Here is a 272085-nt window from a genome sequence, read left to right on the forward strand (position 1 = left end):
GACCCAAATAATTAAGAGGGAGAAATAACAGCTTATTGAAAAGTGTTATCTTTACCACATTTACAAATTTGTCAGTTTTTTCAAAGGGAGCCTAGGCTCTGCAAAGAAAACAAAAGCCCCCATCATCACGTAGTTGGTTTCAGAGCTGGAAGATTCAGTTGATTCTCAAAAGCATTTCTCAGGTTTTCATGCTGCTCCATGCTGCATGTTTTTAAGGAATTCTACATATCCGGGCTCTGAAGAGCTGCTGCCAGCTCCCAGTCTGCAACAAAAACTGTCTCAGTGTTTAGACAAGGCAGGACCAAAATCTTCATTTTGAAATCTGTGGATCCCAGCAAGGCTGAAGTGGAAGGAGTTCTTTACTAGAGAACATGTCTGGAGAAAGGCTAAGAAGGTTCTTTAGGTGGAGGAATGAGGGGGTGTCATCACCTTTGTTACTACTGACCCCTCATTTGACCCCGACTCCAGCAACCCCGGGACTCTTTCCAGGGGGACGAGGAGACAGGAACAGCAGTGCTCTGTAGTAAGAGTACTAAGCTTCCAGCACCCCAAGGCCTGATTTTCCAAAATCCTGTCCCTGAGGCTCCTGTAAGTCCATATGAATTAGTCTATCCTGGCACAAGTGGGAAGCTGTATTTGGAGTGTTGTTCAGTCACTGCATTGTATGCATTTCCCCCATTATGTATAAAGTAGGCATCTCAGGAATCAAGGCATTAGATGGGAGTTGAGAATACTGTATGGATTCTTAGCTTTGTTTTTTCACCCCAAAGTTACAGCACAGTCTCGGGATCAGATGATAAAATCAGGCAACAGAAAGGACTGAATGAGTCACGGTCAGCAATTTAGGAATCTTCCTAAGGACGCTGCCCTGGAGCCTCTAGCAATAGCCACCAAGATCCAATCTTGTTACAGCCTCTTAAGTGAGCAGTCACTCCATTTTTTAGATTATCTTTCTGCCTCTTTTTCTCTCATGGTTGAGGTTGGCAAAGAAAAACATGCCTCTTAGAGAAAAAAAGGAGTTAAGCCCATCTGAGTTCAAACTAGATTCCACTCTTTGCTAGTTAGATGGCGTTGGGTGACCACTGGTTTCCTGGGGTCCCTGGGTGCTACTCTGTGAAGCAGAGCCACTACTGCCCTTCCCAGGGCTGTTTTAAGGACCAAATGACCTGACATGTCCAGGGCCCAATACACACTCTGTGGTTAATTAAAGTCCTTACTCTCCTCCCCTGAAGCTATTGCTCTTTCAAACAGAATGCAGTCAATTAAAACTAGAATTATAGGTTTGAGACATCTTGGTTTGACAATCAAATCATTAGCCAAAAGGAGAGTTTGGACCTGTTTTTCTCTTTGTTGGGGTCCAAGCTTGGTATTTAGCAGGCATTGGCTGAGGAAGCAGGCTACATTAAGTCCTGTGATGAGCCTTATTCAAAGGAGAGTTTCATCCAACTTTCAGTTCAGGTGGCTAAGCGCCATCTAAGTTGGGAGAATTAAAGCAATGGTGATTGGTGACTGCGTTCTAACCTGGCATATGTGGCTTAAAGGTTAACTTAGTAGCCAGTGGAGGAAAAGGAGAATTACATGGTGTGTTCTACACTCTCTGAAGGAGGCTGCACTCTCCCCAGGGGCCAATCTTTGGCAGGACTCTTGGGGAAAAATTTTGCCTTGACAAAGTCTCTTTCAATCCTTCAGTCTTCACCTTGGAGGAAAGCCTTGTATCTTGCTCACTGGTGATGGTAAAAGTAGATCCTGACACCTAAAAAAGATGCGATAGTCCAAAAGACGTGACAAATGAAAGCATGCCCACAGTTATGAACCTAGCACAGTACATATGTTATTATTTATTTTTGTTGAGTTTTTCCCCATGATAGTTCAATAGTCAGAGCAAGAAGCTTGTTATCAGCTCTGACATAAGATATGGAGAAAAAAAATTTATATCAATGACATAAGATTACTGGCCACTATTCTAACCAACGTGCCATGACAGATAAGCAGAGCTAACAGACAAAAGAGGAAAGCTAATTTTATCACTTCACTGGGGTTACCTTGTTTTCTTAAATGCTCTATAACATCAAGCAATCACATGTTTAAGTTTTGCTATTGCTAATATATGGGTTGACTATAGAGAAAAAAAAAGATTCTCTGAATTATTCAACAGAAGGAACTTTGCAACTAATAAATGAAGACAGTTACTAACATAGACCAATGGTTAGCCTTAGACGCACAGGTTAAAAAAACCCTGCAAAATTATGACATATCCTTTATTTTTTTGTAGCTATTCTAATTCTTGCCAAACTCAAAAAAAAAAAAAGATTTGAAGTAGCTTACTATAAAAATATAAGTACCGGGACTTCCCTGGTGGTGCAGTGGTTAAGAATCAGCCTGCCAATTCAGGGGACACAGGTTCCACCCCTGGTCCGGGAAGACCCCACATGCTGCAGAGCAACTAACCCCGTGCACCACAACTACTGAGCCTGCGTTCTAGAGCCTGCGAGCCACAACTACTGAGCCCATGCACTGCAACTACTGAAGCCCGCAAGCCTAGAGCCCATGCTCTGCAACAAGAGAAGCCACCGCAATGAGAAGGCTGCGCACCACAACGAAGAGTAGCCCCTGTTCACCACAACTAGAGAAAAGCCTGTGCAGCAATGAAGTCCCAATGCAGCACCCCCCCAATATATATATATATATATATATATATATATATATATATATATATATATGAGTACCATCAGGCCAGTATAACAAAACCAAACTACTGATCAAAAAAACAGGAACAGGAACAAATAAATAAGGGCCAAAAGGAAGAAAAAAATGTAGAATTCTAAGAACACCTATCTGAGGAACCCTACAGCAATTAAGCCCAAAATCTGGTCTTGAGCTTCCTAGCAGCCAGGGTGATAAGGGAATAATGGATGTATGTAGTGGTCAATGCCTAGAAATAAGGAGCACAGGTCAAAAGAACAAATTTTTTTAGTCTTAATCTCTGAAAATAATTTGTGAGAGCTCTTTTCTTAAAAGGGGAATTGGGTAAGATAGTGAAAAAAAAAAAAGTCCTGACAGCTCCTTGGCATAACATGCAAAAATGCTCTCCGTGTACATGAACTATGATCTACCTTGCAGGAACACTATGGAAATAAGTAAGCCTTCACCATTTTAACACAAATTAGGCCCTCGTAGTTGGAATCCCGGCATCCTCAGGCAACCAGAATGTGGCCTTGAGTTTGGACATGAGGAAGATCATTTCCTGGATAATAAGGAGAAGAGATGTCACAAAGAATTTTAGTTTGTATACATGAACTATCCTGGAGCTGGATCCTATTGATTTAGTATAAAATTAAATGAGAGCTATCAATTGGATTATCTGGTGTCACCTGCTAGTTCTTCTCTAGTTTACTTTGGACCTTTCCTCATGGGCTCTTTTCTAATTCCATCTTCTCTGCACACCCTTTTACATGTCAGGGCTTTCCACGGCTCCGGTTCTGTAATCCTCACCCTCTGTTTGATTTCATCTACTCATGGCTTCACCAATAGCCTGTTTTCTGGTAACTTTCAAATTCATTTCTTCAGCCTACACTTCTCTCCCAAGCTTCAGATCCATGAGGCTTCTGGAGAAGTACCTCAAACTCACCAGATCCAAATGGAATTTATCTTTCTTCAAACCCAATCTGGAAACCTAGAAGTCCTCGACAGTTACCAAGTCCTGCAATGTCTACTGCTAGTGGATACATCTTCCCAGGCCACAACTAGAGTGTGCAAAGAATATAATTTTCTTCTAAAATACATTCTGCATAGCAGCAGAAACATGGTTTTTGTCAATTCAACATAAACGCAGCCAATCAGAGTTTCCCTTCTACCACCTCCTCCCTGCAGTTACAATTAAGTTTCACCTCGTATCAAGTGCTTGGCGGGGGGGGGCTTGGAGAGTATGGGTCCTTGCTCTTTATCCACTTCTGTTGATGCTGCATTTGCTTACATGGCTGGGTTCCCTCTGGCCCTCGTCACTGGCATGTTTCTGTACCAGCATCCACTGAGATGTCCATCTGGTCGTTGGTGCCGGATCCACGCAGGTGACCCTCTGTCCTGATTCACTGGCTCCTTTGCCAGTGGCTTCTGTGCCTGCTAGAGAGGGTGAGGCAGGGGAACTTCTCAGCTGCTTCCTATGCCACCCTGGACCCCCAGGTAACTTCCAGGCAAAACTTGGAAACTGAGGCAGAGCTGTCTTCTGCACTTGGATCCTCCACCCTCTCTGGGGACTCATTTATTTGTCCCCCAAACTCTCATCTCAGGCAGTGTGCGCGGGAGGGCCAGTGCTCGGGGCTCCTCCTTGGTGATACTTGCCGCCCTCTCACTGTCTTGTTTCCCTTCCATTCCTCTTCCTTGACATGAGGAGGGAGGGTCTTTTTAAAAAAACCTCATTTGAGGGGAGAAATTCAAAAGTAGGGAGTTGACTCTCTCATTACTATAGTAACAACCCAATCCTGAGGGCCAGGGAAGAGGATGTTTTTGCTGTTGCCTGAACTGCTGAGAGTGCAGGGGAGGGAAAGGAACAATAAATGTCAGGAAAGAAAGAGAAACTAAAAATGTCAAAATATCACCCCAATACATATCTCTTGAACATCTCATATTTAGTTCAGCTGTTTTTGCATCACTTCCTTTTTTTGTCTCTTACCTGGATTGCTACAATTGGGGGGAAAAAAAAAGCCACCCTGAACCCTGAATCTGGTCTTGCAGAACCTTTCTTTAACCCATTCTTTTCCCCAGCTTTACTGAGATATAATTGACATGTAGCATTGTGTGAGTTTAAGGTGTACAACGTGATGATTGGATACATGTATATGTTGTGAAATGATCACCAGGATAGGGTTAGTTAACACCTCCATCACCTCACATAGTCTTGAATTCATTCTTGATACTGCAGCCAGAGTGACTTACTTTTTCTAAAATGTAAATCCAGTCCCATTACTTCCTTCCCCTGAGGTTTCAGTGGCTTTCCACTCCCTTTAGGAAGAGTCAGAACTGCCGAGAACACAAGACAAGATCCCATCTGGAATCTGTCCACCGTTGTCTGCTCTGATGCTCCAAGCTAAGCCACTGGGCATTAAACTGAATTTGAGCACATCTCTCTGTTCTTGTGATGAGCCTTTCTCCTCGGCTCTCCATCTGTTCACCTGATCTTCAAAGTGGACTGCTATTCATCTTTTACATTCAAATGCCACCTCCTCAATGACACTGACTATCTCCCCTCTCTGTATATTCCCCAGAAGCTATGCCTCCTTTCATGATAAGGTTAATGTCTTATTGCACTTACTGGCTAACATACATGCTTCTTCCTTCACTACAGTATAAGCTTCTTGAGGGTAGGGACTCTGTCTTATCATCTTTGTATTTCCAGGGCCCAGCACAGTCCCTTGTGACACTGCAGGTGCTCAAAAAATCTTTCACTGAATGAACAGCCAAATGGCAGGGGATGGACCAGAAGCAAAGCCACCAATAAGGTGACAAAAGGCTCCTGGCATAAGAGGGAGACAGTAGCTGGATACACCACAGTTTAAGCAGCTCATTTCTCCTTTCCTTTTGAAACTTATGTCCTTCTTCCCCACTTTGAAGGCTATAAAGCACAGCATTTTGGGTTTTAAACTTCCTACACTGCCTTGGGGGTCCTCCAGGCATCCCCAGATGGTGGCCCTGTACAGTGGTTGGTGGACCAAGTCTCTAAGCAAAGGTAAACATTTACACTAAGCATCTTCTCTTTTCTAAGACAGTAAGCGTGTTCAGTCATGCAGCACATTTACTGATGACTACATCCAAAGCATGTTGCTGGTTGCTGTGTGTAGTGTCATTTAGAAAGATTTTCATCAAGACCGGTTAAAAATTTTTTGGAGTTTTCGTTTTTAGGAAAAGTTATTTATCCAGAGTTCATTCTGACTCCCCGGACACACGAGAGGGACTATGGAACATTTGATTTGATTAACTGAGTATTAATCAACTTGAATATCCCTAATACTTGAAAAAGTAGCATCAAGGTCAGAAAGAAGGGGGTAGAACAAAAAGTAAGAAAAAAAAATGGAAATGCGTAAATAAACCATCATCCACCCATAAAATGTAATACTCTGAAGAAGCTAAAAAGCATGAGGTAGGTCTATGTGTACCAACTTGGACAGATCTTCCCAAGAGATTAGGTAAAAAAAATAGCAAATTTATAACAAGACATACCATTTGATGAAACTTATGTACTCCCTCCCCTCCAAACAACTAGTTATTTCTATAAGCACATATATGTTGTACATAAATGCATATAAAAATCCTGGAGGGACATACATGGAATAGATTACACTAGTAATTTCTAGGGCTGGAACTGAAAGATCAAGAGTGACTTTTGCTTTATCTGTACTTTTAAAGACATTTGAAAAAGGAAAGCATATATGAACCACTTGCATAATTAAAATGAAAATAAAGGGGTTTTTTTTTTCTAAAAAAGGAGAGAAGCAGGGAGATAAGCATTCAAAGACATAATACCTTTGTGAAATGGAAAACGATTTTTCTCATTAAGTGACAGATTGTTAAATATCGTGAGTTGATAAAGTTTTGTACCTGCCTTCTTACAAAAGGTCTGCCGTTCATAGTTCAGACACGACGGAGTGGGAAGGGAACACGATTAGCGGGCAGAGCGCCTGTGTTCTACTCTTCCTTCTGCCTCTTACTTGGCCCATCACTTAATCGTGCTGAATCTCAGACTCTACAAAATCTATAAAATGGGGATAACAATAACACTTAGGTCATGACATTGCTGTGAAAATTTGTTGTGAGCTGTTGTGAGATGGCCACGTGCCATAGACGGTGACATTCCGTTTTAGACTATTATACAGAACATGGGATTTTAATGCACAGAATATATTCTAAAATAAGGGCTCTGCCAAAGGAGACCAAGATTAATCACTACATAAGAAAAATATGAACAAAGGTGGTTGAAAAGTTAGAGTTTATTTGACAATTCACAAGTGATTTGCAAGTTTTATGGATTAGTTGGAGCCAAATTTGAAAACCAGTAGCTCCTCTTTTCTTCCTGGAATGTCTAACATGCTCTAATTTGTTGCCCAAGTAGTGCAAGCCGTGTCTACTCAAGGAATTCAAGCTTATTTTAACTTAAACTAGAAATAAAAATCAAATATACCACACAGCATTCTAAAACCAAATACAGAGAGTATTTTGTGGTTGTTGTCCTTGTTTGAGATAATTTCTACCAGAGATAATTTGCATACAGTTATCTGTTTATGAATCAGTATGAAAAAAAGAGTAAGGATCATTTAAGATAACAGAAATATTAACTCTCAAAACTTTCTATAGCAATGCAAACACAAACGCCATCTGGTCCTAGTGGTGAATTTAGTATCAAAATAACACATTTAAAAAGGTACATGTAATACACTTAAGCATCTAGAACTTGACTTTGAGGTGAGGCAGCTGAGCCACAGAAAGATAATAAGCCAAGTTCTACTAGGAAACAGTGACCCCCACCCCTGTAGCCTTTTAGAAATGACAGCCACCTGGAAAACCAATATATTAACAGAAAAAATGGTATGTAACATTTAATTTAATAAGTCAATAAGAAAAGTGAAGTTATTTTTATAAACAGCATTTGAGACTGGGTTTACAGAAGACAGACATTATCTTACGTAGACCCTATTTCCGTATTTTGTTTCAGTTGCACAGTATTGAAAAAGTCCTGATTCACATTAAGAAATGGTAGCAGTTCTTTAACAGCTCACCTTGAAATACCAAGGCGCTCTTCAGTTTACCAGAGATGGCTTTATTCTGGCATCTGCACAAAAAGAGTTAACCTGGTACTGATGTTTGCTGGATTTCAGTATTTTAAAATATTATAAACTGCGTATCTGAGTTTGTTGGCTTTTAATTTTTACGTTCAAATGTATTTATCAAATATTAATGGTCTCAACAGAACACAGCTGGAATATCATTGCCTCAAGACATGAGTTGATTTGTTGATTTATTTATTTGCGTGTGAAATCTGGCTACTCTACTCTGTGCTTCCACGAGTCCCTCACTCTGTCTACTCACTGCTGTCGGTCATTCCTTCTGTCTCTTTCACAAGCTCTTGTCCTGTACCTGGCTCAAAGTGACATTTTCATTTTGTAATCTCCCCATTTCTCATGCTCTCAATTACAATTATCAATACATATGCCGACGATTCCCAAATACCTATCTCCAGCTCATATTTTTCTCCTAAGCTCCAACTAGAACTACATTTCTACTTGGATATTCCATAGGCATCTTAAACTCAAAACAGATCTAACCCATCATTCATCTTGCTTTGTCTTGCCGCCACCAAAACTAACCCTTTCCCCATGTTGAATTCACTATCTGAGTAAATGGGATGGTAACACCTGGCTGTCTAACTCAAGAGATCTAGGAATCGTCCTACGTTCTTCTCTTTTCTTTGCCATCTACTGATTCCACCAAGAAGCCCTACTCATTCTACCTCGCAATACTCTCTGAATTCATTTCACCTTTTCCATCCCAGTACAACCACCATAAAGCAGCTTCTCAACAGAGACTACTATGATTTGCAGAACTAACTAGACATTTAAACCATATATTTTAACACTATATCACTTCTTAACAACAAAAATCCTTCAATATCTCTAGATTTTCTTCAGAATAAATCCCAAATCTTTCATATGACTTACAAAGTCTTCCCTGATCTACCCTTCGCCTACTCCTCCATCACCATCTTTTGCCATATACCTTTCCCTAACACCCTGTATGTCAGTGCATTAACCCATTCTAACCTTCTAAATGTCTCAATGCTTTCATCCCTCTAAGCCTTTGCACACGACACATTCTCTACAATTCTCTCACACCCCTTCAACTAGCTAGCTCTTATTCCCCCACCCAAACTCAGCTAGGTATCATCTCTTCTGGAAAAGATTTCTTGACTCTTCTTCCCTCTGGGCTCCCTCATGCCAGTCCTCTTGATCAGAGTACTTATGCACTGTAAACTGTCTGTGTCCTGCATTGAAGTATGAGCTTCTCTCTTGTGTCTCTGTTCCTGGGATATACCATGTGCTCAACAAATATTTTAGGTAAGACAATAGAAGGCATGACTTAAGAGGCCAATGGATCACTTACAGGCCTATTAACAAAATACTAACCCCACAACTGTGATTTCCCAATGAGAAGGCACCTTGCTCTATGAGTCTTTTTAATTAATTCAATTCAAACCCAACCCTTCCTTAAAAAGTTAAACATAGAATTACCATATGATCCAGCAATTCCACTCCTAGGTATATATTCAAAGAAATGAAAGCAGGACTCAAATATTTGTATATGAATGTTCACTGCAGAATTATTCACAATAGCCAAAACGTGGAAATGACCCAAATGTCCATCAATAGATAAATGGATAAACAAAATGTGGTATATCCATACAATGGAATATTCAACATTGAAAGGGAGTGAAATTCTGACATAAGCCACAACATGGATAAACCTTGAAAACATTATGCTAAGTGAAATACACCAAATACAAAAAGACAAATATTATATGATTCCATTTAATTGAGGGCTACCACCCACCTAAAGAACCTAGGGCCATGAGTCACTTCTATGAATGATCTAATGGCCTGATCAGTCACAGAGGCCTTAACTTCTGTGGAAGCACAGTTGACCACAAAGTTACCTAGTAGTGACTGTAAAACCCACATCCTGCTGAACTATTATTAAGTGTTGGAGGATGAGTTATACAGGTTTACCACTTATTTCATTAGGAAACTTAAGAGATAAATTGTCTTCCCAAGGCCTTTATAAACAGTTTGCTACTTAAATTTTATAGACTGAAATTCTGCATATGAAACTTACTTTCCTTGGATTATCTGAAGCCTGTTAGTTTAAAAAAACTGGGGAGTAAAACATATTGCATAAATATAACACCTGCAAACAAAGTATGACTTGCAACTGAATGATGACAAGCATTGTAAACACCAAAGGAGCCTGAAGGAAGAAGTTCAAGAAGAGCAAATATAAAATATATAGTTAAGAAGTGTCCTAACAGAGATATTCTAGACAGGCAAGCTCAAGGGAAAAACGGTACCAGCAACATGAGTAAGATCTCCACCTTCTGACAGTGGACTGGATGACCAGACTGACTGCTGTGGGAACATAGCAGGTATAATCATTTGAGCCTTTTCCCCTCATCCCCCCTCCAAAGGAAAAACCCTGGCAGGGACCCTATACATAGAAATGAAATGTCAAACAGTACAGTGCCTGTCACATAGCAGATATTCAACAAATACCCATTTCTATTCCATTTTATACTGAAGTTGTTGAGAAAGCATTTACTTCAAGTATGTCTGCTTTCTAGCCCTGTTTTCTGAAACAGTCATTCCACTTAAGGTATAACAATCAAATAAGTCATATACACAAGTCATATAGATATGACTTACTATATATATATATATACACACACATATATATGCCTATATAGTAACATAGTTATAAAACACGGATAACAAGATAAAATCATGAATGTAGTTAGAAAAAATACCCACAAAAGAAATTTTTCTATATTACAGAAATGGGCTTAATTTTGGGGGGCACCCATTGTCATCTTAATTTGGTTTTATTAGGAGAAAACAGAGTTAACATTTCTGTCCCTGGGCAGATCTGACGTGAAAATAATTGACAAAAGTAGGTCAGAATCCCATGGACTGGTGAGGTCTGAATGTTAGGTGTCTTATATTAGGTTATAAATCCTGACAGGCAATAATGACAGGATCTTCTGAAAGCCTTTGAAATTCACTAGGGCAGTCCCAACTTGTTTAGTTAAAAGCAGCAGCAAGGTAGGAAATAGAACTTCATGTGACTCTGGCTACCCTGATGTGTCTTAGATAAAAACTGAAGTCATCATGCTCCTACTCTTTTTGCTGGCTTGGTTTTCACAAAAAAATATCCTCTCCTTACCCACATACACTTCTGGTAGCCTTTGGAATGTGTCCTTTAATCTAAAAGATAAAAAGCGTACTTAAAGAGATCAACAAATTGACTAGAAATCTGTTGGGAGCTTATGGCCTTTCCCCTATTCTAGATGCAATTTCTCTCCCTGGGTCACCTGTTTTTGGTAAAAATAACTCAATTCTTTTTTATCTAATATACTAAGCAGAAATCACTTGGCAGTGTAGTGCTGACTGAGTTTTTCCTTGGATAAAATTGTTAGCAACTTGTAGCTACTTTACTAGGTAATATCAATATATAAACAAAAAGAGAAAAACATTCATTTCTTTTAATTCATTAACTATGCTTACTTGTGTGACACCTATATATTGGTTTCCCACAGAGAAAAACTGCCATAAAAATTTAAGGTCCAATTTAACATGAATATTAGTTAAAAATACACTTTCACAATTTAGAGTAAGGTGAATGATACATCTGTTTCCATTCTAAAATGATCCTTTTCTAGTAATTTTTACAATATTTTCTCACATGAAAATTATCTTCTCAACCAATACTTATAGCATAGTATCCTACTTGAGAAAATTTTTTTAAATGTGTCATTCTCAATTACTTCTTACCTGAAAGTTTTCCTCTTTAAGATTTATATAAATTAATTGACTTCATGAATGATAAAGGAACAATGTTAAATATCCAGAGGAAAAAAGTTCAATGAAGACTATTTCATGGCTTCAAGCACTGAATATCAGGATGTTAAAATCATTTGATATCAAATACACAAAAGGATTTCTTTAAAAAACAAGAAACCACTGCCACCAAACACATTTTCCCAAACAGCCTGCCTCGCATTCCAGAGCTGACAGAAAATCAGGTCTGCGAGGAGACAGCAGCTGAGCTGCATACTCCAGAGTTAAGTAAAAACATGGGAGGCCGGAGCACACATGTGAAAGAATACATTTAATTTTAACAAGGCAAAGAAATGAGTTTTAAAAGGTGGTGGTGGTTTAACTGAGTGTCTCTTTTAGTTCCACTTGAAAAAAAGGTGTAAGTTTTTCCTCTAACTGCTTCCCAACAGTTCAATGACAGCAAAACTTTAAATCTATGGTGGTGCTGGAGTTCTTCTATTAGGGACAGGAAGGATGCAACTTCATGAACTTTTTTTAATCTGCAGAAAGGGGGAGGAAAAAAAAGACAGAGAGAAAGAGAGAGAGAGAGAGAGAGAGAGAGAGGAGAAACAAAAACTAATTTTCCAGGCAGGGAAATACTTACAAAACCTTTTATGTCAAAGTTAGGATTTCACAACATAACACACTAATGCAAAATCCAGTAGCACCTGTAAGATTTAAGTAAATGCTGCCATCACTTAAATGCTTTTTAAAAAGTATCTGTAAAAGACTGAAGGAAAAAAAGATACATTCTCCAGAGAACAACAAATGTATTTCAAAATAAAAACTGTATTTTTGTTTTTCTTTTTTTCAATTGTTTTTTTGTACAAGAATTCATAGTTATCATATAATAACTTACACACAATGGGATCAATCTCTGCTCTCCTTTTCTGTGTCACTTCAAGTCCACATGTTCAGGCTATAGTCCCCAACATTATTTTCTGATAAATATATTACCACAGTTTGATCTAAATATACATTATATAATACTTGTCTCTGGGAAAAATCAAATTTTAATATGCAAACTTTTATTTATATAATACAGAAATGAAGAAAACTACAGTAGGCACACAACCTAATTATGACTTGTAGATGATGATTTCTAGATACTCTCCTTCTGTAAATGAATGTTTAAAATAGTCTTAATAAGAAAATTTTATTTATATGTGCACTTGTGTCCACCTTATCCCATATACTGTACACGTCTAATGACAATCTGGGAATTTAAAGGTGCAGCCCTCAAGAAATTGTTGAATCACTAAAAAAAGAAAAAATTAGACTCTATCGGAAAGGAAAAAACTCACAAAATTTCCAATTTTAGATTTCATGTCCATAGGAAAATATTAAAAATAATTTTCTGTATATACATATGAGTATATGTATATATTGAATTACAGATGTCTCATATATCAATACAATTCAAGTGGAGACATTTTGGTGAGTTATTTTCCCATTAAATGACAACTATGTCAAAATTTAAAAATATCTTATTACATCATTAAAATAATTCACTTACCATTGCAACAGCTTACCCTATTTTTTTTTGAATTTTTAACTCTTCATAACCAAATTTCCTGATCCCTAGTGTTAAATCCCCTATTTAAATTAAAATCTGGTGCTCTGTTACTCAGAAACTGATGGATAAAATCACATATACTTCAAAATTCCATCAATCAAATAAATTTTATTACCTGATTTATCAGAGAAATAGCTCTGAGCTTGTGTACCTAAATTATCCTCCCTATTATAAACAGGTGAGGCAAATACCCTAAAATAGATGGAGGTAACTTACATATTATAGCACATATAATACAAGATGATTAAGTGTCTGATATAAACTTTTCAGAGACACCTGAAAACTCACTTTAGAAACTAACTTTAGAAACAAACCATTTATTTTTCACTCTAATATAAATTAATATGTATGTAAATACATACATACACATACATATATATAAAACAAAATTGTCTAGTGTTGATTAGCTGTTTGTGAGTGAAAAAATGGTTACAAATTGATTAACCAGCTTAATTCTGTACTTAACAATTCAACTGTTTTGGGGTACAAACAAAAAGTCAGTGCATTTGTAAACTCCATGGAGTCAGATACTCAAGCATACACTTTAAATAAGAACCCTCCTCAACATCACAAGCATTGGACAGCAAGAATATATGGACTCTTGATGCAGTTCCTACTCCATAAGCAGACTAGACAGCACTTGACTTACTTTTAAAACAGTTTCTTAAAAGAAATATATAAAGAAATGCATGTTTGCTAAAAGTCCTTTAAAATTACCTCAAAACAACATTAAATCCTGTTCACTGAGAAGAGCCCGCTGAATTGAATTCCTGTTTTGAAATGCCTAGTTAACAGTTTAGAATATTGCCTTGTGAGGATTGACTAGAGACGTGGTTGATGTGAAGACCCAGACAGAGTACACGGCTCCAATCCCAATAGTCCTCTGATTGGTTGCTTGATGGAAATGGATCGCCTTTAAAATAGCTATACACCTTAAAATGATCTATAATAAACAGTTTCCCAACAACCATTATTATTTGTAAATTGAAATGCATTAATCATTCAGAAAAGATTTCTTGCAAAATATATAAATAAATGTAACTGCATATTCTGTAAATATACTTAACATTGCTAGACCAGACCGCCAGTGACGGGCTGCTGTATTTCAGTACTGTGTGTCAAATTTATTAGAAATTTAAAAAGAAAAATTTGGAGGGACTCAGCTGCCTTCATTTAGTTGGCTTTAAAATGTGTAATAAAATGGGAGACAATATCTTCTCATAAATACATGGAATCAATATGGAAAAGTAAACTATACAGCAGACAAGATTAGAGAACACCAGAGTGTACCAGAGTGGTCACCAGAGTGAAATATCTTCCAGTATAAAAAAAGGGAAGAACTCTATACACCCAGTTATAGTAAGTATGTTTCAATTAAAGATGCAGCTCACTCTCACTCCTGGCAAGAATTAATTGGTAATGGCACTGCTGCCAGCAGTGCAAAAATATCCTGAGAAATTATTCAGATTACAACAAAAGACAGGGCTTTCATCACTAAGTTTTTGCACAAAACACAGCTTTAGATATCATAAATAAATTAATTTAAAAAGCAGATAACCTTCACTGTGTTGAACACAAAAAGGGGATGTGACCCAGACATTTGTTAATTCTCCCATTGGCTAATATCAGAAAGAAAGATTGCATTAAGTGTCTGTTTATAACTTTCTAGTTAACTATGGCCAATAATATACATGGAGGTAATCTGTAGTTCAAGTTTTTCATCTCTTTTTCCCCAACTAGCTACAAGCTCAACTCTAAAATTTACACTGAAATATACAATTCCAATTTTCAAAAGATCCTCCTCCTGGACAAGGGATATTCAATTTTTTTGTGCAATCTTGATGCAGAGCCCAAACAGTCCTATGAAGAGAGACAGTATATTTTTTAATCAATTGGCACTGAAATTTAACTTTCCTTAGCTGCGTTCTAGTAGCTTGGCCAAGTTATCTCGTAATTCTGTTAGTTCAAAGATTTTTCCATCAAGAATTTCTAACAGTGTCTTCAGGTTATTGCGAAAAGCTTCCTGTTCATTCTGACTTTTCTCCAGACGTTGCTCCAAGTCAGACAGTTGTCCCTCCAGGTCTTTGTTCCGAATTTCTACTTCCTTTAGAAACAAAAGTGTGATATATATATGTGTGTCAGTTTAAGACTTAACAAACAATATAACTTCTGTTATGACTAATATTGTGGTAGTTAATGAAGTTTGATAATTAGGATGACCTTCTGAGTCTCAATAAAATTTAAGGAGGTTTTTAGATTTTGCCATCTGAGAAATCCCTGTGGTTTTATTGATTGGTTTGTTCATGAATACATCTGTCCCCCCAACATAAATTTCCTGACTGCTTGCTTTGTGCCAGGCAACACTAGTCTAGGCACTTCAAATACTGAGGTCGGATGAAGACCCATTTTGTGGATTATCTGCGTCTCTTTTCTATTTCTGCCCATGTTCTTTTCCTCTGGCACAATTGTTAGCAATCTCAGATGAAAGCAGGCAGAGAAAAAGAGAGAAATTAATTTTTTCTCCTTATTGGAAATTTTGGAGAAAGATTTAGAGACGAAAAATGACTCAAATAAGGTTTCAGGATCCTCTGAATATGTTAATTATTCTTTGTTTCGCCTCAATATCAAATGAATGCATATGGTAGAGAATATAGCTCATCTGCTAAAAACTGTAGTGAAGATATATAATAACTGTACACATAAGAGAATTATACAACTAACAATTCCAATATACTGCAGATTAAGGAAAGAAAAAAATGACAAAAGGGAAGTAAAAGTTCATGACAACAAAAAAAATTTTAACTTTTTAAACAGAATAAAATCTGGCATACTTAAAAATTATTTAGAAGTTACTATATTATACCTGAAGGACAGTAGACTGTTTTTAAAAAATTATTGAAAGGCAATCTGGTAAACGTTAAATGGAAATAACAGAACACGAAGCAGCACACTGCAACGAGGCAAAAATTTGTATGCATGAGGACAAACAATGGGAATTAAAGTACACACAGAAAATAGGAAACAGTTCTGGTTGTTGGGATTATGCGCACTTCTTTCCAAAATGTATTTGTCCTATAATACCAGCAAAATTAAACTTTTGAGAAAAATAATTGGAAAACTGACTTGAATACATATAAGAATGTAACCATTGATTTAGCATTTTCAACACAAAGAAATATTCACATGTTTAACTAAGAGCAAAGCTCAAGCAAAAGGACACCACAGATGAGTCGAAGAGCCTGGGAAAATACAAAAAAAGGAAGAAAGCAGTTATAATGACTTATAAAGAAAGAATTTACGGAATTCCAATCTAATCTTAAAGTATTTACTGTTAGATGTTAACCAGGTATGTTTCTAATCTTTTTCCTTTGAATAATCTACAAGGTGAAGATAAGTAAACTGAGAGCAGATTCTGAAACCAATAAAATATTTATAAATTCAGAAGCCAAGTTCATGGAGGCTCTAAACTATGGAGGAGAAAACAGACCCTGGGATCAAATGTAAAAATTCCACTCATGATTGCACAGCATGCTCTCTTGCCTGCTTAAACAATAAGCTTAAGAGTACTGTAGAATGTTTCCAACTGTAAAAATAGACCAAATGTCATTCACTAGAAAACACCCACTTCACCAGGCACCGCCCAGTTTGCCCTCTAAAGCCGTCCTTAAAAATGAAAGGCTTCCTTGTTCTCCTTGCCAATCAATGAAACATCCAACCATTTTCAGTGGAAGCAAGCAAAACACCAAATTCCCTCAGCTATTAAAATTGAGCTGTTCTCTCCAGGAGTCTTGTGCTCTAAGCCATTTCTCTGATGGAGGAATTTCACTAGGCCCCTAACAAAAGGGATCCAATACAATGCTGTTGGTGCTGGTCTATTCTGAGGCAGAGAATAAGATCCCAGAGGAAGAACAGACAACCCAGGATCAGTATGAAGCAACCTGATGGTGGCATGTCCCAGTTTTCTACCTTCTGTCTATATTTTCCATCCCTTCTTCTTGACTTTTATTCTCCCTCCCAACTCATTCTTCTGCTTATTATCATTTTTGTGCTACTATTTCCCCTTCTCCTTTACCGATATGTGAGCATATGCCAGGGGCACCAAGATAAAGCACTAGGCCAGAATTTGCTAAATCCCTTTGAGTGCTTTAAAAGGCAGTAACTGAAAGTATATAAATACAAATGCTCTGTATTTGTTAGATATGGAGTCTACAACACTACAGTGATTAAAAAAATGTAAACAATTATTACCGCCATCAATGGGACCAAGTCAGGTTATAAATTTAAATCTTGCATCATTTAATCTAAATAAAAGCTACAAAAAATTGTCTCTATTGATATCTGATTCACACCTTAAACTCTTAAAAGTAAAATAAATTATTGTTCTATTAGATTATTAACCTTCATATATAACATGACATAAATCATCAAAACAAGTATTAATAATTCAACAGAAAAATGGGTAAAAGAAGAAGTTATTCAACAATTATTTACTGAGTGTCTTCTACATACTAGGCACTGAAGATAAAGTAGAAAATAAAGACAGGCCCTATTTTGATGGAGCATGCATTCTAGAAGGAAGATACTGGTAACAAAGAAGTCAACAGAACAGACGTCTGTGTAACCGAGGAAATCACTGTGTGCACTGAAATCTTTCAACCATCTTTCCAAACTATGTAAACCAATAATAACAACAAATAAAATGACATGAATTCCACAACTTCAACTAGAAGAAAGAGAACAATACAAACTTCAAGTTACCTATAATTAGGAGATATAAGCACCAGTTTCTAGCAAAGATATTTCTCAAGTTCTTACTCTCTTCGCAGAGGGCAAGGCAGGGTTGTGGGGAAATGCACAGAAGAAGGAAGAGGAGAATGAAAGGCCTAAGAATGAACTCTAATAATCCAAAGAAAGAGAAAGACCACTGAAAGTGCCAAAATACTGGTGGAAAACAAAACGTCCTGGTAGACCAGAGCAGCCTACAAGAAGCAAATTCACAGTGTACAGGACACTCGAGAAGGCAACCTTGGAAAGGCATACTTCTGAGAGTAAAAAGAAGAGAAAGGGACTTTGGGGATAGCTAATCATAAAACAAATGGTCCTTCCACTGGGAAATTCATTTAGAAAGTCCAAAAATTATGATATGGGCAAAGGTATACCAGGCAGGGGTTGTAACAGTGGTAGAAAAAGTGGCGAAGAAAGACACCTTTAATGCTAAAAGTGACAACACACCATGAAGATATAACAATTATGTTTATGTACCAAGAAACACAGTAGCCACCTTTATAAAGTAGAAACTACAGTAGGTCTAAGGAGACATAGAAAAAAATACACTGATAAGAGCTTTTAATATTCCACTCTCAATATAGGACTGATCAAGAGGAACAATAACAAAAAAGGTAAGGATATAGAAGGCCTTAAACTACAAAATCAATAAAGAGCATTCATAAAATTGATCATATGCTAGATTACACAAAAAATCAGTAAATTGGGCCTCCCTGGTGGCGCAGTGGTTGAGAGTCCGCCTGCCGATGCAGGGGATACGGGTTCATGCCCCGGTCTGGGAGGATCCCATATGCCGCGGAGCGGCTGGGCCCGTGAGCCATGGCCTCTGGGCCTGCGCATCCGGAGCCTGTGCTCCGCAACGGGAGAGGCCACAACAGTGAGAGGCCCGCATACCGCAAAAAGAAAAAAAAAAAAAATCGGTAAATTATGCAAAGCAGAAATTACATAAACAAACCCTTGTGATCACAATGCAGTGAAACTAGAAATAAGTAACTAAATCATAAAACTAAAAGGCCCTTCCACAAGCAAATTAAAACACGTTCTTTTAAAGACTTCTAGCGTGAAAGAGAAATAAAACCAAAATTACAGAATTTCAAGAAATAATGATAATGGAAACACTGTCAGAATCTATGGGACACATTAAAGCAATGACCAGAGAAAAATCTATAGCCTTAAACACAAATAAATAAAAATGAAAATAAAGGAATTAAATTCCCTTCTCAAACTGCTAGAAAAAGAATAAAAAAGTAAACCAAAACAAAAGGCAGAAATAAAGGTAAAAGTAAAAATTCATTAGGTAGAGGACAGAAAAAGAGTAACACTAATTAATAAGTCAAAATCTCCTTTCGCAAAAAGCTTAAAATAGACATATCATTACTTAAGAAAAGAAAAAAAAAACTATATAAAATAAGAAATTATAAAAGTTCCCACTGAATATTTGAAAACCCAGATGTAAAGCTTAAACAGCCCAATATCTGCAGAAGAAAGAGAGAGTAAACATGGAATTACTCCATAAAAAGCACCAGGCCCAGATGGTTTCAAGGGGAAGTTCTATTAAACTTTCAAAGACCAGACAGTTCCAATATGACATAAATTATTCCAGAGCATAGAAAATAAACAAAATCTTCCAAATTATCTTATGAAGCTAGTATAGCCTTGATACCTAAATCTTATAAATTCAGCCCCCACCTGAAAAAGGAAGAAAGTTACAGACCAATATTACAAATGAATATCATGTAAAAACTGTAAATAATAGGGAACAAAAATCTGGTACCACATTAATAAAATGATATACCACAGCTAAGTGGTATTTATTCTAGGAATGCAAATGTGGTTCAGTTTTAGAAAATCCATTAATAAAATAAACCATATTAATTGATCTGGGGAGAGAAACTATGATTATCTAGATACTAAAAAAGCTATCAACAAAATTCACTCATCCATGGTAAAAACACTCAAGAAAATAGGAATAAGCCATTCTCATAATATGGTAAGATATGTATATTTTAGTGCTAAAGCCAGCATTTCAATTAATGGAAAAATATTAGAGGCATTTCCACAAAGATCAGGAACAAGATAAGTCTGTCACCTCCACTATTGTTTAACACTGTACCTGTATTTTTGGTTTGTTTGTTTACTCCTCAGTGCATGAGATCTTTTTTTTTTTTAACATCTTTATTGGAGTATAATTGCTTCACAGTGTTGTGTTAGTTTCTGCTGTAAAACAAAGTGAATCAGCTATATGCATACATATATCCCCATATCCCCTCCCCCTTGCATCTTCCTCCCTCCCACCCTCCCTATCCCACCACTCTAGGTGGTCACAAAGCACAGAGCTGATTTCCCTGTGCTGTGCAGCTGCTTGCCACTAGCTATCTATTTTACATTTGGTAGTGTATATATGTCCATGCCACTCTCTCACTGCATCCTACCTTACCCTTCCCCCTCTCGGTGTCCTCAAGTCAATTCTCTCTGTGTCTTTATTCCTGTCCTGCCCCTAGGTTCATCAGAACCATTTCTTTTTAGATTCCATATATATGTTAGCATACATTATTTGTTTTTCTCTTTCTGACGTACTTCACTCTGTATGACAGACTCTAGGTCCATCCACCTCACTACAAATAACTGAATTTAGATGCTTTTTATGGCTGAGTAATATTCCATTCTATATATGTGCCACAGCTTCTTTATCCATTCATCTGTCGGTGGATACTTAGGCTGTTTCCATGTCCTGGCTATTGTAAATAGTGCTGCAGTGAACATTGTGGTACATGACTCTTTTTGAATTATGGTTTCCTCAGGGTACCTGCCCAGTAGTGGGATTGCTGGATCGTACTGTAGTTCTATTTTTAGTTTTTTAAGGAACCGCCATTCTGTTCTCCATAGTGGCTGTATCAATTTACATTCCCACCAACAGTGCAAGAGGGTTCCCTTTTCTACACACCCTCTCCAGCATTTATTGTTTCTAGATTTTTTGATGATGGCCATTCTGACCAGTGTGAGATGATATCTCATTGTAGTTTTGATTTACATTTCTGTAATGATTAATGATCTTGAGCATTCTTTCACGTGTCTGTTGGCAATCTGTCTATCTTTTTTGGAGAAATGCCTATGTAGATCTTCTGCCCATTTTTGGATTGGGTTTTTTGTTTTTTTAATATTGAGCTGCATGAGCTGCTTGTAAATTTTGGAGATTAATCCTTTGTCAGCTGCTTCATTTGCAAATATTTTCTCCCATTCTGAGGGCTGTCTTTTCATCTTTATGGTTTATGGTTATGGTTTATGGTTTCCTTTGCTGTGCAAAAGCTTTTAAGTTTCATTAGGCCCCATTTGTTTATTTTTGTTTTTATTTCCATTTCTCTAGGAGGTGGGTCAAAAAGGACCTTGCTGTGATTTATGACAAACAGTGTTCTGCCTATGTTTTCCTCTAAGAGTTTGATAGTTTCTGGCCTTACATTTAGGTCTTTAATCCATTTTGAGCTTATTTTTGTGTATGGTGTTATGGAGTGTTCTAATTTCATTCTTTTACATGTCCCTGTCCAGTTTTCCCAGCACCACTTATTGAAGAGGCTGTCTTTTCTCCACTGTATATTCTTGCCTCCTTTATCAAAGATAAGGTGACCACAGGTAAGTGTGTTTATCTCTGGGCTTTCTATCCTGTTCCATTGATCTATATTTCTGTTTCTGTGTCAGTACCACACTGCCTTGGTTACTGCAGCTTCGTAGTATAGTCTGAAGTCAGGGAGCCTGATTCCTCCAGCTCCGTTTTTCGTTCTCAAGATTGCTTTGGCTATTCGGGGTCTTTTGTGTTTCCATACAAATTTTGAAATTTTTTGTTCTAGTTCTGTGAAAAATGCCAGTGGTAGCTTGACAGGGTTGCGTTGAATCTGTAGATTGCTTTGGGTAGTAGAGTCATTTTCACAATGTTGATTCTTCCAATCCAAGAACACACTATATCTCTCCACCTGTTTGTATCATCTTTAATTTCTTTCATCACTGTCTTATAATAAGTTTTCTGCATACAGGTCTTTTGTCTCCTTAGGTAGCTTTATTCCTAGGTATTTTATTCTCTTTGTTGCAATGGTAAATGGGAGTGTTTCCTTAATTTCTCTTTCAGATTTTTCATCATTAGTGTATAGGAATGCAAGAGATATCTGTGCATTAATTTTGTATCCTGCTACTTTAACAAATTCATTGATTAGCTCTAGTAGTTTTCTGGTAGCATCTTTAGGATTCTCTATGTATAACATCATGTCATCTGCAAACAGTGACAGTTTTACTTCTTTCCCGATTTGGATTCCTTTTATTTCTTTTTCTTCACTGATTGCTGTGGCTAAAACTTCCAAAACTATGTTGAATAATAGTGGTGAGTGTGGACAACCTTGTCTTGTTCCTGAACTTAGTGGAAATGGTTTCAGTTTTTCACCACTGAGAATGATGTTGGCTATGGGTTTATCATATGTAGCCTTTATTATGTTGAGGTAGGTTCCCTCTGTGTCTACTTTCTGGAGAGTTTTTATCATAAATGGGTGTTGAATTTTGTCAAAAGCTTTTTCTGCATCTCTTGAGATGATCATATGGTTTTTCTCCTTCAATTTTTTAATATGGTGTATCACATTGATTGATTTGCGTATATTGAAGAATCCTTGCATTCCTGGGATAAACCCCACTTGACGTGGCATATGATCCTTTTAATGTACTGTTGGATTCTGTTTGCTAGTATTTTGTTGAGGATTTCTTCATCTATGTTCAAAAGTGATATAGGCCTGTAGTTTTTTTTCTTTGTGACATCTTTGTCTGGTTTTGGTATCATGGTGATGGTGGCCTCGTAGAGAATGAGTTTGGGAGTGTTCCTCCCTCTGATATATTTTGGAAGAGTTTGAGAAGGATAAGTGTTAGCTCTTCTCAAAATGTTTGATAGAATTCGCCTATGAAGCCATCTGGTCTTGTGCTTTTGTTTGTTGGAAGATTTTGAATCACAGTCTCAATTTCAGTGCTTGTGATTGGTCTGTTTATATTTTCTATTTCTTCCTGGTTCAGTCTCCGAAGTTGTGCTTTTCTAAGAATGTGTCCATTTCTTCCAGGTTGTCCATTTTATAGGCATAGAGTTGCTTGAAATAATCTCTCATGATCCTTTCTTTTTCTGCAATATCAGTTGTTACTTCTCCTTTTTCATTTCTAATTCTATTGATGAGTCTTCTCCCTTTCTTTTTTAAAAATTTTTTTTATTAGTTTCTGCTTTATAACAAAGTGAATCAGTCATACATATACATCTGTTCCCACATCCCTTCCCTCATGCATCTCCCTCCCTCCCACCCTCCCCATCCCACCCCTCCAGGCGGTCACAAAGCACCGAGCTGATCTCCCTGTGCTATGCGGCTGCTTCCCACTATCTATCTACCTTACGTTTGGTAGTGTATATATGTCCATGCCTCTCTTTCGCTTTGTCACAGCTTACCCTTCCCCCTCCCCATATCCTCAAGTCCATTCTCAGGTAGGTCTGTGTCTTTATTCCCGTTTTACCCCTAGGTTCTTCATGACATTTTTTAAAAATTCCATATATATGTGTTAGCATACAGTATTTGTCTTTCGCTTTCTGACTTACTTCACTCTCTCTGACAGACTCTAGGTCTATCCACCTCATTACAAATAGCTCAGTTTCGTTTCTTTTTATGGCTGAGTAATATTCCATTGTATATTTGTGCCACATCTTCTTTATCCATTCATCTGTCAATGGACACTTAGGTTGTTTCCAGCTCCGGGCTATTGTGAATAGAGCTGCAATGAACATTTTGGTACATGTCTCTTTTTGAATTATGGTTTTCTCAGGGTATATGCCTAGTAGTGGGATTGCTGTGTCATATGGTAGTTCTATTTTTAGTTTTTTAAGGAACCTCCATACTGTTCTCCATAGTGGCTGTACCAATTCACATTCCCACTAGCAGTGCAAGAGTGTTCCCTTTGCTCCACACCCTCTCCAGCATTTATTGTTTCTAGATTTCTTGATGATGGCCATTCTGACCGGTATGAGATGATATCTCATTGTAGTTTTGATTTGCATTTCTCTAATGATTAATGATGTTGAGCATTCTTTCATGTGTTTGTTGGCAGTCTGTATATCTTCTTTGGAGAAATGCCTATTTAAGTCTTCTGCCCATTTTTGGATTGGGTTGTTTGCTTTTTTGCTATTGAGCTGCATGAGCTGTTTATAAATTTTGGAGATTAATCCTTTGTCAGTTGCTTCATTTGCAAATATTTTCTCCCATTCTGAGGGTTCTCTTTTGGTCTTGTTTATGGTTTCCTTTGCTGTGCAAAAGCTTTGAAGTTTCATTAGGTCCCATTTGTTTATCTTTGTTTATATTTCCATTTCTCTAGGAGGTGGGTCCAAAAGGATCTTGCTGTGATTTATGTCATAGAGTGTTCTGCCTATGTTTTCCTCTAAGAGTTTGATAGTGTCTGGCCTTACATTTAGGTCTTTAATCCATTTTGAGCTTATTTTTGTGTATGGTGTTAGGGAATGATCTAATCTCATACTTTTACATGTCCCTGTCCAGTTTTCCCAGCACCACTTATTGAAGAGGCTGTCCTTTCTCCACTGTACATTCCTGCCTCCTTTATCAAAGATAAGTTGACCATATGTGCGTGGGTTTATCTCTGGGCTTTCTATCCTGTTCCATTGATCTATCTTTCTGTTTTTGTGCCAGTACCACACTGTCTTGATTACTGTAGCTTTGTAGTATAGTCTGAAGTCAGGGAGCCTGATTCCTCCAGCTCCGTTTTTCATTCTCAAGATTGCTTTGGCTATTCGGGGTCTTTTGTTTTTCCAAACAAATTTTGAAATTTTTTGTTCTAGTTCTGTGAAAAATGCCAGTGGTAGTTTGATAGGGATTGCATTGAATCTGTAGATTGCTTTGGGTAGTAGAGTCATTTTCACAATGTTGATTCTTCCAATCCAAGAACATGGTACATCTCTTCATCTATTTGTATCATCTTTAATTTCTTTCATCAGTGTCTTATAATTTTCTGCATACAGGTCTTTTGTCTCCTTAGGTAGGTTTATTCCTAGATATTTTATTCTTTTTGTTGCAGCGGTAAATGGGAGTGTTTTCTTGATTTCATTTTCAGATTTTTCATCATTAGTGTACAGGAATGCCAGAGATTTCTGTGCATTAATTTTGTGTCCTGCTACTTTACCAAATTCATTGATTAGCTCTAGTAGTTTTCTGGTAGCATCTTTAGGATTCTCTATGTATAGTATCATGTCATCTGCAAACAGTGACAGCTTTATTTCTTCTTTTCCAATTTGGATTCCTTTTATTTCCTTTTCTTCTCTGATTGCTGTGGCTAAAACTTCCAAAACTAGGTTGAATAAGAGTGGTGAGAGTGGGCAGCCTTGTCTTGTTCCTGATCTTAGTGGAAATGGTTTCAGTTTTTCACCATTGAGGACAATGTTGGCTGTGGGTTTTTCATATATGGCCTTTATTATGTTGAGGAAAGTTCCCTCTATGCCTACTTTCTGCAGGGTTTTTATCATAAATGGGTGTTGAATTTTGTCGAAAGCTTTCTCTGCATCTATTGAGATGATCATATGGTTTTTCTCCTTCAACTTGTTAATATGGTGTATCACATTGATTGATTTGCATATATTGAAGAATCCTTGCATTCCTGGAATAAACCCCACTTGATCATGGTGTATGATCCTTTTAATGTGCTGTTGGATTCTGTTTGCTAGTATTTTGTTGAGGATTTTTGCATCTATGTTCATCAGTGATATTGGCCTGTAGTTTTCTCTCTTTGTGACATCCTTGCCTGGTTTTGGCATCAAGGTGATGGTGGCCTCGTAGAATGAGTTTGGGAGCGTTCCTTCCTCTGATATTGTTTGGAAGAGTTTGAGAAGGATGGGGTGTTAGCTCTTCTCTAAATGTTTGATAGAATTCGCCTGTGAAGCCATCTGGTCCTGGGCTTTTGTTTGTTGGAAGATTTTTTATCACAGTTTCAATTTCAGTGCTTGTGATTGGTCTATTCATATTTTCTATTTCTTCCTGATTCAGTCTTGGCAGGTTGTGCATTTCTAAGAATTTGTCCATTTCTTCCAGGTTGTCCATTTTATTGGCATAGAGTTGCTTGTAGTAATCTCTCATGATCTTTTGTACTTCTGCAGTGTCAGTTGTTACTTCTCCTTTTTCATTTCTAATTCTATTGATTTGAGTCTTCTCCCTTTCTTTCTTGATGAGTCTGGATAATGGATTATCATTTTGTTTATCTTCTCAAAGAACCAGCTTTTAGTTTTATTGATCTTGCTATCGTTTCCTTCATTTCTTTTTCATTTATTTCTGATCTGATCTTTATGATTCATTTCCTTCTGCTAACTTTCGGTTTTTTTGTTCTTTCTCTAATTGCTTTAGGTGTAAGGTTAGGTTGTTTATTTGAGATGTTTCCTGTTTATTGAGGTAGGATTGTATTGCTATAAACTTCCCTCTTAGAACTGCTTTTGCTGCATCCCATAGGTTTTGGGTCGTCATGTTTTCATTGTCATTTCTTTCTAGGAATTTTTTGATTTCCTTAGTCATCTCTTGGTTAGTAAGCAGTGTATTGTTTAGCCTCTATGTGTTTGTATTTTTTACAGGTTTTTTCCTGTAATTGATATCTAGTCTCATAGTGTTTTGGTTGGAAAAGACACTTGACACGATTTCAATTTTCTTAAATTTACCAAGGCTTGATTTGTGACCCAAGATATGATCTATCCTGGAGAATGTTCCATGAGCCCTTGAGAAGAAAGTGTATTCTGTTGTTTTGGGATGGAATGTCCTATAAATATCAGTTAAGCCCATCTGTTTCATGTGGCATTTAAAGCTTGTGTTTCCTTATTTACTTTCATTTTGGATGATCTGTCCATTGGTGAAAGTGGGGTGTTAAAGTCCCCTACTATGATTGTGTTACTGTCGAATTTCCCTTTTATGGCTGTTAGCATTTGCCTTATGTATTGAGGTGTTCCTATGTTGGGTGCATAAATATTTACAGTTGTTATATCTTCTTCTTGGATTGATCCCTTGATCATTATGTAGTGTCCTTCGTTGTCTCCTGTAATAGTCTTTATTTTAAAGTCTATTTTCTCTGATATGAGAATTGCTACTCCAGCTTTCTTCTGATTTCCATTTGCATGGAATATCGTTTTCCATCCCCTCACTTTCAGTATGTATGTGTCCCTAGGTCTGAAGTGGGTCTCTTGTAGACAGCATATGTATGGGTCCTGTTTTTGTATCCATTCAGCCAGTCTATGTCTTTTGGTTGGAGCATTTAATCCATTTACATTTTTTTTTTTTTTTTTTTTGCAGTACGCAGGCCTCTCACTGCTGTGGCCTCTCCCATTGCGGAGCACAGGCTCCAGACGTGCAGGCTCAGTGGCCATGGCTCACGGGCCCAGTCGCTCCGTGGCATGTGGGATCTTCCCGGACCGGGGCACGAACCCGTGTCCCCCGCATCGGCAGGCGGACTCCCAACCACTGCGCCACCAGGGAAGCCCAATCCATTTACATTTAAGGTAACTATCAATATGTATGTTCCTATTACCAGTTTCTTAATTTTGGGGGTTTGTTATTGTAGGTCTTTTCCTTCTGTTGTGTTTCCTGCCTAGAGAAGTTCCTTTAGCATTTGTTGTAAGGCTGGTTTGGTGGTGCTGAATTCTCTTAGCTTTTGCTTATCTGTAAAGGTTTTAATTTCTCCTTCGACTCTGAATGAGATCCTTGCTGGGTACAGTAATCTTGGTTGTAGGTTTTTCCCCTTCATCACTTTAAACATGTCCTGCCAGTCCCTTCTGGCTTGCAGACTTTCTGCTGAAAGATCAGCTGTTAACCTTATGGGGATCCCCTTGTATGTTATTTGTTGTTTTTCCCTTGTTGCTTTTAATATTTTTTCTTTGTATTTAATTTTTGATAGTTTGATTAATATGTGTCTCGGTGTGTTTCTCTTTGGGTTTATCCTGCATGGTACTCTCTGTGCTTCCTGGACCTGATTGACTATTTCCCATGTTAGGAAAGTTTTCTACTATAATCTCTTCAAATATTTTCCCAGACCCTTTTTTTTCTCTTCTTCTTCTGGGACCCCTATAATTCGAATGTTGGTGTGTTTAATGTTGTTTCAGAAGTCTCTGAGACTGTCCTCAATTCTTTTCATTCTTTTTTCTTTATTCTGCTCCCTGGCAGTTATTTCTACCATTTTATCTTCTAGCTCACTTATCCATTCTTCTGCCTAGTTATTCTGTTATTGATTCCTTCCAGAGTATTTTTAATTTCAGTATTTGTGTTGCTCTTCACTGTTTGTTTGCTCTTTAGTTCTTCTAGATCCTTGTTAAATGTTTCTTGTATTTTTTCCATACTGTTTCCGAGATTTTGGATCATCTTTACTATCATTACTCTGAATTCTTTTTCAGGAAGGTTGCCTATTTTGTCTTCATTTATTTGGTCTTGTAGTTTTTTACCTTGCTCCTTCATCTGTAACATTTTCTTTTGTAGTTTCATTTTTGGTTTTTTTTTGATGGGTGGTGCTGTATTCCTGTCTTACTGGTTGTTTGGTCTGAGATGTCCAGCATTGGAGTTTGCAATCAGTTGGAAAGAGCCAGATCTTGGTGCTGAGGTGTGGACCTCTGGGAGGCCTCACTCCAACTGATATTCTCTGGGGTCTGAGGTTCTCTGTTGGTCCAGCAGTTTGGACTTGGAGCTCCCACCACAGGAGCTTGGGCCCGATCTCCGGCCTGGAAAGCAAGATCCTGCAAGCCGGTCATTGGGGGTTCCTCCCGTCCCTTTAGGTGTCTGTGGTCCCCCACTGGTGCCTGGTAGGTGACCTAGTTGTGAGGAGACGCGAATTCTGCGTCTTTCTAGTAGGCCATCTTGACTCCACCTCTGTACCTGTACTTTTAACAGGTGTAATTCAACAGGAAAAATCAACAGAGGCATAAGAACTGGAAGAAAAGAAGTAAAATTATTTCTATTTGCAGATTATATGTTAGTATACCTAGGAAATCTTAGAGAATAAATGGAATAAATGACAAAACTAGTTCAAACAATGAAATAATTTAGTAACGTAGAGGGATATAAAATTAGCAAACAGAATTCAACAGTTTTCATATATTGGGATGTCCAAAAAGCTCATTCTGGTTTTCTGTAACATCTTACGGAAAAACCCGAATGAACTTTTTGGCCAACCCAATATATAAACAATATTCAATTAAAAGATACGATAGTAGAGAAAACCCCATTTTCAATAGGAAGAAAGAAGATTAAATATTTACAAATAAACAAGAAACATGCCAAATTCACAACATGAAAACCCTAAAATGCTCCTGAAAAACACAAAAGTAGATGTGAACAAATAAGAAGACATCCCTTGTTCTTGGATAGGATGGAAACCACACTTCTGCTAAACTAGCATTATAAACTTTAAGCAATCCCAATGAAATTTTTTATAGAGCTAAACTTTTCATTGACACTAAAATTGGTACTAATGTTAATACTAAAATTTGTATGGAAAAATAAACATATAAGAATATACTAAAAAAACAATGAAAAAGGAATGCTATGAGGACTGATTGGCCTTATCAGATATTAAAACATACTGTAAAGCCTCTACAATTAAAGCAGTGTGGTACTAGGAATAGATAAGAGTGACTAGTAGAATAGAATAGGAAGTCCAGATATACACCAAAACACACATGGAAATTGAATATCTCAAATCTCTGGAAAAAAGGATAAAGTTTTAAATAAATGGTAGTGATAAGTAGATAGACATTTGGAAAAAGATAAAGTTAGATCCATATCTCACACCACACAGAGAAGGAAAACCCGCAAATGACTCAGAGATCTGAATGTAAAAAATGAAACCACAGAAGTACTAAAGGGAAATATGGATGGATTCCCATATGATTTGAGTTTGGAAAAGAGCTATCTAACTATGATTGATAACTAGAGCAATGAAAGAAAAGAATGATATATTTGACTACTACATAAAACAACACCACCATCTTACGCAAAGTCAAAAACATTGACAAACTGGGAGAAAATACTTGTAACATATAATTGCAGATATATAAAGAACTCTTGAAATTTGTGGAAGAAGGATCAAAAAAGGGCAAAGACAAGAATACACAATCTACATAGGTACAAAAAGATACCGAAATGGCCTTTAAGCTTATGAAAGATGTTTAATCTCACTCATAATATGGGATACACAAATTAAAACTAGCATTTCACACCTATTATACATTGCCACAAGTTAAAAAAGTAAGAGAACACATTTTGTTGGTGAGGCTGTGGAGAAACATGCATTCTCTCACACTGATGATACAAGGGAAAACTGGCACAACTCATCATGGAGAGGAATTTGACTACATGATCTTCTCACTTAGAAATCTCACTTCTAAGAGTCCACCCTGAAGATATACCTCCAACAATAACAAAACACCTATGCACAAGATTACTCATTGTAGTACTGTTGCAAAATACTGGAAACAACCTAAATACCCATATAAAGGAGTGTGGTTGAAAAAACTATCACACATGCAAAGGAAGTACTATACAGCTAAAAAAAAAGAATGAACAAGGTCTCTATGAACTGACAGGACATAGAGTGATTTCCAGGACATACGTTAGATTAAAAAAAAGCAAAGTGTGGAAGAGTAATCTAGAGTATGTTATCATTTGTATAGGAAAAAAAGGGGAGGAAATTAAGAAAGAGACATATGTGTTCATTTGTGTAAAAAGAAACACAGAAAGGATAAACCAGAAACTAATGAGATTGGTTACCACAGGGGGCAGCTGGGAATGGGGGGCAAGTATGGGGGTAGACTGGATTGGACAGGATGACGTGTCCCTGAAGATATCGTCCTGAATAGTTCTGATTTTTAGAACCATGTTAATGTTTCATATGCTCTGTAAATGCATACAAATACAAAATAAAGAAGAATGGGGAAGAAACAACTAAAATGGAATATAATAAGATACAAATGAATATAAATGTGTTTCAAATGAATAACTAGCCAATTGAAAAGGGGGAGTGGAAGAACTAACCTAACTTTTGAACACAGGCTAAGGACAAAAAGAATACTGATCTCTAGTTAGTAGGGTTTTGTTGTTGTTGTTGTTGTTTTGGCAGTGGTATGAATTAGAAACTACTTTCTGTGCTTTCAAGGACTAAGCAAGCAAATAAACATATTGTGGTTTCTTTTTTTGTGTTTTATTTATTTAACATCTTTATTGGAGTATAATTGCTTCACAATGGTGTGTTCGTTTCTGCTTTATAACAATATTGGGGAAAGGAGTTACTAACAGGAAAATGGGGAAGGCTAAAATGAACTCCATAGTACTGGACTGCAGTGGAAGGTATGAGTATGATTTCAGGTTTGTTTTTTTCAATATAGCTGTTGTAATGGACATAATGTGCTATGTGTGTACTTCTAGCCCTGATCATTAATAGGGCCTAGAAACAATGACATCTCAATAGTAAAAGGTGTATCTTGTGCCCAGAACTTGGTTTCTAAATGCCAAACTTTGCTAAAAGCAATTTTTCTTTGAAGAAATAGCTAATTTCAAGGCTGAAGCTGATAAATACAACTAGGAATATCTAGTTGAGCTAAAACATGAAGTTCTTTAAAAAATGATAGGGTCACATCCAAAGGACAGAGAAGCAGGATTAAAAAGGTTCCCACTTGCCAAATCTGAGACAATTTAAACAACAAAATAAATAGACATGACAACTGAATACAACTTGTGATCCTGGAATGAATCCTGGACCAGAAAAACAATTTTTAAAATTTTGTTATAAAGAGGACTATTAGGACAATTATGGGAATTTGAATAAAGTCTTTAGATAATTTCTTGATTTTGATGGTTATCAAAGAGACTGTCCTACTCTTAGAAAAAAACATATTGAAGAGATTGTCATACTGAGTGAAGTCAGACAGAGAAAGACAAATATCATATGATATTGCTTATATGTGGAATCTAAAAAAATGGTACAAATGAACTTATTTACAAAACAGAAATAGAGTCACAGATGTGGAAAACAAACTTATGGTTACCAAAGGGGAAAGGGGGTCAATAAATTGGGAGGCTGGGATTGACATATACACACTACTCTCTACAAAATAGATAGTAAGAGCCTACTGTATAGCACAGGGAACTCTACTCAGTACTCTGTCATGACCTATATGGAAAATAATCTAAAAAAGAGTGGATAGGTATATTATAACTGACTCACTTTGCTGTACAGCAGAAACTAACACATTGTAAATCAACTATACTCCAATAAAATTAATTTAAAAATTAAATATGAAAAAAAAGAAAATATACATTAAAGTGTTTAGCGGCAAAGGGATAGCATATTTGGAACTTATTCTCAAACATTTAGAAAAAAAATATGAATATATACAGAGAGAGTTCCATAATGATAAAACAAATATGGCAAAGATGTTAACATCTGGGGGATGTGGGTGAAAGGTACATGAAAAATCTTTGTCTTATTCACGCAACTTTTCTGTAAGTGTGAAATTTGTTCAAAATAAAAAGTTTAAAAATAAATTTAAAAATCAAGATCATTGGGACTTCCCTGGTGGTTGAGAATCCTCCTTCCAATGCAGGGGATGCGGGTTTGATCCCTGGTTAGGAAACTAAGATCCCACAGGCCGCAACTACTGAGCCTGTGCACCACAACTAGAGAGCCACGTGCCACAACTACAGAGCCCACGCGCTCTGGAGCCCGCGCACTCTGGAGCCTGCGCACCACAACTACAGAGAAGCCCACATGTTACAATGAAAGATCCTGCATGCCACAACTACGACCCGATGCAGCCATAAATAAATAAATAAATAGATATTTTAAAAATTAAAAAAAACCAAGATCTTTTCATATGGTAATAACTGCTACAAGGAAAATAAGACACGGTAATATTATAAAGAGTACTGGGGGAGGGGGCGTGGCGGCCTGCAAAGTAGTGCTTAAATTGGGAAATCAGAGAAATTAACATGTGAGCCAAGATGTAAATTACGTTGGAAACCAGTGCATTTGAAGATCTGGGGGCTCAGACCTCCAGGCAAGGATACGCCAGGTACTCTAAGGTGAAAATGTACTTGGTGCCTTCAAGATACAGAAAGATGACAATAAGCATATGGAAGACTCGTAGTCAAAAAAATGATAATACTAAAAAAATAGTAAGCTACCCCTTTGTTCCTTATCAGAAAGCAAAGATGGGAGGAGACCAATATCCAGAGGGTATCCTGCTGTTCCTGACATCAATTTCTCAGCATAAGTAATTTAAAAACATTAACAACTAGTAATTCTTCTTAAAAAGCTCATCTTAAAGAAATAATGAGAAAGGCAAGGATTATGTAAAAAGATTCATTATGACATTATTTATTATAGCTAACATGGAAAACAAATAACCATCCCTGTAAGAATGTTGGAAGAAAATTATGGTATATCTATATAGGAGAACACTATACAGCCATATAACATATGCAGCTTATGACATAATGTTAAGTTAGGAAAGTAAGACAACAAATTGGTACCTATATGTCTCACATAAAGAAAAAGTTATCCAAAGAAACACTAGGGGAAGAAAACTCTAAACACTTTGCCTTAGGATGATGGGATTATGGGGTTTTTCCCCCTGCTAAATTACATTTTTCTAAATTTTTTACAATGAGCATATGTTACATTGACATTTGAGGGAAAAAACACTTGCAAATTGGAAAAATCATATCATACTATTTTTAATTTACCCATAACTACAAATTTTTTATCCATATCCATACCTACAATCCAAATTCATGCACTGCAATTTCAAAGTTCCTCTACCATTCCAAATATTTAATGATCCCAATTTTTTGGACTGAATTTATGAATGGAGGTTCAAGAGTGTTGGAACTTTTGACAAGCAGATGTTTAGGTGGGAGGGGCCAGGCTATAAAGGAGGAACTTTCTTCAAATTGGAAAAAATACAAGTTATTTCTGTGGCTTGGCCTTTTAGAATTCACCCTTAGGTTTTCTGAAAGTTTCCCTGTCCTATTCCAGGTAGGCTGTCTTGATAAGTATTTCTGATATTCAGTGAAACAACAGGTAAAAATTAACAGTCACAATTCTAGGTGCCAACTGTAAGATTCAATTACTGCTCAATCAATGATGAAATACATTTAGAAGCTTGATATGAATAAATCATTTCTCGGTTTCTCTGGGACAATGTAAATGTGTACATAACTGAAAAAAAATTTCCCAAGAATTGTTAGGGATGGCTTGGATGCTTGGCTGCTGAAACAGTGTGGTAATGCAGAAAAAACAGAGATTTTAGATTCAAAACAAATCTAGGCTTCACTACTTTCTAAGTGCTTTAATTAAACTTGTTAACACCTCTAAACTGCGGCCTTCTCTTTGAAAATGGGGATACCACACCTATTACTGTGAGAGTTAGAGCTAATATATATAAGTGCTTAGTAACTGCCTGTATCAAAGCAAGTAATTAAACAATGGGAGCCAAACCAAAACAAAAGACAAAACTAGCCTGCATTTCCCCCATTTCTTCCAGCCCTGATTACATGCTTCATATTTTAATTCTACACCAAGGTTTTCTCAACTTTGGCACTCTTGAAATTTTGGCTGGATAATTCAATGCTCAGTAGCAACCTTGGCTTCAATTTACTAAATACCCTAGCTGCGAAAATCAAAAATATCTCCACACACTGCTGAATGTCCCCTGGGGCACAAAACTACCCCCAGTTGAGAACCACTAATCTACACAAATGGTTAATTATAGGAACACTGTTTAATAGGGCAGACCAAAACAAGCAACTTCATTTTTCCCAGACTGCTGAAAGTCAGTGATGGGAGAGAAAGAAGGAAATATCTCATTTCATATAAAGAAACTGTTTGTTTTATGAAGGGTCTCTGTTACAGAATGTGCTCATTTAAATGTAGGTTGGACAAGTTAACTTATCCAAGCCTTAGTTTCCTCATATGACTGTTCTATGGATTAAATGCATAATATAAGTAAAGCACAGTATCTGGTACATAATAAGCACTCAATAAATGTTGGTCATTCTTATAATAATCTAGGTACTCTTTCCAATCCTAGGCTTTCAGGTCCTACTTATCATCCTTTGTCCCAAATTCATCACTTTATACATACATTTATAACTACTCCAAGCCCTGAAGTGGTCCTAACCCTTCTTGAGGTCATGGGGTCTAAGAAAAATGCCTGAGCTGGCAGCAGGAGATTTTGGTTGTAATTTTGAGAAATCTTCCCCAACCAAGGCTGATTACCACTGACAAAGGATATGTATATGTGAATTAGAGTCAGGAAGCATACTATTTATGCAGAGAAAAGTGAGTAAAATTAGTTAGGGCAAAGAAAGAAAAAGAACACTACCTTGATTTCCATTAGGGCACAACTACTGCTGTAATTCATACATTAGTTCAGAGTGAAAAAACATGAGCAGAATTCCAAAACTGAATATAATCCATCTGAGAAATTTTCTTTAAGTTCAGAGTACTTTTTATGTTAAAAAGTAGACATTTCTAAAATAATTTACTAAAGACAATTTATAAAATGACCGTCTATGATGATAAGCTATGTAGATGAAGTTATCAAGTAATTTTTGAAAAATCAATGATCAGGCATGAATCAGAAGTCCTGGAAAAGAAAAGTGACCAATAACCTATAAATGGAGTTGCAGAAAAAAAGTCATTACTAAGTGAAAGAATGATTGATGACTCTCATTTATGCAGAAATGAATAAAAAATTTTATTATAGCTCACCTGTAGTTTCTGAGTCAAAGAGTCCCTCTGTTCTTGTAGTTCTCTGGCATTATCAATTTCTTGTTTTAATCTTTCTATTTCCTAGAAAAAGTAGAGCAATATCTTTAACAATATTTTAACTATATCAAGGAAAGAGAAGGCCTTATTTTTCCCTGAAATTATTGTCCCAGTCCTTAGAAAAAAGATGACTTAAAAAACATTCCTTTATACTGATTTCAAGGGGTAAATTCATCTTTATGGGTATGTTGTCTAGTACAGCATAATCTTAAGCAACAAATCAGCTTGGTTGCTTTGGTACAGCACTGCTTAGAAACAGCAGTCTGAACATTTTAAGGTTGCTTCAAGCTTTGTGGATATAATTCTTTCCTGGGATATTAAACCTTTTGACTGGAAACTAGACAAAGGAACAGCTTGTAAAATTCATTTAACTTCTAATGGTTTTCTGTTGTTTGTATGAATGCAATTCTCATTACAGAAGGCAAGAGGCAGTATCTCAGTCTGACTGCCTCACTGTAGTTCATAAAAGACACAGGGATGGGAAAAATATGAACAAGCTTAATATCACTCAAGAAAAATTTCATCCTAAAAACACCCCACAACCCGACCTTACTGCATAAAGTACCTTTAAATCTGACATAGACTGTAATGTTTTTACACATATTTTAGTGAGATTACAGACAAGTGAGAAGTAGCAAATACCTCTTCCTTCACTTTCAGCGTCTCTTCCAATTCTTGTATTGTCTGATTTAATTCTGTCTTATGGGTATGTACTGCATTTGCTTGACTACTAACACATTCAAGCTCAGTAACCTAAAATTAAATGAAAACACAGATTAAATTACACAATTTCAAAGGATTTCTTGCTGAAGACATATAAGTCCCTGATAGGTGACTAATGAATTTTGAATCAATATATCAAAATTAATTTTGAGAAATATTGACAGGGTAGAATGAATAGAATTGATTCTTTAAAAATATCAATTTAGGGGACTTCTCTGGTGGCACAGTGGTTAAGAATCCTCCTGTCAATGCAGGGGACATGGGTTCCACCTCTGGTCCGGGAAGATCCCACATGCCATGGAGCAACTAACCCCTGTGCCATAACTACTGAGCCTGCACTCTAGAGCCCGAGAGCCACAACTACTGAGCCTGTGTGCTGCAACTACTGAAGCCCATGCGCCTAGAGCCCGTGCTCCACAACAAAAGAAGCCACCACGATGAGAGGCCCGCGCACCACAACAAAGAGTAGCCCCCGCTTGCTGCAACTAGAGGAAGCCTGCATGCAGCAACGAAGACCCAACGCAGCCAAAAATAAATAAAATTTAAAAATTAAAAAAAAAATCAATTCAGGACTAAGGAAAAAGAACAAAGGAAATAATTAGACTTGGTCATGAAAAGGTTAGGAAAACTTAAATTAAGTGATTAATGACAGTAGAGAACCCCTGTAACAAAAGTCTTCTTTAAAAATTTCTTCTGAAAACAAATTCAAAATCAGCCATCTGCCCTCCATCTGTAGCCTTCAAATTAAATATGGGTTCTGAAAACTGGCCTTGCAGAAGTGAAAAAGTTTTCAAAGACATTTCTAAAATGTAAAGGAATCTGGAAGAAAAGATATGTTTAAAATACAACTTAAATCATTTGATACTAGAATATCTTCATATCAATTTGTTCTTAGAGCAAAAGAGAACAGTTCTCTACTCAATACAAATTTACTGAGGGTCCAGAGAGCAACATAACTTCTAATGTGCACTTGCTATTTTTTGAGAGGGCAGAGAACGGCATTATCCTTATAAGTCATACCATCCAAAAACAGTCAAAATAGACAGAAGTCAACATAAACACACACACACCTTATCAAAGCTCTACACATTTCAGGATCTCATACATTTTGATTGACTAGAATATAATAAATTGTAGACTACTAAGGAAACAGCAAATCTCTCTCCCTCACATTTTCCAAGTATTGAATTAACCCCCATATTCTGTCACTCTACCTCTCATATCACTTTCTTGCTTTCTATTCATGCTCTAAGAGCCTTGTGCAGACCCTTATCATCCAGGTGTAAACAAAAACAATGACCTGCCAGTGGACCTAATTATATCCTTTGTCTATTTTTATCTCTTCTGCAAACTGCTAATATCCATCTTTCATTGTGTGACTGTCCCATTAAAAGCCTTTCAATGGCTCATCTTTTTCATAGCATCAAATCTAAACTCTCAGGTCCTCCATAAGCTAGCCACAAACTACTTAAACATCTCATTGCCCAAGACACCGAGTTATGCACTTTCAGCTAAAAGCAGGCAAATCTCCCTGTCCTAAGAACAAACCATGCTCATATCCATCTTGTTGACTTAACTAGAATGTCTTCTCTTACCTTTGAAAACCATTCAAAACTAACCAAACCCTCAACTCTCAGCTCAGAATGCACTTCTCTAGAAAGCCATTCCTATCTACTCAAGTGCTCAAGGCTCTCCTGACCTCTGGTCCACAACACTGAACATCTGTTCAAAAATCTTGGGAATTATTTCTCTATTGTTTAATATATATTAGTTTTCTTTGCTCAATTAGGTAGTATATTCCTCATGAGGAGCTCTAGTTTTGATGATGATGGAGTAGCTTTTACTGGATTACCTTTCCCTCAGATAACAATTGCAAATCATGGGCAAAATGTAAACATCAACTGTTAGAAGGCCCTGGTGAATGACCAAATTGGGCAAAAGACTGAAAGAAAGCATCATACTGGGTGAGATACACATTTACACATCTTTTTGCCTGAAGGCACTGTGCAGTCTGGCTGAGTTGCTTGACTAGAACTCAAGCAAAAACCTGAGATCTTATTTTCTCAAGGAGTCTGAGGAGTTGGGGATGCCTCAGAACAGCTTAAGCAACTAGAAATTCAGGGAACTGTATGAAAAAATGACCTCTAAAAAGCATATAGAAAGCCCTTAAATCTTTGGCTGACTTCTGAACTGAACATGTAAAAGTAGGAATCCAAGGAGTTCAGCGGTATAGGAGAGAAGCTAGAAGGCTGAAAGAGCTAAGCCGTGGTAGTGCTCACCACAGAGAAGACACTTTGAGGTTAGAGTCCCACCAAAGTAGGTCTTAGCAAGCACCTTAAGCTTCCCACTGAAACCCCAGAAGGGTTATGCCTTAGAAATAAAGATTTTCCAGGACTCAAGGATTCACCCTAGAATTAAGAACAAAACGGAAATAAACCAACTAGTAAAGCATAAGTCTATACCTCCCAAACTTCAAACTACAGTCAGCCCTCCATACCCACGGTGGCTGTGAAACCTGTGGATACAAAGGGATGAATGTACTATGCCATTTTATATAAGGGACTTGAGTACTTGTGGATATTGGTATCCAGGAGGTGGTTGGTGGGGTTGGGGGGGGGGTCCTGGAACCAATCCCCCTCAGATACCAAGGGATGACTAAACAAGTCATTTAGCTGCTCGCTGAAACAAAATTCAACACTGAATATTCAGAGAAAGATAACAGAATCTATGGGCTCTATAACATCATCTCATTTAACATATCCAATATACAACCAAAAATGACTAGACATGTGAGGAAATAGGAAAACACAACCTGTAGTAAAGACAAAATATATATGTATATATATTTATAAATATATATAAAAAATGCTAAAGGAGGTTACTCAGGCTGAAGGGAAATGGCACCTGATGGAAATGCAGACCTACAGGAAGGAAAGAAGAGTACTGGAGATTATAATTATGTGAGTAAATAAAAATACTTTGTTTCTTAAATTCTTTAAAATTCAATTGACTACTTAAAGCAAAAATTCCTCAAGGGCAGGGAATACATAAAAAGGATAGCTCCTCAATGAATGTTTTTTGGATTATGAATCAGTTGTCCTAAGTTAATTTTTTTTATTGTGGTAAAAAACAATAAAAAACACAGTAAAAGTTTATCATCTTAACCATTTTTAAATGTACAGTTCAGTAGTGTTAAGTATATTCACATTGTTGTGAAACAGATCTCTAGAGCTTTTCATCTTGCAAAATGGAAACACTATATTCATTAAATAACAACTTCCCTCTTTCCCCCTCATGAGTTGACTTTTATACTTAGGATAGAATGGTGTTTACTCAGGGTTCTTACTCTCCCTCCTGTCTCTACTCAACTTCTATCTTACTTCCCTGGTCAGCCTGGTCCACTAAGTACATTCCTCAAACTGTGCTCTAAGTCCATTTCCTCTTGTCTATGGGGTTCACTTCTTTGGCAGCTGTTTGAAAAACAGAAACTAGTGGCATCTGCTTCCTACTGGGTGAATGCATATGCTTTGAATAAAATAATTCTTTATTAAGTAATTGTTTAGTCTTCTGATATTAATGGTATTGCGATGTCTGATTTTTCTTTTACTGCCCCATATTTGTATTGTTACCAACTTCTATAAAGAATTTTCTACCTGTATTTTTCAAATTTACTGTTGTTTCTTTAAGAAACAACAATAAAATAAAATAATAAAAGCATTATCATTAACTCTGGAATTACACGTCAATTCAGTATCTCAATTTTCACAGGAATTACAGAGTCTATGTTATTATTCCTATTTTATAGATGAGAATACTGAATAGAAAGTGGGGAACAACTTACCAAAGGTCAGACAGCTAATAAGTGGCACAACAGGAATTTGAAATCAGGTATTTGGACTCCAAAAGCTGTATATTCTTCATTCCCATTAAACTGCAGAAAATATTTTTCTTAACCAATAAACATATAATACAAACCATATATATGTTTTGATAACCAACAAAAATCTCCATAAGATGTTCCTGTGCTGAATCTACATGTAAATTTCCTCTGATCAAGAAAATCTGTTAGCCATAAATCCTTACCGATAGCAGCCCTGAACTTACCCGTTTGTGCAGACGTTCTGCTTCCTCTTGATATGCAGCAAGTTGCTGTTTCCATTGTTTCACATTGGCAGTGGACTCCAACAGGGCTGCAGTGAGTTTGGCATTATTTCCTTTGAGGGTAGCCAGTTCAGCCTCCCAATGTTTGCTGATTGCTGAACTAAAATAAAAGAAAATTCTGCCCATTATGCTGAATATTGTTACATTGAAGAGACAGCAGTACTCACTTCTGTTATTTGGTTTATAACCCATGAATGTTTCAAAAACAACCGAAAGAATAAAAACACAAATATTTCACTGAAATGTTCCTAGTGAATAAAACCTACCAAGTAAAGAAATATAAAAGCTACCAAAGTAGAAGGCTTAATGTGGAAGAGTTCCCTTCTTTATGTCAGATACAAGTATCTACAGAAGAGATTCTACCCATCCTCTTTTGAGGAATAAACATTATATCTTGAAAAATATCTATAAACAAAACCTAACAACGTACTATATTTTTTAAGAGCGTCAAAGCCTGAAATACAATTTCATTCCTTAATATAAAACATATGAGGATGCTTCAATGTTAATAAGTTCTGGAACATGTAATACAGTATTTCTTTTGAAATTGTTGATTTACGTCATCTTATTCAGAATTTTTAAATGCCCCAAATACAAAATTTGCTGTAATAAATTGAATTCAGGTCATATGATAGGCTAGACCTAGAAACTGGTTCTAAAAACTTAACTTCTGATAGAATTCCAGTGTCACTTATAGAACAAAACTAAAGCAATCACCTTTTTCCTCATTTAATGTTCTACTTGATAAGTTACCCAGAGTTAAGTATCTCAGCCAAGATAATTTTCTATTACAAAGACAATTCCATTAGGTGAGAAGACACCTCTCTTGATAATTCCTTCTTAACTTTCCAATGAAGAAAGAATTACCTCATTTGAAAGAAAAAGATGGTTTCTCTTTCTCATTATTGAACAGTTTATTCCTATTAGTGAAATTCTACTAACTTCATCCCATTAACTAGTGATGATAATAGCTTTCTTTAATCAGCATTTTGGGTTTTAAAAAGTCATTTGCATCACAGAGCAAATGTTTTGGTGGATTGATATTTTATAGTAATCTTAATATATATTGTATAAAAGAAAGCATCATTTCAATCATGAAGATTTCTAGAGCTCATCACCAGCAAGAAGACATATCAGCATAGCAAGATCATTTCTGTGGCATTCTTCCCAAAAATGCATAGCCATCATTAAAATTTTGAAAAAACATCATATATATTCTACAAAATAACTGATTGGCACAATTCAAAAGTATCAGAAAAAGGTAAGTTTGAGAAACAGAATGGAGGAGACTAAGAAGAAATAATTAAATGCAATGTGGGATCCTGGATGGGTTCCTAGAACGGAAAAGGGACACTGGTGAAAACTGAGATCTGTAGTTTAGTTAGTAGCATTATATCAATGTTAATTTCCTGATTTTGATAATTATATTATGGTTACATAAGATGTTAACGTGAAGACAAGCTGGATGAGGGTATGTAAGGATTCTCTGTACAGTTTTTGCAATTTTTCTGTAAGTCTAAAATCAGTTTTAAATGAAAAGTTAAAAAATTTTCTAAAGTTTACAGAAAAAACTTCATCAACCATGAAAGGACAAAATCAAATGATAAGTTAAGCTATTAATTTAACAATCCATTTCTATCCTTAAAAAGAAAGCTCTTTCCATTTCTTCTTTTGTGGAATGATTTTCCAGGTTCAGATTTTCTGAGTAAACCATGCACCAATTCACCTGCCCTAACTGAATTATAGATTTTTAAACCATCTACCAATTTTTTTCTGCTACAGATGTTAGTTTTATTTAAATGGACTCTATAATCTGACAACAAAAATATTACTGAACTAATTTAAACACTTGATACATGCAAATATCAAACCTCTTAAAAATTAAAGAGCAGAAAAAATGATTTTGAATATTTCTAAAACACATTTGTTGAAAATTTCACAATTATAAAGTAAGATTACCGTCTTTATAAAAGGAAAAAGAACAAAAATGAGAGTGCTTTATTTTTTATTTCTCTAGGTTTTATCTTACAATCTGTACGTAGCAAAGTCCATTAAGAGTTTGAGAACTCAGCCTACATCACAATTATTTCAGTCATTATTTGTGTATTGTCCAAATGTTAGCCGCTAGCTGCATGTGGCCATTTACATTTAAATTGCTCAGAATTAAAGTAAAAAATTCAGCTTCTCAGTCCCTTTGGGCACATTTCATATGCTCAACAGCCACACATGACTAGTGGCTATCATACTGGACAGCAAAGATACAGAACTTTTCATCATCACAGAGAGTTCTACTGGACAGTACTGTCCTAGATGATCTCTACATTTCTGTTTTTTTCCCCAATTCTTTGCATTATGGGCTGAATTGTGTCTGCTCACGAATGAATGTGTTAAAATACTAACCCCCAGTACCTCAAGATATGAGTATATTTGAAGACAGGGTCTTAAAAGAAGTAATTAAGTTAAATGGGGTAATTAGAGTGATCCCTGATCCAATATGACTGGTGTCCTCATAAGAAGATGAATTAGAACACAGACATGCACTGAGGAAGGTCATGTGAAGACACTGGAAGAAAGCATCTGTAAGCCAAGGAGAGGTCTCAGGAGAAACAACCCTATCAACACCTTGATCTTCAGACTTCCAGCCTACAGAAAATAAATGTCTATTGTTTAAGCCACCCAGACTGTGGTGTGTGTTAGGGCAGCCCTAGCAAACAAATTAATACTACATATGACTTAAAAAAAAACCCACTGGGCTTCCCTGGTGGCGCAGCGGTTGAGAGTCCGCCTGCCAATGCAGGGGACACGGGTTCGTGCCCCGGTCTGGGAAGATCCCACATGCCGCGGAGCGGCTGGGCCCGTGAGCCATGGCCGTTGAGCCTGCGCGTCCAGAGCCTGTGCTCCGCAACGGGAGAGGCCACAGCAGTGAGAGGCCCGCGTAACGCAAAAAAAAAAAAAAAAAAAAAAAAAACCCACTATATATCTGTAATATTACGATTTATAATAAACATACATTTTGGTCTTTGTCCATGGTTCCTAGTTCAACAGTTCCCGAAACCCTTAGACTTTCCTAAGTAATAGAGCAATGGGAGCATCTTTTTTTTATAATATTTGGTCTTTTGTCCTTGGTTCCTGAAACTGATCCAGAGCCATAAAGGTGAAATGTGTCTTGTTATTCATAATAAGCCCTGTTCAGCCACAAGTAAGTTTATGTTAATGAAGTGACTTGGGGAAACCCCTAAAGATGGGGGGACTGGCTGCTAAGGGAACCAACCATGAGAACAGAGTTGGAACTTTCAGTCCCAATCCCTGATTTCCAGGGAGGGAAGAGGGGCTGCAGACTGAATCAATGACTAATGGCCAATGAGTTAATCAATTATGTCTACATAATGCAGCCTCCATAAAAACCCAAAAGGATGAGGTTTGGAGAGCTTCCATGTCAGTGAACCAGAATGCATTCACATACCACTGTGCTGGGCCCCAAACTCCACAGTGACAGAAGTTCCAGGGATCCTTGGGTGAGGGAAGAGGCCACCACTGTGGAAAAGCCACAAAGCATGGTCAGGATTCTTTTCCTCTATGGAAACAAAGCCTTAAATCACTGGGAGAAGGGGAGAAAATCTTGTTACCCCCACCCTCCCAGACACAGATGAAGACCCATGATGGCTATGGGAAAAGTAGGGAATAAAACTCTATAACCCTGTGAAAAGAACAAAAAACAGTCCTAGACTACTGGAGGTCCTAGACCCTTAGAGGTCTCCAACCCTGGGGGACGGGGCAGGAAACTCCTGCATAAGACTGTTAGAGTTACAAGGATGAATGTCTGCTACTTGGAGGGGTACAGGATCACTGAGAGAACCCCACCCTGATACCCCAGGACAGAGGGCCTGCCCAAGATTGAGGCTGGACAAGGACAATAGAGAAACCTACCCTATCCCCTACCACCAAGCTGATAGCAGCCTTCTACTGGGGGGAGATCAAGAGACAGACCCCCTCTGAGGCAAAGGTACATAGAAAAGACCAAAAGCTGAGGGTGGAGTAGAAACAGTAAGAAAACCTTCCAGCAACCCAAACCCAACTCTAAGCACATAGTAATGCTAGACATGTTTAAAGCCTGTGATGTACTCATGGTAACCACAGCAACAACAAATTCCAAATCCAGCTTAACATTCACACTAACAATCTAGCAGAAGAGTCAGGCCCATCTCCAGGAGTAAATACTATTTATCTTTATTGAATGCCTTACTTTTGGCATTCAATAAAAAATTATAAGACATACCAAAAAGTAAGGGAAAAAACCTACTGCCAAGAGAGAAAGCAGTCAACAGAGTCACACCCATAGATGACCACAATGTAGTATTTATCAAACAAGGAATGTAAAATAGCTATGCTAAAGGTTTTAATGGAAAAGGAGGACACCCTGTATCATCAGATGTTGAATTTCAACAGAGATGGAAACTGTAAGAGTCAAATGGAAATGCTAGAAGTAAAGAACATGATAATAGAGATGAAGAATTCTTCTGACAAGCTCATCAGTAAACGTGACATGGCTGCATAAGATTCAGTGAACTTGAAACCAAATAGAAATTAGCCAAACTGAAACACAAATAGAAAAAAGAATGAAAAAAGAAACAAGGTGTTCAAGATGTGGGGTAATATCAAACTGTTCAACAAATGTGTAGCTGGAATCCCAAAAGGAGAAGAGAGAAAAAGGCAGAAGAAATATATATATTTTTTTCTTTTTTTTTTTTTTTTTTTGCTGTACACGGGCCTCTCACTGTTGTGGCCTCTCCTGTTGCGGAGCACAGGCTCTGGACGCGCAGGCTCAGCAGCCATGGCTCACGGGCCTAGCCGCTCCGCGGCATGTGGGATCTTCTCGGATCGGGGCACGAACCCGTGTCCCCTGCATCAGCAGGCGGACTCTCAACCACTGCGCCACCAGGGAAGCCCCAAGAGAAGAAATATTTTGAAGAGAATCTGCCTAAGAATTTTCAAAAAATAATAAAAGACATTAAACCTCAGATCCAAAAAACTCAAAAACATGTAACATATAGAAGAACAAAAGTAACAATTACAGTAGGTTTCTGATCACAAACTAAGTAATTCAAAAGACAATGGAGTGACAGTCATGAAAGAAAACAATTCTCAGCTCAGAATTCTACACACAACAAAAATACCTCTCTAAATGAAAGTGAAATAAAGAGTTTTTCAGACAAACAACAGATGAGAGAATTCATTAACAGCAGACATACACTATAAGAAATATTAAAGAAAGTTCTTCAGGTGAAAGATTATGATACAAGAGCAAAACCTGGATCTCCAAGGGAGAGAGGAAAGACAGGAAAATATCTGAAAATGATTAAAATGAAGATAGTTATAAAGGGTCTAAGACAATCCAAAGGAGAAAGAATAGTCTTTTAAACAAATGGTGCTGAAACAACTGGATAACCACATACAAAAGGAAAAACAAAGAATCTTGACTCATATCTCATATTCAATACAAAAATTAACTCAAAATATAAAACTATAAACTTCTAGAAGAAACCATAGGAGAAAATGTTTGTCTCCCTCAGTTAGGCAAAGGTTTCTTAGATACAACACCAAAAGGATGATCCATTTTAAAAAACTGAGAAAAGGGATTTTATAAAAATTGAAACATTCTCTTTGAAAGACACTATTTAAAAATGAAAAGAGATTCTGGAATGCAAGAGTGGATCAACAAAGAAAAAATCAATATAGCATACCACATTAACAGAATGAAGGGGAAAAAAACCATGTGATCATCTCAATTGATGTAAAAAAGGCACTTGACCAATTTCAACATCCTCTTGTGATTTTTCAAAACACTCAATAAACTAGGAATAGAAAGAAACTACCTAACATAATAAAGGCCATGTAAGAAAAGCACATAGCTAGTATCAGACTCCAAGGTGAAAGACTGAAGCCTTTTCCTTTAAGACCAGAAACAAGACTTTAAATTCAATATGATACAGGAAGTCCCAGCCAGAGGAATTAGGCAAGAAAAATAAATAAAAGGCATTTAAATTGGAAAGGAAGAAATGAAATTATCTCTGTTGCAGATGACATGGTCTTATATGTGGATAACCCTAAAGATTCCACAAAAAAAGCTGTTAGAACTAACAGATGAGTTCAGCAAAGTTGCAGGATACAAAAATCAGCACACAAAAACTAGTTGTGATTCTATATACATGGAACAATCTGCAAAGGAAATTAAGAAAACAATTCTGTGCACAATAGTATTAAATAGGATAAATTACTTAGGAATAAATTTAACCAAGAAGGTGAAAGACTTGTACAATGAAAACTATAAAATGTTGCTGAATGAAATTAAAGAAGACACAAATAAACAGAAAGACATACCATGTAGATGGACTGGAAGATTTAATATTGTGAAGATGTCAATACAACCCAAAGTGATCTACAAATTCAATGTAATCCCTATCAAAATCCCAACAGTGCTTTTTGGAGAAATAGAAAAATCCATCCTAAAATTCATATGGCACCTCAAGAAACTATGAACAGATAAAACAATCTTGAAAAAGAAGAACAAAGTTAAGAGGTCTCACATTTCCTGATTTCAAATGTATTATAAAGCTACGGTAATCAAAATAATGTGGTATTGACATAAAGGCAGACATATAGACCAAAGGAACAGAGAGTCCAGAAATAAACCCTCACATATGTGGTCAAATGATTTTCACATACATGGTTGCCATGGCCATTCAATGAGGAAACGACAGTTTTTTTCAACAAATGGTGCTGGGAAAACTGGATATCCACATGCAAAAGAATGAACTTAGTTCTGTGTCTCACACCATATGCAAAAATTAACTAAAAATGGATCAAGCATAGGATCAAAAACTATAAAACCCTTAAGAAGAAAACATGTGAAAAGCTTCATGACATTGGACTTACGATGATTTCTTGGATATATCAAAGAAAGCACAGGTAATAAAAGAGAAAAATAGATACAGCTGGAGTATGGCAAAATTTAAAACTTCTGTGCATCAAAGGATACAATCAAGAGAGTTAAAAGGCAACCCACAAATTGGAAAAGATATTTGCAAATCATATATCCAGAATATATGAAGAATTCCTACAACTCAACAACAAAAAACAAGCAGCCTGATCAAAACATGGGCAAAGGACTAGAATAAATATTTCTCCAAAGAAGATACACAAACGGCCAGTAAGCACTTGAAAAGATGCTCAACATTGCTAATCATTAGGGAAATGCAAATCAAATTCAAAAATGAAATACTACCTTACACCCATTTGGATGGCTACTGTCAAAAAAACAGAAAATAACAAGTGTTGGTGAGAACATGAAGAAATTGGAACCCTTGTGCACTGTTGGTGGGAATGGGGCAGTTGCCGTGGAAAATGGTATGGTAGTCCCTCAAAAAATTGAGAATAGAATAACCATATGATCCAGTAATTCCACTTCTTGGTAAATATCTAAAATATATTTGCATAACAATGTTCATAGCAGTATCATTCAAGATAGTTAAAAGGTAGAAGCAACCCAAGAATCCACTGATGCATGGATAAACAAAATGTGGTAAATACATCATACATACAGTGGAGTATTACTGAGCCTTAAAATGGAAGGAAATTGGGGCTTCCCTGGGGGCACAGTGGTTAAGAATCCACCTGCCAATGCAGGGGACACGGGTTCGAGCCCTGGTCCAGGAAGATCCCACATGTCGCAGAGCAACTAAGCTCGGGAACCACAGCTACTGAGCCTGCGTGCTGCAACTACTGAAGCCCACGTGCCTAGAGCCCGCACTTTGCAACAAGAGAAGCCACTGCAATGAGAAGCCCACACACTGCAATGAAGAGTAGCTCTCGCTTGCCGCAACTAGAGAAAGCCCGCGCGCAGCAATGAAGACCCAACACAGCCAAATCAAACAAACAAACAAAAACTTTAAAAAAAAAAAAAAAAGGAAGGAAATTCTTATACATACTACGACATGGAGAAACCCAGAGGACATTAGGCTAAGTGAAATAAATTAGTCACAAAAAGACAAACACTATATGATTCCACCTATATAAGTTAGCTAGAGTAGTCAGATTCGTAGAGACAAAAAGTAGCAGGGTAGCTTCCAGGTGCTAGCGGGAAGAGAAGAATGGAGAATTTTTGTTAAAAGGGTATATAATGCGTCAGTTTTGCAAGATGAAAGAGTTCTATAGATTGGTTCCACAACAACATGAATATACTTAACAATATTGAACTGTACACTTAAAAATGGTTAAGATGATAAATTTTATGTTATATATATTTTACCCCAGTTTTTTTTTTTTTTAAAAAAGGCTACATACTGTATGATTCCATTCTTTCTTTAATGTATGATTCCATTTATATGACATCAGGGAAAGGGCAAAACTATAGCGACAGAAAACAGATCACTGGTTGCTAGGAGCTGGGGGTAATGGGGAGAGGCTGACTACAAAAGAGCAGGGGTGAATTTTGGGGGTGATTGAACCCTTCTTTACCTTGATTGTGTTGATGTGTACACAACTGTACAAATTTGTCAAACCTCATAAAACTGTACAGTAGAAAAGGTGAATTTTACTATACATAAATTATACTTCAAATAAAAATATCACACAACTAAAAGAAAAAAAAGTCTATCGAAGCACTCCTCGATACTCTTTCTATGACTTGTAGGATTACAAATAATAGGAGCTCTGGAAAGTCAGGTCTTCTTAAAATGGGTAGAATGGTCTCTAAGCTGCTCCACTCATTTCTGTATTTGTTGGCATAGGAAGAGACTGGGTGGGCAGGAAACAGAACAGCTGTGACACATAATAAGAGAGTTGAAAATTAAAAGGAAGGAGATGAGGGCAACTGGAGATGGTGATAAGAAGTAGATAAGAGAAATAGGATTAGAAAGGCAGAGATATACACAAAGGAAAGGAATGGGACATAGACAAGGTATAATTAAAATTGATTTGGGCAGGAAAAAATTAAAACAATGCCTTTGGAACAGGAAAGAAAAAGATGAACAAAGTTTTGATATACTATAGCTTGTTTACTTCATATCTCTGAACATGTTTTGAACCTCTAATGTATTAAGTAGTGATGTCTGGCCACAGATAAGCTGATCAATGGATTCCCATTAACCTTTTTCTTATTTCCTCTGCAGAGCCCAAAGTACTGCTGACTGCACTAAAAAACAAATGTTGAAAAAACTGTCATATCAAATACTTTTACGCATGTTGCACAAGAGTACAGTAAACTATAACAATTTGAGACTTAATAGTGCCGAAATGAATACTACAGCAGAGCAGTTCAATGCTAAGTTTTTGTTTCTGTATTTTTTTATACTTGGTTCCAAGGTAAATAAATATGTGTTGTTACAGCTATTTTGCCATATCAACTAAAATTTCATCTTTGTTGGTAAATCTGAATCTTTCAGAACATTCTTGCTTCCTGTACTTAATGAGCTGCTCCTCTAATAATCCGTCTTTCTAGAGCACAACTTTGGAAATAAAATGTTTTTGATTTTGGTCAATCTGCCCTGTTTTCTCTCTACAGCTTCTTTAGATATTCCTTTCACCATCCAGTATATTAGAATACCTTTCACAATTTCAGTTTATAATGAATTCTAGAGTGCCCTGAAGGAAGTTCCAAACGTGAGCTATCTCAGACGTGTTCAGCCCTTACATATAATGTTAAATACTTGGCACACTTTCGCAAGTTTGCGAAAACAATGTTCCTTGCTTTAGTCTACAACTCTAAGGTATCATGTTCCTGATTTTTAGCGGTAATGAATACCTTGGGATTAATTCTGATACCAACATTTTAAGTTAGCATTTTGCATTTCAGAACACTTGTTTTTTAAAAAAAATATTGGGATTCTCTGGCTACTAATTTGGTCCTTTTTTACAGGTACAGTTTTGATAGTTTCACATTAACTGTTTGCAAAGAAATTGCTTAGCTGGAGACACTGGTGAGTCAGAAGATATACTGAAATACAACTATGATCTCATGTCTGAATGCTGGAGTAAAGGGCAAAATAATTCTTTATTCTTGTGACTGTTTGGTAGAGTTTCCCTTCAAAAAGGACCAGCTGATTTCCTGTTGGCTTGAGATCTAGAAGTCAGATGAAGGAGTTCAAAACACTCCAAAAACATCATTTGAAAGGTTCCTTAAACTGGAATTTTACTGTTTTCCTTCATCTAATGTCAGAGTTCTGCAAGAAAGTAGTAAACTTCATTAAATTAGTTACATAAAATCTAGAAGAAAAAGTACTTCAAAAGTACTATCTAACAAATAGACTGTCTAACAAAATAAGAATCTTATGCACAAACGATGCACTTATTTAACCTGTGGAGTGAATCCTCTATGTGAATGGTCAGTTATAGCATTGAAGAAAGATGCCTCTCTCCCATGCCTCCAGGGCCCAGGATCCACCATCAGAGTCTCTGGAATGGTAGCCCCTTGTATTGATATATATTTCCTAATAAGCATGTTAATTATGTAGAACTGTGAAAAATATCCAGATAAGCTTTTAAAAGAGGATTTAAGATTAGGTTGCAATAGGCTTACTTCTTGACATTAATCTTGGTAGTGAGGTCACTCCCTAACTATGAAAGTAAGAGGGCTGATGTGAGTACCCCACAATACTGCCTTGCCTCAGGACCTGCCTGTTGATTTCTCTCCTCACTCCCTCTCCACACCTGTGGATGCAGTTGCAGCCACCATGGCGTTCAACCTGTTTGTGTGCCACTTCTGGGCTAGGTGCTCTCATGCCCGCCTATTGGCCCCAAGCTAGTGCCACTGAGAAACTAAGGCCTTCTTCAACAGTTTGGATCGAAATTTGTTTTTCTTAATACAATGTAAGCTATCCTTTTAGAGCAAAGAAATACCTCTTAAATGAAAACAGTAATTTTGCATTGTGTATAAACGGTATTTAAAGAACCTAGTATACTAAGAATTTTTCTACTAGATATGGCTGAATGTCCCAATTTGCCTAAATGCTTAACAAGGTGTCTCTCAAAGCTGATTGGAATTCTGGCAACTTCCTTGTCTTTATGCTTATCCTTGGAGCCTTCTTATCAGATGTTCCCTTTGCTCTGTTCCTTACCCTCCTGTTGGCACCTGCTTCTAAAAGCTGCCTCCTCTGACCATTGCTTTCAACGTTTGCCTTGTTAATCTCCCAAATTTAACTTTCCAGCTCAGATTCCTTCCCTGCCTCACAATCCATTATCTTTGCACAGAGCCTGGTGTATCTGGATTAACATACAATATAGAAAGTGATCACTACTGGTAAACAGATGAAGATATGTTTGCCAATAAAGTTTTAAAGACAGCCTTGTTGTGAACTGGAAATCACATGGTTATAATTGGGAAACACAGTTTTTAGAAGTGAAATGGAATTTAAGTATTAAAGCTTTTAATAAACAGTGGTTTGGAAGAAAATCTCAGAGATAAGAGTAAAGTCGTTTTTAAAGCAACACTGTATCACTAATGTTACTGACAGCCCCAAAAGATGATACTGGGTTGAAAAACTGGACATAAATTATAGAATCAGAAAGTGAACTGAAGAGTTGGACTCTGAATATGATGAAATTATAGGAACATCTTAAACCATTTATTTTACATATATTACGTAGGTACAAAAGTGTTACATAGATATATTAATATCTATGTTTAAATATACCTGAAAGAGCTGTTATAGTCAGTTTAATTGACAATGTTTTTTCTTGGTAGTATATAAATAATAGTGTGTCTTATCAAAGGCATCTGGAATCAGATAAACTACAGAATTTTCCTTAGTTCTGGTAAAGAAACTGAAATACCACTGACTTTTCTAGGAAGTTATGAAATTAATCTGAAGCAAATTACTTCCAAATGTATAATGCATGTCTGTATCAGTCTATAGATAGAAATTTCTAAGTTGTGAAGAATTCTGTTAAAAGTACACATTAAGCAAGAACCAACTGTGAAACAGTGATTAAAAGTATAGTCTCAGATACACTGAAAACTAATACAATGTTATATGTCAATTGTATCTCAATTTAAAAAAGGCACAGGCTCAGGACTCTGTTGTCGACATGGTTCAAATCATGGCTCTAGCCATTTGCTAGTTATAGGACTTTGGGCATGTTATCTAACCTCACGGGGCCTCAGCTTCCTCATCTGTAAAATTAGGATTAATACTAACTCTCCTCATTAATTTTGAGGAATAAACAGCCCAAATAAAAGTACCCTTGAAGAAAGCACCTAACTGTCAGATGTTAGTGCCTTTTGTACATGTACAGGCAATAAAGAATCCAGAAAGAATCTTCAGTAAGCTATAAAGCTAAAAAGATTTAACATTAAATATTTTAAGGGAGATATTTTTGATTAGTGATGTAAATAACTTAAGCAGATAAAATTCAAGTGAAACCACATCAGGTGTGCACTCCATGATTTCTGCTGTCACCCTTAGGTAAAATAGATGTATTATTTATAAGTTTAAACCTTTGGTGTAGACCTCAGAATAAATTTATCAAGCTAATATGAAGGAGTGAGAAAATAAGTTAACAAAAATGATTCTCATGAAGTGGTAAGGTTGCTTTCTGATTGTGAGGGGTGAGAAGAGAAGGTGAAATCTGAATTTGAACTATGCTATGTTTACCTCATAAAAACATAATGCAATTCAATGCAGAGTTTCCCATTTGACTTTAGAGGACACAGAAAGTCTAGCCCTAGGACTGTTTTTATTCACTAAAATGGAGGGACCCATAAACCCACTAAAAAGAGGCCCTTAGAAATCCCCTACCACCCATAACTGTGCTCCTAGCAGCAATGGAAGCATATCTATGTGCTAGAGTAGCTTTCACTGGAGATGGCTTCATACTATAGTATCTGCTAACATCTGTACATCTGCCTGGCACAGTAATGTCTGTGGTCTCTGCCATGTGCCTTAAAGTACCTATGGTCAAGGAATGGAGATACAAGGTGAAGGGACCAGGGAGGTCCCAATTTCATTTTCCCTTTTTTCTCTCACTGCAACTCCCTACCTCTTCGACCTCTAAAACCTTTAAAGAGATTCCCTTTGAAAACGTAAAGCAGCCTATTCTCTTTAAAGTAAAGTAGGCGTGGATACCAACTTCTTGCTCAAAGATATTTATTTGTGAAAGGCTCAAACTACTTTATAGGTGTTTTAAATATTTTAATGTAAATCATACTTCCCCTACCATCAGTGAATTTGAGAGGGTTGGATGCTGGATGTAAGGGAAGGGAGAAAAAGCTATTTAGTGGGCCTACTGCTAGTTCATAAATGAGAAAAGAAAAGAGTTTACTCAAGGAGATCCTGTGAATTGTGCATCTACTGCCTTCAGGCAAGTCAATAATTGTGTTGGTTTCCCTCTTATAAAAACTGGTCAGTGACTAAAAACTTTCTTTGGAAATTTATTCAGAGAATGATGTTCGATTATCCTATTGGGGAGATGTCTTCAGGGAAACAATCCTACATACTAAGAATTATGTTCCTCTTCTCTCTTATGAATATACATCTATCTTGTACAAAGAGTGAGATCAATTAATATTGAGGCTGTTCTTTTATTTACAGGGTAATAGCATTATAATCATCATACTTTATTCAAGACAGAAATGAATATTTTTATCTGTCCATCCATAATTTGATTGAGTTTTAGAGGCTAAGATGCCTCTGTTTCCTTGCAAAGTAGGTCACTTAAAGAAAATCCATGCTAAAAGTTGTTCAGCACAATATTTAGTATCGTTGGGGAAAAACAAAATAAATAAAATAGAAATCTCGCTCAGTACTAGCAGAATGGAAAAGATGCTATTAACAGAGATTTTGCAAAAGCTAAAATTGAGTAGAAATATATGGATAATTTTACAGTAAAATCTGTTTTCCAATTTCTTGTCATGAAAACTTTTCACTTTTTTAGAAACCAATTGTAATTAATAATTTAATTGACCATTACTTAATACTCAGAATCAGAGAACTTTTGCATTTCAGTTTAAATTTGTTTTTAAAGGTAAGGCCAGAATAAAAAGACATAACTTCGAATTACTTAAAAGTTTGAGTTGTAGAATGAACAAAATTTTACTTGCAACTATCATTGTTTTTTAGTTGAGGCAGATCATCATTACTAACTTCATTTATTTAATGTATATGTGAGCTATGTAAATAATATGCAAAGGTAAAGGCCCTGACCAGAAGTATTATGCAAACGAACTTTAAAAAGGGGGAGATGATAAGTGAATATACCTCAGAATTAATAATAGTTTAGTCTACTACTGATTGATGGGCTATTAACAAGACAGGCTTTTTTGGTTTTCCCTCTGAAGCCTGCCTGCTCAGCCTGGATGGAAGCCAAAATAACTCCAAGAACCAACTTTATTGGCCAAGTTGATGAAGACTGGCTGTACTCCAACTGCAGATTAGTTCTGCCAGAGTCACCACTTTAGCAATAGAAAGATGATACAACTGAAATCACTGTCAGCAGGATATGTGCTTTGTGTTGTTTTTCTAGTAACAGTGACAGATTTGAACATAACCATCCCACAAATTTAAGTTTCCCTTTTGCTCTAACGCCTCTTCTGTAATCTGTGACTTGGAAAGAGTTTTTGTTTGTGGGAAGCTATCACATATGATGTCAAGATCAGTGACGTGGGCTTCATTTATACCAAGCTTAAGTAACTGAATTAACTAACTCAGACTACTGAATCCGAATGTTGTAACGGATGGGGACTGTCTGCCTTCTATATAGCAGCAACAGAGCTAAAACTTGAATTAAGACTCCTGCCTTAAGGTTTTTCCAACTAAACCATGAAGCCTTTTTTCACGTGTGCTCCTCTGCTCTATTATTTATCACAATAGACTATACACGATCATATGTAAGGGTGTTGAGAATGCCATGCAGGTGACTATTTTCCAACTAGCTTAGAATGTGGATTAATAAAAATAATTATCAGATTATACTAATTTAAACAGATTAAGTTTGGATTAAACAGATTAAACAGATTTAAGTTATTGCTCCAAAGGTCTTCGACATCATAGCAAAATTTGCTAAACATATTTTTAAATGGAGAATGGTTACAAGTATGGATTGACTAATAAAGCAGGATCTCTATACTTCTTTTTGAGGATATGAAAACAATAGACATCCATATCACTAAATAACTCAAAATCAAAAGACTTCATATTATAGAGATGGATGACTTGTTTTATTTACATTTACATGTAAAAGTAAATAATTTTATAAAACATATATATGTGAATATCTGCATAATTACTTTAAGGGCCTTCTATTACTATTTGCTATGCTGTTTTCTACAAATGAGAGCAGAGTCTACTAAATCTAGGCTCTTAGCACTAAAATATGCTTTGAGGTTTACTTGGTTTATTAACAGCCTTTGGAAAATAACCCCAAATAACTACATATCCCAAGCTTCAGAGGAGCTTCTATCATATATATTAGTTTGCCCATGTTAGTGAAGTCCTTATGTAAATATTTTATGAGCTTGCAATGACTGATTTTTTTTTGCCTTTCAGTTAGTTAAGTTATATCTCTATGATTGTTACTGATTCATAAAAAACAAGTTAAAGGCTTATGATCCCAGGGTCACTGCAGCATTATTCACAATAGCCAAAATATGGAAACAACCTAAGTGTCCATCAATAGAGGAATAAAGATGTGGTATACACACAATGAAATATTATTCAGCCACCAGAAAGAAGTACCTCCTGCCAGCTGCAACAACATTGGATGGGCCTTAAGGGCGTTTATGCTAAGTGAAGTAAGTCTGACAGAGAAAGACAAATACTATATGCCAGCAGTCCCCAACCTTTTTGGCACCAGGGACCAGTTTCGTGGAAGACAATTTTTCCACGGAAGGTGGGTGGGGGGCGGGGGCGGTGGTGGTTCAGACGGTAATGCGAGCCAAGGTTCAGGCGGAAACGCAAGCGATGGGGAGCGACGGGGAGCGACGGGGAGCAGCCAATGAAGCTTTGCCCGCTCACTCGCCCACTGCGCACCTCCTGCTGTGCGGCCGGGCTCCTAAAAGGCCGAAGACCAGTAGTGGTCCAAGGCCCGGGGGTTGGGGACCCCTGCTATATTCTATCACTTATATGTGGAATCTAAAAAAGCCAAACGCAAGAAACAGAGACCGCAATGGCAGTTACCAGGGGATGGGGTTGGGGAAAAGGAATCGAGATGTTGGTCAAAGACTGCAAACTTCCAGGTAGTAGATGCATAAGTTCTGGGGATCTAATGTACAGCAAAGTGATTACAGTTAATAATACTGTATTATATACTTGAAAGTTGCTAAGAGTAGATCTTAAATGTTCTCACCACAAAAAAAAGAAATGGTAATTATGTAACCTGACACAGGTGTTAGCTAACACAATCATCTGCAATATATAAATGCACCAAATCAACACATTGTACATCTTAAACTTATACAATGTTATACAGCAATTATATCTCAAGCTGGAAAAAAAATACTTAGGAGAAACTCTATGCAAATATAGATCTGGAAAGCTAGCTTCCGTGCTGAGTTTTTTCAAGAATTATATTAAAATGACATGACTTGTGGCAGCTAACTTCATAGGCAACTTAAAAATGTTAATCTTTTGAGAGTATAAATACTCTTTCAGATGCATTTTTGTAAAACTGAACAGAGAAATTCAAGAAGGAAGACAAGCCTATTTTAGATTCCATTTACTGATACCACTTAACACTAAATAGATGTATATGATATTTTTCTCGTCCTCAAAGGAATTTCTACCTTAATTGTAGAAAAAAATTATAATACATAAGGAACAATTAATCAGTCACTTGAGTCAACAAACGTTTTTTGCACACCTACTATGTGTCAAGCACTCTACCAGACAATGTGAATTTAAGGATAAATAATCATGGCTATTGTTCTCAAATGGTTTACAAGCTCGTGGAGTAGAAACACCTTTATCTTTTCGTATTTCCTTGCTCTCAGAGCTGCAGAGTGAAAAAACCCTCTCTTTTCTTCCATCCCAGTTTTTCTCTACAGATTCCTTCCGTTGTCACTACCAAGACCTCAGATAAGGAGGGCACTAAACACCCAAGGGCTTCAAGGCGAAGGCAGGCACCCCTCCCTCTGCCTGGAGTGCTCCTCCCCCAGTCTTCTAGGTGGTTTCTATTCTCTGGAAGATGACTGATAAGTGATCCCTCAAGGAGGCCTCCTCTTCTGATCTAGACAGACTACTACCTGCCCTCTCCCTCTCCCTTTAATCTCCTCTTACATGATACTTTTCATAACAGTAATTATACATTTATTTCTTTTTCTTGCTCCCCCCACTTAAGCTTAAACACCATGAGAACAGAGATGTTTGCCTTGTGCACTGACGTATTCACAGTACTTGGCACTCAAATATGTCAAAAAGAGTATAAAGGGAAGCATGAGATCAGAGAGTACTGAGGTAGCTATGAAGACAGCTGGGGCTCTTTGGGGCTTGCAGAGTACTCCATGAATCACTACCTCTGCAGCAGCATCATCACCACCAAATATATATTCTATTGCCTCACAAAGCTCCTTGAGGGCAATCTCAGTCCCTTTGTCCTGGCACACAGACATGCTCAATAAATGATTTTGAACGAATGAGTATTAAAAAGGACCTATACATGGATAACTTCCAGAAACAGCTGGTCATGTTTATTTTGACCACGCTTTTGCATGTGGCTCATGGTAAGTTTTACATATATAATGGGTTAGCTAAATGATTTCTAATCCATGTGATTATATATGTATATATATATAGACATCTAAAAACACTCCACAAAGAGAATTGTGCTTTCCAGGTGCTCCTCACCTCTGGACACATCTTTAGAATTACTGGTGTATAGTAGAGCTATTTTTAACCTCTTTATCTTCTAATAAAATTTAGAATCTAATTTTGAACTATTCGGGGCCTATGACCATATTTTGTAGAATACCTCTGAAGCTATTTGCAAGTTTCAACTTGCTGCTCCTAAGAAATGACGTTTGCTATGAGACCCTCTCTAGATGCTATTAAGTTGCCATACCCTTACATGCAAATCTGAGAACTCTTAGGACAAGTGTTCCAAATGTTTGTTCATGCCATGATGGTTTTGGAAACATAAAGGTGAGCTCTAAGCAGTATTAAAACCATTAGCCAGCTACTTAGTAAACACCCAGATTGTATTCTTAACTATATTACTAGATCAATAGACTAAAGAGCAAAGAAAGCGTATAATGTGTAAGTTTACTATGACACTAATATAAATTACCTAAATCTAAGATTCCCTAATGATTTTCCTTTGCTTGAAGCTATATAATCAAGAATACTATGACTATACACATATACAAGCACACATGATAAACTATTAAAATACTTGTCAATGTAAGTAACTCTAAAATCAATATGACCATGCTGACTTAACCAAAATATATAATACATTCTCAAAGGAATTAAATGCCTACAGACCTACCACTTACTGGTGAATTTCAACCACATATTTAAAAAATATTGTGTCAAACAACAAATGAATTTTGTTAATTATCATCTTTTTCAACTTTGGTCTCCACATGGGCTTAAAATTTCTTCAGGATAAACTGGAAAAAGACTGGGGCAGAGAAGCAGAGGGTTAGAGTCAAAATCTAATTCTGATATCTATAGATTTTAGAAAAATTCCCTAATCTCCTTACACCTCAGATTTTTTTTTGCTGGAAAATGAAGAAAGTGTATCTGTTCTTCTTCTCATGAGACAATTGTAAAATAAAATGAGTAGAGATAAAACTATAAAAAAAGTAAAAAGTATATGTATATACTCATCTAAGGCCCTTTAATAAATAGACTTCCATACACACCATAACACCTAATCTTTAGAAGCACTAAGGATAGTGCACATAGCCTAGCATTCAGAGTTCTGAACTGAAATAAACTATTATAAGGTGAAAATGGATAAGTAATAATAACCTATTGTATAGCACAAGGGAACTCTTCTCAATACTCTGTAATGACCTATATGGGAAAAGAATCTAAAAAAGGCTGGATATATGTATATTTATAACTGATTCACTTTGCTGTACAGCAGAAACTAACACAACACTGTAAACTGACTATACTCCAATAAAATTTTTTTAAAAAGCAAACAAACACAAGATGATCTCTTGAGGAAGAAAATAAAGGAAGAAGAAACACAAAGATGATTTTTCCCTCAATTGGTATCACTGAACTTCAGTGAATTAAAAGCAAGGACTATTCTCCCCTCGCCTTTTTGGGCATAATGCTTTCTACAAATTAGTTTAGAAGTTGTATTAAACTGTGAGGTACGATTCACAGATGAGACATCAAACAACACTATTTGAAGTGTTAAATGCCTACACTATTATTTCCAGCTGTAGCAATATATTATTAAATTTTTAGGGCCTCCCTGGTGGCGCAGTGGTTGAGAGTCCGCCTGCCGATGCAGGGGATACGGGTTCGTGCCCCGGTCTGGGAGGATCCCACGTGCCGCGGAGCGGCTGGGCCCGTGAGCCATGGCCTCTGGGCCTGCGCATCCGGAGCCTGTGCTCCGCAACGGGAGAGGCCACAACAGTGAGAGGCCCGCATACCGCAAAAAGAAGAAGAAGAAAAAAAAATTTTTACATCTTACTTTCTCAAAGGACAGCATATCCGACCTCACCATTTTCCATTGGTTAATACCATGTTTCAAAATGAGCCACTACATAAAGCAAGTTTCTTTCAGTTTGCTGTTTATGATTTGATACTGCTAAAATCCATTCCCAAGTATAGAAGATTTACTTGTCATTATGGGTTTCAATCTATAAGTCTAGTTATTAGGTAGTATTATAGTTCAGAAATTCATCCCATTATAATAATCCAATCCAGGACATTACAATACTATGCTATCTCCTGTGCTAGCGCTCTAATTTTAAACGAAAATTATTATCATTGAAAAGTAATAACTGATGGATCACACATTTTGAATCCACAATGTCATCTGGAAGGAATTTAAATAATTTTAACTATGTGTGCAACATAATGCAAAAGCATAAGACACTTCTTTTTCCTAATGTTCTACTTAAAGACAGAGATGGCTAATTTGACTTATGTAGTATAATTTTTTATGTAGCACAGTAACATATCAAAGTACTTAATGATTATAAACTCAGTACTAAATCTCACACCCAGCCACAGAACACTGCAAGAGGATATCTTATTTCCTGGATTAAAGGCAGGATCACTTCAAGATAATCAAGAGGAAGGACCTTATAAATCATTACTCACCCCCACCCCTCCACTTTTACTTAATAGATGAGGAAACCAGCTCAGAGTGATTAAGTAATTTGCCTGAAAGAATACTACTGGTGGCATAACCAGAAGAACCAAAGTTCACCTTTTTAATTTTGAGAGGTATATGATGGTAAGAGCATGTTTTATTTTTAGAGACCAACAAAATAATCACAAAACCATTATACTATTCACATTTCCTCCCAGGAAATTATTCTCTCTAGAATTATGTCAGGCTCAGGATGTATTTTATAAACTGTTCCCATAATAAAATGGACACTGATCCAAGGTAGCCCTTCTAAGTTTTAAACATCAGAAAAAGAATACTGTTAAGGTAATGACTAATGTGGTTATATTTCTTCATTATTTCTGAAGCACATGTTCACCAACTTTAATATTTGCTTTCTATGATAGATTGGTTAGAAGAACACACATACTATATTAGATGCTATCATATTTGAGGGGAAAAGAAAGCACTCTCTACTTTTTTTAATCAAAAAATAACTTCTCAGTGTTTTTGATGTTTAAAAAATCAGTATGGGAAAGAGAAACCAGGTTCAGGATTATTCTTAAAGGAGTTTATTTTTATTAATGCTTATACATAAAATTTATGAATAATTTCATAATTATCCTCAAACTAGCTGCATACAGTGTTTTTCTCATTATTATGAGGTTAGAATTTCCAAAATATTATTCTCCCTGCAGTATTCAAACATATCAGCATTAAACTGGATAAAGAGGAATACACTATGAACCAATGTATATGATTCATATCGGTAGTTGATATGAACATATGTATAAAATGCTTAAATGAGGGCAAATTATAAAATGTTGAAAAGAGGGATAAACCAAGTTAGCCAAAGAAAGGCCCCTCAACAGTCACCTCCCTATACAAGTTAAAGAAACTAATAATTTAAACAACATGAGTGAGTGAATTTTGTGGTATGTGTGACAGTAGGGAGCAGTAGGATCTCTGGTAAAATGAAGCATACAAAGTTCATCTAAAGCCATTAAATTTTTTTAAAGTGAGGCATTCAAAAAATATGGTATTCTGGTTTCAAATGCTTTCTTGATACTAACACACTTAACCCAGGACTATGTCCATCCCCATTTTTAAAGCATACAGAATAAGTTATAAAACACACATTTAAATAATACGGTAATTTAGAAAAGATTTTCTAAATTATTTGTTTACAAATGCCAGATTATACGGCTGACTCCAAAGATTCACTTTGAATTGTCTTTTGATACTATACACAGTGAAAACAAAGCAGCAGAAAGTAGACATTTGATAGCAATTTAAAAAACCTCACTCTGGGAGTCATTATCTCATAATTCACATACTATATCTAAGTTTGATTTGCAAAATCGGACTGGTTGATTTATTTGGAAGAGAATATGTTATACAATTACTTCCTAAAATATGTTATGAAAATGAAATTGTATAAATGAAATCAAATTCTGCAGGCTAATAAGTTTTTTCTAGGCATGAATTTTAGCTAATATTTAAACATTTTTCCTTTACTTAATAAGGCAAATTTCCTTTATAACCCTTTTTGCTGTGATGTGAAGCAAGTGCTTATCAAATCTCTATTCCTATATTAATCCTATTTTTAATGAAAATGCTACTAAAATTTCACCTCTATCTAATTAATAACACAGAGTTTTACTCAAAACCCAAATTCTGGGCACCTCTCTATAACTTTTTCCCTTAAATTATATCTATTTCATTGTATTTTTCATTTTCTATTCATTAGAAATTGATGAATTGGGTTACTTTTCATCTCTCTAAGACATATGAGTAATTAAATCTTAACTAAATAAAAGGGGAAAACAGACACTTTTACTTTAGCTTTTCTTTAATTATACTTGTATAAAAGCTCTTCGTTGAAAAAAAAAATCAATGCAACATTTCATTCAGTTAAATTATTTACAAGGATGCTCAGTGATAAATCAAATACAACTTCATTATCTTACTTCCATTTTAATAACCTAATATCCATTTATAACTATAGGAAAGCACTTGTAAATTTTAAAATAAAATATTATGATTGTAGAAACTACCAACAAAGAGACGGTCGAGTTATAAATTCTACACTTTTCTTAGAAACATTTAAAACTTGCCTCACAACATCCCTGTGAGGTGGGGAGTTAAGTGTTGTCATATGACGACAAAAGAAATGGACTAAGAAATGAGTATCAGATTACATGTAGGAAAATAACTACATTAAAGTCTTAATAGAAACAGCATCTATGAACCACTTCTACTTTGAAGTCCAGGAAAATTAGGTTGCTTATTTTTTTTCACTATCTTTATCAGGAATAATAGCTATTTTGATTTTTAAGAAACAGAAAATTTTCTCCATCAAGGGCTTTTAAGACTTCTGAAAATTAACTGGAGCAAGTATAATAGCATTTTGCCAAAGGAATGAAACACAAGATGCCATGCCAAGTCATTTTTTTTTTCTGCTACTCAGAGATATCTTAAATGCTATCTAGGCATAGTGAGGAACTGATACATTTCAGTATCTTCCTTATAGGTACTAATTCTTTTGGCTCTTCAAAGTTAAATCTGTGAAGACTGGGTTTTTTTAAAGTGTCATGTTTCTTCCATGTCAGTTACTCTCTCTTGTCAGGGTCTACTTGCATCTTTTCAATTAGGATAAACTGCAGATCCTCTTCTTCCATGGAAATGGTGACTCCACTATGTTCCAAAACTAGAGGTGGTCACAGAAGTCATCTACCAAGGAAAACTGGTTGCTTCCGCAGTAGGAAAAAAATCCAAATTGGAGGACTGATCTTTTCTGACTTTCAAAAAAAGTAAAAGTACCCTATCCAGCAGGTATAAGGATGTAAGGAAGTAAGGAGTCCAGGTTTTCCATAAAAAGAAAAAACGTTCAAACAGAAATTTTTCTTAAAGTGGGAAGCGGGGAAAAGGGAAATGAGTTCATTTAGGTATGTGATTTTTCTTCTTTATTGTTTCTGCCCAAGATACCTATTTCTCTCCAAAAAACCAAAATGTGATATATGTCTAGTACTAGTTAAGGGCTTGACACCTAGTAGGTCCTGTGGATTGTGAGACCTGTAGCTAAAGTACATCTCCTTTGCTATGGAAACTAAGACTTTCTGACAATATGTAATAATGACAGAATGGCTTAGCTACACCTTTTAAAAGAAGTTGAAAAGGTATGGCTACTATACAATAGCAGTGTTTGTGCACTCAGATAATACCCAATGATGTGTTTCTTCCTGTAATTTAACAAATTACTAATATTCATTCTCTATATCTCTAGAGAAAAAACAATCTATTATTTCATAGAGCCAGAGAGGCTTCAGGTCATCTCTTTAATAATAAGTTAGCTTGTGAGTAAAGCATACCCTGAAATGATCCAATTACAAAAAACTATTAACCCAAAGGATCATATATACTTTCTAAAGTCACTTTTGCTAAAACGCTTTTCCATAAACCTCATGTTATAGACGCCAAAGCAGCTATGAAGGAAATCTCTCTACATAACTGTGTCTAAGGTTTTATATTAAGTATCATGGAGAAATTTTATTGTTAAAAATTTTAAATTAATAAAAAAAACTGTGGTTCCCCTGGTAAAAAAAACCTGACTAAATTTACCTAGTGACTTAATTTTCTACTTTGTATGCAAAGGCAGGCTTTAAAATGTCCTGTGGCTGATTATAACATGCTTATGTTGCTTAAAGGTTAATGTACAACTCTGCTGAAAACTCTTTTAGACTATATGCATCCAGAAACACAACTCCTTCATGGTAAACTAGGTAGAACACTATTGGCGTAAAACAAGCACTGATCACGTAACTGATCATTTAAAATAATCATCAGCTAACATTTCTATAATGCAATAAGGAAAAAATGCAGGATTAGCCTTTTCAAGAGTAATATTTACACTAGAAATCAGAGTTATTTGCAATGAATAACTTAATATGTGTATTTCTATTCATATTTAATAAGGACATGCTTTATATTCATTGAAATAATGCTATGATTTATCCAGTATCATTTTTAAAAGACTATTTACATTCTTTCTCTTCTTAAAAAAAAGGGCATTTTAATCAGTTGTTTTCTCTTAATTAAAAAATATGAAGAAAAAAGTCAACTATATCACTTACAAAATCAGATAAGAAGTAAATGGACCACCATTCCCACTGTCTATAAAAGCTGCTTCACATATTCTGGAGATAAAAAGATAGAAAACTGGAAGGTTTCATATTTTTAGATAGGAAAACTGAAGCCTGGTGATAAGCTTTTAAAAATTAATGACAGTTTTATAAGGAAAATTCTTCCCCTCAAATCGAGTTCTTTTTTTCCTTTAAACTATCAAAAATGGTACAAATGAACCTATTTACAAAACAGAAACTGAGTCACAGATATAGAAAACAAACTTATGGTTACCAAGGGGGGCAGCGGGGGAGGGATAAATTGGGAGATTGGGGTGGACATATACACACTACTGTATATAAAATAGATAACTAATAAGAACCTACTGTACAGCACAGGGAACTCTATTCATTACTCTGTAATGACCTATATGGGAATAGAATCTAAAAAAGAGTGGATATATGTATATGTATAACTGACTCACTTTGCTGTACAGCAGAAACTAACACAACATTGTAAATCAACTATACTCCAATAAAAAAATTAATTAAAAAATTACTTTTTAAAAACAATTCCATGTAAGGAAAGCATATGGCTACATTTGTCAAAGCATAGTTTCCTAAAGCTACCAATTGAGGGGAGGTAATTATAAACCAATCAGAATAAATATTAATGGAAAAAACACTAAAAAACTAGGAATATAGGGGAACTTCCTCAACATCATAAGGAGCATCTACGAAAAGCCACAACTAATAGCATACCTAACGATGAAAGACTGAAAGCTTTCCCCCTAAGATCAGGAACAAGAAGAAGATGTCCACTCTTGTCACTTCTATTCAGCATTGTACTGAAGGTTTTAGACAGGGCAATTAGTCAAGAAAATGAAATAAAAGACATCAAGAATGGAAAGAAAGAAGTAAAATTATCTCTACTTGCAGATGACATGATTTTGTATATAGAAAATCTTAAGGAAGCTACAAGAAAACTACTAAGACTAATGAGTTTAGCAAGTTTATAGGCCACAATATCACTCTACAAAACAACTGTATTTCTAGATACAGCATGACAATTAGAAAATAAGATTAAGAAACAATTCCACTAATAACAGCATCAAAAAGAATGCTTAGCAGGGGCTTCCCCGGTGGCGCAGTGGTTGAGAGTCCGCCTGCCAATGCAGGGGACATGGGTTCGTGCCCCAGTCCAGGAAGATCCCACATGCCACGGAGTGGCTGGGCCCGTCAGCTATGGCCGCCGAGCCTGCACGTCCAGAGCCTGTGCTCCGCAACGGGAGAGGCCACAACAGTGAGAGGCCCGCGTACCGCAAAAAAAAAAAAAAAAAATGAAACAAAACAAAAGAATGCTTAGGAATAAATTTAACAAAAGAAGTGCAAAACTTATACTCTGAAAACTAAACAACACCGTTGAAAGAAACTGAAGAGCTAAGTGGGAAAACATCACATGTTCATGAATTGACAGACTTAACATTATTAAGATGGCCATCCAAATTTTTCTATAGATTCAATGGAGTTCCTATCAGAATCCCAACTGATTTCTTTACAGAAATTCACAAGCTGATCCAAAAATCACATGGAAATCCTAGGGACTCAGAACAGTCAGAATAATCTTAAATCTTAAAAAAGGAAGGATAAAATTGGAGAACTCACATCCCCAATTTCAAAACTTACTACAAAGCTACAATAATGAAGAATGGCATGAGGACAGATCAATGGGATAGAACTGAGAGTTCAGATATAAACATTTATGGTCAACTGATTTTTGACAAGGATGCCAAGAGAACTCAATGGGAAAAGAACAGTCTTTTCATCAAATGATGCTGGGATGACTGGATATCCACATGCAAAAGAATAACGTTGGGTCTCTATCCTACATCATATACAAAAATACTCAAAATTGGCCAGATCTAAACATAAGAGCTAAAATCACAGGACTCTCAAGGAAAACAGGTATAAATCTTTATGCCCATGGATTAGGCAATGGTTTCTTAGATATGACACCAAAAGCACAAGCAACAAAAGAAAAAAAAAAGATAAATAGGACTTGATTAAAATTAACAGCTTTTGTGTTGCAAAGAACACCATCAAGAAAGTGAAAAAGACAACCCACAGAATTGGATAAAATATCTGCAAATCATTTATCCAATAAGGAGTTAACACCTAGAATATGTAAGTAATTACAACTCAACAACAAAGAGACAAACAACCCAATTAAAAATGGGCAAAGGATCTGAGTAGCCACTTCTCCAAAGAAGATATGCAAGTGGACAATAAGTAAATGAAAAGATGGTCAACATTAGCCATCAAGGAAATACAAATCAAAACCACAATGAGATACCACATCACACCTATGAAGATGGCTATAATAAAAAAGAGATAGTAACGTGTTGATGATGATGTGGAGAAACTGGAACACTTATATATCACTGGTGGGAATTTAAAATGGTACAGCTGCTTTGCAAAACAGTCTGGCAGTTCCTCCCAAAGGTTAACCATAGAATTACCATATGACCTAGCAATTCCACTACTAGGTATACACGTGGAGAACTGAAAACGTATGTCCACACAAAAACTCGTACACAAATGCTCACAGCAGCATTATTCATAACAATAGTGGAACTTCCAGAAGGTGGAAACAATCCAAATGTTTATCAACTGATGAGTGGGTTAATAGAATATTATTCAGCCATAAAAGGAAATGAAGTATTGACACATTCTACAACATAGATAAAACTTGAAAACACATCCTAAGAAACTAGTTGTAAAAGACCACATATTATGTGATTCCATTTATACACAATGTCCAAAACAGACACATCTGCAGAGACAGAAAGTAGATTAGTGGTTGCCTAGGACTGGGGGAGGCAGGAAGTGTGTGAAGGGAAATAGGGAAGTGACGGCTAACTGGTACAGGCATTGGGGGGGAGGTAATGAAAGTGTTCTAAGGTTGACTGTGGTGATGGCTGCAGAAACTCTGTTGTACAATTTTGGTTTTACCAAATATCACTGAATTATACACTTTAAACAGGTGAATTGTCTCGTATGTGAATTGTATTTCAATAAAACTGTTATTAACAATAATAATGGGAATATTAATAGCTAAGTAGACCCCGTTAGAATTAAAAACGTAAACTAATTATTCTTTATTTCAGTATCTTTTTTAGTCCTGCCTAGTATATGGTATGTTTTTGATGCTAATGATCAAGTTGCACCAATTTATTTACCCCTTTCTGTCATCTCAGTAACAGTAAGAGCATATACATTTTTTTATGCAACACATTTATTCCTTATCTCTTACATGCCTAAATGACTAGAAACAATATGGGCTACCAAGAAATACTGGTACCAATATAACCAATATAATTCTAATATTGTACCAATACAACTCAACAAGGCTTAGCCGGAAGCTAAGACTCTAGCAGGGGAATTTGGCAAGTGGTGTTAAATATGTGTTCAACAATGATTAAAAACTGAGACGTCGAGTATCGGAAAGGTCATACAGAAAACAAACCCTCTTGGAGTTTAGTAGAAGGAGAGCTGCCACAACCAGGATGGACCCTAATGACCACTGACTCTGGAGTCCTTTCTGGTCTTATCTAGCCATCAGCAAATAGTGATGCTGAATACCTCTTCCCTGGACTTGCTTCCATTTCTGTAAAATGAAGTAGCTGGACTATTAATTGTGGAGGTTCCTTCTATCTCCAAAGTTCTAATATCAACATTTAGACTTCAATTTAGACCAGCGTCAAAAAGATTAACTGTTTTGTCTACAATGAATACACGGCTAATCTAAACTGTTAAAGGAAAATGGCAAACTGATAAACAAATGAAAGTAAAATTTACACGTGTTTCAATGGTTTAGTTGTATTCACATTTTACATACTCTACAAGGAAGATAGTCCCTGGAACAGGACTACTTTCAATACGTTTCAATGAATTACTTGTCAGCTTATTTCCTTGTGAAATGTGTTATCCCACAAAGCAAGAGTTGGTCTCCATCTTTACTTCTGCCAAATGTACATGGTACAATTCTCAATTTCAAAAAATCTGTAGTCCCTAAATTCACTTCTTTGAGTCAAATAGTAAGTACTTGTGCTGAACTTTATAAGAGATGATATTTTTAAAAACACAGTTTGTTTCTAACTGGTTTTAAAAACACAGAATATAAATACTGCCTAATTTCACAGAAAATACATCACTGAATTACTCTGCACTGCTTTTGAAATAAGAAAAACTATTCTCAAGAAAGGGATGAAAAATGATTCTATTACATTGAAAATGCACATTTTAGTATCTTTCACATTATTAGGTACTTAATAACAGTTTATTAATAACACTATCTTTAACATTTCTTTACACAAACTACGAAATTTTGAAGAAAATTAGACTAAGTCAGTTAAACTCAAGTCTTAAGTTTGACAAGAGTGACTGCTTTTCAAAGAATATAACTAGTTTTACATTTTAACTTCAAGGTCTTATGAAACTGTAGGTGTAACTTTAGCTAACTGAAGCACCGCACCAAAGGCATTCAGAGCATATACTCAATTTCTGTGAGGGAAATTGTTTCCTTCATATGTTTAATGAATGTCTACTGTACTAAGCACCAGTGATACAAATGAATAAAGCACAATCCTTGTTCCAGGAGAGACTGAAAAGCTAATGTTAACCTGTATATGTCGGTTTAGAGGCAAAAGGGATTTAATAGAGGAGATACAACTCAGTCTGAGGACATGAAAGAGAGCTTACTGGAGGAGATGATGCTGGACCTTATGAGGATATACCAGGGTTCACCAGTTGGTGATCAAGTTAGAGGCAGAGGTGGGGTGCAAGGAAGTATGGAGTGTGTGTGTGTGGGGGTGGTGGTGTACGCAGCCACTCTAAAGAGAAGGGAGAACACATTGCAAAAACGAGGGAGCAAAGACTTGCAGCTGAGCAATAGCATGGTTGCTTGGTTGTAAGTAGTTACAAGCAAATGCAAGTAACTACTACAGAATCACAAAGTGATGAGGCTGGGGAAGCCTCATCTGATGATCATGGATTGGTCTACATACTTCATGCCACTGAAATATTTTAAGGAGAAAAGTGACATGGTCAGATTTTTGTGTTTGAGAGTAGTAATAACATCTATCAGAGTAATATGTCACCAAAGAGCAAATATCCAGGATTCCAAATCTGCAAATCATATCCTCCCAAATACCACCACCAAGAATTTAATAAGGCATCATGATAACGGATATTACTAGCTGGGAATTTGCTTAAAATCCTTACCTTGGGCTAAACCATATGTAAATCACAAAGATTTCTTTTGAAAGTCTAAGCTAGAAACCAGATGGGTCATCTAATCCTCATTTCTCTGTTTGGCCTTATTTTTTAAAAACTTTAGTATCTCCAGATGAACCGTGTACATTCCACCTTACCACAGACCTCACAATTCCATACCGTCATATACATCACAAACTTCACACATTTATGTGACTTGCTTGGCCTCTGCCTACATTCACTACTTCACCTTGTCCCTTACTATTCTAGTAAGAGGAAAGATAGAAAGCCAAATCCAAAGGAAGATTATTTTTCCTTAAGTCCTAGAGCAGAACTGTTATCACACACCTCCCTTCCAATGGAAGCCCCACTATGGTCTTCTAAGAACAGAAATGGAGGAAAAAAGAATTTTTAGAAGCCCTCCATGGGGAAAAGGTCATAATTAACCTAAGATCAATCTGTTCCACTGTGAATGATCACACCTCTAACTTCAAGCCAATCATCCTGAAAATAGAAATTAACAATCACTAGGGATGGACTGGTGAAAATTCTTCCCATTAATTACAATGGTAAGGCAGAGAAGAAGGGCAAGGGACCGATCCCTATTGAAGGTGGGTAGTAATGTCCTTATCTCATACGAATAGTATTTTTCTTCTTGCAAATAATCCATATTAAGTGATAATTCCCAACAAAATGCATTAGCAAATTTTTATATTTTCTTCAAAATCTTTTAGAAGACATTAAAATAGAATAAAAATTAGTTCTTAAAAACTTAAAACAGGGCTTCCCTGGTGGCACAGCGGTTGAGAGTCCGCCTGCTGAGGCAGGGGATACGGGTTCGTGCCCCGGTCCGGGAAGATCCCACATGCCACGGAGCGGCTGGGCCCGTGAGCCATGGCCGCTGAGCCTGCGCGTCCGGAGCCTGTGCTCCGCAACGGGAGAGGCCACAACAGTGAGAGGCCCACATACCGCAAAACAAACAAACAAACAAAAAAAACTTAAAACAGGAAATTTAAGTATACATACATAAAAACCTAATAAACAGTCTTGGTCACTAAACTGTATTTTTTATTGTGTCTTATTAAAAAAATATATGAATTGCTTCTTAGTTCCCAGACAATGCAGACCTACATATACTGCCAAATTACCACAGCACCTCTTACAAAACGCTATCTGTTCACATTTATGGTACAGGAAATTCTGACATCTCCAAATTGTTTAGTTGCGATCTCTCACAAATTGTCTTGGCCTTCAAATTAATTTTTAAAAACGAATTCTAATTTTGAGGTTCGATGGTAGAGGAATAACAATATTCAAGTCAATTGTAACTAATAATAAGGGGAATCCTACAAGTTAAATTTTTCATCTGCAACTGTATCAATGATAAGGCACTTCTTGTGAAATCGACCCCCAGCTTTATACACAGTTTTATTCAAACAAGTGTTTTCCACAGAAATTATTTCTCTTTTACTTCATAACTATAATCTTAGAAGTTTTGCTTACTATCCATAAAAAAGAGAGACAAATGGCACAGCTGTGGAGAATATAGTACCCCAGAGCTCTTAATAGTCATTCAGTTTTTTCCTGTTTGTATCATCTTCAAAGCACATACAAAATATATTTGATTCGAGATAAAACACTGCTTGTTTTTTTAACATATAACTAAAATGGTGTGTATATTTTCCAATGAAATTTAATTTTTGAGATTACAAAAATCCCTAATCACAGTTTTAAAGTAGTAGCTTTTGGAAACTCTGATAATAAATGAAGAAATTAATCTATTAAATACAAATGGAATAAACCCACCCAAACTATGGTAAAATTGTAGTTATACTGCTTTAAAGCAAAATCAACATACTAAGGAGTGATGATTCTACACATATCCTTTAATGAATATCTGTTGGAAACACACAAAGTGGCAGAAAAGAAAATCTCTTTAACAGAATAGAAGATACATGCAGAACCCCCAAAATGCATAAATTCTAGCAGCACCATGAGAATACATTATCTAAACTTTAGAAGAATTTAAATATAATTGGTCCTCAAAACAGCCTATTCTCCATTAAGATAATCAAACTTCTGAAAATTTATCAGTACAAAAATAGCTTCACGAACTACTGCTGTATACACATATCTGCTTTCAACTCTCAAAAATAGGATAACAGTAGTTATTTATCAATATATCACTATATATCTGAGGATCATAAATTCACAATGAACAAAATAAAAAGTTTCAGTTTTCAGTATTATATTTCATATTACATTCTAACAGCACTGGGAAACTATAAAATTAACTATTTCCAAGAGAATTTTAGATAGTTTTAAATCTTTTTTAAAAATCCTAGAATTTATTAAGAAATAACAAGTAAATTCCAGACAGCTGATGCTATGAAGCAAATCCCTCCTGGAATGAGAGCACAAAACTTTCCTCCATATATATATAAATACTATCAAGCATATAGTAGTTATTTTTTTTAGTATACAGATGACCCTTGAACAATGCAGGGAGTTAGGGGTGCCAACCCTCCATGCAGACAAAAAGCCGTGCATAACTTTACAGGTAGTCCTCTGTATCCGTGGTTCCACATCCACGGATTCAACCAACTACGGATTCTGTAATACCGTAATATTTACTATCGAAAGAAATCCACTCATGAGTGGACCCTCACATTTCAAACCTGTGTTGTTCAAGGGTCAACCATATAGCTAATCTAAGACTACAGTCTCAAAGGATGCCCTGAACACTTCAGTGGGTCGGAGTGTACACCTGTTCAGTCCCAAAAGGATATTATCATTTAGGTTAAAAAAATAGTTTTTAAGAAAAAATAGCATTTAGATAAAATTTATTACCATTTCCCCAAAGAAATTAGTAAACATTTTCAGCCTCATAATCTTCCTATTTTATACATCTCTAGACTTTTAAAAGCATTTAAATAAATATACTAAAAAAAGTGTTAATTTATCTAAACTTATTCAATGAGAATGTTTTTGCATAACAAGGACACAACACAGTACTATATAGCACTTGACTAAGCATTGAGAAGTCCATATATTTTAAAATTTAGTTCAGCAGTGTAATTTTTACAAAAACAAAGAAAAGAGTAAATAAAGGTAACTCTATAATGACAATGAGTTAGATGGAATATAAAATGTTGTACTAGCTTAGTAAATAAGTTTTTTAAAAGTTCAAAAGTAATTTTAAAAAAGTATTTGTGGATGAAATTATATGTCTGGAATTTGCTCTAAAAATAATACAAAAGTGGAAGAGTGGGTAGGATTAGAAAAGAAACAAGCCTGGCCAGTTTTTCCTAAATGTTGAAGCTGGGAGACGTGCTCATGGGAGTTCACGATAGTATTATCTCTTTCAAATATACGGGAAAATTTGTGTTAGTTTAAAGACTAACAAACAAATCTTGCTTTTCTATTTAAAGTTAAGTAATACTTTTTAAAAAATAAATAAAGTTTACAGAGAGTAAATAAACCAAATGAAAACACATTACTAAATTTTCAGGACCAAATGAAAATCAGGGTTTTCTTTTGGTATGTTAATTAATGAATTAATAAGATTTAGGTATAAAATTTAAATTTTAAGAAGAGCACAAGCTGGCTTGCTAAGTAGCTATTACTACAATCAACTCAATCAACTTGACTGACTAAATCATTGTTCCCTATATCCTTCCATCTTTAAAAGAAAAAACAAAACCACACAAATATTCTAGTGATTTTGCTCCTAATTTAGCAATAAAACGGTATCAACCAGAACAGAGGAATGTTGGCAAAGTATCTTTTTTCCTATTCATTCTTTTCTGTTGAAATAAGTACTAAGGAAGAAAGACAAAAATAAATAGTATAAGTAAGCCTTAAAAACATAGATTTTAAATGTTCTCTGCCATGGGAAAAAAGGATAGTGTATCAAGTTTAAACATTTGTGAGTTTCAGATTTGAATAGAAATTATTTTAATATTCTTTGTGTCTCTCATTAATGAAACACTGACCTTATTTCTATATAGTTCTCCCCAAATAGAAACAGTTATTAATTTCCCGACACAACAATGTGCTTGTTTTGGGGATTAGACTAAAATGCACTATTAACTAACTGGCAGTACATAGTAGGGTCAAAAGAGCTGAGTTGTAGTTCTAAAGCTGTTACTAATGAACTGTATGACCTAGGACAAATCACCTAACTTCTGGGATGTGTCAAAGGCCCATGTTTTCAAACTTTGACGTTTTACCCTATAATCCAGCCCACACTTAAATATGTATGTTACTGAAACACAATTTCATCTCTTAATGTGGGTTTTATCCTGGTGTTTCTTATTTCATTTTATATTTCATTTTTTTCAGAATGCCATGAAAAACCTAAGTTGATTTCAAACCACTGCAGTTTGAAAAATCCTAGATTACACCATCTCTGAGGTCCCCTCTGTTATTTTGAGGTTCTAACATTAGCTGTAAAATACTCAATTTTCTATCTCAGGTAGAAATCTTAATTTCAATCAAGTAACTAGGCGAATATTCATTGATACTGATTGATGTAAAAACAAGTTCAGAGAATAAGTCTTCTAAAATCCTATGCTAAAGTGTTTTTTAAATAATAAGAAAACTGTAAGATTATATAATGCCTTTAACGTAATTAAAAGCTTAAATTGACCTGTTAAATTTCATTTTCAGAACTCAAATATCTCCTTGGTTAATCTATATATTCCAGTAGTCAAAGAAGCTGTACCTTCACATCAAAGAAAGTAAACTCCTATTTGACTCCCACCAACAGAGAAAATCAATAGATGACCAATCACAGTTAATAACTCCAAACACTAAGGATTAGCAAAATAATAAACACTCAGAAAATTTTAGGTGCATAAAGTAAACTAGAAATAGCTTTTACAAATGATAAATACAAAAGTTCTTATTTCATAATGCTAGAGTATCCAATGCACGTCTCGTTTAAGTGTTAGCCAAAGAAATCAAGTTTATAATTATGTTCAGTGTAGTTACATCTATTTATTAATTGGACGTGTTAAATATAATAGGAAAGAAATTTTTGCTTCCCTCAACACAAATATTTTTAAAACTGCATATGAATCACATTGCTCTTTAGTAATAACTGCGTATTTTAAAAACCAGTATGGTTTACAAATCAATGTAAACATATGGTCTTCAGATTGGAAGAACCAAAAATGTTCACGTGTTCAGTCATTTTTTAGCTATAGAAAAGAGAATACACTTATACTGCAATAGTTAAAGCATTACCTCTATGAAAATTCTAAAATATGACTAACTCTTTTATGCAAAATTATTACCATTTTTAGGAACAAATTAGAATGGCCTCATAGTCAAAAAAAGAGTCTTTCCCCATTCATTCCAAAAAAAATCTTAACAAATTCCTCTTCTTCCTCAGCCTGACTATGAGGTCCCTCAATGTTAGTCTCTAATAAGTTTAGTCCTGTGCCCCAATATTCAACCAATAAAATCAAAATTAAAATTCTCATGAAAAAGAGAGTTTGGAATATTTCACTTCACAATTCTTCTGAATATGCTAAAGAATGTGATCTTTTTGAACTGGTCCAAAGAGATGCACAACAAAGGAAAACATTTTTCTGAATTTTAATTAAAATTATCTAGGTCAAAAGTTTCCAAAGAAGGATAAAAATTAACTTTAAGACAATGACTGAGAGGTATTTGTTTACATTTACAGTTTCATAGACCTCCTTACATCCTAAAAATACCACAATATGGCCAATAATTAATGTAACTGGTTTTGAACATATTTAGGATAAATTGCATCTTTTTAAAGTATCAAATTCTTTAAAATTCAGAAGCATGTGAAGATTTATCTCCTGTTAGTTGGTGTGCAAAAATGAACCTGACATTAACATTAACAGGTCCATGCTGGAAGTTACACCAATAACTTGTCTTCTTCTTTGAAATAATACAGTGAGATCACCTCTAAGACTGGCAAAGCTTAATTTCAGAATAGGAAACCTATTTTTAAAAAAAAATTTTTATAACCCTCAAGAACATACATGAAAATGGAAACCAGGTTAACAAAGAGGGCCTTTTAGGGGCTAGGTTAAGAAATAAGTAAAAGAGGGCCTCCCTGGTGGCGCAGTGGTTGAGAGTCCGCCTGCCGATGCAGGGGATACGGGTTCGTGCCCCGGTCTGGGAGGATCCCATATGCCGCGGAGCGGCTGGGCCCGTGAGCCATGGCCGCTGGGCCTGCGCATCCGGAGCCTGTGCTCCGCAACGGGAGAGGCCACAACAGTGAGAGGCCCGCATACCGCAAAAAGAAAAAAAAAAAAAAAAAAAAAAAAAAAAAAAAGAAATAAGTAAAAGAGATTTGCAATAATACGTTGTTTCACTGAAAAACAATTTGTACTATAATTAGCTCAGTAGCCCTTTTTCTACAAAGGTAATGGAAATGTCCACTCCAGTCCATCTAGGCAACTATAAATTATTAAAACTTTTCTGAGGTTAACAGTTAAAAAAAAAAAGTCTGACCTGTAATTTTCACTCAGGGTTGTAACTTTGCAAGATTTATCTGAAACCAATTAAGTTTCTACACATTTTACTTAATCATGATGGTTGAATTGAATCTGTACCTATGTGAAAATGGCAATGCATTCTGAGTCGGTTCAGGCCTTGGCTCTGAGTTCTGGGTCACATCAGGTGTTCTTTCATCATCTGTCCCATTGATACTTTCTGGTGTTAAAGGAGACTGAAGATCCCCTCCTGCTGATTCCTTTAAAAAAAAAAAAAGGAGTGGGGATAAAAATGTGTTACACTTTTGTTAAAATACACAAGATCATCTAAAAGTTAAAACTGACTCTGATGTATGCTTACTTATGAAATATAGTTATATTTCAATTGAAATTGGAGTCAAAGACGTAAAAATGAAATTTGAAGGAGAAAAAATTTTAAAGAAGCAATGCACAAGAAAACTAACTGAAACAGTACAATTTAAAAATGAAAATATAACACAATTTAGAAATGCAGTTTCAAAGAACTGAAAAACTTTTAGGTTATATAAGCAATTAATTGGTTAAAATAAGATATTCAACTAATTACTTGAGAAGAAAAAGAAGATGGGACAAAAATGCAAGAAGATTTTATATTTTATTTGGGAGGGTAGGAAGGAAAGGGAACGAAATCTTCAACAAGTCAATTTTTTTGATCTGCCATAGCTTTCAATTCCAAGAGACATTTAGAAAAGTAACTGGAAATATTTCTATAACACATTATATATAATGTATTTCAGCTTTTCTTGCCTGCTACTCATAATGAAATTATTTCTCTTTGCAATATTTCCTGTCCTATTTCTATCAAGGTAAATTTAGTTTATCCCACTGGAAAATAGATGGGATTTAAAACAAAGGTCACTCTGATACCTACTCTTATGACTGCCATCATCAGATTATCAAAATTTGATATTAGAAGTCAGAATGAGGGGTCATTTGATAACCCTAGTAACCAGAGGAGGTCCTAGCACCACATTGTTAAAGAGCAGCTTGACAGACCCCTTGCAACCTCTGACCAATAAAACTTCACAATATAACATCAGTGTCCAATAGGGGAGTAGTTGGGGATAGTCATAATTTGTCAACTTGAAAGAATATAAGATTTCCTCAAATAAAAATAAGAAGAATATGTGTAATATAGGAAAATGCTTATAACTAGAAAAAAGAAGACAATATAAGGAGATATCTAGATTATGATAATTTATATACTTTACATAAAAATTATTGCACGTGAAGAAGCACTAGAAAGAAATATGGAAAATATTGATATTAATGTGGTGAGACCAGCTTCCTTTTCTGGGGTTTCTGGTTTTATACTGCTGTATGTGTTTTATTTTACATTTAAATATTTTAACTAATAGTACCATAGTGCTATAAATTATACAAGCTATCAAAGATCAAAAGACTACTTTCTTGATTCCACATCCTCACTTAACTATTTTTCAATATTAATGGAACCTCTAGCTTGACCTTTAATTTCATTCTTTTAAAATCTTTCCTCTGGGGCTTCCCTGGTGGTGCAGTGGTTGAGAATCCGCCTGCCGATGCAGGGGACACGGGTTCGTGCTCCGGTCTGGGCAGATCCCACATGCCGCGGAGTGGCTGGGCCCATGAGCCATGGCCACTGAGCCTGCGCATCCAGAACCTGTGCTCCACAACGGGAGAGGCCACAACAGTAAGAGGCCTGCGTATCGCAAAAAAAAAAAAAAAAAAAAAACTTTCCTCTGAATCTGCTGTTTCTATTAACTGATAGTGTATGAATAGTTTGTAGTATACTGTGAAAACATGAAATTTTGTTTTGCAACAAAGTCAAATCCTACTGAGGGAATAGTATCCAAAATGACTATCTCTAGATCAATTATGGACCATGTCAATTAGCTTGAAAAAGTTTAAGCAGCCAGTAAGAGACCATGAGGTATTCATATTTGGTTTCAATAAATCGGGAAATTTTTTCTCCAAGAAAGGCCAAACTAAAATAATCAAGGTTGACTGTCCAATCAACTAAACAGTAAGTTGGCCAAGACCTAATTCAGTGGAAATGATAACAGAAAAAATTACCTTGTTAACCTGAAAGGGCATAACCAGTATTAGCAACTAAGGATTTGTTGGTTGATAAGAGTGTGAGGGCCAAAAGTAGATTAGGATTAAAAGAAAGAGCCAGAGGAGGAGTAGTGTGATTTCTGGTTCTTATTATCTTCTGGGGTGAAATAAGAAAGATTATGAGGCATGGGTGTTGGGGAGGCTATAACTGTTGATGCTACTGAGGTAGACTCTTCTTAGAGACAAGCTAAGAAGGAGAGAAGGAAGAAAGGGATAGAGGTTGCAACAATTCCAGCATCTCAACAGGGCAAGCTTTTCTTCTGAAAGCTCGAATATTAGCTATATTTAACAAAAGGCATATTGAAATTACCCTAGACACTATACCTAAAATGAAAACAAAAGCCCAAAGCATGTTTCATTTTTAAGGATGTTTAAAAAAATTAACATTTGCTCAAGAGAACAAGAAATAGTTCTAACAGTACATAAGGGAAATGAAACTCCTTTGCCTTCTAACTACTCCAATTAGGTAGCCACACAGGTAGCCAAAAGTGTTGTGTGAAACCTTCTAGAAATTTTACATATGCTAAAAATAGCACTGTGAAACTAGTTTTATTTAACATATTCCAAACATCTAGTTGTTTTTTAGTTTAAATTTTGTGTAATTTCCTAAACATTCCACTTTAGTGATTCCTTAAAAACCCTAACTTTCATAAAACCTACATTTTATATCTTTAAATCAAACATTAAAATAAAAGGCATGGAGGTATATCTGTTAGACTACAAACTTTTGAGAAAGTAGGATAATTCCTCTTTAGAAAGAGATTCCTAAACTAATATGGCTAGCTACTTCTATGGTAAATGTTTAAGGAAAAAATTATCAAATAATATATTCTTTGATCACAGTTGATAAAAAAAATAAGTGTAAAATATAAATAAAAACTGAGATTTAATCAACTTCTATCATCTCTCCATCCTTATTTTGAGAAAATAAAACACATCTCACTGTTTCTGGGAAATTTCCCTCACACCCCACACCAAAACAAAAAATCTGAAAAAGAAAAATGACAGTCAAATTGAAAAAAAAGTTTGCATATTAAAATGTGAGAGTATCAAGGAAGCAAAAACTAACACGTGACCACACTATAAAAAAGGAACCTGAGCAATGATGTAAGATTCAGAAAGTGCTTAAGAATTCTCTCTACTCATTTATGAAGTGGCAAGAAAGCCCTCCCGCAAAAAGCAAAAAGCTCCAGAAATATCTTGAATCACATGGAAAAGAAATGATGTTGGCCCTCACTCCAGGCCAGGCCTTCAGGGTGGTGTCACCAGCCTACTCTCAGGTGTATGTGCCATAGAAGGAGGATGGGGTGTCAAGGGTTAGCTCTACTTAAAGAAAAAAAACTCAGGAAATTGCAGACAATCAATTATTGGTATGATTTATGTAAGAAAGATTGATAATAAGACAAAAGCCTTCAGCTTTAAATCAAAATACTGGTGAACAAATGAAACATAATATTATTGAATTTTAATTTATAAATGTAAAAGAATCTTTTTTTAAAAAAAAAGTCTTTACATTAACTGACTTTTTTTTAAAGATCTTTTTTTTTAATTTATTTTTTTGTTGTGTTGGGTCTTCCTTTCTGTGCAAGGGCTTTCTCTAGTTGTGGCAAGCGGGGGCCACTCTTCATCGCGGTGCGCGGGCCTCTCAACTGATTTTTTAGATTAACTCATCAACTACTGGTTTTGATTCCAACAGATAAGAGGGCTTATGCTGTACCACCTCCTATCCTCCCAACCTGTCCCACTCCCTTTCCACCTGCTCTTCAACCTCATCAAGACTTACATCCTCTTGGCCCTCTGCTATTATGCTAGTTGTCAGGCTCAACCTGGCTTTATTTCTCTCCATACCCAGCCTGCAATAGAAAGTCAATCACCTTAATTATATTCTCAGTAGCATCATCCCAACTTCCGGGCTTCCTTACCTTCCACAACACCCATCTTGCCAATTTCTAATTCATATTATCATTCCCTATTCTCATGTGCCCAAGCTACCAAATGCTATGGGAGAAAATACGTTAAATATGCTGGTTAGTGTCATGAAAATAATTTTGAGCTCTGACTTCAATTATGCTCTTGAAGTGATGAGTATTCTTAGTTTTACTTATTCCCACTTGACTCTTCTTTTTCTTTACCTAACAGCAGTCTCAAACCTCTGTTCAAGCTTTCTCTTTCTTCGATTGTCCTTCTTCTCAGAGAATGATCTAACTCTCCTTCACAGAAAAAATGGAAATAAATTGGCATAGACTTCCTCGATCTCCCACCTATCTGCATCTAAATCTGTTTTTATCCTTCCCTCCTGTCTCAAATCAAGTAGCTAATTTGTTTCCACCCTTCCCTCTCATATTACCCTCTTCTGCACAATGCTCCATCAATGATCCCTTCCTTCTCATCTCTTTTTCCTTCTCTAACTCCTTCCTTCCATTTAAGAACACAGTCCAGTCACCCCCACACATACATTCCAGAAAAAAAATTCTTAGCTCCATATCCTCCTGAGATTATCACGCTAACCCTTTTTCTCCTCATACAAGAGAACCAAATATTTGTTACCTTATTCTTATTACTAAGCATTTTGGCCTCAAGAATAATCTAAAGTCACTAACTATCTCCTTTTATTCTAGAAAGTGCTTCACATTGCCCTTCCTTCCCAACAGTCCCTGTATTTACAAGTGGACTCCACTTTGTTAGGTTGAAAGTCCTCTTAAAGTCTCAACCTAGTGGAACTCTGCTCCCTGCACTGCCAAGTCATTGTCTCCAACCTAAAATGCTCTTCTCTTGACTTCTGTGCTAACATTCTCTGCTGGTTCATTTCCTACTTCTGTGTTTTTCCCTATATCTCCCTCAAATTCCTTAAGTGACCATCTTTTTTTAAATTATTATTAATTAATTAATTATTTTTTATTTTTGGCTGTGTTGGGTCTTTGTTGGGGGAGTGCATGAAGGGAGTGGGTGCTATTTTTCATTGTGGCGCATAGGCTCCTCATTGCAGTGGCTTCTCTTGTTGCGGAGCACAGGCTCTAGGTGCATGGGCTTCAGTAGCTGTGGCGCACGGGTGTAGTTGCTCCGCGGCATGTGGGATCCTCCCGGACCAGGGCTTGAACCCGTGTCCCCTGCATTGACAAGCGGATTCTTAACCACTGTGCCACTAGGGAAGTCCCTTTAAGTGACAATTTTTGACCCTTGTCTCTCCTGTCTTTCCATCCTATTTTTTTCTGGATGATATCATTCTCACCTACATCTTTAACTATTACTCATCTGTTGATGAGTAATTTGTTCCAATTCCAAATTTCTAACTACACACTATTCACCTGTATGTCCAATAGGATTGAAATTAATTCTCTGAAGTAGATATCCTCCTTTGAAGTTCATGCTACAAACCAAGAATAGAAGTTTCAGAAACATCTAACTTAATATCTTACTTTACCATTCTCCCTTGCCTTCACTATTTCCTCAATTCTTACATTTCCTCCAAGTTCAGTCAAGTTCACCATTATGTCTATTCCCTCCCTCTCTATTTTCACTGCCAATAACTAGTAGGTAAACCCAATAGAGAAACAGATAAATACTCCATTGGGACAAGTAACAGGATTAAAGACACATATCTCCACTGTCCTTACTTTGGAGAGCAAAAAAAATATCCAGAGAACTCTAGTGAAACTTTCCTGAAGTTGTAAAAGTTGTTCTTGTGGTATTTGGTTCAGTAAAACCACACTTGTCATATGATACTAAGAAGGCATCATATTAATGTACAGGCATTCACTAATTCTAATGGTATATTTGTGGGCTAGATATATAAATAATATAGTTTACGATAGTAACAGTTGGCTACTGCAGACCACTTTTCAAAAAATCCATTTATAGCAGGATAATCTAAAACATTTGAGATTTACTGCACTTGAAATGTCCTTAGAAATGATATAGTTCAAACCTCTGACCTTACAGATTCAAGAACCATGGCCAAAGAGATCAACTGACTTTCATAGGATCAAATAGCTAGTCACAGAGAGCCTAATAATCACTTACAATAAACCAGTGCCATTGGGTAAATATAATTTATCGTTAAAAGGAACATTTTAAAAATTATGGTATTTATAACAAAGCTAAATAAACTTTATTTTTCTCTGAAAACACACACACACACACATATAATCTGTTTTTTCTATAAAGTGAATTCTAAAAAATCTTGAGGAAAAGGTTTAGACATACTAAATATAAATCAAGATAGCTACTACAATATATTTAATGCTATACAACCTGATATCTTAAATGGAAAAAAAAGCCCATGACTTTTGTTTGGCTACAAACAAGTGATGGAGTAAATAGATTTTACTCAATTTAAAAGTCTTAGTCAACTGACAGCTAAAAATTATTTTTTTTCTAAACTCCAATGAAGAAAAATGTGGATTAAATGATCATATAGCCCCTTTTTCTTCAATGCATATTCTGAGGAAAGTGCCTAACAAGTTAACTGAAATACAGTATTTTTAAAACCGTGAACTATGTAAGAAATTTCAAGTTTAAAGTCAATCATCTCTCTTGATTTTATATCAAATTGACTGTTTAAAATATTCCCATGGAAACATGAGAACATAAGCTCTCCAACAGAGGAAAAGTTCTAAATTAATGTCTGTTATTTAAAGAGAGATGCGAAAGAAACTGACAACTAATATGTGATTCAAAGTATTCCTAGAGATGTTACCACCTTGATGAAGACAACATGAAGATTAACTGATATGACCATATATTTATATCAAGTATACAACATTAGCTCAAGAGTCTAAGAGGGAATTGGCCAACTTTGTTCCAAATGCCAAACTCCTTTTATCACAAGTCTTTAGGGAGATGGAATGGTTTGTCTACAGCACTATTTCTTAAAGTCTGATTCCCCAGATCAACAGCCATCAACATCTCTTGGAAACCTGTTAAAAATGCAAATTCTCAGGTCCCATCTCAGCCCTTCTAAATCAGAAATGCTAAGGTTGGGACTCAGCAATTTGTGTTTTAACATGTCTTCCAGGGGCTTCTGATATAGGCTTTATTCAATTAAGGCATCTGTATTTTTCTAAATAACTATGTCAAGGCTTTACATCATCATCTTCACCATTACAGCCACATTGGAAACTCAGCTGTTAACATTTATTAAGCCTTTACTATATGCTAAGCACTTTGTAATCCTTATTTAATTCTCACAATAAATTTTAAGAAAATATCATCCTTATTCCCATTTTATGGACTAAAGAAAATACTAACATGCCTAAGTTCAGAAAACTAAAAAGGGTTAGAGCCCAGATCAAAGCCAAGCTCTAGAGTCTACATTATTGCCATTACTGTATGACAGTGTCAACATGACATTGCCATTATCATACTTATTCCACCCAACAATCCTGTAAGGTAAGTAATATAATACTCATGCTGCAGATGTATAAACAGACTTGGGTTAAGCAATTTTTCCAAGATCACATAGAGGCAGAAAAAGAATTTATGTCTAAGTTTGTTTGACTTGAAAATACATGCGCCTAACTGGTCTGCTATACCACCTCGAATAAAAGCAAAAGCTATGACCAACTCAGTGTCTACTATTATCAATTATCCCATTTAATCTCTCTGCCCCCTTTGCTGAATTCCTGAGTAACATTCTAGTCTTCAGGCAGAGTGTTAATTTAGTAGATTGGGTTAAACCAGTGAGAATCAAGCTGTGCTTTCTAGCTGAATAGAATCAGAGTGGCCAAAGGTCATACAATTCGAGTCAAAACAGAAATAGTAATGACCTCTGTAAGGGACTGTCATTAAAAAAAAAAAAAAGAAAGGAGAGGAAGGAGAAGTGAAAATACAATTTTCCCCCTATTTCTCTGGCTCTGTAAATTAACAATCAGACTTCAAATATTTTAAAAAGATAAAGTAAGGTCAGTATATTTTGGCTCTCAAATACTAATGAACTTAAGACATTTCTTTATTCTTTATATTTCACAGCACTTTCCAAATACAAACATCTTTGATATATTCCTTTGATGAAAGTAAAGGCTTAAAGACATTCCTTCCACCAAAGAGAAGCAGGTATCTTAGCAGCAACTTGTAACACTTTATGACCAATTAAACAAAAACAAGTTATGATTAGAGAAGCAGGAACTAAGCACAAGGGCAAAGTGTAAACCATTACAATTTTACTGGAGTTTTTTCAGTATTCTCTTATTGAATGTGTTATAGCATCCTCCTGTGACACTAGAATCATTCACCTGAGGAACTGGAGCTCCCAACGTGTACTGGTACTGAATTTTAAATAGGCTTTTATGCTTAAAAGCATCACTACATTATCACAGCACTTAGGGAGATAGATTCAAGGGAAGTTTCAAAATGATCATTCTTGTTATTCCAGGTCACTGCAAGTACAGAGGAGGTATCATGGAGCTTTGGCTTCAATCCAGAGTACGCCTTTAGTCTATGAGGAAATATGTACTTTAAGCATACTCAACGGAACTCTTCTTTCCTCTGAAAACACTCAAAACTATTTATACCAGTAGGGTTTACCAAATAGAGTTGGGTGCCAGGGGTGGGGAGGAAGGTGAAGAGCAAAATATTCTCTAAAATGTTCCAATCATTTGGCTAGTCACAGAATTCCAAGGCAATTACTACTTACTCACTTAATAAAGTTTTATGTAAATCAGCTACTACTGACATATTCCACAGAAACATTGGTAATATCCAATCCTACCTTTTATAAAATCTCCTAAGTACACTTCAAAAACAAACAATTACTCTAGAGAAGAACCCAGCATAAAGCTGAACCTTACTCTTAAGATGACAATTGAAATAAAGATTAACTTTAGAAAAGTCTATTATTAAAAAGCTGAAAATTACTGGCTTTCTATGAGTGATATTATTACATTAAAACCTTTGTGAAAGTACTGAAATGTAACTATTTAATGAATTTTATTTGGAGATGTAATTAATTTCCAACTGAAGAAAGACTACAGTGGACAAGTAATAGGTATTAACTCATTTGTTAAAGGAAAAAGGGATGCTTTTTCTTTTCTTTTTCTTTATTTATTTTTTATTGGAGTATAGTTGCTTTACAATATTGTGTTAGTTCCTACTGTACAGCAAAGTGAATCAGCTATATGTATACATATATCCCCTTTTTTTGAATTTCCTGCTCATTTAGGTCACCAAAGAGCATTGAGTAGAGTTTCCTGTGCTATACAGTAGGTTCTCATTAGTTATACATTTTATACATGGTACCAATCCCAATCTCAAAAAGGGATACTTTTTTAAAACCTACAACCTTTGAGTCTCAGTGCTGAGATGTAAAATGTCCCAACTGTCAGATTTAAACACACCTTAAAATCAGGTGGAACAAACTATATTGTTTATATATTTTTATTTTCTGTATATTGTGATGTTTTGACATCTTAAAAAACCTTTCTGGCTAGCCAATTCTTAGAGATAGCAGGGGGCTAAGGTGGGAGCATGGCTTTGATATGCAAATGAACCACTCCAGGCCACACCTCCTCTATCTGGCCCCTCCATCCCAGGAGACAATATTCCTCTGCCTTAATCATCCAAGGAGCCCGATACCAGGCAACTAGGAACTAACTCCATAGTTTACAGCCCACTGAAATCATTCAGACTAGCCAGTCCTAAACTGTTCACCCTGCCCTGCCATTCCCAACAGAAACCCCAATACAGGCTCTAGCCTTGGTGTTCCCCTGTACTCTTGCTTTCTGCCCTCTGACCACCCTGAGGCATCCCTGGTGCCCCCCCAAAGGTGTGTCCTGCCTCCTGTTTCTAGGACCTGTGAGGACAATAAACTTTTGTTTTCCCAAGCCTCTCCTATGTCTTCTCTTGAGGGGCTGCACCCGACTGACCATCACAGAACACAGAATACAAACAACAGTGCAATCTATGTTTTTTATATACAATTGTTTTTAAGTTGTATGCACATTAAAAAACTGAGTTTTAATTACTAAACAGATTTTTCCCCCTGAGATTCTTGTACACATTGGTATATAGGAAAAAAACCCTTTCTCCACTAGTATGGATTAACTGAAGGGTGCATTTCTATGTCTACTTTGGAATCCAATCACCTTAATTTTGCCATTATTTTCCTAAACTTATCTCTGGCATAAAGGATACCATCTAAAATGAACAAGGCTTATAAGTAAGAATAGAAATTAGATACCCACCTGTGAAGGTGTACTGGTAAGTTCCATCTTTTCTTGTGATTTCTCCTTGGCTAGTCGAGCAGCTTCTTTAAATTCCTGAAACTTTTCTGCAAACTGAATGTAGAAAGACTATATACATTAATCAAATAAAAATAGGTCTTAATGCCCACTTTTATCTTAGTTGTCTTCCATTTTATGGAATAACTGATTCTTACACAGCAACTTAGCCCTCAAATCAATTACATGCATCATATGAAAATGACAGACAAATAAACCTAATATCAAACATTTGCGCACTAAAAAGTACTCTGACAGATCTCATTAAAAAAGATCATGATAAAACTAAGTTAAAATTTGGTTTCAGCTAGCTTAGTTTTGTCTCTCCTTGGTTGTTCAGATATACTTTACTAAGACCAAGGTGTGGGGTACAGGTTGGGAGTGGAATCAGTAAAGATGGGCATACTATGTTTGTTTCTCATGGAGAAAACTAAATCGCTTAAGTGTCCACTCCTAATCATCTCTGTATCTGGAGCAAGCTTTTAACTTTTCCTAGAATATAAACTCTTGTATTATGTAAGGCATTTTCTTTGCAGCAGTACAAACAGCAACGTGTACTACTGTCAGTAACTGACATTACTAAAACTTCATTTCCAAAGATTCCTAAACAGTTAATGCACAGCAGCAGAAAGGAAAATCAGGACGCCACAAAGGTCTTTAAGACTGGTAACAATTTAAAAAAATTACTTTATGTGAAATGCTAACTCTTAGGAACCCATGGTAACCAAATAAACGTCATGGCCACAAACAGTATCTATTTATGAACTGGAAGTGGAAACTAGTCTGCCACTGTTCTCAGAGAGAATAAGGCAAGGCTACAAAATAACCAAATTTAAAAAATCTAAAATCTTTGTGCAACTGAAAACATCTGTTATAGCTAGCAATAAAAATATGAAATTATAGGTCCCTCTTCGAACCCCATAAGCCAACCCTGATTTCATTGCCATCTTGAGAAGGAAAGCTTTGTAAGGAAAGGCTCATGATACTCTGACCTGCCAATAGGGAGACAGGGGAGGGCCAAAATTAAAGTTGTCATTATTACAACTTTCCTTCTTAAACCTTGTTACCCCCACCTACAACTTGTAGATCAGGAAACTGAATCTGTATTATTATACTTATCTAATTAAAGAGAATATCTCATTACTGTAAAAAAAAAAGTCTGAATATAGAGCTAAAAAGGTCTCATTCACATTGTTGGAATTGAAATAAAAGCAAAACCATAATTAATCTCTCTTTATGTAATTTGAAATAATACACAAAGTTTTTCTTACACTAATTTGGCATTCCAAAGTAGTTAATGTTTAAAATTCTTCTCAACTTCATAAAGACCCATGCTGTTGCTAATTTTTATAGGTTTAGGTTTCCATGATAACAAAATACAACTTGATAAGCACTCTAACAATCCAAGCATGGTTGGAATTTTTCTCATACATCAACCTTAGGAGACCACAAATTTCTTTCAATGCTGCTGCTCTCTCACATTTTGGGAGTACCTTGCCTAGAATTGCCTTCAGAGCCTTCTCCAAACTCTTACAGTGTTTCATTTCATGTATGATTTTAGTGACAAAACAAGCCAGACTATTTACATGCTTGCTTCACTTATGTAAAAGATTATGTACTCCTTTGGGTCCCTTATAGTTTACAAAGCACCGACATTAATCTTCAAGGTAGCTTGGAAAATAAGTCATGATTTTGTGATCTTTGGACCAAAACATTCTGAAGAGACTGATCATAAGCTCTTAGAGCCAAGTCTAGTGAATAAACAAACTAGAGTTGGCTCCAGGAGCTACTGAGTTGTTTCCTAATGGTTAATCCACCCTCACAATACAATACTAGAATTCGTTACCAGTCAGTTTGGTCAAAAGCATATGCTAACTTTAAAGAGGAAAAATAAAATTCTTTAACTATAAAAGCTATTCTCAGAAAAAAGATCAGATAAGAGGAGACAATATGATTGACAGAATTTAATAAACTATTTCTTTGCCATGTTAGCTATTTGCCCAGTAACTTGAAAGATGTAGTAAAAAAACAACAACAACTTAATATAGTCAAAATTACTTAGGCTCAAAAATCATTTCATGCAGGTTTGAGAAATTAATCCACAATTTAGTTCCTTTGTTGTCAAGAAATTCAGCAAGTGTAATATAATTATAGTTTTACTGTTTTTGCTATAGGCTTTAATAGACAATTTCAAAAGAAAATTTCCAAAAAGGTTCTGAGTAACGGCAAAAATATTAGAATAAATGTGTAATTTCCTAAGGGGATTGTTTATGGAGGGACAATGCTTAACTCATGCCTGTGTCCCTGCTATGTTGAAATACTTTAAGTCTAAAACTTATAACTTTACCACAGCTCAAGAAATATATTTAGAGAATATAATGGATGTAAGAGAAATGAAATCAGTTAACACTTGTTTGTTTTAATCATCTTACAGAGAATGACTTATAATCATCAAGACAAAAGTTAAAATAGTTGTAAAATTGAGCTTTCAACTCTAATTTATATCAAAAAGATAACAAAAGCACTTGAAAACAACAGTGTTAAGGAAAGTTTACAACTAAAACAAAAGAAAGATTATTTTAACTACTGAACTATCTAATTATAACTTCAAGTCAATAAATATTCACAAAAGTGTAAGATTTTTTAAAAGAAATAATTTTTAAGAATCTCAATGATTTCTATCAGCTTAGGTTTCACCTAAGTATTAACGGTGTATATCTAACAAGAGCCTGATTACCCTGCACTTGAGCTATTTCAACTCTCAAGCCATCAGATCCTATGTATACCAAATCATACATAAAATATGGTTCAAATGTAGGGTTATTCTTTTAACTGAATTCTTTTAACTGAATGCTTCAAACAGAGAAGTTTTAAGCATAACTCTTTGGGTCTGGTGAGCATCAAATGTGAAGGGAAAAGTGAGTAATCCTCATCTCCTTGATCATCTTGTTATCCTGAGATTGTTTCCTTTTCCTTATAAACTCTTTGTGACATCCACAAGAACTCAAGATGCTGCTGGTATGAACACTGCATGGCTTTTGTTTATATGCAGGAAAACTGTTTTATTTCCAGTATTTAGCCTGGTGATGCTCTGTATTTTATCAGCCGTTCTAGCCACAGTAGTTTACTTGGTCAGTTCCGAGAACTCCTCATGGTGTCTCTTAGATCTTACTCTGTGTTGCATCAGAGAGCTCAGAGTAATTCTCACCCAGACAAAGCACCACTTTCCTAAACAGTAACTTATATGTGCCTGCTATTATGTCTGAAATATCACTATCAGCTTGAGTTTTCACAATTCAGAAGCGTTTGGTGTCTACCTATCTTACAGAACATCAACCAAGGGTGCTAACTCCCAAGCAAACTCCATTCTGAAGTGATAATTCCCACATTTTATTTCCTATCATACCTAGTTAACCACAAAAGCCCTCCTCAATCAATGGTGACTGTTTTTAATGTATACAATGTTTCCAACCGACAGTGGGATCCACTGATCTCTCACTTCTTGCTCTGCTGTCACTACAGTCGTTCTGAAATGATTATCAAAGAAATTTCTCCTACATTTTATACTCTCCATTTTCTATTATATATTTAAGACGTCTGACTTGAAGATGTAGATTTCCACTCAGATCTTATGATTTAACTTACTTTCGAAAGATGATGCTCAGAGGAGAACCCCAGTCCATAAACAGTGTTTGCCCTGCTATCAGCCCACTGGCCAAACTTCTGAGATGTTTTAGTAAATGTCATGTTTGGGGTGATGGTGCTGTTAATTATTGCCTGAAAAATAAAACAAGTATGAGTAACCAGCCAAAAATTCGCAAATAGGCATTTAAGTACAGGACTATTCAGATACGTAAAAACTCAGGACTCCTACTGAGCCACAATGTTAAATATATAAAGAGACTTAGAGAAACAGTTGTTTTTTTTTTTTTTTTTTTTTTTTTGCGGTACGTGGGCTTCTCACTGCTGTGGCCTCTCCCGTCGTGGAGCACAGGCTCCGGATGCGCAGGCTCAGCAGCCATGGCTCACGGGCCCAGCCGCTCCGCGGCATGTGGGATCTTCCCAGACCGGGGAACGAACTCGTGTCCCCTGCATCGGCAGGCGGATTCTCACCACTGCGCCACCAGGGAAGCCCCGAGAAACAGTTTTTAACATTATAAGTGACTGTGGCAATATGGTAATAATAGAACTATAAATATAATGGCACTCTACCATAAATTTCAATACTTTACAAGCAAAATAAGTTTTCCTGTGATGCAAAAACTTTTAAAGAGTTTTTAATGTGGTCAGTGTCTTCTCTTTGAACATTTAGGATCAATATCTATGAATTTTGGATGATATTCACCGGAAGCAAGTAGGTTTTAATAGTTGTTTATTTAAAAGTAAGGTCCCCCTCTCCAAAGAATCTTTCGAAAATGAAGGCAGCGATAGAACAAATTTTCTATTTGATCATTATTTTCTAAAATCCATCAACAAGAATTTTCTTAAAGCCAACTTACCTGAAATATACTGTGATACAGAAAAGACTTTCAATCCTTTAGTAAGTTTTCCTTTACTCAAGAGAAAAACAAACCCTTAAGTATATACTTTGCTTCTTTACATAAAAGTGGTATAAAATCATGGTAATGAGAATCACTATCACTTCTGTTTATAACAGTTTCTTAGAAAACTAGTCTTTTAGTACTTTATTAAATATTAACTTTGCTGATCACTTTAATAAACTTCAACTACTCTTTAACACATTAATTTCAGTTCATTCATCCCCTCTGCCAGTACTGTTAAGGTGTAGAATCAGTTTTAGTTAAGTAGTCTAATGACTCTGTAACTGAGATTGAGGTTACAAAGTGATCCCAGTAATAATAAAAATAGATACGTTATCAAACCCATAAGCAGTTATTTGGTGAACTATTAAATGTGGAATAAGAATCAAGCCTTCCAGAACAAAGCTAAATCTGTACACCTCATGAACAACAGTATAAACGTAAATATTTATGAGCTATGCAGGTATTGATGAAGTTATAATGAATGCATGACATTTGTCCTACTAAAGTAGACAGTAAGAGAGTGGTGGCTTGCCTTCTCTCACAGACAGTAGACATGTTATCTGCTGTTACATGAGAGCCCTTATTCTCTATAAGCATTTTCACCTCTAACAACATTTATACACTAATATACTGCCTTACCCTTTGGTTCAAAAGCTGTTTTTCCTGGCATGTCATTTTAGATCCTGTAAAATGTAGCTAACAACTGCTCTAACATGCAGGGTTGTCATCAAATGAAAGATTGAGTGGGAAAGAATATACTAACGAATGGTAAGGACTCGTTTGGATATGCAACTTTTCGCATGTGCAAATACTTACTAAATGCCAAGCACAACTCTAGGAACTTTAGATACAACAGTGAGAAGCAACGTAACTGTGGATTACATTCTAGAGCAAGAAGAGTCAGTCATTGAACAAATAAACAAGTAGCTGACCAGTGAAATTTCAGAGAGTGGTAAGTGCTGTGAAGACCATAGACCAGGATGGGATCAAGACTGAGAGGCAGGAAGGCAAGGGCTGGCCAGCACTAGTTTAGATTTGGTGGTCCTTGAGTGTGCCCTGAGGAGGGTGCATGGACATGTGAGCTGGGATCTGAGTGTTTCCAAGGAGAGATGGGCATCTTACAGATGACCCTAACAACTCTCACATAGTGAGGCGACCACAGGCTTTATAAGGCATGTAAAAGGTGTGACTCATGAGCTGCTGGTCACTGACCTTCTGGTTTGGCTATTTCAGACTAACTTCTTTCTGCTTTTATGTTTAAGAGTTCCATTTTAATCCCCATTCTGAACCTTTCCTTGTCTCCATATGACTTGTTTTGGGATTCTTTAATCGGTGAATAAAACTTTAAAATAATAGATGATTCTGCACTTAAAATTATTTATTAGAATTCTTAAAATAGAATGCTACTATAAATCAATTTTTAAAAAATTTTTAGTTCTTTAAAATAAATATGTCTCTCAATCCCATAGTTCTTGTCTTTTCAAGGAAAAGAAGTAGAAATGCTGTGTCATCACCAACCATATAGTGCTCTGATCCTGGCCCTTGGCCATACTGATGTCTCTGCAGCAGGATTAGAAAACCTTCAAGCAAACTTGACACGCACAGAAAAGGCCTTAAGTGAGAACAAATGGATGTTTTCTAATCAGGGGCACCTAAGGTTTTCCCAACTCATCATGTTGTGCAGAAATAGAAGTGAGGGTGGGGAAAAGAAACTCACCCATTTAGCTGCATCAAATAAACCACTATTGCTTACCAAAAAACTACTCCTGCAGGAAACTGCAATAGTTAATAGCATCAGTTTAGAAAAGTAACTAGAAAATGGAAAATGTGATAGAAGATATAACTCCAGTACAGAGAGTAGATTTTATTAAAAGAAACAAAAAAACTTTTTCACAAGAGTTATATAAGAGCCTAATAATTACAAGCTACAAAGTATATTCAAAAATGGAAATGACAGAAGCAATAGTTCATACTGCTTCAGGAGAAAAACACATGAGGATTATTTAATCACAATGGACTTGGGCCTACTTTACTTTTATGTATCATTTAACTGCCCTCTCTAATAAAACCACATCTTATCCATGGTTTGGGCCAAGAGAGAAATACAAATTACAGAGAATTGAAGGTTCAAGTCAGGGAAAAGAAACAAATTAACACTCTAGGGTCTGAAATTATAATACTTAATATCTGTTAATTTCACTAAACAGTTATAAAATGTGGCAAAATTATTCTTCATTAAATAAAGCTTCAGAGAAATGAACTATTGCTATTTCCCAAGTCCTATAAATCCTGAGTAAAAATGAAAAGAGGATCGATTATTCAAATAAATACATGTTAGTCACTTATGTACAAGACAAAGTGCAAATAGCCCCTGGGGTCCTGTAATCCAGTTAAGGAGATAAGGAATGAGCACATAGAAAAAACAGACTGAAAGTTCAGCGTTAAATTAAATTATCTTTTATTCCCCCAAACCACTAGGCAATACATAATTAAAAGCTGGGGGCTTCCCTGGTGGTGCAGTGGTTGAGAATCTGCCTGCTAATGCAGGGGACACGGGTTCGAGCCCTGGTCTGGGAGGATCCCACATGCCGCAGAGCAACTAGGCCCGTGAGCCACAACTACTGAGCCTGCGTGTCTGGAGCCTGTGCTCCGCAACAAGAGAGGCCACAATAGTGAGAGACTGGCGCGCTGCGATAGTGAGAGGCCCGTGCACCGCGATGAAGAATGGCCCCTGCTTGCCGCAACTAATGAAAGCCCTCGCACAGAAACGAAGACCCAACACAGCAAAAATAAATAAATTAATTAATAAACTCCTACTCCCAACATCTTAAAAAAAATCTGAATAATATGAATAATAACAATAGCAAGTAAGTGTTTGTATAGTGATTACTATACACGCTTTAAGTGCTTTTGCCTAAATTAATTTACTTAATCTTCACAATAATCCCACGGTGTAATGATGTAGTTATTCACATTAGTTCTTTTTTTTTTTTTTTTTTTTTTTTTTTTTTATATATTTTTTTTTATTTTACAAATTTAATCAGTTATACATATACATATGTTCCCATATCCCCTCCCTTTTGCGTCTCCCTCCCACCCTCCCTATCCCACCCCTCCAGGCGGTCACAAAGAACCGAGCTGATCTCCCTGTGCTATGCGGCTGCTTCCCACTAGCTATCTACCTTACGTTTGGTAGTGTATATATGTCCATGCCGCTCTTTCACTTTGTCACAGCTTACCCTTCCCCCTCCCCATATCCTCAAGTCCATGCTCTAGTAGGTCTGTGTCTTTATTCCTGTCTTACCCCTATGTTCTTGATGACATTTTTTTCTTAAATTCCATATATATGTGTCAGCATACAGTATTTGTCTTTCTCTTTCTGACTTACTTCACTCTGTATGACAGACTCTAGGTCCATCCACCTCATTACAAATAGCTCAATTTCATTTCTTTTTATGGCTGAGTAATATTCCATTGTATATATGTGCCACATCTTCTTTATCCATTCATCCGATGATGGACACTTAGGTTGTTTCCATCTCCGGGCTATTGTAAATAGGGCTGCTATGAACATTTTGGTACATGTCTCTTTTTGAATTATGGTTTTCTCAGGGTATATGCCCAGTAGTGGGATTGCTGGGTCATATGGTAGTTCTATTTGTAGTTTTTTAAGGAACCTCCATACTGTTCTCCATAGTGGCTGTACCAATTCACATTCCCACCAGCAGTGCAAGAGTGTTCCCTTTTTTCCACACCCTCTCCAGCATTTATTGTTTCTAGATTTTTTGATGATGGCCGTTCTGACTGGTGTGAGATGATATCTCATTGTAGTTTTGATTTGCATTTCTCTAATGAGTAAAGATGTTGAGCATCCTTTCATGTGTTTGTTGGCTGTCTGTATATCTTCTGTGGAGAAATGTCTATTTAGGTCTTCTGCCCATTTTTGGATTGGGTTGTTTGTTTTTTTGCTATTGAGCTGCATGAGCTGCTTATAAATTTTGGAGATTAATCCTTTGTCAGTTGCTTCATTTGCAAATATTTTCTCCCATTCTGAGGGTTGTCTTTTGGTCTTGTTTATGGTTTCCTTTGCTGTGCAAAAGCTTTGAAGTTTCATTAGGTCCCATGTGTTTATTTTTGTCTTTATTTCCATTTCTCTAGGAGATGGGTCAAAAAGGATCTTGCTGTGATTTATGTCATAGAGTGTTCTGCCTATGTTTTCCTCTAGGAGTTTGATAGTGTCTGGCCTTACATTTAGGTCTTTAATCCATTTTGAGCTAATTTTTGTGTATGGTGTTAGGGAGTGATCTAATCTCATACTTTTACATGTCCCTGTCCAGTTTTCCCAGCACCACTTATTGAAGAGACTGTCCTTTCTCCACTGTACATTCCTGCCTCCTTTATCAAAGATAAGGTGACCATATGTCCGTGGGTTTATCTCTGGGCTTTCTATCCTGTTCCATTGATCTATCTTTCTGTTTTTGTGCCAGTACCATACTGTCTTGATTACTGTAGCTTTGTAGTATAGTCTGAAGTCAGGGAGCCTGATTCCTCCAGCTCCATTTTTCGTTCTCAAGATTGCTTTGGCTATTCGGGGTCTTTTGTGTTTCCATACAAATTGTGAAATTTTTTGTTCTAGTTCTGTGAAAAATGCCATTGGTAGTTTGATAGGGATTGCATTGAATCTGTAGATTGCTTTGGGTAGTAGAGTCATTTTCACAATGTTGATTCTTCCAATCCAAGAACATGGTACATCTCTCCATCTATTTGTATCATCTTTAATTTCTTTCATCAGTGTCTTATAATTTTCTGCATACAGGTCTTTTGTCTCCTTAGGTAGGTTTATTCCTAGATATTTTATTCTTTTTGTTGCAATGGTAAATGGGAGTGTTTCCTTGATTTCACTTTCAGATTTTTCATCATTAGTATATAGGAATGCCAGAGATTTCTGTGCATTAATTTTGTATCCTGCAACTTTACCAAATTCATTGATTAGCTCTAGTAGTTTTCTGGTAGCATCTTTAGGATTCTCTATGTATAGTATCATGTCATCTGCAAACAGTGACAGCTTTACTTCTTCTTTTCCCATTTGGATTCCTTTTATTTCCTTTTCTTCTCTGATTGCTGTGGCTAAAACTTCCAAAACTATGTTGAATAAGAGTGGTGAGAGTGGGCAACCTTGTCTTGTTCCTGATCTTAGTGGAAATGGTTTCAGTTTTTCACCATTGAGGACGATGCTGGCTGTGGGTTTGTCATATATGGCCTTTATTATGTTGAGGAAAGTTCCCTCTATGCCTACTTTCTGCAGGGTTTTTATCATAAATGGGTGTTGAATTTTGTCAAAAGCTTTCTCTGCATCTATTGAGATGATCATATGGTTTTTCTCCTTCAACTTGTTAATATGGTGTATCACATTGATTGATTTGCGTATATTGAAGAATCCTTGCATTCCTGGAATAAACCCCACTTGATCATGGTGTATGATCCTTTTAATGTGCTGTTGGATTCTGTTTGCTAGTATTTTGTTGAGGATTTTTGCATCTATGTTCATCAGTGATATTGGCCTGTAGTTTTCTTTCTTTGTGACATCCTTGTCTGGTTTTGGTATCAAGGTGATGGTGGCCTCGTAGAATGAGTTTGGGAGTGTTCCTCCCTCTGCTATATTTTGGAAGAGTTTGAGAAGGATAGGTGTTAGCTCTTCTCTAAATGCTTGATAGAATTCGCCTGTGAAGCCATCTGGTCCTGGGCTTTTGTTTGTTGGAAGATTTTTAATCACAGTTTCAATTTCAGTGCTTGTGATTGGTCTATTCATATTTTCTATTTCTTCCTGAGTCAGTCTTGGCAGGTTGTGCATTTCTAAGAATTTGTCCATTTCTTCCAGGTTGTCCATTTTATTGGCATAGAGTTGCTTATAGTAATCTCTCATGATCTTTTGTATTTCTGCAGTGTCAGTTGTTACTTCTCCTTTTTCATTTCTAATTCTATTGATTTGAGTCTTCTCCCTTTTTTTCTTGATGAGTCTGGCTAATGGTTTATCAATTTTGTTTATCTTCTCAAAGAACCAGCTTTTAGTTTTATTGATCTTTGCTATCGTTTCCTTCATTTCTTTTTCATTTATTTCTGATCTGATTTTTATGATTTCTTTCCTTCTGCTAACTTTGGGATGTTTTTGTTCTTCTTTCTCTAACTGCTTTAGGTGCAAGGTTAGGTTGTTTATTCGAGATATTTCCTGTTTCTTAAGGTGTGATTGTATTGCCATAAACTTCCCTCTTAGAACTGCTTTTGCTGCATCCCATAGGTTTTGGGTCGTCGTGTCTCCATTGTCATTTGTTTCTAGGTATTTTTTAATTTCCTCTTTGATTTCTTCAGTGATCACTTCGTTATTAAGTAGTGTATTGTTTAGCCTCCATGTGTTTGTATGTTTTACAGCTTTTTTCCTGTAATTGATATCTAGTCTCATAGCATTGTGGTCGGAAAAGATACTTGATACAATTTCAATTTTCTTAAATTTACCAAGGCTTGATTTGTGACCCAAGATATGATCTATCCTGGAGAATGTTCCATGAGCACTTGAGAAAAATGTGTATTCTGTTGTTTTTGGATGGAATGTCCTATAAATATCAATTAAGTCCATCTTGTTTAATGTATCATTTAAAGCTTGTGTTTCCTTATTTATTTTCATTTTGGATGACCTGTCCATTGGTGAAAGTGGGGTGTTAAAGTCCCCTACTATGATTGTGTTACTGTCGATTTCTCCTTTTATGGCTGTTAATATTTCCCTTATGTATTGAGGTGCTCCTATGTTTGGTGCATAAATATTTACAATTGTTATATCTTCTTCTTGGATCGATCCCTTGATCATTATGTAGTGTCCTTCTTTGTCTCTTCTAGTAGTCTTTATTTTAAAGTCTATTTTGTCTGATATGAGAATTGCTACTCCAGCTTTCTTTTGGTTTCCATTTGCATGGAATATCTTTTTCCATCCCCTTACTTTCAGTCTGTATGTATCTCTAGGTCTGAAGTGGGTCTCTTGTAGACAGCATATATATGGGTCTTGTTTTTGTATCCATTCAGCCAGTCTGTGTCTTTTGGTGGGAGCATTTAGTCCATTTACATTTAAGGTAATTATTGATATGTATGTTCCTATTCCCATTTTCTTAATTGCTTTGGGTTCGTTATTGTAGTTCTTTTCCTTCTGTTGTGTTTCTTGCCTAGAGAAGTTCCTTTAGCATTTGTTGTAAAGCTGGTTTGGTGGTGCTGAACTCTCTCAGCTTTTGCTTGTCTGTAAAGGTTTTAATTTCTCCATCAAATCTGAATGAGATCCTTGCTGGGTAGAGTAATCTTGGTTGCAGGTTTTTCTCCTTCATCACTTTAAGTATGTCCTGCCACTCCCTTCTGGCTTGTAGAGTTTCTGCTGAGAGATCAGCTGTTATCCTGATGGGGATTCCCTTGTGTGTTATTTGTTGTTTTTCCCTTGCTACTTTTAATATGATTTCTTTGTGTTTAATTTTTGACAGTTTGATTAATATGTGTCTTGGTGTATTTCTCCTTGGATTTATTCTGTATGGGACTCTCTGTGCCTCCTGGACTTGATTAACTATTTCCTTTCCCATATTAGGGAAGTTTTCAACTATAATCTCTTCAAATATTTTCTCAGTCCCTTTCTTTTTCTCTTCTTCTTCTGGAACCCCTATAATTCGAATGTTGGTGCGTTTAATGTTGTCCCAGAGGTCTCTGAGACTGTCCTCTGTTCTTTTCATTCTTTTTTCTTTATTTTGCTGTGCAGCAGTTATTTCCACTATTTTATCTTCCACCTCACTTATCCGTTCTTCTGCCTCAGTTATTCTGCTATTGATCCCATCTAGAGTATTTTTTATTTCATTTATTGTGTTTTTAATCGATGCTTGATTCGTCTTTAGTGCTTCTAGGTCCTTGTTAACTGTTTCTTGCATTTTGTCTATTCTATTTCCAAGATTTTGGATCATCTTTACCATCATTATTCTGAATTCTTTTTCAGATAGACTCCCTATTACCTCTTCATTTGTTAGGTCTGGTGGGTTTTTATCTTGCTCCTTCTCCTGCTGTGTGTTTTTCTGTCTTCTCATTTTGCTTATGTTACTGTGTTTGGGGTCTCCTCTTTGCAGGCTGCAGGTTCGTAGTTCCCGTTGTTTTTCGTGTCTGTCCCCAGTGGCTAAGGTTGGTTTAGTGGGTTGTGTAGGCTTCTCGGTGGAGGGGACTACTGCCTGTGTTCTGGTGGATGAGGCTGGATCTTGTCTTTCTGGTGGGCAGGTCCACGTCTGGTGGTGTGTTTTGGGGTGTTTGCGGACTTTTTATGATTTGAGGCAGCCTCTCTGCTAATGGGTGGTGTTGTGTTCCTGTCTTGCTAGTTGTTTGGCATAGGGTGTCCAGCACTGTAGCTTGCTGGTCGTTGAGTGAAGCTGGGTGCTGGTGTTGAGATGGAGATCTCTGGAAGATTTTCGCCGTTTGATAGTATGTGGAGCTGGGAGGTCTCTTGTGGACCAGTGTCCTGAAGTTCGCTCTCCCACCTCAGAGGCACAGCACTGACTCCTGGCTCCTCAATTTGGGATGATTTGTTGTCTATTCATGTATTCCACAGATGCAGGGTACATCAAGTTGATGGTGGAGCTTTAATCCGCTGCTTCTGAGGCTGCTGGGAGAGGTTTCCCTTTCTCTTCTTTGTTCTCACAGCTCCTGGGTCTCAGCTTTGGATTTGGCCCCGCCTCTGCGTGTAGGTCGCCGGAGGGTGTCTGTTCTTCGCTCAGACAGGACAGGGTTAAAGGAGCAGCCTCTTCGGGGACTCTGGCTCACTCAGGCCGGGCGGGAGGGAGGGGCACAGACTGCGGGGCGTGCCTGCAGCGGCAGAGGTCGGCGTGATGTTGCACCAGCCCGGGGCGCGCCGTGCGTTCTCCCAGGGAAGCCGCCCCTGGATCCCGGGACCCCGGCAGTGGCAGGCTGCACAGGCTCCCGGAAGGGCGGTGTGGACAGTGTCCTGCGCTCGCACACAGGCTTCTTGGCGGCGGCAGCAGCAGCCCCAGCGTCCCACGCCCGTCTCTGGGCTCCGCGCTTTCAGCCGCGACTCGCGCCCGTCTCTGGAGCTCCTTTATGCGGCGCTCTTAATCCCCTCTCCTCGCGCACCAGGAAACCAAGAGGGAAGAAAAAGTCTCCTGCCTCTTTGGCAGCTCCAGAGTTTTCCCGGACTCCCTCCCGGCTAGCTGTGGCACATTAGCCCCCTTCAGGCTGAGTTCTCGCCGCCAGTCCCAGTCCTCTCCCTGCGCTCTGACCGAAGCCCGAGCCTCAGCTCCAGCGCCGCCCGCCCTGGCGGGGGAGCAGACAAGCCTCTCGGGCTGGTGAGTGCCGCTCGGCACCGCTCCTCTGTGCGGGAATCTCTCTGCTTTGCCCTACCCAGGTATGTGGGGAGTTTCTTGCCTTTTGGGAGGTCTGGGGTCTTCTGCCAGCGTTCAGTAGTTGTTCTGTAGGAGTTGTTGCACGTGTAGCTGTATTTCTGGTGTATCTGTGGGGAGGAAGGTGATCTCCGCGTCTTACTCTTCCGCCATCTTACCCGGAAGTCATTAGTTCTTTTTTACAGATGAGAAAACTGAGACATGAAGACATTAAATATCTTGCTCTAGGTCACATGGCTAATAAGTATTAAAGTAAAAATTCAAACCAGATGGTCCAGCTTCAGAGTCTGTGGTCTTAACTCTACACTGAACTGTGAAAATTTCCTAGGAATTATCTACATGTATTATTCAAAATTCCTTGAGGAAAAAATGGAACTTCCCCCCTATTGAAGGGTATACTCCATCAGGCACTGAGGTAACTAAGTGCTTTGTAGATACTAACTCAATCCTTACAACTACTACTGAGGTGAGAACAATGAAGCTCAGAGAAGTAAACACATAATTTGCCCCAAATCAAAAACTTCATAGATGGTAGAATTGAGATAGAAACCCAGGCAGTCCATGCTCGTAAACATTTTACTATCTGCCTCTCCTAACAAATAAAAACAGGTCTTGTCCATACGCTTCTCTTCTGAATAATGGATGTCAGCTTTATTATTGAATACTGAACTTAATATTGAAAGACTTCCTATGATTTAGGGGGTTTTGAACTGCCTACTAGACTATAGAAGTATATCTGGGGCTTCCCTGGTGGTGCAGTGGTTGAGAGTCCGCCTGCCGATGCAGGGGATACGGGTTCGTGCCCCGGTCCGGGAAGATCCCACATGCCGCGGAGCGGCTGGGCCCGTGAGCCATGGCCGCTGAGCCTGCGCGTCCGGAGCCTGTGCTCCACAACGGGAGAGGCCACAACAGTGAGAGGCCCGCGTACCACAAAAAAAAAAAAAAAAAAAAAGAAGTATATCTGAAAAGAAGTCTAGTTCCTCACTAGATAACATGCTCCAAGAGTAGAAACTGTGTCCATCCTGTTGAAAACTATATTCCTAGCACCTAACACAGTGCCTGACACAACAGATATGCAATGAATATTTATCAAATAAACTGATTTCAAATTTGTAGAATATTTTGGTATGTAACTCAATATATATATAAGGTGGTTAATCTAAGTAATTTAGGGGATGAAAAAGTTGTTACCCGAAAAATGATCAATTTTGCTTTTTTGTTTGTTTGTTTTTTTGCAGTACGCGGGCCTCTCACTGTTGTGGCCTCTCTCGTTGCGGAGCACAGGCTCCGGACGCACAGGCTCAGCAGCCATGGCTCACGGGCCCAGCCACTCCGCGGCATGTGGGATCCTCCCGGACCGGGGCACGAACCCGTGTCCCCTGCATCAGCAGGCGGACTCTCAGCCACTGCGCCACCAGGGAAGCCCCAATTTTGTTTTTGTTTTTTGTTTTTTTTTTTTTGCCGTACGCGGGCCTCTCACTGTTGTGGCCTCTCCCATTGCGGAGCACAGGCTCCAGATGCGCAGGCTCAGCGGCCATGGCTCACGGGCCTAGCCGCTCCGCGGCATATGGGATCCTCCCAGACCGGGGCACGAACCCGTATCCCCTGCATCGGCAGGCGGACTCTCAACCACTGCGCCACCAGGGAGGCCCCCCAATTTTGTTTTTTAAAAGGTAAGTTTTTAAAGCTCAAAAGAAAATATTTTATTTTAATGAAGATAAAAATCTTCTGAATAAAACTGAAGTGTATACTATATAAAGCAAAACAGCAAGTTTATTTAATGTAAATGTAACTTACCTTTGAGCCATCTAAACTGATTATCCTATACACATTTCTTGTGCTGTCATAGAAATAAGACACAGTAACTGCATGCTTGCTGGTGGGTACCCAGTTCTTCTTTGTGTTTGGGTCGATCTGGAAGACATGAGCTCGAGTGCTGAAGATGGGTTGTTCCCTGTAGGGGAGAAAACAAAATGACAGGATGAAAGCAGCCACTTTTATTCCACTGGACAACAGAACATGAAAACTGTGATTCCACTTACCCAAAAATTCCCACATCCTTGAAAATAAGAGAAACTTTCTTTTAAATTTGAATACTCAGTATTATAACATTCTTTAAAACAATTACAGTCAATCCTTATTATTTGAAGATTCTGTATCTGTGATTTTGCCTACTCAGTAAAATGCATTTGTAACCCCAAAATCCATACTTGAGGTACTTCCTTGGTCTTTTCCAGTGACCTGACATGTACCTTTCCACCTGAGGTTGATCAAGGTAGCACTCTGCCTTCTTGTCTCAGCTCTCATACTATAAACAAGTGTTCTTTTTGCAATCTGTTTAGCACCATGAAGTCTGCATTTTTGTGCTTTTTGTTGGTGCTTTCACTGTTTCAAATGGCCCCCAAGCACAGTGCTGAGTGCTGTCTGTTCCTAGATGTAAGCAGACTGTGACGTGCCTCATGGAGAAAAAATGTTACATAAGTTTTGTTCAGGCATGAGTTACAGTGCTTTTGGCCATGAGTTCAATGGTAATGAATCAACAATATATATTAAATAGGGTGTCTTTAGATAGAAACATACATCAAACAAGGTTATTATTGATTGGCTGATGAAAATGTTGTGACCAGAGGCTCACAGGAATCTAACCCTGTGTTCCCCTCTGGACAATGGTTCAACACTCATTAATTCAGTGTTTGTGGTGCCTTTATAGAACAAAACCACTGCAAATAATTAGAACTGATGATATGCTGTTTAAATACAAGTATCTTATATGTGACTCTCACTAAGTTAAAAGTTTTTACCCATTTAAAACTACATTATTCTGGTAACAGGTAAAGAATTTACTGGGAAAGTTTACTTTCAATATAATCTGTACTATACTGAAAAATATAAGGAAAACAAAGTAGCCCATCATCACAGTATCTTTTACTTAGATCAAGTAAGGACTTAAAGATAAATGAGGTTTTTAAAATTATAATTTCAAGAACCAAAACTTATCAAAAATGTATATTCAAAATATGATCATTACAGATTTCTTTTACAGTCTGAAAAAACAAGCATGAGATGATCTGTATGTGATAGAAGCATTATAAGGCAAAATTTTCCAAGTTCTCAGTAAGAATTCTCTTGTAAAGAGCATTTACCAAAAATTTTTTTGGAGTCCAAATGTTTCTTTCATTTACATAACACTTTTCTTTCCTAAATCAGCTTAAGGTCCTAAAGAGACTTTTAACCGGTATTATATATATAATGTTAAAATTAATTGTTTAAATTTTTTAATTTTAAAGAATTAAAAATGTTTTCCAATTTTAAATTTAAAGAAGGGAAAAGAGAGTATGGAAAAGAGTGAAATTAGAAAACAGGCAAGGCAAATTTTGGTCTTTGGCAAAATGATTCTTCGGATTAATAATAATGGGCTGGGTGTCACATATGTCTCCTATGATTTACTTTAGCCCTTAGAGAGCTATTAGGAAAGGGAGGTACCTTCCCTGTATGTCACTGGGCTCTTCCCAGTTTCATTTCTGGAAACCACCATAACAACTGTTCTTATTAAAGAATCACTTTTGAAAGGAAGTGAGTGATACATTTTATGCCCCTCCCTAAAAAATGAAGCAGAAAGTCATCACTTCTGGCTTAACTGCCATTATACATGGGTTCATTCAGCAAATAATTATTAATAATCTGGCAAGGCGCTATGCCAGGATGCAGAATCCTTCCAAATTAGGAGTAGGCCCTGTTCATTCCCTTTCCCCATCCTCAATCCTCGACTTTCACAGTAAGGCTGGTGCTACATTTGGGTTATCGTCCAAAAGCCCTGCAACCTCTGCTTTTCTTTTTTTTCACCTTTTAATTAAAGTTCAGTGACTGCAGCTAGTTCCAATTCACAGGGAAATTCATTCACACAAAGTGCTATTTTTTAAGACACATAAGGAAGGGAAGTGGGCCATTCTTGGCTCTATTGACTTGATAATATTTTTTTCATTTGACAGGGGATAAATTTCTAGATAGTGTAGGCTGATAATTATAAGCATGTGTTCTAATAAATGTATTTTCCAAAAAAGTAAAACTGTTAAGACAATGATATTGCTTTTGCAAGCCTTATATGACCAATCATCAAATCCTTATTCAATGGAAATGCGATGTTTTGAGTCCAATAAATATTTTCCACACCACATTAATTCACAGTGTAATGAGTTGCACAATTATTCCACACAATTTAATTCCATTCTAAATAAAAACCTTTAGGGTAAACTAGCTATTTTACAAGCAAATGACGTCTGACATCAACTAAATATGCTGTTTTCTTCAATTCTTTTCTGAATAGCTGATTTCTTAAAGAAAGTTATAGTTCATTCAAAGAAAAAAAAAGTTGTAGTTCAAGATCTCTGTGGTTAAAGGCCTAGCCATCAACATCTGGATGATAAAGGCTAGGGAAATAATTTTACAGCTGATACACAGGGAAGAGAATTCCTAGAAGTAACGAGGATGTTACTACGTCTGTCAGGGCATATAAGCAGATGATTCACCCTTTTATGGAATATCTACTACATGGTAAAAACAGAGAGAGATGGTCTTTGCCCTTGAAAAGTTCAGTCTGGTGAGGGAAGACAGATATGTTAAGCAAATAAAATGCTCTTCACCATGATAGAGTCTCTGAAAATAAGTGGGTAAAGGCTACTGTGGAGAAACTGATGCCTAAGTCTGAAACCATGGCACAGTGGTTAGAGGGCATAGTACTTAGGCATGTGTAGCAAGAACCTCAGTGAGTATGTGTGCCTTTGAAGAATGAGGCTAGAGATAGAGAGAGAAGCCAGTTCATGACGGTACCCGCTGGAAACTACTGAGAGATGTAAATAGGAACAGCTTTGCATTTTAGAAAGATAAATTTAGTAGCACTGAAAAAGGTGGGTTGAAGGGAAACAACACTGGACATAGGGACACTAGTCAGAACCTTACAAAGGATCCCAAGTATTAAAAAAATAAAAAGAATAGGAGGTTAGGGAGTGGAATGAAGACATGAGGAGGGGCTAAAGGTAAATTTAGAAAGTAGAATCAATATGATAAAGTAACAGTTTGGATGTAGGGCAGTGGTTTATCAAACAGGGGTGAGTCGTCTCCCAGGGGACATTTTACAATGTCTGGAGACATTTTTGGTGGTCACAACGGAGGGAGATTGCTACTGGCTTCTAGTGGGAAGAAGCCAGGGGTGTTGCTGAACATCTACAATGCACAGGACAGCCTCCTACAACAAAAAACTATCCAGCCCAAAATGTCAACAGTGTCAAGGTTAAGAAATCATGATGTAGGAGATGGAGGAATCTGAGTCTTCTGGGTTTCTGGTCTGGGTGACCGAAAAGAAGACAGTGCCACTAGGCAGTATGGTAAACAGAAAATAAAGTCTGGAACGGGGGGATGGTGAGGGAAAGGATGAGCTCAGTTTTGACCAAGTTCTGATGCCTACAGGGTTTGCATGTAAAACTGTCAGGAAGGGGACTTAAAATGTTAGTTTGGAGCTCAGTAGAGAAAACCAGGCTGGAGTGAAAAGTTTTGGGAATCATCAAGAGAGCTTATCACTAGTCTGTTTAAGGTACATTTCAACACTAAGCATGTGGAAAAACTTCATTTTAGAGAAAAGCTGTAGAAGCAGCTTAAAGGATCTGAAAAGCATCTGACACTGATTATCCCAAGTGTTCAAGTGCTAATACTTTTTCAAATAAACTGGATGGCGCTCATAAATAAAGGTTAGACACACTACTTCCTTTATAACAATTCACACAAAACTAACTGCATCAAATACCAGCATTTTCCAAAGTATGTTCTATGGAACGAAAGTCCTAGAATTGAGTGTTCCATACTTATATAAGTTCTGCAAACACCTACGTGTTCTACTCTGAAACATTTATAATGCCCGTTAATATATTAAAGGTTCTGAGAAGTCCTGCAGTAAAGAAACCCATTTAACCCTGAATAACCCAGCATGCAGCAAAGTGATCTGATCCTAGAATTCTTTTTCACATAACACAGTAACATCTCATAGGACTTACATTTATAACCACAATATGAGAATCAAAAGATAAATTTTGAGGTAAACACATCTCACTGAAAGCCAATCTGTATATTCTACCATCTTTATTGACCTGTTACTAGAATATATATATATATATATATATATATATGGCATAATACAAAATTGAGGCCTTAGTCATGACTACAGTATTATTTCTTAAACAGATATAATGACACAAAGTAATTCTCCTAAGAAATTAAACATTAATCTAAAAATCAATTTTGAAAGCAAATAGATTTTTGCATGAAATGCTTTAAACTAGCTTAGAGAAACAAAACTAAACACAGAACACACAGAGACAGACAGACAGACACACACACACACTTTAATCCTAGAGAATCATCTACTTTGTAACTTCTTACATCAATAGTCAAGACGGGACTTCCCTGGTGGTGCAGTGGTTAAGAATCCGCCTGCCAACGCAGGGAACACGGGTTCGAGACCTGCTCCAGGAAGATCCCACATGCCATGGAGCAACTAAGCCCATGCGCCACAACTACTGAGCCTGTGCTCTAGAGCCCATGAGCCACAACTACTGAGCCCACGTGCCACAACTACTGAAGCCCGCCTGCCTACAGCCTGTGCTCCTCAACAAGAGAAGCCACTGCAATGAGAAGCCCGCGCACCACAATGAAGAGTAGCCTCCACTCGCCGCAACTAGAGAAAGCCCGCATGCAGCAATGAAGACCCAATGCAACCAAAAAGAAAGAAAGAAAAATTAAAAAAAAAAAAGTCAAGGCAATGAGTAGCTCAAATGACCTTACAGTTAGAAGGTTACTGAAGTGTTTTCCAGAAGGTTCGTAAAATAATTCTAGGAAGTTGGTATAAGAAGAATTCTGAAGGTCTTAACCGTGGGCTAATACTCTGTAAAAGTATTGATACTACATACATAGCAAAGCGGATATGAAGAAAGTTATGGTTTCAAACAATTGCCAGACTTTCCACTTAATTTTCCAAAAGAAAGTAGCCTGGCAGAGGTTAAAGGTATAAGGTAGATGATACCTTCCACTAAGAGTTTGACATTGCTACAGACACTGCTGGCTGACTATCCGCCAACTATTCCTTCTGGCTCCTTCCTAACACAGCTCACATGTTGTTCTCTACCCTCCTCCACATGACTGTGAGCTTCACTAAGATCATCAATGCAATCCCATTCTCCTTGCCAGAAGTCTGCTTAGGAAGGGACCTCTGAAGCAGTTCTGGCTAATGAGATAATCAGGGAAAGTTTGCTGGAAGCTTCTGGGTACACTCACAAAAAGATACGCACATAAGGGCTTCCCTGGTGGCGCAGTGGTTGAGAGTCCGCCTGCCGATGCAGGGGACACGGGTTCGTGCCCCGGTCCGGGAGGATCCCACATGCCGCGGAGCGGCTAGGCCCGTGAGCCATGGCCACTGAGCCTGCACGTCTGGAGCCTGTGCTCCGCAACGCGAGAGGCCCCAACAGTGAGAGGCCCGTGTACCGCAAAAAATAAATAAATAAATAAATAAATAAGATACACACATAAGAAGGGACGGTCTCTTAAATAACGTTGTGTTTGCAGTGACATTCGGACCTGAAGAGTCATCTTAGGACCTTGAGGGCAGCTAACATGAGAACAAAGCCAACACTGTGAACAAGAGCAGATGGAAAAACCAGGAATCTGTTTCCTTGATTATGTCATTGAATCGATGACTCAGCCTCTAGGCTTTTTATGTGATAAAACAAGTTTCCTAGTTGTTCCAAGCAGTTGTCATTTAAAAAATTACACAAATAATAATTGAGGAAAGAGGTATACATATAATAAATTCTGCAATAATGTGCTCCCCAATAAAATGTGATTGGTGGTCTTCCAGTTCTCCTGGCTAGCTAGCACACACTGGTCATTCACTAACTTTGTAACACAGATCCACATACAATTAGATTTTTAGGGCCCCATTTAATACTGTAGAGGTAATCAATGGAAAAATTTATAAGGCTAACTGATTGAGATGGGTGGAAGAAACATGGAAATCATAAAAGTTCATTATCAATTGACTTTCTGCTATAAGGATTTAATATCCAAGTCTTTTAATCAAGAAACAGCAGTATAACAGCGTGTTAGAGATATGCAGACAACTACCAAGAGAAATAAAAATGGGAATTTGTAATAGCAGTTGCCTGGGGGGACAGGGCTAGATGAAGGACAAGATGAGATAGGAAACTAGTACTTGTCTTTACAAACCTTTAAGTACTATTTAACTTTTAAAACTTGTTCTAGTACTAAAAGATTTTCTTAAGTGCCACAGTGTAGGAAGCTACACTTATATCACAGTTAATGCTGAGAGAAGAATGCTTTAGGGGCCACTTTTTTTTTTTTTTTTTTTTTTCCGCGGCACGCGGACCTCTCACTGTTGTGGCCTCTCCCGTTGCGTAGCACAGGCTCTGGAGGGCAGGCTTAGCAGCCATGGCTCACAGGCCCAGCCGCTCCGCGGCACGTGGGATCCTCCCGGACCGGGGCACGAACCCGTGTCCCCTGCATCGGCAGGCGGACTCTCAACCACTGCGCCACCAGGAAAGCCCTAGGGGCCACTTTTGAAGACTGCCAAAGAACCATAGAATAAGTGACAATTTTTAATAGCTTGGAACTCAACTAACTTAACAGGACATCATCTGAAAGCATTCTTATTATTCATAAAGAGGAATAAAGGGAAAGTAAGACAAGAGCAGAAATTCCAAATGTGTCCAACTATGGCTCTGGAAGTGCTGAAGGTATGTCCACTTCCTTCCTTCATTAGAAGTAAATACACAGGAAGTAAGACAAAAAACATTCTACCTTTAGCTTGGTTTTTGGAGTTTGAAGTGGGAAGAGAAGCGGGACAATACGTGTTAAGGCCAAAAGGACATGGGCAAGGTTGAGACAAGGAGTGGATGGACACAAATGACCATTTAACCTCAAATGCAATGCCTGAAGAATTTAGTCTCAGTGCCATTATGAGCTGGCACAGCATGTCTTCAGACAAGCTGGAGCTCAAGCACTGGAACGTCCTCAAAAGAACTGTCCGTACTAGTTAATAATATAAAGTGTAATTCCACTGGATTATCAGGTAATTGGTTTACTTCCCCTATCCCACCATCCAGCTCTACTCTCCCAGCACACGCCTGTAACAAAAATCTTACTGACTACAACAGCTGTTTTGATGCGGCTCAAAGATTACAACTGCATATTATCAGCTATGTATTTCTATTACCATGTTATGTGTTTAACAGGTGATTACTTATCCATTTTGAATTTTCTTTAAAACAAACAAATAACACATGCTTCCTCTGAGGCAAGCAAAGCTTTATCCGACTAATGGCTACCCCACACATAGTTGTACCACAAGAGCGCCATCTAGTGATGAACCAAAAACATAGCAGGTGTTTGTTTAAACTTCCAAGTTACTATACAGAAAAAACAAAATCGTAAAGGAAATTGCTATAACATAGGTATACAGACTTAAAATGTGACACCAACAACTACAGAACGTCTTTTCTGGAAGAATTCTTAAAAAGTGTATGATCTGAATTCCTTGGTCTTTGAACTGGTTAATTACACATTCAAACGAAAGATTTTTAAAGAAAATCATTGTATCATAACAATTGCGCATCAGAAATATCTTTATGACATCAGGTATTTGACTTAATTCGCATATCTGAAGAAAATATAATCAAATAAATTAAAAATTTCAATCTGGAGTTTAAGATTACTAAATTATAAAACTGTATTTCAAACAGTAACAACATTGTTTATACTCCTTATATACAGCCTTCATTTTAAGTTTTCTTTTTTTTTTTCTCGGTCTCAGTCCTTTCATTAAGGCACAGCACTAGTTATTAAAAGGGATTACAGTACTTATTTACGTTGGGCACTTTAATCAGTAGCTACATTTAAAAGATCAAAGGAATATGTTCAAATTCATAGGAAAGAGCAAGTAAACCCACTCAATGTATATATTTAAGCAACATCTTCAGTACTCAAAGGACCTGGCTTGCTAGGTCCTTTGAATATTGACTTCCAAGTGACATCATCTCTGCCCCACTCCCCCTTTTAAAACTCTATTTATTTCAGATAAAATATATGAGGACATATTCCTGGTAACTCAGTTACATTTAAAATTAGTACTGTACTTTCAATTTCACTAGACTTTAAACATTCTTCTTTTCCCAGTTGATTTCCACTAAATAAAGCTATATTCTGAGAACTCACAGTATACACTAGGGAAATCTAAGGAAAATAGCCTCTTGTTAATGAGAATTTAATTCTTGTTAATATATATGGCACATTCCTAAAAATCCAAAATAAGTAATTTTCTAGTAGACATCCAATTCCTAGAAACTTTTCAAGTGAATTAAATGTTAAAAGATTACTTAAGTTCTAATACCAACAATACTTCAAGGAACAATAATACTCTTAGGTACTCTTTTCCTTTACACTTAGTTCAAACTAACCAAGTGAATATGCAATCCATATTCTATCTGAACAAGCAAATACTCTAAAAAATAAACTTATGATTGAAGAGAAAGATCCAAAGGTATTTTGGCAAAATACTGAATAGAAAGATCCAAAGGTATTTTGGCAAAATATTAACATTTGCTACATTTGAATAGTGGTTGCATAGATGTTACATTATTCCCTGTATTACTATGAATATTTTTAATTGTGCAAAACAAACAATAAAACCGCACACCATTTCTCTAGAGTTCTTATTAACACTGAGAAATCTGACTAAATCAGCCACATTTTATTTTATGCATATGTAGATCTTTTTTTTTAAACTGCTGTGCAAAAGTTGGCACTATGGTCAGAACTGTACTATCCAACACGGTGACTACTGAGCATCTGAAATGTGGCTAGGTCAATTGAGAAAGTGAATTAGTTTATTTGATACTCAAGTAAGTCAGTTACTGAAATACTTTTAAGCATGTATGGAACAACTTGGATATGTGAGTCTACTGTTTCAATGTAACTTTTATGAAATTTAAATTCAGATCAAGTATTTTTGATAAAAATTTTAGCATCCAAACTGAGAGGTGCTCTAAGTGCAAAATACACAGTGGATAGCATGAAAAAAGAATGTAAAATCTGAATCTCTTTACATATGTTAAAAATATTATGGATATACAGTTGACCCTTGAACATGGATTTGAACTGTGCAGGTCTACTTACACACGGATTTTTTCCAATAAAGATATTAGAAAATTTTTTGCAGATTACACAACAGTTTGAAAAAACTCGCAGACAAACCACATAGCCTAGGAAAATTGAAAAAATAAGAAAAAGTTAGCTATGTCATGAATGCATAAAATATATGTAGACACTGGTCTATCCTCACACAGGTATAAGGTGAGTAATATTTAATATAAAATTAATAATAAGGGCTTCCCTGGTGGTGCAGTAGTTGAGAATCTGCCTGCTAATGCAGGGGACACGGGTTCGAGCCCTGGTCTGGGAGGATCCCACATGCCGCAGAGCAACTAGGCCCGTGAGCCACAACTACTGAGCCTGCGCGTCTGGAGCCTGTGCTCCGCAACGAGAGAGGCCGCGATAGTGAGGCCCGCGCACCGCGATGAAGAGTGGCCCCCGCTTGCCACAACTAGAGAAAGCCCTCACACAGAAACTAAGACCCAACACAGCACAAATAAATTAATTAATAAACTCCTACCCCCAACATCTTCTAAAAAAAAAAAAATTAGTTTTCTGTTTTTTAACTTTGCTTTCAAAGAATTACATTACCGTACAGTATGCCCCTCTCTCTGATAATTGGAGAAACTGTGTATCAGCCTATCATCACAGGTAAGCAGTTAAAAAAAAAAGTAATAGGGCTTCCCTGGTGGCGCAGTGGTTGAGAGTCCGCCTGCCGATGCAGGGGACACGGGTTCGTGCCCCGGTCCGGGAGGATCCCACATGCCGCAGAGCGGCTGGGCCTGTGATCCATGGCCGCTGAGCCTGCGCGTCCGGAGCCTGTGCTCCGTAATGCGAGAGGCCACGACAGTGAGAGGCCCGCGTACCGCAAAAAAAAAAAAAAAAAAAAAAAGGAACGGCGGTCTGGTGGTTAAAACTCCATGCTTCCAATGCAGGGGGTGAGGGTTCTATCCCTGGTGGGGGAATTAAGATCCCACATGCCACTCGGCGTGGCCAAAAAAAAAAAAAAAAAAAGTAACAATGTTTCTAATATTGTATTATGAATATGACTGTAATACTGTATGCCATAAAAATTTTATAATAATTCATTCATTAGTGTATAGGCTAGGCTACTGTGAAGCAATTGTATTGATTATTAACACTAGGCTATCACAAAGCCATCACATTGTTGCCTCTTTGTTATCAATGCATGAATTGTTACACCTGTAAATAAAAATGAATTTCTTTTTCACATTATCACTTTTGATGTCTACTGTTAGCAATATATGTAACATCTATACTGTTTTGTATCATATAAGACAATATCGATGTAGGTACTGACAGGTGATTCCTCTTGTAAACAGATGATATATACTTAATGATATTGATAAATACAATACTGTAAATGTATTTTCACTTATGATTTTCTTAATGATGTTTTATTTTGTCTAGCTTACTGTATTATAAGAATACACTATATAATATATATAGCATATAAAATATGTGTTAACCAACTATTAATGTTACTGGTAACAGTACTGGTCAATAATAGGATATCAGTAGTTAGGTTTTGGGTGCATCAGAGGTTATAAGCAGATTTTTGACTGCGTGGGAGGTTGGTCCCCCTAACCCCAGCACTGTTCAAGGGTCAACTGTATTGTCAACATATATTAAAATTTATTTTACCTTTTAGAAACTGTAAATTTAAAATTACATGTGTTACTCATCCTGTATTTCAAGTGGAAAATACTGGACAATTTTTGTAGCCACTTCCTTACTGATAGACATATAGGTTGTTCCAATTTCTGAACTATTACAAACAATGTCCCTGTATGTTCACTTGTGTACACATGCAAGAGAGATACTAGAAGCTGAATTCCTGGTCACGGGGTATGCATCATAGCATATTTCCGTATTGCTTCTCACAACACATGTATCAGTTTATACTTTAATAGTCTAATATTATTTCCTCCCAACACTTGGTAAGGTCTAAGTAATTTATGCCAACTTGATGGGCATGAAATGGTATTTCACCATTGCTGAATTTGCACATCCCTGATTACTAGTGAGGCTAAGGAGGTCTTCATATATTTCTGGGCCATTTGAGCCCAAAAGAGTTCTACCCTTATTCCCAAGGGTAGAATAAAACCCTATTTTGCTGCAGAGAGTGAAAACCCTATTTTAAAACCCTATTTTAGCTGCAGAGAGTGAAAAGACCAGAATCCAAAGTCATCCCTCAAACTATATGCATGGAAACATCTCATATATACAATTCTAACCACATGTTAGAATTTAGGTGATCTTAATTAAAGTGAACACCCACTAACATAGAGAAAGGCAGAGTTGCTTATTTTTCTAAATCTGATGACATTTAATGTTTAAAAATCAATATAGTATAGATATAGCATACATATTCTGCTATTTTTCAAAGGTAAATTACAGTTCTTTGGTATAAAATTTAGTTTTCATATTCTTGTACCAAATTGTTTCCGACATGCCTTAAAATTTTCTCCTTTGTGGAGGGGCAAGTAGGAGAATGGTAAATGTGTATTAGTCAAACTTTTAACTTAGAGTCATGAAAATATTTTTCTGTCTTAGCATCAAAAAATAATTTTAACAGATAAAACATATTTAATGTTAAACTAGAGGTCAAAAGTAACAACACAATTCTCTTCTCAAATACATTAAACTCCTGGATGCTTTCCAAATAGTAAACGCCACCAGTCCATTCCCACTCTGTTTCTCTCTGCAATTCTCATTCCAACAGCCCTCAAGCTTGGAAGTGATTCTCACTTTCACCTATCAAGTTTCCTCTAGTCACAGCTAATAATTAGATTTATCTCTTTTCTGAATGGTCCTCAAGTAGTTTAGCTACAAGTCCTACCAATGAACAGCATCTGGTATTTTATGCATGGTCGCCACACATTCCCAGTATCTCAGGATTACCTAGCTTTCATACTATTTTATTTTTCCATTGAAAAAGGCTGTATTAAATATAACTAAATGTGATTTATGGTTTCCATTTTTGTTGGCTTTTCAGGCAACAAAAATTATAGGCAAAACTATCAGATGCTGTGTCCCAATGTGGGGTTTTGCAAATACAACCAATCCCTGTGATTATGTGGTGTTTTGCTCAAATGCATTAGATCTATTACACAACAACTGTGTTAACAATTCAGGCATTATGGTATCACAAAAGCCCAAACAAACACATTTTCTGACTGTGAAGTTATTTAACATTTTTCACTGACCAAAAATTTGATTCAATAGTACAGTAAGCTAGATTTGGTTGTTTGTTTCCTCTTTAGCTTTTCTGAAAATGAATTTAGTAGAGGTAAAGGGAGGCTGATTTCTGAGCTACCTGGAAGAGATAATCACTAAAGATAAAAGCACCTGACAAGATATAGTACTCCAGAGCTTATGAGAGTGTTTTTCAAACACTGGGTCACAACCCAGAGGGTTATAATTAACTTAATGGGCATTTTAAGCAATGAATGAGAATGTAAAACATCAGACTGTATCACACTTGGTAAGGGTATATGTATCATTTCATGAAACTTTTGGCTACATTTTTATATATGCTTGTCATAAAGTAGGATGTCTTTTTTTTTTTTCTACTGTGGATCAAAAAGTTTAAAAACCTAGAGATAAAAAATGCTTTTATTTAATGTTCATGAAAACTCTGTGAAGCAGGTATACAACACCCATTTCATAGTACAAAAGCATAGGTCCTAAGTGACTTATCCAAAGTCACACAGCTAGAAAATGATATAATAAGCATATTTTTTTTAAAAATGCAAATGGAAATGAAATTCAAGCTCACTAGGAATCAAAGAACTGCAAATTAAAACCACGAGTTATCATTTTTTCACCTGTCAAAACAGGAAATCTTTTTTTTTTTTAATGAAAAAAATTCAATGTTAGAGTTTAAGGAAATCTGACACTTTCAGAAACACCTAGTGGGGGTATAAATTAGTAAAGGCTTTCCGAAAACACTTTGACAATGCATATCAAAAGCTTTAAACTTCTGTGCATATCCTTTGACATAGCAATTTCATTCTAGGAACTTACCTTAAGGAAATAATATATATATATGCAGAGATTTAGCTATAGGGATGTATCACCACTCTGTTTATGATAAGCAAAGATTGTAAATTAAAACATCTAATGATGTAAGATCAAATAAATCATGGTAGATCCACATAACGGAACCCTATGTAGCCATTAAAAAACAAAGTTTCAGAATATTCAGTGACATAAGGTGTCCAATATAGTAAGTGAAAAGAGTTTATGTAAAACTGTTAACACAGCACAATTCAATTTTTGTTTAAGAATTTATCTACAGTTGAATCCCAAACAACGTGAGGGTTAAGGGCACCAATACTCTGAGCAGTCAAAAACCCAAGTACAACTTTACAGTCGGCTCTCTGTATCCTTGGATTCAACCAACCTTAGATCGTGCAGTATCGTGATATGTATCTAGCAAAAAAAATCCAAGCATAAGTGGACCTCCACAGCGCAAACCCGTGTTGTTCAAGGGTCAACTGTATATTCAGAGAAAAAAATCCACAGAAGATATACTTATATTCTGCCCTTTCCCTGCCTTGCCTTTTCCCAACACAGAAACCAGAGTGATCCTTCTAAAAACTGAAGCTAGTATTAAAATACTCCAGGAAAAAAAAAAGGGGGCAAGAGGTTAGGATAAACCAAGTAAGGCAAAATGAGGTTGCTACTGAAGTGGGTGGGAAAATGGTGGTATAGGAGACTGTATTTTCTACTTTTTTGTATGTCTAAAAAATTTCATAATATAGAGTTTTAAAGTAATAAAACCTAAACCAGGTGGAGCATTGCTCAAAACCCTCCAATGGCTTCCCATCTCACTCATAGTAAAAGCCAAAGTCCTTAAAATGGTCTAAAGACCTGCCATCAGTGTTTCTCAACCCTGGCTGCATTACAAACACCTGGCCCCAAGCCCTAGACTCACTGGTCTGGTGGGCAGCCCCGCTTCCAAGGTGATTCTCACGTGGAATCACCTCTCAGGAGGAAAGACCACTATAGGATAGGACCCCTGCTCCCTCTCCAACCTTTCTGTAGCTTACTGTTTTGTTTTGTTTTAATTTTTATTGGAGTATAGTTGATTTACAATGTTGTGTTTCAAGTGTAGAGCAAAGTAAATCAGTTATAGCTATACATATATTCACTCTTTCTTTTTTTTTTAGATTCTTTTCCCATATAGGCCATTACAAAGTATTGAGTAGAGTTCCCTGTGCTATACAGCAGGTTCTTATTAGTTATCTACTTTATACACAGTAGTATGTATATGTCAATCCCAATCTCCCAATTTATCCCTCCTCCCCCTTACCCGCTGGTAACCATAAGTTTGTCTTCTACATCTGTGACTCTACTTCTGTTTTGTACGTAAGTTCATTCATACCCTTTTTTTTTTTGATTCCACATATAAGTGATATCATATGATATTTGTCTTTCTCTCTCTGACTTACTTCACTCCATATGACAATCTCTAGGTCCATCCATGTTGCTGCAAATGGCATTATTTTGTTCTTTTTTATGGCTGAGTAATATTCGAAAAGATACATGCACCCCAGCGTTCACTGCAGCACTATTTACAATAGCCAGAACATGGAAGCAACCTAAGTGTCCATCAACAGAGGAATGGATAAAGAAGATGTGGCACATACATACAATGGAATATTACTCAGCCATGAAAAAGAACAAAATGCCATTTGCTTACTGTTTTTTGCCCAGCCACAATGGCCCTCCTTGTTTCTCAAACAATGCCAAGCACCCCCTACCTCAGGGCCTTTGCCTGAAGCACTCTTTCCCCTCAGATCTGTCTAGAATCTTCCTTTGCCTCCTTCAGGTGTTTGCTCAAATGTTACTTTCACAGTGAGGCCTTCCTGGTTGCCCTATATAAAGACTGTAGCCCCTTCCTCTCCTCTCCCAGGACTTCCCTATCCCCCTTCTTTTACTGTTCCCCACTGCACTTATCACCATCTGACATACAACATATTTTCTTATTTATTATCCCTCTCCCCCAGCTAAAGTGTTGTCTCCTTAAGGGCAAGGATTTTGCCATTTTTAATCAGGGCTGTGTTCCCAGCAACTCAAACACCTGGCACATATTAAGCACCCAGAAAATACTTAATAAATAAATGAATAAATGATTATATACCAAGAGATTTAGAGTTGGTGGTGGTGGGATTACAAATGACTTATTTTTTCTTATCTCAACTTTTCAATATGTGAACATGTACTATATTTATAAGAAAAAAATTTGAGCAAACAATTTTAATGCAATGTATTTCCTTGCTTTAAAAAAACAGTTAGTGGAATGTTATCTCCGTGATTACACAAATAAATAGCTATGTAAACATCCAGTGAGCTTTAGATTTGTGCACTTTACTGAATATATGCCTTAAATTTTTAAAAAACTGAATGACAGTTAAAAATATTACAGCCTGAGTGATAATGAATTCATCTGGCAAACAGAGATTTGGAGACACTCTTGCCTGTGGAATACTTCCTACAAATCATCCACAAATCTCCACTGAGGCAAGTTTTTTCATCAACTAGGTCTCCTCAGAATTCTCTTTATGGTGTGTAACAATACCTAGAGTTATCCTATACAACAATAATCTAAAACTATTTGTGTGCCTTTAATTGTGAACCAGCAAGCTCGTCCTAAGAAATCCTGTAAAATATCAACTCTAAGAAAGCCAATCATCTAAACCTGGAGAAAGTTCCCTAACTGGTTCTCCAGCTAACAAAGCATAGAAGATGATGATGGATTAACTAAACATTAAGTACAAATATTAGCTGAACCAACTGATAAATAGAAAAGTATAAATTCTAATAAAGCCTTTGTGTTTCGCAGACATTCCACACTATCTAAGTGGATAATAACAGAACCTGGATTAAGGTTGCCTCATCCAACTATTCAGTGACCATTTAGGAACCAGTTCTCTTCAGTTCTTCTATGAAAGTCTAAAACCTGGATTCTGGACAAAGTGGTAAAATCTACTCTTAAATCTTTCCTACTCAAACATAGCCTCTCATCATGTGAAAAAGAGCTCTAGAGCCTCAATTGAATGCTCTTTTTGAGACATTTGAGAAAAAACAAGTTAGCCTTATTTCTCAAGAAGAGAGCAGTGGTCTTAATGGCAAGGGTACTACAAACAGCACATGAGCATGGCATGTCATCCTACAACAATTTTACATCACGGTAATAAAAAAAATCATATCAAAAATAAATATGGCTAGACTATGGAGAAAAATGCAAAGTTTATATGAATTTATAAGCTAGGCCATAACACTTTTAAAAAAAAATCAACACCTTCCTATCCCCAGTATCCTAAATGCATTCATTTTTTTCTACTATTTTTTACTTTGGTAGAAATATCAAAAGTATTTGTTGAGTCATTTGTAGTGATGTGGATGCACCTAGAGTCTGTCATACAGAGTGAAGTCAGAAAGAAAAAAACCAATACCGTATATTAACACATATATATGGCATCTAGAAAAATGGTACCGATAAACCTAGTGGTCGGGCAGCAATAGAGATGCAGACGTAGAGAACAAACTTGTGGACATGGGAGGGGAAGGGGAGGGTGGGATGAATTGAGAGAGTAGCACTGACATATATACACTACCATGTGTAAAATAGGTAGCTAGTGAGAAGCTGCTGCATAGCACAAGGAGATCAGCTCCATGCTTTGTGACGACCTAGAGGGGTGGGATGAGGAGGGTGGGAGGGAGGCCCAAGAAGGAGGGGATATGGGAATATAGGTATACATATAGCTGATTCACTTTGTTGTACAGCAGAAACTAATACAACATTGTAAAGCAATTATAATTGAATAAAGATTTTTAAAAAAACCCTGCTAACAATTATAAATTCTCCAAGACTAATCTTTCCCTCCCCCTATATTATTGATAAAGTCAGAAGGCAAATTTCTGCTTATCGCAATTCCTTAGAAGAAAGCCTTCACTGAATTAAGATTTAAAGTTCTCCCTTGAATCTCTTAACAGACTAACAACAAACTCCCTTTGGATCCCCATATTATTCAGTATTTCATATGACAGTGCTAGGGAAAAATTTGTCTGCTTGCTGTTATGCCGAAACAAGACTACAACTCAACACACTTCTCACTCATTTGTCAAGAAGCTCAGCCATGTTCTGTTTTCCACTAATACTGATCTTATCTCAGGTGTCTGCTGTATCTACTCATATTTCTTTTCAACACTGTATCTTTAACCATCCTGTTTTACCTTGTTCCTGATTTTACAAATTACTGGAAATTCTCTGTAGTAACTGAAAGATTACAGAACTAATATAATAAAAACTGAATAGCTTAAACACTAGTTATTGAATTTTAAAAAGTAATAGTGATAAAAAAGTTGAGTTTTTAACCTTTTGCAGTTGGAATGATATAACATCTTAACCGTTTCCCTTTTATAAATCAATAAGCATACAACTTCCATCATTTGTGCCAAAGGAAGAGATCCGTAGATTGGATAACTCAAACTAAGAAATTCAAATACGGCGCTCTTAAGCCTGAAAGCAAAAGCTTAAACTTACAAAATGGATACGTGGTAAATTCTTTGGTTATAATTAACATTTTTGAGAGCTTACCATATGGTCACTGTTATAAGCACTACACCTGCGTTATTTAATCCTCTCAACCTGTGTGAGGTAGTTACTATTAACACTCTTTTGCAGATGAGGAACCTGGGGCATAGAAGGGTATGTAATTTGCTCCAGATGACACATGGTAGAGCCAGCACACAAACACGGCCTGGCTCCAGAGCCCACATCTTTATCCTATACTGACTCCTTGGATGGGAAAAGAGTTCTTTTGCCAGGTAAACCTGAGTTCACTGATGTAACCAAACTCTTGCCTGGCCCTTGAGCTGAAATTTTGTTGACAGAAGTGGGATAGTATAGCTAGACAACTATACCTACTATGCATGTTAAGCAATGTTAAGAGTACTTAAGTGTTTTCATGGGATATATGTATGTGCACTGGCACCACTTACCTTTTACTTGTATTTTGAAAATAATTTGTATTATAACACTTTATTGGAATGATAGTGTGGCTTGGAAGAATCCAAAAACTTACTTTTAGTCATGCCAATTATCATAGTTCTTGAGCTTTCCTTCTGCAAGGGAAGATAACCCTCTGATCTGTATTTTGATACAATGATTTCACCTCTGTAACAAAATACAATAATAACAATAACAACAATAACAATAATAGTGTTAGCCTGTCTGAGGTGAAAACATTGGTCTTTGAGACTAGAAGTTACTAATTCCAATGTATCTTATATCTGCTTCAGACATTAACTAGGTTTCATCACACAGGGCATTTCTGAAAAGGATTACATGACAGGAATAATATGCATATTTTGATGAAAGAGGAGCTATACACTTGTGAAGATACTTTCTACTTTCTCCTTGTTGTTTTTCCTGTCTTGATTTGGTTTCTTTCTGGCAGAAAACATCTAAGAATTTAATTCTTCCAGCATTTTATTGAACACTTCACCTCTGATAAAGAAGTTTTTCCAGGAAAGTGTTTCCCTTTAGTTTTAAAAATGTAATTCCCTAACTAGTTGTACTTTATACTTTCTGTAAAAGCTGTCTGAACCATTACAGAATTCCTACACACACATGCACGCACACACACACACAGTCAGAAAGGTTAGATTACATAAAAACAAGTTTTATAAAGTGGGCTGTATGAACTACTTTAGGAAATACTTTTTTTTTTTTTTTTTTTTTTTTTTTTTTGCGGTATGCGGGCCTCTCACTGCCGTGGCCTCCCCCGTTGCGGAGCACAGGCTCCGGACGCGCAGGCTCCGGACGCGCAGGCTCAGCGGCCATGGCTCACGGGCCCAGCCGCTCCGCGGCATATGGGATCCTCCCAGACCGGGGCACGAACCCGTATCCCCTGCATCGGCAGGCGGACTCTCAACCACTTGCGCCACCAGGGAGGCCCAGGAAATACTTTTAAACAATCTTTTTCTCATCAGTCATCACAACTAAATATCTGTGACGTGGACATAGAAAAAAACATACGTCACTAGGTGAAATTGTAAATAATCAATGTAAAATGGGAGAGCAACAGAAGACTTCAGTAAATTGATAGATCTTTTAAATGTAGGGTTGCAAAAAAAAAAAAAAAATTATACCATTTGAAAAATAGGATTTATTGATATCCTCTTTAAATAATTGTGGAAGGTTGAATAATTGCTCCCAAAGATATCCAGCTCTTAATACCCAGAACCTGTGAATGTTACCTTGTTCGTAAACAGGATTTTGCAGCTGTGATTAAGACTCCTTAGGCGGAGAGATTCTTCTGGATTATGCTGGTGGACCCGAAATGTAACCACAATTGTCCTTATAAGAAGGTGGCAGAGGGAGATTTAAGTAAAGAAGAAGCTTATGTGACAAAAGAAGAGTCAGGGAGACTGGAAGATGCTACACTGATGGCTTTGAAATGGAAGAAGAGGCCATGAACCATGAATACAAGGAATGCAGCTCTAGAAAGTGGAAAAGGCAAGAAGACCATTCTCCCCTAGAGCTTCCTGAGGGACTGAAGCCTTGCTGACACCTTGGTTTCACCCCTGTGAAACTGATTTTGGACTTCTGATATCTAGAACTGTAAGAGAATAAATGTGTGTTATCTTAATACCAACTTTGTGGTAATTTGTTACAGCAGACATAGGAAACTAATACACTAATAGACGGTACAAATCTTCAGTTAAAATCTATTAACCCTCTGCCATTTACAGAATTAATTTATTCTAAACTATGTTAAAAATAAGTTTCTCATCATATATCTCAAATAATATGTTTACTTAATAGGGAGAGAATAACTGAAAAAATAGCATAAAATCTTAATAGAAGCAAATTTGAATGTATTAAAGCAATTTTAGGCAAGTTGCCAACTGGGTATTTTCAACTGCGGGTAATTTGATGAAAATTAAAGCTCAAGAATAACTCTTGCCATGGGAAGAGTTACAATAATTGTTCAAGAGTAACAAGAGTAGTTGAGTAGTGACTATTTTTCTCCCATTTCAAACCAACATGTGATTCAAAAGCAGCACTGTTGCAAAATGAAACAGCTAAAAGGAGAAAAGGTAGAGGAAGAAAGTAACATTTTGTTGAATTCCTATTACATGTAAATACCTTATATAAATTCTCATTTCCATCTCAAAACAACTCTAAGATATAAAAGAAGTTAGATTAAAAACAAACAAACAAACAAACAAAAAAGGACTTGGAGGAGGGGATAGTTTAAATAATTGGCCAAAGGTCACAGCCAGTACTGGTATCTCTAGGATTCAAATCCAAGACCAATTGCAAAGCCCAGGACTTTTCACTACTCCCAGATAAGAGAATGTTGTCTGGCAATGAAAACTAGACTTAAGTTTCTTTCTCCTTCATTTTTGAATTACTCACTGACTGATTCAAAATCTCATAAGTTATAAATCTTTGTTATTGTCATGCTAACAAATACGTTTTACTTCCTCATTCCCTCTGAGATGAGTGTTATAACTATACAAGTTATTATCTCTGTATAAATATTAGAAAATATCCTGCTTCTTTCATTAAGCCCTTCTACAAGAATATTTAAAATACAAAAATATTCAGCACTCAATAAACTAAAATTCTAAATATCTAACACTCAGAGAATTAAATCCATAAAGAACAGAAAAATCAGTCAACAGAAACAGACCCAGAAACGACACAGATGATAGGACTAGTAGACAAGGACATTAAGATAGTTATTATAATGACAGTCCACATGTTCAAGAAGGCAGAGGAAAGCATAAGCATTTTAGGGAGAGACTTGAAGATATATAAAAGCCCCAAATCAGTTTTCTGGAGATGAAAAACATACTGGATGAAATTAACAGCAAATTAAACACTGCCAAAGGAAAGAAAACTAATTTGAAGATACAGAAATAGAAACTACTCAAAATAAAGCACAGAGGGAAAAAAGCACAAAAATAGAGTATCAATGTAATTATTATGGAACAACTTCAAGTAGCCTAATATACATGCAATTGAAATTCTCAAAGATTGGAAGAATGGAAAAAAATATTTGAAGAAATTACAGTTGGAAAATTTACAAACTGGATAATATCCTAAAGCCACAAACCCAAAAAGCTTGACAAATGTGAAGCACAAAGAAACATGAAAAAAAACTTCACCAAGGGACATCATAATTAAATTGCTTAAAACCAATGATAAAGAGAAAACCTTAAACACAATCTCAGGATTGTGGGGCACATTACATACAGAGGAATAAAGGAAAAATGATAGCAGGTTTCTCATTGGAAATAACACAAGCCAGAAGACAGTGAAACAACATCTTAAAAGTATGAAAAGAAAAACTCATCAAGAATTCTCTGGGGCTTCCCTGGTGGCGCAGTGGTTGAGAGTCCACCTGCCAATGCAGGGGACACAGGTTCGTGCCCCGGTCCGGGAAGATCCCACATGCCGCGGAGCGGCTGGGTCCGTGAGCCATGGCCACTGAGCCTGCGCGTCCGGAGCCTGTGCTCCGCAACAGGAGAGGCCACAGCAGTGAGAGGCCTGCGTACTGCAAAAAAAAAAAAAAAAAAAAAAGAATTCTCTGCCCAGTAAAAACATATTTCAAAAATGAAAGTGAGGGCTTCCCTGGTGGCACAGTGGTTGAGAGTCCGCCTGTTGATGCAGGGGACATGGGTTCGTGCCCCGGTCCAGGAAGATCCCAAATACCACGGAGCGGCTGGGCCCGTGAGCCATGGCTGCTGAGCCTGCACATCCGGAGCCTGTGCTCCGCAACGGGAGAGGCCACAACAGTGAGAGGCACATGTACCGCAAAAAAAAAAAAAAAAATGAAAGTGAATTTAGGGTGATGAAAATATCTTAGAACTAGACAGAGGCGATGTTTACATAACCTTGTGAATGTGCTAAATGCTATATGCTTTAAAATAGTTAATGGTTACTTTCATGTAACCATGAGGATTCCACATGCTGCGGAGCAACTAAGTCCGTGCGCCACAACTACAGAGCCTGTCCTCTAGAGCCCACGAGCCACAACTACAGAACCTGCGTGCCACAACTACTGAAGCCCATGCACCTAAAGCCCATGCTCTGCAGCAAGAGAAGTCACCGCAATGAGAAGCCCATGCACTGCAACGAAGAGTAGGCCCTGCTCATCATAACTAGAGAAAGCCCATGCACAGCAACGAAGACCCAATGCAGCCAAAAATAGATTAATAAAATAAATTTTAAAAACATAATTGATTGGGCCTCCCTGGTGGTGCAAGTGGTTGAGAGTCCGCCTGCCGATGCAGGGGATACGGGTTCGTGCCCCGGTCTGGGAGGATCCCATATGCCGCGGAGCGGCTGGGCCCATGAGCCATGGCCGCTGAGCCTGCGCGTCCGGAGCCTGCGCGTCCGGAGCCTGTGCTCCGCAACGGGGGAGGCCACAACAGTGAGAGGCCCGCATACCGCAAAAAAAAAAAAAAAAAAAAAAAAAACATAATTGATTAAGTAAAAATAGTAACAATTTATTTTGAGGGTTATGTTATTAGTAGAAGTAAAATGTATAACAATAGCACAAACACTATACTATTGTAAGGTTCTTATTATATGTGAAGAGATATAATACCACCTGAAGGTAGAGTGTGATGAGTACATACTACAAACACTAAAGAGTCACTAAACAACAACAAAACATATTTAGAGGTATAGTTAGTAAGCCAACATAGTAAATAAAAGGAATTATAAAATATACTCAAGTAAGTATGCCAAAACAAGGCAAAAGAGCATGAAGAGAAGGGAACAAAGAATAGATGGGACAAACTGCAAACAAGTAAGATGGTAGACTTAAACTCAAATAATATCAATAATCATATTAAATGTATATGGTCTAAACACCCCAATTAAAAGGCAGAGACTGTCATACTGGATATAAAGGAACACCTAACCATATGATGTTTATAAGAAAATCATTTAAAATATAAAGACACATGTAGGTTAAAAGTAAAAGTAATCATAAAGTCTACTCCCATCCCCAGATTGCAAGCTCCAAGAGTCTGTTCACCCTTCTGTCTCTAACACTCAGCAACTGGCATGCTATGTTTATTAACTAATAAAAGCCTTTCGGATTTGTGAAAACTTCTACCCCACCTAACTATTCCCAGGCCACAATATCTGAGGCACCAACAGCTGTTTTTCTTGCTGTTATCTATATCTCACTTCGAAAAGTCTATTCTCTCTTTCCTACCCAGTCTCCTGGGGGCTGAGAAACCTGGAACCTAATCTTGTTGGATCTGTGCCAAAAGTAAAAGAACACTGTTTCTGAGTGAGGGTCGGGTTAGCTTTTCTTGAATAAAGTACATCTATTTGGCTGCTCCCTGAGAGTAGTGAGTATTTCTTTGTCAGACCAGCTAGAAGCCTTTTGCCATGAACTGGATCCTAGAGGAATAGGGGAATAGAAAATAGACTTGTGGGTTTAGGTTTAAAAGTACAGGGAGAATAGTAGGAATTCAGCCGTTCAAACTGCTTCCTCCTCCTACCTCCTCTCCCTCACAAAATTTATATATGTGTTTCTCCTCTACCCCATCCTCACCCTAAGCTAACGGTAGGAGATGAACTCTGAGGAGTTAAAGGACTGACTCCTGGTGTTTCTGTATGTCTGTTCCTTTCTTCCAACAAAGTTTGGAATATGCTATTGCTAATGAAAATGTGATATATGATGCTTATATTTGTAAGTTACAAAGAATACATTTTAACATTTCAAAGGATTCTAGGCACATAACAGGCCTTAACCTTCATGGACTTAAAGAGATAATTACCAACTGTGATCTGTATTGCCAAAGAAAATAGAGAGCTGTGGGAAAGAGAGTGCACATCAGGAATGGAGGAAGAGATTTAGATGGGATAGTTAGCTAAAGAGTGGGAATCGGAGTGATAATAGTGTTTCATAGGCTCAGACAATAGCATGTGTGTGACAAAATGCATTTTCCAAAGATGGCTGCAACAATAACTCCTGTCCCTCTTCTAGAACCATGTCATCCACCTATCAGGAGGTGGAGTTTATGTCCGCTTCCCTTAAATCTGAATGGACCTTTGTGATTGCTAGACCAAAACAATGAGGCCAGAGTGACGCTGTATGACTTCTGAGACCAGGTGGTAATAGGCCATCCAGCTTTCAGCCTGGTTCTTGTAGGGCACTCACTCTTCAAATTTGACCATGATGCAGCAAGGAAAGCTAAACAGCCTGCGGAGAAGAACCAAGGTCCCTGGCTGAGTTCACAGTCAAGAGCCAACACTATCCTGCCAACCATATGAATGACCCATTTACAAGTAGATCTTGCAGCCCCCAGTTGAGCCACCCCAGACAGTGCCACATAGAGCAGATATGAGCTGTCCTCACCAAGCTCTACCCAACTTGCTATTGGTGAGCTAGATAAATGATACTGTTGTTTTAGGCCACTAAATTTTGAGTGGTTTGTTATGTAGCAAGAGATAATCAGAACAATGTGGATAGATCTTGAGGCTGGCAAGAGCTTGGCAGTTCCAGAAACTGAAAAATACAGTGTGGCTGCAACACAGAGAGAGAGAGAACACCAGCACCAGCAACAACCAACAGTTAATATTTGGTATTTATTATTTTGTATGGCATTGTTTTAAGTGATTTATATGTATTACTTTATCATTAGAATCCTACTGCATATACTCTTAAAACACTGACTTTAAAATATGGGGAAACTGAGGCACAGAGCAGTTAAAATGACTTGCCCAAGATCACACACTCAGGCAGTCTACTACAAGAGCCTATGCTATGAATAAAGGCATACTTCTGCTCAAAGGACAGAATGGCATAACATGAGGTGTAGAAAGGCAGATCAAGCCCAGGTTATGCAGATCTTCACAGAATGGGTGGAAGTTCAGGTGTTAGTTTATGAGTAATGGGATACCACTGAAGAGTTTTAAGCAGGGTAGTACATGATCTAACTAACACTTAAAAGATCATTCTGGCTGCATGTGAAGAACAAATTAGAAGAAAGGCAATAATGTTTGACAGCAAGGTACTCCTTGAGAATAAAATTAGAAATAACTAAAATATAATGGTTTCACTGAAAGAATATAATTGATGGATCAAGTTGATAATACTGAGTCCCATGATCAACGTTAACATACAAAAAGAGAACTGCCAAGACACAGCTATGTGCCTTCTGGTATAATGCGACAGATAGGAAGTAAACCACAACCACCTATGACATATTCTTGAGGGAAGAATTTCAAACCTGAATCCAATCAAGCCTAGACCTAGCCACAAGTTTACCAAAGATAGGAGAACAGAGGAACAAGTTAAACAACACCGTGAGGATATTGCCTGCCAAATCCAGAATATGTAAAATTCTAGATGACAAATTTGATAAATAAACAGCAAGAAAGGGAGGATGCTGTTATAGATTAAAAGAAACCCAAGAAATGTATCAACCAAGTGCAATGTGTGAAACATGTCTGGAAGCTGATTTGAACAATTCAATGATTTAAAAAGACTGATGAGGTAATTGGGGAGCTCTGATCACTGATTAGATGTTAAGAAATTATTAGTGGGATTTTTTGGTATGATGATAGTATTGTACATATTTTTTTAAATAGTCCTATTTCTTAGTGATACATACTTAATATTTATAGGTAAAATTCTATCATGTCTAGAATTTGCTTTAAAATAATGTGGAGAGGGACAGGCAGTAGAGATGAAACAATATGTGCCATATGTTAATAACTGTTGAAGCTGGATGATGGATGCATAGGGGTTAATTATACAAATCTCTTTAGGTTTTTGTATGCTTAAAACTTTTCTTAATACAAAATTTAAATTTTAAAAATTTAGGAGTCTATCTAAGCTCCCCTAATCCAACCAAAGTGAGGCTGTAAACTCAGGCAGAAATGACAGGCTAATGACTAAGTATGAAACCTCCAAGTGTTTTGTTTTTTCCTTCAAGAATATGCAGCACAGGGCCTCCCTGGTGGCGCAAGTGGTTGAGAGTCCGCCTGCCGATGCAGGGGATGCGGGTTCGTGCCCCGGTCTGGGAGGATCCCATATGCCGCGGAGCGGCTGGGCCCGTGAGCCATGGCCGCTGGGCCTGCGCGTCCGGAGCCTGTGCTCCGCAACGGGAGAGGCCACAGCAGTGAGAGGCCCACATACCGCAAAAAGAAAAAAAAAAAAAAAAAAGAATATGCAGCACAAAAGCAGATAACTTGTAAGAACAGGCGATTCATGAGAGGTGATTAGGCAGTGCCCCTAGCACTCTCTGGGGGTGAGGGGGTCCCAACAATCCCAGTGGCAGGTGAAGATTGATTCATGAGACTACTGTAGCACTAAACATCCAATCAGTTACCTTTACCCGTCAAGCAACCTCCTGATTCCAAGGGTTCCACTGTGGCATTTTTTTCTATGGGAGAGGATGTATTTCTAATGACTTATTAATAAATTGCCATTCTAGTTTATTTATCAGTCGCTTTTAAGTTTTCGTAGTGTAAATCAGTCCATAGAGCCCAAAATCAGACATCCTAAATAAATAACTAGTAAGCCAAAAAGCCCAGACTTTACAATCTGATAACCACACAAAACCACACAAAATATTGTCAACTTTTCACCACAGAACTTCCTCTATGTTATTATAAATCCTGCACATAGTAACAGTTATTACTAAAATCTGCACATTTATAATAAATAGAAAATAAATTTCAAAATGGAATAGTTACCATTTATTGAGTGGCTATTAGTACATCAAGCACTAGATGCTTTGGATACATTTTACTACCTAAATCTTGAATCTGGATGGAGCACATACTATTTCCATTTTACAGATGAAGAAAAGGATGTAAGTGAGCTATTGAAGATCACAAAGCCAAGTTAAGGATGAAGCCAGAATTCAAACCTAGATTTGAGGCTAAACCAAAGAGCTTCTTAAACTGTTTTAGGCTAAGTAGATTCTTGTGGGTTTTCATGGTTACCAGACCCAAAATATAATCTCTGTTGAGTACATGTTTAATAATTTGAGTACCTAGTGAATGCCAGGCATTCAGTTAAGAGCTGTGGGGAATAGACAAAGAGGAACCACATATACATCCTATTCTCAGAGAGGTTTCAACTAGAAAAATTTTTTTTCTAATAGAAGATAATTATGTAAGAGTACAAAGTGATAAATGCCACAGGAGAGGTAATATAAAGTGCTAAGAGGATTCAGAAAAGGGAGAGATTTCAAAATTTCAAAATACAAGAAATGTATAAACTTGTCAAACAACCGATTTTTAGGTTGGCCCGTACTAATGGATGGTGTACTGAGTGGTGTATGTTTCTTTCTAGAGGAAAGAACACAAGGCGAAGCAATAGAAGGCTAGGCTCTACCACCTTCTAACATTGGGACTTTGGGCAAAGCCCTCACCTGCTTCACTTAAAAATAACACAGGTACCGACTTACAAGGTTATTTCTGCATCTGAAAACAAAGGGAAACAAAACATTAATTAAAAAAAAAAACAGGGGCCTCCCTGGTGGCGCAAGTGGTTGAGAGTCCGCCTGCCGATGCAGGGGATGCGGGTTCGTGCCCCGGTCTGGGAGGATCCCATATGCCGCGGAGCGGCTGGGCCCGTGGGCCATGGCCGCTGAGCCTGCGCGTCCGGAGCCTGTGCTCCGCGGCGGGGGAGGCCACAGCAGTGAGAGGCCCGCATACCGCAAAAAAAAAAAAAAAACAAAAAAAAAAAAACAGGCAGAATATCTCTAAGGTTCTTTCCTCCATCTACATGAAAACTCTACTTGAAAAAGTTAATATACTACTTTAATTTTTAACTTATATTCAAGTTAGACCCAACATTCAGTTACTAAAAGAGGAAAAACAGGCTCTCTGGGGTCAAACAAGTATTTCAACTGCATAAATGCAACACTTTGATGTGAACTGAAATTTCACTCTGCTGCTTAAAATCCTCCAGGGTCCCATGACCTCTGCAGACAGAGCCATGGAGGAGACATACAAAGCCCCCTAGCATAACTTGACTTGTAGCCCCTAACAGTAACTGGCTAGGGAAGGAGACTATTTGCACCTTTATACTCAGCCTCTGGGGCAGCTAAAGGGTGTAGAGGAACATATTCTTGAACACCTGTCATGTGCCAAGCAGTGCAGATACAATTGACATAAAAATGTGATCTCATGAGGACTGGAATTTTTGTCTACTATGTTCCCTGCAATACTCCCAGCACTTGAAAAAGTGCTGGGTGCACGGTGGACGCTCAATAAACATGTTACTTGAATTAACAGACAAGGCAGTTCCTGCCCTCATGACACTTATGGTCTAAACTAATGCTATCATAAGAATTTAGAAACATATTTTTAGGTAATAAGTATGAGTATGTTTTATTCTTTTGGTTTTTTACTTAACTGTTCCTATATTAAACTCTAATCTGAGTAATTTAATAATATCTGACTTTAAAGATTCTTGTAATTGGTGAACACGTCTAATAAGAAAGACCTAATCAGATATTTAAATAATCTTCTGTAGACCTATTAAGGTGACCAACAAGATGGCTTAACTATACTGAAGAGTTTTCATAAAAATAGTTGTATGTGCGTCTTATAAAATTAATTACAGAATAGGTGATTATCCCTATCACATATAATATTTAAACCTCAACTTCCTTAATGAGGATGAATATTTTCATGGTTCCATCAAGGTCCCCCAAATCAGGATATTTCAAGATAATCAATGAAATTAGAACATTAAACAGCTTAAGTTCTTTGGATATAAAATATAGGAGGAAGGGGTTTTTTAATGGGTATTTTATTAGAAGGTGATAAAGTCTAAAATCTTATCTTTGGCTTTCAGTAACACTAGAACTTAAAAAAATGTTTTCATGTTCTTTATTTAGAAGTCAAAAAAACACAAAACTTAGTTTTAATACCAGAAACATAATTGTATAAAAACTATAGTTATAATAATTGTGATTTATTAAGTAGTTCCTATTGCCACATGTTTTAACAACTTGTTTATATTTGATCTTTTAACCTTCATAATTCTATCCCTATTTTACAGATGAGGCAACGAAGACATACAAAACTTAAGTAACCTGCCCAAGATCACAGAGCTAAGAGGATCAATAATTTAAATGTAGCCACTGGCTGGTTCAAGAGACCTCATTTGATTTCTAAACTGCTCTGCCTGTATTATACTATGCTATTCTATATCACAGCTAGAGCTTCTGCAGCCTAAATCCATCTCTCGAGGTTAAATTAAAAAAAAAAAACTTTAAAAAATGGTGCCAGTTCCATCAATTTAGAGCTTGATGGTGAAATTAAACTTTATAGAACAAAAGCTGAAGTAAAATTTATTTCACTTCAAAGTCTCTGTTTCTTAACTGATTCTAACTACTACAAAAAAGAAAAATGCTGTTCAATTTGCTAGTTAAGACTTATTCCTCCAGCATGAAAGTCCCCATAAAAAATAAAATGCTATCCAAGCTGTCATGTTAGTGAAATTAGAATTAGCCAAGGAATACAGGTACTTTGAATGACTAGAAAGAAAACAAAGCCCACCCATCCAAGAAGACTAAGAATATTTACATTTATCAAGAGTAAGAAAGACAGGGTAAGTTAAAGTTGCAAAACTGGTTCCAAAATAGTAATACCATACTGAGTTCTCGATAGGCATCAGAGCAATGTTCGAGTGTTTACGCCAATCAATTAACCTCTGTGACTTTCCCCAGTATGACAGAAAAAAAAATTCAGTAAAGGACCCCTCTACACTCTGGTTCCCCATGAGTGCATGTGTGTTGTGTGTGGCGTGTGTACAGGGCACAAGTGAGGGATGGGGAGATAAATATTAAATGGAGCCCCAGAACTCAGGAGAGCTCCAGGACATGCCACAGGACTAGGTTCCAGGATGCTTCCCACAGAAAAGTCTTCAAATGTTAAGAAACTGGTGCCATTCTGGCAAACTTAATACTTACTAGGTTGATTTCCTAAGATAAGAATGTTCTCTACAGAAGGAAAAGGGGCATATGTAAATAACTCTAAATAGAACACTACCAAAATTGGACATACCTCTTTTGTGCTTCATTTTTAGCAGAATGGAGGCCAAGAAAGCCCTTCTAAGACACGGTTCTCTGCTTCTCAGGTACAGGAGCAACCTGGATTTAGACTGTTTCCACAACAGGAGCACCAAAACCTGTGCTTTAACCTCAGGTGGGCCCTGTAAGCTCCTCACTGTTCATGGCTGGTAATCTCTCCCATTCTTCACCTCTCTTCCCAAGGCTCTGACCAACCTTCATCCTCTACACAAGGGGTCCGCAACCCCCGGGCCGCGGAATGGTACCGGTCCACAGCCTGTTGGGAACCGGGCCGCACAGCAGGAGGTGAGCGGTGGATGAGTGAGCGAAGCTTCATCTGTCGCGCCCCGTCGTTCCCCAGCGCTCGCGTTACTGCCCGAACCACATCCCTCCCCCAACCCCATGGAAAAACTGTCTTCCACAAAACCGGTCCCCCGTGCCACAAGGGTTGGGGACCGCGGCTCTGCACTCTCAGAAGATGGCCTTGTCTTTCATCGTTTGCTAGAATACATGCCCATGAAGGCAAGGCTCTTTGTTCACAGATGTAGCTCATATACTTAGAATAGTGCCTGAGGCATAGCAGGCATTTAGAATATTTGTTTATTACATGAATCAGGGAATGAATTGAGGAAATGGAGTCCCCCAGCTAAGGAACTCCCTCCCAGTCTCCTGCCCTTTAACCTACAAACTTAACCAAATGATATCCTTCCATACATACATCGCTCCAGTCTACAAGGAAGATATGCCTCCTATTTAAGGTTACCTATTTCTCCTGTGCTCCAGACTGCACTCTCTCCCATCTCCTTTCTCAGTAATTATCCCTCTGTACTCTAATTTTTAAATACCCCTAGCTATGGACTCCTTTCTCAGGGTCTAAAAAGAATGCTTAGTCCCATTTTGAAAACAAAACCACAACAATTTCTTGAACTCTAGAGCCTGCTGAAGCTGAACTCTAGAGCTTGCTGAAGCTACACTCTATTCCAGAGAAGCTTAGTCTTAAAGGAGAAGCCTACACTTACGGTCCCTGCTTCCTCATCCTTCATTAGCACCATCACCTGGTGGCAATTTGGCTTCCATCCCAGGCTGCTCAAACTTCTCAAGGTAAGGTCGTTAAAGGACCACTACTTACCCAACCTAATAGATACTTTTTGCCTCATGTGATGTTTCTGCTACATTTGATCCTGGCTACTCAATTCTGGAAACTCCCTTTCTTGGCTTTTTGACACTGTTCTCTCACTGTTCTAGCCTGACAGCTCTCTCAGCTTCTTTGCTGCCCCTTAAATGACTATTCCCCCAGAGAGGCCTGATCTGCCCTTTTCTATAAATATCCTGAGTGAGCTCATCCACATTCAAAGTTTCAACCACTACGTATATATTCTAATGATTCCCAAAACTCTATCATCAGCCTAGTTCTCTTTTCCTGAATTCCAGACCTGGATACCCAACTATGAGGCATTCCCACATAGTTGGCCATAAATACATCAATTTTTACTCAATTTGTCATCTCACCTCACTGCAAACTTGCTTTTCTCCTTGTTCCCTATCTCAACTAATGGCTGACCAAGCCAATCTCCTTACCCCTCTATATCAACAGAGTTCATTTTCAATGCTTATAGATAGTACTACTTAAATCTCTTTTGACTTCAGCCCATGTTCTACTCTACCTTAATTCAAGCCATTATTCTTGATTAAGCTGCTGCCATTAACCTATTACACAATTAAATTTGAGGATCTCCAAGACCCCCCTCATTTCTCTCTCATATACACACACCCCTCCTCCAAGTCTAAAACTTCGTCCCATATTGTAACCTGAGTAGTTAATCTAAAACACAAGCATGGTATTAACTCTACCAGCTTAAAATTGTTCCTTTGCTCACCACTATGTAAAGCAATGGCCTCTAAAGTGGGGTACAGGAATAAGTTATTTTCTCCTCTTTCATTTCTATTTTTATGTTTTATAATATATATGTATGTGTGTTTACACACACACAGTAGGACATGCAACTTATAAATATACACATATGAAGGAGTATGCTCAACATCTTTCATTGATATGGGTGCCACAAAAACATGTGGAGACCACTAATCTACAGAAAGTACAATCCTCTAACATGACAGATCCATCATCTAGCCCTGGACTAACTTTCTAGCCAAATCTACTTTTATATTATATCTGAGTTATGCCAAACTACCTTAAACTTTCTAACTAGCATATGCCACCTTTGAAGCTGTACCTTTGCCACTCCCCTGCCCAAAATACCCTAACAACCTCCTCATACATTTTCCCTCTCCTCACTGGTCCCCCCTGGCCCTCATCAACTCTTGTTTGTTCTTTAATGCTCCAAACAAACATAACTGGCTATGTGAAGCTTTCTCTGACCTTCCCAGGTAGAGGAGGGCACTTCCTTCTCTGTGCTGGCAAATACAACATACATCTCTGTTACAGCACTTAAGTCACAGTAATGTAATTTCTTGTTTAAATGACTGTCTACTCATCTTTGTATTGCCAGCGCCTAGCGTGACTCATGACACAAATAAAGTGCTTAATGTTTGTTACAAGTGCTCAAGAGGCACAGTGCTAATGAACAAACTGTAGCAACACCTTAGCTACCTGACAGTTGAGAGAGTAAGTGCTCTGCTTTGCTGAGGTTTGGGCTGATGATCAACTTTAACTTTTAAATTTTAAGATGTGGTTACATCATGCACTGAGTTTTCCGGTCAAGTCAGAGGGATTTTTAGAAAGTCAACACTTCATCATCCACCAAATGCTAATCAATTAACCATCAACAGTGTCAACACATTCTGAAAGATGCCTTATATAAATTCAAAAGCTAAGGCTCAGTGATTCGGGTCAAACATGGCAAATTAATTGCACACATATATCTTCCGTTTCTGAAACTACACTAAAATGAAAGTGAAGGGAAAAAGAAGGTATAAACCCATAAACCCAAAGAACAGAAGTGACTCCACTGTGTAATTTTAATACAATTTTGAAAGAAGTATTTTGGAAGAAGGAATAGTACGTGACTTGGCAAAGCCAAGGAAACTGTATGGTGCCTGCAAAAAGGGAACTAAAGAGTGAACAACTTGCTGGCCAGAATTCAGAGGCAAAGGAACTGCAGGAGAGGGTGTGAGGTATGGGACTGTTGGGGAGTTGATCCAAAGTTTAAGTAACAGAACAATGAGAGCTCCCTTCCCCCCTTCCCACCCTCCGTAGTCAAGCAACTACCTTTACCAATAGCAGAAAACAAGGATGAAGAATTAAGAGAAAGGCTGCCAACCCTCCCCTTCATGGTTTTCAGTTTACAGCAGGTAATATGTCTCCTGGGTATATAATGGTATATACTTTGCTCTCAGAATGCCAAGAGGTATATATACATTGGAAGATTGTTCTCTAGAGTGAACAGTCTCAAAGAAAAGACCTACAATCTCAGAGAACAGATCTCTACTTACTGACACCTGGAAATCACCCAAGAAAATGGCCTGTTCACCACCTAAATGCCTAACACGAAGCCCACCAGTGACAGGACTCACTGGGTCACAGAGAGCTTCTAACCGGCTTTTTAGTATCTTACTCTTACACACAGCTCAGGATTACCAGATATTCCAGGAAAGTTTCCATCATGAAAGAAGAAACTAAACAAACAAAAAAGGAACACAAAAGAAAATTTAGGGAACAGAAAACAAAACTTCAAAACACTATAAGTGTCCTCAAATTGATGACATATTGAGAAAGACCTGGAAATTTAAAATTATGTGAAAATTAAAAATCCAAAGAAGTATTCGAAGATGAAGTCAAGGAAATTTCCTTAGAAGGCAGAATAAAAAGAAAAAAACTGGTAGATAAGACAAAAAGAAGGTTACCATCCAACTAATAGGTCATAAAGAGAAAAAAATGTATGAAATGATATTTTTTAAAAATAGAAGAAAATCTCCCAAACTTAGGGAAGTTGACAGGCTGATATGGTCCAGCAGTGACCAAAAGAACAACTTAAAAAAACAAACAAACAAACAAAAAGCGCCACACCACATCATCATGAAATTTTTGAACAGCAGAGAAAAAAAATAAATCCTAAAACATTCCAAAGTGGGGTAAGAGTAACACATGAAGGAATAGGCATCAGAAACAAGCAGGCTTCAACAGGAACACTGGAAACTAGAAGACTATAGATCAGTGCCTTCACAGTAATGAGAGAAAATTACTTCCTGTCTAGAGATCTAGCCTCAATTGAGGGGGAGGGCACTTTCACATATGTCTCAAAAAAGTTATCTCCTACCTAGTCATTTTCAGGTAACTACAGGAAAAGGAGATTCAGTAAAACAAAAGGATAAATGAAGAAAACAAACAGTGTCCAGGAAACAGGAGATATGATGCCTCCCCACCCACCCCCCAAAAAAATTAAGGGAAAGTCTAGTATGAGGACTACATAATACGACTAAAGAGTAACCAGTCCATAGTGGAGCAGGGATGCAGAGGACTACAGATTTTTAAAAGTTAAAAAAAAAAAAATGGAATGGACATACTGATACTTGAGCATTTGGAAAATATCCATAGGTATTTGGTGTGGTGCAGCAGGCAGAATTCTAAGATGGCCCCTAGATTACTGCCTCCTGGTGGGCATTTTCTGCATAAAACTCTCACCTTCAGTATGGGTAGAAGGGTTGAATATGATGGGATGTCACACAGGTAATTAGGTCACTAATCAGTTGACTTTCAACTAATCAAAAGGGAGGGTACCCTGGGTGGCCCTGACTTATTCAGGCGAGTCCTTCAGAAGAAGATGAAGTACCAGAGAGGGGCTCCTCCTGTTGGCCTTGAAGTCACAGCCACTTTGAGTTCTATAGCTGCAAGGAAATGAATTCAGCCAACAACCACATGAGCTTTGAGGGAGATGCTGATCCACAGATAAGACTCTAGTCCCAGCTGCCACCTTGACTGCTGCTGCCTTGTGATACCCTGAGCAGAAGACCCCGTTAAGGTGCCTGGATTCCTGACTCACAGAAACTGAGATAAATGGGTGTTGTTTTAAAGCCACTAAAATTACAGTGATTTGTCACACAGCAACAGAAAACTAATATGATAGCATGTGGACAAACTTAAGGATAGCTAAACAAGATAAACAACTTAGAAGGAAATCATACTTCCTCCAAAAGCATAAAAACTTCAGGAGTCAGGCTTCCCTGGTGGCACAGTGGTTAAGAATCCACCTGCCAGTGCAGGGGACACGGGTTCGAGCCCTGGTCCGGGAAGATCCCACATGCCGCGGAGCAACTAAGCCCGTGCGCCACAACTACTGAGCCTGCACTCCAGAACCCGTGAGCCACAACTACTGAGCCCACGCGCCTAGAGCCCGTGCTCTGCGACAAGAGAAGCCTGAGCACTGCAATGAAGAGTAGCCCCTGCTCGCTGCAACTAGAGAAAGCCCGCACGCAGCAACGAAGACCCAACGCCGCCAAAAATAAAAATAAATTTTAAAAAATCACAAAAAAAACTTCAGAAGTCAAAGCAGTGTCAGGTAGTTTAAAAATAATACATTCCGAAATGCTAGAAAGCAGAAGTCACTCTGAAGAAAGGGGCGTTAACTGGTAAGTACTGCTGGAGGTAATCAGGTTTAAAGAGACAGAGATCAGTTTCAAGTTGTCCTGGATCTTTTAGCTTATAAACAGTAGATAAAAGGTTCAATCAGGGTTTCCCCCTTTAGTTCAAATTTATAACGTTTTGCAATTTGCAAGCAGAGAAAAGAAAGCTTCAAGAATCATCGAGGCTTCTGAATGGACAGAAGTTTCTCATACGTAAGCTTCGTTTTTCAAATGCCATGACTCTCTAAGTAAGGTCCTTGGACCAACATCAACATCACCTGAGAAGTTATTGGAACAGCAAATTCGTGGGCCTCACTCCCAGACCTACTGAATCAAAAACGTGGGTTGAAGTCCAGCAATCTGTGTTTTTAACAAGCCCTCTAGGTGATTCTGATGCAAATTCAAATTTGAGAACCACTAATTTAGTGTGAATTTCTGCCACTACCCGGCTATGCTCTGGTCTTCCTTCTTGAGACAAGAGTTAAAGCATTTCCAAACCTACTGTATCCAACCTAGATCAAAGTATCACAGTCACTAACACATGGTAGGAGCTCAAAAAGTGCCAAATAAATAAGAGACTGGGCTTCAGGTGTATTCCTTTCACCAGAGGGTTTTTAGAACCCTGGCTATGAATGCCTTCAGGCAGGACATGCTCTCTTCACTTTCCCACAGTCCCCACCAATCCTTACTGCCTTCTACCTTATATATTCACACATTTTTCTGCCCAGCCAATGATAGCATTAGAGTTTGGGACCTCTGGGGGAAAAGATTCAGAAAGAATAACAATTTTAAATCTGGATACAATAAGGCCCAGCTGTCTCTTACGAATTCTAGGGAATCAAACAACTTACAGCTGTTGCATGATGATTCAGAAATTGTACTGTATGCCACAAGTGATCCTTCCACTTGTGGGTCTCATGGTCCAACATTAAGCTCTAGGAGAAGTGTTTCAAGATAACATCTTAAGCATTCTTTTTCTGGTCTGAAGTCTTCAGAGAAGTAGACCCTGCGCTTCCTCACATATTCTTGAGGCTCATGCGTCCAGTAACTACAAGAGCAGTTAACAGGGCTTTGACTGATGGAATCTACACTGTAGAATCAACTTTGGAAACTATACAAACCACATGTAATAACAATTCAATTCATTTATGAGAAAGACGTCAATGTATTTAAAATATAATGCACTGGGCCTCCCTGGTGGCGCAGTGGTTGAGAGTCCGCCTGCCGATGCAGGGGATGCGGGTTCGTGCCCCGGTCCGGGAGGATCCCACGTGCCGCGGAGCGGCTGGGCCCGTGAGCCATGGCCGCTGGGCCTGCGCGTCCGGAGCCTGTGCTCCGCAGCGGGAGAGGCCACAACAGTGAGAGGCCCGCATACCGCAAAAAGGAAAAAAAAAAAAAAAAAAAAAAAACAGATAAAATATAACGCACTGAGCAGACACTGATGATGCTACAATTAGAATGCACTTTCTTTCAGTGCCATCGAAAAGGAAAACAACATCCATTTAGTTAAAACTCACTAGCAAGACACTAAGCTTACATTAAATTAGAATTTTTTTTTTTAACTATGAGGGGTTAGAAACCCCCCTATAAATGAATCTCTGTATATGTGAGCATCCATTTAGGATCCCCTGAGCTAACGGAACCCCAAGGAGCTGGAGATCTAGCACATGTTCTGCCCCTGCATGACCTCCCCTAGTCACATTTTCCTTTTGAGCTCTGGCTCCAAAATAAGTGGGGAGGGGCTTCCCTGGTGGCGCAGTGGTTCAGAGTCCGCCTGCCGATGCAGGGGACACGGGTTCGTGCCCTGGTCCGGGAAGATCCCACATGCCGCGGAGTGGCTGGGCCCGTGAGCCATGGCCGCTGAGCCTGCATGTCCGGAGCCTGGGCTGCGCAACAGGAGAGGCCACAACAGTGAGAGGCCCACGTACCGTGGGGATTAGTACTAACATTCTGAACTACTCCTTACACTTAAACAAGAAACCATTTTTGCTATCATTGGTGTAATTACTTTAGCCAATTTTGAAAAGAAAAATAAAATTTGAGATAAACAAGCTAAAATTGATACAAACACATAAGTATCTATGTATATGTAGGAACAGTGACTGATCCTGATAACTCTGTACTGTAGATATTAGTATTTTTTAATACCTTCACTCTTTAAACCCAAGAGAAGTTCTAAAACTTAATATATTAATCACAGAGAAACTTAAAGATTCAGAAAGACTCAACAAAATTTCACAATCGTATGTCCCAGAAGGAAACATGGTAGCACTTTAATGAATTTCCTTCAAATCTTTTTATGCATGTACAGATGTATTTTATATAGTTGAGAATATACAGTTTTGCATCCTGGTTTCTAATCGACCACTGCACCATCTTTGAAAATATTTTTCAGGCTAGCTTTGTACCGTATGACTAGCCTACAGTTTACCCACAGATCATATACTAATTACTCCACATATACTAATATGCCACCAAGTAAAACTAAGTAGCAATATTGCCATTAATGTCTTATTACCCTCACATTAACAAAGGCGTAGCAATAAATATCAATTTAGCATTAAAAAATAGTAAATGAAAGCAACAATAAAAATAGACAACTAAAATCTTATACATTTTCAGTTGAGTAGGGAAAAAAGGCAGCCTGCAAGATCCAGAACTTTTTTTTTTTTTTTTTTTTTTTTTTTTTTTTTTTTTCCTTTTTGTGGTATGCGGGCCTCTCACTGTTGTGGCCTCTCCCGTTGCGGAGCACAGGCTCCGGACGCGCAGGCCCAGCGGCCATGGCCCACGGGCCCAGCCGCTCCGCGGCATATGGGATCCTCCCAGACCGGGGCACGAACCCGTATCCCCTGCATCGGCAGGCGGACTCTTAACCACTGCGCCACCGGGGAGGCCCCAGAACTTTTTTTTTTTAAATCAACAGAACCTCAAGGAAGATGAGTTGAAGGGTGATTTGTGAGTCTTCCCATTCAGCTGAATATATACAGATCCCTGGCAAAACAGAGTACACAAGAGTAGGTGGAATCCTCATTCTGTAAACATCTTGGGAGCTGGCAGGGAGATTAAGCAAAGCACATGAATTTTAATGTTAAAAGTCATATGACAGAGATTCATAACTACAGAGGACAGAAAACAGCAGTTTTACAAGATAAGCAAAAAGAAAGCACAGAAACGTAAAAGGATAAGCTAAGCACACTCAAATATTGCAGTTGGTTCAAAATAATTGTCCTACCTAAGTTAAGTCACGTACAGACTTACCTTCCACAAAGGAACACGGACAGAAATTTTCTAATATGAGTACTTTGAGCTCTTTGATAGTCAAATCCACTTAAGATAATTTCGTAGTGACCATTACTAAGAGCCTAATGGGGGAAACTGAAAGTAACTAGGGCAGAAAATTCCAACTCACAGAAAAGCCTTATTCAAAATAACCGTCTTAAACTTCTTAAATGAAACAGAAGGAAGGCAACACTACTTAAGATTGAGGCATGCTTAAATGTAAAGGTTAAAGGATCCAACAATTTACCAAGAAAATTTATCAGAAAAATAATTGGTACATCCAACTTATACCCAACTGCTAGGAATCAGCATTTTCTGTACACTAAGAATGGGGTCTAATTCCCCAGATCCTTTCAACTTACACTGCACGTGTGTGCTCTGCTACGACCTAGGTGGTTAGGAAACACACTGTATGGTACTCAGAGAGATACGTACCAGAGCTGTGGCTCTCTATCTCCGCCCTCCTACTAAAGACAGGGACAAATGAGGAGCAAGCCCTTCTATGGGTAGGGCGGGGGTCAAGAACACTCTCCTCCACAGCCCTCTGGACTCTGAGGCATGTGGACACATGGATCCAGATGTGCCCATAGACATGACATCATAAACATGACTTAAAACAACCTAATAAAGGAATAAAAGCTGTTTGGTATCTGTGATCCCTCAGCACATTTTTTTGTTTGTGTTTAATTTCTGTCTAACTCTTGTTTGGTCATTTCACAAAAAGTCCTCAATTCTTAAAACTACTCTGCCTTGAGGAACTGGTGCCAACTCTTCAAAGATAACACGGAAATGCTTCATGTTTTATGGAAGAACATCAAAAGAAAATGTCCATAAAGCAAAGCAATTTTTTTAAAAGCTAATATTAGGTGTTAAAAGATTAAAGTGACTTTTCAAAAGCTAGAGAAAGTGCAAAGGTAAACTGTACCATGAAGAGAAAGTATTGGCTAGACTGCTAATTTTTCGGATTTTATAATTTTATTTTCCGATACAAAAAAGAAAACAATGACGCTTTGCCTTCTTCCAGTAGCCTATCTTAAAAAAGATAATTATGTGTAAATGAAATTCAGATCTTAACTAAGTCAAATGTTTGTTTTACATATCTAAAATTCTTTTAGCTACACAAGAGCCATACTGGGTTCACAATTAATCATGGTGGGGGGGAAACCTCATGAGAAAGAATAGTTTGTTTCTTTTCTTTTGCAAGGTCACTAAAAAGTAATTTAGGGACTTCCCTGGTGGCTCAGTGGTTGGGAATCTGCCTGCCAGGACACGGGTTCGATCCCTGGTCCAGGAAGATCACACGTGCCACGGAGCAACTAAGCCCGTGCGCCACAACTACTGAGCCCGTGAGACGCAACTGCTGAGGCTCGCACGCCTGGAGCCCGTGCTCTGTGACAAGAGAAGCCACCGCGATGAGAAGCCCACACACTGCAGTGAAGAGTAGCCCCTGCTCGCCGAGAAAGCTGGCGAGCAGCAACAAAGACCGAACGCAGCCAAAAAAAACCAAGTAATTTAGTTTTGAACCTGTAAAAGTAATTCTAAATTATACCTACCAGAGAAGTGAGATTTTTTAAAACAAGATGAGAAATAAATAAAATACAAGTGGAGGGTAATGACAAAGCACACAAAAAGGTAACATATACATGTGATTAATTTCAACTGCTTCCCTAAAAAATGTTGCTTAAAACAAGCAGCACTGATTCTCATCAATTTCATCTTTTTTTTTCAAATCAGATATTTTATTAGGGAGCACAGAAATAACCAATGTGTTAGACTTATGATGGATGAAGAAAGGAAAATCAAACTGCAATTAAGAGCACAAGTTCACTGATAAATCTCTCTTTTAACAGTGTGATAATGGATGTCCTAATTTTATAGTATACAGAGATATGTTGTGAAAATTAAGACTTTTTAACCTAAAAGTAAGATTCAGTTCTATATGATTACACATGTTAAAGACCACTGAATGATTAGCCTTTAAAAAGTTTTACTTACTCTTGCAATGCCCATTCAATAAGATTGGAAAATTTTATCTCAATTCCTGTAATGTATATAAATGCTGCTTATCACATGGAGATTCTTTCTAAATGAAGATACTTAATGAGCATGAAACATTATGTTGCTCAAAAAGCACTCAGCTTTTCAAACCTTAACAGAGAAGTCTTTTTGATTTCTAGGAAGATCTCAATCATTCCACAAACATAATGAATCTCGTAAACTATAGGGTCACTTTACCGTATAAGCCATGGGTTATTACAAATATGCAACACAAACAAGAAACTGCACATTTCACTCAACTAAACAGATCTTAACTGAGAAATAAAGCTACTTAAAATGCCTCATACTCAGTCATTTAAAAATTATATCAGGAAACACCTAAATATTTGGAACTCATTTTCCCTACTCTTCTATCCAGTGAGTTGGATTAATCTTAAATAACAAAACAAAGCAATGGAGTAACTAAAAATAAATATTTCAACTAAACACCATAGGGCTGGAAAAACAAACAAACACACTGCAGAAGGGATGTTGGACCTTCTGAGATTTTAACCACCTTTTCATCTGAGACATTTAATCACTTAAAACTAAACTGAGTTTACAACTAAGTACAAACACACTTTTGTCAGTCCCTTAACTGCCATGAATTCCATTTCGGGTAATTATCCTAGATCAACTTCTAAGCTATAAACTCCCTAAGGGAAGAAGCACATGTTACTGGTCTCTGTTATCAGCAGTACTGAGCTGCTGTACATGCCACATGATAGGGGTTCAAACCTGGTAAAAGAAACAAATAATTAAGACTTCCATCTAACTTTCCTGATGTTAGAAATGATTGAGTGGTTGCCTTTGCAACAAAGCCCATTCAGATTGCAGTGCATGCTGGATCAAGATTTCTGCATTTTAGCTAAAGTCCCCAGAGAGCAGCACCCAGTAGCATGGGGCAGAAAGAGGAGTCAGCTTCCTCTCCCAGCAAAGAAGCGACTTGGTTCAGGTTGCAATGAGGCAGCACCCACTTCCATGCTTCAGGAAGTTATCTGAGGAAAGGCGGGGAAGAGGGTTTCCAGAGGCGCCCACAGGCAGGTGCGATAAATCACAAACAGCGTTATCAACCTCATTTGCAGGGAAAGTCACATTTTAAAAATTACTCTTAATGAGAGGGGGGAGGGAATAGTCCCTGTTGAGATCACTAAGTTGCCAATATGAGCTAAGTAAAACAAAAGGTAGCATGAAAGAAAAGAAAAAGGTAGCATGAAATACCTCACTGAAGTTATGGGATTTCTATTGCCTACTCTAATCATTCCAAAATAGCTCCTGACTCACCGCTCTCCTTAGGAGATACTACTTGGAGGACTGGGGGGTCATACCTAACAAGGGCTCCTCGCTGGGGCCCGGAAGTTTTCCTAGACTTTACCTTACATACCTGCTCTCATTTTTAGGGGTTCTGATACACCTATTTCACAAGCCAATACTTTAACCACCTTCACTGTAATTAAAAACAGCTCAGGCAGCATCCAAGATACTTTGACAGATTCTGCCAACTGTCAGTTTCAGCTGTTCTTTTTCACTTCCACCATAGTTCATAAACTACTATCACAGGAGCCTTAGATTTGTTTTTTGCCTGAACGAATCACTCATTTTCTTTCAAAATCATTCCTTTTGTTTTGATTTTGCCCCTAGACTTGCAATTATATCCAAAACTAAGGCAGAGATAAATTTTTATTATAACCTAACATTAGTCAAAAATATATTCATCAAACATGAAGCTCTTCACCCACAATATTAAATTTTAGATACAGATGCCTGTCAGAGTAAGGTAATTGAGGATTGCCTAGGTAAAACTTTAAAGGCTATTTAAACCTCTGCTCCCTTTTCTTTTAAGCAGGTGCAGGAGGCTGTGCTTATTCCACAAACACTTATTAGGTACAAACACCTACTAAGTGTGGAAACTTCCACAAATGCCTTCTCTTGACAACTTAGATGAAACAAGTCACTATTACTGAGAGTCGCAGCCCCAAATGCAGACTTGCAGAAAAATTATTCCATAAACAGTCACTCCTTTGCCTCTCCAGTCCACCTTTAAGACTTTATTAAGGACTAATAAATTAGTTTATAAATACATTTAATTACACTGAAGTATCTAAAATCTGGGCTATGTGCAGGAGCTTATTTTCATGTTTTAAAGACCAATCCCCTTCGTATTAAGTTAATCTCAAGCTTCCCTTGGTAAAACCATGGACATTCATGCAGCTTAAAGGTTGTGGAAAACCATGAATTTTCTTTCATGATGCTACCACTCCACAGCTTAGAGAGATTGCAGCCTTCAACACGAAAAACTGCCACTTGATTTTTCTTCTCTGACACGTTTTAAACAGAAGAGCTGCGGACTCTCAAGGGAAGCCATATTTCAAAGGTTTTGCATAGTAGTATTTTTCAGTATTTTCTCTCATTAAAATTGGTACAATTCATCCAAAACATTTTTCAAATGCCATTATTTTCCAGCTTACATGCTTAAAAACTGCTTAGAGAAAATCTCTCCATCTGAGAGATTTACTTCAAGAAACCAACAGCAATTATGAAAACTGGAGGAGGAGAAAAAGAAATAATTCACTTTTACAGGCTGGAAAAAGATTTTAAACTCACCTAAGACCTTCATCTTACAGATTAAAAAAACAAGAGTCCACAAAGGTCAAGCAATTTGCCTCAGATCACCAAGCTACTAATAGCAGCACTAGAAATAGAATGAGGTATTTTAATTGCTGTTAGCAGTATCCCAAATCATGCAAGTTATATATATTCTCATCACTTTGTCATTTAAGTTTTAAAAACAAGTATCGCTCTTTCTCCTCAATTCCTGATGGACTCCTACAACGTACGTTCTACATCTTCAAACTTAAGTTAATGAACTTCAAGTTCTAATTCCAACAAAAAAGGGTAGTACCAGTAAGGGCTTTCCTCTGAACGTTTTAAGAATGAAAGTTTAGGTGTGCACACCCCTAAACTGTCACAACGAATTTCAGTGTCTGTCCTTTCAATCTCTGTCCCTTAACTATACTTTAGATGTGTTTATTCAACTACGAAAAAGAGATAGAGAGAAAATTCTAGAAGTTCCTCTTTGACAAAAAATCATTGAAAATCTGTCAATGAAACTAGATCATTACTCCATTAATATATTATGGAAGTCTGGCTTAAATTAGGAAGAGTCACTAGCATTTTATCGAGTTACTGTGTGAAAAGTTAATAAAAGGTTGGAAAATGGCACTCTTGGTTGACTTTGGATCTGAAAGAAGGTATACATCTGACATTGTTAACACAAACTGAAGACTTGATCATAAAAGCAAAAAAAAAAAAAAAAAAAAAAGAACAGAGAAAGTGAAGAAGTTCCTTCAACAAAAAGCTGTTTCCTATTCAGGCTCTGATCTTCAACTAAATGCAGGGCACTGTGGACTCCTCCTAAGACTTTCAGATTTTCGTTTTAAATGCCCCAATAGAGCAATTCTATAGATTTTAGCTTCGGCTATTCAAGGGCAAAAAGGAGGGCACAGTGAGGACAACAATTTACACTGGATCATTTTCAAGGACAGTAGTCTAACCACTCATTACTTTACAACTGTCCTTTGTGCACCTGATTATTCTCAAAGTACTGAGAGAACGCAGGACTTCTTTTTGGAAGATACCGGCAACAAAACCTAAGACAACACGACTTTGATTATAAACTGCTGCGGCACTTCGACCAGGAAAGGGCAGTACGTGTGGTCTTCTTAAATACCACTAATAAAGCTACATTCTGGTTACAATAATAGACGTATGTTCCTTAATTACGGCCTCCGGTGTTATTCCACAAAAATAACTTCTTAAAAGGTTAATACACCTATATTTTTAAAGTACGACCAGCTTAGCAAGGTGGCAAATTTGTTTGAAAACATAAAACACAGACAATTCACCACCACCGCTCAGTAACACACATACATAAACAGACTCGAAGCGGGGTTAAGCACAAAATCCTTACCCCATTTTGCCCAGTGAAAACTTGTTCGAAGTTTCTGCTCTTATGCTACGGAATAACTCCAAAGGAATTTCTCCGTCCGTTATTTCGCAGTTGCTTTTCCACCCCCCGAGATCCTTTTGTGGAGGTATTTCAGTGATGCTGAAAATTCAGTTAGTTCCCTTAGGTAAAATGATTTCTCTCTGGGAAATACCAAAATGTTCAAACAGAGGTGGCATTTGCTTATTAGAGTTAAAATGCTGCGCGGAGGAGACGGCGGTCAACTCTATTCCACAAAATGAGTCTATGAATCGGGAAATGCAGAATCCAGCTTCACGGAGTCCTATAAAAAATGAGTTCAGTGGTCATTTCTCTCCTGTCCTCCTCCACACTCAGGGAGAGCCCAGGTAACTCGGCCTTTTCGGTGCTAAGGCTGCGGGTTCAAATTTCTCCACCACACCAGGTCCCTGGGGGTGGAGCGTGCAACCCAATGCGACGTGCACTTGAGAGATCCCTACGAGAAAATAAAAATCCTAAACGCAGTAATGCCACTGCTTCCCTGCGCTCACATTAGAAAAAGCTATGTAGAAAAATCTCTTCGAAGTGCAAACCCAGCGGCTCGCGACGTGCACGGCACTCCACATTGGAATCTGTCTTTTAATTTCCCCCCCCCTCCTAAGACTGGGAGCAGAGAGGAGGCGGGGAGGAGGAAGAGAAGGCTGGGCAGGATCGATTCATTCTCCCGAGGAGAACACACGGAGCCATTTCCAGGCTGGCAGCAGGCTGGGGGCGCAGCGCACGCCGGGGAGCAGGGGGAGGGGGCCGGATCCCACCTCCCTCAGCCCCTGCCCGCCCCCCGCCGCCGAGCACAATGGAGCCCGGCTCGCGCCCGGCCCTTCATTCGCTGCTGCCGCTCTTCCCTCCGCTCTTCGGAGCACCGCAAGTTCGAGGCTCCGGCGGCGGAGAATGAATGAATCAGAGAGCCAAGCCCCACGCTGCCCCCCGGCACCCTGCCCCCAGCTCCGGGGCGGGCCGAGCAGCGGTGAAGGACGGGGCTGAAGGGTCGACGGGAGGCCGCCCGAGCCGAGGCGGGCGGCTAATCCCGCGTCGGGACCAGGGGAAAGGGGCTCGAAGCCGCAGAACAGCCGCTGCTCCAGCGCCCCCACCCCTGCTCCTCGCCTCTCCCGCTCCGCGCCGCCGCCACACGCCGCCTCACAGTCCCCGGGCCCCGCCGCCGCCTTCTCACACTTCCATCACCGCCCGCCTTCGCCGGCCTCCAGCTCCTGCTCGGTAGAGCAGCGCTGGCCGGGCGGCCCAAAGCCCGCCGCTGCCTCCGCCTCCACCGGCCGCTCACAGAGCGGAGGGCGCCGCTTCCCAGGTCAGCGCCGCCCGCAAGAGGCGAGCGCGGCAGCGGAGCTGGCTGCGAGGGGCGGGGGAGGGGGCGGGGAGAATCGGGAGCAGTGCGGTCCCTCCCCCTACTCGCGGGAGGGGGCGGCCGCGGAGACGCGGCCGGGCACCAGGAACTGGGGCGCTGACCCGTCCCGAGGGCCCGGCGGGGCCCTGAGGGTAGCGGGAGGAGGCGGCAGCTGCGAGGGCGGCGGGGACGCTGGTGGTCACGGGCCGAGCCGGCCCTCGTGGGGAGCTAGGCCGGGCCGCAGGTCCGGCGGTCCGTCCTTCCTTTCCCCCCTCCCCTAGTGGTCGGCGGCGCGCGGGCCGTGCGCTCTGCTCCTCTGCTGGCTCCTGGCCCCGCTCCCTGCCGCCACAGCCTCCTCCGCGCCCCACACCGCGTGCTCTCGCTGAGTCTCCATCCTCCCCGCAGGAGGACCTTTAAATAGCAACGTCAGCGCGCTCCTCTCCGCACACACGTCACCCGCCGTTCACGTCACCGGGGTGCGGGGGATGATGTCACGCGGCCGGAAGTACTGCTAAATTAGGGAAGGAGCAGGGGGAGGAGGACTCGGCGAGCTCCTCTGTGCCCACCTGCTCTCGCTTCTCCTTAAAGGCCAAAGCGCAGGAGACAGCCGAGAGGAGCGTTGGGAGGAGGAGATTTCCTTGCAACAAATGTGCCAAACACAAGTGAATCATTCATAGCAACAGTGCCGAAGTGTCAAGCGGGTGATAGCCTATCTCCCACTCCCACCCCTGTTGCAGCAGCTTTCCCGGGTTTCTCAAGTCCCCACTAGCACGGAAATGTGGGAGGAGAGACTGAGCACAGTGGTAGATATGTTTCCAGCAAGACTTGGGGAAAAGCACCTTAATTTTCGAAAGAGTTATTAAATGCCATTCTGGACTCAGTAGTCTTTAAAACTTTTTTTCTTTCTTAGTGGCTACCTAAATCACTAAAGAATAAAGAGCGGAGCCATGAACACTATCTTAATGATATGAAGGATAATAATGGGGTGGGGGGCATCAAATGATCTAAACGTTTTCATTTGCAAAACAGCAATGTTTTGGCATAGGATAATGAGTCAATCTTGACTTTGTTCCCTTGTAATTATCGTCATGTACAACACATAGCAAATCCCAGTGTACCCTCTCAGTTCTGGTTTATGAAGAATATGAGTTTCAGTCTATGGAAATTGAAAATAAGAAAGACTACCAAATCCTTTTTATTTAAGTATTAATACAAGCACACTTAGACTAATTTTGTCTTCCTTAGTTTTGACCGTATAACGTATAACACAATATCTCTTAAGTATGCTGTATTTCATTTCCTATATGGCAACGATGAGGAGCCATCTATCTATAGGTTTACTAGCTATGTCTGTGTTTGTATCTATAATGAATCATTCTATGAATGCTCTTCAAATTCCGAATTACTACAAAGTTTTTAAAATGTCTCCGTTATTTCATAGTTTATTATTAGGTCAACTCAAATAATGATCTTTGATTTGATCTGATTTAACATGATAACCATGGCCCAGAAACAGAGCTACTACAAAATGCCAAAGGCTATTGCTATTTCAGAGTTAGTCTATAAGTTCAGTGACCATGTTTTCCAGACCAAAATCCAAACACATCATTTAACAATAGACAAAATATTTGGAATCTGAAGTGACCTGGGAAATTCAGGACATAGGATTGCCAACTTATTCAGTGATTGTTAGGAGAGCTGTAAATGGATATCAGTGCAGTTTAAATAAAAGAAGCTAAAACTCTATGGAATTTATATCATGTGTATTTTTAATGTTTTTAGTATTAAACTACTCACATGATTCCTAATTAAGGAACATTGGTTTTTACTTCTTTCTGCATTTACGCTTTCTTGATCAAGTTAGGAGTCCAGGACTAAAGAACACCAGCCAAAAGAATTAGGACCAAGTTGCAACTAAATCAGGCTTTCTGTTATCTTCACATTATAAAATCATGATCTTGCTTATAGTTTGAAATATTGAAACTAGTTTTTATTAAGGTTATAACAAAAGTTGATCAAAAGCGAACCCCTGCTTGCCAATTTGTCTAATATATATATATATATCATATTAATAGAAATTGTACTAATTTATATATCAGACAAATGGAGCTTCTTAAGTGTGTATAAAATATTAAAGCAACAGAGCTATCATTCTTCAAATAAAGTCAACTCTTGGCCCTTGCAAATTAAAATACAAATTATTCCTCTACTCAAATTTCTCTACAGGCCATTTCCTATCTAAACTAAATCACTTTTCTCTCTTTTGTGCTCTTGCCATTGATGTTAATTAAAGGTCTCAATTTACCATTTTCAAACACTTCATTCTACCCTTTTATCAGACTTCCTCTGGTTTACAAACTTTTTTCCCCTCATCTTTACTCAGCTGTCAAAACAGTATGTTATCTGCCTCCCTGCTTTTACAATGTTGACCCGTCATTAGCGTTTCTGCTTTTCATACCTACATGGTCCCTCCTCAACTGCTCTTTTTGTCAACCGAAAATTGAGAACAACTTTTTTTTTTCTATATAAATCTCAGGGTGCACTGTGATATAATTACTCGAAGTTTGTGTGATTATTTTTTATTTTAACCTCTGCACTTAATCTAGAAAATTCTACCAATAATTGGTCAATTTTTCTTTCTAACTTACGTGGGATTAGCATATAAGGTAATACATGCATTCATGTACCCAAAGGAATGAGTAAAACGTTGTAACATTTTAGGTATCATGGTATGTCTGCTCAGAAAATATAATAATAAATTGTCTTTCTCCTCCCTTGAAACAATTCCAGTACCATTTTGAGAGGAGTCAGAGAACCATTCTATATGGCTTTCCATCTAAAAGTAAATATTTTCTCTCCTAAAACTGAGCTGATGTAACCCAAATGCTAGTCATGAATTTCCCATCCTGATTGTTTTGTTTTTTAAAGTAATGAGCTTCCTAGAAAGCAATATATTTTCTTTTACCGGAAGAGGCAGAAAGTACTTTAGTAGAGTTTCAAATTTTTAACAGTTCCTTTTTCCCACTATGCTCTGAAAATTTGTGGCAACGTTTATGAATACCCACTGATTTTAGAATCTGTGGGCGGAGGCATCTGTTTTAGTTACAGAGTTTACTTCCATGCCCTCAATAGGGGATGGTGCTGTTCAATGGGATGTTCATACATAGGTCATGAGATAATGTTTTTTTTCAATGAAAAGATATCTAGGTGATAGAAAAATCTTCCATGAAAGAGGGTTAAAGCCAGATTTTATTTTTAATTGCTTAACATTAGATAATAGCAACTCCCCTTCCACGTTCTCTCGTTTTCATTACCAAAATACCACTATTGCTTCAAATAAAGTCATAGGTAGAAATAATAGATTAAAAGATATCTCTCCATATCACAGAAATCTCTAGATTCCTCACTTATGTGACATAGTTATGAAGAAACTAAATAATTAGCAAAGATTAAATGTAATAATAAGAAAAGGCTTTTTTTTAAGTTGTAGGGAAATAGAATTTATCCAGTTGATGCTCCAAAGTTATTCCATCTCCTCCATAAATGTAGCAGGTACTGGGTGCCAGTAATTTGTTTGGCCTGTTTAAAACCATCTTTTACTATTATCAATAAGGTTCTGAATAGAAACAGGGTAGTTAACAGTCTCAGGGATGAAAGTCTAAGCATTTGGCACCTCCAAGGCAATGGCTTGAGGACAACTTTTACCCTTCTGAGTATCTGCACTGTTTTATCAGAGGGCTTGGGAGTGGTAGAGGAAGGGAAGTCAGAGAATTATCCTTAGGAAAGTTATGATATAAAGTCCATGGGCAGTGATCTCATAGAACTATCTCCTGCTCTGGTTTTTACTGTAAATTCATTATTTGTTTTCTAAACATGGTTAAAGAGATACAATTAGAATCCCAGACTTGTGAAAGAACATACCAGAAAGTTTTCAATTGGTGCTGTGAGAAAATCATTGTACAACGGTTTATGTAAATCTTTAAAATATTCAGAAGAGAAGGGGATATGGTGCCTTTGAAAAAATTATCTGGCTTAACTCCAAGTTGTTTGTTTGGTTGGTTGATGATTGTTCTAAACAGCAGTTACAGAGTACAGGCTGAAAAAATATGCAGATCTGCAGAGAGCTAGGGTAAAGAACGCAAAGTAAAGCTTGCGCTCTACCTGTGCAGTTCCTTAGAATGGAATGCTGTGGAAGCTGATTGCCATGGTAACCAATAATCTTTCTGCTGAATGGGGAACAGGACAACCATGAGGAAAATGTTTTAAATGATCTACCTTATTTTGTGATGTTTTTGGTGCCAGCTAGGAGAAAAACACCATCCAAGGTATTTAGGACAGCCATGCTTAAAAGAAGCTGCCTTCTTTTCAAAGAGACAAGGCTGAGGCAAAAACTGGGGGCTCTTTCAAAGAGAGGTAAGGGGGTTGAGGTGACAATTGCAAGCTCTCTGAAGCAGAACATAATTGGTAAAGACTGACATGGCTAAAGCAGGCAGAAGCAATACCTAGAAACTGTGTTGAAGGGTCTCCCAAGCATAAGAGGTCAGACATTAATAAAGATTCTCAACATTTGGGAGTTTCAGCCAAGTTAGCTTATAAGTTACTCATGAGACTTTTTATTTCTTTTTATCTGGTTGTAAATAGTAATTTCTCTAAAATTTAAAATGGAAATGGTAAATATATCTTTAGTCAGTATCTATTATTTTAAAAATAAATAATATTCTTATCATATACATGATAAATATGTATATTGATATAGACAGATAGCTAGATAGATCTATATTATATGCCTGTATTGACTGGGTCATCTGCAAAAATCTCTTACCCTTGGAATAAAATCCAAATTCCACGCCTTGGCCTAAGAGACACTGCATGACAGACCACTGCCCACCTCTCTTACCTTGGTTACCATTCCTCACCACCTCCGTTGCTACTGTGTGAGTTGGTGTGTCAACTGCAAATGATCAGAAACCCCACCTAATGGTGACTTAAGCTAAGGTTGGCTTTTATTTGCTTATTTACTTAACAAGAAATCTGAAGTTAGGTGGTCCTAAAGTTGGTTTGGAAGGTCCAGTGTATCATTAGGGTCCAGGTTCTTTCCAACCTTTCACTCTTCTATCTTCATATGTTGGTTTTTAAACCTGGTCCTTTGTCTCATGGTTGTTAAAAGACTATTGCATTTCCAGGCATCATATTCTCACAAAAAGCATCCAAAGCAGAAAAGGAGAGAAAGAGACAGGAATTTTCTCCTTTATGCCTGTTTGTACCAGAGAGGAATATTCTCAAGAGGACCCCAGAAAATTCCCTCTCATGTCTCATTGGCCAGAACTGGGTTACATGCCTAAATCAATCACTGACGCGTTGGAACAGAATTTTCATGATTCGCTTAGACAAACGACGGTTCATCCCTTGAATCTTCCTATTGTGCCTGAACAAAATTAGAGCTCTCTCAGCAAGGAAGAAGAGGCAATGGCTCTTGGACAAGCAAACCATATATTTGCCACTCGGCCCAAAGCCGCTCTGCTATTCCTGCTGCTCTTCAACTATGACAAGCTTGTTCCAAACTCAGGGCCTTTGCCACCTGGAGCACATATGCCTAAGACAGTCACACTCCTCCTTATCATTCAGGTCTATGTTCACATTGCATCTCTTGAGACATACCTCCTGAACATCCTGGGGAACCTCTCTAAGTGGAGCTCTCAGGAACGAGAACTGGCAGGAAACAGAATATTCAAATTGGGTACTTGAAGGCATGCTTAATAAAGATACTACTTACAAAGGTGGGACAGGGTGTAGGAAAACCATAAGAGAGAGGGCAATATCTGGCTTAGCAGGGCAGACCACCCTTCTACACCTGAAAGGACAAGAATAGAAAGCAGTGGCTAGAAATGAAACAGAGAAGATTGTGTGGACAGGAGCTGAGTCCTTGGCTTAAGGGTCACAGCCAGCCCACAGAGACCCCACAAGGAGGGAGCCCAGGAAATAAACATCTCAACTTCACCAATAAATACCTCTCCCCTTACCCCCTCCCCATCTCCTACTGGTGGCCCCCTTCCTAAACTTGACATATAGGAAGCTAGAGGGCACAGGAGTCCAGTGATGTAGTCTATACACATTGTCTTCCTGGGGCAAAGAACAGGGAGAAAAGTGCAGGGTATATCTGGTGGGGCGAACAGAAGGAATCCAGCCCAAATCATATTCTACTTGTCAGCCGTTAGATTAACAATTATTTAGAGTTTGGCACATGGAAAAACAAGTACAGTTAAGCCTTGAGCAACACGGGGATTAGGGCACCATCCCTCCACCCAGTGGAAAATCCGAAAATCTGAGTATAACTTTACAGTCACCAGTCCCCACCTCTCCCATTTAACCAACTACCAATCACGTAGTATTACAAAATCCACATGTAAGTGGACTGTGCAGTTTAAACCCATGGTGTTCAGGAGTCCACTGTACTACCACAGACTGTTAGCAGGAGTGTAAATTGGTGTACCCTTGAAGGCATACATAAATTTTGACATAGCGGTTCTAAATACTTTAAAGAAATTATCCTACAGATATACTTTCTCATGCATTCAAAGAAACACATGCAAAAATTTATTGTATTGCTATAAAATAAAAAAAAGAGAACAAACAACACCTATGTCCATCAAAGGGGACTGATAAATAAAAATGGTATAACCATATAATAAAATACTATGCAGCTATTAAAAAGAATGAGATAGACCCATAGTGCTGATAAGGAAAGATGCCCAATATATAAAAATTCTGGATGAATACAGTAAACTAAATTGTGCTTTAAGAAGTGGGATTATAAGTTTGAGAGTTAGGGGGATTTTTAAAAACTTTTCCCTATTACTATTTGTATTGTTTGAATTTTTTTTTACCATTAACACATTATCTTCATAATATAAAACCAAACCAAATTATTTAAAAATATTATTTAAAACACACAAATATGTTAAAACTTAACAGTAGGAGGACAGAATAAGACATTAATATACATTTTATTTTCCTATCTCCCTCATATCCTTTTTTGAAGAAGACTGTGTAAGTTCAAAAATATATTTATAGAAAGAGAAGAAATTGAAATAAGATATTTTATTGGAAACAGTGATTTCATTATACTCTTCACTGATGCAACAATATCTGGATATTTTATTTTAGGAAAGATGCTAATGAGATAGTATGATAACAAAGGTGGTGAGAACCAAGACAAGGCCATGTGAGGTGTGGGTGAAGGCAGATGTTTAATTTGCTGAAGACAAAACCAAGGAGAGACATGATGATTGACTTCATAGCATGTCTGTCCCAAACAATAGTTAATAGCTGTGTGAATATGTGCTACATGAGGTAGTAAAGGGTCAATGGTAAAATTTATTAAAAGGTAATTGTTGGCTCAGTATGAGAAAGAATGCAAAAATGATCAGATCTCTATCAATAGAATTGATGGCCCTGAGAATAATTGGCTTATTGTTTCCTCACTATGTCTATTACAGCATAAACTGGCTTTATGACCAATTGTTGGGATGATGTTACTCTTATCAGGTAAGAGGTTGGATATAAGACCTTTAAAGTCATTTTTATTTATTTATTTATTCAAAAAAAATTTTTTTTTGCGGTATGCGGGCCTCTCACTGTTGTGGCCTCTCCCGTTGCAGAGCACAGGCTCCGGACGCACAGGCTCAGTGGCCATGGCTCACGGGCCCAGCCACTCCGGGGCATGTGGGATCTTCCCGGACCGGGGCACGAACCCGTGTCCCCTGCATCGGCAGGCGGACTCTCAACCACTACACCACCAGGGAAGCCCAGGAGCTGTGCTCTTAACCTGTGAAGTCTGATCTGATTCTGGGTGGTTAGCATCATAATTGCATTACAGAGGGGAAGGCAGAAAACCTCATACCTGTTCAGAACCTAAGAGATGATGAGAAATGGTCTCATGATACCCTCCCAGAAAGATGTGGAGACAAGTGAGAAATGGCTTTGCAGCAGCAGTTCCTCACAAGCTTCCCACGGTCTCACGTTCCAAGAGGATCACAGAACAGTCTGCCAAAACTTAGATCAGCTGCAGGTAAGCTTTGCATCGAAAAGGGTCTGGAAATATGTTTACCAAAATGATGGCAGTTGTTGTCCCTGAGTCGTGGAATCAGAGTTTTTGGCTTTCTTCTTAATGCCTTTTTTTTTTATACGTTATAGAGGCAATTTAGGGAGTGTTTCATTGTGGGCTCTGGGGACATCCTACCTGGGTTTGAATCTCAACTCTGTCATTCAGCATCTACATGTCCTTGACAGTGACCCACTACCTGTCCTGAGACCCAGGGCTCAGCCAGCTCCAGATTCTCCTAGGTGTGCATCCTCCCTCCCTTTACCTTCTTCATCTATAAGAACATTACGTGGAACTTGATCATTTTATTTCCCAAAATGAAACTATAATATGTCCATGACAAGGTTCTAATTCATCATCTTTGTTTCTCATTAAAACAACTCAGTGAACAAATAAAAACCAGGATGTTTGGCATGATTGTTTTCCTACTAAACCAAGACTTCAAGCAAATTACTTAGCTTCTCAATGCCTAAGTTTTCTCATCTGTAAAATAAAAACAATAAATAATAGTCCCTACTTCATAGAGTTATTGTGAGGATTAAATGAGTTAATATAAACAAAACCCTTAGAACAGTGCCTGGCACATAGAAAGCACTCAACAAATGTTAATTATTTTTAATACTTTTATGTGTTATTTGATTTGTATACAAGGACCACATATTATCTTTGTAAACAGGAAAATTAAAAGATGCAAAAATTAAAATTTTCTATTATATATAAATCACATTAATTTTTTTCAATTCTCATCTAGACAAATTGGCCAAATTTTTGCTTATAGTCATAACATCTCATAGTCACCATATAGAGAAATGGAATTAACTTTAAAGAATATTTGAAAACTTCAATGAATATCTTAGATGAATATATACATATATAAAATAGAAGTATTTTTAAAATGTACATATACATAATTTTAAATTACTTGAAATTCTTCAACCACCTTCCAAAATAATCCACAGTTAACATTTTGTTCTCATATATATTTAAAGGAAGAACATTAGATGTTTATAATGTTTTATCTGTGGGTAATGGAATCCTGGATACTTTTTTCTTTATACCTTTATACATATTCTAAATTCTGTCAAGTCATCATGTATTATTTTTTATAATTAGAAAAATATTATACTTACCTATAAAATTATTTTTATCAGAATCTTTTTTGCACTATATGTAAAAGAAAGTAGAAACAGAAAGCATTTGAGAATCCAGTGACATGAGAGATTGCTTTTAAAACATTCTGAAATTACATTTTTATTGGTTTTAACAAGATTTACAACCTACTCAATGCAATAGAGTGGGCACCACAAAACAAATTTGTCTGAAAGCACTAGAGCCAGCACATGAATAGTCATGACATTCAGTGGCATGTCCCTTGTTGAAAAATATTTTTTATAATCTGTAATGGTGGATTCTTTACTAACAGGGTAAGCTGCATGTAGAATAAAATGAAAAGATTTTAAAAGTAGAGACTAAAATATTATAGATTAAAGATGATAAAGTATTTTAATTAAACTTCCTTTTGTTGTGTTAATACAAATTATAATCAAACATGGACCTAAAAAACATCAGCAAGTTTATACATATGGATATTAAGAATATGGACTTTGGAATCAGACAGACCTTAACTTTGAGTCTTCTTGGCCCTGCCAGGTAGCCTGGATAAATTATTGAATATCTCTGAGCCTCAACTTTCCAGTCCCTAAAATGTGTATAATAATAATACCTGAAGGGTTTGCTATAATAATTAAATGAAGAATAAAACACAGGTACATTGCAAATGCTTAGTAAATGCAATTTTTATGTATGAAAGGCAGCTGTCAGTTTTTTATTTCTTTTACTGGCATGAAAATTAATGGCATTCTTCCTACTCCTTCTGTAATCAGCTGTATAAGAGGAACTATATACATGAAAAAGCAACATTAGACTAAGAATTAGAGAAGCTGACTTCAAAGTTGTTTCTAAAATGCATTCCTTTCCTTTAAAGCATCCAAAACCTTTGAGAGTTTTACACAGAGGCATACCATACCAACTCTGTGATCTTATCAAGTGTAAAAGGAAAGCAAATACAGAGAATCTAGCATAAAAATACAAAATCTTTTCTACTTTGCCCAGTGATCTCCGAATTCTTCTGAACTACTCCATTGTAGTCTCTTCCATCCATGAACTGGTCTGCAGATTATCATTGACCCTGGATTTACCACATAGGTACCAGAGTAAACTCCCAGCCTTTAAAGAATGCATTTCCTTGCACAAAGGCTCATGTCAAAACTTCAAAGGCCTTTGGACATCTCAGTCAAAGTTGACCTCAAAGCTTACTGCATGAGTTAACTGAGCCCTTAAGAGTACATTAGTGTAGGGACTTCCCTGGTGGTCCAGTGGTTGAGACTCCGTGCTTCCGCTGCAGGAGGAGGATGGGTTCGATCCCTGGTTGGGGAACTAAGATCTCACATGCCAAGCAGTGCGGCCAAAAAATAAAAATAAAAAGAGTACATTAGGGTACCTATTACAGTTTTTAGCTAAGTGTCCACAAAACATTTTTCCTTAAGGGGAAGATTTCTCTTCATTGTTCTTCTGCCCCTCCCACTCCTACAAGAAGGCTTCTCTGGAACGACAGAACATCCCACAGTTTGGAGCCAGAGAGAAAGTGGTCTACCTCTATCCTTCACCCAGCACCTACTTTGGAGTGAACACTGAGGCTTCAGCTACATGGAGCATTCCTCCAGTCCATGGCATTCCCTTAACTAACAGCATCTCCCTGGGACCCTCTCATCTATATAGGGGGTCAACACTCCTGAGCATGAAGTGTACAGGAATGAGAGCCACTACCTTTCTGCCTACTTACCCAAACTCTCAGATTTTTCCTATAATTTCTCCCATTGCTCTCATAGGTACTTTCTACTTGAAGGAACTCATTATCATCTATGAATCTGATATTGTCTTCCAGATTACCTACACAAATTTTGAATAGGTTTGCCTCATCACAGAGGTATCTCTGAAATCCTGCTGTTCATGCTTCTCTACATTAAGACATGTTCATGTACTCTTGTTTCCTCATTTTAAGCCAGGTCTCTATCCTTATTTTATTTTTAAAGTACTGCCAATCCACTGATGACCTCATCAAAATTTCTTATTAAATAGTAGGAAATGTCTTTGCATTTAAGGATTTGGGGAAAGTCTTATAAGTTTTGCCCACTAGTTTTCCCTTTGGCACAATAGTCTTTATTTCTCTAAAGACCTCATAATATTTCTATGTGAATTTCCCTTACAAGCTATGGTGCCTTTTCCCCAGTAGGTTGTTTTATATGTTTTTCAGTGGTCCTACCATTTAATTATAGATTCAACTGGTTTATCCAGCATGGTGCAATACTCGCTGTCTGTATGTTTCCACAGCTATGCCTGCAATTCTTCATTTAGATAGAATTCAGATAAGCAATCCATCAGTCCCCGGGAAAGTTTGCCAGCAGTTGCACCATTTAACCCTTGATGTTCTTTAAAAACCTATGTAGATCAAGTTCTGTTGATTCATCTCTTTCTGGTGTGTTAACTAGTAACCAGGCACTTCTCAGTATTTATTCATAAGAATAATATGACCTTGTATCTGTATAGTGCTTTATGCTTTTCAATTATTTTCCACTTTTCCGTGGGTCCAGTAGTATTAATCTCTGTGAATCAAAAGATAAACTACGTTAAAAAATAAAGACTATTAATCAAAAAAGCATAACTTAAAAGTGGGACTCAGGGTCGTGTTTTCTTAGTAAAGATGGAGGAGAAAAAAGAAAACCAATTCATTTACTGTTAGGACTGTCTGTTGTATTCCTTTCCACTCCAGTTAAGTAATTCCCCTCATTCTCTGCTTTACCTCTTCTGATTGACTTAAAGGTTCTTTTCTTGGTTTAGGGTTTCCTACAAAATGCTTCTCAAATTCTTATTGACCATCATCTATTTCTAAATTATCAGTTGATTTTCAAAGAAAACTACTATATGATAGCTTTTATTTATTGGACATCTACTACATGCCAAGCACTGTGCTGAACATTTTATATTTTTTTAGGCCCACAATAACTTTAATGGAGTGGATATTCACCCCCACTTTATGCAAGAGGAACCGGAAGCGCAGCAGGAATTTATTTGTTGCTTGCCTGAAGTCCAGCTGGAGTTGAACACAAATCTGCCTAATTCCAAACCTTTGCCCTTAACCCCTATACTCTTTTGCCATTTAATTGGAGCTAAATCAAGCATTTATAGAACTGTGAGTGGCCAGATTAGGATGTTGACAATCTGCATTCTGGGCTGGTTCTGCCACAAACAGCTATTTGAGCAGGGCAGGTGACTTGTGGGAACCTGTTTCTTTATGTGTTAAAAGTGTTAGCAGATTACAAGACCTTTAATGTTCTGTCGTTCTATTTATGTAAATATTCACTAACCCTATGTGGTCAATAGATAGGCACCAAACAAAAGGAAAAATGTGAAAACGTTCTTCTCTTTTAAGTGGAAAGAGAACAGTTTGATATTATTCATAACAATTCCTCCACACAGGAGGAATATGTGTGTTCTATTATTTTACTTCACAGCCCTAACCGCCAAAAAAAAACCCACTGAGGCACCCATTGAGAAGTATAGCCCCCACTTTGAGTGTGATGGCACGTATACCTGCAAATGAATTTTATTCATTGCTATGAGTCATGGATATACATGTTCATTGCTTGACTTGAAACTGCAATAATTGTAAGTTTGAATGTAACAGAGTGTTTATTCCCTTATTCAGATTGTATTCGGAGTGATCTAGTGAAGAAAATTAACAGTCAGGGCTTAGATTTGGCTAAGTCACACTTAGTTTTTCCCCAGATAATTTTTAGATTTCTAGGCTTCTCTTATTCTTTACATAATAATTCAGCCTTGGGACTTTCCTGGTGGTGCAATGGTTAAGAATCCGCCTGCCAGTGCAGGGGACACGGGTTCGAGCCCTGGTCCGGGAAGATCCCACATGCCGTGGAGGAACTAAGCCTATGTGGCACAACTACTGAGCCTGCGCTCTAGAGCCTGCGAGCCACAACCACTGAAGCCCATGCGCCTAGAGCCCGTGCTCCGCAACAAGAGAAGCCACCGCAATGAGAAGCCCGCGCAGCTCAATGAAGAGTAGCCCCTGCTCGCCGTAACTAGAGAAAGCCAGCCTGCTCGCAGGCTCTAGAGTGCAGGCTCAGTAGTTGTGGTGCACGGGCTTAGTTGCTCTATGGCATGTGGGATCTTCCGGACCAGGGCTCGAACCCGTGTCCCCTGCACTGGCAGGCAGATTCTTAATCACTGTGCCACCAGGGAAGTCCAGGATTTTAAATCTTAAATTAGGTAGTTCATAAGACTAGTCAGGAGACAGGAGATAAAATTATCATAGGAAATGCTCACCCTCCAGATATGCCATACTTCTTGTATTTTTAAATTTTCTGAATTGGAAACATTTTTTATTTATTACACATAAAATATATTATTCTGAATGAGAAAGTATTAGTGAAATTTTAACCAGCCATGGAATACTCATGCTTGAAATATCCTGAGTAAGTGAAATGTGTCCAAAGGTACCTGCTGTAAAAACACCATGAGGGCCAAAAGGTCATTCTTGTGTACATAAGAGGAATTTGTTAGTCAAGTAAGAAGAATGGTAGGGCATTTGCCATTGATCAGTTTGAAACTCTCCACCATTCCCATACACTATGTGAGTAAGAATCTGATCAACTGCCACTGACTCTGAACTTCAATGGGAGTCCTCTGATAGGTCCAGAGGTATGCACTAAAACCCAACCTTGCTCATCAGTGTATCTCCCTACTAGGTTCAGAGAGAAGGCCCAGAGGTGGGAGAATGGGAAAGACATACACTGTACTCTGGTGCCTAATACTGTTATTGCAATCCAGTAAACAGGTTACTATTTTAAGAGTTTGAATGTCAAGGGTACAAACTTGATATTTCAGCCACAGGTTGGGAAGGGAAAAACAGAATGTGCAGAAAGGTGTTGAGTTTCTCTGCCTGTGTATAAACATCAGGAAAGGCTGTCATAACAGGAAAGGCTTTATCAGGACATGGGGGTTTGTTTTCAAATTCAATTAGAATTCAATTAGGCAAGAGAGAAAAAGGACTTGTAGGAGAGAGGAAAAAATATAAGGTTGACCAGAAAGATGGAAATGAACTAGGTATTACACATGGGACAATGAAAAAAACAGCTTGACTTGACAGTCAAGTATACTTTGAAAAGTACAAAGTAATATTGGACAGATGAAATAGGGACAGATCAATTTCCTGTAATGGTGCTGATGAGAACACCAGAATTTCTAAGTATTATCAGCAATGTGATTTTTAAAAAATTTTTATTGAATATAGTTGATTTACAATGTTGTGTTAATTTCAGATGTACAGCCAAGTGATTCAGCTATACATATATCCATTCTCTTTCAGATTCTTTTCCCATATAGGTTATTACAGAATATTGAGTAGAGTTCCCTGTGCTATATAGTAGGTCCTTGTTGATTATCTATTTTACATATCGTAGTATGTATATGTTAATCCCAGTAGCCACTCTGTAGAATCATGTTTGGTTAGAAATGCTATCATATTCAACAAGCAGGGCTTGAAGTGGATACCATCTCATAAGATTCCAGATCTGGAAGCTGATTTTGTGGTCCTGCGCATGTTACAATAGATGTAGGAAGAGAGGAAGTTCAGAAGTGCATTCTCAGCTAAACTCAGGGTGGGGATAGATCCACTAATGAGGCAACATAAATTTGCAGCTACTGCAACAATAGTCATTCAAGATTGCTTCCTTTCCCAAAACTGGAGGCAACATAACAATGATTTCCTTTCCCTGCACAGGAGCCTGCTTCCTACCAAGAGTGTGGGAAATCAGAGAAGCTTCACTATTTATTACTAGCCTACCATGATAGGCACTGGGTAAAGGAAGGGTCATAAAAATACAGAAATAATAATCGGTGGAGAGAGTAATTTCTAAGGTTTTAGCAAGCACTGTCCTCTTGGTGCTACATTCTACAGACTTTTGTTTTCTCCCATTACTCTCAGTTCTCCCAATTCCAAATGAGGTAAAGTGGCACTGAGACTCCTCCATCATTAACAACTGCTGCATAAATGTCTTTTAAATACTTGGTTCTGGAGTAGCAATTATTGGAGCATTTAGCTAATAAATGCCTGATGAGTCTAATCTCTGGATATCAGACAATTTAAAAAAATTGCCTGAAAACTGGATAGTAAATTTGCAACACCAGTTATTGAAGTGTCACATAAGTGCTTTTTCACGTTAAGGTACCAGTATGATATAACACTCTTATCATGACAGTGGCCTTGACTCCTTGAGTTAACAGAACAGAGGACTTACACTCTGTATAACTATTTCAGACAGTGAAAAATTCCAAGTCAGCACCATTTTTTCCTATAAACCTGCACTGCACACATCACACTGATGTGAAGTCAGATAATTATATTAATATATTATTAATGAGATAATTATATGAAGGTGCTTTGTAAACTGAAGTTATATAATGCTCAAGTTATTATTATTACTATCATTCAATGAATAATAAAAGAATGTGTTGGAAGGTCACTCATGGGTCAATATTTTCAAATTCTAGAAAAACGCACTTATTCTTTAGAACTAGAGCCACCGAGTTAAATTTTTTTTTTTTTTTTTAATTTATGGCTGTGTTGGCTCTCCGTTTCTGTGCGAGGGCTTTCTCCAGTTGCGGCAAGTGGGGGCCACTCTTCATCGCGGTGCACGAGCCTCTCACTATCGCGGCCCCTCCCGTTGCGGAGCACGGGCTCCAGACGTGTAGGCTCAGTAATTGTGGCTCACGGGGCTAGTTGCTCCGTGGCATGTGGGATCTTCCCAAACCAGGGCTCGAACCCATGCCCCCTGCATTGGCAGGCAGATTCTCAACCACTGCGCCACCAGGGAAGCCCCGAGTTAAATTTTTGAAATGTTATTTATTACAAGTTTGGTATGCTGGTAACAATAATCTGGAGTGCTAACAAGAATGAAATACATACATGAAAACAGTATTATGCCATTACCTTTTTTTAATGCTTTAAAATGGTGTTCCAACTGTACACAGATATGTTTGAAAGGATATTCACTGCAACATTGGTATGGCAAACCAAACCAAACCAACCAATCAAACAAACAAACGAACAAAACCAATCTGGAAACAATCCATGTGCCCATAATTATGGATGTATTTAAATGAACTATGGTACATTTGTATAATGGGATGACATTTAGCCAAAGAAAAGAATGAAGTAGACTTTGTAAGTACTAACACATAAAGATATCCAAGAGATATTAATGAGAAATACGATGTGCAAAATAGTATGTATTGTATGATTAGTATGTTTCAAGAGCTATATAATTGTCAATGAATTATTGAAAAAAGGTCTCTCAGGACAGTAATACATGCTAGTAAACAGGAAAACATTCTTGTGGAATACTGCTACTCTGTGAATAATGGCTCGCCATATCACAAGAGCTTGACTTTCTACAGTAATTTTGTAATGTTTGGACATTTTTTTATAATGAGCTTATCCTCTTTTCATAAGCCTAAAAATTCAAGGCTTTTAAAAATGAATAAAACACCTGTGCTTAAACAAAACCTAAACACATTTATGAGCAGATATGATTGACTTTCAATCATGTATTGAAAGAAATATTGGAGGTTTGAATTGCTAAAGTCAAATAAAGTTTAGTTCAATGTGCTGAGACTGATTTGGAAATGTGGGGCTTGGAACAAATGCCTCAAAATATTGATCCCACTGCTCAAAGGCACCAGGCAATAAGTTCAAAATAAGGTTCAGAGTCTCTGTGGAGTTAAAACAACTTTTCCTGCTAACATAAGCTGAAACAAAGATGAGTTTTATCCTCTTGGAAGATTTTTAGGTTTTATTTGTGACCAATAAATCAAAGGTCCACATGTCTGTTGAATGCACTCTAAGCCCCAGAGAGAAATCAACAAAAATGGCTTGAATATAAGTTGAACAAAGTCAACTTGGACTTGCACAAAAGGAAATACTGGTAATGAGCAAAGTTAGCATTGCTTTTTGCCATCAGGAGCAAAGCAGCAAGAGTGTAAACTGTTCGTGAAGGGAGATATTTAAAAGATTCAGCCATTTCAGAGATTAATGATTACTTTTCCTTCATTTGTCCATCCCCATACTAGTTAAAATGCCTAGTTACTGGCTGAATATAGAGAAAACTATGATGTTATTAAAATTCTCATGTTACAGGCTAGTTAGCAATACACAAAACAAACCTTATGCAGACACACAAAATAATAAAATCTCAATTTGTGAAGCTGGTGAGGTTGTAGGCCATTAAAATGTTTTCCTTTCATGATTTTAAAATTGGGCAAGCCACAAACTTAAAAACAAACATTTTTAAAAAGCAAGATGATTTCACAAAAATTACAGCTTCCTTTTACACATCAAACGGTGCACATGAAGGAAAAAGTCATTCAGTACTATGTTTGCAAAAAGAGTTTGGTTCTAGATTGACTCTTAGAAATCTTCAAGACTAGTTGTAAGTGTAGTATAAGAGAGGAAATTGTTCTTTTGGTATCCTGTGATTCTCTAATTGTTTCAGTTTGTTCAACAGACTTTCATTATAGGCACACATTCACAATATAAAAAGCCTTTTGGAATTTGGAAGTTAAGTTCCATAAATTCACGCTGTCCCCTCTGCATTATCATATGAAAATATAGAATAAATATAGATGAATTAAATAATATCTCTTTTTAAAAAAATAAAGATTGGGAATTCCCTGGTGGTCCGGTGGTTAGGACTCAGCACTCTCACTGCCAAGAGCCTGGGTTCAATCTCTGGTTGGGAACTAAAATCCCACAGGCCACATGGAACGGCCAAAAAAATAACATTAAATGAAATTAAAAAGAAAGATTAAAATAAGAAAAGAAAGCTCATATCCTCTAATAAATATTTACCACAAGTTCCTAAAAGCCCCTTAGGAAATCTGAGGTCCAAGATCCGTACGGCTTGTAATAAAAATATTATAAACACCAGTATGTTTATAATTTAAACATATGAAATCACAGTTAATTATGGCATAAATAAACTCCAAATTTTAATTTAAAATATAATAAACTTAAGTCAGTAGACAGCATAAGCTTAAATTTTGCTTTAATTCAAGCTAAACTAATATGTTTAACATCAGGAATTACATAAATTGGGGGGGGGTTGAAAAGCTGAAAAAATTCACTGCTAGGTGAGTTACAACATAACATGTTAGAGTTATATTGGTTTTCAACTAACTTTAATCAAAGGTTATGCAACATAATTACTTTGCTTTTATTTTTGTAAAAAAAACAGTGAAAATTTAAGCTGTAACATAAATGTATTTGCTTCTACATGTATAATTGAGCTGCAACACCGTGCTCTTTGTTTCTTCAGCTAAAATCTGGTGTTTGTATATTTGCTAAACATTTTATCCTGTGTACAATGACATTTGCTTCATAGAATAATAACGAGAAATGACAGCGTGTAGAAAACAAAATTAAAAAGCAAGGATACAATTTCTAATTATAATACCTAAGACACAATAGGGAAATAATAAGAAAAAAATCAGATCACAATGATTTCATGTAACTTTTAAAAACTTTGAGTCCAAAAGATTTTAGAATAAATGGTAGATAAACATGAATAGCCACACAGTTATTAATGTTGGAAGAATGGATTACAAATATTCCATGATGTGAAGACTACAGTTCTCTAGAATGAATGCAGATAAGTTATTCCATATTTTTTCACATTCAGTATTTCAAATAAGAGAATTTTTTATAAGAGTATCAGTGATGGACTTCCCTGGTGGCACAGTGGTTAGGAGACTGTCTGCCAGTGCAGGGCACACGGGTTCAATCCCTGGTCCAGGAGGATCCCATATCCCACGGAGCAACTAAGCCACAACTACTGAGCCCGTGTGCTGCAAATACTGAAGCCCGCATGCCTAGAGCCCAAGCTCTGCAACAAGAGAAGCACTGCAATGAGAAGCCTGCGCACCGCAACGAAGAGTAGCCCCTGCTCACTGCAACTAGAGAAAGCCCGTGTGCAGCAATGAAGACCCAACACAGCCAAAAATAAATAAAATAAATCAATAAATTTATTTTAAAAATTGAAAAAAAGAGTATCAGTGATCATGTAACTCCAGAACTTTCTCTTATATTAAATCTGCCTGATCAGCTGAAAAAGACATTTCACATAAAAGAAATCTATTTGAATATAAGCATTTTCCTCAGATACAGTTCAATGAACATTTGTTCTTGGTTGACTTTATTACACAAATTCAGACATGAAGAAAAATATAGATCCTGTCCAGTTGAGCAGGGGCCATAAATGAGAAACACAAATAATTACAATGCAATGTGATGAGTGCAATTATAGATATGTGTATAGTTGTAGGAGTAGCAGAGGAGGAAGTAATGAACTCCTGGGTTTTGAGGAATGTATAGGAAGACAACATGAAGATAAGGGGCGGAAGGAGTGTACTTCCTATCATCTGTCTCATTGTTTAGCCACAAAATAAAACATATTATAATTCTATAATAATTTTTGCAAGGAACTAATAATAAATTAAAAGTTCTTAAAAGAGTGCAAATTGCCTTAGTATCAAAATCAATTACTGTAAATCATTTCGATTAAACAAAATAGACTTTTAAATCTACATATTTTGGACTTCCCTGGTGGCGCAATGGTTAAGAATCCGCCTGCCAATGCAGGGGACATGGGTTCAAGTCCTGGTCCGGGAAGATCCCAGAAGATCCCACATGCCGAGGAGCAACCTAGCCCATACACCACAACAACTGAGCTTGTGCTCTAGAGCCCGTGAGCCATAACTACTGAGCCCATGTGCCACAACTACTGAAGCCTGTGAGCCTAGAGCCCATGCTCCGCAACAAGAGAAGCCACCACAATGAGAAGCCCACACACCACAACAAAGAGTAGCCTGCACTCACCGCAACTAGAGAAAGCCCGTGTGTAGCAACGAAGACCCAACGCAGCCAAAAAAACAATACATAAAATAAATAAAAATTTTAAAAAATCTACATTTTTGCAGTTCCATTGAAAAACCTGGTCGAAAATAAAAAGGCACCTCCTAAGTTGTAGATGGGGGAAGAGGGAAATAAAGGCACAGACTCTGGTGCCAGACTGCCTCGGGTTGATCTCAGGCTCTGCTTCTTACTTGCTGTGTGATCTTGGGCAAATTACTCAACCTCACTGTCCTTCAGTTTCATAAAATAGGGATGATAATTACTGTAGCTGATGATTGGTTCAAAACCAACCTGCTATTCTATCTAAGGGGCTGAGTTTTCCTTGACAAATGTCCCAGGAAAGAACACCCAGGGCTGTCACCTTGGTCTCTGGCCAGTAATTCCAAATATGCTGAGTTGAATCCATTCTGCAGGGAACGTGATCAATGAGTCAGCAGGGAAGGGAACCCACCTCTTCTTCACTGGCTGAACAACTGCTGAAGGACTGTTTTATAAAGTCTCTTGGTCCTGGAGGGCAAGTTTCCCAACCCAGGATGCAAACTTGAAGCTACTCTCATGTTGTTCTTCCCAGAAAGAAGGCAGATTAACCAAAGCTAACTGGAGTCAGCTAGCAATGCACAAGCTTATGAAAATGAAATACTGTCATAAAGAAGCAAAACTCAGCTTTAGAATTCTGAAGAACTTACCTAGCAGGTAATAAAAGCAAAATGCCAAGTGAGATTCACTGGGGAACTCCACACCATCATGTCCAGCTGCCCAGTCACTGATCTTGAAGCATTAATAATGGAGGATTCTATGACACAGTCAGATTCCACTGCTTTCCATGCACACAATTTAATATATACCACCAATATCCCCATAAATGTGGTACAGCATCTGTGAATCACCGACAGTCACTTGCAGGTATAACACACTGGTAGTTCCTCTCCTGCTTCTTGAATGCTGTTTTCAGAATGAGAATACTAGCTAAGATTAATTGAGTACTTAATATGTGATACTCATTGTTCTAAAAACTTTTTTTCCATATTGCCTCATTTAATATTCAGTCTGATGTGGTAAGTACTATTATGCCCATTTTACAGAGAAGGAAACTAAGGCACAAACTTGTGCCAAGGCCATATCATTTTTAAAAGGAGGATCTGGGGTTCATACCAACTCCAAAGCACATAGCTTTTGCCCTCTACTGCAATCTTCTCCAGTCTCTGGAAGGAAAGAAAGGTTTTTCTGTCGTGGAGGAGGGGCAAGATATGAATAAGTTTAAAAGTGAACACAATTGGTCTTAGGCAAACTTGTAAATAAGATGCAGCTCTCTTTGGTGCCTGTCCACTTCCATTTCTGAACCTTTCTCCTACACTGTTATGTTTCTTCTGTGATTTGGATTACAAATTTAATACTACTGATTCTGTTATAAAATTTGGTATTGAAAACTAAAATTTCATTATCTAATCATGGTCACAGTTCTCTATCCCCTAATTTCCCATAGGTATTATGCCAGATCAATTTCCTCACTGTCCTACCCTCCTGTCATTTGTGACAGTCCCTGATGCTGGTTAGCAGAGAAAGGAAACCCTTCTGCTGCCCTGAATGGGCCCTAACACCAGTCCCTTCTTTGCTTTTTCACTGCTCAGCAGTGGCCTTCTTGGATCATCTCCAAAATCTCTTGAGAACATAACACTGATGCTGTGAGAGCTTCTGTGACAAAGGTATCAGGCTTTAGGCTTGTTCCTGATTACTGACATGTAAATTCGAATGGGTGAATTATCTAAAATTCTGGCCCCTAAAAGCTTTAAGTTATGGTGACAACCTACATGGTCTTGAATTCATATCTACACACAGCTTCTTAGGAACAGAATTCTTGGGCAAAATGACTGTGGTGTATTCTGGTTTTCAAACCAACATGTTTGATTGTCACATAACATTAGAACTTAAAGATCACTCAGTCCTATGCTTTTAGAGATGAGGAAATGAAAATCCTGGAAGCTAAGAACTATCCCAAAGTCACACAACTTATTGATGCTTGTACAGAATTAGAAACCAGGTCTCCTTATCATAGCTCTTCTAGTAAACAAACAATAAGACCAAAGACAGTAAGCTGTGGAAGGACCACTTGCCTAGGAATAACGAGAGCTAGGTTTAGTGCCTGATTCTTCCACTATGTGACTTTAAACCCTTAACCTCTCTGGACCAATTTCTTCAATTATAAACTGATGGATTTGGCCTAGAATTGTCCAATAATTTGGTCATTAGCTATAGATGTGGCTATTGAGCACAACTTCAAATTAAGATGGTCTGTAAGTGTAAAGTATCTTTATGATTTCAAAGACTTAGTACTATAAAAATGTAAAATATCTCATTATATCATTTTGATATTAATTACATGTTGAAATGATAACATTTTTGGTATTTGGGGTTAAATAAAACATATTACTAAAATTATTTTTATCTTGTTTCTTTTCCTTTTTTAAATGTAGCTACTAGGAAATTTTAAATTACCTATATGGTTTGCATTATCTTTTTACTTGGAACACTGCAATAGGAGATCTCTCAGGTGTTTTTTAGATCAGGAGTCAGCAAAATTTTTTTTTTTTTTTTTTTTTTTTTTTGGTGAAAGGCCCGATAGTAAATATTTTAGGCTCTGGGGACCATATGGTCTCTTTTGCAACTGCTCAAGTCCACCCTTGCAGCACTAAAGCAACCACAGACAATACGTATGAGCTTGGCAATGTTTCAATAAAACTTTATACATACATACAAATGGGTATATTTATACAATACATACACCAAAAGATGTGGCTGTTTTTCAATAAAACTACAATTACAAAAACAGGCGATGGACCAGATGTGGCCCAGAGGCTCGCTATAGTTTGCCATCCACAGTCTATGAGTCTATTCAGTCTTTCTTCTATCCAACATTTCCCAAGAAGCTAGTCTGTATTTTAAAATATGGAAGATAAAGATCCAGCCTCTGCCTCAAGTCTAGAGGGGCAGTCAGGAGCATAAACACATAAGCCGTCACGATACAGTGTGAACAACACTATAATCAAGGTGGTTAGACAAGGCTTCTTAGGGAAGCAACAATTGTGTTAGGGGCCTGAAGAATGAGGAAGGGAGTTTCTAGATTAAACAAGCAAACAAACAAACAGGTATATCTAGGGAAACGTGATAATGTAAGGGGAAGTGTGTGGGGCAGGGGTGGGACAGGTGCTGGTGGTAGTGGAGGGGAGTGAGGTGGGAAAGAGGCCACAGCCCAGATGATGAACTGCCTTCTATGCCACACTGAGAGCATACAAAGACACTGTGATAGTACATATTCAACGGGAACCCTGAGCGCCAAACTTTCCACATTGGGGGCCAGCCCTGAGTGGAGCACCAGACATGGAGGGCAGCCAGGCTGGCAGGGGATGGAAAGGCCCTGGAGAACCACAGAAGCAGCTGCAGAAGTGATGAGTGGGCAATCTGCAGGTAATTAGATCAGTGTGTTTTGCATCAGAGAGCTGAAAACCTAGCTCACCTCTGGCCACCAATAGGGCCAAACAACCTTACCAGGTACTGTTGGCAGGCCTGAGGCAGAAGCAGAAATAATGGGGACAAGAAGTAAAGGAAAGGGAGGAAAGTAGTTGAAAGAAAAAGCAAGTGAGGGTGAGAGCTGAGGTCTCTATGGAGGTAATAAATCGCTAATGACCTTAGGAGACCCTCAGAGGTGCTGAGTAGGAGGCTGCTAGGGACTGATAGGCTACGTGCACAGGTTCTTGGCCCAGATTATGCATTAGAATCTCTTGTATAATTGGAATTAAATACATATATTTACCCACCAGAGATCCTGATTTAATTGGACTCAGGGGCCCATGCATTAGTAATTTTAAAAGACGATTCCAGTCACAGCCAAGGTTAAGACCCACTGGTTTGGCTGACTGTAAGCTGAACTGATGCCGTGTGACTATTTGGCCAGTAAGGATGATGCGCAAGAGAATCCAGGCAAAGCAAGACAGAGAATCTAAACCCATCTTCATTTGTGGGAAAACAATGACAATTGCATGCCATACTAATCCCCAAATATTTATAGTTGGTTAGTACTGTTATTTGAAGTGTATGCATATAAGCTTCTTCGGCATTCATCTGAAATGACTAAAATCAGGTGGCTTCGCCAGAGGCTTTTGGTTCCAGATATTCTAGAGTACTGCACTCTCTATTCACAGGATCTTCAACTCTTGGAGACAGGTTTTCTGATGCCCAAGATTGCTATTCACTTCAGAAAGTGGAATGCTGCTATAAAGCGATCAATTAAAGCAGCTGCACACAACCAGCAAACCATGAACTCTTGTTTAGCATTTTGTTTTTCCTGGCAGATGATAGAGCCACATAAAAATACTTAATCAACGGTGTATAAGTTCAAAAGCAATTAAAAATAGCATTTCACCTTTTTATAGTGGGAGGATTATAAATGGATATATCTTTGCTTTTAAAGTTAAGAATAGAAAACATGAAACTGTTTCAAAAGACTCAGCCTACCTGGCCTCTTTATTTACTATTGCAACTCTCACTCCCTATCCCCCCCTGCCTTCCTTTATTTTTTCTACCTGCGCTTCACCTTTTAAGATAGTACATAATTGTTAGCTACTTCGTTTGTCTCCCCTATCATCAGTAGGAGGTAAACTCCAAGAGGGCAAGGATTGTTGTCTGTTTTATTCCCAGTACCCAGCCCAGTAGGGGCTCACTAAATGTTTGTTGAAAAATCAAATTAATTGTTTAAAAACTCTGGTTATTTTAACATATTGAAAACTGTTTTAGAATAAGAGAGGGAAGGCCTGATACCACTTTCTCTAAGAAGCAAGTTTTAAAAGAGAATTTGGAATTGTACTAAAGCTGTTTGAAACAAGTTAATAATACATAGATGTTGGGCCTCCCTGGTGGCGCAAGTGGTTGAGAGTCCGCCTGCCGATGCAGGGGATACGGGTTCGTGCCCCGGTCTGGGAGGATCCCATATGCCGCGGAGCGGCTGGGCCCGTGAGCCATGGCCGCTGGGTCTGCGCGTGCGGAGCCTGCGCGTCCGGAGCCTGTGCTCCGCAACGGGGGAGGCCACAACAGTGAGAGGCCCGCATACCGCAAAAAAAAAAAAAAAAAAAAAAAAAAAAAAAAAAATAATACATAGATGTTAAGTGGAGGTAAAAAAGTCAATTACGAGGCTGAGAGAAATCAGATGAAGTTAGTCAATAGTTGTAGAATTGGCTGTTGACAAAGGGAATCCTAGGATTTTCGTTCAGGTCTGGATTATGCTAAACATTGTTCTCTCTCTCTCTCTCTCTCTCTCTCTCTCTCTCTCTCTCTCTCTCTCTCTCTCTCTCCCCCCCCTCCTTCCCTCTCTCTCCCTTCCTCCCTCCCTCTCTCTCTCTCTCTTGCTATGAGGCTCAAAAGATGAGGTCAAAGACAGAAACAGGGGGGCTTCCCTGGTGGCGTAGTGGTTGAGAGTCTGCCTGCTGATGCAAGGGACACGGGTTCGTGCTCCGGTCTGGGAAGATCCCACATGCCGCGGTGCGGCTAGGCCTGTGAGCCATGGCCGCTGAGCCTGCACATCTGGAGCCTGTGCTCTGCAACGGGAGAGGCCACAACAGTGAGAGGCCCGCGTACCGCAAAAAAAAAAAAAAAAAAAAAAAAAAGACTGAAACAAGAATAAGAATAAGAGAAATTAAATGAATGTTTTCTTTCTATACATTGTAAGCAAATAGTTACGGATCCACTTAGGGTTTAAAAGCAGGGTGGAAACTGCCTATGAGAATTTGTTCATGAAAAGTAGCTCTGCAGTCTATAGTTCTGGAACCAGGACATCCCTGCAGACTTCTGATTCTAAAAGAAGATTTATGGCAAATTTAATCTGCATGGGCCTAAGTGAACCTGGGTTAGTTTAAGCAATGGACTGTAGAGCAGGGTACTTAGCTATAATTATGTTAAAGGTTAATAAGAAATGTTCTTGCCTGTTGAAGGATGTTAGATTTCCTTGATATTTTTACACATTGGGATCTCTTTCTAATAAAAAAATTCTTGTCTATTGTCATTATGAATTTTACATAATGCATTATGCATTTCAGTAACTAAGTTTTGAGTGAAAAGGCATCTCTTAGTGGCAGTTATTCACTCCTGTAAAAAGTCTTCCAATTTAGGCCCTTGGCTGGGTCATTACTTCTCACCTGTTGATGGCTGCTACCAAGTGGTAATCCAGTCCTGAGGTACTCATCTCCAATCCCAGCCCAATGAAGTGGTGGCACCAGCAGAAAACATTGCCTTTAGTTCTGTTTTACATAAGTTGAGAGAAACAACAGATTCAGGGTCCGTGGGAAGAGGGAGGAGAACAAGATAAAGAGGTGAGAGAGAGAGAGAAAGAGATGAACAGCAAAGAGATAGAGATGGTGCTAGCAAGAGGCAGCGAGAATATTATGCCACATAAACTTTTGTGCACACACATACACACCTGTGCACATGCACATAGTGGTCCCAGAGAGACAGGTAGACTCACAAAGAAAGATGAACTTTAATGGAGTTTAGGGCTTGGTCCTAAAGGCTTCTAAAGTCGTTTCTTTTTTCCCCAACTATAGATATAAATGGGAATAACAACATCTAGTAATTGCAAAGTGAGCTGATACAGTTAAATCAAGAGTAAAAAGTTACCCATCCTCTCTTGGGCTACACTCTTCAGGCGTTAAAAAACATTACAAACCCTTCCAGTATTACACATACTTAGGATATGTAAGAATGTATTCAGATATCATGGTGGTCTTGAATGGATCAAAAGAATGCTTTTAAAACCATATATGAGATATTTTAAGATGTGAAGGAAAATAAAGTAAGGGAATATGAGTAATAAAGAGAAGATTCAAACTAAAATTGCACCAAAGTCTCTGTGCCTGCACACACCTCCTTTTAGGGACTCTGTCCTGCTCAATTTTGGGTGACCAGGTGACCACATTTTCTACCACATGACCCTGCCTCTCTCCACTGCCAACCACACATGATGGTGCGGAAAAGTGGCATCTGGTCTAGGGATAGCCAGTTTAGGGTCTTGTCTGCGGCCAGTAGAATGTAAACTCTGTGGCAGCAGACATTTTTATTTGTCTCTTCCACTACTTTTACCCCAGCACCTAAAAGAGTGCCTAGCATATATCAGGTGTTCCATAAATATTTAATGAATGAATGTGGCTTGGCCCAAGGAGATGAGCTGTGTCAATTCCAGTCCTCTCTTGTGGATGTGAAATTTGAGAAAACAGAGGAATGTGGGGCAAAGGGTGAAAGGATGTCGGGGACTTGAACTGTAGCCAAAATTCAGAGGCAAGCTATTAGGAAATTGAAAACAGATGGAGCTGGGAAAGAAGGCCTAGAGAACATATATAGAATGACGTGAAGATGTGACAAGAGAGGGAGAAACTGCTCTGTACACACCACATTTCCCTTGAGGCCTCCCCTAGGATTCCCCACGGTATCCCTGCAGAGTCTTAAAAACAACCTCACCCTCACCCATTCCCTTGAGTTAGCTTGAGTAATTCTCTGTTCCTTCTAATTATAAATACCCTAATTAAGCAAGAATGTTGTATTTGATACAGTAATGCTGTCCCAAGATAAGGTTGTTACAACTTTTGATACTTACATGAGAGTGAAGGAAGGAGGCCAAACTGGTATACAGAAATGATTAAAACTTGTAAAAATAGGGGCTTCCCTGGTGGCGCAGTGGTTGAGAGCCCGCCTGCTGATGCAGGGGACACGGGTTCGTGCCCCGGTCCGGGAAGATCCCACATGCCGCTCCGCGGCATGGGCCCGTGAGCCATGGCCGTTGAGCCTGCGCGTCCAGAGCCTGTGCTCCGCAACGGGAGAGGCCACAACAGCGCGAGGCCCACATACCGCAAAAAAAAAAAAAAAAAAAAAAAAAAAAAACAAAAAACTTGTAAAAATAGAAAAATAAGATGTATAAAATGAAATCAGTCCAGGGCTAAGCATACTAGAAAATAGTCATTCATGCAACAAAAAAGTTAAATGTTTGCTAGGAGCAGGCTTTGTGCAACATGAAAAGACATGATCGACCTTTGTTAAGAATCCACATTCCGAAAGGGACAGCAATCCAGTTAAAACTCTGAAGATCTCAACATAGTGCAAAGGGAGCATGTGAAAGGGAGAGAGTTTGAACTAAGGTGTGAAGAGTAAGTAGAATTTTGCCAGCAATCAGTGAGAAGATTCCCCAGAAAAATTGTACTAGAGCTGCTGAGTGGGAGGAGGAGGACGTTTCAGGCAGGAGAAATAAATGTGCAAATGCATGCAGACAGGAAAAAGAGACAATTATGGAATTATGAGTCTGTGAAGTACAGGAAAGGACGAGCAGAAGATGCAAGGAACAGGTAGGCAGGCCTAGATGGTGAAGGAACTGAGATTTTATTCTGCAGGGCCATTAGGAGCCAGAAAGAATACCGATCACTAGAAGGGTGTGCCTATCTGGACGCGCAGGCTCAGCGGCCATGGCTCACGGGCCCAGCCGCTCCGCGGCATGTGGGATCCTCCTGGACCGGGGCACGAACCCGTGTCCCCTGCGGCAGGCGGACTCTCAACCACTGCGCCACCAGGGAAGCCCGGTGTGCCTATATTTTCAGGTGAGAAATTTCACCCTGGTGGTGGATTGGTTTGACTGGAGCTGGGGGAGAGTCCGGGGCGGGGTTTAGGGAGAGGTGGGGCCGTGAATAGAAAGGTCCTAGTGGAATCCAGGGCAGAAGAGGTGGGAATATAGAGGAAGAGCTGGAGTTTTGAGGGTAAAATCATCAAGACTTGATAAAGACAAGATGGGTAAGTTTGTATAGACAATAATAATAATAATAATAATAATAAATAAAGATATGAGAAACAGTCATTAACATTTGGAAATAATTTTGCAGTCGCTAAAGAGAATTTACACACTCTTAATTAATCCTCAGAACGGCACTGGGGCAGAGCTACTGCTATTATCAAAACCTCCATTTTATAGAAAAGAGTAAATCTCAGAGAGCTCAAGGGGCTTGCCCAAGGTCACTTACACTTTAAGAGGTAGAGCCAGAGCTACAGTTTAGTTTCCCTGATTTGAACCCCTTTTTCCCCCCACTCAGTTGGGCTGTCTCTATGAGTCAGGTGAACAGATAAGAGAGCATAGGAAAAGATTTCCCAAGGCAGCGCCACTGTTGAAAAGACAGCAACAGAAAGACAAAGCTAAACTTCTGTCAAAGTATTTTTATATAATTAAACTTATTTTTCATTTCTTCATTAAAATGCTGAAAGAACAAAAAACATTCAGGACTCAGAACCTGATTCTTTTCTTTTATGTATCGATTTGGTGTTTAAATTCAAAGGTAAGAGTCTTCGTTTTTCTAATTTTCCTCTCTTTGAAGAAAAATGACATTTTATAGTTTTGTGAGCAGGACTATTTTTCTTGTTGGGATTTTATACTCTATTTCAAAAATGACAAGTAATGCATTTCATAGTGCCCTTGTAGCCAATTTCTGTTGATACTGACCTGAGTCTTTACACAACACTGCTCTATAAGGAATAGGATATTCTTTACCAATATTCGACTCACTAATCTTTATGATGTCCCTGTCATTTCAACAAGCATCAGGAATTTAATTCCCTCCTTGCAAATAGAGAAACTCATTCTTAAAGTGGTTAAGCAGTCTGTTCCCAAGAGCTTTACAAAGTAGATCAATGCCATTCTCTTTTACTTTCAATCCACTAGACAACTCAGGCTCCAGCTGAAAAAAAAGTGTTGTTGGTTTTTTTCAGATGAAGATTCACACTCATTTAACCTGTATTGAATGCCTATTATGGGCAGGGTACTAGGTAAGTTTTTTTCTTTAATCCTCAGGAACTCTCTGGTCTTTTATCTACAGTACTTAAATAATGATTAATGGCATTAATTTAGTAGAAAGGAAATGTATTAATTAATTTCTTTTTACATCTTGGACGAAGAAGGCAGAACCTTTTTTTTTCTCATTTTGTATTTAAAGTTATTAAAATAAATGCAAAAATTATAAGTGTGCAGCTCAAGGACATTATTGTTAAAACCAAATATTAATTCTTGTCAATGAAAAAAATCCTTTTATTTAAATGTGTGTTTTCAAAAAGTTTAATAACTTCACAAAAAGCTTCCTTTCATTTTCATGCCTTTTAATTATAATGCCTAAAATACACTGTACAAGGAAGTTTTTGAGGGACAATAACCACCATTTTAAACCGGTTTCTCCAGTTGCAAGGCCAGAGGACACCACTAGGGGGCGAGCAAAGCTGTCGTTTCCAAAAGAACTTAAAATCACTGAATCAGAATTAGAGCAGGAAGTGACCCAAAGGTCATTGAATCTAAACTTCATATTTTATGGACATGAAAACGGAGAATCAGTGATATTACCTGATTTGCTCAAAAACCACACAGCCATCTATAGATAGAAGCAGCTTAGAAGTCAGGCTTTCTTGTTGCTATCCAGCCCATATTTTTCCCCATAGCAGTCAGTTCTTCGTTCTGAATCACTTGGCAAACCTTTACCATCAATTGATAAACCCCTTCATTAAGACTTCCATACTCTTAGCTCTTGTCTCCTATCAGGAAAAACCTGGGGACTTGAGTTAAGTTTCTTGGAATTTCTTTCTGTGAGATTGGTGATATTTAGTAATGTTCTGAAGCCAGAGCTAGTAAGCAAAGCATGAGCTCTCCTATTTTGTCACTATTCAGCAAGGAGGTTATCATCATCGTCATCAAACATATGTTCTGTGAATACTGTGGTTTGACATTGCTTTGATTTCTTAATCTATCTTGATGAATACTAAAACTCTCCACTTTTAGGTTTATATTCTAAAGAAACTTGTGCACATGTACATTGGAGATGTGAATTTAAAAAAACTCACAGCAGCATTGTTCATAAAAAGACAAAAATAAAATAAAATAAAATAAAATGGGAAACAGCCCAAACACCCATCAGTAGTAGAATTGATAACTAAATTGTGGTCCACTCATAACAAAGGAATACCAGAGTAGCAAAACTCAATGAAATGCAGCTTTGTGTATCAATAGATGATAAAACTCAAAAACATGTTGAACAGAAAAACAAATCATACAAGCCTATATATGTATGATTTCATTTACATCAATTGTAAAATAAGGCAAAATTAGACAATATATTGCTTAAGGATACATGTATATGATAAAACAATTAATAGAAGCATGGAATGATTAACAAAGTTTCAACATATGGTTACTTACAGTGGACAGGGAAAGGAGCATTACCAGGGAGAGGTAGAAAGGAAACTTCTAAGGTACTGGTTATGTTCTATTTCTTAAGATGGATAGTAGGTACATAGCTCTTCTTTTATTATTCTTCTTTAAACAGCACATAAACACATATACACTATTGTGAAGGTATGATATATTTTACACTAAGAAAGTTTAAACAATAACAAGCTAATATTTTTAATTAACTTGGAAATTCTATATTGCAGTTACAAAGATACACCTTAAAACTGTTTTCTCTTTTATTTAGAATTAAAGCTTGGTTTTAGCTTAAATCTCAGAACATATTGAGAATTAAACATAGTACAAAATATTGCAATAAGGACCATGTTTTAAGAAATACACTTATACTAAGGGTGGGAAGGCTAAAAATGGCTAGGTCTGATGTTGTTGGAAATAGCTGTATTTATACTGGGCCAACACATTTGAAGAACTAAACGTTCTCTTTTCATTGATGTTTCAGGAAATATGACATCATATCTCGTGAGTGTTACATTGAAAACCAAATCAACTTAGTAATATTTTCCTCATGTTTTAGATGTGATATTATAAAAGCTGAAGTTGTCAAAGCGAACAGCAGATACAATCTATTATTCAATTTAGTACATCCTCAGCCATTTGGGTAACAGAAATTTGTTCTTCCTGAAATTAACATGGCCTTAAAATAAACAACTCTACATGTGTGTATCTTAGAAACTTTATAAGGAAATCATTTTCTATTGCCATGTGAGTATTTATTGTTGTAGATTATTGTATTATATGAATCTAGTTATTTCATTAAGTTCTGCAAAAGTAAAGACCTCTTGGCTGAAGGGTGGAGCAATTCTCTATGTCAACTGCTAGAGAAAGAGGTAAGACCTTAGACAGGAAATGGGAACTGAGAGAGCAGGCTCTAGGTTTGGGGTAACAGCCTGGGAGCTGGATCTCTCTTCCTCTTTCTAGACTTTAAACATTCTAGATGCCCAGTCAAGGCCTCCACACCCACATCATACATGTGTACAAAGTGGAAAAGGCACCCCCTCCCCAAGTCTTCCTCAAGGCATTCTAGTTTCAATGATTATAAAAAGTATCACAGGGCCTCCCTGGTGGCGCAGTGGTTAAGAGTCCGCCTGCCGATGCAGGGGATACGGGTTCGTGCCCCGGTCTGGGAGGATCCCATATGCCGCGGAGCGGCTGGGCCCGTGAGCCATGGCCGCTGGGCCTGCGCATCCGGAGCCTGTGCTCCGCAACGGGAGAGGCCACAACAGTGAGAGGCCCGCATACCGCAAAAAGAAAAAAAATAAAATAAAATAAAATAAAATAAAATAAAATAATAAAAAGTATCACAATGTACTGATTATGTAACAAGATACTTAGCTGCCATTCACCAGAAAATTATTTTGGTAAACATAGAAATCTGTGATGTCTACAATGCGAATGGTGCCTTCTAAGATGTGATATCTTTGTGCAGTGTGCAACCTGCCTAACTGTATGTTAGTTCTGTGTCTGGGATTGTACACCTATGTGGTGGGTACTCGTGTATGGTATTTACCATGATGAGGAAGATTGGAAGCTAGGAGGAATCCAAGCAAAATTTCTTTTTCTAAGGCCTCATGTGGAATGGGGAGATAGCTGTGAGAAAGCAGAGTCTACCTTGGATATACTTTATTTTTATTTATTCTTTTTTTTAAACTATCCCTTAGATTTTAGTCGATTCTTTTTCACAACCCAGTCTGGTCTCAGTGTGTTCAAAGAGGAGCAGCTCCTTATCATCCAGGTAGGATGGTGGCAAGATGATCCACCGGGAGGGGAACTTCACGGGGGAGAGTAGGGGTCCAGCTGCTCTTTCTCAGCAGGAAACTTCAGACTTGGATATTCTGGATTTTATTTCCTTACAGATGATCCCTTGAATTTTGTTGTGAGGAACTAAGGATCTGTGAGTTTTGAAAAGGCAAATACAAGGCAGAGTTCAGATACTTCAGATTTTAATACTAATAGCTAGTAATAGCTAACACTTATTAAGCACTAATTATGAGCTATGCTAAAATGTCTTACACGCTTACATATTTTCATCTTTGCAACTATCGTATGCAGTGGGTTTACTAATATAGGAAATCGAGGCTTAGGGAATTTAAATAACTTTTCCCAAAATACGCAGGAAGTATCTGGTAGATAGCTGAATTGATCTAATATAGGTCTGCCGATCTGATTGTAGAACCCAATTCACCATTGTACAATCTAGAATAGTCCTTAAAGATTTAACACTTTCATAAATAGACTGAGTCTTGAGTCAGATTTATGTGAAGCCCCTCACTCCCAGAAAGGGCCCTGGCAATGTGCTCACACGGTCTCATGATTTTGTAAAACTTAAAGGCCTAATTTTTTATATTCATTTTCTTAAAGTAGCCTTCCAAATTGTGCAACTACTGAAGCCCACGTGCTGCAACTACTGAAGCCCGCGCACCTAGAGCCCGTGCTCCACAACAAGAGAAGCCACCACGATGAGAAGCCCGCGCACCGCAACGAGGAGTAGCCCCCACTCGCCACAACTAGAGAAAGCCCATGCACAGCAACTAAGACCCAATGCAGCCAAATAAATAAATAAATAGATAAACAAATAAGATATTTTAAAATATACATGAAAATTGAGAAAATGTGAATACTGACTCAGCATTTGGTGGTATTAAGAACTTTTAAAAAAATTTATTTATTTTATTCATTTATTTTTGGCTGCGTTGGGTCTTTGCTGTGGTGCATGGGCCTGTCATTGTGGTGGCTTCTCTTGTTGTGGAGCACGGGCTCTAGGTGCGCGGGCTTCAGTAGTTGCAGCACGTGGGCTTCAGTAGTTGCAACATTAGGGCTCAGTAGTTGTGGCTTGTGGGCTCTAGAGCACAGGCCTCAGTAGTTGTGATGCATGGGCTTAGTTGCTCCTTGGCGTGTGGGATCTTCCCAGACCAGGGCTCGAACCCATGTCCCCTGCATTGGCAGGCAGATTCTCAGCCACTGCACCACCAGGGAAGCCCAAGAACTTTTTTTGTTAATTTTTAAGTGTAATAATTGTGATCGTGTTTTTTATAAAAAATCTGTATCTTCTTGAGATATATAATGAAATATTTACAGATAAATGATATGATATCTGGGATTTGCTTCAAAATAGTTCTGGGGTAGAAGGCCAGGGATGCTGGTGGCTGTGGGCATAGATAAGATAGAACTGACAGTTTGTTGATGATTGTGGAAACTGGGAGATGTATACATCAGTTCATTTTTTATTATTCCCTCTTCTTTCATGTATGTTTTTAAACATTTATAATAAAGTTTTTATAAAATGTAAAAAATTTTCTTTATCTGCATCTATCTCTATCTCTATCGCATACTGTTTCTGTTTCTCTGGAGAACCCTGATTAATGCAATTAGAAATAAGGATCTGAGGAGGCTAATCTACAGGTTTCCTGTGGGCTGCATGTGTATTACATTAAAAAGAACTGGATTTGGGTCATCTTAAAAGAGACTCCACCAGAGAACAAATGTATGGACACCAAGGAGGGAAAGTGGAGGGTGGGGAGGTGGGATGAACTGGGAGACTGGGATTGACATACATACACTAATATGTATAAAATAGATAACTAATAAGAACCGGCTGTATAAAAAAAATGAATAAAATGTAATTCAGAAAAAAAAGAGCGACTCCATGAAAACAATCTTTCTAAAGGGTGGTCGTGAGCCATCTAAAGCTTCAAGCTGAGATGTGGTGATTGGAGTGGGAAGTGGTGGAGAAAGCAATCGTCAGTCTGAAATCATTTTCTGTGAAAGGAAACTGGAGGTTGGAGGTCCTCAGTAGTGAGAACTCAGAAAGTCCACCGCACCAGGCAGAGAACATTGCCTTTGTCCATGAATCCACCTCCTCCACTGATCACACCATAGAAAAGCCACAAAGAGCAGCCTAGAAAGCGTAGAAGTCAGTGGGTCTAGGAAGAAAGAACACCCCTCCCCCCTCCCCCCTGCCCCCATTCCACACAAGCCCACCCTGACCTTTCCCATCTGGGGCTTGCAAGCTTGATTCAGGCCTGAGGATGGAGGGAATGGGGGATGGGGGCATAAATAAAAACTTTGAACCAAATGAGACCATAACATTTTAATATTAGATGATATTGAGCTTTTTAATACATGAACATGACCAGAAAAACTAGGATCTCTGCCTCAGATTTCATCCAAGGTTGGAGAAGAATAATTTGACAGAGGAGGTTTGAAAGAGCAGTGGAGAAAAAGAGCAAAGTGGCTTTCTAGTCTCTGATGCAGTCCAGCGCATTCACTTACGCAGTTACGTGCACATAGCTAAAAAAGAAATTTTGGGCATGCCAATTTATAAAACTCCCTTATGAGTACCATTACTATTTTACTTCTAAGAGTACAGTGAAAAGCTGAGTTCCCTTCAGATTTAAGCCTCAGGGGATTCTCTCTCTTTCTCTTTCATTCTTCCAATGAATGTACAATAGGCCAGTAAACTCATTTCCTGAATCAACTGAATAATTCAAAGTTTCTCATCTCCAAAGTATAGCCTTAACATCGTTTAAGCAGATTGAATATTGTAGCTTTGTACGTATTGCTGTAATAATATGTGCATCAAAATGACACCAAGACTTAACGAGTCAACAAGGTATGTTATTAATTCAGGGTGGTAAGAGTCTGTTGAAGAGGAGGGGGTGGTACCTGGACGGAATCTAATTGCTTTTTTTTAAGGAAAGACACCTCCACATGAGATGCAAATCATGAAAGTGTTAGGGCAATAGTCTTCAAACACTGCCCCCTTTTCCAGGAAACAATATCTTCGCCCTTAAGTCTTCATAACAATCTCTCAGTGTTTAGCAACTCACTGCTTTTTGCCAGTCAGCAAAGTTCTCTCAGATCATCAACCCACAAGCTATAAACCACATACCCACTACCTCCATTCTTCAACGCTAATTTTCTTTTAATGCCTGTTTGTTTGCCTGGGAGGTGGGGGAAGAGGGAGCTGTTTTGATGATTTATAGCATCTGCTTGCTCACTAAGATTTGATTTGTTTAAATATGGAGTCTGATATTCAGAGAGCACTTGAAAAGTTTTGCAAGTAAATGAATATCTTTTTCTTGAAATCGAGCCAAAGGAATGATCCTCTTGGTTTCTTCTCGTTTGCCTAAAAGTGGAGAATCAGAAAGCATAAAAATGGAGGGCAACCTCAACTTAAACACTCGAACGGAGTATAAAAACTCCTGCATTATTAATACTCTAGTTTTGGTTTTCCAAAGCAGCCTCTGCACTCTCAGGACCTAATGAATGAGTGGAATTTGAGGACCACCAGACTCATCTTGAATTTTCCACATGATGATATTTTCAGATTTCCACATCCCGTCTGTCCTTTAAAGAAAATTTTTCTTCTGCTTCCATTCTTACTTTTCAAATCTCAGGGAAACTTCCCTCTACAACTTCTACATATTGATAAAATGCTAACATCTCCTGGTTACAGGTTCTTTTTTTTAAAAAATGGAAACATGAGAACCTTCGTATTACCGGTAATGATTGAGAACCTCATCAAGAGCTCAGTGGGCAACTGTCCCTTGCATATTGGAAGTTGAAAGCCTGGCTAGAGTATATAACTTTATCTCTTTGGGTCACATATTGTATTGAAACAACATTATACTTTGTTGCAATTCTAGCTCAGGAATTAAAGGAAGCCTTTCCTTCTGTTTACTTTCACTTCAGCTTAGACAAGCCTTCAGTAAACTTTTTGGCCTAGAAGGCAACCATGAAGCTGTTGATGGGCTTAAGAGGTAGGCAGAGAGAAAAATGAAAAACAAAAAAACCAGAAAGTAATGGGATTAAGAGAGTGCAAGGGAAAGAGAGGCAAGCCCAGAGGAAAAGAGAAAGAGAGGGAAGGAAGAGAGAGAGAGATGGGAGAGGAGTTTATGAGGAAGACACATCAGGAGTATCACACATGAGATGGGTGACCACAGATGGCCCACGACCTAATATTAACTGATAAGAAGTATATGTATTGTACAAGTCTTTTGTACTTTCTTGTAATGTAGAAATCACCAGCACATTTAATTTTCCTTGGTGTATTTGACATTTTTAAAAAAATAAATTTATTTATTTATTTTTGGGTGTGTTGGGTCTTCGTTTCTGTGTGAGGGCTTTCTCTAGCTGCGGCGAGCAGGGGCCACTCTTCATCGCGGTGCACGGGCCTCTCACTGCCGCGGCCTCTCTTGTTGCGGAGCACAGGCTCCAGACACGCAGGCTCAGTATTTGTGGCTCACAGGCCTAGTTGCTCTGCGGCATGTGGGATCTTCCCAGACCAGGGCTCGAACCCATGTCCTCTGCATTGGCAAGCAGATTCTCAACCACTGCGCCACCAGGGAAGCCCTGTATTTGACATTTTTGACCTCAGTCATTTTATTTTTGAAAGAAGAGGTGACACCTACTCTAGGTTTTTGAAGAAAATTTTATTAGATGGGATAAAGTAAATATAGCATTTAGCCAAATGCCTGGCATATCATTAAGTGCTCAATGAAATGTTAGATTCCCTTCCCTTTAAACAATAGGTAAAACTTTTCTCATGAAAGAGAAAGAACATGAAGAAAAAAACCCAACAACAACGAAGATGAAATCTATAAATAATTACAGAGCCTCCTTTATCTATGGATTCTGAACTCTTCCTCTGGGACTTCTTTTACCAGGGCCGTCAGCTTATAATAGTATTAGCTGATTTGCGTTTTTCTTCTTCTGCTTCCTCTATTAGAAGAAGTGGTGTTTGTTTTGCTTTGAGGGGGAGGGGAAAGTTGTTTTCACAGAAATTTTTAAGGCGTGTTAAGAAGAGTGGACTTGATTCCACAGACGGAGGAGCCAATGGCATTTTTCAAGCTGGGGAGGAGTGTGACAGGCTTTTCATTTCAAAATATCTGTCAAGTATGAGTGGAGAGTAGAAAACTGAGGCTGTGGGCTAGAAATCATTGATTTAGTCAACAAATATGCCCTGAGTGCCTATTCTATGTCAGGTGCTAGCAGGACAAGGTCCCTGACCTCTTGGAGCATGACATATATATATATATATATATATATATATATATATATATATATATAAAAGAATAAAAAGACTGGAATGATACACCATATCATAGAATTGTTGGGGATTAGAATCTGGAGAATAGGAAAAGGATTGGGACTGGGCATGGGAACAAAAAAGATTTTATTTCTAATGTTTTCTTGTTGGAAATGTTTTGATAAGGTAATAATTCCCAGTTTGGGGCAGTGAGTATACCACTGTTCGTTTATTTTTGTTGTACTCAGTGTGGTTTTAAAGATATATTTATACATATTTTGATATTCTTCCCCTTAAGAGATGAAGCTTACTTTCCCTCCCCTTGAGTTTGGGTTGGACTTGGTGACTTGCTTCCAGCAAATAGATATGGCAGAAGTGATGGAATGTCACCTCCAAGATTAGGACAGTGGCTGGGACAGAAGACTTCAGCTTCTGTCTTGGGTTCTCTGTCTCTGTCTGTCTCTGTCTCTGTCTCTCTCAGATTTCTCACTCTAAGGAACCGGCTACCAAGCTGTATGAACAGCCTGATGAAGAGGCCCATGTGGAAAGAAACTGAAATCTCCTACCAACAGCCATGAGTAAACTTGGAAGCAGATTGTCAGCCCCTTCACGTGACTGCAGCCCTCGCCAATAACATGACTATGAGCTCATGGGAGACCCTGACCCAGAATCACACAGCTAAGCAGAAATTAGGTGAGATAATAAATGTTTATTGTTTAAGCTGCAAAATCTTGGGGTAATTTGTTATGTAGCAGTAGAAAACTAATATAAGTTACTCATTTTTAAGTTTTTCTCAAAAAAGGAAAAAGGACCTCCAAATAAATTTATGTCAATAAAGCTTTGAAACAAAACAAAGTGGAAAGAAACTCCTAGAAAAGAAGTTTCTTTCAAATATCAACACAAAGCAAAGAATTCAAGGGTTTGAGGAGATCAGAGAATCACAGGATGAAAGGTTCAGAGCATGAACCCTGGAGCCTGACAACCTAGACCCAAAGCCCTGCCTCTGTCCCTCACTAGCTGTGTAACCTTGGGCAAGTCACCTAACCTCTCTGTCCCTCAGTTTCCTCATCTGTAAAATGGAAATGATAATAGTAGTACCTGCCTCATAGGTTTGCTGTGAAGATTAAATGAATCAACATATATAAAGCAATTAGAACAGTGCTGGTTCTAATACAATAAACACTTTATACATGTAACTAGTATAATTTTTACTATTGTTTCAGTAAAAGGGAACTTAAAGATGATCTAATCCAACCCCTTCATTTTGCAAGTGAGGAAAATGTAGGTTCTTACTCACAGACAACTTAATGGTAAAACCAGAACTGAAGCTCAGGTTTTTGATAACAAAATGAGTGGCACAAGTACTTTTTAGCCAGTAAGGGTATTTTATAATGGAATTTTTTGATTACAAAGACTTCTCTGCCTATGACCTTATAGCAGCGGTCCCCAACCCCCTGTTAGGAACCAGACCGCACAGCAGAAGGTGAGTGGCAGGCCAGTGAGCAAAGCTTCATTTACGCTCCCATGGCTCCCCATCACTCGCATTAATGCCTGAACCATTCCCTCCCCACCCCGTGGAAAAACTGTCTTCCATGAAGCTGGTCCCTGGTGCCCAAAAGGCTGGCGACCGCTGCCTTATAGGATTCTAGAGAAGACACTTTCTTTGTATTTCTGTTTTTGGAGTTTATTATGGGTCACTTTCATGCGTTTCTAAGGATGATCAAAATTGAGATCTGAATTCATCTTTTCAAAGAACAAGACCTATTTCCACAGGATGCAATGATTTGTCTATTTGATTTCAATAATACTCTTCTACTTGGTTCCCCATACTATATTCAAAAGAGGAACATTTCAGCCGACTACTAGAAATTGGCAAGTCATCTAATGAGATTCAGCAGATTACAAAAAGGCTGAAGAAATACTCCTAGTCTGCCAATACTAAACTGAAATCTAATATTAGTCAACCATGATGCTTTAGTTTGGTCATTTGATTTTCACAACAATCCTATGAAACATACTGAGGTTTTTCCTTCTCTTACAGATGAAATAAAAGAATCTCAGGGAGTTGAAGTGACTTGCTCAGAGTAACACAGATTAGAAGTGGCAGAGTCAAGCCTAGAATTTAGACTTTCCTAACTAAATGTCCTTTTCAAAACATCACTATAAGTTTCCCCTGTAATTCCACATCTGGGTCTATAGCCTACAAAAATACCACCAAAGTGTGCAAGAATATATGTACAAAGGTGTTCATTGTAGTATTATTCATAATAGTGAGTGCTTGGAGACTACCTAAATATTCAGTTATAGATGGTTATTTTAAAAATTAACATATCCATCCTATGAAAGGGACATCATGGAAGCGGCCATCCAAAACAATGAGGTACACACCACACACAGTGACATGAAGAACAGACCAAAAAATTGTTTAATTTAAAAAAGCAAGTTGCAGGGCTTCCCTGGTGGCGCAGTGGTTGGGAGTCCGCCTGCCGATGCAGGGGACACGGGTTCGTGCCCCTATCCCGGAAGATCCCACATGCCGCGGAGCGGCTGGGCCCGCGAGCCATGGCCGCGGAGCCTGTGTGTCCGGAGCCTGTGCTCCGCAACGGGAGAGGCCACAGCAGTGAGAGGCCCGCGTACAGCAAAAAAAAAAAAAAAAAAAAAAAAGCAAGTTGCAGAACAATATATGATTCCATTTTTATGTAAGGAAAAACCTTACAAATTAATATGTCTGTGCATGTAAAAAGGTCTGGGAATACACATAAAAAACTGTTAACAGTGATAAGCAGAGATAGGTGAGAATGAAGGAGAAAAAAAGTACATGAACTCCAACTTACACTGTTTACATTTTTTATAATGGTTATATGTTATTTGATACTTAAATGTTTTAGGTTGAATTATTAACAATTTTTTAAAAAGTAATTCAGCCTCTCAAATATTTATTGAATTCTTCTTATGTGCATGTTCAGCATTCTGCCAGGGGTTAAAGAACTCACAAGGAAGTCGTCTTGGGGAAGTTAGCATCTGGTTGGAGAGAAAAGCAGAACTTAGAAAATGATATAAGACATTTTATACTTAACTGTGGGGGAAATGACCAGTTAGTGTTAGGAAGAGTCACACAGATTTCATTCTCTGTTGAAAGTTTTATACAAGGGAAGTTGCCTCTGGCTCCAAATTTCCCTTCATCCTAGTGCAACTCTGAGTATCACTAAAAATCATAAATCTCTCATTATTTCTTGGGCTCATTAAACTGGAATAATCTGTCCTTTCTTTATTCATTTATCATGTGTAGTTCTCAAAGACAGAATTTGATTGGCTTGTCTGCTGTCACTTTGTATCCACAGAAATTGGGCCACTAGACAGAAATTGGGTGAAGCCACTTCAGAGGAACCTGGTATATTTTATTCCTAGCCCACAGAGATCATTTCTGGCTCATATACCAGTTCTCCATCCAAGCCAAGCCAAATCATTATGGCTTGGGTATCTGGGTTGGTTTTACTGACAAAGAATGCTTTTTGAGCCACAAAACTTATATTTAAAAGAACTGATTGGTGCTGCTTTTCTTCATGGCAAATATTTTCTTCATGGCAAATATTATGGACTCTTCCTCCAGTCTGATTAGTGCAATAGGTAAAGGAGAGAATAACAGAGGTAAAGGAAGAACATCTTTGAGTATAGCCAGGTTGAGAGAGAGTTAAAGAGAAGTTTGCATCTATTAGCTAGCTTTCTGGGGCAGGGCTGCGCTGTACAGTTGAACAGGTTGTACCTGCATAAGAGCATCTGCTGAGGGAGTGAGGGGGCTGAAATTCAGGCTGAGCTCTGCTCACCAAACATCGCGCAGTGCTGGCTGTGGGTAACCCTGGCATGTGATTGGGTGCCGTGGGAGGGATATGCCTTTTTTTCAACTAGCATAAAAACACCCCGTGGACTAGCAGTGGCCGTATTCTTGTGATAATACCGACTTGTAAACTTGTAAACTGAAGGATCAGAACTGAGGGCCTTTATGGAAGACAGGGAGGGAAGGGACTTCAGAGGAAAACTCAAGTAAATCTTTCCAACTTGAGCCTGGTACAGAGTAGGTATTTAATAAATATTTATTAAATGAATGAATGGTGCTGGGGATAGAGTAGTAAGAAAAATAGACAAAATCTTTGAGCTTATGCAATAAATTAAAGATACAGAACAATATGTACTACATGATACCGTTTATATAAAGGGCATAATAAAATAAAATTGAAATGTGAAAACTCTGTTACTCAGAAGTTCTACTCCTAGGTATAGCCTAGAGAAATCTGTGCAATTTGTACACCAGAAGACTTGTATAAGATGATTAATAGCACATGTTTTTAATAGCAAAACCAGAAAATACAAATGAAACAAAACCCCCTAAACTGGAAATAACCCAAGCGTCCGTTAACAGAAGAATGGATACAGTGTAGTATATTTGTACAATGGAATTCCACACAATGGTGAAAATTAATTATCTATAGCCACACACTGATTCGTGAATGATAGATACCATGCTTGGAGCTATGGCAGCCATCTTGACATCACTGAACCAATGCTAACAGCTGCCTATCAAACAAACTCCAATTAGCTTAGGTCATTGATAGCCAGCTTTTCTTGTTAGTTGTAGATGTAAACATTCCTGGTACATAATAGTTAACTGAGAGGAAGTTTCAAGAATTATTAAGGATGATAAGTCAGGGGAACTTTTCAGTCTGTATTGTTGAAAATTTTTACTTTAAGAACATATTTATGGGGCTTCCCTGGTGGTGCAGTGGTTAAGAATCTGACTGCCAATGCAAGGGACACAGGTTCAAGCCTTGGTCTGAGAAGATCCCACATACTGTGGAACAAATAAGCCTATGTGCCACAACTACTGAGCCTGCGCTCTAGAGCCTGCGAGCCACAACTGCTGAGCCCACATGCCACAACTACTGAAGCCCGCATGCCTAGAGCCCGTGCTCTGCAACAAGAGAAGCCAATGCAATGAGAAGCCTGCGCAATACAACGAAGAGTAGCCCCTGCTCACTGCAACTAAAGAAAGCCTGTGTGCAGCAACAAAGACCAAATGCAGCCAAAAATAAAATTGTTGAAAATTTTTACTTTAAGAACATATTTATGGGGCTTCCCTGGTGGCGCAGTGGTTGAGAGTCCGCCTGCCAATGCAGGGGACACGGGTTTGTGCCCCGGTCCGGGAAGATCCCACATGCCGCGGAACGGCTGGGCCCGTGAGCCATGGCCACTGAGCCTGCGCGTCCAGAGCCTGTGCTCCGCAACGGGAGAGGCCACAACAGTGAGAGGCCTGCGTACCACAAAAAAATAAATAAATAAACAAAATAAATAAATAAACAAAATAAATAAATTTATTAAAAAGAACATATTTATGTATTATATGGATAATTTAAATTTTTAGAAATTTAAGTGCAAGTCTATTTACAATAGCTAAGACTTAGAACCAACCTAAATGTCCATTGACAGAGGGATGGATAAAGAAGACATGGTACATACACGCAATGGAATACTACTCACCCATAAAAAGAATGAAATCATGCCATTTGCAGCAATATGGATGGACCTAGACATTATCATATTAAATGAAGTAAACCAGACAGAGAAAGAAAATATCATATGATATTGCTTATATGTGGAATCTAAAAAAAAAATGATACAAATGAACTTAAATACAAAACAGAAATAGACCTACAGACAGAGAAAACAAACTTATGGTTACCTAAGGTGAAAGTGGGGGAGGGATAAATTAGGAGTTTGGGATTAACATATACACACTACTACATATAAAATAGATACACAACAAGAACATACTGAATAGGGCTTCCCTGGTGGTGCAGTGGTTAAGAATCCACCTGCCAATACAGGGGACAGGGGTTTGAGCCCTGGTCCAGGAAGATCCCACATAACATGGAGCAACTAAGCCCGTGTGCCACAACTACTGAGCCCGTATGCCACAACTACTGAAGCCCATGTGCCTAGAGCCCGCAATCTGCAACAAGAGAAGCCACTGCAATGAGAAGCACATGCACCGCAACAAAGTGTAGCCCCCACTCACCACAACTAGAGAAAGCCCGTGCACAGCAACGAAGACCCAATGCAGTCAAAAAAAAAAAAAAGAACCTACTGTATAGCACAGAAAACTATACTCAGTATTTTGTAATAACCTATAAGGGAAAAGAATCTGGAAAAGAATATATATATATGTGTGTATATATGTGTGTATTTATACATATATATGTATATATACATGTATAAGTATATATACACAACTGAATCATGTTGCTGTACACTTGAAACTAACACAACATTGCAAATCAACTATACTTCAATTAAAAAAAAATTTTAAGTGCAAGAAAGCCAAGAAATAGAGTGATATACAATAGATCACATGGGTCAGCTTCTCAATCTTTCTTAACCAAACTTTTACAATATTTACTTCACTTGCCTTCCCTCAGGTTTCCTGCAAACCATCCACCCTTTCTTTACTTAGGATAAAGGTCAAGCTCCTTAATGTGACCCACGATGTTCTGCTTTCTCTGATTCGCAGCTCTATCTCACAAACCATTCTCTCTCTTGCTAACAAAGCTTCAGTTACACTGGCCTTATTTTAGTTCCACAAATGTTCCAGCTTCCCAGCTTTGGGGCCTTCAACATGCTATTTTCATTTCCTGAAATGCTCTCTGGACATGACTTGCATCTCCAGCTACCACTCCATTCTTTCTTCATCTTCCCTGCCCTCTCCCCCGAATCTTTTGCTTTCTCACACAGGTGAGCAGAAGGTCTGTAGTAAAATAATATACCCATGTTGTACTATAAGAGGAGAGCAATATTTGCAGGAAAAAGTCTTGTTTTTTTCCTGCGGTATGCGGGCCTCTCACTGTTGTAGCCTCTCCCATTGCGGAGCACAGGCTCCGGACGCGCAGGCTCAGCGGCCATGGCTCACGGGCCTATCCGCTCCGTGGCATGTGGGATCTGCCCGGACCGGGGCACGAACCCGTGTCCCCTGCATCGGCAGGCGGACTCTCAACCACTGCGCCACCAGGGAAGCCCCCAAAAGTCTTGTTTTTAAAATGTGTTTGTGGTTTATTTTGTAGATGCTACACTCTAAAGACCCTAAAAGGCCTTAGTCAATTAAAATGAAGGTTTGAGAGGTCTCCCAATTGCCCTCCTAGAACTGTACTAGAGACAGGAATTTCCATGGACTTGACCACAGAGAGCGTTGACTGATGGAGAGGATCCTGGGGATATGGCAGAGGGAAAAAAAGGGAAGACGAGATGAGATGAGAGCAAAAAGGGACCCTGGCACCCATCTGATGCTGTCTCTGCATGGAGATTATTTAATGGAAAAAATTAAAAAATGTTTCACACCATCCTCACATCATGACACTGTGCTCATGACTGGTTAGTTGGAGGATTGTTGTTTCTGGGGGTAGACTGTATATGATTACTCTTCCAGGCATTCTGAGAGCAAAAGCAGCGTCACGGGGTCAGACTTTTTTGACAGCCTGAGGAAGTGAGGGAAAGAAGCAATGATTGGAACCTGGAGAAAGAGGAGGCTGTGTGAAAAGAGCTACTGGAAACCTTCAGTTATGAACATGGCCAACCTACAATGACACCACAGGAAGAAGCCTGCGGAATAAAAACCCAACCTGTCTTTTCTCCCTCCCTCTGATCTCCTGAGGCTCTGGGTTGATCCAACTCAACAGGAAGCTTGATGGGCAAGGAAACCCAGTGGTAGAGTCCATACAGGTCAGTCTTTCAGGCAGAAAGCAGGGTGGGATGGGTGGGCTAGATATGCAGGCCAAATGGAAAATATCCAGCACTGTGCTGGTAGATATGTCCACCCTCTCTTTGTAGGGAAGCAGTACAGGAAGTCGAATTATAACCACAAAGAGTATGAAATCACAGCAAGGAAAATTAGTTGGCTAATATCATTGTCTGATGGCCTAATAAATACATTCTTGAGATTAGTGATCTTGCTGGGAGTTTGAGTTGGTATGTCAAGAGCATTGCTGCTGTGTAAATACAGTCATGCAATAATCTCCTTTCTATAATTTCTTCCCTCTTCATTCTTGGGGTACGTATCTTGGCACCTTCAGAAATCTTCAAATTACAAATTTCTCAATAGCATATCCTTTTTTTAAAAGATAAACTTTCTAGTTAGGAACAACTTCTTAGTTTTTGGCCATGTCGTGGCATGCGGGATCTTAGTTCCCTGACCAGAAATTGAACCCGTGCCCGCTGCAGTGGAAGTGCAGAGTACTAACCACTGAACTGCCAGGGAAGTCCCAGGAACCACTTTTTATTTTATTTTATTTTTATTTTATTATTATTTTTATTTGTAGTACATGGGCCTCTCACTGTTGTGGCCTCTCCCATTGTGGAGCACAGGCTCTGGACACGCAGGTTCAGTGGCCATGGCTCACGGCCCAGCCGCTCCTCAGCATGTGGGATCTTCCTGGACCAGGGCACGAACCCGTGTCCCCTGCATCGGCAGGTGGACTCTCAACCACTGCGCCACCAGGGAAGCCCAGGAACCACTTTTTAATTAAGCTGTTTCTCTTTTTCTACAGTTCCAAACCAGCACTAAAAGTTAGCTTTTATGTGGAGATCATTTCCACAAAGAAAAAATAATTTAAAAAAATTAGTTCACGTGTCCCCATGAATATAAAGGTAAGAAGAGAACAATAAAGTTAATTTTTTAGGTGTATTCCAAGCCATCCTAGGTAGACTCATTCGGTAGCCAGAAATTCTGTGGAACTAGAATTTATGTATATAGAATTCAAGTTCTTACCACAGAAGAATTACAAATCATTAAAAGACCAAAGGTCTACTGAACAATTGATTATATTCATAATATTTCAATCCAATCAGACCTCCCTGAGGTTATGTTCAGATTACTTTGGCTGGATTTTGGATGTTTGTAAAACTTAAATCTCACATTAATCGAATATCTCTTATGATGTATAATTTCTGACTTAAGAATTTTATTTTGTCATTACATATAACAAATACATAAAGTATTATTATTAATAACAATAAGTGAACACCCAGGTACCCACCACCTAGTTTAAGAAATAGAATATTACCACGCTATGTCCTGTGCTCTGTCCTTCAACTATTTCATCCCTCTTCTTTCCTCCCTTTCCCCATGGATATCTGGTACCCTGAATTTTGTATTTATCATTCCCTTGCTTTTCTTTATAGTTTTACCACATATGAATGTATCACTAAATAACAAATTGTTTAGTTTTGCCTGTTTTTGAACTTTGTATAAATGGAATCATATAGTTCTTTTCTCTTGCAACTTGCTCTTTTTATTTTTCTTCAGCATTCAGATTTGTGAAGTTCATCCGTGTTGACATATGTAGTTGCAATTTATTTTCACTGCTGTATTCATTTTATGAATAAACTACAACTTATTCACTCAGTTTCTTGTCAATAGATATTTGAGTTACCAGTTGTTGGTTTTTTTTTCTATTTGAAACAATGCTGGTATTAACATAATTGTACATGTCTCCTGGATAAGAATTTCTTTAGAGTATATACTTAGGAGAGGAATTGCTGGATTTCAAAATATATACTTATTCAAACTTTTTTGAAATGCCAGTGTTTTCCAAAGTGGTTTTAAACAAAGTGGTGTTAAATACCAGAAGTATTTAAGATTTCTCATTGTTTGACATCCTTATCAACACTTGGTATTGGCATATTTCAAAAATTTTGCCAGGGAAGTCATTCTACAGATGGCTGAACATATCTTTGTATTTTTATCTTCATATTTTTCATTTTTGAGTTAAGTTTAACCTCAGTTGGAAGGTGTCTTTTCCTTCCTTTCATCACTTATATTTCTTATCTATCTTTTAAAATACATCTACTTTCTAGAGGCTACATAAAGAGCTGGATGATATTCAGATTGATTTAATGAATAATATCGATTATTTATCAGCGTGGTACCATCTGGGTAGTGTGTTGGTACAATTTGGTGTATTTGGCATCCTTTTTATCCCCTTTCCCTCACTTCCACCTACGCATCCCTCAAAAACATCAAGTCGTGGTCTGTGGGAATCAAGCTCCCCTGATTTTGATACTGCAATACCTAAAAGAAGCTGGCTTCTAAAGTTCGTAAGTGTAATTTTAATGTCAAGACACATACCTCTGGTATGTGTTTGGAATTTGGAGCTACCTGCTGAATTCAGTGACTGCTAAAACTACAATCTAAAATTTCAATTCATTAGATATTTTTTATAGACCTACTTTATTTTATTAATGCTGAAGTTCAGCTTAGGGTTCTCTCTTTACGGTAGCAACCAGGTGTTCAAGTTGCAGGGTGACTCAGAAAGTACTTCTTACTCAGCAATCCTATGCATATTCTCAGTTTCACCTAAAAAAAAAAGGGTCTGGTAACTTTGTTTTGGGGCAGGTGGTGGTGGGAGGGAAGGAGTCCCGGCCATTAGTAGTAGTTAAGGGTACCATGATGATACTCAGGAAAAGCTGAAATGGACAAGTATCTGAGTTGAAATTTAACAATTCTTAGTAATTACTAAGAATCTAATCCTCACAGCCAAGACGCAGATGCTCTTATAATATCCCCAGGCAGATAAGGAAACTGAGATGCGGAGATGTTTAAAGTTACTTGGCCAAAGATCTCACGTGACTTGAAAGATGTAGCTAATATGGAGACAAAAAACATAGGCAAATAGACTTTTTGTTTTTGAAAGATGCCAAGACTTTTAAGTTATTTTTCTTTTCTTATTTTATTTTAATCACATTTCTATTTTCTGTAAACCAGAAGCCCCACTCCAAAGCTTTATTCTTAGATTTCTGGCAGCTTGGACATCTACCCAGATGACTGGGATTTCAGTCATTTTTCTTTTCAAAGTACTTACTTGTAGGTGGCAGTGTTACTTTCAAACCCTACTTTGATTTTTTTTCCAAGGAAGATTAGAAAAAGCCATCTGGTTAACATTTCCCTGAAAAATTCTTCTCTGACTAGAGCTCCTTAAGAAGAAATTGCAAGAGAAGAGAGTGTGGTATAAAGCTAGGTGGAATGCAAATAGAAAAATTTAGAAACTGAAGCATTACATCCTGATACTTATGAGAATTACCTTTTTGGACAATAAGCTCACTTTTCTTCCAGTCCTTGTCTTTACTTTTCCTTTTGAGGAAAGATTCTTTTGAATTAAACCCTGTTTCTTAATAACACTTTTCTAGCTCTTGTTGTGGTTTAATCTTGTTCACATATTACATGTTTGGTCTTGAAGTGTGGCTCCTTCTCTAATTAGCTGTTTCTTCTATTCAGCTTTTCATTACTACTACCCTCCACCTCCCAAATAGTGACATTCTTATTGTAACTATTTATCCAGAAGATAATGGGTGCTCAATAAATATTTGTTGATTGACTGAATGACTGATTAAATGAATGAACAAATGAGTTAGTGAGTGAAACCTTCCCAGGAGGGAAAGAAACAAGATCAAGAGAGTAAATGTGAAACAAATCCTTAGTGATGAATTATGTAAAGAAGTGTTTGTGATACTGATTTTATTCCTTTACATGTCCCTAGAATTTGTTAACCTTTACATAACGTTGAAAAATCTATATATCCATATAATTTCAGGACTCGGGTTAGAAAAATCAGATGCCATTTTAAAAATGACTGTTGAGTCAATGAAAAAAATAAGGGCTTGGGGGGTTCTAATTAGCTCATTTAATTGCAGTTATTCTAACAAGTTGTTTGGAACCTACCACTAAGAACGATCTTTTAGATCCTCGTTGCCTAGTAAATTATTCTTCCATTCACAGAACTTCTTTTACTTTGAATCTCTTACAATATTACTTTAGGTTGTTCAGTTCTTGAGTTTTCAAAGTAATAAAAGTTAAAGACTGTGATATTAATCTGGGCCATATTGAATCATATCTGTTAAACAAACATTCATGATGATGAAAATTGAGATTTTGATTGGCATTTAATTCTTATTTTTGTCTTCATAAAATTAACCTTTTAAAAGCCAGCTTTCAGGTCACAGATTTTAGTTATATTGTATCCCATCAATTTTAATTTTTTACTTCCTTCTTGATACATTTCTGTATTTTCTAAAAATTTCCCAATAAGCCTTTATTACTTTTATAATCATAGAAAGCAATAAATTTCATTAACTCCTCTCCCCACTAAATCAGACTTTTATCACTCTGAGCAAATTGCTACTCAAATTTATATTTTGTTATAGTAATTTCTGAAGGCATGAGAACCCATGGCAGTAATTTCAACTTGAAATTTCCAAGGGCTCGATCCAGGTGAATGAGTAGCGAACTACATTCACAGTGTATTCATGTAGAATTTGCAACTGCCTTCTTTGATTGTTCTGTCTATTCTCGGACAATATCTAAGTTGCAATTATATGCTGATATACTTTAAATGATTTAGTACATATTAATTTATTAATTTATTTCCTTTACATATTAAATGATTTAGTACATATTAATTTATTTCCTTTATTTCCTTTTCTATCTTAAATACATCCATTGTTTTCTTACATATAAAATGAGGAGCAGGGATAATTGCTAAACTTCATTTTAGTTCTAATACTCATTTGCTGAGATTGTTCTACAATAAATTCATTAAAGATAGAATGATGGAATAGTGTATTTTGAATTCCCAAGAATACTATTAAATTCAACAGTCAGTATTTGTTCTCAAGTTGCACCCAAAAGAATCCACTTTGAAAGTGTCCCCATGACATGTAGAAGATCACACTGGATAGTGAGAAGTTGGTAAGTTTGAAGAGTTTTAAAACTATGACAATCAGCTAACTCTATCCTGTACCTCTGGTTTCAGTCACTCCTTCCTAATTAGAAAGACATCTGTGTATCTCCAAGTAGCATTACTTTAAGAGGAACTGCCTAGGATTTCTTTCAAACTTCTGTTTCTCTGACTATTGAACCCTGCGTGCAACATGGACTCCATTAGTGAAATCCTATCCAGTTACTTCATGACTTTCATACACATCACCAGGGTAATTCAGGATGTCTCTCTTTTTTTTTTTAACATCTATATTGGAGTATAATTGCTTTACAATGGTGTGTTAGTTTCTGCTTTATAACAAAGTGAATCAGTTATACATATACATATGTCCCCATATCTCTTCCCTCTTGCAACTCCCTCCGTCCCACCCTCCCTATCCCACCCCTCTAGGTGGTCACAAAGCACTGAGCTGATCTCCCTGTGCTATGCTGCTGCTTGCCACTAGCTATCTATTTTATGTTTTGTAGTGTATACATGTCCATGCCACTCTCTCACTTTGTCCCAGCTTACCCTTCGCCCTCCCTGTATCCTCAAGTCCATTCTCTAGCAGGTCTGCATCTTTATTCCCATCATGCCCCTAGGTTCTTCATGACCTTTTTATTTTATTTTTTTTAGATTCCATATATATGTGTTAGCATATGGTATTTGTTTTTCTCTTTCTGACTTTCTTCACTCTGTATGACAGACTCTAGGTCCATCCACCTCACTACAAATAACTCAATTTCATTTCTTTTTATAGCTGAGCAATATTCCATTGTATATATGTGCCACATCTTCTTTATCCATTCATCTGTTGATGGACATTTAGGTTGCTTCCATGTCCTGGCTATTGTAAATAGAGCTGCAATGAACATTTTGGTACATGTCTCTTCTTGAATTAAGGTTTTTTCAGGGTATATGCCCAGTAGTGGGATTGCTGGGTCATATGGTAGTTCTATTTTTAGTTTTTTAAGGAACCTCCATACTGTTCTCCATAGTGGCTGTATCAATTTACATTCCCACCAACAGTGCAAGAGGGTTCCGTTTTCTACACACCCTCTCCAGCATTTATTGTTTCTAGATTTTTTGATGACGGCCATTCTGACCGGTGTGAGATGATATCTCATTGTAGTTTTGATTTACATTTCTCTAATGATTAATGATGTTGAGCATTCTTTCATGTGTCTGTTGGCAATCTGTATATCTTCTTTGGAGAAATGTCTATTTAGGTCTTCTGCCCATTTTTGGATTGGGTTGTTTGTTTTTTTAATATTGAGCTGCATGAACTGCTTATAAATTTTGAAGATTAATCCTTTGTCAATTGCCTCATTTGCAAATATTTTCTCCCATTCTGAGGGTTGTCTTTTGGTCTTGTTTATGGTTTCCTTTGCTGTGCAAAAGATTTTAAGTTTCATTAGGTCCCATTTGTTTATTTTTGTTTTTATTTCCATTTCTCTAGGAGGTGGGTCAAAAAGGATCTTGCTGTGATTGATGTCATAGAGTGTTCTGCCTATGTTTTCCTCTAAGAGTTTGATGGTGTCTAGCCTTACATTTAAGTCTTTAATCCATTTTGAGTTTATTTTTGTGTATGGTGTTAGGGAGTGTTCTAATTTCATACTTTTACATGTCCCTGTCCAGTTTTCCCAGCACCACTTATTGAAGAGGCTATCTTTTCTCCACTGTATATTCTTGCCTCCTTTATCAAAGATAAGGTGACCATATGTGCTTGGGTTTGTCTCTGGGATTTTTTTCCTGTTCCATTGATCTATATTTCTGTTTTTGTGCCAGTACCGTACTGTCTTGATTACTGTAGCTTTGTAGTATAGTCTGAAGTCAGGGAGCCTGATTCCTCCAGCTTCGGTTTTCGTTCTCAAGATTGCTTTGGCTATTTGGGGTCTTTTGTGTTTCCATACAAATTGTGACATTTTTTGTTCTAGTTCTGTGAAAAATGCCAGTGGTAGTTAGATACGGATTGCATTGAATCTGTAGATTGCTTTGGGTAGTAGAGTCATTTTCACAATGTTGATTCTTCCAATCCAAGAACATGCTATATCTCTCCATCTGTTTGCACCATCTTTAATTTCTTTCATCAGTGTCTTATAATTTTCTGCATACAGGTCTTTTTTCTCCTTAGGTAGGTTTATTCCTAGATATTTTATTCTTTTTGTTGCAGTGGTAAATGGGAGTGTTTTCTTAATTTCACTTTCAGATTTTTAATCATTAGTGTATAGGAATGCAAGAGATTTCTGTGCATTAATTTTGTATCCTGCTACTTTACCAAATTCATTGATTAGCTCTAGTAGTTTTCTGGTAGCATGTTTAGGATTCACTATGTATAGTATCATGTCATATGCAAACAGTGACAGCTTTACTTCTTCTTTTCCAATTTGGATTCCTTTTATTTCTTTTTCTTCTCTGATTGCTGTGGCTAAAACTTCCAAAGTTATGTTGAATAATAGTGGTGAGAGTGGGCAACCTTGTCTTGTTCCTGATCTTAGGAAATATTTTCAGTTTTTCACCATTGAGGATGATGTTTGCTGTGGGTTTCTCATATATGGCCTTCATTATGTTGAGGAAGGTTCCCTCTATGCCTACTTTCTGGGGGATTTTTTATCATAAATGGGTGTTGGATTTTGTTGAAAGCTTTCTCTGCATCTCTTGAGATGATCATATGGTTTTTCTACTTCAATCTGTTAATATGGTGTATCACATTGATTGATTTGCATATATTGAAGAAGCCTTGCATTCCTGGGATAAACCCCACTTAGTCATGGTGCATGATCCTTTTAATGTGCTGTTGGATTCTGTTTGCTAGTATTTTGTTGAGGATTTCTGCATCCATTTTCATCAGTGATATAGGCCTGTAGTTTTCTTTCTTTGTGACATCTTTGTCTGGTTTTGGTATCAGGGTGATGGTGGCCTCATAGAATGAGTTTGGGAGTGTTCCTCCCTCTGATTTATTTTGGAAGAGTTTGAGAAGGATAGGTGATAGCTCTTCTCTAAATGTTTGATAGAATTCACCTGTGAAACCATCTGGTCCTGGGCTTTTGTTTATTGGAAGATTGTAATCAGTTTCAATTTCAGTGCTTGTGATTGGTCTGTTCATATTTTCTATTTCTTCCTGGTTCAGTCTTAGAAGGAAGTGCATTTCTAAGAATTTGTCCATTTCTTCCAGGTTGTCCATTTTATTGGCATATAGTTGCTTTTAGTAATCTCTCATGATCCTTTGTATTTCTGCAGTGTCAGTAGTTACTTCTCCTCTTTCATTTCTAATTCTATTGATTTGAGTCTTCTTCGTTTTTTTATTGATGAGTCAGGCTAATGGTTTACCTATTTTGTTTATCTTCTCAAAGAACCAGCTTTTAGTTTTATTGATCTTTGCTATTGTTTCCTTCATTTCTTTTTCATTTATTTCTGATCTGATCTTTATGATTCCTTTCCTTCTGCTAACTTTAGGGTTTTTGTTCTTCTTTCTCTAATTGCTTTAGGTGTAAGATTAGGTCGTTTATTTGAGATGTTTCTTGTTTCTTAAGGTAGGATTGTATTGCTATAAAATTCCCTCTTAGAACTGCTTTTGCTGTACCCCATAGGTTTTGGGTCATGTGTTTTCATTGTCATTTGTTTCTAGGTATTGTTTTTTGTTTGTTTGTTTTGCGGTACGCGGGCCTCTCACTGTTGTGGCCTCTCCCGTTGCGGAACACAGGCTCTGGACGCGCAGGCTCAGCGGCCATGGCTCACGGGCCCAGCCGCTCTGCGGCATGTGGCATCCTCCCGGAGCAGGGCAGGAAACCATGTCCCCTGCATCGGCAGGCAGACTCTCAACCACTGGTCCACCAGGAAAGCCCTTCAGCTTTCTTTTGATTTCCATTTGCATGGAATATCTTTTTCCATTCAAGATGTCTCTTGCCCTGTTTTTAGAAGAGGTAGTGGCCTTTAGACAGATTACGAATTTTAAAAAATTATATTATATTCATTTTCTTTTCAAAGCCCACTTTCAAATCCTCTGAGGGGAGCCAGTATAAGTTGATTTTAAGCAGTTAAGAATAACGGGCTTGGAAATAAACAAACGTAAGTTTGTATCCTAGTTTGTGCTTTTCAGCGACTGCCTGACCTTGCGCTAGGTACTTTACAGTTCTTATCCACAGTTTTGTCATTTGTCATAATAGGGATAATAATAGAACTCCCTTTGTAAAACTGTTTATGAGGAATAATTACTGGCCCTACATAAAGCACTTGTATTCCATTTAGTCAAGCGATGTTTATCGACTACTAACCATGTGCCAGGCACTGTGCCAAGCTCCTGTCTAACTCAGGGCTGTTCTCTTTCTTCCTTCAAATTTTCATCTAACTTCTATTCCCTTAGGTCTTGGCTTAAATGGCACTTTCACAGGGAAACCTTCTGTGTTAGTTCGAGTCCTCCAAGAAGCAGATGCCAAGACAGGATTAGACATGCAAGAGATTTATTAAAGGATATCCCTGTGGAAGATAAGAAGGAGGAAGCAAGAGTAAGCAGGGAAAGCCTCAGGTTCCAATGCACGTCTGACATCTATTGAAGGAGGAGAAGGAAGGAGAATTGGGTAGAAAAAGACTGCAGCACTCTTCTAAGAAAGTTTTGGCTAGGCAAATGGGGAGTTCCCAAGTCAGAATTGCCCATTAGAAGGGTCCTTTGTCCTGCAGGAAGGCTGGCTCTAGCATCTCTGCAGTGCTCAGTCACTGGCTAGCTGCAGTTCAGCAGGGACATGACCTCGGTTCCAAATGTGGTGGTAGATCCAGAGAGGCAGCAGCTGGGGTTGTCAGTCAACTATGCTCTGCACACAGGAGATCTGAGTAGCGCACATTCTTAGCCATCGTGCTCTTCATGATCAGTTAGATCCCCTAGTTATTTGGTTTTCCTTTTCTTGGTTACTACCATTAAAATTAGATTTTTGGGGACTTCCCTGGTGGTGTAGTGGTTAAGGCTCTGCAGTCTCAATGCACGGGGCCCAGGTTCAATCCCTGCTTGGGGAACTAGATCCCACATGCCTGCCACAACTAAGAGTTCGCATGCCACAACTAAGGAGCCCACGAGTCGCAACTAGGAGACTGCCTCCCACAACTAAGGAACCTGCTTGCTTCAACTAAGACCTGGCACAACCAAATAAATAAATAAATAAATATAAAGGGCATTCCTTTCAGAAGCACCAGTTTAAAAAAAATAAAATTAGATTTTTGTTTTCTAAGTTTGTAAAGTTTATTCTCTCTGAACTGTAAACTACAGGAGAGAACAGACTGGGTTAATTTTGTTTACTACTCCATCCCCAAGAAGCCCCAGATGAGATGGCATATAATAGGTCCAAAATACAATAGTAGTCCTTATTTGTATCCATTCTATTCCACATTGCTACATCCATTCTATTCCACATTGCTACATCCAAACCTAGAAGTTGTAGATGACTCCACATCACAGAAGAGCCATGTTGCCAATCACATGCCAAATATAAAATTAACAATCACAAAAAGCACATCATCAAAACACCCCAAGTCCCTTCTTCCCTGACTCTGCCCCAAAGCTGGGGGTTGGGTGCATCTTCTGTTTTTGCCTAGTCTTTTCACTTTCTTAACAGTGTCTTGAAAAGAACTACTTAATTTTGATAAAGTCCAGTTTATCACTTTTTTTCTTTTAAGGATAGTGCTTTAATAACATACCTAAGAAATCTTTGCCTAGCCTAAGGTTGCAAATAATTTTTTCTTATTTTCTTCCAGAAGTTTAAAGTTTTATAGCTAGATATATGATCCGTTTTGTGTTTTCACATACAGTATGAGATAGATAGATTGATTGATTTTTACATATGGATATCCAAATGTTCCAGCATTATTAGCTGAAAAGTCTTTTCCCCATTGAATTGCTCTTGGTCTTTGTTGAAGATCATTTGGCCATAGAGACACATGTGACTTTTAAAAACCTCACTATTCAGTTTCATTGATCTGTTTGTCTCTATTTATATCAGTTCTATACTATCTGGGTTAATGTAGCTTTATAATAAACATTGGAATCAGGTAGCGTAGTGTAAATTTTCCAACTTTGTTCTTCTCTTTTAAAGTTGTTTCAGTTATTCTAGGTCCTTTGCATTTCCATATAAATTTTAGAATCACTTTGTCAATTACTTAAGCAAGCCTGCTGGGATTTTGATTTGGGTTGTACTGAATCTATAGATCAATGTGAGGGGAAATTGACATTTTTACAGTATTGAGTCTTCTAACCCATGATATATATCTTTCTGTTTATCTGTGTCTTCTTAAATTTCTCTCAGTGTATTTTGTACTTTTCAGTGTACAATTTGTATAAATAAATAAATGTATATTTATTTATCAACTCATCTCTAAGCATTTGGTATTTTTAATTTCAATTTCAGATTGTTTGTTGCTAGTATAATACAAATCAATTTACTTTTGTATATTGATTTTTATATAACGTAGTCTTGATGATCTCATTTGAGTTCCAGTAGCTTTTTTTAGGTCCTAGAGAATTTTGACCATATATCATGTCACCTGTAAATAAAGCCAGTTTTACTTCTTCCTTTCCAATTTGGATGCCTTTTATTTACTTTTCTTGCCTTACTGTGCAGGCTAGAACTCCCCCAGTACAATGTTGAAGAGGTGGTGAGTGCAGAAATTCTTGCCTTATTCCTGATCTTAGGAAGAAAATATTCAGTTCTTTCCCATTAAGTGTGCTGCTTTTTATTGATGCTTTCTATCAAGTTGTGTGTTTTCTCTTATATTCCTAGGAATGGGTATTGAATTTTTCCAATGCTTTCGTTGCATCTATTGAAATGGTCATACAATTTTTCTTTCTTAGTCTTAGCTAATGGTGAATTATGTTGTTTGATTTTCCAATGTTAATTCAGCCTAGCATTCCTGGGATAAGCCCTCATTTGGTCATAATGTATAATATTTTTTATATATTGTGGAACAAAAATAGGTAGAATTTTATTAAGAATTTTTGCATCTATGTTTATGAGGCTATTGGCCCATTGTTTTCTTTTCTTGGAACATCTTGAGTTTGGGTATCAGAGTAATGCTGTCTTTATAGAATGATCTGGGAAGTATTTTCCCTTCAATTTCCTGGAAGACTTTTGTAGAACTGGAATAACTTTTTCTCTTAAAAATAAACCATGTTAACGCTATAAAAAAGAAAGCTGTAGTGATTGTATTACCATCAGACAGAGTACAGTTAGAGCAAAGAATATTACCAGGAAAAAAAGAGGGTCATTTAGAAAGTGAATCATTTCATAATGACATAATAATTTTCATATTCATTTCATTAAAGATAAATTCACCTAAATAATAGAACAATTCTAAATGTTTATGCAACTAACAGCAGAGCTTCACAACACATAAAGCAAAAACTGATAGAACAGCAAGGAAAACTAGAAAAATCCATAATTATAGTGAGGGATTTCAGGGCTCTTCCCCTAATAATTAATAAAATAAGTAGACAGAAAATCAGTAAGTATGTTCTAAATCCCCCCCCGCCCAGGATTTAGATTTGAACAATAATATCAGGCAACTTGATGTGATTCACATTTGTAGAGCATTTCACCCAACAGCTACAGAATACACATTTATTTTATTTATTTTTATTTATTTATTTATTTATTTATTTTTTCTTTTTGCGGTATGCGGGCCTCTCACTGTTGTGGCCTCTCCCGTTGCGGAGCACAGGCTCCGGATGCGCAGGCCCAGCGGCCATGGCTCACGGGCCCAGCCGCTCCGCGGCACATGGGATCCTCCCAGATCGGGGCACGAACCCGTATCCCCTGCATCGGCAGGCGGACTCTCAACCACTGCGCCACCAGGGAGGCCCTACAGATTTATTTTAAATGTACACTGAACACTTACCAAGACAGACCAACCATATTCTGGGCCACAGAACAAGTCTCAATAAACTTAAAATGATTCGAATTATATGAAGTATGTTCTTTGATGATAATGGGATTAAATTAGAAATCAATAACAGAAAGGTATCCAGAAAGTCTGATACTTGGAGACTAAATAACATAAATAATCCGAGGATGAAAGAAAAAACCCATATAGGGAAATTAGAAAGTATTTTGAAATGAAGTAAAATTAAAACACAATATATCAAAATGTGTGGGATACAGCTAACACAGTACTTTGAAGAAAACTCCTACTACTAAATGCCTATATTACAAAGGAAGAAACATCTCAAATCAAAGACCTCAGTTTCCAAGAAACTGGAAAATTAATTTTAAAAACTTCAAAAAAAAAGAATAAAGGAAATAAACATAACAGCAGAAATCAATGAAAGAGAAAAGAAAAATAAAGAAAATCTATGAAACCAAAAGTTGACTGAGATTTGAAATCAGTGAGATTAATATTGCCTCTTGCCAGGTCGATCAGGAAAAAAGAAAAAAGACACAAGTTACCAATTTCAGGAATAAAAAGGACAGTAAAGGAATATTGTTAACAGATTTACACGAATAAATTCAACTTATATTTTCACAACTATTAAAGCTCACTCAAGAAGAAATATTAAATATTTGTTTTATTAGTGAATGTTAGCTACTAAGGCAGGGAGTTGAGTCTGGGCTTTATAGATAAATAAGGGTCCCCAAGCAGCTCTCAGTTCATTAACGGGGAAAAACAAAGCTTAATACTGATCGGTGCAGAAGAGTGAGGGAAAACTTGGCCAGGAAAAGCTTCTCTGGGGAGGAGTCACCCGGCTGAGAGACGACAGGAAGGACCAGTAAAAAAATGTTTATCAGAATGTGAGCTTGAGGAGCCGGTCCAGGGCAGTTCTCCGCCGCCCGCCCTCCTCCGTCTGCCGCTCCGCCTTTCTCTAGGCAGTCCCAGCCCTTCCCCTGCGCGCTCGCGCTCGCTCTCGCAGCTGCTGAGCGTCCCACGCCTGCCCAGCCGGGCCCCCAGGAGCCGTGCGCTTGCGCACTCGAGCGAAGACCTCGCAGGAGAGAGCGAGGCGGCTGCCGGAAGTATGATCTCCGTTCGCCTACTTGCTGTTTCCATCCGGGGTCACGTCGGTCTTCCGGGTGTTTCCGACAGGGCTTTTTACGCCGTTTTTTTCCGGCTACATTTTGGTCTTCCGTCTCTTGCCACCTCCCTCGACCTCCCTCACCCTTGCTGGCCCTCCCTTTTCTTGTGTCGCACCTCCCCGGCCGCCGAGCCCGGGAATTAGATCGCAATCCGGAGCCGGAGCCGGGCCTACCCATTCCGCGCGGGCACTACCTCCTTTGGCTCGGGAGAAAGCTAGGACCGAGCGCGCCGGGCCGTCCCTGCTCCGGCTCTGGAGCTCCTGGGCTGGCGGTGCCGGTAGATCCTCCTGCTTAGCCTTTCCCGAGGACACTTGTGAGTTAGGGGGTTTCGGAGAGGAAAGCAAAGGTGTAGGCCCGGGTGGGGGGCGGGGCGCCGGGAACTTTTTCGGAAACTGTAGTGTTTTGCGTGGGAGGTTCCGGCATAATCTCTCTGATATCCCAGACGTATGGGCGGCCCCCCGGCTGCGGTACTTTCTGAAGACTCCTAGGAACTCTTAAACGTTTCCCATTCGTTTGTCTTTCTCGCGCCCCGTCCTCAGTTTAGGACCAAACAAGGAAGACTGTCTTGGGACACTGCATGGGGTTTCAAAGGGTGGTGAAGAACTAAGGTAAATTTCTGGATTAATAATTTAAAATTTAAGACTTTTCACTAAATGGTTGTGAAATTGTCTCAGTTCTTAGCTTTACAGGAAACTGCACAGGTTAGGACTTGTCAGATTTTTGTCTATCCCCTTTGTTTTTGCACGGTTCAGCCTTTGTAGACAGGTTCTCCATCTCTCTTTCTAGGTCAGAACACGGGGGGCTTATGTGTCTCATAAATCCTCTACTATCCAAGTTCCCTGCCTTGTTTGATCCTCTCTCAGCTCTTTGTTTAAAATAGCAGTCGTTTATTTATACTGGTATACCAATAGGGTGAACAAAAAAGAAAATGAAACTAAAACTCAAGCTACATTGGCAACCTAACAAAAGTGTGGTGTATGGTTTTGTGGGGAAAGATCAGAACTGAACACTAAGTCTGTGTATTTGAATTACAGACGACATACTACTTTTGTAAATACCCTCATATTGTACGCTTTATTACCACAGGGCTTTAAACATGGCATTAACAGCTAGAAGGCTCTTAATATGTACTGATGAATAGCCAAATAATAGTAACATTACTCTGTTGGTGTGAATAGTCCCAATTCTGTCTGATCAGGAAGTGTAACAGGCTGTGTGTGAAATAGGTATTTAAGAAATGTCCATTTGGAATCATGTGGCTAGATTATTTTTTAATACTTGGATGGGATCTAATTCTTGATCAGAGGGGATATATGTATGGCTGATTGACTTTGCTGTACAGTAGAAACTAACACAACATTGTAAAAGCATCTATACTCCAATAAAAATTAATTTAAAAAAAGGAATGTCTTTTTCAAAACTTGTAGGTGGTTTGACAGAGGGTGAGCAGGATTTAGGAGTTGAATTTTTTGCATTGTGGAGAAAAAAAGTGAGTTTAGGGTATCAAAGGCATTTGGACAAAGTGGACAGATAACTAGATTTGCTACTACGTTTCTGGTTTTTATACTAGGTAGCTTCCACTTTCCAGGGAATCTTGATGAAGGAATTATGTAACCTTGAGTGTTCTCTAATTCCTTGGAGGAGAGGTCAAGTTTAGGACAGAAATTCCAGGTTGTAAGTTATAAGACCAAATGCTATATCACTAGGAATTACTTTGTGAACTACTCCTTTACTACCTTGTCTCATATATGATTATTTACAAATAAACCTGTGTAACTTCCAAATGGGCAACCTTAGTCAAGAAGTAATCCTTAGGATTCTCTCCTTAAGGCAAGAACCAATGCAACAGTTTTAAAGCAGTTCAAAATTTACCTAGATTATTCTTTTTTATAGTCAAGCACAGATTGAGAAATTGATAATTTTCAAACTAAGAAAAATAGGATACCACCAATATCTGGATTTTATTTATCATAAAATTTCTTACACCTGCTACCATGGTTAATGTGGAGTAATTTTTTTTTATGGATCATTGTCTACTTGGTGAAGAAGGCTTTCATTCAATATATAAAGAAAAAGATTTAAAATTTTGTAGAGGTCCCCTTAAATCTGGTATGGTAATAGTTTTGCTGGATTTTATTCACAGAAACTCTATTCTGTTTAAAAAATGATCGCTTATATTGTTTTATTATAATAGGTTGTTATTTTGGTGTCATTTTTTCTTCATCAAAATTAGTGTTGGAATGTATTAAGAGAAATATTAGAAAGAGGAATTGAAATTCATGGGCTTTTGGTTTACTTCCTTATCTCTAGATGGTCATGCAGAATATTTCTGTTGGAGAGCATTGAATGTCATTGATTACATTCGCTAGGAATGATGCTCCCCACTTTGAAGGCTGGCCTGGTTAAGAGCCAGACTTGAGGGCCAAAAATTCATCCTGCGGAGAACCCGACAGATAACTTTGTTTTGGAGGCGCTGGAAAACCTTTGATGCTTATCTGGGAATTAGGGATAGACTGATTTAGATAACTGCCCTAAAGTACACTTTTGAGTATGGAATCATTCTCAGCTCTTAAGCCGTGGATAATTTGGTCGTTTGAGGAGTACTTCTGGGCTACAAGACATCTTTTGACTTATTCTTAAGTTTGAATCTGACCATGTAATGCAATAGAAATTAGGTGAGGTCTGGGCTATTATGTTATTTTGGGTCTCGAGCCTGAAGAAAAACACGAGCATATTATTTATAGGTATAAACAAAATGTCTAGAATTTTAACTATGAACTGATTTAAATAATCTGAGTATAGAGTGTTTTAATTCTAGTTTTTCTGAATACAAATTCCTTCTCTTGTTTGATCAGATCTATAGTATCTGTGTTACAACAAAATTAAATATCAAGCAAAATTCATTATAATGAATTGTATTTAATGTCATTTTCTCATGAATTCTATGAAATAGTAATTGTTTTATGGGGAGTTGAGTCAGAATAGCAGAGTCAAGGAAGCCAAGAAGGAGTGTAAGCCCAGGCAAAGGGAGAAGAAGGCATTAGTTGACAGCCTTAGATCTGGCATTCTACAATCATTGAATGTACTTTTAATAAAGAATTTTCCGGAATCCTGCTTGGTTCAAGATACTTCCTCTGATCAGTGAACATCAGAGAGTACAGTTTAGCAGATTTGATAGGATTGATTTTTTGTTTTAATCAATTTCCTATAACAGGAGATAAAGGCCTGCTGAAGAAAGCTGACAAACTCTTGTTTTCTGGAGGTCCAAATTAGAGTCAGGCACTTGGGATGGGATCTGATGGTGGCCCAAGACTATTGTCCGTAATCTGTTATGAACCTTGGACTGGTGAATCTCACTCTCTGGCCAGTCTAGGAAATTTTAATCTTACAGAACTGAAAAGGAATAAAGTTTCTGTGAGTGACTTATTTGTTTCTTCCCAGATCTTTCTCTTTTCTCTCTTGTTGTCTCCTATTCTAATTTTTCCAGCCGTCTCGTCTTAGTCCCAGAGGCAATTACCATTTCTTTTAGCAGCTTATATGTTGTTTTCCTCTGTTGTTCTAAAAAAAAAAAAAAAAAAAAAAACGCAGAAATTTTTATAAAACTTGTTTTTTGGATTGACATCTACTGAAAATGAGGATTTACCACTTTTATGTACCCTCTCTCATCATAAATTGTGAGATTTATGTGTGTGTATAAACAAGTAAATATATGTAGCATATAGTATATGTAACCTGTAAATAAATACAGTGTAGTAAATATATAATAAATATATTACAATTTCTGTTTAAATCAGTATGTTCAATGTTCATGTTATTGTAAGAACCAAGTAGGTGACTGATTATATTTCCTTTTTTATATGACTTTTTTAGTGTGTTTTGTCTGTAGTTTAGTAATTTATTTTTAACTTGCTGCATTTCTGTTCCTATAATTTCTGCTCTGTTAGCTGAACTCCTCTCTGTGGTCAAATATATAAGGTAATCTACCAGTTAGTCTTTTTCCTCCTTGGATATCTTCTTGAAGACCTCTATGTATTCTAACTTAAGCTGTTTAGCTTCCCTTCACCATCATCCTGGGGAATCTGTCTCTGCCCTGTGTCAGATCTCCCTTTTCCTAGATCCCAGATTTTCTTTTCTTTTTTTTTTTTTTTTTTGATACCTTACATGTCTAAAAATGTTTTTATTTTCCTTTTGCATTGATAGTATGGCTGGGTATAAAATTATAGCTTGAAAGCATTTCTTTCAGAGCCTTGAAGGCATTCACTTCCTTGTTTTGTTTCCACTGTTGCTACTGAGAGGGCCAAAGCCATTTTGATTACCATCCCTTGGTGTGTGTGTTTTTTTTTAATTGAAGTGTAGTTGATTTACAATGTTGTGTTAGTTTCTGCTGTATAGCAAAGTGATACAGTTATACATTCTTTTTTATATTCTTTTCCATTATGGTTTATCTCAGGATATTGAATATAGTTCCCTGTGCTATATGGTAGGACCTTGTTGTTTATCCATACCATCCCTTTGTTTATAACATTTTCTTTCTCTGTAATATTTATAAGCTTCTTTTACCTGATATTCTGAAATTTCACTGTAATATACCTTTATATGTGTGTGTATGTATATGTGTATATATATGTATATATATTCAGTTGTGCTTTATACTCATTGGATCCTTTCAGTCTAAGGCTTGGTGTTTTTCAGTCTTGGACATTTTCTTGTTTTATTTGCTTGGTAATTTCTTTTTCTGTGTTTTCTCTGTTCTTCCTGGAACTTCTGTTGTATTGGATGTTGGACCACATAGTTTGCTTCTCTTACATTTTTTTTCTCTTACTGTCCTGCCTCCTGTCTGCCCTCACCAATTTTTCCTTTTTGTTCATTCCTTAATGTTATTTTCAGCTTTCTGCTGGATATTTCTGCTTTTAATTTTCCAAGAGCCCTTTCTGCTTTTTAAAAAACACATTCTTATTTACATATTCAATGTTTTTTTATTAATTATGGAGGGTTTTTTTCCCCCTCACTTTTCATTTGTTGCAGGTATTGTTTCTGTTTATTCCTAGGCCTTTTTTTTTTTTTAACTTTTGATGATCCATGGATGTCTGTTTTCTAACTAGAAATCTAAATTGGAAGCTTATGTGCATGAGTAGGCAGTTCAATAGTAGGTTGCAAGTGAGCTTAACTTTTTCTTGGTGAGCGACTGTTCCTATGTTACAGGTTCTTTGGTTACTGTATTATATGGTTTCTTGTTCCATTATTCTATAGATGAGTTTTCTAATTGCCTGAATTGGGAATGCAGGCTGGGGATCCTACTTTTACTTTGTAGACTTCACTTAATACTTGTTTTCAGTTTGTTTTCTTACCCTACTCTTTGTAAGTTTATAGCCTCTTGGGGTCAGTCATTGCAAAGAATAAATATCTAGTCTTCTGCTTGGGGCAGTGAACGATTCTGATTGCTTTGTACCTAGGTTTTCCCTATTTGTGTGGAACAAACTCTCTTTTATTGGAAGTTCTTTTTATAAGTTGTTTAGACTTTGAGGGGAATCTCAGAATTTTATAAATAGTTATTTGGTGATACAAATTCCATCCCTTGTTTGATCAGATCTGTACGATCTAAATCCTGGGAATCAGGTTGTCATATGACAGCTTATACCTTTGAATAAATTAGATTGGGAATAAATGTAAGAAATTGTAGGATTTCATTAAATGTCTCACTTGAGTGGTTTCTTTTTATTATCAGAGTATAGTGGTGTTAACTTGATTCTAAAAGATTTGTTGATATTAGGATAAATTTATTAGGGAAAATTCATCATAAAATTAGAAACGCACAGATTTTACTATCATTTGAATAATGTGGTTAATCTAGATTTAAAATTTATTATTAGTAAGTTTGTTACTTATGGTGTGACTTAAGAGATCTGTTTGAACTTTAAAAAAATAACTTTGCAAATGAAATTCGTAACTTGGTAACTAATTGTTTATTAATTAGCAGATGCTAGTTACCAAAGAGTTCAATGTCTTTAAGCTATAATAAATTATCTTTAAAACTATTCTAGGTAGAAGAATACATGTTTACTCTTAGTGAACAAGAGCATGTTCCCAAACTCAATTTTGGGTCGCCCGCCTTTCACTCCAAACCATCAACAACATAATAACTTCTTCACCCTGTCACCAAGTCTTTATTCACACCAGCAGCTTATAGATGCACAGTTCAACTTTCAGAATACAGAGTAAGTATGGTGTTATTTTGGCCCATGTCATTTGTAAGTTTCATTTTCTACTTGACACAAATCCTTTTTATATGAAACATTTGGAGCTAGAGAAAATGTCATCATGTCTTGTTTTCTTTTGATCAGTGAACTGTTTAGTTTTTCTGAAATTAGTTTTTTGTTTTTAAGGAAAAAAATGTATACTACTATTGTTCTTTCTTTGTCTTTGGTAGCTTGTCTAGAGCTGTATCATTACAGCAGTTGACATATGGAAATGTCAGTCCAATACAGACCTCAACTTCCCCATTATTTCGAGGAAGGAAGTAAGTATTTCTTACTTATTTTAAAAGAAAACTTTGCATTTGGGGGAACTGTTTAACACTGTATCTTGTATTAAGTTGAATGGACACTATGCCCTACATTTTGTTTTCTGGGACCTGTGTGATCAGTCCTGTAACAGAATTTTAAAAGTTCAAAGTATTTAAAAAATTTTAGGGATAACTGTCTTCAGATAACTACTTTTAATTGAGATTTTTAACTAAATCAGATGGGTTTCTGTGTCTGTTTGTTAGGGCCACCATAACAAAGTACAATAGACTTGGTGGCTTAAACAACAGAAATTAATTTTCTCAAAATTCTGGGGGCTAGAAGTCCAAGATCAAGGTGTTGGCAGGTTTGGTTTCCTCTGAGGCCTCCCTCTTTAGCTTATAGATGGCTGCCTTCTTTCTCTGTCCTCAAATGGTCATCCCTCTCTGTCTGTGTTTTCTCTGTCCTAATCTATTCTTCTGAGGACACTAGTTATATTGGATTAGGGCTTACTCTAATGACCCCATTTTAACTCAGTTACTTCTTTAAAGGGCCTGTGTCCAAATACAGTCACTTTTTTTTTTTTTTTTTCTGTACGCGGGCCTCTCACTGTTGTGGCCTCTCCCGTTGCGGAGCACAGGCTCTGGATGCGCAGGCTCAGCGGCCATGGCTCATGGGCCCAGCCGCTCTGCGGCATGTGGGATCTTCCCGGACCGGGGCACGAACCCGTGTCCCCTGCAGCAGCAGGTGGACTCTCAACCACTGCGCCACCAGGGAAGCCCTACAGTCACATTTTGAAGTACTAGGGGTTAAGACTTAAACATATGAATTTTGAGAGGACATAGTTCAGCCTATAACACCTTCTTTCTAGTAAAGTTTACTATTTATCTTACACAGGTAAGGTTCCACGATAAATATTATTATAGTGAAAATTTCTACATGACATAAAGCTTTCTTTAGAGAAGTTAGGAATCAATTCATTTTAACCAATTTGATTAAAAGAAATTGATGTATCATGGGGTAATTATGATAGAACTTTAGGGGTGATTATTAAAATAATATTTGGCAATATTTGCAAGATATTGCTATTTATAGTCTGTATAAACATTCCGTAACTTTTATGTCCAACTAGAAATAACACTAGCTAAAAATTATTGATCACTCAGTATGTGTAGTAGGCATTGTTCTAAGGACTTTGCAAATAATGGTTTGACTAAGTTTCACAACACTTTATGAGGTAAGTACTGTTATGCCTCATCTTTTGAGGAGAAAGCTGAAGCACACAGAAGTAATGATCTGGTTATTCAGGTAGGAGTAGCATAGCTGGGATTTGAAACCAGGTGGTTTGGCTCTACATCCCATACTTAGAAGCACTGTGAATTTTTCTTCAAAGTTGTCATCGTGGAAAACTATATAATGATGCTTAAATTATTGACGTTATTCAAATTTTCATTTTTTAGAAATTGCCTTGATAGCCCATTTGTGAATCATGAATGAAAATAAATTCCACTAGTTCATAATTATACATATGTATTTTTAAAACTAAAATTGACATTCTCAATAGAAGGTATTCAGCATATAAAGCTCTAAATTTTATGTTTTAAAAATGTTAAAGGGGCTTCTCTTGTGGCTCAGTGGTTAAGAATTCACCTGCCAATGCAGGGGACACGGGTTCGAGCCCTGGTCGGGGAAGATCCCACATGCTGCGGAGCAACTAAACCTGTGCACCACAACTACTGAGCCTGCGCTCTAGAGCCTGTGAGCCACAACTACTGAGCCCACGTGCCACAACTACTGAAGCCCACGCGCCTAGAGCCCGTGCTGTGCAACAAGAGAAGCCACCACAGTGAGAAGCCTGCGCACCACAATGAAGACCTCGCTCGCCACAACTAGAGAAAGCCCGCACGCAGCAACAAAGACCCAACACAGCCAAAAATAAATGAATAAATAAATTTTTTAAAAATAATAAAAAAAAATTAAGTATACACTTATGTTTTTAGCATCTTTACCTGTGGGTAGGAGTACCAGTTATTTTGTGGGTCTGTCAAGGAGAGAGTAATTGACATAATCCCAAGAGTATTAAAATAAAAACCTTCAGGTGTCTATGACTCATAAAATTTTAGAGTTAAAAAGGAATTGGATAATTTCCTATGGTGTAAACAACTTAAGAAAGTAAATACCTTTCTTTTCCCACAAATAATTACTTTTAAATTATTTTTCCCTTTTTGTTTTGAGTATTTTTAAGCCTCCAGAAAAATTTGAATAGTACAATGAACACCTGTATGTGGTTTTCCTAGATTCATCGGTTCTGCGAGATTTGTTTTATTCTGCCTTTTTCCTTCCCTACCGCTACTCTTTTCTGAGTGATATGAAAGAAGGTTGTTAACATCGTTGCACTTTACCCCGCAACACATAAGTGCATTCCTCCTAAGAACAAGGATATTCTCTTGTATAACCAAAACTATATTGATCATGCCCAAGAAATTTAACATTAATATAATACTGTTATCTGAAATGCAGTTCATTTTCAGATTTCTTTAGTTGTCCAATGTCTTTATATAAAGCTTTTTTAAAAACTGTCTCTTAATTTGGTCTTTCCTACTGATAAACCAGAACATAGGTGGTCTCAAAGAGCCTTTTTTTATATATAGCACTCAGTTAATCTTATCCTCCTTATGTTAGAGTTTGGATCTTTTATTGTTAGTGATTCTATAAATAGAAATTCTCCTGCCAAGTTTTTGCTGCTGATCTGAAGTATTGTGGTAGTTCAAATGCAGGAGACCAACTCTAATGTATATGTGTGGTTTTTTTTTTTTAACTATGCATCATTATTACACATTTTTTCTAAAGTGTTCTCTAAGGCATCTCTTATGCCGAAAATGAATATTTTAAGATTCATTTAGAGCTAATAATGTGGCCTCGCTGAAAAAGTCAGTATTGTCATCTATTTATATATTTTTAGTGTTTTCTATTTGTAATCAGAAAATTATATGTTTAATCACTAAGGTATATTGTTTGTTTTCAGGAGACTAAACGATGAAAAGAATCTTCCTCTTGATGGTAAACGACAACGTTTCCATTCACCTCACCAAGAGCCAACTATAGTTAACCACATAGTGCCTTTATCAGGTGAAAGAAGATACTCAATGCCGCCATTGTTTCATACACACTATGTACCAGATATAGTCAGAGGTGTTCCACCTTTTCGAGAAATACCATTTTTAGAACCTAGAGAAATCACACTGCCTGAGGCCAAAGATAAGGTAATTTTAATGTAGATTTTAGTTTTATCTTTTGGGAAGTTAATATAGTGTATTGAAAGTATCAGAAATATCTAATGTCTTGGATTAAGTAGAACATGCCCTTTTTTGCACTATTTAAAGTACTATTCAGAGTTTTTTGTCTAAATTTGATTCTTTGATTTTTGTGAGCTGTTCTATGGAAATGCAGCTTTCATATCAGGATATCAGATTTTCTGTGATTCATAAAAATCTGGGATTAGAGCCTAAAACGTTTGATTTCTTAGTTTAGAGAATTCTGTTGTTACTTATTCTTATTACAGAAAAACAAGCTTTCATATGGATATTGTAGTAAAGTATTAAAAAGCATCTTTTGGGATATTTGTCTTTATCATGAGGTTTTTAATGTCAAAAATAGAGAACCCAGGAGACAGTGAGAAAGTAATACTTCCAAAGGGATATGATCAGGAAAGATTTATCAAAAACATTATTTATAAAAAAAATTTCAAATAAATGAAATGAAGCTCTTAAAATAATAATTCTTGGGAAATGACATTATCAGCATTGGGGAACAATGAGTTATTTAATACCAGTATTAGAAGCCTATCTCTTCTCTCTCCCCATATTTAGTGAAACCTAAAGAAAAACTCTGGGTAATTTAGAAGAGTTTATAATGTAAATATCTGCATTCTCTTGAATTGTCTATGGCTTATATTTGTTGTTTTTGCATTTTCAAAGCTGCTCTGCTCTGGAGAAATATGACATTTGTAGGCTAAGGAGAAGGAGCCTGAAAAGAGTGTAGTGACTTTGTTTTGGGTTCCTAGCAACCAGCATAGGTCTGGAACATAGTAAGTGTACAGAAAATGTTAGGTCAGAAAGGAACACTTGCTTCATTCCTTAGTTGTGCTGCTTTTTATTCTCCTATCATTCCTTTTTTTCTTCAATTGAGATGTAATTGTATCATAAAATGCATTTTTTTTTTTTTTTTTTGGCTGCGTTGGGTCTTCGTTGCTGCACATGGGCTTTCTCTAGTTGGGCGAGCGGGGGCTACTCTTCATTGTGGTGCATGGACTTCTCATTGCGGTGGCTTCTCGTTGCGGAGCACAGGCTCTAGGTGCGGGGGCTTCAGTAGTTGTGGCACATGGGCTTAGTTGCTCCGTGGCATGTGGGATCTTCCCGGACCAGGGCTTGAACCCATGTCCCCTGCATTGGCAGGAGGATTCTTAACCACTGTGCCACCAGGGAAGTAAGTCCCCGTAAAATTCACTCTTTTAAAGTGCATGATTCAGTGGTTTTTATTATATTCACAAGGTTGTGCAACTATTACCACTGTCTAATTCCTGTACGTTTTATCACCCCCAAAAGACACCTTGTACCCAGTAGCAGTTCCTTTCTCATCTCTGCCCCTCTCCCCCAGCCTCTGGCAACCACTAATCGATTTTTTATCAGTATGGATTTGTCTGTTTTGAACATTTCATATAAATAGAGTCATACAATATGTGGTCTTGATTCTTTCACTTAGCATGTTTTCAAGATTCATCCATGTCGTAGCATTTCTCAGTTCTTTATTCCTTTTTATAGCTGAGTAATATTCCATTGTATAGATAAACCATATTTTATTTGTGCATTCCTCAGTTGATGGATTTTTGGGCTGTTTCCACTTTTTGACTATTCTTCTGTATCTGTGTACAAGTTTTTGTGTGGACATGTTTTCATTTCTCTTGGGTCTATACCTAGGGGTGAAATTGCAGAGTTATGCAGTAGCTCTATGTATAACTTTTTGAGGAATTACCAACGTATTTTCTAAAGTGGCTGCACTATTTTACATTTCTACCAGCAGTGTGTGAGTGTTCTAGTTTCTTCACATCTTTGCCAGCACTTGTTATTGTTTGTCTTCTTGATTATAACCAGGTGGGTTATAACCTAGTGGGTGCGAAATCGTATCTCATTGTGATTTTGGTTTGCATTTCCCTAATGACTAGTGATGTTGATCATATTTTTATTTGTGTTGGAATGTGTATCTTCTTTGGAGAATTGTCTGTTCAGATCCTTTGTCCATTTTTAAATTGTTTTTGTTGTTGTTCTTGTTGAGTTGTAAGAGTTGTTTATATGTTCTGAATACTAGACTTTTATCAGATAGATGATTTGCAAATATATTCTTCCATTCTGTGGTGTGTCTTTTTACTTTCTTGATGGTCTCCTTTGAAGCGCAAAAGCTTTTTTCATTTTGATGAAGTCCAATTTGTTTTTCTTTGGTTAATTGAGCTTCTGGTGGCATATCTAAGAAACCATTGCCTAATCCAGGGTCACAAAAATTAATGCCTCCATGTTATTCTAAGAGTTTTATAGTGTTCTTAGATTTAGGTCTTTGATCCATTTTGAGTTAATCTTTATATATGATGTGAAGTAGGGGATCTAACTTAATTTTTTGCTCTTGGTCCAGTTGCCAGCACTGTTTAAGAAAAAGGCTGTCATACTTTTCTTACTGTGAAGTAGGAAAAGCATTTAGGCAATACCAGTGGGAGGAAGGAAAAAGCAGAGTGACTAACTTGGGATGTTTTGGTACTCCCCCACCCCCACCCCCGACTCTTTGTCCTTTCTTTGCTTTCTCATTTTAAAGAAACTCATGTAATACTATATTGTGAAAGCCTGTGGTATAAATCACATGAGACCAATTCTTTGAATGACGATATAACAACCTGTTACTACATGTGGGTTTTTGATATATACATGCAGGTAGGCCCATTTTTTATGGAATATATTATGCATGAGTATTGAAGCTCTCTATTTTTGCATGTATTTATTTGTATGTTTGTAATAGTTAATTCTTAGAAGTAACTAAATAACTACTAGTTCCGCATGTGGATCAGTGATATATTGAGTCTCAGTAAATGTAATAACATGATTCACATTAGTCAGTATAAATCATCTAGTAAAGTATGGTTCCGTATCAGTAACTTTTTCTTTGCTTAGTAGCATAGAAAAAGATTGTCCTAAATCTTATGTTTTTGGCATAAGCACTTATCTCAAGGGATAAAGATAATATCCTGTTGTTAAACCAATTTCTTTGAGTGCTACTCTGTACTTGCCTAGTTGTGGGAGAAAGAAGGCAAGTAGTTCTGTGTCCATTCTTTAAGTGAACACTTTTTAAGAAAACTAACATTTATTGATGTCTCTTCTAGGTATTCTACATATGCTATGTTACTTAGTCTTTTCAACAACCGCATGACATGGATATTATCCTAATTTTACTGAGGCTCAGAAAACTAAATAACTTGCTCAAGGTCACAGCTAGTAAGTGACAGAAACAAGATTTGACCCTCATCTCTAATAATATAAACAGGAGGAACTTAAGATGCTTAAAGTCAAGAGTAGGGAGATGACATTCTTAGAACTGACTATAATAGCTGGTAATCTGTGGCAGTAATAGCTAATGTTTACTGAGTGTCTTTCTTTGCCAGCAGTGTGCTTAGTAGTTTGTATGGTTTACCTCTGTTTATCTCTGCTGGATTGTAAAATGAGTGGGAGGTTCAGTGAGAAATAAAAGTGGAGCAGTAGTTTGAGGCTTTGAATGCACAGTAGAATGCCGTTGAAGGTTTTTGAGTAGAGGACTAGCCCAATTAGATTTTCATTTCTGGGAAGATAGTTCTTAGAGTATAGTGGAGTTTGGTTTGGAATAAGGAGGGCCTGGAAGTTGGATGATTACCTTAAAGGCTATTAATTATCAAATTCTTTCAGATGAGAGGTGCTGAAGCTTTCAGTTATGGTGGATGATGGTGGAAAAGATGTGAGAGACCATGCATAAGGAAAATTGATAGATGTGTGGAATGATCGAATATAGGGGGGAGAGGGAGAGAGAGAGATATCAGTAACTTTAATGATTTGATTCTGGACTGTTAACAGAGATAAGGAACTCAGATTTTGGGTGTATAAGCTGATTGAGGAAGTAGTCAAGAGTTACTTGGAACTATGGGGAAATCTGCTGTAACGTTTGTGCTCTTGAAAGACCTCATGTTCTGCGGATTGCACACTAAGAATATAGGGCTATGGGAAAATAGGGCTGGAGGACACTACTCAAAACCTAAACAGTTTTGTAACCAGAACGCTATCAAGAATAATAATCGATATCTTAGGAAATGACTTGGACAGACCAGATAGGTGGCTTAGCATGGTTGGATGCTGCTGCATGGGATATTAAAAATATACAATACAGAGTTGAGATATGCTGGCTTGTGGAGGGCACTGAGACAAGGCAGTTAAAAGTGGCACTCTGAGTCAGTGAGTCTGCTGTTAAGATAGACTCAGAAGGAAATACACCAGCAGAGAGCTGTGTGAGTCTGGGCGTATGCTTATCAAGTGGGAACCCTGGATATGGATGGTTATTTTTAGTTGTCTTAGATCTATAAGGACTCCTGCCTATGAGCAGCCAAGCTGAGGGCTTTTTTTTTTTTTTTTTCTTGTAAGGTTATAATTCCACAATTTCAGCTCCACATACAAATCAACCCAATTAATACATTAAATTGATACTGTTCCCTTATTTACCAGTCGTCTGTAAGCTAATCAGTATTGTAGAAAAACATGTTGTAGCTGAACTGGCCATATATATTTCAGAAGCAAGGCTGGGGCCAGAGATATGAATCCTGAAGTCACCTGAAATAGAAGTGACAATTGAAACTCCTGAAGTAGATTAGATTCTGTATTTTTTTAGTATCCAGCAAATATTTGTGAGTGCCAGCTATATGCTACAATGTTGTGCTACAACATTTTGGTAAACGTACCTGGTCTCTTTAACATGTACATACGGTATAGTGAGAGGGAGAGCCATTAAAAGATAGTCATGCAAATCGCAGTTTTATTTATATATTTATAAGTGGTATAAAGGAAAATTGCAGAGTGGTAAGAGAATTTATTTGAAGTTTCAGTGATGGTCTAGAGGAGGTAATGTTTGAGCTGAGATCTGAAGGGTGAGTAAGAGTTAACTAGTGAAAGAGTAGTGGGGGTGGAGAATGCTTTAGAGAGAGAGAACAGCATATTTGAGGGTCCTAAAAATTGTAGAAGGGAGCATGGAGTATGCAAAGAACTGAAAGGAGGCCAAGGTGGCTAGAGTTTGATTGGTTTAGGGGTTTTTTAAGTAGGAAAGAGATGAGTTAAAATTATTCTGACTTCATTTTAAGCAGTTGAACAAGTATGGATGTAGGGAATTTATGGTTGGGTACTAGGTGAAAGGTAATGGTGCCTTGAATTAGGAAGTGCTGGTAGTTAAGATGAAGAAAAACTGGATTTAAGCTGTGTTGGGGGAAGTGAAATTGATAGGATTTGATGATGGATTAGAGATTAGGTCATCTAAGCATCTGCATCCTGGGATGTTTAGCCACATTCCTGGCTTCAACTCACTAGATGCCACTTATCGCTGGTTATGACAACTAAAAATATCTATAGACATTGCCAGATGTCCCCTGGGGGGCAGAATTGCCTCTAGTTGAGAACTGCTGGTTTAGATAGAGAAGAAAATATTGACGATTACTCCCAAATTTCGGGTTTCTATAACTGGATGCATGGTGGTACCATTCACTGAGACAGAACAAAATGCAAGAGGAGCAACTTTTAGGAGTATGTGTATTTAATAGGAATTGAAGGGTGAGCAGGGATGTCATGAGTTCTGTTGTCTTAAATGTGCATTTGAAACATCAAATTAGATATTTAGAGTTGATAGTTTAATGCATATAGATCTGGAATTTAGAGGAAAGGTATTGACCAGAAGCGTACATTTGGTGATCATTGGCATGTAGATGATAATTGAAGCCAAGAGGATGGGTATGATTGTCTAGGGGGAGTGGTGAGCCTGGATCCAAGACTGATTGAAATAGGTTGAGGAAAGGGTAGGAAAACAGATACGGAAACTAAGCTTATTTACAACTGTTTTGGGAAGTTTGGCTGTGAAGAGGAGGAGCCGAAGATGGGAAGTTGGAACAAAGGAGTTTTTTTGTTTTGTTTTTGAGGTGGAAGAAACTTTAAGCACATATAAATGTTTATGGGAAAGATTCCTTAGAAGGTGGAAAGGGCATGGGTCCTGCCTATAGGTGGAGTGATTGGCTTTAGGTAAGAGAAAAGCTTTTTGGAACTGGAGGATATAGGAGGACAGGATAGGTGTAGGTAAAAGGAAGATAGGTAGATTTGTAGATACGGTATGGAGAAGTTAACGGAGTTTCCATAGTTGAGTGGCTTCTTCATGTTTTCTCTCTGAATTACTATGCAAGGTTATCTGTTGAGAGTAGAGAAGATGAAATGGGATGTCTGAGGTTTAAGAATAGTGGAGAAGGTTTGAAACAGTGTTTGCTGGGTAGTGTAAAGAGCTCACTTAACATTGGTAATAATGAATTTACTATTAATAATAATAAATCAGTCAGCTGCTTTAGTAAGTTCCAGGGAAATATTTTGTTAGTAGAAGTTTTAATTAGTTTGAGAATTAAACCTAAAAGATTAAATTTTTGAAAATGAGTACGTTCTGAGTTTAAAGTTTTCCTCCATTTTAAAGTCTTTTCTCTGTTTTTCAAGTTGCTATATTAGCAAACAGAACCCTTCTCAGTAAAAAAATCTGAGGTACTTTTCTGGATTTTAACTTTTATTTCACTCTAGCTTTTAGGTGAAGATATGGTTGCCTGAACAAAAAAGAGGCTGTAGAGGAATCAGAATTATCTGAACTCCTGAATTCCATCTATAATAACTGATTTTTAAAAATTCTGGGTAGTTTGAAGATATTATGTGAATTGAAGTAATTGATTTTGAATTTTGAGTTGAGATGAGGATAGGTTGAGGTTTTCTTGGTACTGAGTATAAAGTAAAAAGATGATTATGAATGAATTGTTCAAGATTTCTTGTGTAAAGTTCAGTTTTGGAAAGGAGCAAATTTTATGGAACCTCTTGGCACCCTAGGAGGAACAATTTGGGGACAGTTATCTTGCAGATTTTTCAGAGGCTCTATCTTTAAAATTTTCAATATTCCACCTTATTTAGAAACGGAACAAATGTATATGCCCACATCTCCTATCAGTTTTTTTCCAGCTTTACTGAGATATGAGTAACAAATAAAAATTGTATATATTTAAGGTATACATGATGTTTTGATGTATGTATATGTTGTGAAATGATTACCATAATGAAGATAATTAAGGTGATACTCATCACCTCACAGTTATTTTTTTTTGTGATGAGAACACTTGAAATCTACTCTCAGCAAATGTCAAGTGTACAATACATTATTATTAACTGAACGTATTCACTGTAATTGTATATTATGACTCCAGAAGTTATTCATCTTATAACTGAAAGTTGTACCCTTTGAGCAGTATTTCCCCATTTTCCTCATCCTACTCCTCAGCCCCTAATAACTGCCATTCCACTCTCTGCTACTGTGAATTAGACTTTTTTAGAGTCCACATGTAAGTGAGGTCATGCAGTATTTGTCTTTCTGTGTCTAGCTCATTTCATTTAGCATAATGTCTTCCAGATTCATCCATGTTGCAAATGGCAGAATTTCCTTCCTTTTTAAGGCCAAATAATATTCCATCGTGTATGTATACACACACACACACACACACACGAACACACACACACACATTTTCTTTATCCATTCATCCATCAGTGGACACACTTAGGTTTTCTCCATATCTTGGCTACTGTGAATAATGCTGCAATGAACATGGGAGTGCAGATTCCTTGTTGAGTTAGAGACTTTTTTCCTTTGGATATATACCCAGAAGTGGGATAGCTAGAACATATCGTAGTTCTATTTTTAATTTTTTGAGGAATCTCCTTGCTGTTTTCCAATATGGTTGTACTTCCTATGAATACTGTGTAAGGGTTCCCTTTTTTCCACATCCTCGCCAACACTTACCTTTTGACTTTTTGGTAATAGCCATCTTAACAAGTGTGAGGCGATATCTCATTGTGTGTGTTTTTTTTTTAAATTTATTTATTTTTGGCTGTGTTGGGTCTTCGTTTCTGTGTGAGGGCTTTCTCTAGTTGTGGCAAGCGGGGGCCGCTCTTCATCGCGGTGTGGGCCTCTCACTATCGCGGCCTCTCTTGTTGCGGAGCACAGGCTCCAGACGCGCAGGCTCAGTAGTTGTGGCTCAAGGGCCTAGTTGCTCCGCGGTATGTGGGATCTTCCGAGACCAGGGCTCGAACCCGTGTCCCCTGCATTGGCAGGCAGATTCTCAACCACTGTGCCACCAGGGAAGCCACTCATTGTGGTTTTGATTTGCATTTTCCTGATGCTAAGTAATACTGAACATCTTTTCATGTACCTGTTGGCCATTTGTATGTCTTCTTTGGAAAAATGTCTCTTTAGGTCCTTTGTCCATTTTTAAATTGGGTCATTTGTATTTTTGCTACTGAGTTGTATGAGTTTCTTATATATTTTGGATATTAACCCCTTCTCAGATATATGGTTTGCAAATATTTTCTCCCATTCTTTATGCTGCTTTTTCATTTTGTTGATTTTTTTTTGCTGTACAGAAACTTTTTTATTTGACGTAGCTCCGCTTGTTGATTTTCGCTTTTGTTGCCTATGCTTTTGGTGTCAAATCTGAAAAATCATTGTCAAGACCAAGGTCATGGAGCTTTCCCCTTATGTTTTCTTATATGAGTTTTACAGTTTCAGGTCTTACAATTAAATCTTTAATCCATTTTGAGTTGATTTTTGTGTATGGTGTAAGGTAAGGGCCCATTTTCATTCTTTTGCATGTGGATATCCAGGTTTCCCAACACTATTGAAGACTATGCTTTTTCTATTGTATAGTCTTGACACCTTTTAGTTAACCATGTGTGCATGGGTTTTTTCCTGGGCTCTCTATTATGTTCATTGGTCTGTGTGTCCATTTTTATGCAAGTACTATACTGTTTTGATTACTATAGCTTTGTAATAGAATTTGAAATCAGAAAGTGTCATGCGTCCAGCTTTGTTCTTCTTGCTTAAGACTGCTGTAGCTATTCTGGGTCATTGGTGGTTCCATGTGAATTTTAGGATTGCTTTTTCTATTTCTGTGTGAAATGCCACTGGAATTTTGATAGGCATTGCATTGAATCTGTAGATAACTTTGGGTACTATGGACATTTTAACAATTTTGATTCTTCGGATCCATGAATGGGGATATCTTTCCATTTATTTGTAGTCTTTAATTTCTCTCACAAGTGTTTTATAGTTTTCAGTGTACAGATCTTTTACCTCCTTGGTTAAATTTATTCTTGGGGCTCTATCTTTATAATGTATGTGTCTGTCAAAAAAGTTTTAAAGCCACTGAGAAGTAAATTCATGTAGAAAATCTAGACCAGGACTTAGCACAAGAGATCCTCAAATGAAAGCTTGTTTTGTTTGTTTGTTTTTCATCCTCCTTTTATTAGGCAATTCTTTCTTGGCTAAGTTCAGATAATAGTATGTGCTTAAAAGCAGTCAGGGTTCAGGGAAAAAAATCAGTAATTCAAACTGCCTAATCAGTGTACCAGTTGATAAATTAATCAAGAGATTAATTTATCTTGATTACGATAAGCCAATAAGGCTTATCTTAATTGGCTTATCTTGTAAGCCAATGAAGGCTCTACATTGTGGCCACACACACAAAAAAACATAGTAATTTAACACATTAATAAAGAGTGGGTTGTTTTCAGCATGACATTTTCCTGATTCTGTTTTATTTAATTTGAAGAGAAAGGGAATTCAGTATCAAGAATGAATTTAAACTTTTATTTCATAACTAGCTTTATTTTACTCAGTAATTGGTACTAGCTTTTTCTACAGTTACATGTGTAACAAAGATTGTGGCAATGAGAGAGCCTGAGAAATTGCTAGTTTTTGTTGAAGTGTTCGTGAACTAATGACCTATTTTCTGTACCATATTTAATTTTATTTCTCCTGTCTTGAAAGGTCATTGTTAATTTGTGTTTGTTGTTTGTAGATAGCACTTATATTTACCCCAAACCCTGTTACCAATTTTCATGTATTATAGTAAGTTATCAGGTCTTGATACTCCCAGCTGAAAGGTTTTTTCACTTTCTTTTACATGGGGACCCAGCTAAAAGGGACAAATGGAGAATCTGCTGAGAATACCATGCAAAAGTTATACCTTAAGCTTTCTTTACTGACACATTTAAAAACTTTTCTGAATCTAAATCCATCTAAATCCATACTTAACTTGTCTTTAATGGCTTGTGTTGATCTCAGACAATGATAACTTTATTGGTAATTTGGTTTAAGCCTGAGTTTGAGGACAGGTTATAATATTTTTTAGTAAAAAGGAACATTGATATTTGGACCAAATATTAATTTTAATATTTTAAACTATTATGTAAATCTTATTTTTTATACAATTTTGAGAAGATATAATTTTTACATACAGTGAGAAATAGATATCTTCTACAATTAATTTTAAATTAAAGTAATAGATCTTGGCAGGCAGCCTAAACTGGTAGTATTGTAGAGATTTAAACAACTTTAAGAATAATGTATTTACAGATACTTTGTTGCAATAGTTTTTTTTTTTTAAACTAATGATTAGGAAAATTTTACTTTCGAAGGAAACAAAAACAAAGTCTTGAAATGCCGTTATGCATAGTCAGCTTATTACATATATGATCTGAATATTTGATGCTTGATATTTAGCCAAGGAGATTTCATATCATACATTCCTCTATTTTTCCAGAATTATAAGACCACTGAGCCATCTTCTGAAATATTTCTCTAAATTTAAGCAAGAGAAGTCTTGTTTCAGCATATATGTGCATTTCTTTTGAGTTTTTGTCTTATTTGGACTCTATATGTCTGGTGTAGGATAATCAATAAGGTGGCAAGATAGGGAGGAAAATTCATTTGTATAACAATCTACTAGGTCTCCATTATAGTAGTACTTGAGAGAGAATAAATGTTCTACGAATGTAGAATGTAGAAAAAAGAAGAGGAGCAAATACATGGAATTTCATATTTTCTACCTAGTCATAAATTTTTCCATATGTGTTTCTACATGAACATGATCATTCAGATGAAAAAATTTTTTAAATATAATAACATTTCATTTGGGCATTGTTGTAAAGAAATTTCTTGCTTTTTTTTTTTTTTTTTTGGCCACACTGTGCGACTTGCAGTATCTTAGTTCCCGGACCAGGGATTGAACCTGGGCAACCGCAGTGAAAGCACCAAGTCTTAATCACTGCACTGCCAGGGAATTCCCAAGAAATTTATTTCTTTTTGTTATTCAACAAATGTTGAGTACCTACTCTGACTTGTAGCAGTTTTGATCTGCCTAACGGATTCTCTAGATCATGGGCTTGGCAAACTTTTTCTATAAAGGGCCAGTTAGTAAATATTTTAGATATGTGAGCTACATGGGCCCCCTGTCACATTTTCTTTTCTTTCTTTTTTAAACAATGCTTTAAAAATGTACGGATCATTTTTAGTTTGCTGGCCCTACAGAACAGGCCAGAGGCAGTATTTGGCCTACAGGGCCAAATACTAAGTGGATTAATACTAATTAATACTAATACCCTGCTCTGGGTGGATAAAACTTAATTATTCAAGCGCCATTTAAAATTTTATATTAACCACTTTAACTGGAAGCCTTTTTCAAGTCTTTTTGTAAAGATGGATGCCTTTTAAAAACTTTTTAAAAATAAAGCTTTTTATTATGGAAAGTATCAAATATATACAGAAATAGAATATAGTATTATAAATCCTCATAACACCAAGCTTTAACAATTACTGACATTTGACCAATCTTATTTTGTCTATACCTCCCTCCCTTCTTATTAGTTTGAAGCAGATTCCAGGTATCATCATTTCATTCATAAATGTTTCAGTATTCTGTTTTGTTATTTTTTTTGTCTGTCATTTTCCTAGGGCTATACTGTTTTGATTACTGTAGCTGTATGGTTAAGCCTAGAAGTTAGGTATGGTAAATCCTTCAACTTTTGTCTTCTATCTCTCCATTTATTTAGGTGTTTAATTTCTCTCATCAATATTTATAATTTTCAGTGTACAGGTTTTGTATATCTTTTGTTTAATATATTTCCAAGTATTTCATATTTTTAACTGCTTTTGATAATGAAAAAAATGTAAATTCCCAATTATTTTTTGCTGGTATGTATACTTTATAGTCAGTTATCTTTTTAGGAAATTAAAACAAGAGAAAAAGCCTTGGTTCTACATATTATATTAAAATGTTCATTAGTTTTGTGGGCATATCTTTCTGGTATGCTTCGTTATCTGTAGGAATGTTACTCTTCTCGTTTTTCTTTTTTTCTTTTTTTTTGCGGTACGCGGGCCTCTCACCACTGTGGCCTCTCCCGTTGCGGAGCACAGGCTCCGGACGCGCAGGCCCAGCGGCCATGGCTCACGGGCCCAGCCGCTTCGCGGCACGCGGGATCCTCCCAGACCGGGGCACGAACCCGCGTCCCCTGCATCGGCAGGCAGACTTCCAACCACTGCGCCACCAGGGAAGCCCCTTCTTATTTTTCTTATAAAAACTTTGTATGTGAATTGACTAGAATCCTTTTTTTTTTTTTTTTTTTCTTTTTGCGGTATGTGGGCCTCTCACTGTTGTGGCCTCTCCCGTTGCGGAGCACAGGCTCCGGATGCGCAGGCCCAGCGGCCATGGCTCACGGGCCCAGCCGCTCCGCGGCATATGGGATCCTCCCAGACCGGGGCACGAACCCGTATCCCCTGCATCGGCAGGCGGACTCTTAACCACTGCGCCACCAGGGAGGCCCTAGAATCCTTTTTAGACATTATTTTTTCAAATATTTTTTTTCTGTCCTCCCATTCTCACCTCTCTTTTTTTTTTTTTTTTTTTTTTTTTGCGGTATGCGGGCCTCTCACTGTTGTGGCCTCCCCCGCTGCGGAGCACAGGCTCCGGACGCGCAGGCTCCGGACGCGCAGGCTCAGCGGCCATGGCTCACGGGCCCAGCCGCTCCGCGGCATATGGGATCCTCCCAGACCGGGGCACGAACCCGCATCCCCTGCATCGGCAGGTGGACTCTCAACCACTTGCGCCACCAGGGAGGCCCTCACCTCTCTTTTTGAGATTCCAGTTCTTTTCTGTTATTTGTGTTTAAGTGAAGTGACTTTTCCTATACTACTTTTAGATGAGGAGAGTTGGATAAACTAGCTTTGCTAGGTTTGTGGCTGTAGGGATCCTCTTCTGTTGCTATGTAGTATTCAAAAAATATACTTTCTGAGACCTTTTCTCTTCTCCTTCCCTGCTTTTTATCTAGATTGGGTTTTTCACTTTCTACAATATTAACGTTTTTGGTTAGATAATCTTTGCTGTGGGGAATTGTCCTGTGCATTGTAGGATGTTTAGTGGCATCCTGGCCTCTCACTGCTGGTTGCCAGTGACCACCCTGTCGTACCCATTCCCCAAATAGGATAACCAAAACTGTTTCCAGACATTGTCAGATGTCCTCTGGAAGTCAGAATCATTCTAGTTTTAGACTTTCTTTCCTTTACACCCAATGGCTCTGTACTCGTTAGTTTAGATTTCTCTTACTGGCAATTTCTCCTTGGTGTGTTGCTGTGTTTTAGAAGGGAGTTTCACTTAGTTTTGAGATTTCTGATCTTTGTGTGATCCTCTTGCATTTACTTGTGAGTTGTAGCCTGTGAAGCTCCCTCCCAGTTTTCGTTGCTATTCCACATCAAGTTGGACCTGCCAATTTAAGGAAGGGGGTGGGAAGTAGTACCTCTAGGCAGTTTGATTTCTGGATGTTCTGGCTTTGGGGCTGTCCCAGATCCCTTTCGTCGTCTTTCTGTTATGTTCTGATACCATGTGGGTCTTGTTGCTATTGGTGTTGGGTCCTAACTGCCAGTATTCTAGGGTTCATGAGTAATTTATAGTCAATTGTGCTGTATTCGTTGGCCATTTTTATTTTGTTCTGGTTTGGTTTGATCTGTTTGTTTTATTTTTCTAGTTGCTTTTTCTTTTTGGCGGGGGTGATGGTTACTCAGGGATATTAAATAATTATGTCTCTTTCACTGCCAAGTTGCCCAGACTGCTTCTGCCTTCTTAAAATGAGGATTCTAAACATGATAAAAGAAACTGTTTTAAATGATGGGTGAGACTTGTGCCTGGTCATGGACTTGGGGAATGGCCTAGAGAGGGAGAGGTTGAAAATGCAAAAGACAGACCAAAAAACTGATGGAATATTTGTGCCCTAGAGGCTACCAGAAGGGATGGATACAGAAGTATTGATAGAGGGATTAACTTTGAACCGAGGAAGAGGACAGTTTGACAGGAGAGGTAAGGAGATGAGATTTCATACAGATAGTAGTTTGCAAGTTTGTAGTTAGGAAGCTGAGAAATGTCACATTTGGTATCCTCAATTTTCTTAGTAAACTTTAATGTGAAGTTATCTGCTAAAGAAAGTGAGATAAGTATAGGGAACTTGAGGAAAGGTGTAAACATTTTGGAATGCTGATGGTGAAAAAAGGAAGCAATATCTAACCAGAGACATGGAAGTAATTGCTGAGAGATGCTAAGGATCAATCTTAGGTTTGTTCTTAAACTATAAATTTGAAAGATACCAATTTTGTGCTTTTTTTTTTAAGTTAGCAACTCAGATATAAGAGCAAAGAAGGTAGTTGTTTGTAGTGAACCTAAAATTAGGATTTTGTTAGAGCATGACAAGGGTATAATGTTGTTAAGGCATGATAAAAAAGTGGTTCAAGGGATGCATTGTGGGGTATAGACGCGTAGAGAAGGAAATCATGCTATGTCAGGAGCTGCTGGGTTGGGAGAAAAGGAAGGATTCAAGAGAATCCAGGTCTGTGTGGTTCTACATAAGGTATGAGGGGGGATAAGAAAGTGAAAATTGGACAGGAGATTGAAGCCAAGATAGTATATTGGAATTTAAAATTTCAGAGGTGAAGAAGTTCTGTTTTACTGTAAAGACCATGTTATGGCTCTGGGAGTGTAACACTGATAAAAAATATTGGAGTAAAAGAAGTTCAGAAATGCCGGGAGTATGTTATGATACTTAGCCCATTTTAGGTAAGGGTGTCACCTGTGGTGATGGCAAGAGATCAGTTGGAGGGGAAAGTGTGAACCAGATAGGTAGATAAACAGGGAGATCTGTCCATAGATGGCCACAAGAAGGCAGGGTTCAGGGCGGTGTTGTAAGAATGGGGAAGAGGGTGGTTTGCATGAGCATAGACAACCAGGGACTTTTCTTCTAAAGTCTGTTGTATTTGGTATTTGTGATATGAATACCAGGGGTTGGATAAACTTCTTCTTTAAAAGGCCAGATAGTAAATATTTTAGACTTTGCCACTCACATATGGTTTCTGTTGCATATTTTTGTTTGTTTTTATAACCCTTTAAAAATGTAAAAACCATTCTTAGCTCATGTCCCATACAAAAACAGGCAGTAACTGAAGGTTGTAGTTTGGTGATCCGTGAATTACACTCATTATGAATTCTCTGTGACTTGTCAGTGATACTTTACTGTGTAAAAGTTGGTAACTATTTCAGTTACTAAGTAATTATTGTTACTTGAATAAAGGTAGTTTTGTATTGGAAAGTGTTAAGGAGATAATATATATTTTAAAAATACTGTCAGTAATTTTATATTTCTCAATACGGTAGTAACTGTTACATTTCTGAACAAAATTTTTACTTTTTTTGTGGTGCATCCAAGTTGAGTCAGCAGATACTGGAGTTATTTGAAGCATGTCAGCAGCAAGTAAGTGATTTAAAGAAGAAAGAACTCTGTCGAACAGAGCTGCAGAGAGAAATTCAGCTGATGTTTCCACGTATGTTTCCTTGTTTTGCATGCCCTTTAAGTACATGCATCCCAATTTTAAATTTTAAATAATGCCATATAATTCTCTTCTGTTTCTCTAGAAAGCAGACTTTTTTTAGTTGGGTCCTCTTTAAATGGATTTGGTACTCGGAGCAGTGATGGTGATTTATGTCTAGTTGTTAAAGAGGAACCAGTAAGTAATGAAACATTTATTCCAAGTGTGTTTCTCATGTTAAGTCATTTAAGAAATTTCATGTAAGAGTCATTGAGGAAAAAAACCTGTTTTGTTTAATTGCTTCTTTGAATTCTCTGTTTATAAGAATTCAAGAAAACCAGGAAATGCTGCTTCTTTTTTTTTTTTCAGGCATGTACACAATAAATGTAACAGAAATTCTAGCATTAATTTATTTCTAAACTGTTAAAGTGAGGTGGTTGCACTGTGTGTTTTTAAAGAGCTCTGCCTCTATTTTGAAATGTTATTAGGTTGGGTATGTTACCAGGATGCAGCAAAGAGGAGGAGCTTGTCTTTATCTTGATATATTTCCTTCCATTTCTATTCTCAGTGATTCTATTTTTAATCTTTATTGTTTTCCCCTTGAAAGTACTATGGGATTTGGAGTATTTTATTTTGAGAATTCAAAAAGAGAGATTTTACTGAAATTTAAAGTAAGACTACTGTGATTTAACGTAATTGTCTCTGATATTTTGACTTTGTTTCTTCTTCTTTAGCAACCAAATTTTGCTATTTAGTATTATGTTTATTTGAATTCCCTGTTAACTGATACTCTTGTGTATCCTTAATTCCACAATAGTTGTTGTTCATTAAGCTGACCTGAGCAGCCTCTTTAATATGCTGAATGAAGTCTCTTCTTTTTTTAAAAAATAAATTTATTTATTTATTTTTGGCTGCATTGGGTCTTTGTTGCCGCGAACAGCGGCTACTCTTCGTTGCGTTGCGTGGACTTCTCATTGTGGTGGCTTCTCTTGTTGTGGAGCACGGGCTGTAGGCACGCGGGCTTCAGTAGTTGTGGCACATGGGCTCAGTAGTTGTGGCTCGCAGGCTCTAGAGCGCAGGCTCAGTAGTTGTGGCGCACGGGCTTAGTTGCTCTGTGGCATGTGGGATCTTCCCGGACCAGGGCTCGAATCCATGTCCCCTGCATTGGCAGGCGGATTCTTAACCACTGCGCCACCAGGGAAGCCCTGAAGTCTCTTCTGAATTACCAAAGATTAAGTTAATTTCAGTGTAATTTTAATATGCCTTATATTCCACGTCTTAAAAAATACAAAAGCCTCTGTTGAATGGTAATATATATTTTTACTATTCCTGTTAGTCCACTAACAAAATTGACCTCTAGTTACTGCAAATCAGAAAGAGATTTATTCCAGGAAAGAAACTCTTGATATTTTTCTAGACTTTGAAATCATATAAAGAAAAACTGAAAAACAAAAGAAAAAAAACCCTCAGAAATAATAAACATAGTGGAGAATACTAGAATTTTAATTAAAACTTTCTCCCATGCAATTAGGTTATACTTAGGTACATCACACTAATCCTCTAGTCTTATTCACATGTCTGAATCATGTTGTTACAACTCATACTGAAACACCATAGACTTGAATCTTATTTTTAAGCAACTCACAATCTAGGTAGGGAAATAAAACATGTTACAGGAAGTTGAAATTCTGTTTATTTTTCTTGGAGAAGATTGTTTTTTTACATTTATATACTAAAGTGAAAAAATGACATACGGCTGTTTCAGTATTTCTTTTAAAATTGTGCTTTTAAGTTTAAAATCAGAAATTGATTTAGAAATATTGATGTTAAAGATAGCATAAATGTTGACTTTTAAGTGATGTAATTTACTGTATATTGAAAAACAACTCCAATGAAAAGTATACTTTATGTTTTCTTTTTGTTGAGATACATTAAGAAAATAAAACACTAAGTTTAGAAAGATAATGAAAAAACACTTTATTTTTAACTTTTCAGTGTTTTTTTCAGGTAAATCAGAAGACTGAAGCACGGCATATCCTCACCTTAGTCCATAAACACTTCTGTACTAGACTTTGTAAGTCTGACATGCTTCACGTTCATATGTCATTTGACAACCATTTATTTAAAATGTCTCTCACTATATTTATTTTCTGGTAAGGATTGTTTATTTTCTGGTTAGGTTAGGTATAATGTAGATCCTTTTTCCCAAATAAATTCCTTTTAACTTTTGATTAAAAAGAAGAGTAAACCATTCAACACAGAAATGTATAATTCAACAAATCTTTATTGAGTTTACTTGTAAGCTGTCCCACTGAAGGTAGTGGGGAATTCAAAGATATGTAAGCTTCAGTTCTTTCTCAAAAGGTAGTAAGACCATTCGGGAAGCTAAAGCATGAATGTAAATAGCTGTAATACAGAGTATCTGACAAGCCGAAAGAAGTATACAGGTGAAGTCTTATAGGTATTCATGTGAGGAAGAGAGAATTTCATCTGTTTTGCAATGACATATATCTTTACTTGTTTTAAAAACATGATCACTGAACATGAAGCCCAGATATATTACTCCAACAGAAGGCAAAATTATCGACTTAGGCTATTTTATTGTAAGATTTTGTTCTTTGAATAAGCTGACGAAGCAGATTTTAATCCGCATGTTAAGCCATCTCAAATAATTTATTTACACTTACACAGAATATTGTGGACATTTGAAGTCACACTAACCATGATGTTGGAAAGATAGTTTGTCTGTTTATTTAACAAATACTCCTTATGTGTCAGGCTTTGAGCTGGAAAATACAAAGTCACTTAACGAGTTATTGCCCCTGAATAACATATCAGTTGTAGGAAAGAAACAAATCAAGAGATTTATTTCAGTGGACTTGAATTTCACATCTGTAAAATAAAAGGAGTAATTTGTACCATAAATGAATTTTTAATAACTATTATTAAAATCCTAAAATATTAAAAGTGAAAGGGACCTAAGAGATCATATGATTCAAATGAAAGTTTTCTTTTTAATTAGTGTTTTTAATAATTAAGGAAACTGGTGATCAGTGGGCTTAGTAACTTGCCCGAGGAGTATAGTTTGTTGGTGTCTGAACCTGTACTGGGAACTCAAAACTTTTAACTCTTAATCTTATTTTTCATTAAACCTCACTGAATTCCTGTACATAATTCTATTTCGAGCTTGATGTATTTTATGATTTTTGTGTTAGAAGCATTATAACAGAAAATTTTTATTTTTAAAATATGTTACTATGTTTTTCTTTAGTTAAAACATTAGGAAATTGCTCATTTGGGAAAAGTTCGCAGTTTCTTTTTTATATACATTTCTGTGTTTTCCTAATTTTGTACAATGAACATGTATTTCAACTCACAGAAAACATTTTTTTAAGTTTGGTGGAATAAAAAAATACGTACATATGTGTTTTTCCTTTTATAGATCATACTTACTTGAATGTATCACTGCCCCCTGTATCATGTTGCCAACATTTCCACATTTAAGATTCTTTGTAAATGTGATTTCTATGGCTGCCATAATATCTTGCCATGTGCTGTACCAGAATTTAGCTATCCCCCTGCTGCTGGCCTAGATACTTCTCTTATAATGCTCTGACGAAATTCTTTATAGGTGTTATTAAATATTAGACCACATTTCTGAAAATAACGTATTAATATATAAAGTCCTCTACATGGTATTGGAAGTTTCAAACTTAGAAGAATTTGATAATGTCCTTTTGTCTTTGCTTTCTGTCTCAAAGACAATATTTTCTCAAATTGTTTTAGCTAAGTAAAATGTTACTTTAAAAAATGTGCATTGGAACACTATGAATTTGAGAAGCATTTACAGATATCCATATTATCTTTTATCCTTCAGCTGGTTACATTGAGAGACCTCAGCTGATTCGAGCAAAAGTGCCAATTGTGAAGTTCAGGGATAAAGTCAGGTCAGTAATTATTGAGTTCTTTTTTTTAAGTTGCTTTAGATAATTTTTAGGTGTTCTCCTGAGGTAGATAATTAAGAAGTGTATGCTATCACGTAATAGCTTATCTTCATTTAGAAATGATTTGGTTTTTGAAATGATTTTTTAAAATAGTCTGAGCAGTTGTTCATACTTAACAGTACTTAGTTATTCTGGTTGATGTTTTGAGTATTCGGGACTATCCAATTGAAAGAATATATACGTATTTATATTTTGGAGTTTTAAATGATCCTCTTGCCTTTTGGAAATGTAATGTGCTCTTGAGAACATATCTTAATTGATGAAATTTGATGTATATTTATATCAAAGGGGGTTGTTACTAATATATCTATCTACATATTCTACTAGTTTGAGTTCTGAATTTCTTATAGGCCTTGGAATTAGAATCTTATATAATATATCTATTTACATTTTATAAAATGTAAATAGGTGTTTGTTTTATTGGTTAAAAAAGATTTATTTTCTAAAAAATATATAGGATTGTGATAAATCACATTTTCTAGCCCAGTTTATAAAAGTAATACTGAAATTATATAAGTATATACACAGTTGATCATTATTCATGAATTCCATATTTATGAATTTGCATACTTGATAAAATTTATTTTGTAACCCCCCAAATTAACATTTGCAACACTTTTATGATTATTCATAGACATGCACAGAGTGGGGAAAATTTTGAGTCACCTGATGAAGGTGTTCCCAACTGAGTTTAACAATGTGACACTCTGTTTTCTTGTTGCAGCTCTCATACTATAAACAAATGTCCTTTTCACAGTCTAGTTAGTGCTGTTTTTCACATTTTTGTGCTTTCATGCTTGATTTTGCTGCTTAAAGTGAGTCCCGAACATAGTGCTGAGGTACTGTCTAGGGTCCTTTTGCACAAAGCTGTGATGTGCCTTACGGAGGAAATATATGTGTTAGATGTGCTTCATTCACGCACGAGTAGAGTACAGTGTTCTTTACAATGACTTCATTGTTATTGAATGAACAGTATATTAAATGAGGTGTCTTTAAGTTGAAACATACATAAAACAAAGTTACATATTGATCAGTTGAGGAAAATGTGACTGGAGGGACTTCCCTGGCAGTCCAGTGGTTAAGACTGTGCGCTTCCACTGCAGGGGGCACAGGTTTGATCCCTGGTCAGGGAAGTGAGATCCCACATGCCACACAGTGCGGCCACAAAAAAATAAAATACAGTGTTGCCAAAAAATTTGTCCAGGTTTTTCCATACGATGTGATAGAAAAGCCCGAACAAACTTTTTGGCCAACCCAATGAAATGTGACTGGAGACATATTGATCCACTGGTGAAAATGTGACTGGAGGCTCCTAGAAACCTAATCCTTTGTTTCCCCTAGGAGCAATGGTTCACTGTTCACTAATTCAGTGTTTGCAGTGACTATATAGAACATAACTACTGAGAATAATCAGAATTGACTGAATATATATATTTTAAACAAAGCTTTAGATAAGTGCTGGCTCAAACTTTCCCCCTCATTCATCCAAACATCCATCTAATCTATAAATATTTACTGAATTTCTATCAAGTAATGGTGGAGTTTTCTTTTTTTTACCGGTGAAGTTTTTTTTAAAGCACGAAGATATAGAGAGATAAAACATAAAGTAAATGTAAGTAAAACTATTAGCTAATTATAATTGTTTTTAAAAATGTAGTTATATAAACAATTCTTTTTCTATTTAAGATTATTATACAAGATTTTTTCATTGTTAGGTATTCTTTATAAGCACCATTTTATAATTCTTCTCTATACACACCATTAAGGAAAAAAACAACTGCACTTCTAACATCCAAAGATAACTGATGTTAATGTTTTGGTATAAGCCTTTCAGACCCTTTTCTATGTGTATGAGTGCATAAAAGCTTTTAAAATTAAAATTGAAATCATACTTTGTTACTTAACAGTATATCATGAATACTTGCTTGTATCATTGAATATCTTCTGGCTTCATTTTCAATTGCTTTACAGTATTTCATTGTGTGAATTTATTGACTTTAACTTAACCACTCCCTGTTTAAATAAGCATTTTGTGCATAAAATTCTTTGCATATTAAGGGTTACTTCAGTATTTCCAGAAGTAGAATTTGAAGCAAGTACTGTGGATATTTTTAAAGCTCTGAATTCATATTTTTGGAAGTTTTTATTTGCACACTAGTTTCCATCTAAGTGTTTTTTCCTCTTTATTGAGTTATATACAGGGAGTGCAAACTGGTTTCAGTGTTAGATTTGTACAAACACAAAGAATGTAACTTTACTGTTACCATAAGCTTCCCAAAGCCAGATATATCTGAAGTGTTAATTTCACTATCCATTTTTATTAACATGCATGGATAATTGAAAGATTATAGGATTTCTTTTCCCATAACTAGAAAATCTGAAAAGGTAAATTTCATATTTTACAGTTAAAAGCTATAGAAAGGGGCTTCCCTGGTGGCGCAGTGATTGAGTCCGCCTGCCGACGCAGGGGACATGGGTTCGTGCCCCGGTCCGGGAAGATCCCACATGCCACGGAGTGGCTGGGCCCGTGAACCATGGCCGCTGAGCCTGCACGGCTCCGCAACGGGAGAGACCACAACAGTGAGAGGCCCGTGTACAGCAAAAAAAAAAAAAAAAAAAAAGCTATAGAAAGGACTTCGAAAGTTTTTATTTTAGGCACTTTCACAGAAAGACTCATTGTTCAGAAGTTGGACCTGATAGTATATGGTCCTGTTACTTATACATTAGTTAGTCCTTGTTATTTTGAGTTTAGCCATTCTTTATGTATCCCATCATTATTGCTGTATTTTCTAAATTGTGAATTGCATGATATCTTTGATTTCAAAGAAGTGTCCCTTCTGTTGTGTGTTTGGCTGTTACAGTTCTTCCTAGATGTCAGTAGCCAAATTTGTCATGGTACAATAATTTAGCAATCCTTTTGGAGGGAATATAAAGTGTAGACAGAGCTTTTATTTTTTCACCTGTACTTTATTTGGCTTTTCATTCCTATTTTAAAGCAGATGATGCTGTCGTTCAAAATCGATTGAGAATATATAACTTAGTGGGATAACTTGCCCAGAAATGTGTTTGGCCATATAATTTTGTTTATCTGGAAAAGATTACAAAATTAAAAGTTTTTTTTTTGTTGTTAAGAATAATTGGAGCCTTACTGGTACATTATGGATCTTTCAACATTAATCTTATTTTATATATTTAATAGACCCCTGATCATACTAAAAATATGTTTTCATTCTTATTTCTGTAGTGTCTCATTTTAAGGTCTTTGGGCCCATGCTGTTTTGTATCATTGGATGGATGGATGGATATGAATTTAGTTACTAGGGAGTTAGTTTATTTTGTATTTAAGCTGAAGTTTTTTTCATTTTTTAAAATAGTTGTGTGGAGTTCGACTTGAATGTAAACAATATTGTTGGAATAAGAAACACATTCCTTCTCAGAACGTATGCATACCGTAAGTTTTGTGTTTATTTCCAAACAATTAATACCTTCTGTATTTATCCTTCATTCTTTATTCCTTCATAAAGATGTGTGTAGTAAATACTGATACCTCTTTGTGTTTATGTACAGTGTGTCTCATTTTCTTATATACATAATATGTTGCTACACTAAAATCACATACTACCAGAGTTATAGGTCAGTAAAATGAATTTTAATAATTGGTCATTTTTTAATGGTAACAAGTACGTTTTAGAAGTAAGACACATTTATGGTGAACAGTGTTTAATAACTGGAGGCATTGCTCTTTCTATTGGCATGGAGTTCGGAAATAATGTAAACTTTCAAAGAAACTGTAAAATCTTCTTACCATTTTTAAGTTTTAATTTTACTTTCAGTTGAAAATCGAGTTCGTCCGTTAGTACTGGTGATTAAGAAGTGGGCGAGTCACCATGAGATAAATGATGCCAGTCGTGGTACTTTAAGCAGCTATAGTCTTGTATTGATGGTTTTGCACTATTTACAAAGTAAGTATTGTGGAGTTTTTCCCAATTTTTAAAACGGAAATGCAGTTAAACTTCATTATGGTGTCTTCCCTGTTGACCTTATATTCAAATATCGTTGTTTTAAAAAGTTTTCTCTAAGGCACATACAACCACATTTCCTATTTTGTTGCTTTGAACAAATGTTTTAGTAATGTTATCCCTGGAAAACATTATAAAGAAGTTTCACTGTGTTTTTATTTTTTGACAGTTTCCTGTATTCGCTCTTGTATTCAAAGAACTTTCACCACTGTATTGTGGACCCATTATCTTGCTCAAGCACCATTCATCGTGTTTTTTATTTTTCACTTGAGACAGGAATTAAATGATTTTCTTGTTGGTTTAAAGAAGCTTTTATTTCCTGTGAACTGGCATGGAGATTGGGTGAAAGACTTGATATTAATGTAAGACCATTTACCAGGAAGTTGTGGGTTAATATTGCACAGTTTAGAAAACAGTTGTTGTAATATTTATGTTTATACTCTTTGACTCAATGATTCCATTTCTAGGAATTTATCCTAAGGTAAATAATCAGCGATGTACATATGAATTTATATAAGGCTGTTTTTCATGGTGTTTGTTGAAATAATGAAAGATTAGAAATAATCTAAGTTTTTCAGAGTGGGAGGAATGGTCAAATTAATTATGATACATCCTAATATGGAATTTATACAGATACTAAAAATCATGTTTTAAAGATATTTATTGATATAAGAAAATATTTATGATATGATGTCATATACAATGTAATACCAATTTTATTTAAAAGACAGTAGCTATACTTGAGTGTGTATATATTCATATGTATACAAATACTGAAAAGGTATGTGCCAAAAATCTATCAGGTGTTATTACTTATGGACAGTAGGATTCATTTTCTTTATATATTACTGTATTTGTAGATATTTTATAATATATTACATAAGAGAGTATATTTTTATTTGAACAATGGAATCAGGTGAATTTTTTTGAGGTAATGAGAGAGACTTAAAATAGTTTAAATGGACCAAAATTTTGTGAATCAGTAATCATCAGAAAGGTTAGATAATCTTCCTCTTTGTTGTTAAAGAATTTCAGGCTAATTATAATACATGTATTTTTGTTGCTGAACAGTCTTGGATATATACTAATTTGATGATTGATTTGCCCTTCCAGAAGGATTTGAAACATGATGTTGGCTGCTTTAGATACTTATTTATATATCACTGATCATTTTTGTCCAATTTTATAGTTCAATCTGAAACATACATTACTTTCGATGCTTTTTTAGTGAACTCTGTCCAATCTTGTGGATTGCAGTTCACTTTTATTAAAAATTGAATAGATTAGAAATATTTCTTGTAAAATACTTATAAAATATATGAAGAAGAATAAGACTAACATTCATGTACTACCACCTAGTGTCTATTCATTTTTTAGTTTTAGTTGAGATTTAAACATTAGATTTGACTAAAGCATATAACATGCATGAACATTCATAATATGTGCCCTATCCCTCCATTCTTTTGGGTTACATTAGAAATTTTAATTTGATTGCTTTTTTAGAAAAAAATGTACTTTAATCACAGATGCCCCTTGGTGGTTTTGTAAGCAAGTTAAAAATTCAAATGTTAGTATTTTACCAGTGTAATGACATCATGTTAAAATTTGGTTTAGATTTTGTTAAACATTTTATTCTTGATAAAGTGGTCCTGTTTACTAAGATGGTTAGTAATTAATGGCACTCTCATCAACCATTTCTAGGTGTTTGTTAAAAGACATCAGCTAACCAGACCTACTGTGTAGTTCTGTACTTTGGCAGATTTAACCTACTCCTCCACAGAAGAAATTACAGAGATTGAAATAAGTATTAATAATTGCTTTTCTTGTCATACAAGAGTCTGCAAAGTGTATTGAGCAGTTCCAGCTCTGCCACAGTGAACTAGTTTTTGTGATTTTGGCCAAGTTATTCTACCTCTCTGGCTTTAATATTCATCTGTAACACTAATGGTTGGATTAGATGACCTTTAAGTTTTGTTTAACTTTAAATGCTTTAATATCTTTTCTGCCATGAACAGAGAAGGGAAACAGGTCCTTTCTATGTAGAAAGGTTGAAAAGATTAAAGCATTTCCTGGAATGAATTTCAACAGTCAGTTACAAACTACATATGCTTGATAAAGTGACTGATGAAAGCATGAAGGGAAAAACCTATCGAGAAGAGAGTTTAATAGCAATCTAAGATTATGAGTTAATAATAAAGGCAAAAGTGTCAATTGGTTAGAAACAACAATATGAATGAATATTCATGGATGTTTACCGTATTACCAGGTATAGAAAGATATCTTAGGCATTTTAAAATTGTTCTTGCGTTTTCAAAATTAGTGGTTGTTTAGTGTTGTTGAAGGTCTGCTTTTTTTTTTTAGTCTAACTTTTGATGAATTAGTATGTAACTTTTATGTGTGTAAATTTGTGAAGGCCTGACCAGAAAGCTCTCATCCAAACTACAGGCAAAGTAAAGTCTTATAGATTAAGTATATTCAAGGCATTATCTATTGATCATATCCTGCAATAATAAACTTTTGTCTTATTTTGCTTTTGAGAGAGAAAATTAAAAGATTGAAGTCCAAAATTTTGAAATCAAAATAGATGTTGTAACAGAGAGATTCTTTCAGAGTGTATATTGGTTTGGAATAAAGTAAACATTTGAAAAACTACTAAATGTTTTGAGGTTACTATCAGGATAGCATTGATAAATAATTGACAGGGTACGCTTAACTGCTTCTCTAATGACGAGTGTTTTTAAATCTTTAAGGTTGTAAGGCAGGGGATTTTTTGAATGATAACCTTGCCCCCAAAAGCTTCCAAATTGCTTAGTTCTAAAGGCTCTTTATCTACTGAAAGACCCTATACCAGTGGTTTGTGTTTATTTTTCTCTCCTAGCATTCTAGTTATGAGATAACTAGATAACTAGAATGAGATAATATTTTTTTTCTAATTTTCTACAGTCTTTTCTTCATCCTTTTTTAAGTTATAATTTTATTTTACTAGCAGTGTTCCATGGGAATAGAACTCAGGTTTTTAGATTTAAAAATTAAACTAATTTCTAATAAAAGTTTCCAATTTGACTTCTATACTATAATGAAAATTATTAAAAAGCCATTAAAAATGTTATACAAATATAGAGGCTTTTAGAATTAAGTGACTGGGACTTGAGTTTATTTGTAGGGTCTTCTAGAATTTTAGCATTTGAATGTCTTTGGGAAAAAAAAATATGTATCCTTACTTCCTGAGAGTGATTCTGGTAAGTAACAAGTGAGTTTTTTCCCCTAATATTCTTAATCATACACTGTGAACGTTCCATACTATCATGGAATTTTATTTTATTACAGTTTCCAGTTTTCAACTTGGGAATAAAGCATGATGAAGAGATATTTAAATAAAGCATCCTACTTTGTACTATGTGGTAGAAATTTATACATTTATAATCATAGTTGGAAACCATGTAAATTGGTCATAATGGTTGATTATGTGTTCATTAATGTATTCCAGGAGTCATTTAAAAATTTTTTGGCTAAATAGCAAATTAAAAGTGAAGTAATGATTCTTTATAACTGAATTTATTTAATTACAGTTGACCCTTGAACAACACAGGTTTGAACTGTGCGGGTCTACTTATATACATATGTTTTTCAGTATATATGTATTGCAGTACTTACTACATGATCTGCAGCTGATTGAATCTGTAGATTTGAAACCTCAGATATGGAGGGCCAACTATAAAGTTATATGCAGATTTTGGACTGCACAGGGGTTGGCGCCCTTAACCCCTGTATTGTTCAAGCATCAACTGTATATGTAATGTATTTCTAATTCTTAAGTACATAGTTTATCATGCGGTACTATATTTGGTCTTTAATCTTAAAGAAATCTTGAAAATGTATTATTTGTATCTTACCATATTCAAGACACTATATTTTACAGTTACTTCTTATATTGTGAATATCAAACACTTTGCCTTTCATGTTATTCCATCTACATTATAGTGATGTGAGATTACAGTTAGCACATTTAATGAGGTTGGATTTGGGTAAAGCTGTTGAAGGGTGCAGAATGGCAGTTAAAAAATACGGTGACATATGACGATAATGATTCTTTTGTATGAAATTTTATTTATTACATAGCAGATTGGTACAAATCTCCTGATTTAGATTTCTAACCTTTGCTGAGGTTTTCTTTTTAAAAATATATTAATGAAGTTGAAGATCTTTTCATTTTTTTTCCCCAATAGATCAATTTCCCAAAACTATCTCAATTTTGGTATTATTGTTAGAAGAAATTAAATAATAAAGGGACAATTATGATAGAGCTGTTATTCTTATGATGTAGTGCCATTGGATTATACTTAAAAATTTTTTGTTTTGATAGCTACATCCTTCTTAACAATGTCTTTTTAATATCTGTAGCACAACAGTTGTCTTGCTTATTTTGTGTGTGTGTGTCTGATGTTGGACCAAATAATGTGTGTCCATTTATTGATGACCTATTATTCTAAAATCATGTAAGGAACATTGGTTTACATAGAAATGTATGTAATTGATTAATAGACCTTAAATTGTCAACTTAGATATATTTTGAATTTAAATTTTTAGGGATCAGAATTAATTTCACAAAGTATATGAAAGCTGTTGAATTTTAGCTTAAACCCATATAGTCTCATACCTGGGGTGTAGCTGACAAATTATTGCTTTGTAAAATGAATTACGTGAATCACGGAAGTTTTAAACTTTTTCTTTTTATAGCCCTACCTGAACCCATCCTTCCATCCATCCAAAAAATTTACCCAGTAAGTGTTCCTTATAAATTATTACAATACATGTTATGACAAGTATATGTGGAACTATTATGTGCAGTATTAACGTGAATATAAAAGTAGTATTAATTACCTTCTAAATATATGATAACATTTTCTACATAGACTGAGGCATTGGCCACTAGAGTGCAAAAACGTTTCATATAATTTTTCAGAAGACTCTGCTATTTTATTTGGTTATTGGCAGACAATCTTGTCATTCATATTAATGGTGGAACTTTTTGTGTGATGCTCATGATTATCACTAATGGGAATTAAATTTACTTAGTTGGTGAAGGCCCATTTGGACCCATACCAGTTTTTTTCATGCTACCAGTTTTTTCTTGCTACTTTTTTTCATGTTTAGAACATATCTTTAGTTAGTAACTCAGAAGTTTTATAGCCTAACATGTATAATTTGAAATCAGGGGAAAAAATTAAGATGATGAACAATTGGGTAATCTTTTTATCTTTCATTTGATCGTACCAAGTAATATTCTAAGTGGTAACATTAGTACACTATCCTTGTGTGTACACTATTAAGAACCCTGGTGAAGTTAATTGGAAACACTCAAGAAATGAAGTGTGCCTACTAGAAAAACTTTAGTATGTACTCAGTTTGAGTTTAGAGAAACCTAGGTAATGTACATATTCATAATCTATATGAGTATTTCTGTTTCTTTTCTAGTTTTTGTGTTCTTTTTTCCAGAATTTGCTGTTTCTTTGTTTATAGTCTTACCATTTCTGTTTTCTTCCGTAGTCATTCTTGTTCCTGGTTTTTTTTGGAAATAATATTTAGGCAGCTTGTTTAGAATGTTTGACCAACCTTCTGAAACCACATAATTTTTTACCTGTTAGTTCATAAACTTGTAAGAAGAGATGTTTTCTAAACTTACTAGATAGTCATATTACAAAGGAAAACATAACATCCATCTTGAGTGATCAGTTTTCAAAGAACTTATTTATTTTATATGTATCAGACAAAATATAATAAATATATTGACATGGAACCTAAATTAAATGTAATTTAATCTTTGATGATTGAGAACTAATGTTCTCGTTTTTGAACATCAGTTATTCTTGTAATACACACATGTGAGGTACTGGATAATAAAGGGTTCACTGTAAATAGAGTCTTGCTGTAGTGGGGGTCTCCCAGTTTGTGGTGTCATCTACTAGAAGAGACTGTTTAACACAAGAACTTTTTGGAATCTGGCTATCTTATCTTCCTCCTTTTAAAAACAAATTTCTGCTGTGAAGAACTATTATAATGAGTTTAAAGTATAGCTAGGTATAAGTATTTATGCTTTTTTAAGCATTATGATAAAGCATCAGAAAGTATAGAAATGAAAATAACATGAACTTTTGGGCCTATTCTTGAATATTTTCCTCCCTCTATAGTTTTTATTCTTTAGCTCATACTGAATGGTCAAAGATAATGACTGGGTGTTTACTATTTCATTGCATTGTCTCAACTTTATTTTTCTTTAAGACCTAGGTTTCATTGTAGAAAGAGCTGCATATATTTTTCAACATACAAAGGATCTAAGTTAAACTTACCCTTTAAAGAATCTATTACTGCGTATTGAAAAGATGCTTCTACAGAGATCTCACTTAAAACCATGTACTACTTGGAACTCTCTTTACTATTGTAAAATACTGATGAAATTTCAGTTTAATAGCACTATGCTGGGAGACAGAGGTATTACTTTTATAAGATACTCATATTCTTACTAGTATATTCTAGTTTGAAGAACCTCATTTTTACTTCTGTGTTTCATTTTTCTAATCACCTAGCATTCTCCCATGACAGGGTCCTGATTTTTGTTCACATGTACTACCTCTAAGCCTATATTCTCCACCCTGTTTTGCTAATAATCTTATTTCTACACCTGTAACCAGGAAATAGATTTAATACCTGCCCAGTCCCAAGGCTTTAAAAAGTACTAATAGCAAGCCCTACTAGAATTAAGAATGTCTTAATTTGCTTTCATGTGTGCTTACATTGTCATAAATATTTAAACCACATTATCTTTACTATAAGATTGATACTTACATGGATAAGGACTTAATACCCCCTCTTAGCAGGTTTTTTTGTTTTGTATGAAACCTGTAAACTGATCAGTGGAGCACTTTTTTCAGTGGTCCATCTGATGGAACAAGGAAATTAGCTTGTTTCTTATTACTAACAGTAGCTATCATTTATTTAGTATCTATTTTATATCAGCACATATAAATTTTATATACAGTATCTTCAATCCTAAGCAAATAAACTTCTAAAGTACTCACTTTGTTTCACAGTTGAGTGTTAGAAAGATTAATGATTGATCCAGGCTGTTTAGTCACAACTTATGGATGCAGCAACTGGTATTTTTTCCATTAGACTATGCTGCCTATGGAAAGGCAAAATGATAGTAGTAGTCACTAAGATACCATTTCATCTAATTTGAATTGCTTACTACATTTTATTTGTATATATCTAATTGTTCCTATACAGATATATTTATATACCTTTAAGAAAAGCTGATATGACAAAATTTCAGCTTGATAAATAAGTTTGAGAATGATTTAAAACTTTACAGTAACAAACTTTCAATTAAAAAATTGGTATGGTGTTTCAATTCAGCTGTGTTATTAAATTATGAAAGGAAAGGATGAAAGATTATAAACATCTTTATCTTTGAAAACTATATCATGATATATAGCATTATCGATCATTACTACTTAACTATTGACTGAAACAGCAACATAAATGATTGAGGACAGAGTATTTACTGTTGAGTTAAAGAAATGAAGTTGAGAAGGTTTAAATATATAAACTCAGATTAGGCATATGAAGGGATCTTTATTTTAATGCAAGCATATTATGAGATTCACCTAGATTTATGCTAGGTAGATTTATCAAGACAACTTATATTTTTTCCTTCCCTAGTGGTATCTTCCTATTCTCAGAAGCCAAAGGTAATTCCACAATAATGCATTGAAAGTTGCAGGAGGTAACCACATACTATGTTGTAAATGTATAGTTAAAATAATCATGGTGCCTTGCATATACTGAAAAATTAATAAATAGATAATATTGCTACTATGCTTTCCATACATTGTATCATTTAATTTGTATAACAACCCTATGAATACTGTTACTTTCCTTATATTATGGATGAAAGAGCTTAACCTTTGGAAAGCTAGATAAGTTGGTTAAGTTCACAGAGCTGTAGAAGAACAAGGCTGCAAACCTAGGTCTGACTCCAGAGCTCATGCTCTTAACCACTTCATAATAGTACTTCTACTTTGTGTTAAATACTTACATTCCTTTCAAAACTTTAAAGATCTCATTCATATCAGATGTAGTTTAAAGGCAATTTAATGATCAGCCTTTAATGTACATCACTAGATTAGTGGTGATCTGCATAAAATTAAGAAGTCTTGGTAGAACTTCAATGTATCATTTAGTTCTTTCTATATAGGTAGAACTCCACTTAAATGCTCCATATCACTTATCCTTTTCTTTGAGATCTTCCTCAACGTTTCTAGGCTTTAAAAATTCATATTGTTAGAAAATTGTGCAACTTAAATTTCTTTGCCTAGAAATGGAAAATAGTCATCTTTCATTTAAGCTATACATCATTTTAAAGAACAGTTACCAAGTAAAAGTTCAGCCAGTCTAATTTAGTCCAGAAAGTGTTTAATTATCCAAATTTTCAAACTTTGAAGGTTAAGTAAGATATGATGACACAGCCTCAAAAGATCATGGAGTCTGGCAAAAGGTGTTTTTGCTAGGCAATTATATGGGCAAAAACAGTGAGACTTTTCAAATGTTTTTCAAGAGATTACTTATTTAAATTTTTCTCAACTTGGCATTGTGAAGAGAAATGGAAGATATGTGTCTTCAGCATTTAAATATCATTTGGAAAATGTTTTCAGGATTTAGTCATTACATATCTGGATATCAGAAGCCCCAAATAAGATATAACCTTAAAAAATAATAGAGATATCTTCCCTAAGTTAAAAAAAATTAAACCAGTAAATATCAATAATCCAAAGAAAAAAATGCTTTAAGAAATAGATGTTATATTGTATTGGTTAAATTGTTTTTCTCTGGATTTAGATTGGAATTTTAAAGGCTGCTTTTATTTCTTCGGCTTTTGGATTGCTGCTTACGTGCCCTCATCCTATCTGAAGGAACATATATTGTTCTTCAATACATAAATGCAGTTGGGGAGCTCCTTTTAAAAAATTCTTCAATGAAATTTTTCTTAAAGCAGAAAATCTTTCTGTAATATGAATGATTACCAACAATGGGGATTACTTAAGGTTAAATAGAATTCCTATTTACTTGTAGCTTCTTTTAGTTGTATCCTATTTTTTGTTTGTTTGTTTGCTTGGATTTCTCCTTCAGTTCTCCCTCAATAGGTATGACATGGCCCTTTTTATATATGACCTTGAAAAAGAACAGTGAAGCTAAGAGAACACTGGCCAAACTGTTGGTTCAGGGTCATTCAGCATTTTAATATAGTAGGTCTCACAACTCTATAGTTTTAATCTCACAATTACTGATATGTTTCTTTAAATTATTGAACAAAATAAAAATTTTAAAGGGGGTTCAAACAGTTTTAAACTTCAGGTAAGAAAATGGCTGCTGTGTCTCAGCATCATTTCATAAGTTGAATGCTTATTGTGCTAGGTGCTAGAAATCAAAAGAAGAAGCTTTCAGAGCAGAAACTATTAAACAGTGACCCACTTTTCTTTTCCCTGTCATTTGAACTTATACCTTTTTGTTTAATTCCCTAGAGAATATTAGTTAAATTATATAGTTTTTTTTGAGCACTATAATATTTTATAACGATAGAAGGTAGCTCGAAATACTATATGCTAACAGACAAATGATACATAACCCCTGGGGTAGGAGTCAGCAGAGAGTGTGGCAGAGGCCACCTGTTTAGACTAAGAGCCTTTCAGTGGACTGCTGGATGGATTGGATCTGCTGCTTCAGTTGTGAGCCTTCTTTGATGGTGACAGAACAGGCGATGACAGGCCTGGAGACCCCACAGGCTCACCCCAGGGCCTGCTTGGAGCGCACAAACACATAGGGTACATTCTTGTCCTCACACAGCAGTGGAAGGTGCAGGATGATCTCCAGGGGCTCGGCATCGGCAGCCATCACGATGAACTCAGAAGATGCCTTTCTTGAGGGTTTTGGTGGCCTCATTGGCTCCTTTGTGAAGCTGCTTGTAGTTACATGACTGCTGAACGAGGTCCAGTAGTTTCTTGGTGAGGTGGGCATCTGCAAGAGGGTAGGCCTTCAGATTTACATCAGCCTCAGTCATGGCTCCGGTTCCGTGGTATCGTCACTCCTCAAGGAGCACAGGCGACGTCAGAGCTGGAGCCAGTTTTACAGGTTTTTTTTTGGTTTGTTTTGTTTTTTGCGGTACGCGGGCCTCTCACCGTTGTGGCCTCTCCCGCTGCGGAGTAGAGGCTCCGGACGCGCAGGCTCAGCGGCCATGGCTCACGGACCCAGCTGCTCCGCGGCATGTGGGATCTTCGCGGACCAGGGCACGAACCCGTGTCCCCTGCATCGGCAGGCGGACTCTCAACCACTGCGCCACCAGGGAAGCCCTACAGTTTTAAATAATGTTATCCTAAGTCCAATATTACACTTAACAAGTAAGAGCAAGACAAGTAAGAAACCTGCTCTTCCTTCTGCTTTTACTCTTTATTACAAATTAGTGCTTCTCTCCTAGTCCCCCTAGTCCTAGAGACAAATAAGATTTCTACTTGAGTCATATAATGTAATACTAAATCTGTTAGAAGTGTAAGGGAAGCCCCACATTTAGGAATGCCAACTTTGTGAGTTGTGGTTGGAGTAGAATTTTTCTTCTGACAGAAAGGTAATCACTTCTTGGTAGTTAAAAATTATTGATAGAGTTATAGGTAGTGGGGCAGGGAGAGAATATATAATTTTATTTTCTTGCTCTTTGTTTTTACTGATATTTTTTGAGGACTATCATTAATTAGATGCACTACCCTATTTCTCGGTATTACCACTTAGTTATTTGGGGACCCTCTATTTTTTTTAAATATTGGAGTTATTCAGATATTACTAATTGAATTATGATCTTTAAACCCAAAGTTGATCTGTTGGGTAGTTGAGAACCTTAAGTGTAGTTGTCATTTTGCTGTCTTAACCAATTGGGTTTTTTTGTTTGTTTTTTAAATTTGTTTCTTTTCTGATGGCAAAGGGGAATATAGAAAACCTTTCTTGAGGGCACTGTGAAAATTACCTGAGAAAGAGTATTTTCTAATGTAATGGATATGTATTATTTGAGAATTTCTATAGTTCATTTAGTTTATTTTAGAGCCATAACTTGCTACTAATAGAGGAAAGATCAGATATGAAAATGAATGGCATACCATAGGCAAAAAGAATAAGTACTCATTAATATTCTTTCTAATAAGTATCTTGTTTGGGCCTGGATTGCAAGCAGATGATATCCTCCTTTATGCATATTGTGCTAAAAGTAAATTGCTGAATATTGCTTGCTGGTATGTTTCCTATCTTTCTTCTTTTCCCTGCCTTCTTTGTCTTTGCAAGTTCAATTCATGTTGAACATCATTATTTCTGTTCCCTCTAAGATACAAAATACAAAATGAAATAAAATTTCAAAAAATCTTAAAATCAGCGTAAGTACTATTTATGTATTAAAATTACTTATATGACCTTTGAGAGAAATTTTAAGTGACAGTTGGAGAAAGCTCTCATCTTGTCCTTGATACATTTCAGAAAGTACAACTGCTCTTTATAGAAATAATTAAGAAGGATATACATTTATAAAGAAATCTAAATATTATTGGGTGGAATCTTGGTATGTACAGTAAGGTTTTATTTATGAATTAGAAAATCTTTTGCTACCATAGGAATTTGGTTAACTGAGTGATACACCTCAGTCAGGGTTAGAATATCTTAGTTTTTCAGGTCCTTTCTGGCCTACTCCAAACATTGGTAAAACCTTTACTGGAAGAAAATCTTCAGATTCCCAAATTGCCAACATAAAGAAAATTCTGTCTTCTTCAGACGGCCTTATGTTAGGATTTATAAAGTTTTTTGGTGTGTTTTTAAATGGCCTCACATTTTTCCCTTTTTCTTTTTGATAGGAATCTTTTAGTCCTGCTATACAGCTGCACCTTGTACATCAAGCTCCATGTAATGTTCCTCCTTACCTCTCAAAGAATGAATCAAATCTTGGGGACCTCTTACTGGGCTTTCTTAAATATTATGCTACAGAATTTGAGTAAGTGAAATTTCAAATTGTGTTTATTCGTTTGTAAATAAGTGAATGCTACGAATTGGGTCAGAAACTGTATCAATTTCAATGTTGTAAACTACTCCAAAAATGTGTAGTTTATAAAATTTAATATCTAATGATTATTAGAAACTAAATAGCTTTCCTGTTTCTAGCTAATAAAAAAAATTATAGTTTCATAAGCCCAGTTTTAGTTGATTTCAGTAGTGATCCCATTTTATATTTAGCCACCTCTTTCCACTGTAGGGCCTGAATAAATGTTTGTGTTGGTCCTGTGTAGGTGCTGTATAGTATGGAACATCTGTTTTCCAGGAACTTAAAATTTGTAATAAAAAACACAGCTAAAACAAACTTGGGAAAAGTTCTACTTAATACTTGATATCTGAATAAATAGTTGTGTTTGTATGATATACAAATCAAGGAATACTCCTTTTCCTTTTTTTTTTTTTTTTGGTGAGGGTGATACATAAACATGAAGCAGTAAAGTGTATAGTCAGGCTGGCCATAACTGAAAGTTCTTACGGGAGTTCTTAGTCCAGATAGAGTGGGATTAGGGGTTGTTTGCAGCTCTTCTGATCAATTTGGAAAAGATTGAAGGAGAGAATGAATGAGAGAACTTAGGAGTTGTACAGTTAGAGGAGGAGGGTACAATGACCATAGGGTACCAGTTTGAAGAGGGTTGGAGAGGGGAACAGTAATGGTAAGCCTAATAAATTGCTATTACTTGGTGGGAAGAACTGTTCTAAGCAGATTATATGTATTATCTCATTAGTTTACATAATAGCCAAATGAGTTGGTATTATTTTATGCCCATTTTACCAGTGAGGCATATAGAGAGGTGGGGAAACTGGCCCGAAGATCACACAGGTAGTAAGGGGAATACTTCAGATAGTTTTGACTGCAAAATTCACTCTCTTAACTATGATACTTTACTGAAATGTTGATATTATCTGCTATCATACAGGAGTTCTAAAGAAACTTCACTCATATAAGATGATTTGAAACATAGGACCTGAAGGAAGAAATGTTCTTTACATTCCTCCAAGTAAAGTTTCTATCAGACTGCCTGTTTTGTTTATGGTTGTGTCTCCATTACCTAGCCCAATGCCAGGTAGTGGTACGTGAAAAATACTTGCTATAGGTAAATAATTTTGAAGCAGAAAGTAAGATTATGGATATGAGTCAGAGATCCTTAAGGTGACTTAGAAATTACTGAATTAGGTTAACAAAAGGAGTAAGAAAAGTGCTGAAGAAAAGTAGTTCAATAAGAATGAAGTTATAATAATCCAGGTTAAAAATGACCAGGACCTGAATGTAAGTCTAGGCAACAAAGATAAAAAGGAAGGAGCTTTCATTTATATAAAGATGAGGGAAGATTTAAGACTGTATGAGACATGGGACATAGAGAATATAAAGGTTATTCTAGAGTTAAGATTTTTTAAGATGTTGCAATGATAATAGCTAGTGTTTCGTGAATGTTTACCTAGTGTCCTGCAGTATGCCGAGTGAATCCCATGTATTATCTCATTTAATCCTCACAATAACCCCCTTTCAAACTTCAGGAATTTGTGAACTTGAAACTTGCCCATAACGATACAGTTAGATAGCCAGAGAACTGGGATTCAAATTCAGGTGACTCTAAAACCACTTTCTTAGTTGTTAGACTGTATTAGCATCGTCTGTTGTGTCATGTAAATTAGATATTGGGGAAAGTTCATAAAAGAAAGATATTTTTCTGCCATGTAGAGTTTAGGATTAGAGCATCTAGAGAAATACTTTGAAAATCATCTGCTTTGTTGGACTGAAACAAAATGGTAGATGTGCGGGTTTGTATGTTATTTTAGTATTAGCAGAAACTAGCTTGCTGTGCCAAATGAATCTGGCTAAGAGGTTTTGAACTTTTGGACGCACTTGTTATGATGCTACATGATTTAGGTGACATCTTCACCTACTGTTTCATCATATAGTGCATTGTTTCATACCAGATATTTTCAGAAATTTGACTGTAGGGAGCATAGCCAAGAGTGTAGTCATGGTAATGAACTAGGTGCTGTGCAGAAGAATTCTGGCAGCCATTAGAAGCATTTGTAAGGATGTTTTCTGAACTTTGAGATACTATTAAAAAACTCCCTTTACTTGAAGACAAAGAATTAAGTGCCTGTGAAAGGATGCTTGAGTACATGGTATGAATGGTGCAGAAATTTTATATGGCCATTTAAAAATGACCATTAAAAAGATTTTCTTACCTACTTCACTCGCAGCTTTCTCCTTAAACCTTGCTGCTGAAAATTCTTAAAATGAAGCCAGGTTTCTAGAAATGTACCTAGGAACGAGGAACTGACAAAATAGGAAAAAAACGATCAGGTGGTTTGGGAGTCTAGAAAAACATATAGTCAGAATTTAATCACTTTGTAATTTAGCAAAAAAACAAAAAAGAAAAGAAAATTTTAAATTCTAAATATCTTACAGACTCATAGATACTGGAGATTCTAGGAACCTTAAAAGGTATCTGTTTTATAATTCTCTTTATTTTCTGGATGCCCAATCACATGTCATTACTGCTAGTTTGTTGAATTAAAAATACATACCTATATACTTAAATACATACATTTTTTTGAAAAAGGAAATACAAAGGACAATTTTTCTATCTCCTTTCTTACTATTTTTTCCTCATTTTATTTCATCAATAAATCATTGAGTGCCTACTCTATACCAAGCTATTTTCTATGCACTGGGGATATAGCAGTTAACAAAACTGTCTTTATGGAGCTTATCTTGTAGTATGGAGAGATAGACAGTAAACAAAATGTACAGTATGTTAGATGGTGGTAAGTAGAGAAAAATAAAGCAAAAGCAAGAAAGGATATTCTGGTGTGTGTAGTTGTTGCAGTTTTAATACCTGTATTGCCGTTTAATACCTAGCCTGGTAAGACAGTCTCACTGAAAAGGTGACCTTTGAAATAAAGACCCAACGGAGAGGAAGGTGTGAGTTATGTGTCTATATGGGAGAAGAGCTTTCCAAACAGAAGGAAAAACAACTGCAAAGACCCTGAGGTGGAGGTTTGCCTAACATGTTCAAGGAACAGCAAAGAGGCCAGTGTGACTGGAAGAGAGTGTAGAAGTCAATGATGTCTGAGAGTTAAGGAAGTCCATGTCATGTAGGGTCTTGTGGTTAATTTTGATGACTTTGACTTTTCCTCTGGGTAAAACGGGAAACCACTGGAGGGGTTTCAGTAGAGAAATTGCATGATCTGATTTAGTTCATAACATGCTCATCCTGGTTGGTGGATAAGAATAGACTGAAGGGGGAGCCGAAGGCAGAAGCAAGGAGACTGTTTAGAAAGGTATTGTAGTAATCTAAGAGAAGTCTTGTAGCTTGGGTAAAGGTGGTTGCAGTGAAAGTGGATGAGAAGTGGTCAGATTCCACTTACATTTTGATTTGCCACAGATTAGATGTGACCTAAGAGAAAGCGAGGAGCCAAGAATGGCTTCTAAGATTTTGGCCTGAGCAACTGAAAGGGTGGAGTTGCCATTAGGTGTGATGCAGAAGACAAGGGAGGAACATTACTGATTTTGAACATTTTAAGGTTGAGATACCCACAAAATATTCAAGTAGAGATACTGAGTAGAGAGTTGGATATACAACTCTAGAGTTCAGGAGCGAGGTCACAGTTAGAGCTTTATATTTGGGAGTTGTCAGCAGGTAGGTGGTATTTAATGCTAGGAAACTTTTTGAGAAAACCAAGGGAATATAGATAGAAAAGGTTTAGTCCAAAGACTAAACCCTTAGATACTCCAGTGTTAAGAGGGTTACAGGAAATACAGAAGATACAAGAGTGTTTTAAATGACAGTGAAGAGAGAAAGACAAATTCAGAATGTAGATATTCTGTGAAACAACTGGCCTAGTCTCTCAAAAAGTCAATACCTTAAAAAAAAAAAAAAAGGTGGAGGGAACATTTCCAGATTAAAGAGATGGAACAATCAAATACAATGGATGAACCTGGATTACAATCGGATTGTAGAGAGGGTGGAAAAATTATAAAAGGCATTTGAGTTAACATTAATTTCTTGATGCTGTTGGTGTTACAAAGGAGAATAGCCTTATTCTTAGATATATGCCAAAGGATAAAGAAATGAAGTTTCACTCTGTCTACAGCTTAACAAAAGGGTCAGTTCAAAACATACACATATACACACACACACAAGCAAATGTGGCAAAATATTAACCACTGTTGCACTGCTTTTAAGTTTTATGCTTTTCATTTTTTCCCTTTGAAAAATGTCATAATACAGAGATGAAATAAAAATAGATTAGGTATGAGAAGGAACTAATATATAGTAATCAAAAAAGGAAGAATCATTGAGAAAGGAGGAAAGCCAATAGAATGTGGTGTCTTGGAATCCAAGGGGGAAAAACGTTTTGAGGAGGAGGGAGTGATTATGTGCGTCACATTTTTTGATAGATCAAGTACAAGATGAGAACTAAAAGCTGACCATTGAAGCATCTGTCCATGTGGAGGCTACTGGACCCTTGACAGGAGCAGTTTCTGTGGAATAATGTGGATAAAGAGCGTCATTGGGGCCTTTCTCACCTTCTGAGATGGCCCATACTCTGTGGAGTGTGTTTCTCCCAAGACCAGTCTCGCCTTCTGAGATGGCCCACACTCTCTCTGTGCAGTGTGTTTCTCTCTAAATAAATCCACTTCTTACCTATCAAAAAAAAGTGTCATTGGTGTGAGCTAAAGAGAGAAAAGGAGGGAAGGATTTAGGTAGTGTAGCTAACTCTCTAGGGGAATTTACGTACTTGTAAAGGGAGCAGAAAAAGTGGAGTAGAAATTGGAGGATTAAACAGGGTTGAGATTTTGTTTTTAGAAAGGAGAAATGTTGCCATCTTTATGGCAAAATTGGTGATACCAGAAAAATTGTAGTAAATTGTTGAACAGTCTACTTCTTTGAGTAGAGAAGGATTGGAATCTAGAGCACAAGTGGAATAGAAGCGCTGACAATTCATTAATAATAGTGAGGAAAAAAAAGAATACATAGATACAGACAAATGCAGGTTGATGTGGTGGGAGCTAGAGGAAACTATCTTTTGATTGTTTTAGTTTTTTTAGTGAAATGAAGCATGGACATCAGCCGGGAAGGATTGTGAGGGAGTAGATTTGACAAGTGAGGAGAAGGTATGAATTGTCATGTAGAAGAGTAAAGGAGTGAATTAACTATGGAAATATAGTATGATTGGTGGGTAGTAGCATTTAGGATCCTTTTGAGCTAAGTCATCTTGAATTTAAAGTGATCATAAATGGAAAGGTCAATATGGTTGCATTTTTTCTCCAGCGCTGTTTAGCTGCTTGGGAAAGGATTGGAGTAAACAAAGATTTAATTATAGTTGTATCAGCCAAGTAAGTTCAGTGCAGCAAGAGCAGGTAAGAGAGTTGAGGGATATGCAAGGGAGTGATTTTAATAATTGACTATGGACAAGACATATTAAATTCAGTCTTGAAAATGGGCACAGTGTTGCCTACAGGACATCTAGGTGGCAGTTTCCAATAGTTACTTGTAAGTTTTGGCGTGGGGCTTAGTAGCTGGAGAAGAAGATTTGGGAAAGAAACATTAGAGTACTGAAGCCCGGATGGGTGCTCTAGCATTAGAAAAAGATTGAAAAAGACAAAGTCCTGATAGACACCAGCATTTAAAGGGTCAGGCAGAAGAGGAGCCAGTCAAAACAAAACAAAACTCTAGGATTAGAGTCAAGCTTTTTCTCTGCTTACAAGATTTGAAATTCCTAACAAAGTGTTTGTTTGTTTGATTGTTTGCTTCCCAGCCCTTAGTAATAGAATAAAAATATACAATTTTTTCACTTACTTTGACTAGTCTTAGCACATATGCAGCCATGTGGTATCAGACACATAATTTTGTCTTTATTAGACTAAAATTTTTCTTTGTAATGTTGAAGTCTGCATTTCCAATTTAATCAATTGTCTCAAAATACTTTCTGTTTGTCACAAAAGAATGGCTAGAAGAGAATTAATAAATGAGTACCAGCTCATTATCATTACTGAAGAAAAAAAGTGAGCATCTTACCAATATAGTCAGAAATCTGTTTTATATTCAAAAGATTATCACACATTATCAGATCTGTTTTAGATTAAGTCCCATATCTGTTGTTCTAGTCTCTTCTGAAACATCCCTCTTTTATAGATTGTATCTTATTTTATACTTTGATTATTGAGTGACAATGATAGATTTTCACATGGCAAGCAAATTATGGTAGAGAAATATGGTATGATAAAAGGCTTAGTTTAGAACCTGTTTTAAAGAAGGAAATGTGTAGGGAAAGTACTTCTAAATTACCATTTGAATTCTACATTTAAATTCACCTCTAAGATTAAAAGTAGTATATAAGTTATGTATCATGTTTATGATTTGAAATATTTAATAATTTCAAATATTTGAAAGTTCTTCAAAAATGCAGTAGATTGAATCAGTCCAAATAGTAGTGGTTCAAATATTCTTTTTTAATTCCTCTATGAAGTACTTCAAATGATACAGTCATTTAAATAACTGAATTGTTTGAGTTGATTATAGGTTGAAGATTAAACACTATCTGGTTAGGGATGAAAAAGTGAATATGGATGTGTCACATACGTTTCTGTGATCCAGTTTAGAATCAAATACTGGCATGTAATATAAATTCAGGATTGGATTTAATAGAAATATAGTGGTGAGGAGAGTTCCTTTGATTTAAGAAAGTAAAAGTTTTAGTTTAACAGCAGGATACAGTATTTCAATATTTTAAACTTGTCTGAGAGAAAAAAATCAGTCCACTCCCTTTTAACATAATATTTCCTATTTTAATTCTACTGCAGATTCCACTGTCCTATAAGTTGAAATTAGAAACAAGCAGTCTCAGGAAAAAGTTCATTTTATTAGTGAAATTTGTCTTATGCCGTATAAAGTGAAGTAGCACAAAGTGTAATTCTACTGTAATTTTGTGTGGGTCAGCAATGTGGTTATATAACTCTCCCCTTTACATTGTTATTTTTAAGAAAATTTTGGTAACACACTTGGACCAGTAGAGCAGTGTACTTCTTTTCTGTTTGGAGTCCAAACTAACAGAGCTGCTGTACGTGAAGGATCTAAAACATCTTACTGTAACCAATCCTAAGTATTTCTTTTTGACAACCCACTTATTTTTAAAAAACATAAATTCTGATATATATTTTTAAAGAACTTAAAGCTGTCTTTGCAAACTATTTCTAAACTGTATTCTTGGTAAGAAAAAATAGAAAATCATACTTTGAGGATTCTTTTCAGTTATCAAACTTCACAAGATGCAATATTTTCTTGCATGTTTAACATAGAAATTGGTCAGTTTTCCAGAAACAAATGCCATACTGGACCCACGATTATATCCTTATGGATTCTCTAATAAATAGAGGCAGAGTAGGACGAGTGTTGCATTTGGAATGTCCCAAACCGTGGTCTTTCTCCTACTGAAATGATGGAGAAAGCTAAATACAGCTGCAAAAAAAGATATCAGCTATACCCCAAACTCATTTTTCTGTTGCATACAAGCTGAGTGGTCATGTGTTTTTAAAATGTCTTTGAAACAAGGAAAATTGTACTTGTATAAAATTATTATAATTTGAACTTGTACAAAATTATTATAAATTTAAAAGAACAGTGTAAGGTTAGGATATACTAAAGACTGGACAGTTTACCTTCAAGCATGCTGATAAAATTGTTTTACTTGAATAAAACTTCACTGTTAACATCTACATCTGATATACAGCAATAACGGTATGTTTTCATAGAGTATTATTTTTTTTCTTAAAACAGCATCTTGCTTCTACTGGAAAATTAAAAAATTTTCTACCATAAATCGTATCAGTAGAGGTGCACCTGAACAGAAATTATTTAATAATGCCAGAAAACAACACAAGAAGATTACCTCTCTCTTACCAAATAAAAAATTCTTACTGGGGTGTTAACAAGGAACATAGTTTTTTTGCTTACTTACACTTTATTTTTCATATTACTTCATTTATTCAAAAAATATGTATTGAATACCTAGTTTATACTAAGCAACTAGGTGAAGAGTAAAAAAAAAAATACACAAATAGCTCAGCATCTTGGAGCTTTCATTCTATTTAGGGGAGACCCACAATAACATAATAAATAAGCAAATTGTTAGAATGTAAGTGCTGTGGAGACAAACGAAGTAGAGAAGGGGAAATGGGGATCGAGGTACAGAGGGTTGAAGCAAATTCCAGTTCTATGAGAAGATCAGAGTAGGCTTAACTACTGATATAATAAAAATAATAAAAGGGAAGTTAAGAAAATAGTTAACATGATTAATGTTTTTCTTTTGATAGCTGGAACAGTCAAATGATTTCAGTTCGTGAAGCCAAAGCCATTCCCAGGCCTGATGGTATTGAGTGGAAAAATAAATACATCTGTGTAGAAGGTAGCTTTCCCACAACTACTCTCTATTTCCTATCCAACTATCATCATAGTACTGAGAGAATTACTTGAATACTTTCAGCTTATATTTCATCTAAAAGTAGTACATTTATGTTCTGAAGTGGTTTATAAGTCTTTTAATTGTAAGATTTTAATTAAAAAAATAATTTAAAATTCTTTAGTTGTAAGAAATAATAAACACGAATTTAGGTGTTGAATCTTTCCAGTCAGTAAGATTTGAGCAGTCTTCACACACCTCTCATGCTTGTAGTTGGTTGAAATTTAGTTTCATGACTTACAGGTAGAAGAAAATGATTCTTTGAAATAAAATTAGTTCTTTTATACTTAAATATTGATAATGAATACAAGCTAGATTTTTATGAATATAAAATTGATTTTCCTTTAAAAATTAAATGGTCTGCAGATAGTCTGTTCTCTAAAATTAATTTACATGTAGTTTAATATTTCTTTAAGTCAGTGGAAACTGACTTCAAGAGGCAATATTGTTCTCACAGATGCCAAGTGGATGACTTTTGTAAATCTTGAGGTAACATAAAGGGTTGAGATTTGGCATTTGCAGGAAAACATCAGATTTAGAGTATTTTAATTTTGAATTATAATGCAACATCTTAAGAGTTTATAAATGTGAAATTGAATCTCCTGCTTTGGTGTTTTCATTTGCTAAATTGCACAGTGTGTGTATGTTATTTTAGTTACTTGGTTCTTTTGAATATTAAATACAGTTGTAAAGTGCTACGCACTGTGTGATCTGATAGTTTGGCATATGGCGTTATTTTATTTTGAAAAGTACTGTGACAATAAACTTTTTTGAAATAGCCTTTCTGAGCAATAAAAAAATAAACAAAAGGAGTTTTTAAAATTACGGGCCTGATTAGATTATATGACAAATCTAAAGTTAATATCTCCATCAAATTTCCTGTTCTTTCACACCTTTTTTGAGGTCTTTCCCCTCATTCTAGCAACTTCATTCTCTTTCTCTCTAGTCTCTCTCTTTCAGCTTTACAGCATACATAGGTCTTCTCATCCTTGAAAAATACTCTTGACTTGATCCTACTGGCTTTTCTGAGTACTTTTTTTTCTCTTTTTTATGCCCAAATTCTTCAACTCTAGTAATTTTAACCTACTGCTGGCATTATTTCAGCCCCCATCTCACTCCTAATGCCTTTAGTTCTCCTTCTTTTCTCACTATTATCTTCAGTTTCCTCGTTCTCTTATATAGAATCAGTTTCTTTGTCTCTATATATGAACTCTTCTCTCTTTATTTTGTGGGTGAAGGGTGAGTGGGGTGAGGGTAAAGACATGGAAAGTAATATTGGAGACACACACATAAAATCTCTTCTTTTGTTCCCTTCCTGTCTTGTCCACTTTTTTCTCTATCCTGTTTTTCTGTGTTTCACTGCCAAATTTCTAATACAAGTTACCGTTCTCACTGCATTTTTTTAAAGCCATTTAGTCACACCATAATTCTCTGCACTGTCTTCCATCCTCCCTGGTATTAAACCTCTACTTTCAAAGGCGTTGACCTTTCTCCTACTAGACAAATCAGTGGGTTTTTAAAATTATTTTATTATTTTATTATTTATTTATTTTTGGCTGCGTTGGGTCTTCATTGCAGTGTGCGGGCTTTCTCTAGTTGTGACGAGCGGGGGCTACTCTTCATTGCAGTGCATGGGCTTCTCATTGCGGTGGCTTCTCTTGCTGCAGAGCACAGGCTCTACGTGCACGGGCTTCAGTAGTTGTGGCTCGCAGGCTCTAGAGCACAGGCTCAGTAGTTGTGGTGCACAGGCCTAGCTGCTCTGTGGCATATGGGATCTTCCCAGACCAGGGCTCGAACCTGTGTCCCCTGCATTGGCAGGCGGATTCTTAACCACTGCGCCACCAGGGAGGTACCTCACAGTAGGTTCTTGACTCTATGATTCGTCAGAAATCTTACCTATTTTTATGGTTTAGACTTAATATACCTATGCTGTTTACTTCATTTTTAGACATCTTCTCACTGAATTTTATCTATCTTGTTAGACAGCTCATAGCTATTATAAAACTATTTATTATACACATAAATCTAACGTTAGGCTAAACCACATGCAATTGCTACTGTGTAGGTCAGAAACTGTCAAATATTGGCAATTTCATATAATTCAACCAAATAAAAAACTGAAGTTCTCATTTTAATAATTTCTTGTTTATATGTGCATTTAACATTGTAGAACCTTTTGATGGAACAAATACAGCCAGAGCTGTGCATGAAAAGCAGAAGTTTGACATGATCAAGGATCAATTTTTAAAGGTAAACAATGCATCAGATTAAACTCTAGAAACATTAGTGCAATAGTGTGCTTTGAAAATTAAAAAAACATATAGGTAATAGGAAAGAACAGCTCTGGTTCCTATGTTGTGAAGCAATTAATGTGGCACAATGGGGAATTTATTACTTGAATTTAGAAATACTCCTTCAGAGAGATCTGACTCCGCTTTTACTCACATGGCTTTCACTTTGTGGAAATAAGCATTTTCACAGTGAGCTTATTAAGCTCTCAAAATGAATGAATAAAACCTAAAGGACTCCTTTCCCTCCTTAAAATATTAGGGAACTTGTAGCCTTAGAAGAAAACCATGTCTGTTCCATATTTTTCTTCTATATACCCCACTGTAACAAGGAACTAGAGCTCCATTTTATCTTTGTTTATATTCTGAGAAGTTAAACAAAATGTATGTGTTTGTGTGCACACACATTTTGTATATATAAAGTCATATATATGTAAACTGTAGTTTATTCCTTAGCTCTCTAGTCCACAGTATGAATTTTTTTTTTTTTTTTTTTTTTTTTGCGTTACGTGGGCCTCTCACTGTTGTGGCCTCTCCCATTGCGGAGCACAGGCTCCGGACGCGCAGGTTCAGCGGCCATGGCTCACGGGCCCAGCCGCTCCGCGGCATGTGGGATCCTCCCGGACCGGGGCACGAACCCGTGTTCCCTGCGTTGGCAGGTGGACTCTCAACCACTGCGTCACCAGGGAAGCCCCACAGTATGAATTTTTTCATCAGTGATTTTGCTAGGTTTGATTCCTAGCTTCAAGTTATTCAACAATACAGAGTAGAAACACATTGATAGAAATATGTATAGTAATATTATGAGACATATAGGAGAGAATACTAAATAGAATAAAAAGATCAAGGAACTTGTGAAGATCATTTTAGAGGCATGTTTTTTCATTACCGAGATGTCGAAGTAGACTTTATTTTGATGATTATTAAAAATGCAAGTGTATCATGTTACAGGCTGTCCTTCAAATTACGCCCTCTCAGTTTGTCAACCAGAATAGAAAATTTAAAATGAAATGGAATTCTGCAGGGCAAAACAAGTATCCAAGAGGGAATGTTTTTCTCTATCAGATTAAATTGAGAACTCAAAAGTAGCATTTCTGCATTGCTGTTCTTACTGATGGGTGAGCTTTCATTTATGATTGTTTAGCTATAAAACCAATACTTTTAGTCAGTTGAACAACTGAAGTGAGAACAAACTGCAAAGATCTGCAGCCAGATTTTTTGGTAGTGGGCCAGATTTTTAGCTTATGAACGAGAATTTCAGTTTCTTTTTTCTTTTCTTAAAAATTCTTTTCACTCTTCTTTTCTAGATGTATAAGGTGCTTTATTATAGATTTACTCTCTTCTTCATAAATACAGTTTTTAATTGAAAGGGCTTTCTAGATACAATAGTCAATCAAATAATTGAAGTATCTTTCCTTACCCTCTCAAACCCAAAGGTTTTGTATTAATTACTTTGCTGTTTTAAATGACATTATCTAAATCGGTGAATAAATGTTAACATTGTCAGTTGCATCTTTTTGTACCACCTATGTGCTCATTTCTTTATTAATGAATTGGAGCTACACAGGTGTAAAGTTTTTAAATAACATCTTTCTGATGACAGAAACAATACTTTTACTGTGTTAAAAAGTTGGGAGATAAAAACACAGACACAAAAAAGTCACCCCAAATTTTACTGCCTTGAGAAATCACTGTTAACATTCTAGTAACTCTTCTTTCAGTCTTTTGTTCCACATATATTTTAGGTTTTACGAATGATTTTTCTTTCTCTTCCAGTCATGGCACAGATTGAAAAACAAACGAGATTTGAACAGTATACTACCGTTAAGAACTGCTGTCCTGAAAAGATAACTGGCCTCTATTTCTTAATAAAGAACAGTAGTAACATCATAATGCATTTTGTTTACCTTCATCATGGTTTCTTTTTAATTGTTCTTCTTGTTTTCATGTTTTATTCTTAAGAGGACATACTTATATATGCATATTTTATTATGACATTTCCTAATAAAACCCTTTGATTTAAAGATGTATTTTTGAAAATGTTTACATTGATGATTAGTAATATTATGGCATGAATTTTCAGGAGATCAAATAAAATATTTTTTTGAGAATTATCAAATAAAAGTTTTTTGCTATAACTGAAATTAATTGTACCACATGCTAATACTGAAGAGATGTGTGGACTGTTTTGGAAAGGGTCTGATTTATACATACTTAAAGTATCACCTTCAGTAGATGGTTTGTTGCCTGAGTCTGTTCTAGTGAAGTGAAGATTCGAGTCAGTTATTCAGTTACTTGAAGCAAAATGAAATCTTTTATTTCAGTGAAATCACTGCAGAGGCATGAAATACTGGACAATTGCCTTAAGTCTTCACTTGACTCATCAGGATAGACTGAGGCTTTGTGTCGATATTAGCATTTCATTAGTACCTCACATGCTTCTGGTGTACTCGTGATTCCTTTAAATTTTGTGTTGAAACAACTACATTTTGCACTGTAGTAATATGAGCACTAACTCTGTATTGTACAGCAGTTAGGGAATTGTTATGAAGAATCAGTTCAGTGTAGACATTTTGAAAAGATTGAAGAATCAGTTCAGTGTAGACATTTTGAAAAGATTAAGCCCTCTGTGCTTTATGATAGCTTAGTGCAATTTGCACTTTTGCTTTACTTCCTGTTTTCCTGCTTTTATTTTTCCTGTGACATGAAGCAACAGAAACTGAAAGATCAAAGTTGAGATTATATCCTATTGATAGTATCAGAGTTTTTTCTGTGTATAATTATAGGACTGTAATCTAAACTGGAATTTTTAGGCAGTAAGCCACTATTAAATGTTCTAGATAAGACATTATTATAAATAAAAGCTTAATGTTTGTAAAGATATCTTTTCCACAAGAAGAAATAGTGGTGGCTGCTAAAAAAGCTACAGTGTTTATTAAGGTCGTTTTTGGTTTATGTAAATATTTGTAAATTGGTCAGTGCCTGTAAATTTAAATATAAATAATCTTAAAAACAGTTTTAACTTTTTCAAAAGGACTGTGTACAACTTCTTTTAGACCTGCTGTAGCACAGTTTGTACCTCTAATGTATTTGGTTTTTTTGCAGACCAATTCAAATGCTAACAAGACTTTTGCTTTTTGACTCATAAAAGGTGCATATTTTCATTTTTTTCTTTAAGTTTAAATTTTTGTATGATCAAATGGAATAAAGTTTATATATGGAAATTGTCGATGTGTTTTTTGCTTTTTTTTTTTTTCTTTCTTCTGTGAAAGTCTTTACTTCTGAGATGAGATTGAGGCTGTAGTTATCATCTGGAGCTGAACTGAATCCGGTTATTGTGTGTAATTATTTAGATTATGCAGAGAATCTTGGAATCAAGTTCATTCTTTAAGCCAACTAGCCACATCAACACCCTATTTCTCTGGCATTATTAGGAATGAAGCTTTCCACACAGGTGAATTTTTCAGTTTACTGATGATTAATGCTTTTGAAGCAATTAAGCTTTATATACTAGTTCTTTTTCTTGGAAATTTCCCTAAAATGTATTTTACACTGTGCAACTCTTCTTTATCAGAATGTGTTGAGTATAATTAATATTCTAGTAATGACTCCAGGTAATAATTATAAACAATAAATAATAGTCATAGTACTCCATAGTAATACTGTGTAGCTGTCAGACATGGGTAAGTGTCTGGGGCATTCTACCTCTACAGTATTATGACATTTCCTAATAAAGCCCCAGAATTTACCATGGACTCCTTCATGTCACTGTTTTCTCAGCTTTCAATGACCACCAGGCCCCCTATCTCACTGCTGCTGCTTTTCAGCCGTACAGCTATAACAGATAGATCAAGAAGTTAATAAATTTACACCCACTTGTAAATCAATAGACTGAAACCTAAGATTATGCACTTTGTGACTGCTAAATATGTGAGATAAGTGGTCTGTCAATATATGAGAGAATTTTTTTTTTTTTAAATTGTGGTACGCGGGCCTCTCTCTGTTGTGGCCTCTCCCGTTGCGGAGCACAGGCTCCGGATGCGCAGGCTCAGTGGCCATGGCTCACAGGCCCAGCCGCTCCACGGCACGTGGGATCCTCCTGGTCCGGGGCGTGAACCTGCATCCCCTGCATTGGCAGGCGGAGTCTCAACCACTGCGCCACCAGGGAAGCCCACCTGTAGTTTTGATTAGTGTTTAATAGATCTCACAGCTGCAATTGATTCCTTTTTGTCCTAATGAGCAGACACTTGGGATTACTAATGCAAAAGCCTACCTGCTGTAAGAGAATGCATACTGCTGATGTTAAACCTGGTTTAGTGAACCCTGGAAGGCTGGACTCTTGCTGTCTTCCCTCTCATGCCCCCTAGCTGATGCTTCTGTACTGTACCTCAACTACCTGCAGTTCTTTGCCCACAGACCTAATGCACACATATGAGCTAGGGATAACTGTAACTGGGGAATACTACCTAATTTACATTTATCGTATTTAACAACTCTGTGAATAGAATTTGCTGTAATTAAAAATCAGTGTTAGCTCTTCTAGCCATAAAATCATTCTTATGAAAAAAAAGATCTTTATGTATTGTGAAGATATCTCTACCTGTTGTACATAGCAGGCCTGTTCTCTTCAGTGCAGGGACCATTCATTAAGCACCTACTATGTGCTAAGTACTTTGCTAAGCTTCTGCGCTTGTAAGAGATGGGGATAGTGGGACAAAGATAAACTTACAGTCTACTGGGGAAAGAGACACAAACATAATTTGAATATAGGATAATGTGGGAACCTAAAACTGGTATTGAGCTTAAGCTGGGGATTTCAGAGAAAGGTGTGATCTTGAATGATGAGTACCTAGGTAAATAAAGACGGGAAGAACGTTTCAGGTGGAAGGAATTGTGTACATAAAGGCACAGTGGTGTGACTTGATAAATGTTAGATACTCCTGGCTTCCAAAGACAAGACCAGACAGCTAAGATGTGGGTTGTTAGCATTTATCTTCCCAAGGACCTTGTGCTTTAGTCCTAGAACAGTGGGAAGCCATTGAGGGCTCTTAAACATGGGCATGGCATGATCTGGGACTTTGGGTTGAATTTCAGACAAAACAGACTTTGGTCAATGTAGGGGAGACTATTCCTCTTCAAAGTTTTAAGATTTGTGGAGATAAAAGTTTCCTGGCTGAATAATCCAGGGGTCACTGAGGAAGAGAATACACAATATTGATTTGCAAATATAAAAGGAGCCAATACTGAACAATGGTTCAAAACTGGGCTTTTGAAATGGGCAGACTTTGTTTCCCATTGGGTCACTTTACTAGCAAAAGGAGACCTTGAGCAAGCTAGGTACCCAAGCTCTTCTGAGCCTGTTTTCTCATTTATAAAACCAGCATCTTAGTTAAACCTACCACAGCAGAGTTGTGAGGGGAAAGTTACGAGTGCCTGAACTAGTAGTCAGTGTTCTGCTCTGTAAAAGGGAGTAGTTACTTGGTTGGGATAAGGGCCCATCGAGTAGCTCAGCTCTCCTCCAAACCTGAAGCCTACCAAAACCCACTCTAGAGGGAAGA

At 37.1% G+C, this 272085-nt stretch overlaps 2 protein-coding genes and 1 pseudogene across 7 annotated transcripts; 1 reads left to right on the top strand and 2 right to left on the bottom strand.

Moving 5' to 3' along the window:
• Positions 1-12428: 12428 nt before the first annotated feature.
• HOMER1 (homer scaffold protein 1) lies at positions 12429-150168 on the bottom strand. The gene is made up of 9 exons (XM_060093087.1): positions 148386-150168; positions 102998-103154; positions 90883-91014; positions 87202-87294; positions 77009-77148; positions 40675-40831; positions 36490-36600; positions 35791-35871; positions 12429-15310 (listed from the first exon to the last, which is right to left on the bottom strand). Exons 1-9 carry the CDS (start codon positions 148388-148390, stop codon positions 15122-15124), a joined length of 1065 nt encoding a protein of 354 aa, XP_059949070.1. The 5' UTR covers positions 148391-150168; the 3' UTR covers positions 12429-15121.
• A 59903-nt stretch (positions 150169-210071) lies between these two features.
• On the top strand, positions 210072-269686 carry TENT2 (terminal nucleotidyltransferase 2). Of its 6 annotated transcripts, none has more exons than XM_060093088.1 (16): positions 210072-210402; positions 210629-210697; positions 216131-216304; positions 216517-216606; positions 219615-219852; positions 235504-235618; positions 235710-235801; positions 237599-237677; positions 239481-239550; positions 242982-243058; positions 243441-243569; positions 248364-248407; positions 255566-255702; positions 264094-264185; positions 266410-266489; positions 268304-269686. In XM_060093088.1, exons 3-16 carry the CDS (start codon positions 216168-216170, stop codon positions 268376-268378), a joined length of 1455 nt encoding a protein of 484 aa, XP_059949071.1. In that variant the 5' UTR covers positions 210072-210402; positions 210629-210697; positions 216131-216167; the 3' UTR covers positions 268379-269686. The 6 variants fall into 6 exon arrangements, with proteins under 6 accessions (XP_059949071.1, XP_059949075.1, XP_059949073.1 ...); XM_060093092.1 differs by having other exon boundaries at positions 237611-237677; XM_060093090.1 differs by having other exon boundaries at positions 210634-210697.
• LOC132485276 (NHP2-like protein 1) lies at positions 253330-253752 on the bottom strand (annotated as a pseudogene).
• Positions 269687-272085: the final 2399 nt, after the last annotated feature.

This window comes from Mesoplodon densirostris, chromosome 3 (assembly GCF_025265405.1).
Source record: "Mesoplodon densirostris isolate mMesDen1 chromosome 3, mMesDen1 primary haplotype, whole genome shotgun sequence".
Lineage (NCBI taxonomy): Eukaryota > Metazoa > Chordata > Mammalia > Artiodactyla > Ziphiidae > Mesoplodon > Mesoplodon densirostris.

What these genes read in the sequence shown, in the direction of transcription:
- HOMER1 (XM_060093087.1), bottom strand. An exon ending in TTACCAGTACACCTTCACAG is followed by an intron (nt 77,149 to 87,201) that starts GTGGGTATCTAA and finishes TTTTTTTTAAAG; the next exon opens with GAATCAGCAGGAGGGGATCT. An exon ending in CAGAACGTCTGCACAAACGG is followed by an intron (nt 36,601 to 40,674) that starts GTAAGTTCAGGG and finishes ATTTAATTTTAG; the next exon opens with GTTACTGAGCTTGAATGTGT.
- TENT2 (XM_060093088.1), top strand. Translation starts at nt 216,168, where the DNA reads ATGTTCCCAAACTCAATTTTGGGTCGCCCGCCTTTCACTCCAAACCAT. An exon ending in AAGTTCAGGGATAAAGTCAG is followed by an intron (nt 239,551 to 242,981) that starts GTCAGTAATTAT and finishes TTTTTAAAATAG; the next exon opens with TTGTGTGGAGTTCGACTTGA. An exon ending in TCTCAGAACGTATGCATACC is followed by an intron (nt 243,059 to 243,440) that starts GTAAGTTTTGTG and finishes TTTTACTTTCAG; the next exon opens with TTGAAAATCGAGTTCGTCCG.